Source organism: Coffea eugenioides, chromosome 11 (assembly GCF_003713205.1).
Source record: "Coffea eugenioides isolate CCC68of chromosome 11, Ceug_1.0, whole genome shotgun sequence".
Classification (NCBI taxonomy): Eukaryota; Viridiplantae; Streptophyta; class Magnoliopsida; order Gentianales; family Rubiaceae; genus Coffea; species Coffea eugenioides.
The window spans coordinates 47,880,211-48,121,746 of NC_040045.1; the positions used below are offsets into that span (position 1 = coordinate 47,880,211).

General features: G+C 37.6%; 33 protein-coding genes and 3 non-coding genes across 53 annotated transcripts; 20 read left to right on the forward strand and 16 right to left on the reverse strand.

Moving 5' to 3' along the window:
• The first annotated feature begins 7,957 nt into the window (after nucleotides 1-7,957).
• On the forward strand, nucleotides 7,958-12,918 carry LOC113753992 (cyclic nucleotide-gated ion channel 2-like). The gene is made up of 8 exons (XM_027298291.1): nucleotides 7,958-8,408; nucleotides 8,710-9,328; nucleotides 10,468-10,683; nucleotides 10,888-11,204; nucleotides 11,505-11,616; nucleotides 11,736-11,972; nucleotides 12,050-12,136; nucleotides 12,251-12,918. Exons 1-8 carry the CDS (start codon nucleotides 8,371-8,373, stop codon nucleotides 12,734-12,736), a joined length of 2,112 nt encoding a protein of 703 aa, XP_027154092.1. The 5' UTR covers nucleotides 7,958-8,370; the 3' UTR covers nucleotides 12,737-12,918.
• Nucleotides 12,919-13,968: 1,050 nt separating this feature from the next.
• Nucleotides 13,969-17,867, forward strand: LOC113754077 (cyclic nucleotide-gated ion channel 2-like). The gene is made up of 8 exons (XM_027298405.1): nucleotides 13,969-14,119; nucleotides 14,238-14,865; nucleotides 15,589-15,804; nucleotides 15,904-16,205; nucleotides 16,383-16,494; nucleotides 16,609-16,845; nucleotides 17,024-17,110; nucleotides 17,286-17,867. Coding segments are annotated over exons 1-8 (2,079 nt in total). The 5' UTR covers nucleotides 13,969-14,117; the 3' UTR covers nucleotides 17,781-17,867.
• Nucleotides 17,868-19,918: 2,051 nt separating this feature from the next.
• On the forward strand, nucleotides 19,919-24,294 carry LOC113752785 (phosphatidylinositol 3,4,5-trisphosphate 3-phosphatase and protein-tyrosine-phosphatase PTEN1). Its single transcript, XM_027296845.1, has 7 exons — nucleotides 19,919-20,206; nucleotides 20,814-20,990; nucleotides 21,734-21,847; nucleotides 22,643-22,831; nucleotides 23,256-23,492; nucleotides 23,889-23,990; nucleotides 24,145-24,294. Exons 1-7 carry the CDS (start codon nucleotides 19,919-19,921, stop codon nucleotides 24,292-24,294), a joined length of 1,257 nt encoding a protein of 418 aa, XP_027152646.1.
• Nucleotides 24,295-25,948: 1,654 nt separating this feature from the next.
• Nucleotides 25,949-33,006, forward strand: LOC113752916 (probable ubiquitin conjugation factor E4). Its single transcript, XM_027296966.1, has 16 exons — nucleotides 25,949-27,026; nucleotides 27,769-27,973; nucleotides 28,172-28,323; nucleotides 28,433-28,718; nucleotides 29,386-29,532; nucleotides 29,702-29,905; nucleotides 30,020-30,132; nucleotides 30,231-30,345; nucleotides 30,700-30,789; nucleotides 30,877-31,080; nucleotides 31,159-31,254; nucleotides 31,349-31,471; nucleotides 32,033-32,125; nucleotides 32,237-32,401; nucleotides 32,507-32,596; nucleotides 32,675-33,006. The coding sequence occupies exons 1-16, from the start codon at nucleotides 26,200-26,202 to the stop codon at nucleotides 32,852-32,854; spliced, it is 3,090 nt and encodes a 1,029-aa protein (XP_027152767.1). The 5' UTR covers nucleotides 25,949-26,199; the 3' UTR covers nucleotides 32,855-33,006.
• Nucleotides 33,007-34,077: 1,071 nt separating this feature from the next.
• Nucleotides 34,078-37,386, reverse strand: LOC113751076. 2 transcript variants are annotated; one of them, XM_027294937.1, is made up of 7 exons: nucleotides 37,187-37,386; nucleotides 36,497-37,040; nucleotides 35,971-36,109; nucleotides 35,821-35,882; nucleotides 35,101-35,239; nucleotides 34,651-34,848; nucleotides 34,078-34,371 (listed from the first exon to the last, which is right to left on the reverse strand). In XM_027294937.1, exons 1-6 carry the CDS (start codon nucleotides 37,332-37,334, stop codon nucleotides 34,711-34,713), a joined length of 1,170 nt encoding a protein of 389 aa, XP_027150738.1. In that variant the 5' UTR covers nucleotides 37,335-37,386; the 3' UTR covers nucleotides 34,078-34,371; nucleotides 34,651-34,710. The 2 variants fall into 2 exon arrangements, with proteins under 2 accessions (XP_027150738.1, XP_027150737.1); XM_027294936.1 differs by having other exon boundaries at nucleotides 34,078-34,368; nucleotides 34,648-34,848.
• Nucleotides 37,387-39,717: 2,331 nt separating this feature from the next.
• Nucleotides 39,718-41,826, reverse strand: LOC113751800 (probable mitochondrial saccharopine dehydrogenase-like oxidoreductase At5g39410). The gene is made up of 2 exons (XM_027295943.1): nucleotides 41,016-41,826; nucleotides 39,718-40,544 (listed from the first exon to the last, which is right to left on the reverse strand). Exons 1-2 carry the CDS (start codon nucleotides 41,694-41,696, stop codon nucleotides 39,852-39,854), a joined length of 1,374 nt encoding a protein of 457 aa, XP_027151744.1. The 5' UTR covers nucleotides 41,697-41,826; the 3' UTR covers nucleotides 39,718-39,851.
• Nucleotides 41,827-41,943: 117 nt separating this feature from the next.
• TRNAQ-UUG lies at nucleotides 41,944-42,015 on the forward strand. Its single transcript has one exon. It is a non-coding gene; the product is annotated as a tRNA-Gln (tRNA).
• Nucleotides 42,016-42,715: 700 nt separating this feature from the next.
• LOC113752786 (pentatricopeptide repeat-containing protein At2g03380, mitochondrial) lies at nucleotides 42,716-45,103 on the reverse strand. The gene has a single exon (XM_027296846.1). The coding sequence runs from the start codon at nucleotides 45,101-45,103 to the stop codon at nucleotides 42,716-42,718; it is 2,388 nt and encodes a 795-aa protein (XP_027152647.1).
• A 445-nt stretch (nucleotides 45,104-45,548) lies between these two features.
• On the reverse strand, nucleotides 45,549-51,064 carry LOC113754190. 2 transcript variants are annotated; one of them, XM_027298544.1, is made up of 4 exons: nucleotides 50,737-51,064; nucleotides 49,276-49,517; nucleotides 48,329-49,046; nucleotides 45,549-47,834 (listed from the first exon to the last, which is right to left on the reverse strand). In XM_027298544.1, exons 2-4 carry the CDS (start codon nucleotides 49,513-49,515, stop codon nucleotides 45,868-45,870), a joined length of 2,925 nt encoding a protein of 974 aa, XP_027154345.1. In that variant the 5' UTR covers nucleotides 49,516-49,517; nucleotides 50,737-51,064; the 3' UTR covers nucleotides 45,549-45,867. The 2 variants fall into 2 exon arrangements, with proteins under 2 accessions (XP_027154345.1, XP_027154346.1); XM_027298545.1 differs by lacking the exon at nucleotides 50,737-51,064 and adding an exon at nucleotides 49,690-50,094.
• A 3,791-nt stretch (nucleotides 51,065-54,855) lies between these two features.
• Nucleotides 54,856-56,371, reverse strand: LOC113751071 (UPF0301 protein Tfu_2389). The gene is made up of 2 exons (XM_027294929.1): nucleotides 56,170-56,371; nucleotides 54,856-55,835 (listed from the first exon to the last, which is right to left on the reverse strand). The coding sequence occupies exons 1-2, from the start codon at nucleotides 56,312-56,314 to the stop codon at nucleotides 55,066-55,068; spliced, it is 915 nt and encodes a 304-aa protein (XP_027150730.1). The 5' UTR covers nucleotides 56,315-56,371; the 3' UTR covers nucleotides 54,856-55,065.
• Nucleotides 56,372-57,103: 732 nt separating this feature from the next.
• On the reverse strand, nucleotides 57,104-59,289 carry LOC113753912 (pentatricopeptide repeat-containing protein At3g29230). Its single transcript, XM_027298189.1, has one exon. The coding sequence runs from the start codon at nucleotides 59,287-59,289 to the stop codon at nucleotides 57,496-57,498; it is 1,794 nt and encodes a 597-aa protein (XP_027153990.1). The 3' UTR covers nucleotides 57,104-57,495.
• Nucleotides 59,290-61,384: 2,095 nt separating this feature from the next.
• Nucleotides 61,385-65,623, forward strand: LOC113751408 (chorismate mutase 1, chloroplastic). Its single transcript, XM_027295420.1, has 7 exons — nucleotides 61,385-61,832; nucleotides 63,017-63,239; nucleotides 63,355-63,441; nucleotides 63,774-63,917; nucleotides 64,705-64,797; nucleotides 64,900-65,156; nucleotides 65,231-65,623. Exons 1-6 carry the CDS (start codon nucleotides 61,633-61,635, stop codon nucleotides 65,134-65,136), a joined length of 984 nt encoding a protein of 327 aa, XP_027151221.1. The 5' UTR covers nucleotides 61,385-61,632; the 3' UTR covers nucleotides 65,137-65,156; nucleotides 65,231-65,623.
• Nucleotides 65,624-71,782: 6,159 nt separating this feature from the next.
• LOC113752949 (lamin-like protein) lies at nucleotides 71,783-73,900 on the forward strand. Its single transcript, XM_027297009.1, has 2 exons — nucleotides 71,783-72,181; nucleotides 73,309-73,900. The coding sequence occupies exons 1-2, from the start codon at nucleotides 71,980-71,982 to the stop codon at nucleotides 73,650-73,652; spliced, it is 546 nt and encodes a 181-aa protein (XP_027152810.1). The 5' UTR covers nucleotides 71,783-71,979; the 3' UTR covers nucleotides 73,653-73,900.
• A 3,063-nt stretch (nucleotides 73,901-76,963) lies between these two features.
• LOC113752787 (lamin-like protein) lies at nucleotides 76,964-78,146 on the forward strand. Its single transcript, XM_027296847.1, has 3 exons — nucleotides 76,964-77,050; nucleotides 77,473-77,665; nucleotides 77,794-78,146. The coding sequence occupies exons 1-3, from the start codon at nucleotides 76,964-76,966 to the stop codon at nucleotides 78,144-78,146; spliced, it is 633 nt and encodes a 210-aa protein (XP_027152648.1).
• Nucleotides 78,147-78,906: 760 nt separating this feature from the next.
• LOC113754259 lies at nucleotides 78,907-83,026 on the forward strand. Of its 3 annotated transcripts, none has more exons than XM_027298625.1 (8): nucleotides 78,907-79,329; nucleotides 79,477-79,571; nucleotides 80,259-80,379; nucleotides 80,497-80,615; nucleotides 81,343-81,529; nucleotides 81,640-81,783; nucleotides 82,101-82,385; nucleotides 82,783-83,026. In XM_027298625.1, the coding sequence occupies exons 1-8, from the start codon at nucleotides 79,051-79,053 to the stop codon at nucleotides 82,912-82,914; spliced, it is 1,362 nt and encodes a 453-aa protein (XP_027154426.1). In that variant the 5' UTR covers nucleotides 78,907-79,050; the 3' UTR covers nucleotides 82,915-83,026. The 3 variants fall into 3 exon arrangements, with proteins under 3 accessions (XP_027154426.1, XP_027154428.1, XP_027154429.1); XM_027298627.1 differs by having other exon boundaries at nucleotides 82,748-82,872; XM_027298628.1 differs by lacking the exon at nucleotides 82,783-83,026 and having other exon boundaries at nucleotides 82,082-82,230.
• Nucleotides 83,027-87,921: 4,895 nt separating this feature from the next.
• On the forward strand, nucleotides 87,922-91,807 carry LOC113753112 (probable WRKY transcription factor 4). The gene is made up of 4 exons (XM_027297209.1): nucleotides 87,922-88,512; nucleotides 89,077-89,792; nucleotides 89,907-90,065; nucleotides 91,115-91,807. The coding sequence occupies exons 1-4, from the start codon at nucleotides 88,069-88,071 to the stop codon at nucleotides 91,329-91,331; spliced, it is 1,536 nt and encodes a 511-aa protein (XP_027153010.1). The 5' UTR covers nucleotides 87,922-88,068; the 3' UTR covers nucleotides 91,332-91,807.
• A 765-nt stretch (nucleotides 91,808-92,572) lies between these two features.
• Nucleotides 92,573-98,803, forward strand: LOC113753110 (protein IMPAIRED IN BABA-INDUCED STERILITY 1-like). Its single transcript, XM_027297204.1, has 9 exons — nucleotides 92,573-93,213; nucleotides 94,237-94,521; nucleotides 94,668-94,985; nucleotides 95,682-95,909; nucleotides 96,126-96,223; nucleotides 96,841-96,949; nucleotides 97,077-97,532; nucleotides 97,838-97,958; nucleotides 98,091-98,803. Exons 1-9 carry the CDS (start codon nucleotides 92,761-92,763, stop codon nucleotides 98,096-98,098), a joined length of 2,076 nt encoding a protein of 691 aa, XP_027153005.1. The 5' UTR covers nucleotides 92,573-92,760; the 3' UTR covers nucleotides 98,099-98,803.
• A 2,550-nt stretch (nucleotides 98,804-101,353) lies between these two features.
• Nucleotides 101,354-108,225, reverse strand: LOC113753111. 4 transcript variants are annotated; one of them, XM_027297208.1, is made up of 11 exons: nucleotides 108,008-108,225; nucleotides 106,931-106,986; nucleotides 106,158-106,424; nucleotides 105,591-105,674; nucleotides 104,131-104,616; nucleotides 103,672-103,807; nucleotides 103,413-103,575; nucleotides 103,161-103,289; nucleotides 102,155-102,349; nucleotides 101,802-101,924; nucleotides 101,354-101,678 (listed from the first exon to the last, which is right to left on the reverse strand). In XM_027297208.1, the coding sequence occupies exons 3-11, from the start codon at nucleotides 106,414-106,416 to the stop codon at nucleotides 101,565-101,567; spliced, it is 1,689 nt and encodes a 562-aa protein (XP_027153009.1). In that variant the 5' UTR covers nucleotides 106,417-106,424; nucleotides 106,931-106,986; nucleotides 108,008-108,225; the 3' UTR covers nucleotides 101,354-101,564. The 4 variants fall into 4 exon arrangements, with proteins under 4 accessions (XP_027153009.1, XP_027153006.1, XP_027153007.1 ...); XM_027297205.1 differs by having other exon boundaries at nucleotides 106,931-107,061; XM_027297206.1 differs by having other exon boundaries at nucleotides 106,158-106,476; nucleotides 106,931-107,061.
• Nucleotides 108,226-110,025: 1,800 nt separating this feature from the next.
• LOC113752788 lies at nucleotides 110,026-110,715 on the forward strand. The gene has a single exon (XM_027296848.1). The coding sequence runs from the start codon at nucleotides 110,026-110,028 to the stop codon at nucleotides 110,713-110,715; it is 690 nt and encodes a 229-aa protein (XP_027152649.1).
• Nucleotides 110,716-113,292: 2,577 nt separating this feature from the next.
• On the forward strand, nucleotides 113,293-115,822 carry LOC113753544 (transmembrane protein 230-like). 3 transcript variants are annotated; one of them, XM_027297724.1, is made up of 3 exons: nucleotides 113,293-113,694; nucleotides 114,855-115,179; nucleotides 115,369-115,822. In XM_027297724.1, the coding sequence occupies exons 2-3, from the start codon at nucleotides 114,906-114,908 to the stop codon at nucleotides 115,446-115,448; spliced, it is 354 nt and encodes a 117-aa protein (XP_027153525.1). In that variant the 5' UTR covers nucleotides 113,293-113,694; nucleotides 114,855-114,905; the 3' UTR covers nucleotides 115,449-115,822. The 3 variants fall into 3 exon arrangements, with proteins under 3 accessions (XP_027153525.1, XP_027153523.1, XP_027153524.1); XM_027297722.1 differs by having other exon boundaries at nucleotides 113,294-113,672; XM_027297723.1 differs by lacking the exon at nucleotides 113,293-113,694 and having other exon boundaries at nucleotides 113,704-115,179.
• Nucleotides 115,823-118,253: 2,431 nt separating this feature from the next.
• On the forward strand, nucleotides 118,254-124,257 carry LOC113753187 (SNF1-related protein kinase catalytic subunit alpha KIN10-like). Its single transcript, XM_027297287.1, has 11 exons — nucleotides 118,254-118,597; nucleotides 119,611-119,803; nucleotides 120,332-120,516; nucleotides 120,737-120,919; nucleotides 121,065-121,196; nucleotides 121,288-121,473; nucleotides 122,145-122,234; nucleotides 122,344-122,427; nucleotides 122,867-122,995; nucleotides 123,090-123,332; nucleotides 123,800-124,257. The coding sequence occupies exons 2-11, from the start codon at nucleotides 119,614-119,616 to the stop codon at nucleotides 123,911-123,913; spliced, it is 1,536 nt and encodes a 511-aa protein (XP_027153088.1). The 5' UTR covers nucleotides 118,254-118,597; nucleotides 119,611-119,613; the 3' UTR covers nucleotides 123,914-124,257.
• An 889-nt stretch (nucleotides 124,258-125,146) lies between these two features.
• On the reverse strand, nucleotides 125,147-126,595 carry LOC113752789 (ethylene-responsive transcription factor ERN1-like). Its single transcript, XM_027296849.1, has one exon. It carries the CDS (start codon nucleotides 126,593-126,595, stop codon nucleotides 125,294-125,296), a length of 1,302 nt encoding a protein of 433 aa, XP_027152650.1. The 3' UTR covers nucleotides 125,147-125,293.
• A 2,928-nt stretch (nucleotides 126,596-129,523) lies between these two features.
• On the reverse strand, nucleotides 129,524-138,440 carry LOC113753297 (CSC1-like protein HYP1). 5 transcript variants are annotated; one of them, XM_027297413.1, is made up of 12 exons: nucleotides 138,141-138,440; nucleotides 137,729-137,767; nucleotides 137,390-137,580; nucleotides 137,106-137,258; nucleotides 136,692-136,755; nucleotides 136,384-136,593; nucleotides 135,547-135,735; nucleotides 134,284-134,582; nucleotides 133,301-133,577; nucleotides 132,348-132,623; nucleotides 131,068-131,301; nucleotides 129,524-130,130 (listed from the first exon to the last, which is right to left on the reverse strand). In XM_027297413.1, the coding sequence occupies exons 3-12, from the start codon at nucleotides 137,470-137,472 to the stop codon at nucleotides 129,969-129,971; spliced, it is 1,947 nt and encodes a 648-aa protein (XP_027153214.1). In that variant the 5' UTR covers nucleotides 137,473-137,580; nucleotides 137,729-137,767; nucleotides 138,141-138,440; the 3' UTR covers nucleotides 129,524-129,968. The 5 variants fall into 5 exon arrangements, with proteins under 5 accessions (XP_027153214.1, XP_027153212.1, XP_027153211.1 ...); XM_027297411.1 differs by having other exon boundaries at nucleotides 137,390-137,767; nucleotides 138,187-138,440; XM_027297410.1 differs by having other exon boundaries at nucleotides 137,390-137,767.
• Nucleotides 138,441-140,547: 2,107 nt separating this feature from the next.
• On the forward strand, nucleotides 140,548-147,362 carry LOC113751632 (ARF guanine-nucleotide exchange factor GNOM-like). 2 transcript variants are annotated; one of them, XM_027295701.1, is made up of 3 exons: nucleotides 140,548-140,862; nucleotides 141,980-142,806; nucleotides 143,238-147,362. In XM_027295701.1, exons 2-3 carry the CDS (start codon nucleotides 142,075-142,077, stop codon nucleotides 146,880-146,882), a joined length of 4,377 nt encoding a protein of 1,458 aa, XP_027151502.1. In that variant the 5' UTR covers nucleotides 140,548-140,862; nucleotides 141,980-142,074; the 3' UTR covers nucleotides 146,883-147,362. The 2 variants fall into 2 exon arrangements, with proteins under 2 accessions (XP_027151502.1, XP_027151503.1); XM_027295702.1 differs by having other exon boundaries at nucleotides 142,025-142,806.
• Nucleotides 147,363-147,618: 256 nt separating this feature from the next.
• LOC113754313 (vesicle transport v-SNARE 13) lies at nucleotides 147,619-149,973 on the forward strand. The gene is made up of 6 exons (XM_027298693.1): nucleotides 147,619-147,812; nucleotides 147,927-148,072; nucleotides 148,511-148,569; nucleotides 148,656-148,844; nucleotides 149,352-149,522; nucleotides 149,691-149,973. Exons 2-6 carry the CDS (start codon nucleotides 147,979-147,981, stop codon nucleotides 149,841-149,843), a joined length of 666 nt encoding a protein of 221 aa, XP_027154494.1. The 5' UTR covers nucleotides 147,619-147,812; nucleotides 147,927-147,978; the 3' UTR covers nucleotides 149,844-149,973.
• Nucleotides 149,974-153,075: 3,102 nt separating this feature from the next.
• Nucleotides 153,076-153,148, forward strand: TRNAA-UGC. Its single transcript has one exon. It is a non-coding gene; the product is annotated as a tRNA-Ala (tRNA).
• An 87-nt stretch (nucleotides 153,149-153,235) lies between these two features.
• Nucleotides 153,236-153,308, forward strand: TRNAA-UGC. The gene has a single exon. It is a non-coding gene; the product is annotated as a tRNA-Ala (tRNA).
• Nucleotides 153,309-153,594: 286 nt separating this feature from the next.
• On the reverse strand, nucleotides 153,595-155,694 carry LOC113753223. 3 transcript variants are annotated; one of them, XM_027297324.1, is made up of 5 exons: nucleotides 155,367-155,691; nucleotides 155,149-155,235; nucleotides 154,515-154,664; nucleotides 154,207-154,404; nucleotides 153,595-154,059 (listed from the first exon to the last, which is right to left on the reverse strand). In XM_027297324.1, exons 1-5 carry the CDS (start codon nucleotides 155,583-155,585, stop codon nucleotides 153,964-153,966), a joined length of 750 nt encoding a protein of 249 aa, XP_027153125.1. In that variant the 5' UTR covers nucleotides 155,586-155,691; the 3' UTR covers nucleotides 153,595-153,963. The 3 variants fall into 3 exon arrangements, with proteins under 3 accessions (XP_027153125.1, XP_027153127.1, XP_027153126.1); XM_027297325.1 differs by having other exon boundaries at nucleotides 153,968-154,059; nucleotides 154,143-154,404; nucleotides 155,367-155,694; XM_027297326.1 differs by lacking the exon at nucleotides 155,149-155,235 and having other exon boundaries at nucleotides 155,367-155,693.
• Nucleotides 155,695-161,805: 6,111 nt separating this feature from the next.
• LOC113751236 (uncharacterized protein At5g39570) lies at nucleotides 161,806-164,256 on the forward strand. Its single transcript, XM_027295173.1, has 2 exons — nucleotides 161,806-162,951; nucleotides 163,840-164,256. The coding sequence occupies exons 1-2, from the start codon at nucleotides 161,905-161,907 to the stop codon at nucleotides 163,930-163,932; spliced, it is 1,140 nt and encodes a 379-aa protein (XP_027150974.1). The 5' UTR covers nucleotides 161,806-161,904; the 3' UTR covers nucleotides 163,933-164,256.
• Nucleotides 164,257-166,203: 1,947 nt separating this feature from the next.
• LOC113754164 (phosphate transporter PHO1 homolog 9) lies at nucleotides 166,204-169,943 on the forward strand. 2 transcript variants are annotated; one of them, XM_027298517.1, is made up of 13 exons: nucleotides 166,204-166,798; nucleotides 166,883-167,228; nucleotides 167,397-167,445; nucleotides 167,537-167,608; nucleotides 167,703-167,832; nucleotides 167,920-168,040; nucleotides 168,166-168,418; nucleotides 168,563-168,667; nucleotides 168,764-168,808; nucleotides 168,892-169,041; nucleotides 169,126-169,404; nucleotides 169,506-169,645; nucleotides 169,837-169,943. In XM_027298517.1, the coding sequence occupies exons 1-13, from the start codon at nucleotides 166,204-166,206 to the stop codon at nucleotides 169,928-169,930; spliced, it is 2,379 nt and encodes a 792-aa protein (XP_027154318.1). In that variant the 3' UTR covers nucleotides 169,931-169,943. The 2 variants fall into 2 exon arrangements, with proteins under 2 accessions (XP_027154318.1, XP_027154319.1); XM_027298518.1 differs by having other exon boundaries at nucleotides 166,204-166,795; nucleotides 166,889-167,228.
• A 1,681-nt stretch (nucleotides 169,944-171,624) lies between these two features.
• LOC113754243 (SPX domain-containing protein 4) lies at nucleotides 171,625-174,205 on the reverse strand. Its single transcript, XM_027298615.1, is given in 4 exon segments — nucleotides 171,625-172,391; nucleotides 172,573-172,738; nucleotides 173,595-173,730; nucleotides 173,732-174,205. Coding segments are annotated over 4 exon segments (933 nt in total). The 5' UTR covers nucleotides 173,887-174,205; the 3' UTR covers nucleotides 171,625-171,915.
• Nucleotides 174,206-176,474: 2,269 nt separating this feature from the next.
• Nucleotides 176,475-181,434, reverse strand: LOC113753935 (cystathionine gamma-synthase 1, chloroplastic). The gene is made up of 11 exons (XM_027298211.1): nucleotides 180,772-181,434; nucleotides 180,224-180,327; nucleotides 179,901-179,974; nucleotides 179,197-179,368; nucleotides 178,905-178,964; nucleotides 178,302-178,505; nucleotides 178,113-178,199; nucleotides 177,808-177,915; nucleotides 177,592-177,687; nucleotides 177,387-177,505; nucleotides 176,475-176,819 (listed from the first exon to the last, which is right to left on the reverse strand). Exons 1-11 carry the CDS (start codon nucleotides 181,280-181,282, stop codon nucleotides 176,696-176,698), a joined length of 1,659 nt encoding a protein of 552 aa, XP_027154012.1. The 5' UTR covers nucleotides 181,283-181,434; the 3' UTR covers nucleotides 176,475-176,695.
• Nucleotides 181,435-196,109: 14,675 nt separating this feature from the next.
• LOC113751619 (transcription factor MYB16) lies at nucleotides 196,110-198,661 on the reverse strand. Its single transcript, XM_027295686.1, has 3 exons — nucleotides 198,352-198,661; nucleotides 198,078-198,207; nucleotides 196,110-197,398 (listed from the first exon to the last, which is right to left on the reverse strand). The coding sequence occupies exons 1-3, from the start codon at nucleotides 198,482-198,484 to the stop codon at nucleotides 196,429-196,431; spliced, it is 1,233 nt and encodes a 410-aa protein (XP_027151487.1). The 5' UTR covers nucleotides 198,485-198,661; the 3' UTR covers nucleotides 196,110-196,428.
• A 13,144-nt stretch (nucleotides 198,662-211,805) lies between these two features.
• On the reverse strand, nucleotides 211,806-213,718 carry LOC113752934 (NAC domain-containing protein 92-like). The gene is made up of 3 exons (XM_027296993.1): nucleotides 213,199-213,718; nucleotides 212,828-213,105; nucleotides 211,806-212,735 (listed from the first exon to the last, which is right to left on the reverse strand). The coding sequence occupies exons 1-3, from the start codon at nucleotides 213,383-213,385 to the stop codon at nucleotides 212,145-212,147; spliced, it is 1,056 nt and encodes a 351-aa protein (XP_027152794.1). The 5' UTR covers nucleotides 213,386-213,718; the 3' UTR covers nucleotides 211,806-212,144.
• A 10,598-nt stretch (nucleotides 213,719-224,316) lies between these two features.
• Nucleotides 224,317-225,386, reverse strand: LOC113754519 (casparian strip membrane protein 1-like). The gene is made up of 3 exons (XM_027298966.1): nucleotides 225,117-225,386; nucleotides 224,816-224,939; nucleotides 224,317-224,616 (listed from the first exon to the last, which is right to left on the reverse strand). Exons 1-3 carry the CDS (start codon nucleotides 225,356-225,358, stop codon nucleotides 224,413-224,415), a joined length of 570 nt encoding a protein of 189 aa, XP_027154767.1. The 5' UTR covers nucleotides 225,359-225,386; the 3' UTR covers nucleotides 224,317-224,412.
• A 2,302-nt stretch (nucleotides 225,387-227,688) lies between these two features.
• Nucleotides 227,689-229,713, reverse strand: LOC113754286 (casparian strip membrane protein 1-like). The gene is made up of 4 exons (XM_027298665.1): nucleotides 229,493-229,713; nucleotides 229,207-229,330; nucleotides 228,948-228,972; nucleotides 227,689-228,113 (listed from the first exon to the last, which is right to left on the reverse strand). Exons 1-4 carry the CDS (start codon nucleotides 229,711-229,713, stop codon nucleotides 227,923-227,925), a joined length of 561 nt encoding a protein of 186 aa, XP_027154466.1. The 3' UTR covers nucleotides 227,689-227,922.
• Nucleotides 229,714-241,536: the final 11,823 nt, after the last annotated feature.

Below are 241,536 nucleotides of genomic sequence, written 5' to 3' on the forward strand. Positions count from 1 at the left end.
CAAACATTGGAGTCCACCCCGAGCATGAAGAAGAGAGTCCAGTCAGGAGAATACATTGCAGGCGACAAATTTAGGCGATCGTCGATGGACGGGACGGGTACCCGAGAATCAGGAATAAGCATCAAAAGTTAATGATGATTGATGATTAAATTAAGGAGGTTTTACGTCCAATTCCAAACTACGAAGCAACGCCTTCGAAGTGCTTTCAACGATTAGCTGCTGATCTGCCAACTGCAAAACGTAACTTGCAAATTGATGGAAGCGTACCATTGGGCATGAGGGCGTACGGAGGATGAAAATGACCTTGGCTCGCTGTCTCATGAAGATTGAAGACCCCACCCACCACATGAAAATCTTCGTCCCCTTTCTCAATAATTCTGAGGAATTTGGCTTCCTCTACCTCAGAATTCTTCGATTCGTTCCCACCTTCCACGTCGTCTGCGTTTGGTGTGTTTGTCTTCAAATTGCGATCGGCCAGGGTCCACACTCCACAGCGTGGGAGGATAAGAATTGCACCGGTATTTGATTGCTGCTGCAATGCATACGTCCAAGACGTGAGATGATCCAAGTTCGATTTGATGCCCATTTACGTTATGCGTTGCACTTACAAGTACAGGTAGGTATTCATCAGCTCATAGCCAAGCAATTTTTTTTTGGTCAATCCTCATCGTCACTTTCATCTATAGTAACGTATATCATTCTAATATAAGGAGAATATCCAATTAAATTTATGAGATCGGTGGGAGCTGAATCACCATCGAATCATCAAATTTGTCTGAATTTTTTAAAAAGTCATTTAATGTAATAATTGGTGGAAGGCAAGTTTTTAAGAAGTCACTTAATGTGAACCTTTGCCTTCCACTCAGGGCTGCAAACGAGTCGAGTCGAATCGAGTTTTGGGCTAATCAAGCCGAGTTTCGACTAAATTTTACCAAGCTCAAACTTGAGCTCGAGCTTGACGAGCCGGCAATTTCGAGCTCGAAAAAAATAAAAAAAAATAATTATTTTATTTTTTAAAAAATAAATAAAATAAATATTTTTTAAATAAAATAATAAAAATATTAAGGATATATATGTAATTTTATTATTAAAATAAAAAAATAAAATATATATATATACTTAAAATAAAAAAATATATATATATACTTAAAATAAAATATATATATATATACTTAAAATAAAAAAATAAAAATATTATATATATATACTCGAGCTCCGGCTCGCGAGCTAACGAGCTTAATATTTTGAGCTTGAGTTCGAGCTAGATTTCGACTCGAGCTTGTTTGCAGCCCTACTTCCACCCTATAAAGTCTTAAATGATTTTGTGGTGGCCACCAAGCAATTGATGTACATGTACTACAACTCCAAACCTCGGGTTCTGGAATTATTTTTTCTTCTTAAAATACATTTTTTTTTTTATGACGAAGGACTGAAAATACAGTTTTGAAATCATTTCATGATTTTGGCGTTAGTAGAAATTTGCTAGCAGTAGTATAAACGAAGCTTTGATTATAATTTTGAGTTCGAAGACTACAACTCATTTTTGAATCTTGGCATGAATTTCTACATAGATGCGAACTCAACCTCAAGAATCAACGACATTTCTCACCGTGGAAGACAACGTGGAGCGTCCCGAGTTTGGACGTTCTTCAGGATCTTTCTACGTCGAAAGCATTTTTGCAAATCTAAAGAGAAAAACAGTACAAGATGGCGGAGGAAGGGAACCACATGAATCACCAGGTATTTGTCCTCTATGGACCACGTGAAGTCATGGATCAAGTTGCCTAATTCTGACCCATTTCTTTTGTGGTCATGTACACATGACTTATGATGGTCGAGGCCACTCGATCTCGATGTCCTTGACAGAATCACGGGAGCCTATTATTATTAAGAAAGAACCAAAAGAAAAGGATGGTGTTATTTTGTGGGCGATAATGCTGCTGGGAAAGTAAAATATCTTGGTTTTGAAATCTAGACTTCGGGTGTTTTTAGTTTGAAATGAATGATTTTGCCTACTTTCCCCAGTCATGTTTCGAGAATTCAACTTTTAAAAAAAAAATATGATTTGATTGTGATGATGTTTATACTTTTCTTTTTAATTTTACCTCATAAATTCAAAATTTAAATTTGAATAGTAACATACATATGATTAGAATGAAGGATTATGTTAGAAAGATAAACTAAAATGTGTTTTGACTTTTCTAACATGACAAATATTTTGGAATATTACAAAATAGAAAGTATGATATTTTTAATGGGACAAAAGGAATATTACTTAACAGGAAAGGGAAATCCTTTATCCTTCCAATTTCAAAAGACGAATTTGCCTCCCCGGACTCTTGCAAAAATGATCCATATATATACATATAAAAGCTCCTTTAGTCTTGTCTGTTTTTCCTCCTAAGTAACTTGCGTTGTTACGAAGAGGGTAAAAATGCTTGAAGGACAGGCGTCCTTTGCTTCAATTCAATCGCTAAACTATTTTGTTAAAGTCAAAATAGTTCCCAAACTTTTTTATGAGTCAATTTAGTCTCTCAATTATTTTTATAAAGGTCAAAATAGTTCTAGAACTTTATTATGAACTATTTTAGTCGCTCAACTATTTTACTTAAATTAAAATAGTCCCTCGCCCATATTTAATTGGCAATTTGGTCCTTATTTGGTTAATCTACCCAATTTATCAACTTTTTTACACCAACAACTAAGGGAAAAACAGAAAATCTAGCTATAACCCTTTCTAAAACAATAGAACAAATAGATATTTGTCGAGAAATCGGCAACAAAATTGAGGGACTGTTTTGGCTTAAACAAAATAGTTGGGGGACTAAATTAAGTCATAATAAAATTTAAGGACTATTTAAAGATTTGTAAAAATAGTTAAGCGACTAAACTAGCTCATAATAAAGTTTAGGAACCATATTATTTTTAACAAAACAGTTTAGGGACTAAATTAGTGTTTTGCTGTAGTTACGGCATACTGTTCAGTGCGACCACCAATCGTTCCAGACACCGCAGTATTGGATTCTATAGATCAGTCTTATCTTGTCATGGGCAAAATGGAATGGATCACGGTTGTCGGGAAGGCAATCTAAATGATACTTAGAAGGCTGGAAAAGTTCTTATTTATAATCAGTTGTCATCCTTTGACACGGTGACAAATAGATAATGATATTAAATTAAAACAAGCAGACATCAAATAAATGTACTAATATCTGTCACAAGCAACTGTACCTATATATTCTCCTCATGGTTCACTGGAAATAGCATGAAGTTATGCGCTTGTGCCTCGTACAAGGATTTCCTGACTGAATCACGCATTTGCCAAATTTAGTTCCCGCTTTGGCTGATAACACACGCAATATTAATACAGGCACACATCATGACCTAACTGCTTTTCAAGAGGATAAGAAGTATCCGAGAGGCACAAAATAGGTACAAAAGAGAGCATAAAATGGGGATGATTTCAGAAACCTTTCATGAGGTTCCTGACCATTTCACGGGTCTCTTTCAGGTTTTAAAACTTGCGCTAACTTCTCTCCAAATTAATTATCTGGTAACATTTTGGACCAAGCGGTAATTAACAAATGATCCGATATTAGTAGAGAAAAGATAACGTGATTCCACCATTGCCTCTCATTTACTACATTATTTAGTTTACGGTAATATCAGCTCATACACTGAAGAGAGCGCTGAAAATTTGTTGTTTATCATTATGGGTTAAATCACATATAACATCAAAACATACATAGTATATCCTTCTATATTTTTTCACTCAATGCGAGATCCAGATTACTCTTTTCAATTATATAACCATTGTTAACAACAAATAATAAAAAAAAGTTTGCAATCGAAACATTACATAGAGCGAACTTTTTTTCTTGGACTAGATTTGGTGAGGTGCGCCAGGCCAAGGCAATAGTGCAAGACCAAGGCGACGCAAATCCTAGCTTTTTTTTCTTTAATTCCTGATGATAAAACAACAAATTGTAACTTTTTTCTTTAATATGTGGCTTGGCATTAGTTATCTAAATAATATAGTAGATGAAGGGCAATGGAGAAACCATGTTATCTTTTTTCTCTTAATATCATTTTTTAATTATTGATTGGACGTAGATATTACAAGATTATAAACCTTAAGAGAGATTAGTGTAATTTTTAAAACCAAAAAAGAAATCAGTTAAACAATCAGAGAAAGGAAACCTTAGGGGAGGTTTATGGAATTATCCCCTTTTTTTATGGTATGTTTTTCCCCACGTGGGCTAAACTGCTAAAGTAAAAGGAATCCCATGCAAAATTGAGGGTGGGGCCTCAAAAGTTCCATTTCTCACAAATTTGCCATTTGGTGCATTTGAGTTAAACAGTGATGTAATAAAATTTAAATGTGACGTGATTTAATTGAAAAATAGTTGTGTAATAAGATATAAAATTATTCATTTAATTCGAAATGGACAAAAATAGAACTCGTGAGGCACGGGATGCAAAATACGTGTTAAAAAGCATCCGGATCCACTCACTCCAATCATTATTATGCAACAAACCCGAGAGATATAACAGAAGAAACTTAACACAACCATAATCGCTTGAACTCACCCATCTAAAAGTTCCTGATATCTTCATTAGTTCCAACGGGGTTCAATCAAAGACTTGCAGTTCTGCAAAATGAATCTTCTGTAACGTTCAATTGCATTCTCCGCAGCTCGGATCGATTCAGTCAGCATGATTCTAAGGGTGAAACTCGGGAGAGATTTGGAAGATTTGCTGCTATGATAGCCGATAACTGCATGCATATATCGCTCTGGCTTTCGAGTGCCAAACAATCCATAACACCAAGAAACAGAGCCTACGTTTGTATATCGTTGAACAGTGTGTGATATGATGATCAATACTCCATAGTCCTTATCGGTCCCATTCATCTCTGGAACTTATTTAAGAGATGAAACAAGACAATCCCTATCCATTTACGTACGTACGCTTGCCCTCGCATCCGATAGTTCATATATTATACGTACGTACAGAACGCTTTAGTCGTCAATCAGAGCATGAGAGAGAGAGAGACTTTATAGCTTGTCGTGAACCAGCATAAGGAAGCTTCCCAATGTCCAGTGACTCCTGTCTCCTTCTCTGCTGCTTGTCACATCTACTACAACGTTTATTTTTCTTTCGTGTTAGTGAATAGTGAATAATAGATACACACATCAGCATGCATTCAAATGTTCGAGCGTTCACTGCAGCTGTTGGCTAGCAATCAGTGGCGTCCAATAACAGTAGTGCTCTTTCTGTCCTCCTCCTGCCTTCCCAGATGGCTAGTCACGTTGCGAGTTCTCAAAGTAAATCAACATGTATGTACGTACGTACATATATATATATATATATATATATGTATGTATGTGGCGTGACTGGTGACTCGTGGGACGGATATTAAATAGCCTGTCTGAACCGCCTTCCATTGCTCGCTTTCTGGTTCCAGTACCTTGAAACCGAAGATCAAATTGATCATGGCTTTAAGGAACATCGCAAGCTTCAGGTACGTTCATGTATGTAAAACTGCACACATATATATAAATGCTTGATTATGATGTCCGACTGATCGGTCGCCATGGGTTTCAATTCATTTACGTAATAGATTATTATGAGGATTATCTTACGTGGTGCTTAATTTGGTAGAAGACTAACAGACGTGGGCGTCGTTACCATACGATTTTTGTTGGTTCGTTTCAGAAATTTTGAACTGTGGCAGTGTCAAAACTTGTGAAAGAGTAGAAACCTACCTTGTGCAAGAATTCCTGATGATCACTTGGATGGCAAAAAAAGGAGAAATTGAAAAGGCCATGTATTAAAAATGACGTAATAATCTCAATTTAATGGCTCAATATTGCAAGAACAACACTTGACTTGTCATAAGTAAAGGTGGTTAATTAGATACTAATTGCGCTCGAGTATCTACCAAAAGGGGCACCCGGCAATTAAAATGGCACTCCAGTAAAAGTTTACATATACAGAGAACACAATTGGGGCAGGTGACCGCCGGGCTAGTGGCCGCCGCCCTATTTACATATACATATATATCCTCTGAGCGAAAGATTTGGCAGGTGGCTGACAATGGCGTTTTACCGTTCACGTGTATTTTTGTTTGTCAAAGTTGCCACTCACAGTATAATAGTAACATAGGGGAAGTTATTTTCTGATCGTGGACAATGATTTTTTCCTTTCCTGATATATGCGGTGCTTTTCTGGTCCAGAAATACATCTGTACGGCACTTTTAATAGAAGATGAATACAAATGTGTGACACAAGTCACTTCATATGGCAATACGAGCAATATTTGGATAGTGTATTATTTGAAATATTATTTAGAATAATTATTGTAACACTTTTTATGATGTGATGTATGTGAGATAAAAAGGTGATTGAAAATATAGAAAGATGGGTTGGAAAATGTGTTTGTGATACAAGCAAAATATTATTTGAAATAATTGAAATATCCAAACACTCTTCTAATATTGAGGAAAAAACTAGAACACATCCTAATAGAGTTTATAAATTTGTTCTTTTTGAACATTGAATTCGAGGAGAGTTCCTCCAGAATCAATTATCTAGTAGCTAGTATTATTATACATATTCTTTTTTTTTTGTTAATATGGGTTCGTTTGGATAGAGTATTATTTGAAATAATTACTGTAATACTTTTTATGATGCGACGTATGTGAGATACAAAAGTAATTGAACATATAAAAAAAATTAAAAAATATGTTTACGATATAAGCCAAATAGTTCCACGCCACGCCACCTCCAGTTGGTTGCCGTGTGTTATGTAGCCCCCATTTTGGTGGAGCACGGAGAACCAAAAAGGCCTCCATCGTCAGGCACTTCTCAGTTCTCAGCACCACGCAACCTTGTTCGAAGCTATAATACGGACTCTCACTTTGGTTTAACTGTTCAGTTTATATTCCTTCCTGGCATCAGAATGACCGAGTTGGATAAAACGCCGCTTACAAAGTAAAGACACCACCAGTCCATTCTCAACACAGTGGAATAATTAAGCAGAGAGAGGCCAAAATGCTGCTTTCGCCAGCCTAGCTATCAGTAGCGTTTCTCTCTTGCTTTTCCCCTTTTCTTTTCGCTTGAATGAATTAGTTAGTACGAGTTGTTCGAGATTAATATTAAAGGCACTACAATAAAAAGGTGGCATATGCATAAACAAACAATTAAAGGCACAAGTAAGTAGTACTAGTTAGGAGACCACGGGTAAAGTTCTTAATTAGACTCTTAAATTTTTTGAAATATTTCTTTAAATGAACAAAAAAAAATAGAATTATCAGTAGTTGGAATATTTTAAAACAAAAGAAATCCTACCGTATTACTTATTTCGTCTTATTTTGATAGTCTTGTTTCTTCTCTCATCCCACTATGATAATTTTGAATTTTTTTCACATAATTTAAATAGAAGTAGTTAACTTTGTTGAAAAAATAAATTTAATTTATTATTTTTTTAAAATATCCTTACATTAATTAATGAAGTATTAGGTATATGAATACTCATTATACCCTCGCATTAATTACAATAACAATATTAATATAAAGTTGCACCATTTAAGGTCAATTATTACTAAGATAGGTAATAGCAATTATATTAAATAAGAGTATTTTAGATAAGTTAAAAATTAATTATATTTTTAAATTAAAACGTGGACTGTAATTTATTAAAAAGAAAACAAGCTAGTGTACAGTAAAAGTGGGGCCGAGGAGTACAATAATAATGTACGTATTAGTTTTTAGTTTTTGTAGCAATGATTGAGTTTCCTTTTCTCCCGGCCCTGGTCGTTTCGTCATCTTTCTCCAGCCTGCCCTTTTCCTATTTCCCATGACCACTACTGCTGCTGCTACTATACTACAAATACACAATTGCAAGGGCTCTCCGGATCCGGTCAATAGCCGGGGAGGGACCAGCAGAGCTGGATGCGAGGCCCCATTCCTGTCACCTTTATTCACCATCTTAAGAGGCTCATCCCGTAAATGGCTGCTACTCCTCATAACTCGCAACAAAACACTCTTCATGCATGTGCTGCTCCATGACAGAACCTTCTCTACCCACACAACTACACCAACCCCACTCCGGCCACCAAAGACAAAATCTCTCCTTCTCTCCGCCAAACCATCCACAAATCTTCAAGACTGAATTGAACTATTCAACTCCTTAGCATCCTATGATAATATGGACATCAGCCCATCATATTGCAACATATAGGAATGGTATATTCTACTACCAGTCGGTCCCTTCTTCCAGCTTCCTGCGCAGCTCCGGCCTCAATTTCTTAATCCAGTATTGCACACCGCCACTCCTCACACTCCCATGGTTCCCTTCCTTCAACCATGCCTTCTAGTCCAGACCTCCACTACTCCATCCCAAGGTTGCCATCCAAATTCCGCTTTAATTTCCCGAAACAAACAAGGAAGACAAAAAATTAAAAGAAAGAAAGAAAGAAGAAAGCAGTTTTGGATTTTCGTTTTCTTCTTATCTCATCACTATGCAAATTTTTTTGGATTTGGTAACAGTTGTGATGATCAGCTTCTGTTAGTACTACTATTATTGAGACCTCTTAAAATTTATTTGGACAATGATAAAATCAAAAGTTAAACGTGAGTGACGACCTTCGTCCTACAGATTATTGGAGTATATATATGTTTCTCAAAATTTTGAACCCCATGCAGGTGGTTTGGAATATTCAGGCGACGATCAGTTCAACCCGACAACGGCGAAGACGCCGATGACTACAACAACCCCTTCTCAAACTCAGGGGAATGCTACGCCTGTACTCAGGTAGGCGTCCCCGTTTTCCACTCCACCAGCTGTGACAAGGCCCACCAGCCCCAGTGGGAGGCCTCTGCCGGTTCCTCGCTAATCCCTATCCGGAACCGCCCCGGCCAGTTATCCACCCAGAAGTGCTCCATCCCCATCTCCCGCGGACGTGTCTTGGACCCTCGGAGCAAGAGCGTGCAAAGTTGGAACCGGGCTTTCTTGCTGGCACGTGGCATGGCCTTGGCCGTCGACCCCCTTTTCTTTTATGCCTTATCCGTCAGCACCGGTGGTTGGCCGTGCCTGTACATGGACGGCGGGTTGGCGGTAGTTGTCACCGTTCTTCGGACTTGCGTGGACGCTGTTCACCTCTGTCACCTGTGGCTCCAGTTTCGGTTGGCCTACGTGTCCCGAGAGTCTCTCGTGGTAGGATGTGGGAAACTCGTGTGGGACGCTCGTGCAATTGCCTTCCACTACCTTCGCTCCCTCAAAGGCTTCTGGTTCGATGCTTTCGTAATTCTCCCTATTCCCCAGGTTAGCCAACTTCATTCATTCCTTTGACAATTAAACTTATTACTGAAAGCAGTAGAGCAAGAAAATCATATACTACAAGCCCTTTAGATTGGTTCGTATGATTTAGGGTTAATTTGGAGCTCGTGTGTTCGAGTCACCTCTTTACCGCTTGTATATTTTTGGAGACGGGTGTATAGGCGTAGAAAAATTAGTCTGGCCAAATTGAAATACTCCCTGTGTTAAAAAAAAGAAAAAGAAAATCATATGCTACTAGTTTGACTCTCTAGCAACAAGTACTTTTTCTTTTTTTTTTTCTTTTGTGCTGTGGTGGTGGGATGGGGGGGGGTAATTTGTTGGTGTTGATCTTGTGAATACCAAAAGTAAAAGATACTTTAATCGAAATGATATACAAAGAATACTTAAAAATCTGTAATTGTGACTTCATCCCCAAAAAGCCAATGAAATAGCTGTCATATGATATCCTCGCGTGCTATATGCGTCATATTGCAAGAGTACTAATAATGACCATATCCTACATCCACGCAAAAGAAAATGAAATGAAAGGAGAGAACCGCAACTGTCTGTCTTGCTTATGTATGCAGCAAATTGTTTCTAGTTTGGATTGTTGGGCCCATTCCCTTGCTTACGATTGAAAATTCACCGTTGTAGTAAATCTTGGACACGTACCGGAAATTCATTATTGATGATCAGTTTGCTGTATAATATTATTGGACTTCTATGATTGCAGTTGTATAACGCTCCCCATCTATGCCGCCTGTCAATAACACTCTACTAACTTTGCTTCTCATTACTGAAAACTGGTTAATTTGCAATAACTGATGTTTTTGATCGTCATTTGAGTGAAGTTTAGATTTTCAAGACACGTACCAAACACTAATAGGCTTACATTGACCAGATCATAACAATCTGAATCAGCAATTAAGACGTCTCCATTTCTGATGATTCAATGTTTCTTAAGATACTCCTTGGTAGCTCATATTCATGCGAATTTTAAGTCTCATCTTTGCACCCATGTGAAATACCACGATGAAATGCTGTGAATACGCCATTACCTGTATAATTGCACATCCGATGAAAGATAATGGTGCTGAAGAATGATAGTTGGAGACTTAAGCGCTGCTTCTCTGTCCGTTTTGCAGGCGGTGTTTTGGTTACTGGTGCCGCGATTGATAAGGGATGAGCAGATAAAACTGATAATGACAATTTTACTACTGATTTTCTTGTTCCAGTTCCTCCCCAAGGTCTATCACAGCATAAGCCTGATGAGAAGAATGCAAAAGGTTACTGGTTATGTCTTTGGCTCCATCTGGTGGGGTTTTGGCCTTAATCTCATAGCCTACTTCATAGCTTCTCATGTAAGTCGTCTACCAAGTGCCAGGTCGCCCCTCTCTAAAGTTCAATTCCATCCATCGTAATCCCTCCAGCTTTTAGTTTATTTTTAGCTGCTTAAGGTGTCAGCTGTATATATTCATGTCCTATTCCTATCATCGGATGGTATAAAAGATCGATATCACCTAGCTTCCTGCTTCTGCTTTTGCTCTGTATTGTGAATTTCACAGGTTGCTGGCGGCTGTTGGTACATTCTTGCAGTACAACGTGTTGTTTCATGCCTCAGGCAGCAGTGTGACGGAAAAAGCACGTGTAATTTCTCTCTAACCTGCTCGAATGGCGTCTGCTACCAGTTTCCACTACCAGCAGGCACTTTGGGAAGCCCCTGTGGCGGTAACTCAACAACAACAGTCGGAAAGTCTTTGTGCCTAGACGTTAATGGACCATTCAGATATGGAATATACAAATGGGCTCTTCCAGTCGTTTCTAGCAAGTCTGTCTCTGTTAAGCTACTTTATCCAATCTTCTGGGGATTGATGAGCCTGAGGTAACTTCATGGATACCAACTTTAGATTTAAGTTTTCTACGTATAATTTCAAACTCATTTTTTGACTTTTTTTTTTGGCTAGGCATGTCTTCTGTGTCGTACAATTTTCAAGGCTATCTTGAATCTGCAACTTAAATTCATATGAAGATATAACCAAGAAGAAAAAACATCAGCTAAGTTGGCTTCGAAAAGAATAATTTGCATAAGAACAATAATGAGGGAAATCTTAAAAGAGTGCATTATGAGTTTTGATTCACTGCTAATGTCTATCGCTGACAGTTTCTCGGTCCTTGTTCTTAGCACATTTGGGAACGACCTAGAACCAACGAGTCACTGGCTGGAAGTGATCTTCAGTATATGCATAGTACTGAGTGGCTTGATGCTTTTCACTCTTCTGATTGGAAATATTCAGGTATGCAAGTTAGAAATTTCGTACTCTTAAGTGCTGTCATTAATCCACGAGAAACTCTTGGTGCTTGTTACCGCCAAGAATTGCTCTACTAATCAGGAATTGGATTCTGTCGGGAAAAGGTCTTTCTACATGCGGTCATGGTAAGGAAGAGGAAGATGCAGTTGAGATGCCGAGATTTGGAGTGGTGGATGAAGCGAAGGCAATTGCCATTTCAACTGAGGCAGAGAGTTCGTCACTATGAACGCCAGAGGTGGAGAGCCATGGGTGGAGAAGATGAAATGGAGCTAATTAAGGATCTACCAGAAGGATTAAGAAGGGACATTAAGCGCTTTCTCTGTCTTGACTTAATAAAGAAGGTATTATCTAGCAGTAAGAATTTTGGTACAAAGAAGGGACGTTAAGCGCTGCTGATGTTATGTACCTCATATTTCAGGGTCCTCTGTTCCACAGTCTGGATGATCTCATCCTTGACAACATCTGTGACCGCGTTCATCCCCTCGTCTTCTCCAGAGATGAAAAGGTACGAAGTTAGTCAACTCAACGATCCGGCCTGTAGTTCTCAGTCAAGAAATTTTGAGTTGCTGTTACTCAGATTTTCTCAACACTTTTTGTTTGAGCCTGTGATAAACAACAGATAACAAGGGAAGGAGACCCTGTGCAGCGAATCGTATTCATTGTTCGCGGACGCGTGAAGAGTCATCAAGGACTCAGTAAAGGGATGGTAGCCACAAGCATACTCGAACCAGGGGGCTTCTTGGGGGATGAACTTCTTTCATGGTGCCTGCGCCGCCCTTTCATAGAAAGACTTCCAGCTTCCTCTGCAACGTTCACCTGTCTTGAATCAACAGAAGCATTTGCTCTTTATGCGCACGATCTGCGGTACATAACCGATCACTTCCGTTACAAATTCAACAACGAACGACTTAAACGAACAGCTCGATATTATTCCTCCAATTGGAGGACCTGGGCTGCTGTGAATATACAGCTTGCTTGGCGACGTCACAGGACAAGAACAAGGCCTCCACTGAACCATGTGATGGAAAATGGAGATGCTGATACTCGCCTGAGACAGTATGCTGCAGTGTTCATGTCAATCAGACCACACGATCATCTTGAATAAACAGCAAGTGCTGCGATTTCAATTCTTTTTTTTTTTGTGGTTTTTTCAATTTCAAGCTAATAAATTTGTATGCTTCATTCAAGATGTGGATTATTACCTTTTTCACAAGGACGAAAGGAGAAGTATTTCGTTTGCTCGTGTAAGTATGAATTCGACTTCTGATGCTCCATCCATCAGTGCAATGTTTATCTTTACTTCTCGCCTGCAACTGGTAGGCGCAGGCTGTAGCAGGAAAGACATAAAAACCCAAAACCAGGACTCGGGTCGCCTGCAACTGCGCTGTTGGGGATGGCTTTTTCAAGGATTAAGGCGTTTGTTTGCGACCGGTTACTCGTCAATAACTTGGGCCATCAAAGTAGCCATACACTAAAGCCCGTGGTTAAAATCCAGCCCACTAAATTGTCACATATAATAAAAGTTATGCTAATAGAAAACTTATTCAATTAAACAAAAAAGGACTATTATATCGCAACGGCTCTTCTGTCCAATATCCTGTGCCACTCTCTGTCCCATTTTTTATTATATTGCTATTTCTCCTTCATAAATATCCTATTTCGGATATTTTTTGTTTTCTTAAAATCCAATAACTATTAATTGAGTAATACACAAAATTTAACAAACTCAGAAAATCAAAATGCATAAAAAATGATATTTTTTTATGAATTTTCTGTCTCACTTTTTATTATATTGCTATTTCTCCTTCGTAAATATTATGTTTTAATTCTTTAAGATTCAATAACTATTAATAAGTAAAAAATAAATACAACAGTTTCAAAAAAGTAATATATACTAGAAAATTAAAAAATACAGCAGAAAATTCATAAAAAATCTAATTTTTTATGCATTTTGATTTTTTGAGTTTGTTAAATTTTATGTATTACTCAATTAATAGTTATTGAATCTTAAGAAAATAAAAAGAACTAAAACATGATATTTATGTAAGAGAAATAACAATATAATAAAAAATCGATACAAAATATCCGTTGGTTGTAGTTATATTCCCCGAAAAGTGAGAGGAGAACTCAGATGGCAGTCCACGTAATCCCGGCGGCTGGGGCCCCAACGAATCTTTTTGAGCTTTTTAACATAGCATGACTTGTGTTCCTCTCCGACGCGCGCGCCCACGCACAAGAGCTGCAAGCTAGCAATTAGCAATAGCATTAGCAATTAGCACTTGACCACCACCTCGATGCCGGATGCTAATGGATTTTCCCCGCTTTGTCTATATACATACATATAATCACTCTTTCACTAAACTCCAATTTTCATCTCCCTCCTTAATTCCCTCCCTCTAGGCCCATTCGATAATTGACAGCTCTGTTCAAGCGATCGCCAAGTTCAAAAGTTTATTAATCATCACTCCCCTGCTCATTTCGCTTCAATGTCGATTTCAATCCCATAAACAAATAAATTCAACTTAATTACAAGATCACGCGTCATTAGTTATGTTTTATATATATATATATATATAAATTATAATTGTTGCTGTTGATCGTCTCAGGTGGATTGCAAAGCAGTTCCAGCGACTCAATCCTTGCAGCTCCGACTTGGAAGTTGACGACAGCATTTATCCGTACGCATGCTATGCCTGCACCCAAGTAGGTGTCCCGGTTTTCCACTCGACTACATGCGATCCGGATCACCAACCCGAATGGGAGGCCTCCGCCGGTTCATCTCTACTCCCCATCAACTACCGCAAATCGAGGACGGGGGACAACCCGAGTCCACCGGGGCTATTACCGGGCCGAGTTTTGGACCCGCGTAGCGCCAGGGTGCAGAGGTGGAACCGGATCATATTACTGGCTCGTGCCGTGGCATTGGCCGTTGATCCTCTTTTCTTTTTTGCAATGTCTATCCGGGTCCGGGGTGGTGGTGGTGCTGCCGATAATCAGCCGTGCATTTACATGGACGGTGGGGTCGCCACGATTGTCTCCGCGATTCGCACGTGCGTTGACCTGGTGCACACCTGTCACTTCTGGCTTCAGTTTCGGTTGGCTTACGTGTCCAAAGAGTCGCTGGTGGTTGGTTGCGGAAAACTAGTATGGGACCCACGTGCCATCGCTTCTCGCTACCTCATGTCCCCCGCCGGATTCTGGCTGGATGTTTTTGTCATGTTGCCAATTCCGCAGGTACTTTTTGTTTGAGTTTCCTAGTTGTGTTTGATTAGCGTAAGTTAGCATCTTTTACTATCCAAGACCCAGATGGCAACTTAGACGGCTCAGGACTGTTATACGTAGGGACAAAGGAAAGCAAAAAATAACATCAGGTTTGGGAAGTTAGTCGCATTAAAATGCAGTCCATGGTTGAGAAGTGTATGTAACTCTCAAAATCACACCGTTTGGTTATCTTACAATTTCAAAATGTAAAGTCTTTCTTGTACAAGTCCAATTCTGTTGCTGCATCTTCTTACACCCATTCAAGTTAATTGACTTTCTAATCGGCATAAATGTTGTTATTGCTATGGCAGATTTTCAATTCATACGAGAATCCAAAACTGCGCATCAATATACTTCTTACGTTGTGTAATCTGTTGTATTTACCATGGCTGTTGCCAAATCTGATCAATGTCCCGTAGATGTAAAGCTTACCTGGTGCTTTAGTAGAGGTACACCCTCCAATTTCCGCTCTTATACATGTTGGAAGGGGGAATGTTTTTGGCTGGCTAGGCTTCTTCCTCTTCTCATAGTTATGCCTTCCCGGGGAAGCTTAATTGGAAATGAAAGAATAATGAATATAATTGGTTAAAAGGATTAGCAAGAGTAATTAGGAGCTGTTTCTAACTCTTGCTCAGAAGAACATCAAAAGAGGTCTATCCTACTCATAGCAACTACTCGTTTTTTCTTTTTTGTCAGGCAGTCTATCTCCTGGTCGTGCCGAAATTACTGGAGGCTGATAGAATACAGTTGACTCTGTCAATACTACAAATTATCTTCTTGATGCAGTTTCTTCCAAAGGTATACCACAGTTTTAGTCTGATGAGAAGAATGCGAAAAGTTACTGGCTACATCTTTGGCACCATTTGGTGGGGTTTTGGCCTTAATCTCATAGCATACTTCCTTGCTTCTCATGTAGGTGGAATTATCATGCTCTCTTGCTAAATTTTTTCTGCGTAGTTACCTTTATCTTGCTGAACTTAGTTCATGGCCATATTCTCTAATTAACTGCAGGTATCAGGTGGATACTGGTATATCCTTGCTATACAACGCATTGCATCTTGCCTTGCACAACAGTGTGACAGGAGTAAGGCCTCCTGCAATCAAAAATTGTCTTGTGCAATGGAGGTCTGTTATTGGGCATCTAGACGTACATGTGCTGTCGGTAACTCAACAACAACTCATAAACCATTGTGCTTGGATGATGCCGGACCCTTTCATTATGGGCTCTATAAATTTGCTCTTCCACTCTTTTCCAAAAATTCTGTTATGTCTAAGATCCTCTATTCCAATCTTTGGGGTCTAATGGCTCTGAGGTTAGCAATTGTGGCCAAGGCCCTCAAATGTTTGAGAATTCCTATAAACACATTCTACTTCTCAACTTGAAATAACTAAATTCCATTAACTTGCTAGAAATAACTAAATTCTACTTGATTATTCTATTGGTGATACTCTTTCATGCTAAAATTAATTTTCGGTTTGCTTCTATATAGCACAATGGGCAACAATCTTGAACCCACATGCAGATGTTTGGAAGCGATCTTCACCATATTTATGGTGCTTGGGGGATTAATGCTCTTTACTTTGTTGATCGCGAACATCCAGGTCATTCGTATATCCAATTTATGTTTTTTGCGGATTCTGTACCTAAAATTAAGCTGAAAAATGTGGTTAGTGTCACATTAACAAGATGTTGATTATAGCTATGTCTCAATCAAGGTATTTTTGCATGCTATAATGGTAAGGAGAAAAGAAATGCAGCTCAGATACCGAGGCATTGAGTGGTGGATGAGGCACAGACAACTACCATCTAATCTGAAGTGCAGAGTACGTCGATATGAAAATCAGAGATGGAAGCTGGCGGGAGGGCAGGATGAGATGGAATTTATCAAAGACTTGCCAGAAGGCTTAAGAAGAGATATTAAGCATTATCTTTGCTTAGGTCTCATAAAAAAGGTTAGCCTTCACTGATGTTAACTCTTCCATCGTGTTTAACTGAGGCAATAATTATTGTAAAAATTTCTATATGAAAAAGAAAGTTTTAGCGTCGGTGCAAGAACACGGGATTTCTTAATCTGGTGTAATGTATTCGCCAGTAAACGTTAATCATCTTGATATGTTCCGTCTCGATCAGGTTCCTCTGTTATGCAATCTGGATGATCTTATCCTGGACAACATTTGCGATCGTGTCAAGCCACTTGTCTACTCCAAAGATGAAAAGGTTCAAAAATGTAACCAGATTGAGCATTTCAATAGGTTAAATGCAAAATTAACCTCGAGAAAACAGAATTATATGTGCAAAATGCAAGTATTTCACACACACACAGAGACACTTGGTCTCAGACATTCAAAATAATAGCTCTTATATGTAAGCAATATCACGTTTTCAATCACAGATTATTAGGGAAGGAGATCCAGTGCAGAGGATGATTTTCATTGTAGACGGACGCATCAGAAGGAGCCAAAGCCTTGGCAAAGGCGTGGTAGCCAATAGCATGTTGGAAGCCGGAAGCTTTCTAGGCGATGAGCTGCTGTCATGGTGTCTTCGACGCCCAGTTGTTGATAGACTCCCGGCTTCATCTGCTACATTTACTTGTATCGAACCTGCAGAAGCATATGCTCTTGATGCTGATGATTTTCGATATATCACCAATCATTTCCGGTTCCATTTTGCTAATAAGAACCTTAAGCAAACGGCAAGATATTACTCATCAAACTGGAGGACTTGGGCTGCTGTGAATATACAAATTGCTTGGAGACATTACAAGACCAGGGCTAGGGGTTCAACGAATCAATTGATGTTGGAAAACGGAGGCAATGACAGCCAGCGACGGCTCCGGCATTGCGCAGCATTCTTCATGTCACTTAGGCCTCATGATCACCTGGACTAATGGAGTGGTATAATTTGCATCCAATAAAAGGCTATGGAGTTAACATTTGTATTATCATGTGTTACAGATTTCCATGCGGACTAACTCGTGAAGTTTAAGTAATGAAATAAAACATTTTTATTTGACCCCATATATTTTTGTTACGGATAATTTGATCAAATGGATTGTAAATTGAGTTAATGACGGTACTTTGTTCATGCAAAAGTTATTCTCCAAAGGAAAAACTGAAGGATATACGGAGTTCAGGGACAAGAACTATGGTTCCGTTACCTAAGCAAGCAAGACAGGCAAATTCGTGAATTCGCAAAATAAAACGGAAATAGGTAAAGAACGACATGCTACCGTTGTTTGCTAAAAACAAAAGAGAAGCGCGTGGCACTGTTTGTTTGGATTGTGGTACTTTTGATCAGATCAAAAGTACTTTGAAGGCTGTGGTGAACATCATTTTATAAAATTAGGGATAGAATTTTCAATGTGAAAAGTACTTTTAGCGAAAATTTAAATTTGGTGCTTTTAAAGTAATTTTTGTGATTTAAAAAATAAAAAATAAATTTAATTATTTTATCTTATATTATAAACTAAATAAAGATATAAATATATTTAAGAATTTTTAAATTACATATTATCCGATATAATAAGCACTTAGTGAACTACGTCTTCAAACAGTATATTTAAAAGCATTTAAACACTTAACAAATAATTTTATTAGAAGCTCTATTAGGGAAGTATTTTTCAATAAGTTACCATAATCCCAATATAATAAGTACTTATTGAATTATGTTTCCAAACAATATATTTAAAAGTATTTACTAAATATTTTTATTAAAACCTCTATAGAAAAAAGTATATTTAAAGGAATTTAAATACTTAATAAATACTTTTATTAAAAAGTCTATAAAGTTCTTTTCAACGAGTTACGTCAGCTCCAATATATTCTTCTATGATGCACCCTGACTCGGCGAAAACCCAGACTCAGGATGGCCAACTGGGGGATCGTCCATGGCTGATTGAACAACTCAATTCTGATGCGTGTTGTATAATTGCCCGCAGTTACGGCGCGTTTTCCTTTTCCCTACAAGTTTGGGAGTTGTCCGAAGTGTCTGTGGCAAAGAACTCAAAAACTCCTAATTTAGCGTATTGAATTGAATCGGGAAAAAAAGAATCTTTTTTACTTGCTAAATTAAGATGGACACCGTCAGCGTCTCCTCCTCTTGCCCCTCCAACGCTTCCTACCATAGTAATCATACTTCGACAGAATTATTAGAAGTTTTCTGGGGTTCGCCCCTCGTACCATCCTCGGTCCAAGAATCTCATTTGTTTTCTGATTCTTGGACCACTTCGCTTACCTTCGTAGCATTCTCATAAACAATCTGAAAAGGAAAAAAAAAATCTGAAAAGATTTTACGTCATCTTGGAGCCTCTATGTCCGATAGAATTGGTACATTTCTCTCTGCTGCTTTGTTTTGAGAACTTTCTTGATTTATTATATACTTCATTAGCGATCTCGGCAGAATCAATCGCTTTGCGAAGAAATGCGTGGTTCGTGATCGGAAGATTAACATTTGAGGTCAAGCTTGTTGATCTTAATGGTTCTGTTCAAAAAATCCATCTCTCAGGCAATTAGGGTGACATCTTTTTCGTTAAAATGTTAAAAAGTCTTAATTCTGACGGAGCCCCAACAATATGTTTTCCCCAGGAAGCAATGCTTGCTATCACAATGTCCATCAGGTTTTGATGGTGTCAGTTTCCGGGACAGGACTAAAGAAATGCACCTTCATCTTTTGCTTATAGTTTTGTTTTCATATGTCCACATCTGGTAATACAAAAGGATACATCCCTCTCCAGGAATAGTAAAGTTGCTTAATTCGCTACACAAAAAGAGCAGGTACTGAATAAAATAGTGAAAGAAATTTGACCATTCTGCCAAACAAAATCTCCTCTGCTCTGTTATTGCATTACTAGGCATAATTTTTCTTTTCTACTCAATGAGGTCCCAGTTGTTGCTTGTCTTACCACTTTCCCTATTTCGACTTCAAAATTTGAGCTTTTCAGCTCAGCGAGGTTCATTTTTACCTAAAGGTCGAAAGATGGTTTCATTATTTATTGCTATTCACTGGTAACCTTTATAATGCAGATAAATGGGGTTAAAGTTCTCCAGACATGGGCTGCCTAGGACTGGAGACCCGGGCTTAGTCCATGTCCACAATAAACTGATCAATTTTCTCTCCACAAGTTTCTACATACGTAACCTGGTATCAAAGCAGAGGAGGAGAATGATAGTTGGCGGTTATGATCTCGATATGACTTACATAACAGATAGGATACTGGCAATGTCGTTTCCTGCTGAACGCATGCGATCTGTGTACCGAAATCCTTTATGGCAGGTTAAGTCTGTGCTGGATATGAGACATCCGGAGCATTACAAGGTGAGCACTAGGAATCCTTTATATTATTTTCTTCTGTTTATCGGCTTACTACTTTTGGCCCCATCAGTTGCTTTATCAGTTGCTTTAGTTTATCTTACTTGTCATGCTAGAACATTTTACCTTTGTGCTGAACTCTTGTGAGCAAGTTCATATCTAGTTTTTACTTTATTGCTTCCTCAGAACCAGTAGGTTAGTATGATTTGATCCTTAGCACGAGCTAAAAGTTCTGGAACCCTGATCTTCGTATCTCAGGATCAATGCAGGTCCTCAAGCTGTTCTGCTGTTGTGATGAGGAGTTCTTTTATAAGCTAATTAATATGATGAAAGACAATATTCTGCTGCTACTCAATAGAACAGGTCAAACCCATCTGCATATAAGCATTGGTAAATAGCAACTTTTTTGAGTAAAACATAGTTGCTGGTTTGCTGATAAAACATACTGTCTCATGTTTGTTGAGCATTACCATCTTCAATCCCTTTACAAACTTTTTCTGCATTATTTTGTAACATATCTGATTTTCTAATTCTTTCACATCATAAACAAATGGATATTTATTATCTCAAGTAATCTTTTGTGTCTCTGATTCTACAATGTTGTCACTTACAGGTCTATAACCTATGCATTGAAGAAGCTTATGATCCATCACACTTTCATGGTCGTGTGGAGAGATTTCCATTTGATGACAACCATGTCCCACCTCTCCCAATGATCAAGGAATTCTGTGAAGATGTATATTCGTGGCTATCAAGTGACCCCAGAAATGTTGCAGTCATACACTGCATGGTTTGTTGCATGCTTTAGATTATTGTCTGCTATATCTGCATAAAAATCTTCAATGAAATTCTTTTAATTTCCCTTCGTGTATTTTGCTATGCCTTATGTAGGGCTTAATGACTTGAGCATGTTTCTGCTATGTACATTAGAAAGAAAGGTTTCAACACTAGCAGTTTATTGGTCCGTGTACTTACAAAGAAGGAAAAAGTAAACCAGTTCAACAGGCTGTCTTATTTTTTCCAAGAACTAACTTCTCATGGTGTTCTTTATATTGGATTAATTGTCAATGATACCTTGAGCTATAAAATGAATGTAGTTTGATCCTTACAGGTGCCTAGATAAGAATATCATATTTTTCCTTGTAAAACTTTGAGAGTCACAGATCGCAATGCAGTCTACATATCACGTGGTTGCTTTACATTTATAAGAACTGCCCAAGGGTAACAAATTTTGAAGATCATTCTCATCTATAAGGTGGCAAATTGATAGGAGATTATTTGGGATAATTTTTTTTTTAAAAAAATACACTGTAGCACTTTCTTTGATGTAATGTATGTGAGATGAAAAGGTGGTTGGAAAATTTGTTCATGATGCAATCAAATAAATTTTTGCAAGTAATGAGCTATCCAAACACATCTATTTTTTTCTATCAAGAATCCCAGGCTGGAAAGTAATCCATACTGCACTAAAATGGCAGTTTCCTGTTTCTGATACAATTTTCTTCATACTTATCATGCTTTGGAAATCTGCAGGCAGGAAAAGGCCGAACAGGCTTAATGGTTTCTTCATATTTGGTTTACATGGGCATGTCAGCAGAGAAGGCTCTGCAGGTGTATGGAGAGAAGCGAACCACGAACAATGAAGGAGTAAGTCATAGCAGTTGTGACAAAGAAGTTATGCTCTTTGTTGTATCAGTTGACACTTGTTAGCATCATGTTGTTCACCTATTTAACGATCAACCTTCTGGTTTCAAATAAGCATACTACTAAAATTTTCATTTCATACAAATCTAGGTAGTTACTGAATGCACATGCATATGTTTACCATCTCAAAACAAAACCCAATAATGCCAGCCACTTTTGAAATTTGAGCAAGTTTAAATTGGTTTACTTCTGGAGCAATCTGCAAAAATTGACTAGTGATTTCTTCATCAGAAAGTGTGGCTGGAACCAAGACATCTGGAAGTTCAAAAGAGAGAATTTGGGGAGAGTTAAACTTGCTACATCAGTTCAACTATTCTCTTTCCTTCTATTTTTTCATTGCTATAATTTAAATTTCGTTGTCTTTCCCAGCTCCTAGGCCATCTGATGCGTTGGCTTTCCATCTTCTCAGAAAAAAAAAACTGGTTCTTTTTGTTGATTATCCTCAAACCACATTTCCTTTTAGTGGAAAAAATTTGGTTTGAGTAACTTCTCAAGTGGTTTAAATCTTTGAACTTGTTCACAAACATCAATTACTGCTGATGCATATCTCAGGCACATTATCATTGACAAACTTCTCTCACCCACCAATGCAAACCAGAAGGGTCAGGCATGTAGCCTAGAAGTTTTTCAATCTTCATTTCTGCAGCATCCAAAGGATGATTTTCGTTTACGTTTTACATTCGTCTTCTTCAGACAATACTTGAAATTAGTCAATCTTAGGATGATTGTGCTGAACAGGTCTCTATACCAAGCCAGCGTCGCTACGTCAACTACTGGGAGAAACTACTTTCTTTTCCGAAGAGTCTTCAACACGGCCCTCCTGACGTGAACTTGCCCAAGCCAGTGACAAGAGAACTTATAAGAATTCGACTGTATGACATGCAACATGTCGATTCTGTATTCTGCGTGGTCTCTGAGCTGCAAAATGTAAGACACAAACTGAGGACAGTGAGTCTTTAGTAGATGGATGCTTCTAAATTAGTGTATCACACCCTAATGTTGACGTTCAATCATGATCCTGAATAATTAACAAAAGAGGAAGTACAAGAGTTTCTTCATTGCATGTGTTATATACATGCTTAGATAGCAATTTAAGAAAGAAGTGAGTCAACCACTTTCTCCCTTTTCGTTTGATTATCTTTTTTATCTCATGGCTTCTTAATTGTATAGATCTAGCTGAAAACAAGACAACTTAAAACATGTTGTGATACCCTTCTACCCTAGAGAACTTGAGTCTCTTATTTCCTTTCCTCTTCGTTTATCCTTTTCTTTCTTTGCAACTTTTCTGTAATCTTCATGTTTTGCATTTTTCATTGGTCGATGAGAGTTTGGTTATTCCTGTTTAAAACAGGTTCATGGTGAGCGGTATTATCGCCCTGTAGAAGTTTCCAAGAGTTGCTGCAGAAAGATCAAGGATGGATTTCAGCGAACAAACAGGCCACGATATTATTACTCCTTTGTTGACAAAGATAACGAGGAAACAGATGCAGACAAGCGGGAAGCTCATTTGGTAGCACAAATGGACACAGAATGTTCAATTCTCTATAGGAAAACCTGTCTTGGCTGCTATTATGATAATCCAGTACGAGTAAGATTTTGGAATTATTTTAAAGAATACATCATTCCGTCAAATATGACTTGAACAGACTCAAACGTCGAAGAACCATTATAATCTATACGATAAGCTGGTGAAACTGAATATGAAAGTAAAAATAAAAGAATTGGACAGGCACCAAGTATCCGCCAGGAACTTTTATACCGTAGCTTGTTAAAGGCAATAAATTACACTGGAGTGGATAAAGAGTAGGACAGACCAAAATTTGTGTTTCTTTGTGACTGAAATCCTGCAGTTTCATTTTGATTAGATACAGAAGTTGCTTTTAACATTCTCGTGTGTGCATTTTTTTTTCCTTCAAAGATTTTGGTGTGTTCATGGCCTTGTAAACACTGATCTAGTACTCATGCATTGGTTATAATTGCAAAGGTCACTGGAGATGTTCGCATAATATTCTATGAGAAGCTGATTGGGGGGCGTCTCTTCTATTGTTGCTTCAATACAGCGTTCATCAAAAGCAGTCTACTCCAGGTAGCAATGAACATAGTATCAAGAATCAGCTGCAAGTAGCAGATCATTGAGATCTGCTAACATACTTTCTAGGAAGAATTATTTTGTTATCTTGAATCTGTGACAGTGGCTGAAGAGATAACACGGTGTTTGTTTCCATGGTGAAAACTTGCAGTTTACTTTGTCGGATTTGGACAAGGTTGGGAAGAAAGGTAGGTCAATAAGCGGCCCTGCGTTCTGCTTGGAGTTGTTCTTCGGTCCTGCAAATGTCAGCTGCTGCTGCATTCCTGGGTCAAATGATGCTGATCTCTGTGATTATTATTAACACGAGGATTTTATCCTTTTTCCTTTGGAAGTGACGTCTTCCTGATCGACCTCCTTAAATTTCCTCATTTCTTGTAGCAGTAATTCTTCTTTTGCATTCCTGCCCTCCTCCTGTCCCGGGCAAATGGAGAAAGCAATTCCCTGAGATGTTACTCCCAAGTGATGTGGGCATTATTGGTCCATGCTATATAGGTGTGCTTCCGTCTAAGTTTTTCATCATGGACGGTAATAGCTGACAAGTTTTGTAATTAGAATCTACTACTTACGGAGATGATTTTGGTTGTACAGGAAGTTTTTTATCCATCTCCTCAGAATACACTCTTGGTAGCACATAACAATGATCATCCTTGGAATATTTCTTTTTTCCCCTTGCAATGCAACCAGAGGCATTTTTTTTTTTTTTACACTACCTTTCGCGATTGAAGTCCAACATCAAGATCTTGCTTTTAAGAAAAACAAAAAAATGTCCGACGTAATGGGTGCTGGCTTGTATGAATGATGAATGTGTATGCTGACTTTCTTGATTTGTTGTATTGTAAGTACTGTTATGTTAAAATTATTCGACACTAAGAATTGAGGTTTTGAATTATAATCTCCATCTTCCCCTCATCGCTTTTTAAATTCCAATCTTTACGCGTGGTAATTTTTCTTTTACACACTGCTTATAAAAGGCAAGAATATTGATGAACGTGAAAATTGATAATAACTTGAACATTAGTAGATTTTTCTTTGAGCGACAATTATATTTCGTCTCAAAGAAAAATCTACTAATGTTCAAGTTATTATTATCAATTTTCACGTTCATCAATGTTCTTGCCTTTTATTAGCAGTGTGTAATAGATAAACTACCACATCATGTGAAAATTAACATGACACCATCAACTTCAGGGGAGAAAAACTATCTCCTAGTCCTTTTTTTTTTTTCCTAGTTTGTTTAGCAAGTGAATAAATTGATGATTGCAAAATATCAATTCGCCTGATGACTGATGTGTAGGAAAAATAGCCAAAAAATAATGTTAACTAAATCTAATAAAATGAAACTTGAGTCGTGCTAAGCACTGTCTTAAAAAACTATTTCAGGAGGTTGAAATGCTTTTCTAAAATTAAACAAGGCTTCTTCTTATTATAAACAAAAAGGATCAGAAAAAAGAAACTGTTTCAGGAGGTTGAAATGTTTCCTCAAAATTAAATAAGAAGGATCAGAAAAAAGAAAAATAACTACAAGAAAACTATCTTGGACCGTGTTTAACCCATGCATAGGAGAGAATGCAAGTCCGTTAGTTTCTACTGAAACGACTTAACTCAACTTCCCTCTCACGAGCGCGAGCCCACACTAGTTACCTATCTAACACAAATCCAATAAAGAATTAAGTATTATAAAGTGATAAGAAATCCCTTTGATTTTTTTATATGGGACAAGTTGTTTTGAAATACTCCTTTACTTACAACATGACACACATCCACCCAAAGTAAACTACGATAATTTACCAAAATTTACTGCAGATTGGATATACTTATTTGTTACCACTCCAGAGCGTCAAGTAGAGCAGTAGTCCAAGTAGAATCAGGAAGGTGTTTGTTAGGGAAGGGTCAAGCGTAGTTTATATATAAAAAAATAATAATAATAATTCACGTCGAGAAATTGTCCCGTTTACTTGAGAGTTCCAACCTCAGTTAAAAGCTGCTCAAGTCGGTACTCCATCAATTTTATAATCATGGGGAAGCATTCCGTATTTGTTCACGACTCCAAACATCGATTTCTCCATGTTCGCCTGCTTCTTTCTTTTACCTTGTAGACTAAACCAAACGAAAGAAAAACCTAATTTCAATTCTCAGCTTAGATTATAGTATTTATTTTTTTCCCGCATCTACAGATATATTTAGCTAGCTGCAAAATTTTTAATCAATGGCGACGTCTAAGCCGCAGAGGACGCCGGAGGAAATCGAAGATATTATTCTTCGAAAAATATTTCTGGTGAGCTTAATTGATTCCATGGAAAATGATTCGCGAGTGGTTTACTTGGAGATGACGGCAGCTGAAATACTCAGCGAAGGGAGAGATTTGAGATTGTCTCGGGATTTAATGGAGCGGATTCTCATCGATCGTCTCTCCGGAAATTATGTCGCCGCCGAACCGCCGTTTCAGTACCTGATCAATTGCTACCGGCGAGCCTACGAGGAAGGGAGAAAGATAACGTCAATGAAAGATAAGAATGTTAGGTCCGAGATGGAATTAGTAGCGAAACAAGCCAAAAAGCTAGCGGCCTCGTATTGCAGGATTCATTTAGGTAATCCTGACATGTTCCCGAATTGGGATACCAATAAGTCGAGTGTTTCCCCGCTGCTTCCTTTGATTTTTTCGGAGGTTTCTACGGCTGTGGATGGATTCGATAGCAGCGGAGGAGTGTCGAGTCCGCCGGGGTTTTTGGAGGAGTTTTTAAGGGATGGAGATTATGATAGTATGGAGCCTATTATGAAGCAGTTGTATGAGGATTTAAGAGGAAGTGTGCTCAAGGTTTCCGCTTTGGGGAATTCTCAGCAGCCTCTCAGGGCATTGTTGATGTTAGTTAATTATCCAGTGGGGTCGAAGGCATTGGTTAATCATCCTTGGTGGATACCCAAGGGCATGTATTTGAATGGGAGAGTTATCGAGATGACTAGCATTCTCGGCCCTTTCTTTCATGTTAGTGCTTTACCTGATCATACTATCTTCAAGAGTCAACCTGATGTTGGGTGAGTTTGAATGTTTTTTCACTTCTGTTTTTGAAACACATGCAAGATTATCTGGGTAATGATTGATGTATTGGGTATCTCTACTTACACTTTTATGATGCTATTATCTCTATCCTGTATGCAACACTATTTGTTGGTTCATTGCCTACTTTCCTTGGTAATTGAATAGCCGTCTTGAACTATGCTTTTCATAGTTTTGAAGTTGTTTTTATGAAGTTTTTACAGGTTCGTGGTTATTTGAACTAGAAAAAAGATGTGCTTTATGGTGAGTTATTAAGTCAAACATGATGCTGATGTTTGTTTGATTAACTAGTGGCATGCTACACCTTAATTTGCTGAATGTTGTCAATGTCCGCAAAATATAGTCATAAAATGTCTCTGCAGACCTTATAACCTTTTTGGAGATTTAAATTCAGGAAATATTTCAATGTTGCTCTTGTTATTTGTTTGTTCCTTCATTTGTTTTTGTGTGTTCACCGTGTTTTTTGGGGAGGTAAGGCTTTTAATTTAAATTTCTACTCCCTCTTAATGGCATGGATAATTAGGAACGATCTAACATTGGCTCCCCTTTTTTGTCTGTTATGCATAATCTGATTTCACCACACCAATGCACTTAGAGAAATCATCAAGTATTTCTTTTCTATTAATCTGTCGTTATTGGTACAGATGAGAAACTATAGCTTTTTAATGCTCTATTAGATATGTAGCGTGACTGATAGTTTTGTCAATTTTAAATCATCAGCCAGCAATGCTTCTCAGAATCATCTACCCGCCGTCCAGCTGATCTTTTATCCTCATTCACGACAATCAAAACTGTTATGAACAATTTATATGATGGGTTGGCTGAAGTTCTAAGGTGTCTCCTTAAGAATACAAGTACTCGTGAGAATGTCCTGGAATACCTAGCTGAGGTGATAAATAAAAATGCCTCAAGGGCTCATATCCAGGTAAGCATCTCTTCAACCCCATATCAACTGGCATTTGCAGTGCGTCTCTCTTAGCATTGGATTAGTCAGTTTGAGATCAAATGAACTAGAAACTTCAGAGATTTTTTGTTCTTAATCATATTTATTGGGATTGGGCATCCTTTTCCAGTGCCGCTTGTTCACTATTTGAACTTTGAACATCAAATTTTTGGTCAACAGGTTGACCCATTGTCTTCCGCAAGTTCAGGGATGTTTGTGAACCTCAGTGCTGTAATGCTTCAGCTCTGTGAGCCATTTTTGGATGCCAGTTTGTCAAAAAGGGACAAAGTTGATCCCAGATATGTATTCAGTAGCCCCCGTCTGGAATTAAGGTCAGAACCATTTTAAATATTGCCTCCAACCCAAAATGGGAAAGGGTTCTTGCTTAATTATTGTAGGATCGATCAAGAGTCCCTGATTGTTGCTTACCCCCTGTAACAGAGGATTGACTGCACTTCATGCATCATCTGAAGAAGTATCTGAATGGATAAGCAGAAGCAATCCTAGTAGAAGTACTGATGGAGAAAACAGGTTGCTGCATTCTCAGGAAGCTACTAGTTCTGGTAGTAATGCTGGCGGACCTTCTTCACTCAACGATGACAAACCAATGTCACATTGCAGCAAAAATGCTAAATTTTCTTTCATTTGTGAATGCTTCTTTATGACGGCAAGGGTACTCAATTTGGGCCTGCTAAAAGCGTTTTCAGATTTTAAGCATCTTGTTCAGGTAATGCACTAATACCTTAATACACCAGGGAAGATGAAAACAGTTTTTTTCCTTTTCTTTCTTGTTCATTTTGTGTCTATTTTTTCCATCAGACAAGCATATTGTCGTACCTATTTCTTTTCTTTTTTTTTTGTTTTGGGGGGGGGGGGGTGAGGGAGGGAAGGGTGGCGGGAGGATATAGGTGATGTTTTGGTGGAATTCTAATTCCTTCCTATCAATAACACTCAACTTCCCTGAAGCTGACAGGATCCAGGAAGTAGAAATGTAGTGTTCAGTGATCTAGTACAAGTTTCTAATTCCTTCTTATCAATTATACTCATCTTCCTTGAAGCTGACAGGATCCAGGAAGTAGAAATGTAGTGTTCAGTGATCTAGTTCAAGTTGGCTATGTCATTGTAATTATTAGATCTTTGCAGTTAGCCCACCTTTTTCGAACACCGTATCTACAATAGTGTATCCTGATCAGTGGACTTCTCTTGTCATGTAACATGGCTACTTCTAGCATAAATGAGTGCTTCCGCCCCCACCTCTCTCTCTCTTGCACAAGCCCCTTCCCATTCCCGTGCAACTGAAAGGAGGACAGAACTTGTGCTTCCTCTATGAAAACAAAGTGAATTCCTGTCCATTTAAGTAGAGTTATGCTGTTCTCTTATCAAATTCTTTTCAGGACATTTCAAGATGTGAAGATACGTTATCCACCATGAAAGCAATGCAAGGCCAAGCACCTTCTCCACAACTACATATAGATCGTCTTGAGAAAGAAATGGAGTTGTACTCACAGGAAAAGCTATGCTATGAAGCTCAAATACTGAGGGTACAACTTAGTATTGCTTCTATTGTTGTGAATGTGCTTTTTTGTAGCCTTTTGCAATGGGCATATTTGCCATCAGGATTGAGATTTAATGGCTCTCAACTTTTCATTCCCTTAGGATTTGGCTTATGGCATAACAGTGCTGTAATGATACTTTTCGTTCAATGTACAGGATGGAGGGCTTCTTCAGCGTGCGTTATCTTTCTACCAGTTAATGGTGGTCTGGTTGGCTGGCCTTGCAGGGGGCTTTGGAATGCCTTTGCCATCAACTTGTCCAATGGAATTTGCTGCTATGCCTGAGCACTTTGTGGAAGATGCCATGGAGTTGCTTATATTTGCTTCTCGTATTCCTAGAGCTTTGGATGGGGTTGTGCTGGTACAATAATATATTATCCTGATTTAGGTTTCACATTATTTTTCACTAGCTTTGTTCTGATTAAAAATCCTATTGAGTGTCTGATTTTGTTTATTCTTTTCAATTTTCTTGAAGGATGATTTTATGAACTTCATTATCATGTTCATGGCAAGTCCTGAGTTCATAAGAAACCCATATCTAAGAGCCAAGATGGTAGAGGTACTCAACTGTTGGATGCCCCGTAGAAGGTGATCTTTGGAAAACCATTCTAAACTGATGAAAATGCTGATTTCATTTATTCTTTTGTTCTTAATTATACTCACTGGTTAATATTTTGGTATTTCAGTGGTTCATCTGCAACAGCTACTCTTTTTGAAGGGCATCAACTCTCTTTGGAGTATCTTGTCAGGAATCTTCTCAAGCTTTATGTTGACATCGAATTCACTGGTTCCCATACTCAGGTTCTTCTCAATTTTTTATTTCTCTTTCTTTTTTTTTTCAAAAAAATGTGTTTATTGCTCACTAAACAGGAAGGAGGCTATCACTGGACCACTTACTTAGCCTGTGAAACTGCCTTTTGAGTGTCTCATGCATGCTGGCCCTACTATATTGGAAAAGTTTAAAAAATGAAGGATTTGTGCATGACTATTGACACTTGTTTATTGGGAGAATACAGTGATGGTTTGGTTCTGAATTTTGTGTTCCACTATCTTTATCTTTTCAATATCATGCTGTCTTCTTTTATTTGAGAATTTTGAACTGCTGATGCATATTATGAACATTCAATTTTCCCTGTTTCTGGTTGCCATTTGCAGTTTTATGACAAGTTTAACATCCGCCATAACATTGCTGAGCTTCTTGAATATCTATGGCAAGTGCCAAGTCACCGAAATGCATGGCGACAGGTTAATCTTGTGACTGAATTTTTTGCATTCTGGCTTTTGATTTTCTAATAAAGTAAAAATGTGCTAAAATCTTGTGTGCTGTCACAGATTGCTAAAGAGGAGGAAAAGGGCGTTTATTTGAACTACTTGAACTTTTTAATCAATGATAGTATTTATCTTCTTGATGAAAGTCTCAACAAAATTCTTGAACTGAAAGAATTGGAAGCTGAGATGTCTAATACTGTGGAATGGGAGCGAAGACCTGCTCAAGAGAGGCAGGAGAGGACTCGACAATTTCATTCTCAAGAGAATGTCAGTGCCAATCTTTATGTTTTCTTATTTGAATTTAAACATGGTTCTTTGAAAACTGAAATTCTACGATGTTTGTAGATTATTCGAATTGACATGAAATTGGCAAATGAAGATGTGAGCATGCTGGCTTTTACTTCAGAACAGATTACTGCTCCTTTCCTACTTCCTGAGATGGTACTGTCTTCTTCTTTACTTGTTGCCTAGTTTCCAGATACAGTTATCATATTCTTTTGATAATTATCATATTGGCAAGTTTCTTGTTTTCCAGGTTGAGAGAGTTGCCAGCATGCTGAATTATTTTCTGTTGCAATTAGTTGGGCCCCAAAGGAAATCTCTCACCTTGAAAGATCCTGAAAAGTACGAATTTCGTCCAAAGCAGTTGCTTAAGCAGGTTGGCTCGGAAGCTAATTTTGCATGTGAATATTCGTATATGGCTAATATGTTCGTCAAACATCTGAGGGTTATCGAATCTTACTGATTACTATCTGAAGGATTATGTAATCCTTTCTTTCCAAAAACTGTGTGAAGACATAGCAAAATTTTGCTTATTATTGATGAATATAGTCGAGGCTGTCAATAGTTATTCGTAATCTGGTAGTGGGTTTAGTTGGGTACTCGCTTGTAACCACATACTTGGTTGGGAGCTGGCATATATTCCAGATACATGTCCAGTGTGGTTTGATAATGTGTATGGAGATACATAGAAGTGCATACTTCAAGTATAAGGCCCCCTTATTATGCTGCCTTGGCCAAAATGAAAAAGCAGGAATAATCTGGATTGAGAAAGTTCCTGCAGGATCAGTGAGCTTATGTTCTTCTGATTTTTCTATTTGCCAAAGTGCTACTGATTGCATATGTAACTAGTAAATTCTGTGCGTATCTGTGCCCGTCTGTGTGTTTTCATTTCCCTGGGGGTAAAAGGTGTTCTGATGGTATCCTTTACATTTTCAAGATTGTAAACATATATGTCAACTTGGCAAGAGGAGACAAGCAGAAAATTTTCCCGGCTGCTATCACCCAAGATGGGCGGTCCTACAATGAGCAGGTATTTTCATCTAAAATAAAAAATCAGCTTCTTCTTAATTTTCTTTTGCTACAAAGTGACTTCATGATTATTTTGGTGTCTAATTACATGAAATCTCTTTACATGCCCCAGTTATTTAGTGCTGCAGCTGATGTCCTTAGGAGAATTGGAGAGGATGCGAGGACCATACAGGAATTCATTGACCTTGGTGCAAAAGCTAAAGCTGCAGCAGCAGAGGCCATGGATGCTGAAGCAGCACTTGGAGAGATACCTGATGATTTCCTTGACCCAATTCAAGTAAGTGTTAGATGTGAGGCTGAGGTGGATATGTGCTAGATATATATTATACTGCCATTCAATTTCTTCAACGCTTCTTTTTGTCTGTGGCTTGTTGCCTTGCAGTATACTTTAATGAGGGATCCTGTCATCTTACCTTCTTCAAAGATAACGGTTGACCGGCCAGTTATCCAGAGGCATCTTTTGAGTGATAATGTACTCCCGAACCCTTGCTTCATCAACTGTACATAATTTGTAATTGTTAATGTTAATTTTGCCTGTTCTTAATTGCAGACGGACCCGTTTAACCGCTCTCATCTTACTGCGGACATGTTGATTCCCGACACTGAGCTAAAGGCGAGAATTGAAGAATTTGTCCTGTCCAATAAATTGAAGAAGAGCGGGGAAGATCTGAGTTTGCAGAACATCAAGGCAACAATACAAACGACTGATACAACGTCTTTAATTGATTAGGATATTATTCTGCACATTCCTGATATTGTGAATGATAGTCTTGTTGTGCATTAGCAGTCAGTGGATATGTTGAGTCGTAACGCAGCATGTGTTGATATTGGACCCTGTAAATCAATTATGAGGTTATAGCACGGGTGATTTTTCTTTTTCCCTTTGCATTTTTCAAATTCGCTTCATTCGGGTTGACCGGAAAAAAAAGATGGGTCAGAAGGCGCTTGAACCGTGCATGCTTCATTAGTAAGGATTATGGATCACTGGGTGTACTCTGGCATTGAGGATGGGCTTTGTAGCATTGCCTTCGTTTTGGTTTGATGGACGAGTCGAGCTTGACACAAATTAATACCTGTGCCTAGAGGTGGGAATTTTGATCCAATTGGATTATATCGGCCGTATCCATCTCACTTAAATGGTTGCGGATCTATCCTAAATTTTAATAGGTCCGAATGGTTATCCATGTAAAACTTGGATGGTTTTTAGTAGATAGTCCATATAATCTACCAACATTCTTTATTTTTTTTAAAAAAAAATCCGGAAAAACAAAAAAGAAAACATGAAAGACAAATCTGATCTTCTTCAGTCTTACATCCTTCGATCATCCTCGATCATATGTAATCCTTTTTCTCCACACCACCTCATGTGATCAACAATGGAAGACTGTGTATTGCTCTCTCTGGGTCTACCTTTGAAGTTTGTCTATGTGAACTATACAAAAAAAAAAAAAAAACAGCTATTTAAATCATGCAATTTCTTTTGGACTAAATTGAGTGTAAAATGTCCTGCTAAAAGGAAGATCATTGCATTATTTTTTAGTTCATATTTTGGTTGCTGATGGAGGAGGATTTTCAAGTTGGCCTCAAATTGATACCTCCTGATGAGATCTTCTTGATAGTTTTGGGATGCAAAATTGACTTCTACGTGTTGAGATAAATAGGGCAAGAAATTGGTCCTATCAAATTAAAATTAAAAAAAAAAAAGTAGACAGTTGGAAAGCCATCACCCATTAAAGTCCAAACCATAAACATCGGGTTGGAGTGGATTGGATGCATTCAATTCATAAACTATTTAGATTTTTCCACGAATGATCCAATTATCCTTTTTGCTACCTTTACCTATGCCCATAAAACAGTCTCAGCGACCTCAATAAGAAGAGGTTAGTGTGAGGTCAAAGAAACAGACCAACAGACCAGAAATAATTTTAGTTCCATAGAAGCAAGAGTGACATGTGGTAGCAACATAGAAAGAACTGGACACTTCTTCATCAAGGACAACAATACATCAATTACATAAACTTCAGTTAAAAGAGAAAAAAAAAAAAAAAAAGGGTGGTATGCAAAGATTTTATGCTACATTTTGCAATTTTCTCTACTGTAGTTCGTTGTACATTGAAAATCATAGCATAAACGAGTCACAGAATAATAGGTGGTCAATGTTCAACATGTTTATTCTGTTCAGTACAACCGAGGATTCCTTGACATTGTTAACTCTTAAGATATGAGCATTTTTCTCGGAGAGCTAATGCATCCAAAATGATTTACCTTCATTCGGCATAGCCCAACAACGTGCATCCTTTCGTATGCCTCGCTTCATTTTTAACCATCACTGGGAGAAGCAAAAAGTTTTCGCATTTTGTTCTGATTAAGACAAGCCGCTGAACCAGTCTGGGTGGGTGTATGCTGCTCTTTCTAGGGTTTGGGGAAAGGGTGGTTTTTTTTGTTTTTTTTTGGTGGGGTGGGGGGGGGGGGGACGGGTGGTGGTTATGGAGGTTTGGTATGCGGTTGTTCGAAGCACCACAGAATACCTTCTCGGGGTTTATGAATCTGTAGTTTTGCCACAAATGGAAACAAATTGTCGTTTATTCAGAGCTTTGATATAGGCTGGTCCAGCTTCCGCTTAGAATATTCATTTGCAATACTAATTGCACTCTTACTGTGGCGCAAAAAGAACTCCGCAAGCAGAATTTGACTCTCTTGCGATGTCAGATCTCCATGACAACCCTACCAGGAAAGACATCAGCAAACGTTTTAGTCAGTCTATTTTCATTTACCAGCTTAAAACAACAAAAAACCTTCGTAGCATGTATCTCTAACCAGTTTCTCATATTACCATCTAGTAAAAATAGCAAATTGACGCCCAATTATCAGACCATTCGAAAGATCAGTAAATCAAATATATATCGTCACCAGACTAAAATTCCTACAAACATACTTGCCTCTAGCATGTAGGATGCAGCAAAATAAAATCATTACCATCCTAGAATTCCTGTTACAGATGGCTTGGTGCATAACTATGCCAGCAGCAACTGAAACATTGAAAGAATCAACCATGCCATTCATTGGAATATTGCAACGCAAATCCGACAGTTCAAGAGCCTCATCGCTTATACCCCTGCAGTCATAATGTGACATAGTCTGTCAAATGGTATAAGTGAGAACACGATGTGTTCGAGAAGAAGTTTTAGTCCATTGCGTACTTTCTAACTTGTGCCAGAGTAAACAGCCACAGGAAAGATGGGGCATTTTTTTGTCGTCACCACTTTCTAACTAGGTTTATTCATAAATCAACACTTAAAGAGACACATTGGTAGAAAAGATTAGTAGAAAAGGTATAAAAGATCCAGACAGCGACCTGCTCTGTTTAACCTGAGCATTTGATCCATTACAACAATCTTTGATGGGAGTTATTGATCATGAATTCTATTTTATGCAAAATAAATCAATAAACAATAAAATAAGATAAAGAAATAGGATTAATATTTCCTACACTGATAGTATATACACTATCAGCGTTGAATGAATGATAATTATGCAAAATTTGAATTTAAAATTCAATTTTTGCACATGTGTCATAGATCCAACAGTGATAGTGTATGCACTGTCAGTGTATATAAGATTTACTCAAAGAAATAAGGCAGTAAAAATACAGATATTAAAAGACCAAATCGGGACATTGTGAGAGCTGAAGCATACTTATTCTCATTACCAACAACTATTGCTGTTGGATAAGTCCAGTCCATATCATAAACAGAAACCTAAAAACAGCACCAAATACTCAGTCAAGAAAAGCCTTAATCTGAAAAGGCTGGATAGCAGCAAAACTGGGAAGGCTCAAGAATATACCGTATCAATCCCAACATGCGTAGTAGCAATACGATAACCACGTGATTTCAAAACTTTAAAGCACTCCTTGGTGGAATCCCAGAGTTCAATATCCAACCACTTCTCAGCTCCCATGCTGACGTGCCGATTGTCTCGGTACCTGCACAGAGTCCAAGGAAAAACTAATGCAACGCATACAATGAACAGGATTCAAAAGATTATGCATAGAACTGTTGACCTCAGGGATACAATTTGTGAAACACATTCTTCAATTTAATTTTAGCTAGTGTAAACAACAATGTTAGCAGAAGCAATCTTAAAAGTAACTATGTAAGCAATAAAATTTTGATCTTTTAACAAGGTAATCCACCGATATAATAATTACAGATCATTCATACATAATTAACTGTAGAAATGAATACCAAACGCAAGCATTGAAGAATTAACCTCTAACAAGCATAAAAGGAGTAGTCGTATTTTTAAACCCAACCCCACCCCCCTTCCTAAAAAAAAAAATGGAGAGAGATCACCTCAGGCCTTATTGCACCTTTTTGAACTTTCACAGGAGACAACGTGAACGGACTGAAAGCCTAATGCATCAGCAGACCTAAACGCCGCAGAAACATTACCAAAATCGGCAAGTCCTTCAACCACCAAACACACAGAATAACTCCGATTGTTAACCACGTTTCGAAACCTCTCTTTCCTGGACACCATGATATACGGATCCAACGCCTCCAACACTTGAGCGCTGCTCAAACACACACCGTTGTCGGCCTTGAAGTTATCTAAATAGGGGAACCATCGGTCTGTCCCGCCTTCGCAGCGGGAGCTTTGGGTAGCCTCGAGCTTCCGTTCCATTTTCATGAGTCTGGAAACGTCGTGGTCGTGGTAGCTCTTGGATTCGGAGAGCAACTGTTCGACGGTGTCTTTGGACGAATCCTGGGGAATTTCCAAGACGACATTTTGTCGAACAGGTGCGGCGGCAACCGTAGAAGCAGAAGTTTGAAGCTGAACAGCTCCTACTCCATCAACACAGCTGCTCAAATAGAAACGTCTCCTGCCCGGGTAAGACTGGTTTCCAGACCCTGCTGGCGCAAATTAAGCAGCAAATTATAACTATTTAAAAGTGGGAAAAAGATAGGAATAGTGGTAGCGGTTTGAGAACAAAAATTAATATTAGCTCCAGTAAGTAAGGAGTAGCAGTAACAAAAAATGAGTATGCGTAGTTAAGTACCTGGTGGGTTGAGGGAGCAGGAGGAGAAGAAGTGGAGAGGAGAAGAGGATGAAAGAGAGAGTCTGGTAGAGAAGCAGAAGCTGCTTGCATTGGATTCCAGACGAGAGAGTGGCATGCGGAGCCCGGCTAAGGATCTGCAGGCTGTCATTGCCAAACGCCACCACCACCACCACTAACATGCGCCGAACACTGTCCCTATTGTTAACATCATCTCTTTCTTCTTTTTATTTTATTAGAGACAGGAGGAGAGCAGAGCTCGTCGAAATTGGGAGTGGCTCTCGGGGTCATAATTGTAATTTAGCCAAGTGGATCGGCCCCCTTTTATGCTCATGGACTCCTAACTAATCCATAATCCCCCACGCGCCAGATTGGCCCACTTTCTTCTTCTTCTCCTTCTTCTTCTACTTTTTTTTACGGTCTATTTGATCCCTACTTAATTTTTTTGATCAATTTAATCCCTATACTTACTTATCGATTCCAATTGAGGAACACCGCAGCGGTGCCATCTTATAATTTCGATCAAGCTTCTAATTGAACACTTAAGCAGGTGTATTTCAGGTATTTCATTGATGAGGATAAAATCATTGTCGGCATTTCGAGTATGTCGGTTACTTCACCCTGTAATTTCGATTAAACTTCCATTGTTGGCATAAACCCTCCTCTCACCGCCGGAATAACTACTCCTTCTCTTCCCAGCAAGTGAGCTGCCATCCCTCGAGTACCTCCCGCAACAATAGGCTACCAGGAAGGAAGCATTTGGTCGCTGTCTAATTAACTTCTAATATACCTGGTTCAGAAAAAGCAAGGAGCAAATGCTTGAAGTTAGCTGCAGTGACAGGCGTTCTGGCCTCGTTGGTATGATCTATGCTTCTGCACTTATATTAGCCAGTTGTTTTGTGGACTTCCATTTTTTTTTCTTTTTGTTTCTGGGTCTTGCATTTTTGTTTAAACTTTCCTGTTGATTTAAATCAATTCATTGTTTGTTTTAAATTGGCAGGTCAGCCTGGCAGCCTGCATTTTATTAAAAAAATTTTTGCAAAGGCTGCAACAAAAAAGGGAATTAGCTCCAATATTCCTTGTGAGGAAAAGACGTGCCTTTTCTGCTAAACCAATGAGATTTTAAATTTGACTCAATCGGAGAAACAACTTACTACAAAATAGGAAATGAAAAGATTGCTTAAAAACAATTTGCTTAAAAACAAAAAAAAAAAAGAGGACGATAAAGAAAAGAAAAGGAAAGTACAAATTTTTTTTTTTGAGAGAGCCTTGATTGTTTCAAACTGGGATGCTATTTGGTCGTGATAAAATGTGAGCACCTGATGTTGGCCTAATCAGCAATATCCCTCAGATCCCGACTTGAAAGAACTAACCGTCCAACTCGTGGCACCCAGGGGTGCAGCCCCCAATGCTGGTCGAATGTGGTGCGGTGCTTTGCGCTGCCATTGTGGTTAAGGAAATAAAGTTGCACCTTCGCTAACAGCTATAACTTTTGATGCAATGGTAAGCGCTTGATCCTGACAATTGGTATCAGAGTGAGGTCGCGGGTTCGAGTCTCCCTGACTGTTGCTGGGGGAGGGATTGTTGGCCTAATCAGCAACATCCCTCAGATCCCGGCTCGAAGGGACTAACCGTCCAACCCGTGGCACCCAAGGGTACAGCCTCTCATGCTGGCCGAGCGTGGTACGTTGCTTTATGCTGCCATTGTGGTTAAGGAAATAAAGTTGTGTCTTTGTTAACAGCCATAGCTTTTACTTTGCGCTGCCATTGTGGATAAGGAAATAAAATTGTGCCTTCGCTAACAGCTATATCTTTTGGTGCAATGGTAAGCGCTTGATCCTGACACCTGATTGTTGTTTCAAACTGGGAAGTGATCTTTGCAAGAAACGAGCATTCATCTTCCGATTATTTTCAACATTTTCTGTTTTTACATGTCCTCTCACTTAAGGCTAAAAGTTGCAGGGCCCACCTTACCGGCAAAGGCAAAAGGCAGCAGCAGATGGGTCGCGGTAAAAGCATGAGGGAAATTACCGAAAATTAATAATTTTCTTTTTGGGCTTTTTCTTTCTGTTGATGGGAGTTTCGATGGGATTTCGCCGGAGATCGTTGCTAGAGAGATAGAGGAGCTTGAGGCTGAGACAGCGGGTAAGAGGGTTGAGAGTGCCATTAAGACGATTGTCGTGGAGGTTGAGGAGGCAGAACTGGTCAAGGGAGGAGAGGGAGTCGATGGGGCTTCAGAAATACAATCAGAAATATCCGAAATACCCTTGCTTAAGTGCTTTAGAAGCTTGATCGAAATTACAAGATGGCGCCGCCACAACGTTCCTCAATTGAGATCGATAAATAAATATAGAGATTAAATTGGTCAAAAAAATTAAATAAGAATCAAATTGACATTAAAAAAAGTTTGGGAATTAAATTGGTCATTTTCCTACAAGTAAATTAATCTTGTCTTCTCTCTCGCTCTCTCTCTAGTCTCTCCCACTGTATCCTGCGATTTTTTTTATTAATTTTTTTATTGACGAGGCATCCTGTGAGTTCGAGAAAGAAAATATTTTGAGGAGTAAAAACTTCAATAATACATATAGCAGTGAGCAATGTCTCTCAGCCAATGGATAATGGATAAGTTATGTAAGAAAGGGCGTTGGTGTTTTAGACGTATCCTTTCCTAGGCAGGAAGGCTATTCTTTGAAATAACGTCGAAGCATATTCCATGTTTCTGGAGTCTTTCTTGAAGATCAGTTGGGCCAAATATAATCCCAGGGGTGAAAACTCCGCCTTTCGGCAAACTTTCACGCTGATGCAGTAGGATCAGACCACATTGAACCAGAATAATTGGAGTTGTCAAATATCCAATCTCAGGTCCAATTACTCTCGTTATTATTTCCAGATCAGGTTTTGCGTTTCCGCTGGTTGCAAGACTGCTATCACTGTATCCATGCCCGACGAACCACATTTTGAACGAAGCGCTGCTGACTTCATCTTCAGTTGGACCCTTCTTCTTAAACCACCCAAGGCTGAAAAAAGAGGGAAATTTCAAGAGCAGCCGCCTCCCGAATGAATTCTTACCGAAGAGCCCAATGAAGACTCCAACTGCAATGACACGAAAAATGCCCAACAGAGACTTTGTCCCCATCTTAACACCAAAGTGAGCGGGCTTTACGCTTGACCAGAAGGTCTCCCTTCTTTCGATTTGTTCAGCATCTTCATGAACGCCAGCAATGCCGCGAGGATTTTGTGTCAGACTTACCAAGGTTCTGCGGACAACAATGGAATCGGCTGATGGTAGCTTCACAGCCCAGAGGTCAAACTTCTTCTGGTGTTCAACCAGGGATCCTTTAGGAGGTGGAGGGCCAGGAATCTGAAACGAGTAGGAAACCAGAGGATTAGCAAAACATGCAGGTTCACGCAACACTGACGCACTTTCAGAGCAATTCAACCGAGTAAAAGGACACAAGCAGTCGGGGTCTTGATGTAAAAAGAAAACACGAAACTTGTCACGGCAAGGAGAACTCAATCTGGAAAGGATTTTAAGGCCCGTCTCTCTTAGATATCAATCCTACCAAAACTACACAACCAGAGACCATAAGCAGATACGCAGATAGATTAGCTAGTAAAAGATAAAGGTTATGCAAGTACTACTAACACGTAACATCTATCATTTCCGGATTTTCCATAAGCCACGGTAACCAAGAAATGCAACAAATTGTTAAAAAAAAATTACAATTTTAAATAACTTAACACCAAGAAAGTGAGAAACAAAAATGCTGCTAGTGATATAAAATTAATAGTAGTAGTGTACTAGTACTAGACCGGTACGTAGAGGAATTACCAAAGGGCGCGGTTTCTTGGGTCTGGACCGCCTCAGTTCCTGCAATTGATCCGCATTAGCCACCCCGAGAACCGCCGATTCGTATGTCCCAATATTTCCGACAACTCTTTTACTAGATTCCAGGCTCAAGTAAGCCTCAACCCGGTTAGGCACGGCAGGAGGGACCCACTGCCTGGAATTGAACAGCAGTCCCAACTCAGCCGGAACCGAGTCGAACCCGCAAGCGGAAATGACCAAAGAACCCTTCTCGGCCGCCTTCTCGTGGTACCCAGCCTCCATCCTCTCCATAAACTCCGGCTCACCGCAAATATCCAAGTAATCACATCCGGAGTCGACGCAGGCAGCCACCACGGGCTCGCCGTAGAGCCGAAAGGGGCCGACGCAGTTGAGGATGAGCTTGGCTTGGGAAGCGAGGCGGCGGAGGGAAGGGGGGTCGGAGGTGTCGGCGGTGAGGATGGGGAGGTCGGGAGGTGGTGGGTTTGGGTGGGCAGCCCATTTGAGGGATTGGGCGATCTTGGAGTGGGATCGACCCGCTAAGGCAAGGGTTTTGAGAGGGGAAGGGGAGGATGGAGTGTGGAGGAACTTGAGGGCTTCTCTGATGACATATTTGCCTGTGAAACCCGAGGCTCCGAATATAACGACGTCGTATCTGGGTTTCCGGTTTACTTGATCGTCCTGCATTATTTTCAGCAACAATTCTACGCTTGCCAATGGTGGAGAAGATGGGGCCTTTGATCAAAATGTGGTAAGATTTCGGGAATTCCGATTGGAGACCCAAACGGCGACTACTGCTTTGGCCTTTTGGTTTTGGTTGCGTGCCGTTTCATTTTTTTTTTTTAAAAAAAAAATTCCCGTTATTTCCGTTTGACCAGTTGCCTGCTAGCGAAATGTTTCAGGGTTGACTTGAAACAAAAAGTTGCGCACGAGGGGTTCCATGGTGTAGTGGTTAGCACTCTGGACTTTGAATCCAGCGACCTGGGTTCGACTCCCGGTGGGACCTTTTTCCTTTTGATGATTATTGTCTTGTCTGTTCACACTCGCCAGTCGCCAGCTAATTTTCCTGCCATTCCTGCTTTCTCTACTGTTTTGTTAAGAAAAATGGGACAATTGCAGGAGGAAAAAAAAAAAGAGCTTAGTTCGATCTTTGGCTCATATTTTGCTTGACGATTTAGGGAGGTAGGTTAAGAGATGGACGGGGTAATGGATTGTTGAATTACAGGTCAAAAATAACGATCAGAAAATGTAGTCTTGACTGGAGTATTTCGTAAGCAACAGAGGCAGAGAGGCATGAGTTTCAAGTGTCAGCTGCCAGCTCCCCAAACAAGTACTCATCCTATAAGTGGTGGCGGAGTTGGGTGTTAGGGGTTCGGACTCGATAAATTAAACTTCAAGAATAGAAACGGAAGGGGGGAAAAAATCGGCAAGACATCAGAAGTAGAGGAGAAACGAAAGGAGAATAAGCAATCTTCTGCTTGTATACACTTTTCTTTTGGTATACACTTCGTTTTACAGGAATCAGTGGAAAATCTTCCACGTTAACTAAATAATATCTTGACAAAAGGATTGGGACTTGGGAGCATTGGATGCCTGCAAAAGGCAGCTTGCCTCGATAGACCCTCAGGCCATTTCTTATGATCCATTGATGTATATACAACCCTGACTGGTAGCAAGTACCAAATATTTTGGTACCAGGATAAATGTCATGAACCACTCAGAAGACCCGTACATCCAAACTCTATCATGCTATTCCCTGCAAATCCTTTCAAGCCTCTTCTTTCTGCAATGCTTCTCAGTTTAGCTACTTCCTCCCATTTCTCTTGTTCAGCTAACAAATTTGACACTAAATTATATGCACTAGGGTTCTGAGGCTCCAGTTTCAACAGCCTCCTTCCTATTATTTCCCCCATATTGATATTTCCATGAACTCTGCAAGCAGCAAGCAGAGCACCAAGTGCAGAAGTAGCTTGGTCTGATGGCAGAAATTTTAGAAGTTCATATGCTTCTTCAAGGCGCCCTGCTCTGCTTAATAAGTCCACCATACAACTGTAATGCTCACCAGAAGGAGTTAATCTATATTCTTCTTTCATAGACTTGAAGACGCACAAGCCCTCGTTTACCATTCCTGAATGACTGCACGCAGAAAGTACTGACGTGAACGTTAATCCATCAGGAGTAATCTTATCCTTTTTCATCATGTCAAACAATTTCAGTGCTTGAACACAGTCACCGTGCATTCCGTATGCTGATATCATAGAATTCCATGTTGCCAATTGACGTTTAGCTACATGCTCAAACAAATTTCTCGCAATGATTAATTTTCCAAAGTTGCTATAAGCAGTAATTAGACAATTAATCATAGGTTTGTCTTCATTCAAAAGTATTCGATATACGCGAGTATGAACTTCCCTGGCCAAACTCAGACATCCAAGCTGAGCCAATGCCTGAAGTAGACTGATTAAAGTGACAGAATCAGGATTAAGTTTTTCTTTCTGCATCAGCCGGAACAGGATCACAGCTTCATCAGCACGGCCACCATTAACATGAGCTGTTATCATTGATGTCCATGACACTGTATCCTTCTTTCCTATCCTGTCAAAGACTTTCCTTGCGTAGTTCATGGTGCAGCACTTTGAGTACATGTTAATAAGTTGATTTGCTATATCCGTATTCTCTCCAAACCCATGTCTGAACGCATGTCCATGGATGCACTTGCCTTGCCTTGTATCTTTCAGATCTGAGATTGCAGAAAGCACGTTCAGGATTGTACTTACGTTTGGCCTCAAATCCATCCTTACCATTTCATGAAATTCCTCCACGGCCTGAGATGAAAATCCATTTTCAAGATAACCAGCTATCATCACATTGAAGGAAACATCATCTTTACGATGCATCTTATCAAAGACTTCCTTGGCTTGAATTAGTTGGTAACATTTCGAGTACATATCGATTAGAGCTGTGGTAGCAACAAGATCAAGCTGAAATCCATTTCTCAGTAAGTAGCCATGGATACTCTTGCCTCCAGACAAATGCCCTATATATCCACAACTCAAAACCCCATTGGCCAAAGTAATAATATCAGGCACATAGTTTTGTTGAACCATTTGAAGAAAAAGTTGCAATGCTTTCAAGGGCTGCCCAAGTTGCAGATGACCAGTAATCATAGCATTCCAGGAACCGATTGTTTTCCAGCTTATGTTACCAAAACTCAAGGCTGCTTTGTCAGGGAACCCGCACTTCATGTACATATCCATCAGACTAGTTTCAAAGACTTCATCCAACCATCCAATCCCTTTCCTAATAGCATATCCATGAATTGATTTGCCCTCTTTAATAGCTCCATACACTGATACAGCCTGCAATAAGCTGACCAGAGTTATGCGATTTGGTTCAAGTTCTTCCTTTTGCATATAACCTGCCACTCTGAAAGCCTCGCAAGAACGATTATCACCAACCTGAGCATATGCAGTAATCATTGAAGTGTAAACAACGACATCTCTCGCAGTAATTTCATCAAACACTTTAGCTGCTTCGTCAACGTCATCATATTTGTGATACAACCCAATCAGTGATGAACCCACAAACCGATCACCATTTAAGCCAGACTTGAAAGCATCCACATGGAGACTTTTTCCAAAGTCTAGACTACCCAACTCAACGCAACTTTTCAAACCAAAAGTAATTACTGAACCATTGATACCAATTTTTCTACGCCTTAGTCCTACATAAAGCCCCAGAACTTCACCAAAATGAGCAGCTCTGAAGTACCCAAGAATAATTGAATTCCAGAGAGAGAGATTGTTACAAATGATTTTACGGAAAACCCATTTAGATTCAGTTAAAAGATTGAATCTTGCGCACGAATTGATAAGCTTAGAGCCCAAACCAACGTTGTTTTCAAGACCATGTGTTAATATGCAAGCATGCAACTTTTTTAAAGAATCAATGTCCAGACAGTTGTCCAAAAAAGAAGCAAACTTCTCAGAAAGCGGTGAAGAAGTTTCAGAGAGGATCCGCAGTTGAGCTTTGACGCAGGTAAACTTGGTGGGGTTTTGAATTAACGCGGGAACTATGGAAGGAAGCCCTTTCATATCTGTTACAGTTGACAAAAACTGGTGAATACGGAATACCCCCCAGAAATAGCAATCATCTCCTCTGCTGGACTTGGGAGTGGAGCCAAATTCCTTGGAGAATCTATTCGTTTGGGTGTTATGTTTAGGAAACATAAAATTGACCTCCTGGTAAATACCGCTAGGAGACGGTAATTGGTGAAGTATGATTTATGAACCCAGAGTATCGCGTCTGAAATACAATTATATTGTTGTCACACCTTGAGCCGGCTGGCCTACCACCGCGGCAACCAGGCTCTACACGAGATTTAGTTTGAACCATGTGAAATACGCAAAGTCTTTACGAGGCAGAAATTTTGAGAGAAGCATATAGAATGTTAGACAAGAACAGTTGCTTCTGATATTGGACAACCAGCAATAACTATAGGGGACTCAGCTTATGGTAGTGTTTTTAACTACTCGCGGAAGGAGGAAAGAAAAAGGGTATATCATAAAAAATTTAAATTGTTGACTGCAAACCGTCCATCTATGTTACAAATTAGGTTATCTATTACAATCTGTGCACAATGATCCGCTTCTTCGAAAAGGCAAACAAATGTTACTTGGAGGGTTTTACAACAGCTCGCTTGGGAAACTTTAACATCCAAGCGCAGCCATAATGACAGACATATGATAGGATTTAATTCGCCGCATGAATCCTAATTGCTGCAGCTGCTGACTGCTAAGTTTCAGCTCTGTTTGACAATCTCCGATATTCTGTTTACCTGTACCAACTCTCAACCAACTTATTTTTTATCTAAAGAAACAGTAATGGTTCCATTCGTAGATCTTTGCCTTGGCAAACGCCTAGTCTTCTTTCCCCACCCAGTTAAAGTTTTATCCTCGAGTTTCACCTCTCTAGAAACAGGTTTCTGCTCTAACGGAGGGTAAATTGCATCTGCTTTCTGAGGATGCGTAACCCCTGAACGCTTTCTTCCCCTGCCATTCTTAGCAGCACTTTTTCTTGATAAGCTGGACTCCCAATTACAACCACTAGCTCTTAGCACTTCTTCAAACGTCCGAAAATCCTCAGTCACCTCAAGCTTTGACAGGGAAATCAGACCAGGAAGTATATCCCTTTGGAAGTCCTTACGCTGCCTTCCTCTTCTTGCTTGCCCTCTTCGGGGCCGTCTTGACAATGTAGTAACGTGTTCATCATCATCCTGATTCTGCAAAACTGGTGCCTCGTAATTATACAGGTAGTTCTCACTTCTGGCATCCTTCAGCTTCAATGTCATAAATTCAAAATAATCCATACCATCAGGAATCAAATCCTCAGTAAATGCAGCATCTCCGCTCAAGTTGACAACACTCGTGTTGCTCTGATCATGGCACCCAAAAGAAGACACAATGTCCACAAACCATTCAAGGCAATCATTCGATGTCCCGTCAAGTGATATGAATGTCGCATCTTCTGCAGTATCTTCTCCACCAGAGACTGAGATTGCAAGTATAGCCTCAGCCGCGAGTCTAATGAGATCTTCACAAGGTTCCTTGCTCCCATCAAATGACATTTTAGTATCTTTTTCTGAATCATATGCAGGCACCAAGGGAACTTCCAAGTCCATTTCAGTTGTTGCAAGTTTCACAACAGCCGAAGGAAGGGAGGGTGCTGAACGAGCCTCCTCTTCAGTAACAGATAAATTCAAGTCGATGGGACATCGTAAACAAGAAAAAGAACTGTTCATTGGTTCCTCTGACTTTAGGTCTTTTCCTCCAGCCTGATCTACAGGACCAACTTTTTCTACCACGGAATCTTGAGCATTATCACCATCAGCAGCCAAAAAAGCCGGTTCAGTTGCAAAGTTTAGATCATTGGAGATCCTGAGTTCATTGCCGGTTAGGAAATTACTGTTCATTATAGTAGAACTACATTTGTCAACTTCAGTATTTTTCTGCTCGTTCTCATGAATAAGAAGAGGTAACGTAGTTTCCTGTTTGTCTGTCAAGACCTGAGAGGAAAGCGAAATAACTTTAGTTTTCTTGAAAAACTGCTGAGAATTGTGCTGCAAAGAATCCAAATTTAGATGATAAGAGTTGCTTTTTGCTCTGCTCTGTTCATATCTATATTCTGTTTCCATAAGATGGACCTTTGATCCCTTCAGAACATTTTCACTTTGACAATCTGCAGACAAGTTGTAATGTTCAGAAGCAACATCATCTTGAAATGCATTAGAGGTAATCTTGGCAGTTTTAATGACCTCAGCAGACCTCCAGCCCAAGCAGTCCAAACCCTCAACAGAATTTACATGATCTGTAGGTGGAGATATTTTGTGCACCAAGGCACTGGTGGTCGTGTTGCTGATGAAGTTACAATCGATTGCTGAATTGCCCATTGACTCCTTGGCATTCAACTGAGGACAAAGAGAGAGACCATTTTGATAGAATACTCCATCAATTGAGCTTGGAAATGATGATCTTCTGCCTGAATCAACAGTCTCTTTAACTTCAACAACTGATGGTTTGGAACTGAGTTGATCATATTTATCTGTACCATTGACCGTATTGGTATGAGTAACCAATGATCCATCATGCACTTCAAAAATATCAACACCAAAAAGTTTTCTTTTCATCTTTCTTTCAGTCTTTCTGATTTCAGATGTTGAGAACTCATTGATTTTCCTCGGCTCAGCTGGGGATGACTGGGAAGCTACAGGCGAACTGGTAGGACTGCCATCTTTCATGAGAGAAGGGGCATCAGGTCTCATTGGCTCTGAAAAGGTGGGGAAAAAAAGGAAAAAGAAAAGAAGTTTAGACAGCACCACATCAAAAACAAACTGTCTCACAGCAACCCTTTCATGCTGCATAAATAGGAAGTGAACTTTCGTGCTTCCAACATAATAAATTCATTGATGTGTTTTTTGTCGACAAAACCTGATTTTCAAAAGTCAAACTAAATGACAGGCAGTAACACGGTGAATGCATCACTAATAGCTGAAAATGTACAATTTCAGAGAATTCAACATATGGGAGATGGAGACTTGAGGTGAACATGAAACAGCAACTTGAGAAGAAAACAATGCAAGGAAAAGATTCCCATCTGATAATTTGAAGGAACAGCACAATAGCAAGTAGACATTTATAAGTTATGTTTACTAGCTTTTAAATCATATCGCAACTGCTCTCTTTTATTCCTCTTATTTGTTGACTGCAGACAGTCGAAGCAAATTCCACCAAACATTTCTTTCGTGGAACTTAGAGGCGTACCTGTCCGTACAGGATGAAGGATTGAATTTGAAATTGCAGATAAATCTACCCTTTGTCTGTTATCCGAAGTGCAAGTGCAGGTGCCTAAATTATCAGCAGAACCTGAAATAGAGGTTTCTTCAAGCAAGATGGGTTCATTCAAGTCAGCCAACTCATTCTTTCTTTTTAAGTGCCACAGGGATCTCAAAGCATCGCCATCCTGATGGAAATTAAGGACACTGAAATTAAGTGACTTCATATCTCTATCATGCAAATTCTCATTAGTGCTTGGCCCGCTGGCTGCAGAGTTGCTCTTAACCCCAGACAGTCCAGAGAATCTCTCTTTGAAGTGTCTTTCTTCATGATTCATATCCACTTCGGCTGGACTTTCAAGGTCAATCATTCTTCTCTGAAGCAAATTTCCGTTAGAGCATGGAGGTCCACATATTTCTGAACTTCCATTCCACCTGGAGGGAAAAGCCAGCATATTCTTGTCCTTGCCAAAACCAGAGAGGGACTTCTTGTCAGTGGACTCTGACATTGATGATTGACCAAACACCAGATGCATTGGAGTATGTGCAGCATGCTGTGTAGGTTTAGCATTGTCACAAGGAATATAAGATGAGCAAGGATTCAAACTAGATGTTTCTGCCTTTATTTGACCTTTCTTTACATCTCTTCTTCTGAATACGTCCATGAGCTCCTTCTGTCTTCCATAAAGACGGTGGAGTTCTTGGAGCTGAATTGTTATAAGTATATGTTAAAAGAGGGAAACAATCTAATAGGTGGTAAGAAGGTTAACAGATGGTACAATTCTCTATGAACCCTAATCGTGAAATGGGTGCTTTAGAATTCAAGTTTTCCTATATCAACCTCATATATACGAGTAAATACTACAAAATCAACCTTATACCCATTAAAACTTTGAACCCAATTCCCTGTAAAGTGAAGGTTCAAAGTATGTATACCTGATGCCTGAACATTGATTCATGCTTTAGAATCATTTGCCTCACTTTTTCCTTGTTGTACTCAATAGAGCCATTGACTGTTACTTGCCCGGGCAGAAGGAAGTCACCGAACTGACCATTTTTTGGGGCTTTATCTTCATGATACACGGACCAGATGTCATTGCTTACAATTGCATTTGGACCCCAAATGGAACAGTATCCTGTCGAATATCTTTTAGAATGAAGTATTTGAGTTCCCATTCCTGCAAGCAACTCAATGGTAATCACATCCTCAGCTTCAATCTCATAAAAATCAACCAGAATAGTAGGCTTAGTAGCTGATTGAGCAAACATGAAAAACACTTGAGTTACTACAAGAGAAGTCAAACAAAACAATCAGACAATGATCAATAGCATAAATGGATACAAAGCAACCTTTGAGTGGGCAGATGCTCTAAATGCTGTATAGATATAACTCTGCTAGCAGTCTAATTCAACGAACGTTCCATGGCAAGTTCAAGAGGAGTTGTCTTGGATGGTGAAGCACTGGAATTCCAAAACCTTTGCTCATCAGTTGAAGCGGATGGTTTTACCCTCACGGTCTATGAGATATAGAGGGCCTGTAATGCTATAATTTTCCAACATAAATGTGCTTCAGCAAGGATTATTCTGGCTGCTACTGTTCGAGAAGCTCAACATGTTGTTCATGGTTGGGGAAAAATTCCTAGAACTCGTGAAAATTGGATTCTAGCTGTAGAGTGGGGCTTAGAATTTAAGCAATTTTGTCAGTTTATAATGTTTAGTGTTATTTTGCTGATGTAGTTTGAGAATTCCTCATGTATGTGATGCTTTGCAAATCATTAATAAAGCTCTTTCTATTTTGCTCAGGAAAAAAATCTGGTCGGACTTAAAGCCCCTGTGGTTACCTCCACAAAGAACCAAGATTATTAGGAATGACAACAATCGCAATTCTACTTTGCTGGGGATCAAATATGCGCCTTCTGCCTCAGAATAATGTTCTATTCAGTAAAACTCCCAAATTGGGATACGAATACTTTAGAAGTCGTATTTGTTTATAAATATAAACAAGGGAAAATAAAAAATAAAAAAAAAGTGAGGAAAGAGAAGATTAAAAACCACAAAACTATGAGAAGAAATTCCAATAGTATAAGCATGCCAAGCAAGCTATAGGATGAAAAGGAGGAAAGAGCTCGAGCAATCAATGCTTTTCTTTATCAGTAATCAATGCTGATATCAAGAAATGAATGTACACGGATGCCCTTTGGAGGCCAGCCAAACTGGACGGCGAATTATGTCTTTCCGTTTGTCTGCCTGAAGGTTGCAGAATCAAACAGAACATAGAACGTAAACCACAATCAAGAAAGAAAAGTAACAAAATTTAGACGGAAAAACAATGAATAAATAAACAGAGTATAAGTGTGTTGAAGGCAACAGACAGTTATGGAGAAATATGAGGTGTACCTTCTTCTCTTCAGAACCCTGTTCCTGTCTGGAACCAATTTGAGAAGAATCGATCAAGAATATTATTTTCACCCAACAGAATGAAAAGACCAGAATAATCTTCCCAGAAGTGAAGAGGCGAAGACTCCCTCACTTTCTTCAAGTTAGGAAGTGCAAGTCAAAAAAGGGCAAGACTTGACTTGCTCCAAGTCCAAAGCCCAAAAAACAAAATAGAAGGAATCTTTGCGCTAGCATTGAAGAGCCTCGCTAGATCACCATCATCCCACGACCAAAACAAACGCTGAGAAATTCACTCTGTGCTTGCAGCTGCTGGGCCACTTTCTTGATCAATCAGCAACCGCCCCACCCAACCCCTTCCTCCCCCCCCCCCCCCCCAACACCCCGAGCGGGGGAAAACAAAACAAAAGAAAAAAAAAAGTTACATTCTACGTAACATAACAGCGGGAGATAAAGATCTCTGTGTGTCTGCGTGTACGCAAAATCCAAATGAAATGTCCCAAAGAAAAATGACTTCAAATTTGTCCGCATACGTGGTCACTTCTTATTTTATTTTACCAGGGCTGCATCTACGTAGAATAATTTTCTTTCAACCTCGGCTTCCCTACTTTGGCTGTCCTCATGATATTACTGTATATGATATTATTATTCAGGATAGAATAAAATGTACAAAGGATCGTACAAATTATAAATTAGTTCATGGCGGACACTACATTATTACAACCAGTAAATAAGCAGGAGAAAACCAAAAATAATGGGCTTGAAATAAGCAGTTGTTTTGGACATTTTCAAGATTCTCTCAACCTTCCATGCTTTTTTGGGCAAGTTATTTAATTGTGAAAATGTCTGTCTTACTTTTCGTTACATTTTGTCCATACATGTATATTTTCTTTCAACTAAAACACTAACAACTAAACTTCTGAACGGAGGAGAAAGAGAAAATAAAAGCAAATTGAAAATTCGAATCCTTTACTCAAAAATTTTTTTTTTGAAACCTCAAAATCTTGCGAGAGTATGTTTGGATTACAATTTTTATAAAAAAATATACAGTATTAATTTGATATATATAAGATAGAAAGATAATTCAAACATGTCTTCACGGGAGGAAAGTTTTTTTTTTTATTAAAAATGCCTGCTTACCTACTTCTATTCTACGAGGATAGGATAGGATAGGACGGGAGAATTTAGTAGAAACAGCAGCCCAACTGAACCGGATTCGGGGCTGGAATGGTTGTCAGTGCAACCGTTTCGGAAGCTTGTGTGCATTTTACATAAAGTGTAACATCATTTATACACGATATAACACTAGAACAATATTAAATAACACTAAATAACATTTTATGAATCGCACATATATTAAAATTTGGACCTTACAAATTTTGTTGGTCAAATCTTGGCCATTAACTGACTGGGACGGTAACCGCCCCTGCCCCTTCTTCGACTGGACCGGACAGTTTCCTAAAAGTATCAACCCAACTCTTCTATCTGACAATGTCCACGCGCGTATATAGCGAGCGAATGAATGAAAGAATAACCAATCTGTGCTGCTCAGTGCCCAGCGCTGAATCTGATGGACGGTACAAAGCGTACGAAGACGGAAAAGGGTCCCATGATTGAACACGTGAAATACAGGCGCGTGGGTAAAGGAACTTTTGATTGAATTGACCCTTTTCAAGGCATCGGCGTAGGTGGTTTTAAATAAGGGATAATTGCAAAAACCTCCCCTAAGGTTTCTGACATTTTCACTGACCTCCCCTGTAGTTTGAAAACTTACACTGACCTTCCCTGAAGTTACTAATCCTTTTCAAATTCAGTCCAAACGACTAAAATATTATTTTAGGGAGTGAAATTATAATTTTTTATCAAATTTGTCCTTTGTACTACATGTTTAATGAATGATAAAATACTACAAATCAATTAACAATTAATAAACTTTAAAGAGTATAGTTTATAGGCAAATACGCATTACCTATTTAAAGTACCAACTCTTTATAGGTATTTTACTTTTAAACATTTAATTTAATACAAATATTTACGCTCAAATACATATTTGTATTTACTTTCAAATATTTAATTTTTATTAAATATAAAAACTACCAATCTCTCTTCCGTAAAAATATTAATATAACACTTTTTCAATTCTAGTTACAAATATTTATGTATTTAACATAAATTATATGATTCACAATAAAATGCCCATAAAGAGCCAATACTTTACTTATTTAATGGATGAAAGCCATAAAGAATTAATACTTTATGGGCCATTTTTTTAAAAAAATATTTAATTTATATTAAATAAATAACTTACCGATTTCATTTTTGCAAGAATATTACTGTAACACTTTTTGAATTTTATTTACAAACATTGATATATTTATCATAAATTAAATGTTTGAAAGTAAAATATCCGTAAAAAAATGGTACTTTAAATGAGTAATGCGTGTTTGCCCATAAAGAGCCGGTAACTATTTAAAGTACCGGTTCTTTACCGGTATTTTACTTTCAAATATTTAATTTAATACAAATATTTACCCTCAAATACAGATTTGTATTTACTTTCAAATATTTAATTTTTGTTAAATACAAAACCCACCAACCTCTCTTCCGTAAAAATATTAATCTAACACTTTTTCAATTTTAGTTACAAACATTTATGTATTTAACATAAATTAAATGATTCAGAATAAAATGCACAAAAAGAGCAAATACTTTACTCATGTAATGGATGAAAATCATAAAAAATTAATACTTTATGTGTCATTTCTTTTTTTAAAAAAAATATTTAATTTATATTAAATAAATAACTTACAGATTTCCTTTTTGCAAGAATATTACTGTAACACTTTTTGAATTTTACTTACAAATATTGATATATTTATCATAAATTAAATGTTTGAAAATAAAATACCAGTAAAGAGTCGGTACTTTAAATGAGTAATGCGTGTTTGCCCATAAATTATACTCTTTAAAGTTTATTAATTGTTAATTGATTTATAATACTTTGTCAGTCATTAGATATGTAGCACAAACGGCAAATCTGATACAAAATTCTAATTTCACTCCCTAAAATAATATTTTAATCATTTGGACTAAATTTGCAAAGGATTAGTAACCTCAGGGAAGGCCAGTGTAATTTTTCAAACCACATGGGAGATCAGTGCAAATGTCAGAAAGCTCAGGATGAGAGATTTCTGCAATCATCCCTTTAAATAATTGACAAGGACAAGCTGTGAGATTTTATCGTGCGTCCCACAGGTCCACAGGCTTTCTAATTTAGAAAGTCCCCCCTCCTAAAGGTTTTTATCAATATCACTGGCCTCCCCTGAAATTTTAGAAATATCACATACTTCTCCTACTTCTTATGTTTTTGTAACATGTAACATGTCAACCCAAATGAGACTGAAAAAAAAAAAAAACTAATTTCATGAGAGAGAAGATAAATTATCTCCTAAACGTACTTTTGCTATCCTCAATATTCGTTTGTTTACAATTTTTATTTACTTTAATTCAAATTACGCCTTGCCTTATAATTACAGGTCCATCCTAATTGTAAGTTTGAACTATTTGTTTATTTGTATGTCCATCCTCATAAAAATAATAGTGTATTATACATGGTAGCTTCCAACACATGCTGGCCAAGAATATTGGGAAGACCGGATTGCTAATAAATCCCAAAGCATATGTGTTTTGATTGATATCAAATCATTGGACACTACACAAATGATTCTTCCTCAATTGTTAAAAGTTGATACTAAGGCTAATGATGCAGACTTACTTCCCTTGCACGCGTATGTTCGTGCCATTTGATGGAGACAAATTAAGAAAAATACTGCATTGAGCGACATAGGAGGACTTATACTTGTATGATACAAATTAAATTATATTTGCATCCATTGCTGTTGCATTTTTGTAGGTAAACTCATAAATTAAATGGATTAGTTTTTTATCATTGATAATGTAGTAATTTTCTTGCGCTGGTACATTCGAATGTATGTTACACGTACATAATTTAAAATTTTCAAATTTGAATTCATACTATGTTACATGATTTAAATTTGCTTGTGCAAAGAGACATTTACACTAACAGTAGTGTATAAAAGAAAAGTGAAATACAAGAAGCGATTGAGTATATAACTAAGAAGAGATCCTTTCGGATGGAAATTCAAATTCCCGATTTATCTTAAGGATCGATCTCGCACCATGTATTAAACCAGAATCAAAGTTCCACCATGGTTCAAGAATATGGGTACAATACAACAAGGATGTCAAAAATCAAAATGCACTTTTTACAATACTGAAAATAAAGAGTCTATGATTCCTGACGCCTAAGAATTACCAAACCTTTCTAGGGCCCATAAGCCCAAGGATTTCCTCCCAGAGCCCAACACTTCCGACACTAGCCAGACCAATGACGCTTGGGCTGCAGGCAGCTACTGTCCAATAGCCGGACCTTATCTCATCCCTCAGTTGCTCTCTTTCCCACGCACAATATCCATCAAAGAATCTGAAGTCCCCAATCTCAACAGCATTCCTCTTCACCATCTCAGCAGCACAACCCACCGTCTCCTTAGTTCCGTAGTACAGTCCCTTCATTACTTCCTCCAACACTCCACTCTTTCCAACCCCATCTTTTCCATCTTCAGGGCTCACCAGGAAAATCCCTTCTACTAAGGGCCCTCCAAAGAACAATGGCCTATCAGAAAATGTGCCAACAACATCCAAAGCCGAAGATGATCTCATTTCCTTGATTGACATGAGCGATGGCCGGTTGAGTATGATACCAGTTGGGCCTATGGGACCGGTAGATAGCAGCAGAATCACCGTTCTTTCGAAAATGTGGACGCCATCCAGCTTCTCTGTGGCTATAAGTAAGCAGCCCTTCTCGGGTTCATGTATAGTATGAGCCCATTTGTCCCCAATTGTGATCGTCGGAGGCTGATCCGCGACTCTATCCGGATCAATAACAGCAGAAAAAGGCCCTCCTCCTGTTGTGGATGCTTTTTCTCCAGCTACTAACCTTGCCCTAAATGATCGCCAGTCAACATCAACCGATGGTCTCTCCTCATCCTCAGGTGATTGTGATTTACGACCTAGCTGGCAACCTTTACATCACAAAGAATCATAGTCATTGATTAGGATTCAGAGATCCAGTGCCGGAAGTAAAATATAAACATGTTCGCGTAATGCGTAAATATCACAAAAAATTAGAAACAATTGAATACCAGAAAGATATGGATGTGGTCTGTTTTAGAGTTCGATCTAAGAGATCTAAAAGCAGGTTCGTTTATCCTTGGTACATATCCCCAGCTGATCATAAGATTCAAGAGCCAATTGAAAGTAAAACCGAGTTCACCATATAGATGTGAAAAATTCAAGAACAAGAGGGCAAACACCCAATTGTACGTAATTTTGAAGATGCGAGATAAATACACTTACAAGATATGGAATATCGAATCCCTACTTTTTTGGACTGATGCCGACAAAACTTTCTTCCTGCGAGAGTAGGAACTCGTATTCTATTAAAAGGAATGATTTCTGTTGTTTTGGAGAAGAATTTTGAAGAGAATAAACAGGTTTCCATGGCTCTTGATTCCTCTCTCTCGACTGTCACTATGTGATGCCACTCAAGATTCGTCGCATATAAGATGTAGAAGCGTTATATATGCCGAAGGAGGCTAAATGTGCACCACAAGATGATGATTTTAAACCCATCCTTCCAAGTAGGATGCTGTCCTCTTCCAGCTTAATAAGCATATGGGACACTGGATATAACTTTACACATAGGATACAGGCAGAACATTTGCAACACTACACGTAATGCATAGTTGAAAGGCTTTTGGCTGAAATGAACACGTAGTGGCCAAGGTGTCATTTTTTTTTTTTCCCTTTGGGTTCACAAGGTTTTGTCTCTAGCAATAATAATATTTTTAAGCAGTTCATGGATGTGTCATCATCTCAACCAGTTCTTTTCGCCACCACAGCACCCACAGGAAAATATTTTGGCTGTGAACAAATTACACTACAGCTTCTTTCATATAATACGTTGCATTTTCCCATTGGCTTCGTAACATTATCCTGTCTAAAATTTAATCAACATCAATTTTAAGTTGAAATACCAATCCTGCTATAAAGTTAGAAGATATGCATCTACCATCTTCAAATCACAGGAATTTACCAAAAGGAAAAGAGAAACTGTAAAATGAAGCTCTTGGAGATAGATTCTTCTTACGGGGCATGACAAGATGATTGGGGTTCTCTTGATTTTGCAACCGTATTACCTTGTTCTAATGATTTTTCAGACAACGAATGGCTTATGAGAATCCAAATTCCGTAATAAACTTGTAATTACCCTATTATGAAAAAGTCAACCTTTTGACGAATAATTACGTGACTGCTGAGAGAACCAAGTGCGCCATCATTTCTAAAATCTAAACAGATTTCACCAAAATGTGAAAGACGCATTAAATGGCTCCATGCAGACATATAACACCAGTGGGAAAAATGTAGTTATGACTTATTTTAACTTGAGATTTGACTCAAAATACTTTAATGCTGGTTTACATCACGTGACAATTGATTATAAAATTCTCTGTTAATAAAACACTCATATGTGGGTGCTAATACCTGGCAAGATTGGTTTTAAGGAAGAATACCCGTTGAGCTCTCCGATACAGCAACTTTTCCACTTTGAACAACCGAAAGATGGCGTCACAAGCATCATCTGAGCAATATCTCAAACAGCACAAGATTCTGTTGTGATCCTTAGCAAGAAGCTGTACGGACATAACCAATCTTCCTAAGATGTTCACCCAATTGGTCAATCACCTGATATATCATATCAGATTTAGGGTGAGATCTGTCCATCATGGTAAATTCATAATATTCATCATCCAACTCGATTGAACTGGCCCCAGAAGGCTTTTCGCTGCTCATGTTCTTCATGCACAGCCTTGCACCTGCAACACTGGTCCAGTCTCCTGTTGCCGCATAAATATCTGATAACATTGATAAATTTCCCGTATTCTTCAAGTCTAGTTGAACTAGTTGCTTGAGTTCGTCCTCTGCACGTGTGACAGCATAATGCTTTCTACAAGCTGCCAAAAGTGCACCACAAATTTTGTCATTTGGTTCAAATGGCATGTTATGAGCAAGCCCAAAAGCTTCCATAAGACGACCTCCACGACCAAGAAGGTCAACCATGCAGCCATAGTGCTCAATTTCAGGGATAACCCCATAATCCCTCTGCATTCTGTAAAAATACTGAATGCCCTCATCAACCAAGCCTGCATGACTACAAGCAAACAGGATCCCTAGGAACGTTACTTTGTTAGGTGCAAATCCTTCCCGTGTCATTCTAGAGAAGAGTTGGACAGCCTTCTCTCCATAGCCATGTAGACCCAATCCGTGGATCATAGTACTCCAGGATACCGAGTTTCTCTCTTTCATCCCATGGAAAATACTCAAGGCCTCATCCAAGCACCCACACTTAACATACATGTTAACTAAAGCGTTGGACACCCGGATACCGAAACTAAACCTATTCCTCTTTACAGAATCATGAACTCTTCTGCCCAAGCCAACCATACCAGAATCTGCACAGGCACCTAAGATGCTAATAATAGTCCCTTCATCCGGCTTCAGACCAGCCTCCTCCATTTCATTATACAGCCTCATTGCCTCCTTTAAGAGTCCCTTTTCAGCATACCCGGATATTATTATAGTCCACGCCACCATATTCTTGACAGGCATCTCATCAAACAAATTTCTCGCCATCTCCATATTCCCTGCCTTTCTATAACCCAAAACCATAGTTGACCAAGAAACCGAATCCCTCAACGGCATACTTTGAAATAACTGAAAAGCCACAGTGATCTCTCCCGACTTCACGTACCCGTCCAAGATTGCATTCCAACTTACCGTGTCTCTTTCAGGAATTTCATCGAACAGTTCCCGGGCTTCGGTCAACTGACCTGCTTTCACCAACCCGCTGATCATACAATTGTACGACACATGGTCTGTCTGCACCATTAGACTGAACAGCTTCTTTGCCGCACAAACACCCATCAACCCACACTTGGAGTAGGCTTCAATTAGCGAGTTAAGCACCAATACATCCTCAACAAATCCGAATTTCTCGACGTGGGCATGAGTCGCGGCCACGATTTCCAACCCCGAGAAGGCCTTCAACAGGAATGGGTAGGTGAAAACATTAGGTCGAACGCCGTAGCTTTGCATTTGGGAGAAAGCCGCCAAGGCTTGGGATGGCTGAGAATTTCGAACATGGGCTCTGATTAAAACGTTATAAGCTTGCGCATCGGGCTGACGAATTTGGTTGTGTATGGTAACAGCCGAGCGCATTTGGCGGCAAAGAGAGAAAGCGGAAATGAGCTTGGTTGCGATAAAAATGTCGGTGTGAAGATTGGACTTGTAGATGACTGCCAAGACCTGCTTCAGCTGGCTTGGGTCTGTGCATTTGTGGAGGTCGGAGATTTTTTGCTCGAAAATTCTCCTGGTTGAGACCCATCTTGGGGATCGAATTGGCGCCAAAACTTGCATCTGCTATCTCTTGAATACAGGCGCATTTCGCTCCATACAACAAGTTTTATTAGTACTATTTTTTAACGGATCAATATTCAATGCACATCACATGTTGATCGATGATAAGTAATTCTTAGGAATTAACAAATCCAATTCTTATAATTGGAGCTTTTGTAAAATACGATATCCTGTACAACCTTTTTTTTTTTTTTTTCTGGACGCAGTGTGTTATGCACGCAGATTTGATAATCTAAAATAAGGCGGTCTCAAAGATTTTCTAGTTTTAAATGAGTTACATAGAGAAAAATTATGCACACAGATAGTGGAATCAAAGTCGCCAGGTCGGACGGGACTAATGTATTCAAACCAGGCACTTAATCATTAAGATACTTAAAAATATTAAGGTGCATCCCGGGTCGGAATCGACCCTCACCAATCACCATTTGTCTACCAACTCTGGAAAAAGAACGACGTGTTTATTACTTTCTCACCTGCTCTTATAATAGTAGTCCTTTTATATATTTTTTTCAGCAGCAAAGCAGTGCATTGTTGAGTAAATGTAGTGCATAGGCTGCAAACGAGCCGAGTCGAGTTGAGTTTTAGGCTAATCGAATCGAGTTTCGATTAAATTTTATCAAACTCGAGCATCGACGAGCCGGCAATTTCGAGCTTGAGCTCGAAAAAAAATAATTATTTTATTTTTTAAAAAATAAATAAAATAATATTTTTTTAATAAATAATAAAAATATTAAGAATATATATGTAATTTTACTATTAAAATAAAAAAATAAAAAATATATATACTTAATAAAAAATATATATATATTTAAAATAAAAAAAATAAAAAATATTATATATATATACTCGAGCTCGCGAGCCGACTCGCAAGTTAACGAGTTTAATATTTTGAACTCAATATTGATCGAGCTCGATTCGAGCTTTAGAAACATGATGGTTGAAATCTTAACGACTACTGTATCACGTAGTTCTCTTTTTTTTTTTTTAATAAAGCTTTCCAATCTCACCGTCATCAACTTCCATTGGTGCCACCTACCAAACTTTTGTCCCCACTAGCTCAACAAACACGCCCCATGCGTAACGCAAGGTGCCGGCCACAAAGATTGCTTGCTTAGTCAGCACATTCTCATTCAAGTTGACTCAGATAAGAACAGATAATTTTTTCATAAAAAATATTGTGTATTTGTATCTCGCTGTGATTTGATTATTGTGTTAGCAAATGATCTGTAAGCGATCTATAATTTTAGAGTATATCTTGTCATTGTGTTAATAGATGATCTGTAAGCGATCTATAATTTCAGAACATACTCTGTCACGTGATGATGATCAGAGTCAAATTCATCCAAAATTTTTTCTTAACCAAAAAAAAAAATTTCATTCGAGTCCAGTTATAAATATGCATGTAAAATGAAATATCCTATCATCTCCCACTCCAAAAATTGTCATTTTTTTAATTGAATTTTTTCAACGGATTTCTAATGAATATTCGTTAACATATTTAAATCACATATCATTTATTATATGAATAAATATGATCAAGAGTGTATATATGCCTAGATTTGGATGCATTTTTACGTTAACTACATCTTCTTAAAAAACTAACACCTAGAAGGCTAAAATCTTCTTAATGAATGCTCCCTGGGCACCAATTGTCAAATCCTTCTTTATTTACTTTTACTTTTTCGGATTACCATTGAAAGACGGTTGGATACTTGATATCCGTCGAGATAGAAAATTCCTTACTTTGCCATTTGGAACCAATCCCATGATGCTACAGATAATAGTTTTCCATAATCCATTTAAGGACATAAATAATATACTACCCAGTACTAAACTTCAAAATGTCTGAAATCTGATTGTTCAAAAAAAAAAAAAAAAGGGTCTGAAATCTGAATTTGTTAATAGTCCTAGTCTCTAATCTCTCCCCACCGGACCAACCGTCTACCTCAGAGCAGGCACATACCTAACTGTTGTCTTCCCAAATTTCCAATCAAATGTGACACCAAGCCGGTACAAAAGTAACAAAACCGCACCTAACACTACTCTTAACAGCAGCGGAGGCTACTGCTTTTTCCCATCACCTACCTACTCCCCTCTCAATGCTCCAAAGCTTTGTGTCCACTATTTCTTGAGTCCTTCGTCAAACTGGAACTTGGCTCCAAGTGGCCACCGTGGAGCCGCTCCCTCTTTCCTCTTTCTCTTTTTCTGCTTCGTGGAATTTTCAGCAGCAGGGCTTCTGTCCCAAACCTAACTTTGGTGTACATTAATAATACCCCTCTTAGCTTTTTATATGTTGCCTCTCCTATTGGTTTTCTGGTCAAGTATTTTCTTTTTTGGTGGAAAATGGAGGCCCAGCTGTTTACAGTGGCTTCAGCCTCTGCTTCACTGACTCTTCTTCTTCCTCCTTCGGATTCCTCAAAACCCATTTCCCTTTTCCCCCCTCCAACCCATCGATGGAATTCCAACGGCTTTTTCAAAATTGTCACCTGCGCTGCTCCGAAGCATGGCATTCACTCCACTGAAGCAATTGAAACTACTATCGGGTATCAAGTTGCTATCTTTATCTTTTGCCTTTCTAGAAAATCCAGATTGCTTTTTAGTGCACCTTGGACGAGTTGATTGCGGTTTTTTTTTATTTGTTTTGCCATTTATAGTGATTTTTTATTGTTTGAGGTTTTTGATGGATGGCGTTAGGTGGGTTTTGTTTCTGGTTAAAGTGGAGGGATATTTGGGCGGTTGGTTGTTGAATGTACTGAGTGAAGCTGCTGATTGGTTGCATCGTGGATACTTTACTGAATGTTTTGAAATTTCATCCTTTGATCTGTGATAGGGACTGTGATCACAAAGCAACCTAGGCTGGCTTATGGTTTGGATTTCCGTTCATGCCGTTCTGTATAACCTTTACTTGTTTGAGTGTAGTTCCTTGTTTTGCAGTGTGGAAAGCATATTCCAATAAATAGGTGTAGGCGAGCCTATTCGTATCTTCTGTAGTGTTCCTCTTCTGTTAGTTTTTCGGGTCCTTTTTTTTTATTTCTCTAATAACAATTATAGCTTTAATTTTTTGCCCTTTCATTATTCTGAATTTGTACTTGTAAAGCTCACTCAGAGCAGAAGGATGATAAATTAGTCTTTAGTTTGTTTATCCAATCACCTCATTTACTTTTTTGTCTTTTTTTTTTTTTTGGGACAAACTAGTTATCGGTTGTACGGTGGTCTCCAAAGCTTGACTTATCTTAAAAATTAATTTCTCTAAACTATTTCCAAACAAGAATTGGTCTACTGAAAAGTTTGCGAACTCATCTGGTAGGTGGGTCATGTCTATGATTGCTCACAGGTCTACAAGTTCATTAACTATATATATCAATATTCTGTGCCTGTACCTGCCTAGTATACGTGCTGTAGCCAAACCTTAATGGTTTTATAAAATGTTTGGGTGTTTGTTGAGATTGCTTCAGTTGTCCATTGCCTTCTCTTTTCCTTCCTGGTCTCTTTCTTTTCAATTATTTTCTGTCAGGATGCAAGCGCTTTTTCTGAAAACAGAGAAGGGGAGGGGGGCTGTTTGGTGGGAAAGGGAAGGAAAAGAAGTAGGTTGTAGTGTTTGTGTTTAAATTCTGTTGGTAGCCGACATTTGGGTTTAAAGGTCTAGTGACATATGCAAGTGGTTTCTGCACCCAGCTCCTAATACTATTATTACTTTTGTCTATTGTCAACTCCTCCTGTGTCTCAGATTGCCAAGGAAAAATAGGGTTGATGAGACTAAAATATATACCCTTGAGGGTATAAGGAGTAATTTGATTCGACAGGAGGATAGCATAATTTTCAACCTTTTGGAGAGGGCTCAGTTCTGTTTCAATAAACAGACATATAATGCTGATGCTTTTGCCATGGATGGATTCAGAGGTTCTTTGGTTGAGTACATTGTCAAAGAAACTGAAAAGCTTCATGCTAGTGTATGTATGACCATACTTGAATCTCCAAAATAACATGGACCAAAATGAGATTTTTTTTTTTTTTTGGGTATGTAAAAATCTTTTACATATGTGTACAACAATCTGTTTTAATCAGGTTGGGAGATATAAGAGCCCCGATGAGCATCCTTTCTTCCCAGATGATTTACCTAACCCACTGTTGCCGCCTTTGCTGTACCCACAGGTACGATTTTCATTGCCATATGGAGATGGAAATAGGTTAATTTCACTGATCCTGGTTATGTATCCTTGCTAGTTGTCAATTCATTATTATTTGGAGTGGAAAGCTAATATAGAGTCTACACTTGTGAAAGAAGAAATTTTGCCATCTATGTATATGCTAGGGTGCAAAGATGCTGCTGCTAGTTAGTAGAAATATAAGTATACTTGTTTATCCCCGTCTTTCTTGGTTGAACTTCTCCACATCTCTGGTATTTGCTGATTCAAGTTTTTTTTTTTTAAATAAATTGTCTAGCCCTAACTTATGGTGCAAGATGTCTTTTGATGTTCATATAGGTTTTGCATCCTGCTGCTAATTCGATTAATATCAATCTCAAGATATGGGACATGTATTTCAGAAATCTTCTTCCTAGATTAGTTAAAGAAGGTGACGATAGTAATTATGGATCAGCAGCCGTTTGTGACACAATTTGCTTGCAGGTACCAATCCGTCTTCCTGAAACTAGTTTCTGTTTTATGGAATTGGAATGGGAAACAAAATATTGGCTAGTGTACTATGTTGATTTGAGCTCATTGTTTTTTCCATTATCTTTTTCCATGCACTAAAAGTGGAAGAAGTCACAAAAAGTTGGCAAAGATTGTCTATCGGCAAGTTTATGACCCTAGATCTGGAACATATGTTTGAATCTCGATTAGACAAAAAGACTTGTAATTCACGCCACTTAAATGTGTTGATGTGGTTCAATTCAAACTTTGTTATTTAGAAAAATTTTACCAATCTCTTTTTAAAAAAATGGAGGTTATTGTCAAAACTATTGCTTTTAAAGGAACTCGATGTCATTCAGTTTGCTGTCTTTGCATGTTGTTCACTTGAAAGCTGAGTGTGCATTAAGCTTAAAATTATGCGAGATGTCCTTTGCAAAGGTTATGACTTTCTGTTCATGCTAATCACGTTCTTCCAGTGAGAAGTTTCTTGAATAACGGGCTATGTTTTCAAGGCATTGCACATAGAATATTGTCTCACCCCTATATATTATAGCATCTCTTGGGAACAGGCTTGATCCTTATGGACAGTCTAGCCCCCCGCTCCCCGCCCCCCTCGCCCCGGCCCCAGAAAAGGAAAACCACAAAAAGACCTCACATATCCTTTTGAAGCAGCAACAAGTTGAGGACAAAGGCTGTAGTAAGGGGAAGAGAAAAGGATCAATGATACTTCCTTCACTCGTCCTGTACATGTCTGAGACGCAAATTGTTTGTATTTTTGCAGGCCTTGTCAAAGAGAATCCATTATGGTAAGTTTGTTGCAGAAGCAAAATATCGGGCCTCACCAGATGTTTATAATGCTGCTATTAAAGCACAAGTACTTCCTTAACCCATGCTGCATATCTGCCCAACTTCTTGATGCTTTTGTTGCAATGCTCTCTGTCACTGACTTGCTTTATATTGTTCTCGGTTTTTTCAGGACAGTACCCGACTTATGGCTTTGTTAACATACCCAGAAGTGGAAGAGGTTATCAAAAAGAGAGTAGAGATGAAAACCAGAACTTATGGGCAAGAGGTGACTTTAGGTGGGGGAGAAAATGGAACTGATCCAGCTTACAAAATCAATCCATCTCTAGTAGCTGATTTATACGAGGACTGGATCATGCCATTGACAAAGAAAGTTCAAATTGAATATCTTCTGAGAAGACTGGATTAAATTGGTACAAGTGTTCATAAATAAAACATATCTCCCACTATGGTTGACTGAAGAATGGAGAAACTTCGACAGCGGCAGTCCGGATTGGTTCGAAATTGATGCTTTTGTTAATGTAATGGTGGATGAGAGTGTGCTGAAAATGTTTACCCTTCTTGCTGTATACTTGTGGGTTCAGACTTCAGAGGCACTAGATGGCTGTGAACACAAATCGGGTGGTGTTGGAGATAGAATCCAGTTCTGGAGAATATTGGAGTTGTCTAGTGTTTAAAATTTTGAGGCTTATGCTATTGTGGTATATATATATTTTTTTAAATTATCATCATTATTCTAAGTGTATAGGAAGGTGGTGAAATCACTCGTTTTAATTGGACAATTGTGGAAGCAACTCTAGTATGGAGTTAAATGCACTGTACCCTTGAATTTTACCTTTAGTTGAACTTTATCTTCCTGAATTCATTGAATAAGCACTTTATCTTTTTATTTGATATTTTAAGACAAAATTGTCCTTGCTATTTTATTTCTTTTTTGTTTATTCATTTCCTTATTTTTCCTGTTCCACTATTTTCTTCTATTTTTGTATTTTTTCTTGTTCCACTATTTTCTTGTCATGTTATTACCTTGTTCTACCCTTATATCATGCTAGGTAATTTAATTCATGGCATAAGATCAATAATGTTGGCTGTATTTGATTTTGTCAAAGTTAGTTATGTGAGGAGGACCAACAATGTTCCTGCCCACATCATGTCAAAAAAGTCAATGTCGATGTCTCTCGAGGGAAGTAGAGTATGGTTTGTGAACTTCCCCAAGATTGTTACTGACAAAAATGTCAATGTCGATGTCTCTTGAGGGAAGTAGAGTATGGTTTGTGAACTTCCCCAAGATTGTTACTGACGCTGCTCTTGAAGATTTGAAATGAATGAATGATTTCCTTTTATGCTTCAAAAAAAAAAAAAAAACCCTTATATCATGCGTTGCCTCCTGTTTGTTTGGCAAAAGGATTACACGGCGCGGAGGTTTGTCTTTCTGAAGTCCCTAATTTAAGTATATCCTGGGATCGTAAGATGCATCATCATTTTTCGAAACCTAGCTGGAAAGGTTACAAGTTTGCACGAGCTTTTGGGAACGTATTATTTTATGCAGTATTGCTATCACTAGAGACTAGAGAATTTCTCCGTTTGGCCAAAATTTGGATATTCTTCATACGCTTATCATACCTGTATAGCATAAAATTTTTCAGAATTAAGAATTTGTTTTTTAAATGCGTGTAAAATTAAGATTTTTAGACAGCCAACTGCAAGTGGTGAAGCAAGCGCAAATGCTATTTAGTTTGATTTGAATTTAGATCAATTCAACTAATGATCCTACGTGTAGAAAAAGATTTTTTCTGTCTGTTCTTTGTCTTCTTTTTTTTTTTTTTTGTGAAATAAAGATCATCTATTCCATATTAGCTTTTGTGACGTCTTTGATTTTCCGGCTCCTTCTCAGCCAAAGGTCAAAGGGTTGGGTTTTCTTGAATCTGGTGCTTCAAGTTTCAACCTCTGCCGTGCGGCATTTGTCATGATGAGCCAAATGGGAGAGAAGCGTATATCGCCCTGCTAATGAGTGGATGTTAAGGGTTCAAATCTTATCTTCTGTCAAAATATTGTCATTTAATGTAGCTTTTCTAAAATTCATATGACTGTTTAATGCATTCATATAATCCGATAGTGATTCAGTCTCCGTTGATTTCCTGTTGAGTCGCTCTCTAATATAGGTTAGAGTATGAATAGATGTAGATGGTGATAATAAATTAAAAAAAATCAATATGGTCTAATGATGGTTCAGTTTCCGTGACCCTGTTGGGTCATCTCCCTTAGTATAAATTATAGTAGGTGTAGGTGTAGGTGTAGATGACAATAATAGACAAAAAATAATAATAATAACAATAATCATGTAATTCAAGTTTTTTCACGCCATCTCATCAATTCAAAAATTAAACGTGTAACAAAATTTGGAACTTTCGAGTTGGATTAGTTGGTACAGAAGCATTGATTCTAGCTCTCACATGGCAGAGAGGAAGCATTAACTTGATTGCTATTGACATTTGCTCTGTTTGACACTCGAGGTGTTTTTATTAGAGTGAATGGCCCAAAAGGTCACTAAACTATTAAAAATGGCACTCTTTGGTCACCAAACTTTTTTTGTGGCCGAAAAGGTCACTAAACTCACAAAAACGCTCCAGCGGAGTCATTTTACCGATTTTTACAGGTGAATCATCCGGTTACAAGGTTATTTAGAGTGGATGAATATTTGTGAAGGGGTAAAAATGTCCAAAAAATATATGCAAACCTGTTTCTTCCTTTCTCGTAAGCCGTGTTAGTTAGTGTGAGAAAGAGTAAAGCAGGATTGTACTCTTCTCCATGCATCAAGATCACGGTTCTAATAAAGTGCAAGATTTCCTTCCACTTATTATTTAACTCTTTCCTTGCATCAAGATCATCACTATCGTCATTATCTTCTTCTTTGTCTTCTAGTGTGATGTCAAGTAGTGATGATTATTGTTTTTCTCTTTGAACTGTCATTTGGGCATGGAGCTTATGGGTTTGTAACTTGGCTCTTGATGGCATTATTTGCAATGGGCTCCTCCCTCTTTGCCTGATTTTTTGATAGATCTGAGCCTTTTTTTTTCTATTTTTGTTCATATAATTTTACCTTGAACAACACTGGATATTTTAGATCTGAGCCTTGCAACAGGCTCCTCCCATGTGTATGTTAATTCTCACAAACACCGGATACAAGTACAACCACCATCTATGGCTGCTGGAATTGCCGTCGCACCGGCTCCCGAAAACCCACCTCCCTAGTCGCAGATAGTTTGACGTTTTCCCCTTTAGCCCAGCGATTCAGCACAACTCGGAGGTGTCGAAGGAAGCCCAGGTTGAGGGTTTGTTTTGTGCTGGAGGATGAGGAATTGAAAGCCCAGTTGGTGAGAATCGAGGAGGAAGCCCAAGAGCAGGAGAAAGTGATGGCGAAGCAGATCTCTGATGCAAGAACGGCGGAGAAACTAGCCAGGAAAAGATCAGCATTTGGTACAACTTGCGAGGAAGGAAGAAATAGTTTTGCCATTTTTTTGGGACATTTTTGCCTTTGACTATATTCCTCCAATCCACATTGCCCATGCCACCGGATGAGAAACCGCTGAAATTCGGTAAAATGACTCCGCTGGAGCGTTTTTGCGAGTTTAGTGACCTTTTCAGCCACAAAAAAGTTTGGTGACCTAAGGATGCCATTTTTAATAGTTTAGTGACCTTTTGGGTCATTCACTCTTTTTATTATACAAAACTAGACCAAAAGATAGAAGTAAGCTTGAGCAGTAGAAGTTTGAGTAGCAGATGTTTTGGTTTTTTGTTTGAGGATTGCCTTCTAAATTATCATAACGTATGTGAGATTAATTTAATTGATTTTAGTATTTAAAATGTGGAATACTGACGGTGGTATGATGGTGGTTTGCCTTTGGAAATTGCTGTGGCAGGGTCGATATCATTTAACTCGACGATTGTATTGGCATCTTTGGATTGTTGCTCACTCTAGAGAGTTAGTATAAATGGTAAGCATCTATTAGTGTAGTCATTCGTGAAAATACATTTGTATAGTGTTTTTTTTTTAAAAAATTATGTAGGTGATAGTTTAACCTTTGATCGACAAGTATTGCTTGTCTAATATGTGGTTGAATACGAAGTGCACATCCCGTTAGATTTAAGGATATAAGTTCCACGGGTAGTTCGAATGGTTTCGTAGTGTAGTAGTTATCAATAGATTCGTAATCGATCCAGTGTACTACCTTGTTGTGTATCATTGGGACAAAATTCTACACAACCTTAGGAGATTAATATGGTCTAAGGGTTGGAATACTCTAAGTGAAAAAAGAATATGAGAATATAAATTTTTTGTTAGTGCAATTCTATATTAGTAAACGAAAACAGTTGTAATGAATGGTCTTTCAACTTCTTGCAATTCTTGGATGGGTGTAGAGTTGTTAATTGTCTACCGTTGTTGCATGTTCGACAACAAACTCAACTTTAAAAAATAAAAAAATAAATAATCTTTCTTATCATGCAAAATCTCAATTTCAGAATTAAGGACATATAAATCAAACCAATTTCTCACAATTAATAGTAGTCAATAGCTGCGTACCTTATTCTAATGACACCCAATAAACTGTTTTCTGACACTTTCTCCAAATTTGTTAAAGCAAAATCCTATTATTCAAATTATACAAAGTAAACAAATTTCTAACAAACAATAAGTAAATCCATGGAATCCTTATGCATACGTATAACATACTCTCCCAAAACTTCCCCCAAAAGGGAAAAAAAAAAAACAAGATAAGCTAAGACATTATTTGGTTGTCCAATTAGGTAGCTAGGATTGTGAATAAGTAAAGTGCTTTTCCACTGAGAGAATACTTAGCATAGTTAACCAAAGATAAATTCAAATTATTAAACTCATTAGCGAATTGGGGTGGTCAGAATTGAAGAATTAGTTTCCTTTATCGAAGAGTCAATTGGCCAATCGTACCAATTCATCCTTGTTGATAGGTAACTAACCAAAAACAAACCAATTCAATTCAGCGCTAACTATTGTTCTTGCCACCCAATTCAATTCAATTCCAATGGACAACAAGAACCATTAGTATGTATAAATTCTTTTGCTCAGTTGTAAAAAACACGGAAAACAAACCAAAAAGCAAACACACCTTAAACTGAACCACCAAGAATAGTTGGACCCAATAACAATTTCAAAATGCAAGGAATAACCACAGCAAATATAAGCATTGAAGGCAAAAAGAGCATAACGGAAAGAAGTGGAAGAAAATACATTCGGACGGGGTTTAGAAATGGCTGAAACCAATTGCTCAAACATTAAAAACCACTTTAACAACTATTAGAGCCTCCTGCTTTTCAACCATTTTTAAGGCCTTTAATGGGCATTTAAGGAAACACACAAAAAATAAGGTTCATATCACATGTACTCACTGCTGAAAAGACGATTAAAGTATGCTCACATATTTTTATTTTATTTTTTATCATTTTTTTTTAAATGTAAGCAGGAGAACTCGAACCCGAGACCTCTTGCTAAAAATGCCTATAAGCTAAAAATAATGTAAGGGTATTTACAAAACAACAACAAAGCTAATGCTACCCAATCTTGTACCTAAAACTGAACCTTCGCTCCAAATAATCCCACATTTCCAAAGTGCCCTCACTTATGCGGCTAAAATTCAAAATATCATTTTGATCAAACTCATTCTTATATAATATAAGATTTTTGACAGCATTGTCTACAAAAATATGCTATAAAACATCATAAAATTTTTAGAATACACGCGTCAACATATTAAAAAATATACATTCATTTATCTTTTTCTACCACCATGCCACCTAGCTATTTTCATTTCTACCATTGCCACCTCATCTTAAACCATCATCATCGACTACCACCTCTCATTCTCTTTGTTTTTTTCTCTCTCTCTCTCTCTTTTTTTTTCCTTTCTCTCTCTCTCCTCTTCCTTTCCCCATCCATATAAGGCAAAAAAAAAAAAGTTTTTCAATTTTTCCAAACACCTAAATGCAATGCTAGACTTATCAAAATGGTCGTGTTCGTGTTGGAATTGAATATTTTGGATCCGGACTCATTTATTATACTTGTTATGAATTCGACCCGTATATTTGACTAGTCTTACACTCGATCTCTCGAATTTGGATCCAATCGGGTATATCCCGTACCCAAAATTATATATTAATATTTATTATAATTATTAATATGTATATTTTATAACTATTAATTCATTTAAATGGATTAGAATAGGATATGAGTCAGAATTCAATATTCCATATTTGACTCGGTTTTTTATCAGGGAAAAAAGGTCTGAGTCTGAGTCGAACAAACAAAATTATATCTCTACTATAACTGTACCCGATAAAACATAGCGGATTCGGGCCAAGTTCAGGACGGTTGACAGGCCTAAATACATTATTCAAACGGATCCATTATTAAAGAAGGAAAGGACCTCATGTTCATTAGGGAGGAAATGGCAAACACAAAAAAGTTGGTGAATTTCGGAATCATAATGCCGAGTGCCTTGATTTCTTGCTAAATTCAACAAAGCAAGCGTACAAAATGTATATCAAGTAGTTGCAACCACCCAGGAGCATATTTCCTTTTTCCACTAAAGTTTCTCCACCACGTAACATTTAGACCCTCAGAGGGAGAACAGGTTAAAAATTACATAGTTAAACTCAAAATAGCAGGAAGGAAGGAAAGAAGGGATCAAATTTAAGAAGCAAGAAGAGGAAGAGGAAGTTAAACTCAAAATTTTTTAATTCCTAAGTCTCATTGGCTGATGCTTCTTACTTGTTGACGGAGGAAAAGGTTAAATCCCTGCTAAGAAGACGGATGATGCCACTGACAAATGAGCTGGAATTAACGTCTGAACAGGGCTGCCTCCAACTGGAAGTAACTACATAGATCAGGCAGGTGACACAAGAATACAAGTTAGTAGTAAATTTTAGTGGGTCGTGGACTCGTGGATTATTTTTATTATTATGCCGTACTATTTCTTAACCCACGGACCCCAGATAACAATAAAAATCTGCGGCGGTTAGACATATAGATCTGGAATCTACTTGTACCAAAGCCTGTCTCGTATCAATCCCCTCTACGCATACCCCAAAAATAATACGGATACAGCTAGCTATCCATCTTTAGCCTATTAGCTCTCTCTTTCTACTTTGTACTCGACTAGGATATATACGGAGCTTTTCTCAGTGCTCTTACTTGCTAAACTAAGACTAAAGAGGAAAAATGGAGGGGTTGAGCCTGAGGAGTAGGGGTATTGGGTGGTCAATGGCGGCGGCGGTGCTAACAGCAGCCGTGTTATTAGTGATGCTGCCTCAAGTCTCATCTATTCGCTACATTGTGGGATCTAACATGGGTGGTTGGGCCCCTAATGTTAACTTCACTATCTGGGCTCAAGACAAACATTTCTACAATGGTGATTGGCTTTGTAAGCAAATTTCTTTCTCTCTTCAGATCCAGTACTTTTTTCCAGCTGAGCTTGCCTTATAACATGCTTGCCTTTTAGCATTACTTTACCAATTCTGTTCCTGCATAGAAGAATGCGGAGCTTGATATTGAGCTGATTTCTTGTTTCTTAGTATGCTGTTGTAACTTCGTTTGGGATATTTTGCTGAGATGAGATGCAGGTTGACTTGTTAATCAGCAATTTCTTGCCCCAGATATTCATAGTGACGGAAAGTTTTGGTTCTTATTGTCCTTGGATAGATGCGGTTGAGATTGCATTACTTTTTCTCAGTTACCTAAAAAAGTGGGATCTTCTATTTTCTTTTGCTTTAGCTTAACTAAAGTGTTTTCGTTGGCGTTTTATTTACATGTTTAGTCACAGCAAGTCCTTCAATGGAGTCGCAATAATTGGGATATTCAATTACTACTTCTATTAGCAATTGTTGATCTTCTCCTGGAATTTGATTCAATTCAGTGATTCCCTATTCATTGTTCTTCAAAACTGCTAGTGTATCATTTTCCTTCATCCTATAATTACTTATTCCTTCATCCTATCATTCAGTGTACTGTTTTATTTGGTTAAAGATCCATTCTTTTTCTTGACTGGCCTACCTTGATATCGAAATGAATTCCCTTGAAATCCAGTCTTCCTCTGAGTCCATTTTCGGTTCTTTTCTCCTTATTATACAATGGAATTGTCCGAAGTCCGCCAATATTAGCATGACTGTGAACGCCTTTTTTGGCTTTCTTTCCTGTCTTTTCACCCATTGAGATTCGCTCTCCCGAGTTTTTTTAATTTAGGCTCGACTTTGCGGAACCGTCCTAAATGTTTATTTCGATGATGACGAGAGGCAGCATGTTAAAATGCGTTGCTTACATATGCAAGGAAGAACATGATAAATCAGATCCAGTGAGACATACTGACCGCATTTTGTTTCATGTCTCTGATCCGGACCCATCTGCAATTGGAAAAACCAAATGATAGCTGCTTTGGATCAATGTGGCACACTTAGTAGTAGTTCATTTTGAAAGTCAAATTTGAAGGAGCCATATAAACTGTGCTTTTTGCAGGTTAAAATACCGTCTGATGGTTCCTTCTTTATTCTCCAGATTTCGTGTACGATAGGAACCAGATGAATGTGATTGAGGTAAACAAGACCGATTTTGATTCATGCAATTCGGATCATCCTCTTCAGAATTGGACGACCGGAGCAGGAAGGGATGTTGTTCCGCTGAACATAACTAAGACTTATTATTTCATCAGTGGAAAGGGCTTCTGCTATGGAGGAGTGAAGGTAGCAATTCATGTTGAAAATCTACCTCCCCCACCAGCATCCTTGCCTCAAAAGAGTGATTCACCAAGTCTGCTGCTGTCCACTTTCAGAGGCCAGGTTTTCATACCAACTCTTTTTGCAGCTGCTGCTTTATGGGATGCCTTTATTCTACGCTTGTGATCAAATAGAAGTTGAGCAAATGCTTGTCATTTTAGACGTTTCTCTGATCCAATTAGGGATCAAGATTGGGCTGTTTTCGATTGTTCCTTTTCCAACAATCTCTTATTTGTCCATTGCATAGTTTGGCCTGAAAGTTAATAGTGTTTTTCAGATCAAACACGGCGGTTGATGTTGGAAGTCTGTGAGTATGTTGACCAAAATTGATTAAAGAATGTTTTATTGAATGATTTAACTGCATGATTTGCGGAGGAAGCATTTGTAACTGATCTTTGTCTGCGCCGCAAGTGATGGATTGCTTATTTGCATTGGTCCATAGACCACGCGCTTTGTAGTATGATAATGGCTCGTATGGATGGATGGATCATTGTGAGACGAGGGAGGTAAATCATGGGGGCGGCCTTTTCCATTTTTGATAAATTAATTATTCCTGGTTCCGTCAATTATCGGGGTTGGAATTGTTCCCGGTTATGGTAACAGTGCCTTGTTTGGATTGCATTTTTCTGGATTTTTTTGTAAAAAATTTATTGTAGCGATTTGATATATGTAAGGTAAAAAAGTGATAAAAAAATGCGTTCACAGGAAACGTAGTAATTTTTCCACGGAAAATGGCTGTCCAAACACAGCAGATCCTCTTGAATCTTTGCATGCGGCGTGCGGTACTATCTGATGTGAAGGTTGTCTCTGAAATGTAAAATAGTCAACTCCATAGAACAGGCAACCAAATAATTTGCTTTCTTTTCTGGGAGGAGAGTATTGAAATTTTGTTCCCAAACATTTGTGATATGAGAGTTTTAATCCTTACTAAAGTTTGGATAAAGGCAAATGTAGTTTCAAATGTTTCATTTTCCATGCACATTCAGTCCTAATGACTATTTTTTTTTACCAATTATTATCAGAATCATGTCACGGCCTGTAACTAATTTTAAAAAAATTTAAAAATTAATAAAATACAACTAGTCATAAAATTGTAATAAAATATAGCTAATTACTCATGTGGTGATCACCGTGTGCATAATTAGTCGTCTTTTACTTCAAATTATGGCCACAATATTTTTATATTTTTTGTTAGGATCGAAGACAATCTAAGAGGGGGTGAATTAGGTTGATTAAAAAGTTAATCAAGTTATGGGCACTTTTTGCTCAAAATGAAATTTACCTTCTTTTCTAAGTGACTACACAATGTAGCAATTAGTAAGAAAGCACGATTGCTTAGGAATAGAAGAGATAATCAATTAAAAAATCACAATATAACAATAAGTAAATAAGAAGGGAAGAATTGCAAACTAATTGACTACCAAACTTCTCTTGAACTTGTAAATCAATTTATAGAACAAACTTCTTCAAGTTGATGAAATACAACCAATATTGTGTACAAGGGAAGGTTCACTTCTTCCTTACCCCAAGTTTCACTCGGTCAAGCAAGGAAGTTTTGCTATCCCTCAGGACAACCCTCACAGAGTTATACTATCGAAGTATTCACTAACAAATAAAAAACTTACAATGAACTTCACACCACCAAGACTACAAATCTTTTTTGGAGAGTGTTTTCTCACTAAAACTATTCTAGATCTTTTGTATCTTCAATATGCAAAAGTTATTTGAAATTTCTGACCATACTCTATTTATAAGAGACCAAAAAAGTACTTCATTAATGCTTCCAACGGATAGAAAGTAGCTGAAGAGTCAACTAGCCGTTGGAGTATCGGACGTTCGGTAGTCTGGTTTCTTGCGTCCGACAGTAGGCAGTGAGTTTGAAAAATCTTCTTCAATTCTATCGGACGTCCGGTGCTTGCGTCCGAAAGCAGACAATGAGTTAGAAGAAATATCTCAATTCTATCGGACGTCCGGTATTGTCTTTGTGAGCGTCCGACAGCTTTCGTCGAATTTGAACAATCTTATTAGACATCCGATACTTGTGTCCGATCGAGGTCAGTGAGTCAGGGGGAATGTCTTATTTTCTTTGGACGTCCGGTGGTGGAGTTCTTCATGCATCCGAAGTTGCGCAATGATTATCGGACGTCCGAACCAAGCGTCCGACAGCTTTCAGCAGCCTTTGTTCCTTTCATTTGCACTTGATCTTTGAATCTGATTTGCTTCATAATTGAAAATATTTCTTGAAGAGATATTAGTATTATCTATTGTTTTATAAACATCAAAAAATAGGGATCAAAATCAACATTTTAAAAAAAAAAATTTGCGAACACGTGATTGGATTCCGATAACAATTGGTATAAAACTCAGTCAATAGGATCAAATGTGTTGTCTCAAATATTTGAAGCAAAAACAGTACTGATTCTCTCTTTTTAAGAAAGTATAGTTATTTTGAAACCAAAATCATGACTCCTAAGGATATGCTAGTGACAACCAAAATTTGTGACCTCAAAGGATATTATAGTGACAAAGTGATGGAAGGTAAGGTTTGAATCTTGACCTCTCACCCTGTAAAAATTTAAATCTTTTGTGATGGCCAATAACCAAAGGACAGTTGGTTCAATGAATTTGTAGATTGCCTTCCTTTTGCTTATATTGAGGTGGGGCCAGATTTAAATTTTTTTTTATTAATAATATAAGTGAAAATGTTTGAATTCGACAACTTTTACTTATACTCACTCCCTTAAACCGCTCAACCCATTACTTTTCCGGGGGGATCCGAATTGTACGTGCTTGTTGCTGCACCGCGGACAATCAATCGCAGCATGCAATCAACGGCTGATTGGTCCACTGAGCTTGATATAATTTGGGCTGTCCATTCAACAGATTAATTGACCGTGGCAGATTGAGCCCAACTGATTGGGCAATTCACTGCATGATGCGGTTTTAGCACCTGTACTCGATCCGTATTCCAATTTTTTATCTTCCTGGTTGTAATTTCTAAATATCTCCTCTTGTTCCTGTGAAGTAAAATCAGTCAAAGGTGCAAAGAAAGAGTTGTGTGTCCAGGAATGCCTTGTGCTTGCAAGGAGTTATGGGTTAAATTCTCTGAAAAGGCCTTTTCTTTTTTCTTTTTTTTTTGATAAAAATCATAACGCTTAAAGGCGTTAATTAGGCAAACTTTTCACTACGTATACAAATTTAGGTTAGCAAAAAATCTTTAATTTTGTCCAATATATGAAATTGTACTAATAAAATTAACTTGTACGGAACTTATATGAAGTTGTTCAATTTTGAAATCTTTGATCATATTTTGTGCACAGTTTTTTTTTTTTTGCTTTGATTTCTTCAAATAATTAAACCTTTTATTTTGCTTTCTTTTTTTTTAATATATATATTTACATCTGCCCAAACAAAGATGCACTTAATTTTGGGCACTAATGTTTCGGTTGGCCGCTCACACCAATGCTGCTGCTGCTGCTGCAGTACTTGCAAGGAGATCCGGTACGCCAACGGGTTGTCGTATCGTACAGTTTTGTACAAGTGGACGATGGTGATTAATCAGGGCCAAAAAGGTAAGATTCGCAAAACAGAAATCGTGAAAAATGCAAGCTAGAGTCCAACAGCGGGTCACCACTCAGCTTAGCTAAGCATCCTACTCACTGCGCGCTCGCTATATGGCTGGTTGGTTGTTAAATACCAGCCAATTTGCCACTAGCCATCTCTTCTTCTTCTTGCCAGATTTGCATTTTTGGGGTCTTCTTTACTTAGTTACTAGTCTTTTCTTTTGTATATATTTGCTGATTTTTCGAGGTTGATTCGCCGGAATAAGTTAATTTACGGTTAGCTGGCACCATCCATCAACGCGAGGAATGGTACGTAGACTTATCAAATCTAATGGTACTAGTTCCATAACGGCCTCTTTCATTATTTTGCTCTCTTTTGACAGTGGTTCTTGGATGGTTTGATCATCATGATGCTGGGCAAAAGGGGTGGTGCATTATGGCTGTTGGTGGCGGCGGCAACGCTAACCTGCGCTGCCAGCAGACTCATCCAGGTTGGAGGTAAGCCTGGTTGGAGACCGGACGTTAACTACACCGAATGGGCCGCTCAGCAGCAGCTTTGCGTGGGAGATTGGCTCCGTCAGTATACCATACTCTCCATCTTCTCATAAAATTGTCTCCGTACCTCTCCTTTTGTTTTCTATCTTTTGCTCCCCTTGTGGTTGTTGTGTCTTTCTGCACTCTTGACATATAAATAATTAATGCAGTGTTCAGATTCGATAAGAGGATGTACAACGTGCTGGAGGTGAACCGGACAAACTACGAGCTGTGCAACGACCATGATTTCATACAGAACATTACAAGGGGTGGGAGAGACGTATTCCAACTCACTGAGGCCAGGCCTTACTACTTCCTCTGCGGCGGAGGCTATTGTTACGGTGGCATGAAGGTGGCTATTAATGCTGTTGAAGCATCCCCACCTGCACCTGAACCCACCCCCAAAAATGGTTCCCCAGTGACAACAACCAGCAGCAACCTGCTTGCTCTAACCATGGTTTCTGCTGCTGCGGCTGTAATTTGGTGTCATGGGTTTCCGCCTTTCACCGTTCACCGACTTTAGCCTCTCCCTCCTATTTGGGATTGCAAGTATTGAAACCTAGTTCTTGTTTGCCCGTGGTATGAATGGATCAGTAGTTTTACTACTCGTGTTTCCAAGTAAAATTCAAACCATAATTGCTTGAAGCCAATTCCGCCCAGGAACACTGCAATTATGTATACCAATTCCAACCCAACGCATCCCCTCATACATGTGCGCCCTTGATCCGGTGTTGGTTCAGTTCCTTCGAATTATCTCATGATCTCTTCAGGTCCTCCCCTTCTCTATAATGTAGGAAGCTATCGTATCGAAAAAAAAAAAAATCCCCTCATGTATACCAATTTTTGGTATAAAAAATGATATCCAAATTATATTGCACCAAATATTAGCGTACAATAGCCCAATAGAAGGAAGGATACTTCAAATATTATAAAATTTACAGCATTTTGAAGAGATTTACACGTGAGCAGATCACTCAGCCAAGCTAGCAAGAAGTTTAGCTCCTGGGTTTAACATTTGAAGAGCTTTTGGGCCAAGAGATCTGTGGAGTGGCTGGCACTCCCCAGTTAGTCAATATGTAATGGGCCTTTGGCCCTCCATAGCACAGAATACAAAGACAAAAAGTAGATCCGCTGCACCTTTTTCCGGAAACGGGCTTAGATAATCTATCGCTCCAAACATGAGAAGGAAAGAGGTAGTGCTTGCAAAATACTAGTAATACAGTACATAATAACAAATAAATAGTTTTTTTTAAAAATAAAAAAAAATGGTGATGGAACTCAAAAGCAAGTGATAAGATTTTTGGGAGGGAGGGACAGAACTCAAAAGCAGAGAAGAGAAAATGAATTCATGAAATCAGCTGCGGCTGCGACGAAAAAACAACAGCAACAAGGAGAAGAGAAGAAGCTCCCAAAGTATAAAAGTCTGAATGGCAGCGGCTGCCTCTCCTGTCTCAGTAACTTCATCGCCGAATTATCGCACCAATCCATCTCAAACCCGAAAGCTCCCTTCCCAATCATGGCCTCCCACTACTCCAACACGCTTTTCTCAACCCCTTTCCTCACGTCGGCCATCCATCGCCGGAGCTGCTCAATCCATGAAGCAACCATCGTCGTCCGCACAACCCAATCCAGAAGTACACTTGAGCCTCGATGCGGTTCAACGATTTATTCACCTCAATTTTGGGAACTGGACCGGCACTTTCCACGTCTGTATTACTACTACTATATTTATATATAATTCTTTTTGCTTGATTTCTTTCTCGACTTACCCCCTATGCAATGCATTATTCAGTCTGTCTCACGACCGTTTTCTCTCCCCAACCCCTACTTTTTGCTGTTTCTCAATTTTGCAGCAATTTGATAGCCAGGGGAATTTGATGCATAAAATAAGTACCAAGCTTGCTGCGGGTTCTTATGGCGAAGATGAACTCATAAGTTTGATTCAAACGTAAGCTTCTTTTTTTAGCTTTTAATTTACTGATTTTTAGTTTGTAGTTTGTACCTTTGCTGCAATCACTAAGCCTCTCTACTTTTTCAATTTGTTTCTTTTCCTCGTAATTCTTCCGACACTGTTTTGACGATGTGGTTTAGGTAGGTGGAATGCCTTTAATTCACAAGGATTATTGGCTCATTGATTATGCTTTCCAGATTCGTTAACTGAATTTTGGTTACATAAGTGACATTCTCATGCTCGACGGTTTATTTTTTAGGCCGCATGATTTGTGGTTCATTGGTTATGCTCTACTGACTTGTTGATTGAGTCTTAGAAAGAGCTGAAGTTGATCACAGATTTAATTGCAATTCTGTCAACTCTCATGGCCTCTTCAGTGGCAGATTGAGAGAATTCTAACTAAAGATATCTAATGCACTACTTCACAATTCTTTTAAGACTCTAAATTTCATTGCCTCTCCGAAATCAGGTAGGTAGCTTAGTTAATCATTGATTTATTTTTTTTGCCTCAAAACTTTCTAGATGCACAATGTGTGTCCTTGTATAAGCTCATGTATTTGGTTAATTTGTAAAATTTACTCGCCTCATGAAACGACATTAGGCATAACCCAAGTCTGATGAATGGAAAGTTTGATAGCTTAATCCATTATGATGACCTTGTTAACCGCATGACTAAATTGTCAGGTTATACATCAAACAACCTCCATCAACGACTTCATTTTCTGGAATTGATGATGATGAGGCAGAATGGTCTGAGTACAAAATCAAAGAGATCAACATGTTTACTATGGATAAATATCAGCAGGTAAGCCTTCTCAATCCTGATACTGTCAATTTCGTACTTTATTATTCTAAATGGAGCTGTGGCACACTATTTTCATATGTTTGCTTCTATTGAGATTCAACTGAACTTAGTTTGCAGATTGGTTTTTTCCCCAAAGAGAGGGCATTTGCATTGAGGTACCAGACTGCTGGAATGTTAGAAACTGTGCTCAGACAAGGGGTGTTAGGCGAGGATGATATTGGAGAAGAATCACCCAAGTGAGTGCATTCCTCTTGGTGCTGTCATGTTCATTTTTCATCCCTCCTGCTTCTCCTCTGTATAGTGCCTCTTAAATTGAAAAGCTGCTTTTTATGCATTGCAAATTGCTGAACCAGCTGCTTGTGCATGTGCATGTGCATGATGCATGACTCACTAACTTACAATAATTGGGTATAGTAGAGCACAGGTGCGTGTCTCTTTTCCGTATAAGTTTCTCTTACTGTCTTCTTGGTGATAGGTAGATAGAAGTATCACCCCTTTGTGAATCCTCCCAAGAATGCAACTAACCTCCTGATATTGAAAATCTGAGTGGTTACACACCTGAAATCATCCCTGCTTGCATTGCTCATCCCCTAATGCCTGGTCATGCATATAAATGGAGACGAGGGAACCAAAAGTTACTATGAGACCCTTTTTTTGACTCAATCTAAGTCAGACAACTAAAGAAAGCTGTCGCGTGTAATGCTGAAAATTGTTAATTATGTGCAATTAAACACTTGCTGATGATTTGAGTACTCAGATTGTTGCTCATTCGGGGACTATTCGATAAAATCTATGCTAATGTTCTCATGGATATTTATCAGTATGCTTGATCTTGAGGGTTTTCTGGATTATTGCTGGTATTCTCATGGATACTTACCAACATGCTTAACATTGGGGTTTTGTGGCAATCCTTTTGTGCTAACCCTTCTCAACTGTCCCTGCACTGGTTTTGTTTTTCCGCAGAAATCTAAAGCTTCCCTCGAGACAACCTTCTATTGTATGTGAGAATTGCCTATATTCACTGGAGAAAGATCGGCGAGTAAGAGCTTTCCATGTCATGGATCCAAAAGGAATTCTGGATATGCTCCTTGTCTTCCTTGAAGATAGAGGTAGCACTGCACCTATTCCACCTACCTTTGATGATTCTCAGGTAGACTCGAGTCACCAAGTGAAGCTTGAATAGTACATATTACAACTTCAGTTCTTGGGTTTTGCCTTTCCTTTATTATTCTCGTGATATCCAATCATGTCTGGCTTTAGGATTATGGAGACAGGATTAAACCTATTCTGGGTACATGGAAAGGGCATTCTATCACAAAGCGCAGCGGTGTTTATGGAGCAACACTTGCTCGAGCTGACACTGTGGCTGTACTTGAAATAAATAAGGATGGTCAACTAATCCAGGTTTGCTGCACTACTTCAAAGCTATTTCTTTTGATGTGGAAGTTACAGAGATGAGTTTTAGGTGAAAGAACCAAAAGATATCACGCTTCAAAGAAATCTTTTCAAATAAGAACAGGAGTGGCATTAACATATCTGCTTTCTTCATCTATTTTGAACCAATATCTTTCTGCTCTTATTTCTGTTAACCTTATGTATGCTATTTTCTGCCGATAAAAAATGTGCAATATCATTAAATTTTAATGATTCTGTTTTCCTGACATAATCCGGGATTATATTTTTTTGAAAAATAGTTTGTTAGTTTTCCTTGTTTCCTACAGGATATTGCATCGACATTGGAGGGGAGAGATATTACTACTAATGTACATTGGACGGGGACCATGTCAAAGAATTTGGTTACCTTTGACGGAGGTTTCCAGCTGATTTTACTGCCTGGGGGTATGTACATGGGATGCCCATGTGACGTGGCAAAGTGTGTTCAAGAATCTAAATCGTTCCACTTGGAGTTCTGCTGGCTTGAGTCACCTGGAAAAAGACAGAGACTGGTCCGTACTTATGACGTGGAAGGCCTCGCTGTCTCCTCAACATACTTCTTGGAGAGCAGAGTATGATTACTGATCCTTCTTTTCTAGATATTAAATAGAAAGGGGATTTACATTCATAAATTTGCGGATGTGATAGCGTATTTTTGGCTAGCTGATATACAGGTTTCTCAGTGGGAAAAATAACGGATGCAGTCTGAATTGAATATATATTTCAAATCATGTCATGGAGATTTCTGTTAGTGCTTAAAATGATCAATGGGTATACAAGTTGAAGTTCTAAAATGTGGATTAATTATGTAGTGAGAGGTAACCTAGTCAATAAATTAAACTTGATCTATTTTTTTTTTTTTTATCGTGGCTAATGAAAATCAAGTTGCCCATTTTTTGCCTTCCTATGTCGTCAATCATCTTGGATAATGCAGCTTTGTGCTCCTGGATTCTGAAATCATGTTGTCAGTTTACATTGGACAAGCCCTTTGCAAGCAGAATTACAGTAATCCTTGCCGTCCAGTACCTACATTCAGAAGATTTGAACCAGAAACAGAATTTCCTATCGATCGTATTAAACATGCTTTCGAAGTTTTTTTAGCCAACAATACCTGTACTTTGAGGTTTAAAACATACATAGGCTTTCAAGGACTTTGGGTCAGCCCTGACTTTGTTCTTTTTTCTCTCGAGTATGATGGATATATGAAATGAAATGGCGCTTTTCAATAGTTGCCACAGCGATAAAATGTGGGTGCATGCGTGTGTGGTTAGGTAGCTGTTTTGTGAATGGCACGACAATGCCATAAAAGTTTTAAAAGCCGTGTTGTGGTCCAGGTGGGGATGCGGCAAATGTTGCATGCCTGGTTCAGGTCCCTATTATTTCACGTTAAAACGCTCCCTCCTTTGATCTCTTGCAAGGGAGATTTGTCATTGGTTATGGGTTAAAGGCTTTTTTTTGTATCTGGAGAGTCTTGACAAGATGTGCAAAATCTATATGCACTTTTTACTAGCAGTCACAATTCTGCTGCGTCAAAGTATCCTACCCTACTTGCGAGTCCCGTACAACGTCATCATTGTCAAGGACTTGCAATTTGCTAGCTACTCGCAAGTCGCAAAGGCTAGACAGTTGGTTGTCTGGGGTGGGGTGGGTGTTCCGTTGCCATTCTGTCACATCCATCTTAAAGAAATCCGTGGAGGGCCCAATGGATGAATCATTTTAGAAGAAACAAGCTGCCCATCTGTATGTAAGTGGAGTATTTCAGGTGGAGCAATTATATGCTCCGTAGTTAATGCATTTTCAGCCACTTGGGATGATTTTTTTTTTGTTCTGCCACTTGGATAATGATCCCTTCCCATAAAATAACATATTGAGAGCAGAAGAAGACAGAATAAAAGGAAAGCAAAACGAAATAGGAGTTCTATAATTCAACGTTTTTGCGGCTTGAGTGAAGGGAAACGCATTTATGTACAAAATACGTAACCTGAACGCAAGAGCCGTATAAATGAACGAAAGACGTCCGAAAATAACAAGGCCCGGTGTTGACCTGAGAGCATCGCTACCATTGCCTCGGCTGCGTATGACTGACAGATCGACGACACCTTCTATGATTAGCTGTCTTTTACGTTTATTTTTTATTGTCACGGAACAAATATTAAGCGGTTTTACATTCATTGTGGAACTAACCTAAATGGAAGTTCATTTTAATAATCCAACTTGTCAACCTTGTCTTACTTAATTATTACTGTTAATTTTTTTTTTCAAGAATAAAAAAAATGTCACCATTAATCTTTGAACTCTATTCTTTAATAAAAAAAATTTTTCATTAAAAGAACACGCAAAGGTACATTTTTATTTATTTATAATTAATCTTCCCAATGCATAAATATTTTTTGAACTAATAAAAAATTATAAAGAAATCCATTAATAAAGCAAGTTGAGAGGAAGGATTATTTTTCTTTTTATTTGATTTTTAATGTTTGACGGGAAAAAATGCACTTTTCATCCTCAAAGTTTGGGCTGTTGGTCACTTTCATCCTCAAAGTTTCATCCAAAATACATTTCATCCTCAAAGTTACGTAATTTTGGCCAATTAAGGATAATTGACGGGAAATGAAGAAATTGACGTTAGACCCAACTGTAAACCCAACAAAAATGGGTTAAACCGAATGGAGCCATTTTTTAACGGAACAAAAATTGTTGCAATGGACGGAAATCAACATTCTTCTCCTTCTTCCCTCTGCCTTTCTACAACCCCAAAACTTTTTTCCCAAAAGCCAAACCTTACACCACCTTGAAGCAATCAAATACTACATTTCTATATTTTCATTTTCACATAAAGAGAGTTGAGAAATGACTGAGAGGGATAAAGGGCTTCCAACCATGGAAGATGTGATAGTGGAAGCCCTTCTATCTAATGAATGGGAAGCTCAGATTTTAGCTACCAGAGAACTTGGTAAACTTGCAACCAACCTAAGACAGAAGTTAGCAGAAAGAGAGATCATTTCTCGGCTCGTTACGATGCTTCGTACGCAAGATTATGAAGCCACTGAAGCGGCACTCTGCTCTGTTTTGTCTAGCTTTTCACAGTGAATGGTATTGTTTGCATCAATTAAATTTTGCAGCTTTTGAAGTTGCATCCGAAGGCATTGGCTGTAGAATTGTTCCCTATCTAATTTTGCTGTGATTTTGCAGAAACAAGATCCGAATTGTGAATTCTGGTGCCATACCAGTATTGCTAGAGATCATTCAATGCCAAAAAAGTCATTGATTGACCTTGCAGCAGAAGCCCTCTTGGTTGTTTCTTCTTGCTCCGCTAACAAGCTAGCAATCGCAGCATCTGGGGCTATCCCGCGATCCTGGTTGGATCCATGAATTCCCAATTGGCAGATGGCCTGCCCCCTTCCTTCCTTTAGTGTTTATATGCTGACGCACATAAACAAACAAATCAGGTCGGTTACATCTTGAGCGGACTAATCGAATACAGAAAGTCGACTCGGTCCTTACTGACTTTCCGGACAAAGATCTTGGTTTGAGAACCGGTTGGAAAGCTCTCATCCCTCTGCTGCTATGAGACCATTGAGACCGCTCCGTCGGAGTTCCACCTAGCCTTTTCTCCATTGTCGAAATGCAAACCTTCTTTCAAATGACGAGTCAACCTCACCAACTTCTGGCTCATCCACTGCCGTAGCCCCCGAGGTTGAGGACCAGGAATGAATGACAAGATTAGGATAGGATTACGAAAAAAGCCCCGAGACAAGTGGGTGGGACAAACAAGTTCCAGTTGATTCGAGCGGGATGGAATATATATATAGTCCAGGGGTGGGGAAATAGGAATCAAGGGAAGAGAAGAACCCTTCCCACCTAGGTCCCCGGCTTTGCGGTCTTCTTCCCGACCGACGAGTTCTTAACGCGTCTCCGATTCAACCTTAGACTTCTTAATTAGTTCCATGTGTAACCTTAGCAACCGGTTTTCTTTCGCGGTTTAGAAGCTTAGCTTCATAAAAGATCTTTCTTGGGTCTCTTCTTTCTTATGCTTGTATTAACACTAGATGTAACTATAAAGATAGGGGAACAAGCACCGCTTCTTTCAACACGAACGGGGGAATTTCCTTGCCTTCAAAGGAGTTGGAGTTCCTTTTATGTAGCTAGAAGTGTAAATTGAATTCCTAAATCTCTTCCTTCCTTCGGGCCGACAACTAATGTATGAGTTCGAAAAACAATCAGAGATGATTAAGAAGGCGAGGGCATTACTGGAGAAGATGGTTTCCTCGTCAGAGATTGCATTGAAGGAGGTTGCTGAGACTGCATCTCTTGTAATCCACTTTCTAGTGGAGGCCATCGAAGAAGGTACACCACCATGCAAAGAGCACGCTGCAGCTACGTTACTGGTCATGTGCCAAAGCTGTAGGGACAGATGCAAATCTAGAGATTGGCAAAAAAATTTTGAGGTTGCAGAAAGAAAGAGGGAAGAAGGAAAAGAATGTTGGTTTTCGTCCGTTGCAACAATTTTTGTTCCGTTAAAAAATGGCTCCATCCGGTTTAACTCATTTTTGTTGGGTTTACAGTTGGGTCTAACGCCAATTTCTTCATTTCCCGTCAATTGTCCTTAATTGGCCAAAATTACGTAACTTTGAGGATGAAATGTGTTTTGGGTGAAACTTTGAGGATGAAATTGATCAACAGCCCAAACTTTGAGGATGAAAAGTGCATTTTTCCCAATGTTTGACTCTTTGCTCCGAAATTGCATTTGGTTTGACTGACTACATGTCATGTGACCCCTTCCTCCCCTTCCTGATATTTTATTACCAAAGTAAGAAGGGCGACAATTAAATCTAGATTCCCAAACAATTTTAAAAAATCGGCAACTTTTGAAGGCGCCTTGTAATTACAAGAAGTAGTTAGTTAGTACTTAATTCTCGCGATGGCTGCTGTGACGTGTCGAGGCACAGTCCCGGAGTAGAAAAGTGGAAACATAAGGTAGCCATTTTCAACGCTCAACTCAAAACGGGCATCCTATCCAATTCCAAGGTGGGCAACAATTGACTAGAATGCGTATGCAGAACCTTTTGGCCACTACTGATTGATTACATCCAATTTTCTTTGAAAGGAGACCATTCATAAAAGACGGGGAGTATATTAATCTTTCATCTTTTTACTTCTTTTTTTAGGGACTAAAATAACCCATGATTCAGCACTAACCTCCCATCTACTTCCCTCGTTGATTAAAACAACAATAAACCAATAAAGAGCAACTGCCGACAAAACTGAATAATATTAATTATTTCCTTCACGTTCACGGCTTATAAGATCTTTATCGGCTGGCTCTGTTTATACAAATGGAATACAACAGAGTATGGAAATGACATTTTTGTACGCAGCTACTGCATCTTTCCAATTCGTTTCTGCTACGTAGTAGTGACTTTAGAAAGATCTTTCTGTAGAAAGAGCTACAGAAAGAGCTTTCGAAACTAGAAAGTCCATCAAAAGAACTACAGAGAAAAATCAATCAATCATATCCCATAGTAGCCATCTCACTTCGCTACAGTAATGAATCTTGGTGTTCATGCTAGTATGTACTACAAGCAGTTTGTCATACACTACAGTTGTTCATGCATGTTATAAAGCCAACTACTTGGACTCATATGCAGTAGTTTTTCTTTTTCTTTTTCGTTTCTGTCTTTTTTTTTTGTTTTAAAAAAAAAAAACAGAAAAAAAGAACACGCCAGCGACTTGCAATGATCCTCTAAATAAAAGTTTTGTGGGTATCAATAATATACACACCAAAGTTCATTGCAACAATTAATGAATTTGTTCGCTTTCTTCGAGGTGAGAGCAAAACTGTTTAAAAAAAAAAAGAGAGTTAAAGAGTCTAATATTGACGTCAGTTTCACAGGACAGGAGAAGAAAAATTAAAAAAAAGAGCTAGAAAAGCGGTGACGGGTCCCAGCAGTTGACAACAATTCAAAACAGGATACAAATATGTAAATGCAGCGAGGAAAGGGAGTGGCCAAGTTGGCTTTTCAGGACACACGCAATCTTTTCACAATTCAACCCAAGTTGGATTATTACTTATTAGCCGATAGCAAGTTAGCAAGAAAGCAACTAACTTCTCCTCTTCTTTTTTTATATAGCACACCAGCTTCAACTTGTAGTATAATCTACACTCGTGTAGGTGCAGATAGAACGCAAAGGGCTAGGCTTTAGCTTCTTCTTCAACTCAGGTGAAATCCTTAAGATTCAGCAAAAACAAAAAGTATGGGTCAGACGGAGATGGGGACCGAGACTGGTGGTGCTGCTGCCAGAGGACAGCGGCGGCCAACGATTACAGTGCCACCTCGGGCTCCTTTTGAACCCCTTTTCACCAGTGGGTCTATGCCCGGATACAGCCCAGGTCCGATGACCCTTTTGTCCAATATCTTTTCCCCTGATTCCAATTCCTGCTCGTTCTCTCAGCTGCTTGCCGGAGCCATGGCTTCCCCTATTGGAAAGCCCACTTTTTTTGCCACCGCCGGTGATTATTCTACTGAGAATTATGCCGCTAAAGACGTCAACTTTGGAGTTGGGAACGATAAGGGGTCGGGGTATAAACAAAATAGGCCGATGGGATTGGTGGTGGCTCAGTCTCCTTTGTTTTTGGTCCCTCCTGCCCTCAGTCCTTCTGGCTTTCTCAACTCACCTGGTTTTCTTTCTCCGCTTCAGGTATTTCCGCTAACTTGGTTAAGTAGTTGATGTAACATTTTTTTTTCTGTGATATACGTCTTTTGGCACTTTATTCATGGATTTCTAAATCAAATGATGATGCGCGTTCTCGCGATTAATTTTGTAACCGTTAGTATCACTTGTAACTGCCTGCCGCGTGGACAGTCCCACTTTTTTTAGTATCAATTCTCACATTGTTGTATCTTGATTGAACACGAATTTATCTATGGAAATTAGGGATAAAGAGATCGCGTCTTTGTTTGCAACTGCTGAAGTTACAAGTAGATGAGAATCGAATATGGCCCATAGGTTAAGGGTCTTTGCTCGTTTTGATTCTTAGTGTTCCCCCCCGGCTGCTTACTTTTCGCCCTTTCCATTCTAATAAGGAAAGCGAAAAGGAAAAAAAAAAAAAAAAAGTAAAGCGAGTTCCTTAGAGCCTTATCATGTTTGTAATTTAGAATGGGAAGCTCTACTTAGAGTTGAGCTGTCATTTTACTCTAGATTCGGACAAAAGGTCCGCACTGGTCTTAGCTTGATATATAGTCTTTTTCCTGTCACTTGCAGAGCCCATTTGGAATGTCCCACCAGCAGGCTCTAGCACATGTTACAGCTCAGGCTGCGTTGTCCCAATCATTTGTTCAAATTCAAGCTGATTTTCAGCGTGCCTCAGGTATAGCCTCTGCAGAAGCAGCAGAGCTTAAGCCATCCTCTCTGCCTAGTGAAACCCTACAAGAAGATGTGCACAGTATACCGGCAGAACCTCAGACTCTGAAGATGGTTCCATTAGAAGCATCTCAATCTGATAAAAAAACTGTTTCCTTTGCTCTTGATAAACCAGCTAGTGATGGTTACAACTGGAGGAAATATGGCCAGAAGCTGGTTAAAGCAAAAGAACATCCTCGGAGCTACTACAAGTGCACGCATCCTAATTGTCCTGTCAAGAAGAAGGTTGAGCGGGCGAGTGATGGTCAAGTAACTGAGATTACATATAAAGGACAGCACAATCATGAATTGCCTCAGCCCAATACACGAGCAAAAGATAATTCTTGTCTGAATGGGATGATGAGCTCGGAGGTGAACCCTGAATCTGGTTCGCGATGGCAGACTGAAGTTACACATGATGCTGCAACTTCTCACCCGAATAATTTAAAACAGAAGGCATTCACTCAGTTATCATCTGAGCAATTTCCTGTTGCCAGTGAACAGGATGAGAGGGAAGACTCGGCAACAGTTATAGATGAGGATATTGATGATGATGATGAACCGAGTGCAAAGAGAAGGTAATTTATCTTTGTCATGTCTGTGATAGTGCATTACCCTCCAAGATGGTAAAGGGAAAATCTTATATGGAAAAAGTGCTTTCTTATTGGTTGTTTAATCTTCCATCTATGCAGGAGCACAGAGGTTGGGGCAGGTGTTCCAGCTCCATTGCATAAAACAGTCACAGAACCAAAAATAGTTGTGCAGACAAGAAGTGAAGTTGATCTTTTGGATGATGGATACAAGTGGAGGAAATACGGACAGAAAGTTGTCAAGGGAAACCCTCATCCAAGGTGGGACCCTTATCCTACATCGTTTGTGAATTTTTTTATTGCCTACTAGATGACAATAGCTACTTATGCATGTTAAGCCTAGTGCAGCTTATCTTTGCAAAAATTTATCTACTAAGAAGGCTAATATATTGGGTACTGTCTATTTGGGGATCACATTTTCTTTGCCTGTGGTAAGATTCAGTGGGTTTTACATAATGGTTATGAGAAACGCATTGTGGGGTATCATTCTGACTGTCAATATCTTTGGGTTCCGAGTTTAATGTTCACTTTGTTGCTCTGTAAAGAGCTTTAGAGAAGGAATTAATTAAAATGAAAAGCAGCTAGTGACAAAAGTTTGTTGCAGTTAGATATTTCAAAATGTCAAACCTTGACTTGGTTCCACTTGTTCTTTCCTTTCTCATACTTTACGCATTTACAATTTTTAGGATCTCGAATTAGGTGCTGAGTTACTTCATCATCGGGTGTAGAATAATTTTGGTTATATATGTAATAAGTGTGCATAGGAACACTTCATGAATATTAGTTTTTTCTTCTTCATTCTTGGCGATTTCGTCTCTCAGCTCATTTATTGTGAAAAAAGAATTCATTCTCTCAACTTAAGAAATGAATTGCTTAATTAGTCGTCAAGTTGTAATATTTACTATTCTTCAAATCAGCCCTGTTTAATCAGAGAGTCCCTTTGTCAAATTTGAGAACGTAGGCTGGAAAAGAGAAGCATCATTTTCTTCTCCTTTCTGCAATGAGAAATGGAGGATATGAATGATATGGGGGTAAGAACCAAGTATGAGAGTTGGCATTGTCGATATTATATTGTAGATTTGAAGAATTCTTGTCACTGCTGCCGATTTTGTTAGGTTGTGCTTTGGTGTGAGGAATATATATATATATATGCATATGATATTCTTAGGAGACATGAGAATATTTCGTGTTGCAAGAAAAATTTCTAGTTCTTTCCTTCTGCATCTATTAGAGTCTGTACTATGATATTCACTTAGGAGGGTCTCTAATTTGAGTTTGGTTTTCAACATTTGCTGTGTTTGCATCTACAGGAGTTATTACAGATGTACATTTGCGGGATGTAACGTTCGCAAACATGTTGAAAGGGCTTCAGCAGACCCTAAAGCCGTTATAACTACATACGAGGGCAAACATAATCATGACATTCCAGCAGGTAGAAACAGCGGCCAAAACAATGTCAACACAAACACTAAGCTAAAACCGCGAAGGCCTGTAGCTAGAAAGTCTTCTGTAGATAGAGAAGTGTGATTATGAAAGCAAAGATTGGATAACAGTTGTTTTGCCGCAGCTAAAGGAGGGAAAGATTTGCAGCATAAGCGGTAATCCTGAAGTGTATGTGCAAATGGTAAAGGCACAGCTCTGTACAGCTTTGGTGTTAGCTTTTGCAACAGTTGAATCAGTAGCAGCTGAAGGCATATGAAGTGACTTTTTTTTTTTTGTTCCCCCCGGGGGGGGGGGTTGCATCCGATATTTCTGGTCACTCTTCAATCTTCCACGTAAATGTATGGGAATCATACTTTTATGTAACTTTTTTTCTTTTAATTCTTTTGGGTGTATGCATGCCTCCTTGTGCTGATGAAGTAAATAATGAAGGGAGGGAGGGGATGATCTTCGGTAGAGCTCCTCCATATAAATCTCTAGGCCATTCAAGTGCGTGTGTATGTTCTATGTGCATTGTCACTTGTACCTTGCTCAACAATTATGTGCCATTAGGCCTTTTTTTCCTTTCCCCCTCCTTTTCGAGTAGGAGTCTGGAAGAGAGAGAGTTTCTATTTTTGGTTGGGTTTTTGTTGGAGTAAAGAATGGGTTACCGGGTAAAGCAAAAATGCGCAATTTAATCCTTTATATAATTAACCAACCATATAGTATTAGTAGTGGGATAATATGTCAGATTGTGGAGCCGGAGTTGGTTGGAGAGTTGGTCCAAAATTCTACAGCTGCCCTCTCATCGTCTCGTCTCTCCCTCCAATTTCAACCGATAGAAATTAAAACGCACGCTTCCTAACGGCTACGTTTCACCTTTTCCCTCTCTTCCTTTCACCTCAGACGGACCACACAGTTGAGTCGACAGTAGTATTAACAACTACGTCAGCAGCAAAGCAACGATCGACGATCAATCAACCTTCTTCATTTTTTTGCAGAAATGAAATGAAATGAATTCTCTCCGTATTAGTTAGTAGTCCAGTACTGTTAGAAAGAAAAAAAAAAAACAAATAGTGAAGAAGTATTATTATTGTTGCATGAATTTGGGAGCCACCAATGATTTTGCGAGTCTTCCTCGGAGTTAGGAAATCATGACAAAGACCGACATTCTATTTCTCCCTTCTCACCCGTCCGCTTATCCCGCGCGGGGAATTCGAAGAAAATATATTAAGATAAAATAAAATATTTCACTCTTTAGATTTTGTTGGCTTTGTACCCAGGTGCCCATCCAACCAACCATCCAAAAAACTCATAGGCTCTCAGTTTTTCAGGGAATTTCTGTTTCTGTTAGCACAACCAGCCAATGAGTCGATGCAGGGGTCATTGATCCCTTCCCCAGAAAACAAACAAAGGAGAAGAAATCCTTTTGACCCCCACAAATTTTCCCATGCCATGCTCGATCATCCGGGAATTGGTTTCTAGCTTTTTCCCCCATTTCTGATCCATTCATTTCTTTGATGGGTTTTGGGGGGTCATGGGTTGCATTAGCTCCAAACAGGCCAGGTCTAGGAAAAAATCGCCTGTTTTTGATTCCCCTGTGGATGTGATTGTCAGCAAGGACGACGATGGGGATAATGGGCGCCCTGCTATTTTGGATTCCTCATTGAAGTTTCATTCTAATGTTGGGTTTGGGACGTTAGAGAAGATCAGGGAGGAATCTGAAAAGGAGGAGGATGAATCCGTAACGCAGCCGCCACCGGTGCGGCATCATGCTAGTGGCCCCCATTCAGGCCACCACCATTCCAGGTCTGCCAAGAAGGCTTCCTCTGCCTCCGTTAAAAAGTCTGCCTTTAGCCTCAAATTTGGAAGGTTAACAGAAGGTGAGCATGTTGCAGCAGGCTGGCCCGCTTGGCTTACTGCGGTGGCCGGGGAAGCCATTGCTGGCTGGCTGCCCCTCAGGTCTGATTCATTTGAGAGATTAGAGAAGGTAATCATCATGGTCTATATTCATTCCATTTGAGGTAGCTCATTGCTCGTTAGGACTAGTAATTTGGTTATGGACCACGTCATCTTTCTCCTCAGCGGGGATTATGAAAAATGTAGTCCTTATGTTAGTTTGAATGTGGTGCATGTGCTGAGGCCTGATAAATGCTTGGTCAAGTACATTGCCAAGTAGATACAGTTTTGAGTGTTTCTGTTTGCTTCATGTTTCATCCGATGCTTGAGCTTTGGGATGCCCATTTTAGTTTTGTGAAGTGTTGCAAGCTACTTTATCGTGTTCCTTTTGAATTCGTGTTGTTTCTAGTGCTTCAATCATATGCATGGTTATATCTGCGTGGAGATCTTACCAACATCTCCTGCACTACGAATGCTGATTCTCTCAATTACTCAGCTAAAAATATGAATTTCGAAGACCACATTGTGATAGTGCATGCAGCAGCATTTTTTAGTACGTTTGAAAATGAAGGGGAATTACATAATTCTCTGCTACTGTTCAGGCCTCACTTTTACTGGCCTCTGGAAAACCACATTTTGACACCGTTTCCTGGGAATATAACAAAAAAAACAGTATATATCTTCATAGAAGCTCCATCTCCACTTTGCTGGAGACTCTTGAAGTGTTAGGGAAACCACATTTTCTTCTGTGGCATCGTGTAAGAAGTTCGGCTATTGAAATTATCACAACTATATTAAGAATAGTGAAGGGAAGAGTCAGGATAACAATTTTCGTGCTGTCTCCATTGTGTCTTGACAATGTGCTATTATGAAATCCTTGATCATCCTGGTTTAGAAGTTACAATAATCATCTGACATCCCATGCTAGCAATTCATAGTACTACATGTTGATCACTTTTAAACATTTAGCCTTTTTTTGACTTAAAATAACATTAATGATGTTCCAATACTATCACCTGAATGCTTGTTGGCTTCTGGCCACTTTCATAGCAAATAAATTTCCATGCCTGATTAAATTAAGATTTGTTTTGTTGATGGCTTCTGCATGCATTAGATTGGACAAGGTACTTACAGCAGTGTGTATCGTGCACGTGATAATGAGACTGGTAAGATGGTAGCCCTGAAGAAGGTGCGTTTTGACAATTTCCAACCAGAAAGTGTCAGATTTATGGCACGAGAAATAACAATCCTTCGCCAACTTGACCATCCAAACATCATGAAACTGGAGGGGATAATAACGTCTCGCTTATCATGTAGCATATACCTTGTCTTTGAGTACATGGAACATGATCTCTCTGGTCTATTATCTTGCCCCGGCATCAAGTTTACTGAATCACAGGTCAGTTGTGTTTTATTTCAAAGTAAAACAACCCCTGAGTTTTGAATGATTTCTCCCACATTTCCAAAAGCTTTTATAATTCTTTAGCTAACTTTCTGTGCTTTAATTCAACATCTCTTTATGTATACTCTCTTTTTCTGGAGTAGATTAAATGCTATATGCGCCAACTAGTAAGTGGCGTAGAGCATTGCCATTCACGAGGAATTATGCATCGAGACATTAAAGCATCAAATATCTTGGTGAACAACGAAGGAATATTGAAGATAGCAGATTTCGGTCTGGCAAATTTTCTTAGTGCAAGGAATAAGCAACCACTGACTAGTCGTGTTGTCACTCTATGGTATCGGCCTCCTGAACTTCTGTTGGGGTCCACAAATTATGGGCTAACAGTGGATTTATGGAGCTTGGGATGTGTTTTTGCAGAACTTTTCATTGGGAGGCCCCTTCTTAAGGGAAGAACTGAGGTAAGGACAAACTAAAACATTACGCTCTTCTGATCTTAACAACAATACGCAAGATGGTGTTGTGGTAGATCCTTTTCAAACATAAAACGGTTGATGGAGTGATAGTAAAGGATAGATCACCAATAGAAACTAAAAAAGAATGTATACCTGCTAGCCAATGAAAAGTAAAGGAAAAACCATAAAGATCATAAAGTTCCCTGCATGTTAGTTACTGATTCTTCTTGCTAACTTCCTGTTCATCATGGAAGTAATTCATTGAATGGGATTTCAGATTTCAAGATTGTAACTTTCTGATACTTAAACCACTTCTTGAGTCATCGTAAGCCTTACTGATAGGAAGAAGACATCTTATCATGGCTGTGAGCTGGCAGCAGCCATTCCATATACTTTCTTTATCTACTGAAGTGGTGATATATTTCTTCAAATTATTAGATGAAATGTGATAATAATCGGTGATATATATGCAGAACAAGAAATCAAGAACAACCAAATCAGCTGTTCTCATATTTCAGTTTCTTCTCTATAGGCTGTAATTGGAATAGTATGAATTTAAAAAGTTCTGTTGGAAGCATCAGTGCATTCCAAAGATAGATTTACGTGTAAATATAAATTAAATACGTTCTGAGGTTTAACCAGCCTTAATTCTCCCGTCGTTCTTATTCATCTGTAAAAGGATGCGTTTACTTCCATATGCAGGTTGAACAGTTGCACAAAATCTTTAAACTTTGTGGTTCTCCACCTGATGAATACTGGAAACAGTCCAAACTTCCTCTTGCAACCATGTTCAAACCCCAGCATCCTTATGAAAGTACACTTCGTGAAAGATGTAAAGAGTTCCCCAAGACAGCAGTTAACCTCATTGAAACCCTTCTTTCAATGGACCCCCAAAAACGTGGAACTGCTTCAGCTGCCCTCGAGTCTGAGGTTAGTCTTACCATCTGTGACGGTAAATATTGCTTCAGTTTATCTTTAACTTCCAAACTAGTGATCTTGCATATAGTTCTTGGTTCTTGATTGATATGATCATTCATTGAATTGACCTCTTGCATTAGTTTATAAACAAATAGTGTCCGATACATGTAATCTTTTATTCTCATCCTCTAAGACATGAGCTAATGTCCTCAATCTCCTTTCAATCAGTATTTCAATACGAAGCCTTATGCATGTGATCCATCAAGCATGCCGAAGTATCCTCCAAATAAAGAGATTGATGCAAAATTCCGTGAAGAAGCAAAAAGGTGAAGTTTGTTGTTCCTTGCAATCATGTGTATGTTTGAATCCTGTGAGTTGCCACATTTCTGCTCTTTTATACTTGCAGGGTGGTTCATATTTTAGGAAAGGAATTAATATTCTCTGGAGTTCGTTCCATAATGCTCCAGGTCAAAACTGCCACTGAACCTCGAAATTTTGGCATTTAGGTTTACCACTAGAGTCTGCAAACTTTCCATTTCGATGGCATTTGCTTTGACTTCTACATAGACTTCTCAATGAACTCAAATCACATTGATCCAAGTTGCCTGGCAACCAGTTCCATCTTATTAAATTTGCCAGTCCAAATCTCAACATCCTTTCATTAGAGAATTAGAGAATCAAGAACTCAGCAATAGTTGCAAGAGCGTGAAGATGTTTCCTGGGAAAACAGAATTTATTGGCCTCTCAAATCGAATTTCAATTTTCAAGAAAAATGCCAGGCAAATAGAAAAGGAAATGAAATGCTTAGCTAGGATCTTAAGACAGTGGGGAGGTTCTGGTTTCTATATTTCGACAAACAGTTGACTACCAACCAGCTTTGAGTTTCTTTCTCCTTGTAATTTTCACAACCAATATGCTAAGTGATACACCACTGCATTTTCAGGAAAAAGGTTGGAAGCACAGTCAGAGCATCTGGAGCCTCGAGAAATACGAGAAGAGGTCGCAAAAGTGCTCAAGAACCAAGCAACTTCTTTAAAGTTGTTCCAACAGAGGTCTCTACTTTTCTATTATCATGTGTGCATATCTAATTTCTCAATGTGCAAGATTACACATCATATTGGAACTCTTGATCAAATGCAGTGAATTCTCCCGTTTACATTTTTGCTTGTAAATGTATAGGAGGTTGATCCCATTACTCAAGCTACTCGAAGAAACAACAGTGGTAGTAAGGGCAAAGGGGCAACTGTATCCTGGATGTCTCTGAAGCCATCTGACACGGTGTCAGAGGCTTCTCAAATGACAGAAGAATCTCACGATGATAGCATTCGTTCGGTCCCAATAGAAATGCCAGCATCAAGTAATTTTGCATGGGCAAAAAGGCGAAAACAGGATGCATCCAGAAAGATATATGGTAATGCCAACATGAGAACTCAGAAGCCGAGTGCATTTGATCATTCCAGTGTACTGCAAGTAGAGGCCATCTTCGAATCAGAAGAGCAAGAGTACGATGATTTGTCAAGCAGGGCTGGTGCTGACGAGATTGCAAAGCGTGCTATGCAGAAGCAACGAATGAGGCCTCATCGACTAGATTCTTTTGAATCATCTGATATGTACGAGAATCAGGAATTGCAAATGGTAAGCCGGGCTCTCTTGTATGACTGCCAAAACTTAAAATCATGAAACAAATTGCAGATCTCTATCGTTCAGTGTGATGTTCTCTAACCATTTCGACAAAAGCTAATCTTCAGTCTCAACATGATCAAGTTAGACAAAAAGGAGATTTTAGAATGGCTAATATCATGATGAAAATATGTTGTTTCTAGTAGTATCCACACTTTGTCACAGCTGAAGAGAATTAAACCATACATGTATATATATTATGTAAGTATGAGTGGTTTATGCGCATTAAGTAACTCGATTCTCCATTTGGAATGCACCAGGATTATAATAGCCAACAAGGGCGGGTTAAATCAGGACCTTTGGCATATCAGCCCCATAGAATCGACGCAAGGCAAGACAGTCAGATCCATCACCCTATTCGTAGATCCCGGTTCTCCAGAGGTAAAAAAGTCTGAAGAGTAATTTTTCACTTCATCTCAAACGAAGAGCTAACTTTTGTTTCTCGTATTTAATCATCCTTGAATGGTAAATCACGACGAAAGAGATTCAAAATGACTTGTTTTACACTAGCAGATTTGTAATTCAAGGGCCGGGGATGCATGTTTCTGCAAATATTCTAGTGCTCTGAAGAGGCTGTAGTGGAAGTTTTATTGCCCCTGGAGATTCTTGAGGAGTCCTTGGGTTGGGAGTCCAAACCACTGCTCGTTGCTGACAGGCATATATGGTGCTACCTTCGCAAGGTTTTTCTTTTCGGCTCTGCTAATTTTGAGTCAGCATTTCAACTGTTAGACTCGAGCTCAAGTTTAGAGCCCAAAAGACTTTCAAGATTAAAGAATCAACAAAGAAGGTTGATCAAATTTAGATTAAACTAAAGCAAACAAAAAAAGAAAAAGAAAAGGGCAAATCATCAGAGCATAATTAGGAGGATCATCTCATGCAGCATGTAGTAGTGGACGTAAGAAGAACTTGGGATTCACTATAGATATAGTGAGGCTGACAGAATTCAGACACGGTCAACTGCTGATGCTGATCCTTTCCTGCGGTGAAGTACAACAATTACAACGTGTTGTACAAATGACAAAGCTCATGCTTTTGTACCACTGAGACGATAATGTAAAGATTCTTTTTTCCCCCTCCTGACTTACTCCAGAGCACCTGCACCCTTGCCTTGCTGACACCCAAGAAAGATTGCTTGACAACATTTCCATGACCCTTGTGATTTTCCTTCATTTTTGCTCCTTTTTTTTTTTTTCTCTGTGTCCTCTTCTTTTAATTAATTTTCTTTGTTTTTACACCCTTGTAACTAAATTACAGAAAGTCTTATATCTAAATTATAGAAGTCTTGCACCCTCCTAACTGTTACCGTTGTTTTTTATTTGTTGCATTGATTCATGATTTCACATATTCCTTGGTTGAAAATACCTATACTGGACTACAACATCTATTGCATTCAATTCTTGGAGCCCTTAATAAAGTTGGGTTGTATTTTTAGCCTTAGGAGAGTCTTGCAGATTCATAGCTTTCTGCCCAAAGCCTCCCATTTATTTCAGCTTTTCCGGGATATGTGTTAGTTATGACCCGAAATTTTGGTTAAAATTGTTTTTTTTTTTTTTTTGCAATTATCGGGGTTCATTCACAATAGAAGCAGGAAATTATTAGATGACCTAACCACGATATAGTTTTAAATTGTTGCCGATGTTACGTGAAAAATTTGTGTGCTTTTATGGACGAGGGTGTTGAATTAAAGTTGTCAATGGAACTAAGTAAATCGGGTTTTAACAAATCTAAATTCAACTTATAGAAGTTAAAAAAAAAGACTTTTGATTTTTTGGTTTCATCCCTCTCCCCTTTCCCACATCGATTTGAGAGTGTGAGAGATCCCCCCCCTTAAGGTCAACTGAGCTCCCCTTCCAGTAAGCAATTGCCTGGACAGTAGAGTTTAGTGGGTCCCTCCCTTAAGTTGATTGATTTTCAAGCATTGTTGAAAAGAAAAAGAATTACAGCGAGAGTTAATAGCTAGCGGCAGTCTGAGGGTTTCCTTCTCCCCTTTCCCACATCGATTTGAGAGTGTGAGAGATCCCCCCCCTAAGGTCCACTGAGCTCCCCTTCCAGTAAGCAATTGCTTGGACAGTGGAGTTTAGTGGATCCCTCCCTTAAGTTGATTGATTTTCAAGCATTGTTGAAAAGAAAAAGAATTACGGCGAGGGTTAATAGCTAGCGGCAGTCTGAGGGTTTCCTTCTCCCCTTTCCCACATCGATTTGAGAGTGTGAGAGATCCCCCCCTTAAGGTCCACTGAGCTCTCCTTCCAGTCAGCAATTGCCTGGACAGTGGAGTTTAGTGGGTCTCCCCCTTAAGTTGGTTGATTTTCAAGCATAGTTGAAAAGATTTTTCGGTTTCAAATTTGGGCTAGATCTCAGGCTTACTGCCATAAGGCTCGTATTTAGCTGACAAAATTATAAGAACTTTGGGCTTAATTGGGTCCAGCGCAAGCTGACAATTTAATACATAATCATATAAAATACTATATGTTTAATATTTATGTATCATTATATGGATATCTATAAATCATTAGTTTTTTCAGTTATGACATGCATAATTATATTACATATTACATATATTATTATATATATATTATATGTACTCAAACATATAATTACTTGGGCTGTCCTACAGCTTTGGTGTTCTTGGAAACAAGCTTGAGTCCGTCGACGACGTTGCGAAATGAGCGGGAAGCCACATCCACAGGCCACAGTCGTCGTATCATTCCGGGAACAAAAAAAAATTTTTTTTTGGCCCTTTTGCCTTTTTCTTGCAAAGGAAAAGATAATCTCGTTGTAATAAAATGCTAAAAACTGCAAATTAATTGATACTGCTTGGCTAATAAGGTGGGTACATTTTTATGTACGGTACCGCATTTTGTTAATGAAGTTCTTGTGATAAAGCTGTTACTTTTGCTGTTGATGTGGTTACTTTTGCTAGCGAAGAGATACATTCTGATAATGAATAAAGTTGTAGTTTTTGGGTATTGCGTGATTAAGTTTTTAGTTGAAGTAGTCCATTTTGGGTATTTATCTTTGGCCAACGAAGTTGTAGACGTGTAGTCGTGAGTTGCAGTAATAAAGTGGAAATTCATTTTAGTCTTGAATAATGGAGTATCTTGCTAATACGATACGTATATATGGGAACACTGACTCGACTGCTAAACTAGTAACTGTTGCAAGGTAACTTGTGTTATTGGAACTAGTGCTCAAGGCACCCACTTTAACATATAAGTTTTGCCTGATTAATGGTTAATTTTGTTAAAGAAATGGTCCATTTTGGTGAAGAATGGAGATACTGCTCCGTTTCCCTCACAACCGCCATTGCTTGGAAGATGGAATTAGGAGCAGCTGTGTTTTAGAGTAAGAGACAGAAGAATGAAACTAGGTGCTGTCTCTTGACTCCGGAGCATTTGTCGTTGGTGTTTACAAATGAGTCGAGTGGAATCGAGATTTGGTCTAATTGAGTCGAGTTTTGACTTAGTCTTATCAAAGTCGAACTCGAGATCGATGAGTGGTTAATCTAAAACTCAAGCTCAAAAAAATAAAAAATAATTATCCTATTTTTTAAAAAATGAATAAAATAATATTTTTAATAAATAATTAAAAATTAAGGATATATTTATAATCTTATATATATATATATATACTCGAACTCACAAACCGGCTCATAAGCTAACGAGATTAATATTTTGAGCTCGAGTTTAATTCAAATTTTGACGTGAGGCAACCCTAAAAACCATCACTCTTGTAACTTCTTGGAAATAAAACAGACCGAAGTAACAGTACGATTCCAAGACAAAAATTTGTGTTTCTGACGTGGAACTAAAAATTTGTGTTTTGGCAAAATCATTTGCCATTGACATTTCATTTTCGTATGAGAGGAGTTAAGTTTCATTTTACATGTTTAGAAGTTTGAAGCAATTGCTACCCCATGTATCCAAGAGACCCCGTTACCCCACTGAACATGTTAGTGACTATAGACCGTGTGAATCATCATTGCAGGAATCAATCATCCTCCAGCCTCACTAGCGTGGGAATTTGACCATGATTAACGAAATCTATCTTGTTCAGTCTGACACCGCAAAGCACCTTCTCCGGCAGTTCTTCCTGTTTCTGGGCCTATGTACACATGGTAAAGAGAAAGTTAGTTGCTTCTCGAACCAATTGGCATCGGTGCGTTTGGCCGAGATAAACGCACAAACCTAAACTAATGAACAATGCGAAAGGTAATAGATTCCGAACCTGAATGGTCAATCCCAAATCCAGTATTCCCTCTCTTAAACGTCCTCGGAAAGCATCGAATCCTCTTCTTGCGATGAAGCTGAAGCGGTGGATGTCGAGATCAATCTCAAAGTAATTGGGTCCCTGCATTAAAGGAGAAAGTAAGAAAATTCTCATGCAATTAGAAAAAAAATTCCCGAAATTGAAGATTCTTGTTATGCATTCCTATGCGGGATAGAGCTTAAGCTTACAATAGACCAGCCCAAAATCTATACTAACCACTAGTACGCAACAAGAATGAAAAAATGAGTGCTGGGGTCAATTTTCAATTGGGCATCAGCAGAACCACAGTGTCTAGCTTTATGTGTATTTACCTGATAAAAGTTGTGTTGAGGACGGGATAGGACTGGCTTCTCATTGTAAGCATGTAATAGCTTCCTTTCAGCAGAGGTTGAGACAAGATCCTCTGCATTAACCACCCCGACCATTATCTTCAACCTTTCTCTGAAAGGAACAGTAGATTCTTTTGCAAACCCTTTAACCTTCTCCATATCATCCTCAACCAGCCTCTGCAGCACAAAGAATTGACATCAATGAAAACAAAATGAAAAACATACTTCCACACCAATGATTGAGCAAGTCATTTCTATTTCCTCCTAAGAGTAAGAAGTTGCTACAACACCTTTATTGCTTCCCCCTACCATACAAAAAATGAAATAGCAAAAATGCAAATAAACCAATCATAAGGATGTGTGACATGTATGATTACTCTCAAGTTCACGATACCTAAGAAGCATTTGCAAGACCTACAAAATACCCGCATTGAATGAGAATAAAGTTGCTTAACATTCATGTGAAAGGTCAACAAGGAGACAAGTTCCTAGTTTTCATTTTACACTCAATAATAGCAGTAACTCGAAGAGAAAAGTTTCAAACTGATATGAATACAATACCAATTTCTCATATGGATGTTGTATCCAGCTTCTTCATTTTGCATGCTGAAGACACGCGGCACAGAGATCAGGAAAACTTAACAAGATTGGCTAGTTCCAAAATGTCTTCCGGTACAAGTTTAACATCATCAAGAATGTGTATCAGAACTAAGCAATTTCCTATTATCTATCATTCAAGGCAGATCCAACTAGCTCGCAAAAAGAAAATTTCTATAGATGCCCCAATAATTTAGCCCATTCTAACCATAAAATTGAGATAATTTTCTACAATGATGAATTTCCTGGGGCTAGAGCAAACAGATAGACCCAAAAGAGAATATAAGTGGCAGCCCAATGGCAAATACTATATTGGAAATAAAGCAACCACAGCCAAGGAGATGTTCTTTGTCCTTAAACAGTGTCAGAGAAAGAGAAAGAGGTATACTACCTTAATGCTTTCTTGAAACTGTGGAGAGATGTCTTTTTCAAAAGTATCAGAAAGTTTGAAATATAATACGAGACTCAAGCCCTCCCCATCGCTATCACCAAGGAACATTGGTGCAGGATATGTGGGCAACTGCAGCAAAATAAAGAATGTTGAGGAATTACAGGTAAAGCACTTTGCTCAAAGATCACGAAGTTTATCCTTTGAATAAATCCTGAACAGAACACAATGCATTTAATTGATGTGAATTGATACCTGAATGTTAACAATAAGGAGAGGAGGAGCTTTGCCATCTGCTTTCACAGAAGGAAGCTCCAAGTGCTGGGCAATGTGGTTAATCTTCTTGGGACACGCAAATAAATCAACACCAATTGGAGTATATGGACAATAATTTGGAGCAGGGCATTTCTTCTTGTCTCTGCAATAGTAATTGAAAGGGCATTTATCTGTTAAATGTAAGGAGAATGAAGAATGAAGATTTATAAAGGTCAGTGGATTTGAGGCAACACCGTACTTAAAATAACTTTCACCGCGGAGCGAAAATTTTGAGGGTTCTATCACTGACCAACTTCCTAAAGTTGGTTTCTCTTCTGTACAACATGGGATTAGAAGTCCTGCTCTGGGGCGATAAAGATACTTTTTGGATTCACCTACGACAAAAGAATGCTTATTAGAATCCTATACAACAGAAATTTTTTACTGATGCTACTAAGGATAGAACCACAACAAATTACCACATCCTAGTGAATGAAAATCATGTACAACTAATTGGGGAGAATATAAGCTTATGGGTTCGAATTCACCATATTCATCTTTACATCACAATGCTAAATAACAATCTCATAAAACAAAGGCAATTGAAGAGAAGTATGGACTCATGAAATTTTATTTCGTAATAAAAGTATCAGGATATACCACAAAGAGATTTCCAACACTGATCATACTATTTTAAGTCTTTGCGTAAGATACTTACAGAATTCATTCGGTTCTTCTCCATCAACAGATGTCCTCTTTATAGAGAGCCTAATAACGGTAGATTTCTTTCTTTGAGACTGTGGATGTGCACTTAATCCAGTGATGATCTTGTCATTGAAGCTTACAGAAGAGACAAGTCTAGGTAAAACAGACTTCAACATGTGCTCTTGGGTTTTCTCCTCCATTTCATGCTTATCCTCTTTTAAACCACTAAAGCTTCCATAAGCACGATCTAACAGTTTCTTCCTTTTGGTTCCAAGCTCTTCAGTCTGTGCTAAGCATGGCAGTTCATACCCTTGAGTGCTTACAAGTGCATATTTGTTTGGCTCCTTGACTCCATCTATGCTCATGCGCTTCTCTGACTTACCATTATCTATTTTCAAATATCTTTCATGGTATTCTTTGTATGTGCACTTGCTATCCATAAAGCATGATGAAGTTTCGTACTGAAGCACTTGTCCACTGGATTTGATAGGTAAAACGTCTGCAGATGAGACAAAATACAAAAATAAAAGTAAGGCTCCTTAGCTAAATTAACGAATGAAATACTGCATTACCACTTAAAGACATATTCTATGTTTATTTTTTACCGAAACAGTGTCAGTAAAATGATCCAAACGTATACTATGGTAAGTCGTGGAGCTATGGAAAATATGTTACAGATAGCATAAACAGCTAAAGCAACACACCATGTCTCGGTGAGCACTGAGATCTGAAAAAGAGGAGGAGATAGGTACAGGTCTCAGAACCTAGTTGAGTTAATGGTATCTGATAACGAGGAACATGATATTTCTTCTGTAGTTGAAAACAATAGATTTCCCCATAAAAGTTGATTTGCCAAACAATTACACTTGCAGCCCCAATCTCTTTGACAATTCTTTACCTGGTGTTAAGTACTTGAATCAAAACTAGTACCAAAACAAAATTTTACTTTAAAAAGGTAAAGATTAAAATGCACTAATACTAAATTGTTCTCAATGTACTCCTCATTGGCAAGCCACTATTTACAACTCCTACTGCCTTAAGAAATGGGCTTCAAGGTAAACAAGAATGTCTTAATTGTGTCTTAGATGCATGTCTATACACAAATACACAAAAGAATCCTTATTTTGTACTACGAAAAGCTATTTCAACTAAAGTTTGATGATGGGTGTGCTTTGTAGAAGCAGCTTCCTTAAAAGGCGTAAGATTAGCAAACTTTCTTCTTTTCATTTTCTTATTATCAAAATGATACAAAATATAGATCGTTTACAAGGAACAAAGACTCTGTATATGCTATAGTACCTTTTGCTTCAGCCACTTGTCAGAAAAATAAAGATGAAAGCTTTACCTTTATTATTAAAACTTTAGATAGGAACATAGACCTAGATAATGTGTCAACACTTGAAAAGAGGGGACTTAAATTAACATAAGAGAATGACTTGGGATAGTCTCAACCATATGATAAATATCCATTACCTCCATGAACACTGCTAAAGTCATCATCGGAATCTGAGTCCAGAATGCTGAGTGTGTCAAACCATGCATCTTCGTGACAAATAACTGCAAGTACATGGATATCTTGGTTACTTTTAATTTTTTAAGCTACATATCCTTCGGCAGATAGTGTTTAACAACTACTATGTCAAACTAAGAAGAAGGAAGAAACCATCAATGAGCCCATGCTCACATATGTTGATAAACAAAATTATTAAAATGCTATAAGAAAAATGCATAAGATACTCTAGCACCATTTCTTCTACTATTCCTGTCACACGATAATATATCTGAAGTCTCCCATCACCATAACAGATGAATAACTCTATGTGATTTCAGTAAACTAGCTAGTTTCTCTTCTCACCTTCAACTAATTACCATGGATACCCGTAACAGTCCCTCAATAAGATACAGTTCTACCTCCTATCAGGCATCCAATGCAATAAAATTACATAGTGTCTATTTAGCTTTGATAAAGGTGTATACGCCTAGGTATTGTGTTCATATCCAAAACTTTTACTAAGGTTTGCCATATATTTTAAAGCATACCATTAGCATCAACTTGACTATGGTGCCACTGCAACTGAGTAAGATGGAATGTCGCATTAGAAACCTCAGATCTCCTGCAGGTAGTGGTTGTGTGAACAAACTCACTAAGTGAAAAATCTGCTACTCGAGCATCACTGTTCCTTTTTCGAATCCCATCTGCTACATTATTAGAAAGCTTCCCTTTATGTTTTCTTGGCCGATAATAAGGTCTCCTCCGGGCCTTAATGTTATGGGATGGAGTTGACACACAAGCACCCATAATGAAAACTGAGTCAAAAGGAAGTTACAACAATTATGATGCCAACCTGACCAACAAGTACTGCAACAACAAATTACAAACAATGTAACTGACACTGTGACACACAATGTAGCCGCAGGCTCCGAAAAAAACAGACAACGAGAATCCATGGAGAATAATAAACATGTAGATATACTTAAAACCTGGAAAGTGTTACTTTTTGAAGTTAAGACATGAAAAAGTGGTAAGGGATAAATGCAATTCAGGCCATAATCTGAAAATATATGCTAAATAAGTATTGGTCAGCAAGACATCAAATTTGCCACAGGTTTATCTCTGCATGAGGAAAGTATCACTTAGGAATGAAACTTTATGGTAAGACTCAAAAACTCAGAAAAAAGAAAATATGGCACGGGTAACACGTACTTTAAGGAGTCTAAACTCTAGTAATTGACGTGAGATCAGTTTTTAAATTAGCCATGAACAAATGGATTGTCAACTAAATATTGCTGGATCATATGGGACTTGATTGTACCTTAGCAAAAAGCAAGCATCTCCAGTAAAATCACTGAGACTGTAACTGGAAAAAGGCTGGCAAATGGATCAGCGACGAAGTAAGAATCCTCCCATGACTTTCTACAATTTCAAGTACACTTAATAAAGAGGCTGCAAAGAAGAAGATTTGAATTCAACATGTCATGGATCAACAAGTTGAAATCGGCCATTCCAAATCAATTTGCAAAGAAATTTATAAATATACAAATGGGACTGCATATTGTTGATAAAGCAGACTTGTTATTGTGAATATACGCTTGGATGATGGCATTAAAGACGAATGAAAAACTCCAAAGTAAAACTGGAAACTTTAATAGTCTAGGTACAGCCCAATATGTAAAGAATCAGTTGAGTTTATAGTTGCCTGTTTAGAAAAAAAAAAAGGAGAGAGAGAAAGAAAAAATCGCCAATAGATGAATAGAATGAACATGACCTTGTTGAGTTCACTATCAAACAGAAAATCGCATATATTTGATAGAAAAGAGGAAAGTAGTTGCACATCCAATGAACAAAACAGGACAAAATTTGAAAAGAAAAAAGGCTAACGATAAAGATGGTGGGAGTTTGTGCAGGAAAATACACTGCATATTCCATACAGACACGATAATATAAAACGAAAATGTCGTATCCAACAACTAAATAAATAAATAAATCAAATCAATTCCATTCTCTGACTCGAAACAGGAAAAATTATCAATGCAAAATCAGAGCATTTAACAAAAAGAAGAGAGGGGGGGGGGGGGGGGGGGTTTAACAAACAACACGACGGGAATTAAAACTAACGGCAATTGAGCTTCTGATGCAACAACAAGAAAAAATAAATAAACGGCAAATGCGTGGAGTTTATATTAAAATTCAAAGAAGAAGAAGCAGGCATTACAACTAAACGTAACAAAATTAAAAGAAAATGAATCACCAATACTAGACATATCTTAGCTCAAGAAAAATCGACTGAGTGGACGCATAAAATTGTACTGCTGCACAAATCAAAATGTACAAAATACATAGATAGTACTTTCATTTTATGATTCGCTTTGGAATAAGAAAAAGTGGGGACCTTGGGGGGAAGAAATGCAAGGAAAAAACAGCCCTGAGCCGTGAACCTCCCTCCCTCTCGCACTCCGATACGACCAAAGACAAAAAAAAGGAGCAATGACCGGACGGGGAGAGGGAGAGCTGCAATGGTGGGGGTCCGACGGGGACGGTGACGGAGTCGGATCCTAACTCCCCCTTGTGAAATAGATACGTATTTTTTGGATATATATAATAATATATGATGTACACGTATATACAATATACATGAACATTTACGAATTAATAGCGCGACAAGTATTATATAGGCAGAATGAGAGAGAGGCGGAGGTGCGATGCGGGGAGGAGGACAAGGACGTCCTTCCTTCAGCTCCTTTTTCAACTGTTGTTTCAATGTCACGATGAATTTGTCGTTATTATTTTTTTAATCAGTATTTAGAGAAATTAAATATCATTTTAAATATAAAAAAAAATTATAGGATGAATATTATCCGAACATCAAAAAAATAAAGAAGAGAAAAAAATAAGGAAGAAAACAAAAGGGGTGGGAAAGCGGGATCGGTGACGGTTCCTCGCAACCTTGATCGTTGCCTCCGTCTCCGTCGTCATGCCCACGTCATTACTTTTGCTTTTATGATGATATTTCAAGCCTATACCATCCACTTATTTGCAACCTTTTTCTTACTTTATATATATATATATATATATAACAAGGGTGCATCACCATCACATCTTTGGATGTTTGTTTTAATTACTCTGTTCTACTATTATAAATGCAAAAACTTCCTACTCTAGCTCTCTCTCTCTCTCTCTTTTATTTTTTTTTATTTTTTTGTAAATCGACACCATATGTGCTAATCTACTCCTAATGCCTGTTTTGTCCCTTATTTAAAATCATATAAAATATAAATTTATATTTCTTAAGTTTGATTAGACTCAATTAAATTCGATTTATCTGAACTGGAACTCGAATAAGACAAACTAAAATCAAATTCGAACTTGAATTTGACTTTCAAGAGTTTGATGAGTTCGATCTCTAACATGAGTTTTTATAACTTGTGTTGAATTTGAGTAGTATAATAATTGAGCTCGATTGCACCTTTAAATAAATAAGAGTCGTCAAAATGCTTAACAATAGTAGTGTGTTATTGGAGACGTGCACAAAAGAAATGAACCATGTGATGTGATCCATTATTAAGCTAACTTCCCAAGAATCACCAGAAATGAATCACATGGACATGGTTGGGTTGCTTTGGGCTAGACCCTGCCTTTTTGTAGTACATCTTTTTCCAAATAAACAAATGCACGATAATTATTGCGCATAACGCGTGATAATCCATCAATTTTTTTTTTGGGCAAATTATCCAATTGGCCCTTTAACTCTTTGTCTAGGTAAAATTAAGCCCCTCATCTATTTTTTGCTGACTTTAAGCCCTCGAACTTGTAAAATGGGAAATCCATGGCCCTTTTAGCCAGTTTCTCCGGTTTTGCAACCGGATGACCAATTCACACGAACGCCATGTGCTTCTTTCAAGGGCATTTTTGTCCTCATATTCTAAGCAAAAAGGGCACACATAATCCACCGAAGGAAGCTGGAAAAGTGCTCATTTTTAGTCAAAAAGAGAGAGAAAATAAAAGGGGAAATTGCTGATCACCTACCCCCTTGCCCCATGCCGTAGAATATCAAACAAAAGAAAACGCAAAAAGATGGGAATTTTTAGATAAAAAATAATTTTCGAAAAAAAGGTGTTTCCTTTCTCACTTTTATTCCTCCTACTCTCCCCACCCCGCTGAAATAGAATGGCTGAGACGACGTTGCTTCAACTACTCAGACTCCACCAGGACGATGACGGCCTAGACGACGTCATTGAAGAAGTAGATTTTTCTCATCATCAAACCCATCCCCACCGCCATCATCTCGATCCCTACTGGTCTTCCGATTTCGATGCTATTGGTTGATCCCCCAGCGACATCGTGTCAGAGCCCGAATCGGTTGTCACCAGCGCTGATCTTTTCGACCGCGAGAATCAGGTGAATTTCGTTATGGACCTCTTGCACCAACGAGTTGAGCAGTCCCAATTGTCCTCCACAACCTGTGTGGTGATTGACCCGGAGATTTCCGATGCTGACCCGAATTTCGGGATTCATGAAGGAAACGACGGAATGGAGCCGACCCATTTGGATCTTGATCTGAATCTAGGGTTTCTCGGAGAGCCCACTTCGACAAATGTGGAAAATTCAGGGTTCGTAGCTGAAAATTTTGAGGGTGGGGACCATTTTGTAACCGGGTTGCGAGTCGTGGATATCGGGTCGGAATCGGATTCTGATATAAACCATGACGTTGAGATTGATTTTAGTGCTGACGATGATGATATAAGTGAGGGTGATGATGATCCAAGCCTTAGGCTCTGTTGGGATTCTTTTCAGATTGAGGATCATAGAGAAGTTAATGAGGATTTTGAGTGGGAGGAAGTGGATGAAGGAGTTGATGAGAGAGAGGTTCTGAGCATGTTTCTGGATGATGATGACATGCCGGTGATGGCCCGGGAGGAGAGTGCAGATGTATCTAGGAATTTGGACTGGGAGGTTTTGTTAGATGTGCAGAATTTGGAAGCAATCCCCGAGAATGTGACAGAGACGGCCATGGGATTGCGTGGGGGTTGCGCAGGGAAGAGTAAGGGAGGTGAGGGAAATCAAATAGAAAGGTGGACTATGTGTGCCCTTTTTGCTTAGAATATGAGGACAAAAATGCCCTTGAAAGAAGCACATGGCGTTCGTGTGAATTGGTCATCCGGTTGCAAAACCGGAGAAACTGGCTAAAAGGGCCACGGATTTCCCATTTTACAAGTTCGAGGGTTTAAAGTCAGCAAAAAATAGATGAGGGGCTTAATTTTACCTAGACAAAGAGTTAAAGGGCCAATTAGATAATTTGCCCTTTTTTTTTCTATCTTTAAGCTCTGAAGTTCTCCCCCCGCATTTATAAGCAGCGTTGGCCTATTGTGTTTCTGCTGTTATTGATACTACTATTTTCTTACAAAGCCTGCCCCGTATAAGTTTTCTGGTAAATCAAATTACATTAGTTTTTATTTACTCAAAATCCATATCTTTTTGGATTTTAGAAATTTCTGTATAACAAGTGAAAAGTGTTCAATTTGTTATATTTTCAGACATTCGGATTTTTTTGTTATCATCTGTTCATGTTTGTTCCCAAAATTGGTGGTTTTGGCAAGTTACTTTTCAACCCTCTACTGATGTCACGTGGTTCTCCCAGTGCACACATCATGGAGCATTTAAAATTGTACCAGTTTTACGTGCAAAACTTTGTGATCAATTATAATATTCTAAAATAACAAGGACAGTTGGTCATCATAAAAAAATTTAAATCTTGGTAGAGTAGGTGGTCAAGGTTCAAATGTTGAACTCCTATCAATATACAATTATACGTGGCTTCTTCTAAATTCATACGAATGCATAGTGTGCCGTTGGGTCACTTACTCTAAGTGTAGGTTAAAGTAGGAATAGATTAGATTAGATGTTACCATATAATAAAAAAAATTAAAATATTCTAAAACTCTTGACATAAAAAATTTGTAATAGTCAGTGCACTTGTCTGGCGCATACAAGTTCAGTTTGACTCTCCTCATTCTTCTTAGAAATATTCACTTGTTTTCAATTGATCATATTTATTTGTTTTGTTCTACCTAATTAGCGGAGTTAGTAGAATCAGTGGAGTCAATGGAGTAGTTAGTGGAATTAATGAAGTAGCTAGTGGAATTAGTGGAATAGTTAATGAAATTGTTTTGATCTCTATAAATAAAACAATTTCATGTTATGAGTTGTATATCAACTTTACAAAGAAATAAAGCCTAGTTCTTTACTTTTTCTTATTCCCTCCGTCCCACTTTGATAGTCACGTTTTCCTTTTTCGTCTGTCCCAAATTGTAGTCTATTTTTCAATTGAAAAATGTAGTTGTATTTTAATGTTCCTAAAATGTAGTTGTATTCAATGTAAGTTGTTGTTACTAAAAACCTACCCCATCTAATGAGAGTTGATTCTTTTTTTTACCATCAATTCAAGTTCCCATAAAGTTGTACTCTAATTAATGTGAGGGTATTTTAGAAAAATATCCACCTATATTGATTGTTCCAACAAAGTTCTTTTTATTAAACTGTGTGAAAAAAGAATCAGAAATATTAAAGTGGGACAGAGGGAATATTATTTTTCTCAGTAACTGTATCAATCCCGGTAGGTTAGAAACGAAAGAATCCTAGGGAACGCCGTTGTGGAGAGCTCAGGCTACATAGAAAAGTAGGCCATTATTTTGGACAAGGAGTGATTAACAAGGAATAATTCATTCCGTGCATGGTGGTGGGCCTTCGCTCTCAGTCAGTGAATCCAACGTAAATTGTCGCAGCCCCAATTATTTGCAAGCAACCCGCAAGTGGTGTAGGTTGGATGAGAAGCAGATCAACTACTATATTACTCCCTCCGTCCCATTTTAATAGTCCTGTTTTTCTTTTTCATCCGTCTCAAATTATAGTATAGTTTCCAATTGAAAAATGTAATTGTATTTTAATTTTTTTAAAATACCCTTATTCAATGTAAGTTATTGTTACTATAAACCTACTCAATTTAATGAGAGTTGATTCTTTTTTTTTATCATCAATTCAAGTTTCCATAAAGTTATATTCTAATTAATGTGAGGGTACTTTAGAAAAATAGTTACCTAAATTGATTGTTCTAACAAAGTTAACTATTTTTTCTTAAACTGTGTAAAAAAATAATCAGAACTATCAAAGTGAGACGGAGGGAATATGTTTTGGGTGACAATAAATTACTAATAATCTGTACTTTCTCTAGGAGTTGCCTAGTTGTCGTAGAAAAAATGCAATCATTAAAGATCCACACCAAAATAAATAAATAAATAAATAAAGTTTGTTCTTTGTAATCATTTCTCCAAAAGGGTTCCGTCTTGAAGAGGGAGACGATAAAAAATTCCCTCTTCCTTTTCATTTCCCCTTTTTTGGTGTGTACATGACTGGCAGAATATTAATTTTCCTTCACAATTAATTTTTCAACTTTGAAATTGAAAGCGGAGAAGACCTATGAATCTCTCCTGACCGTTGGATCGATCCAGTGGTCGTTGTAAATCGTTCTAAATTGCCTTTGACTTGTAATTTCAGCTCGTCTGAGGAGAACCTCTTAATACAAACTTTTGGGAACTTTTTTTTTTTTTTTTGGGTTTCAACGAATTTTAATAGTAAGTAATTAATAAAAGAAGAAACCTGCTTAGACAGATAAAAGGATCAATTTTCTTTCTTTCTTCACAGCACAGCTTTAAGAAGTACGAAACGAATGCAGAGCTAGAATAGCCCTTTTGGAAATTTTACAGAAAATAGATCTTAAAGAACAAAAATGTCGGGCCAGAGGAATAATTCCTACACGGTATACAAACTGTGGTGCGATGCCGATCTAGCTATCGCGTTCTCCAAGGTAGGAATAAAATCAAAATGAAAAGAAAAGAAAACAGGATTGGTTGCGGACTCCCCCCCGATCCCGATCCCGATCCCGATCCCGATCCCGCAGGTCCTTAGGCATGGAAGCTCTGATAAAACAAAGTTGTTTCAATCAAATCCAGTAAACAAACAGCCATAGACAGTTTTCCGGAACTGGCAACTCTGCTTAACCGGTAACCTTCTCCAGCGAACTTGGTATACTTTTCCACCATGTATAGAGTATATCTGTATATGTAAGCATGCTTCTGTGGTTGTGTTTGTGTGCTGCAAAATGCCTATCCACTGTTTGAAGTAATTTCTGACTAGGAATGCATTGTTATTAAACCACAACGATGGACTCTGATTTCTTCTGCTGGTATAGAATTGTTCTATTGGTTCAAATATTTTGTACCTTAGTCACAGCAAAATGAGTGAAATTGTATGATTTTATAGTATTATCTCCATCCCCAAGCGGCCAAAATTCTCGTCATCTCAAGCATTTATAACTCTATCCTTTGATAAGTCTCACTCATTGTGCTCAACTGAAAAACAAAAAGACAAAAGGAAAGACAGCTCTTATTCATGGATATTTGTTTGAAATTTGGAAATCCTATTTCATTTCCAAATGAGACGGAACATTTATAGATTAAAACAGATAAGACCAATACCAATTATTCACGATTTTGTAATTGCTTTTGCCTCTCTTTCACCTGGTGGCATATGCCCTATATGCATATGTGTACCATTTGTTGTTACCTTGCGAGCAGAATCTTGAGAAAATTTTATGCTACTTACTGCTTCACTTTCAAGCATGAAAACATGATAGTTTGGGTTAATGATTTGATTATCTCAGTCGAGAAGACCCAGGAAAGTATGTATATTATCTAGATGGAAGTTTAATTGCATCGAACGTAAATAAGACATGGAAGACTTTTATCCGCTTTGATCTGCTGCTGTAGAGGTTTGTCTACTCTGTTATGCTGCCTAATTTATTTGGCCCAAGATGTTTATCTCCAGCTTTGCTCCATTTAATTTCTACGAACAAAAATTTGGAAACTAATTCAAGGTGATGAATTATCTGCAGTTTTGCTTGAAGCTTGGTAAAGTTGATCATAATCCATGATGAATTATCTGCTGGGTTGGGGAATGGAGTTGTTTTCCTTTTGTATGTATTGAATTCCATTGTGATGTCTGGTTGAGAATTTTATCTGGTCACTAAAGCATGAGAATTACTTCTTGTCTATTTTCCAGTTTTATTGTACTTTCGATGTTTGTGGACAGAAGATGTGATGTCAAATTGATTGCTGAACTTTGATTTTTCTCCGTACTTTCTGCTAATGATATCTGCAACTTGTTTCTGAAACTGTTCTGTCAAGCTCGGATTCGGAGGAGTTATTGGACACCTTTCCAGATAATCAAGTGGCAACATGGCATCTAGGCGGCAGATTCGCTACAGTCGTCTTGCTGATGACGAAAATTATGGTTATGATGATGGGACAAGGCACAATGACCCTCGGTTTGACTATTTTCCAAAATCCCGTGATAAAATCCCATGGAAATCCATTGCCCTTGCTCTTTTTCTACTACTTCTCGGATGCCTACTCCTCTTGCTTGCGTGCTTCATCTTTACTGGTCATATGGGAGGAGAGCTATCGCAAGCATACAGCCTCCTTGGATTGGGGATCCTCGCCTTCCTTCCCGGTATGTGAGACGTTGTTTTTGCAGTCATCTATGTCTAATGGCTTTTTTATGTCTGTGTGTCTTCTTGTGGATGATGCACTTCATTTTCGTCCTAGTAATACAAGGAATTATATAAATCTTGATCGGGCTACACATTCTGCTCTAGAAGCCGAGGAAGTATAACTAATTCATGTCTACATTTGGCTGCAGGATTTTATGAAACTCGAATTGCATATTATTCCTGGAGAGGCGCCCAAGGATACTGCTTTACATCTATACCTGATTACTGAATCTTCTGCTGTCCTGAATGTTCAGAGTTGGAGCTTGCTGAAACTTTATTGTCAGTACCTGTTGTCTATAAATCTACTTTACAGAAATGATTCAGTTTCTCTGTGTTGATTATTTAGCTCAGTCATGCTGAGCACTTATTCTTAAAGCCTTCGGCGAAGACTTCTATCAGTTTTATCAAATCGTTTGATTAAAAATTTGGAAATCACACAGTTTCAATGTACTCCTCTTTAAACTTATAAAGTCGAAAGGACTCCGATTCCAGAACAAGACCTACAATCTAAAGGCAGAAGAAGGTAGAAGAAAGCAGCAGGAAACCTCTTGTAGCCTGAATGAGATCTTATTTGTGGATGAATGGAAAGGTTCTTTTATCAAATTTTCTCCTTTTGTGACACAGACATTTCCTTTGAGGGCGCAAGTTCAAAGTGCCTAATCGTCCTTTATATATATATATATATATATCTGTTAAGGAAGTCTAAAGTTAAACTTTGGGTTAATTTTGTACTAATTTAGGGGGGTAGCTGAAACATTCCCCCTTATTGCACCGTTTGGATTCACTGTTTTTAAGAGTGTTTTTGAAAAATTTTACTGTAGCAGTGTATATGAAAAATTTTTATTATAAATTTTTTTTGAAATATTTGATATATTGTATGGATGAGATGTTTTTTGAGTTATTGTATATTATTATAGCATTGTATTTGAAAAACTTATTTTTGAACATATAATTGTGCTAAGAGGGTCCATGATCCCATCTTCCGTCACCGTTAAACTTGAAACAAAATGCTGAGATCTGGTTCATGAAACTCGAAAATTAAAAGTTAAATTACTTTTTTTTTGTCTATAAGAATAACATTTGTATAATTTATTCTAATCTAATCTATGCAGAGATGGGAAATTCCGTTGGAGGAAGCCACAATTAAGTGGTAATGTGAGAGGCAAGGGTTGAACCTTTGACTTCTCACCCTCGTACCAACAGCCTCTAAAAGTTAAACTACAAGGTAACCAGAACTATGATCGATGACTTGTGCAAATTTGTTTAAACTGAAAATTTTGTAATTCAAAAGTTAGATCTCAAGCCACATTGTAAAACCATAAAAAATGATTTTTTTAAAAAAAGAGCAAGGAATCGAAAGTGGTTTGTTTCAAGTATCGTAGATTAGAGGCTAAAATAAATTTTCATTCTCAGAAACAAAAGATTCATACAATTCAGATTTGGTGGAAATATGGAATGTGAGTGAGTCTTTTACTCTGTTAGTTTTGCTTAATAACATAAATTAAAACGGTAAAAAGATGAAGAGAAACAAAAATCCGCTATACCGAACACAAATAAAAGTCAAAAGAACTATAGGGAAACAGTTAAGTGCTGTTGGTTTAGTTGCAGGACCGCTACCGGGCGGCAAAGCAGTTAAGTGTTACTAAATTGTTCGTTAATAGCTGGCACTATCGGACACCGGACGATAACTGTCTGTTGGAGCCTCATAGTTCGAACACGTCTTACGTTGTTGTTGTTGTTGACTCGTGTCAATAAAGAACTCGGCTTTGCTGCCGCAGAGATTCGAATACAGTACCATACTACTGTCACTAGTACTAAGTACTATTTTGTATTTCCTCGTCCAACCACCTACTCAGGATTTTTCTAATCAGCATGCTGGGGAGAGCCTTACCTGCTTACGGTTGATTTGTTTAATTGCTCTATTTTTATCATGGCACTCCATGAATTGATTTATTTTCTTCCCTTCTAATTATAACATTGCTCCGTTTCCTTTCAAGGGTATTATGAATTTTGCCTCCACGATTATGTGTAATGAATCTCCCGTTTCACTTTTTATCACGTTATTATTTTCTCTTCGTAAACATCATATTTTAATTCTTTTTTAATTTTCATAAAATCCAATAACTATCAACATAGTAAAAAATAAATATAATAGTCTCGAAAAATAGTATGTAATAGAAAATAAAAAAAGACAGCAAAAACTTCATGAAAAATTGTGAGTTTATTAAATTTTGTGTATTACTGAATTAATAATTATTGAATCTTAAAAAAATAAAAAAAATTAAAATATGATATTCATCAAGAAGAAATAGCAATATAATAAAAAATACGGCAGAGAGTGAAATAAGAAGTGGGGTAGGATATGTATTGCAAATGGCGTTTACCATTTTCTTGGAATGTGTCTAGGTTTTTTATGAAATTGTCTATATCTAAACCTAACTTCAAATAAAGTCAATAAATTTATATCCAAGTCCACTAAATCTCATCAAGAGAATTTGATCGGGCAAAAAAAAAAAAAACTTTCCATCAATATTTAAAGTTTGGACAAAGATATTGTACACGTAGAATTGCGTCAACATACTAACATTTATGGACCCTAAATGACGGTAACACTGCAAATCTATGAGGTGCCAAAATGAAAAACTTTGTTGAGTGAAACAAAAAAAAGGGAAAGAAGGAAAGAAACCACGTCGGTTATTCCAATGGTAACTAGTAGCAGTAGTATTATTTCTACCCAAGAAAAGAAAACAGAGAAACTACACTAGTACTTATATTCAATCGGAGTAATTAACGAGATTCCTATATCACTCCAAGCGATATTGGTAATTACCAAGAAAAAAAAAAAGAAAGAAAGAAATCCAATTAAAGCCGTAGATCATGATCGTATCCACCAAGAAATTAGCAACAGTCTCCAATCAAACCAATCAAAGATTCGATTGAAGAAAAAGAAAAAAATAATAAAAGCCAGGAAAAACGAAACGAATATAGCTGACTCAGTAAAACAGATAGCAAGAGAGAGGAAAAGGAGGCAACGTCGAGATTTTTTTTTTTTTTTTTTTTTCTGTTTGGGAGTCATCCTCCCCACAATTAAGCTCCTCAATCATAGGGGATTTAACAGCGTACCGCCACCATGTCTGAGGAACTCTTGGGTCTGAGATAAACGTCGGGCAGCAGCTACTGAGTCATCACTGCTTGAGAATTACCATAACTGAGGAACGATGAAATCCTCCTTCCCACGTAATTACTATAAATAAAAAGTTTCCTTTTCTTCTGGGAGAGTGGAGGAAGCATTTATTTAACGGCACACTCGAACACTTGTTCCCCCGAGTTCGACATTCGCAATTTGCAGCTCTCCTTGCTCACGCTTGAGATTCTAGTGTGAGTTTTCTTTCTCTGTTTACGAAATTGTTTCTCTCCGTAGGCAAAACAATTTCATTGTACTTTTTTTTCAAAATTATCAGAGTAGATTAGAGTTTTGTCGATTTTGCATTTTCAGTAATTATTCCTTTTTTTCCCTTCGTTTTACATGTTAATTTTTGCCAGAATTTCTGCCGAAGCGCTTCTCTGCTTTTCTCAGTTTCGCTGCTGTGAGCTTCTGGCTTTTTAATTTCTATTTGTATTTATACATGTATGTGACACGTTGAAAGTTTTGTTCTTTTGAATTGGGCGGGCGATGATTTTGTCTTGCTTGTTCACAATGTGTGGATCTATGGAAGGTAGGGTTTTCAATTTGAATGTGGATATCATGCTGAAAGTATTGATTTTTGAATACCAAGGTTTAGGTGTTCTTATAATTCGTCCCTCGTAAAGTCTAGATTTTTTATTTTTTGGTGTATGGGGTATTCAAACTGAATTAGATTGTAAATATGCTGACGGTTTTGTAGTATTTGTTGTACTGACAAATTTTGCTCATCTTTGTTAACCTTTTGCTGGGGATATTGTGGAACATACAATTATTGAAGAAGGAAAGGCTGGCAGAGATAAAAGGGAAAAGGATGAATTCTGTTAACGTTACTTAATTTTAGAATTGAAGTTGGAACTTCTGAGATGTAGGGAGAAGTGATTATTCTATCTTTTTTGCTTAAGGGCAATTCATAACTTGTGTTTGGGCATTTTTAAATAACTTTGTTTCTATCCTATGAAATAAATATTTTTCCAAAGTAAAGGATTTTTTTTCATGATGGCCCTTATTTGACTGTGCAATTTGTTTCATGATGAAATAAAAGATTGTGCAATTTTTTCCTTTTTAAGAAAGTATTGCTATCTAGGATTATGTTCCTGTAAGATAACGTATTTCTCTTGCTTTTGTACTGCATAAATTATATGTGCGCTGCTATGATGTTTGTAAAGCTTGCACTTCCATTTTTTGACTTTTGTGGTTACCCATATAGGAAATGGATGGACCTGCTGTTCATGGGAGTGGTAGTGCAGATTCATTCTTTCGTAACTATAAGCTTGGAAAAACTCTTGGAATTGGTTCTTTTGGGAAAGTGAAAATTGCTGAGCATGCATTAACAGGGCACAAAGTTGCTGTGAAGATTCTTAACCGCAAGAAGATAAAGAACATGGAAATGGAAGAAAAAGGTTAAACCACATGGACATTGTTTTTATGTCCTATTTTTCTGCAGGGTACATATGACTGTGGGATGTCACTTTCTGAACCAAATTAGCTTGGAAATATTCTTATTTGATTGGAGATATTTGCCTCCCTCTTTTAGGATGCCTTGCTATTATGTGCAAAATATGGTCATTTAAACTGAAATTGGTTGTTTGCTTTATTAGTTTAATTGATAGTTGGAGGTTTCTCCTCCAATTATCAAGAATAATATATTAAAGTTTAGATCTTGGCAAAACTCTAATCATCATTATCCTCTGCATTATATTTGTTCTTTTAGTACCGAATTCATGTATGTGACATCTAGTCTCTTTCTAAAGGTTTTTTTGATGACCAGATCTCTTGTTATCAAAGACAGCAGTTTGTTTTAGTGTCTTTTAAATCTTTCTTCTCTAAATCCCATTATAAAGCATTTACTGTCATTTGTAATTTAACTTAGGGTGCTTTGTTTCTGGATTCAGACTCTCACATCATGCATGTTATTGATGGTTTTGCAGTTAGAAGAGAGATCATGATATTGAGACTGTTTATGCACCCTCATATCATTCGCCTTTATGAGGTTATAGAGACCCCAACAGATATTTTTGTTGTGATGGAGTATGTCAAATCTGGTGAGCTTTTTGATCACATTGTTGAAAAGGGTAGGTTGCAGGAGGATGAAGCTCGAAGATTTTTTCAGCAGGTAAAGAATCTGGCATGATTTATGTTGTATAGATACATTTTACATTAGAGATAGTAGTTCTTACTGCGTTGTTATAGAAAATTTCGAGTTTCAAAATTCTGCCATAAAATTATGGTGGAACACGGAGATTACTCTTTCAAATTTGCCTGTGGAAAAGCCTTATGCAATTATTGGTTTTTTGTTGTTTATTAATGTGAATCATCTTACTTTCTGAAAGCAGATAATTTCTGGGGTGGAGTACTGCCACAGAAATATGGTGGCTCATCGGGATCTTAAGCCTGAAAATTTGCTTCTGGATTCCAACAAAAATGTGAAGATTGCTGATTTCGGCTTAAGCAATGTCATGCACGATGGTCATTTTCTGAAGACCAGTTGTGGAAGTCCAAACTATGCTGCTCCAGAGGTATAGCTGGGTGCATGAGGTTTTGGTGGCTCGAAACAGATTTTTACATAAACGCTCCAAAATTTCCAAGCCTTTGGTTTCTATTCTGAGCAATGTTTTTGTTCCAACAGTGGAATTAGAAACCTGATGTTTATCATGTATCTAGGTTATATCAGGGAAATTATATTCTGGGCCCGAGGTAGATGTATGGAGCTGTGGTGTTATTCTATATGCACTTCTCTGTGGAACCCTGCCATTTGATGATGAAAATATTCCTAACCTCTTTAAGAAAATAAAGGTGAGTTGCAACTGTTTTTGCAATTTTTACTAGCAAGAAGAAGAGAAAGTGTGTTTATATCATTGTAATTTTCTTTGAAATTACTATTCAGGGTGGAATATACACTCTTCCCAGCCATTTGTCTCCTGGTGCAAGAGATTTGATTCCAAGGATGCTAATAGTTGACCCTATTAAGCGAATCACCATTCCTGATATACGATTACACCCTTGGTTCCAAGCTCATTTGCCACGCTATTTGGCTGTGCCTCCACCAGATACAAGCCAACAAGCTAAAAAGGTTAGGTGGTGGCATGACTTGCAAATGCTCATAGCTTTTCTATATTCTCCTTTTACTTGTGAATTCATGTTACTATTGATGACTGACTACTTATATTGTTTGTGTTTAACAATCTAAAATGCATGCTGAAATGAATTAGGAGGATGCAGGTTGTTGGTCAATCATTCAACAATGCCAAACTGTTCTTGTTGGTTAGGAGAATGATTTGAGCATTGCAACATACGTTGCAAAAGGACATCTGATAGTTTTCTTTGTTTTCAACACTCCTTTGTGTATATGCTTATTTGTTTGGAGAAATTACAATTTGCAGAATATTGCCTTTTCTACTCTTGATCGATTAACTTGTACTTCGTTTTGCAATTAATTCCCTTATAAAGTACACTTCAGATATTAAAGGAAGACCCATATTTCGATTATTCATATTTAAATTTGTCTTCTTGTAATCATTCAGTTTTTTGTATGAGATAGAATTAGGTTGTTCCATTAATAAAAAATCTTAAAGTCTTTTTTGAGCATATTGCAAGTCAGTGACTCCTTCTTCTTCAGTCCATTGACATGGTTTCTGCCATTCTTAATTCTCTATCAATTTCTTTTGTACCTGGGTTCCTCACTTTAGTGATATTAATTCCAATTCATCTCAGTGATTAGTTTTTGTAATCCTTCAAGTGCAGATCGATGAAGAGATTCTGCTTGAAGTGGTTAAAAAGGGATTTGACAGGGAAAGCCTCATTGATTCTCTCTGCAAGAGGGTCCAAAATGAGGTATTTTCTTTTCTTTTTTTTGTTACTCTTTCTCTCTCTCTCTCTCTCTCTCCAAATTTGACGACGTGGGGTTGGTTAAAGGTGCAGTTATGTTTTCTGAACTTTTCAGGGAACTGTTACATACTATTTGCTGTTAGACAATCGTTTCCGTGCTTCCAGTGGTTACCTTGGAGCTGAATTTGAGGAGTCAATGGTGCGTTAATTTTCATATTGATGGCAATAGTTACTCTAGTTGTCTAGTTTACTTGTAATAAGATCTATTTTATCGATATCTATATCATAAATAAAGCTTAAGCCCGCTTATGGTTTTACTCTTTTTGTCACCTTTTGCAAATGTCTACTTTATCCCTCGTATGTCTACTCTATCCCTCATAATCTATCACAAACAAAAACCATCTCCGAAATTCGTCAAGGCGTTCCAAGTAATGAGAATATTTTGAGTTGATAATTTTCTTTTTATAATAAACTGGCACAACCAATGGACCGTGCCTGAACCAGCTTTAGTATGTAAGAAGGTAAAAATGTGATCAAACAATCTCAGATTCCACGTCACAGGTTAGATCTTTGAAGATCTTTATCAACCTTTTTATACCAGTTGATCTGACCTGACTAAAGCTTTCATTTGTTTCTAGGAAACGGGATTTAACCAAATGCAATCAAATGAAGCTGTAGCTTCACCACGCATAACAGGAATTATGGATTACCAACAGATTGGTTTGAGACAGTGTCTGTATGACAGAAAGTGGGCTCTGGGACTTCAGGTTAATCTTAGTTGAGTGCTTGCAACAGTTATTTTCAAAAGTTGCTAAATCATTCTCACAACAATTATTGTTCCCCTCTTTTTGACCTTGTCAGTCTCGAGCACATCCTCGTGAGGTTATGACTGAAGTTCTAAGAGCGCTGCAAGAACTTAATGTGTGTTGGAAAAGGATTGGGCACTACAACATGAAATGCAGGTGGAGTCCTGGGATTCCTGGTCAACATGAAGTGATGATCAACAACTCTATGCACAGTAATCATTATTTTGGAGATGATTCTTGTGTCAGAGAAAATGAAGGCGTTGCTAGGGTACCAGCTGTGGTCAAATTTGAGATTCAGGTATTTCTCTTATATCATTTTCTTTGTGAGTGTACAACTTTAGATGCTAATGAGTCCGTTTTTTGAAATAGATTTTTCTAACCAGTGCCCATGCCCGTGCCTGTGACAAACATTACGTTTCTGTATATGGTGCACTAACTTCTATTTGTTTTCCCTCTTGCATTTAGACTTCTCCTATTGAACATCACTCTCGCAAATTAGTAACGCCTGGGGCTCCATGGGCACTGTTTAGACAAACTGCTCTAAAATATGCTAGAAGTTATCCTCCTTCCCCAAACTTCATTGAGTATTCTTCGAATCTAAAACAAGTGATACAAAAAGATAGCTGGGTTTCAGGAAAGTGAAATCCATTGCAGTGTGCGGCTCACCTATGTTATGCTTCTTCAATTCCCTCCAATTACTTATCCAAAAATTTGGTTGAACTGCAATTTGATTGTGATCTGATAATGTTTGTAATTAAACTGCAGCTTTACAAGACTCGTGAGGACAAGTACCTACTTGACCTACAGAGGGTTCAAGGTCCCCAGCTACTCTTTCTGGATCTTTGTGCAGCTTTCCTTACTCAGCTTCGGGTCCTCTGAATTTGAAAAAATCCGTCCTAAAGATCTCTAGACGCTTGTGAAGAAAGTTGATGTACATAAAATTTAGCTACAGCAGCTGAAGTGGGCACAATGTTTTTATCCTAACGTCACAGTAGTTGTTCATCCTTTTCTCTCAAATGTGAATGGTCATGCACAGCCTGTGTTTTTGTGGACGCACTAGGACCTTCGGCCTCTTGCACAACCTCTTTAGTTTTTATTTTCCCTTTCTAATTTGTCACGATGAACCAGTTTATATAATTAGGTTATTTGATGTGCAGAGGCAGATATTGGATAAATATTGATATGATTTAAAATTTCGTCAGCCTTATGCTTCGGTTTTCACCTTCAGATTTCCATGGGTTGCTGCATTTTTTTTTTTTTTTTTTTGCTATTCAAAGAATAGTTGCCTAACAGCTGGGAATACTCGTATCTTGATACTTCCCTCTTTCACCCTGTTTTCTGGGCTTCCACAGGATTAATTGTCCCCATATTTGAGCATCTTCTGCTTCTTTATTTCATCAAAACGGGATTCTTTTCAATGGCTTAACTGTACTTGACAGGTAATCATATCCCACGAAAAAAAGGTATTTAAGTAATCCAAGCTGGATATGAACCGAGCTGTGAGAGTTCATTCACTTTGCCAAATATTGCATTGCAACAAAATGTAGAAGCCTTCCTCGTCAGGAGTCGGGACAAGCCAAAAAGCAGAAGTTGAATCAAGGCGTAGAATTCGAAGTTTGTCTTGGAGTCTTGAAGCCGCACAGACAACTTCTTCTTTCACAATAAAGGAACATATCTTACAATTGAATGGTTTTATAATCTTCAAATGCTTATTCAGATTGATTAGTAAATGGTTGTTGGAGAATATGACTGTGGATGGATTAATAAACCCTGTACCTTATCAAATCGTTTAGGCATAAATATCAAAAGCCAAAAGAAACAGGAAAGAAACCAAACAAGAACTTCATTTTTACGTGCCTCTGTCTTCTACTTTATCGCGGACGGTCTCTTGAAGGACATAAGATTGATTTCATCCATGAAAATTCGTTCAGAAAGGTTCAAGACGTGAATTTGTTGGAAGTACATCGAGTTATGCTGCTTTAACCCAAAAAAAAAAAAAAAAAACAATGTAGAACTGGCATATCTCAAGGAAGGAAGTAAAATCTTAACCGGAAGTCATGTTAAGAGTACAACATAACGGACCTCAGTCTTTCCTGACTGCTAAATCTGGGGAAGGGAAGTTACATGATAGTTCTAGTTTCCTATACCAACTCAGAATTAGCTCGTGATGGATGTATCAGTCAGAATCTGTTTTACCAATTTTTGAATCCTAATTGAGGTAGCTCGAACTTCAAAAGCCAAAGGTCACTAGTTACCCAACTAAGTGACATAGCAGATAGGTGGGAGATCAATAGAGCTCCAGAGCGATAAGTCACCATCAAAGTTTGAAGAAGATGCTCCAGCATCAGCTGGAGTTGCTTCCTCTTCTTGCTTCTTGATGAGTTCAACATTGTCCCCTTGAAGTGTCTCTTGCTGTTCCTGATCTGGAATATTCTTGTTACATGCATTACGGAGTCTAGTCAATTGCTCTGATCTTTCCTGTTGAAGTACACTCACTGATCTCAGCCTCAACTTTAAGCATTCAGTTATCCCATTGAAGGCATAAAGAGAAGCAGAAAACTTCCTCTCATAGTTCATCCTCTTCATCGCCTCGCTCAGCATGGATGGATCGTCTCCATAATCCTCCATCTCCACAGGCTGTGATATTTGTCCAGCAATTTCAAAGGGAGAACAGTTATAACAAGATTCTATCTCGTCCACAAAATTGAAATCCACGATCCCGGGATTGACGTTGTTTCCTTCTTCAGCATGTTCCTCTGTTTCATCTTCAGCAGTGCTACCACCCCAGCTCAGGCACTCATGACCGTTGGAAGATTGAACCGTGTCATCCCAGCACTCTAGGTCTAAACTTGGTTCTCTAATCACCTCACAATGATGATCATGTTGGGTCAAGCAATATTCAGAGCTCGAGCTCAAATGAGAATCGCTACTATTATTAGTACTTAAATTACTAGCCGTGGTGCTGGTGGTGGTACCATCTTTTTCAGGGGTATAATCTTCAGGATCATTGAGGAAATCAGTGAATTGAGCATCAGGAAAATCAGATGATTGATCATCAGGAAATTCATGCGACTCCCTTTGCTGCTCATGATCCGATGCTGGAACTGATGAAGCACCAGAAGCAGCAGCAGCAGCAGCGAGAGAATTATTTCTGGCCTTGAGCCTACTCAGAAGAAGATTAGTGATCTTAGAAGGCAGAGCTGGGGTTGCAGAAGATGATGAAGAACAAGGCCAGAAATTTGTGCGAGTATTGGCCCCTCGAAGCAAACAAGCAGCCTCATCATAGGCCCTGGCTGCCTCCTCAGCAGTGTCAAAAGTGCCCAACCACACCCTTATCTTTTGTATGGTGTCTTTTATCTCCGCAACCCATCTCCCTGATGGCCTTTGTCGAACACCAACGAATCTTTTCCGGGCCCGCCGTGCTCCGCCGAATGCAGCAGCAGCTGCAGCTTCCTTCACCATTTCATCCCATGCAACGTTTCCCTCATCACCAGACGATGACGAGGAGGATGAGTTCTTCTCATTATCCATACAATCACCGGCCTTTCTTTTCCTTGCCATCAGTTTTTCTGAGTAGTTCAATTTCTAGCTATCCCAATGTTGGATGGGTAGGTAGCTACGTTTGTCGACTAGACGGTTGATGCTCGTGAATGGGGTCCCTTGGAAGTTTGACAAACAAAGTACACATATTTATACACGTACGACATGAGAACCTGTCAAGGCAAATTGAAGTTTGAAAAGGTCCTTTTTTGCTTGTACACACACCTTTGTTGTTTTAATATTCGGCATCAGATGAAAACATGTGGAGGTTTCTCTTTGATGTTGTAGGCAGAGATATAGAGAGATATTAAGCTAGTATTTTTTGCTCGATTTCAATATGATTCTTTTGGAAATCGAAGCTTTGACCCAGCCAAAGGATCAAGTTTCTGGCTTCCGCTGCTAGCTGTACATGAGGGGCATTTCAATGTCTCGATCGATTATTTTAAGTATATATGAAATGAAACTAACCCGAGTTGGATTTTGGCTTTTTTTGGGGCCTTGATCTCCTTATGTGTGTGCAGCATAGCTACAGCCACCGGTCTACCAATCAGAGAGTTTGGAAAGAAATCACGATTTGCCACTGATTGAATTAATAATAAACCCAAAAGAAGCACAGTAATTCTTCAGTCGTGGAAGGAGAAATAATGCATTGAAGTCATCACTCTGATGAAAAAGACTGATTGTTCCTTGTCATTGTGGATATTTCTAGTACAACATCAACAACCCAAAGCATGGTTCGCCATGGCGGGTCGCGGCCGTGTCGCGGTCTCCGTTGTCCCATATCTATCGCGGTTTATCGATTGAATATCGTGTGATACGCATATTATACCACACAAAAGTTTCCAAAATTTTTGAAAAAATTACTAAAATTAGAAAATACCAAAAAAGATACAATTTAAAAATATATCCGAGTCGACTCCTTGTTGATTCAAAATATCGGCCGATATCATGCATCACGGATTCGAATCGACCAATATCGATCGAGTCAAAGCAAATCGTCACGAATACGATAATATCCGCAATTCGGGAATCGGTATCGTACCAGTCCCCTCAGTTCCGATTACGACTTGACCGATACCAATACGTATCGGCCGATATTGCGAACCATGACCCCAAGATAGATAAATTAGATCAAACAGCCGAAGCCCACGATGGAGCTGCGCTACAAGTGACCGTCTCAATGTATTCATGTTACAGGAATTCCAGTGAGTGAGACTTCACAGTCATTTCTCACGAAGAGAAAAATTTAAGAGCGGGGAAAGAAATTCCCACAACAGTGTTGCAGTACCTAGCTTAGAGTGTCTTTCAAGAAATATTGGATTCGATTAATTGAGATTTACAAGATATCTGAAGGTGCTATAATAATATATATATTAGGTGTTTGATGTGTTTTGAGAGGATAAGAAGACGTTATTTTACAATCTCATTTCACGAACGCAATCGCGCAAAAGGGAAATCAAGAACATCTCCGAAATTTGATAGCTAAATGGCCTCTGAATACGACTAAAGCTTGAAAATATTCGTTTGATTCAGGAAAATATTCCGAGGTCTGTGTTTCTAGATTAATCCCTGAATTCCTTGTTCTCCAACTGGTAGCATATGGTACATTCCATGGAGGCCTACAGCATATTACATATTTCCTGAGTTGGGCGATGACGGTTTAAAGTCGTCGTACCTCTGAGCCATATTTGCCCTTGTCAGCTTCACAGTTAGTTGTTTTTCCGGAGAGCTCAACACTAAATAGTAGTCGTCGTACTAACCACTTTGGATGATTAAAAAATGGAGTGGGAACATCGATCTCGAATTTTGCTACGTTTGTCATTCTTCAGTGAAGCGATTCCTCCAAAGCCACGGACAAGAAGCATGTCCCCAAAACAAAAAAAAAAAAAAAATCTGACGCTGGCAGGCTTCCATATTTATGTCCTTTGTCATGTACTTTTCCAACTTCCTTCTAAGATCCTCAGAACAATCTTCTTCCTTTGCCTTTACTTTATGGTTTGTTTGTAGAATACAAAAACTGCTTTCTCTTCTCATTTCTCAAATGGGCAGCGAGAGACAATGACGTCCCTTGTAGCTTGGCTTCGAGCGGAAACCAGATGGCAGAACAGTCAGTGACTGAGTCCATGCTTTTACATCCTTGAGCATCCAGCCCTTTACATGTCACAACTAAACTACGAAACTGAACAAGGAAAAAAAAAATATATCTAATCTTGAGATCTGGGTCATTCTTTCTTTGTACAAAATACCCATGTTTCTTTAGGGATGACTTAGCTTAAAGAAAACCATTCGTTTATTTCTTCTTCTTCCTCTTGTCTTTTTTTTTTTTTTTCTCTCTTAGTTGGGTAATAAGAAAGTATAAGAACCCGAGACCCGGGAGTAGGAAACAGGAAAAGGACCAGTCTTTACAAGGGGAAAGCTATTACATGTCATTACATGAGCAGGCAACAAGAAGGTATCACGGGCTTCTTGTATTTTAATCGCACAGCAAATGGGCTTGACGCTCGCAGTGCATGTCAAGTTTCCTGTGGTATTGGTATTCAGAGGAAGCAACAAAGATAAAAGGTGATAAAGAATAGGACAGACGAGACATTGGGAAGAAAGTGAGCGGCCACAACAGGATAAAAAGATACAATAGACGAAGTGTTCCAAATGTCGACAAAACCTACCTTTTTGCGTTTGTTGTTTGATCGCTTGACAAAACCATCTTCCTCTCTCTCTTTCCATCTGATTGCCAAGTGGAAACCTGATTGCAAGTTCACTACCTGATCAATTCAACCTAAAAAGGTACATTCCTCAATGGCCCTCCAAACTCCAAGTGGGGGTCCTGGAACGAATCAGAGGGTTCTTCAGTCCACACAATTCGTGATGACGACACGATTGACTTGCAATATCTATCTTTACATATTCAACTCGGACATGTTGAGAGAGTGTACACGGAAGAGCATCAGGTGAAAATCAACAATAATGCTGCTGCTGCTGCTTTTGCATGAAACAGCGAGGAAGAGTGACTACATATTAGTGGACGGTATACATCCTTCATGTCGAAAATTCAAGCAGTATTCTGGTTATACATATTAGTCCTACCACAATCATGCCCATAAGGGGGAAAAGAAAAAGGGAAGCTAAAGTAGTTGCATAACAATGCTCCTGTAATAAATAAAATGTGAGGAATTGCATCTAGAACACTGAGACCGAAACAGTATGAAAAGAAGAAAATACAGAAGGATTAAACGTAACGAGCCCAGTGTGATTGATCCACCAATCATGCGTTCTACACAACAAATCCAGCTGAGAGCATCAGGATGAAAATTGTGATTTCTTTTCCCACTCATGCACATCTCCAGTAGATTGTGACTGAAATGAAGCTTGAAATGACAGAATACCTCTCTCAAGTTCAAGACTCAGGAACTCCAAGAAGGGGAGAGTTTATTCTTTCACCATTGGTAGAATACCGAACGGGCACCAGAGCAGGATCCTGGTATGCAGTTGCAAGTTCCTCATAGAAACTAGATATTGTAGGGTCGTTTTGGTCATCTCTGTCTTTCTTTATCAAACTCTGTAACACATAACTTGTTACAAGACTTTCCAATATTATACATCGAATCAGAATACTACTTTGCAGAAGAATAGACCACACATATCATCATCCATTATGATTCATGCTCAGTTTATTTTTCATAAATATTTCTAATAGAATACTATTTAAAGATATCTGGCAAGTGATAAAACCATCAAATAAGTTGTAAACATTCCCCAACCAATCTTAAGCGTCATAGTAGCAAAAAGTAATGATACAAAAGAAGCATATCTAAATGGATGTCATTATAAAACAATTCTCTCTCTTTGCTCTTTACCAATCCTTTTTAACTTTTGCCTCAAGTGTTCTTGCCTCACGATAGCCTGTGTTGCACCAATGTTTGACATTTATGGAGAATACGTGCTAGATTTTTAACAGTTGTGCCAGATTAAGATCAAACACAGCTAGGTAGGACTACAAACAATGAGCAGTTTCATACATTATGCCAGACACTCATCCATCGCTTTTCCTTCACATCAACAACCCTTGTGCAATTAGATTGTTAGACAGTGACCCCTATGACCATGCACTTTGAGCAAGGATTAGTTAGTCATTCTTGTTAAGATTATTTGGCACCAAGGGAATTTATAAAAAATCAAGAAAAAGGGTTTTTAATAGCAATAGTTGCGAGGACGTTTTAAATAGAAGGAAAAGGACAATATTCAAGGACAGTTTAAATAGTTGCGAGGACGGTTTAAATAGAAGGAAAAGGACAATGTTCAAGGACAGTTTAAATAGTTGCAAGAAAGAATTGAAAGCAAACATTAAAAAAAGGGACTGTATAAGTTATATCAAAATGGATTCGGTATACACTGAACAATATTCAATAGTATAAAAAAGGACAAGGTTATCACCTGCACAAAGACCTAAAACACTTTAAAATAAAATATTTGAGCAAGTCGGTGGAAAAATCTACCTCAGCAGAATAAGTCTTGAAGGTAGGCAGGAAACGTCTCTGGCAATAGTTGTTGAATATAAGAGTGAGGATTGGAAGAGGAATTGTTAAGCTCGAAGCCAGTGGCAGATCCTTCAGGCCAAATATTCCAATCGCAATGATATGCATCAAAACTAATGAGAATATTGTTGAATTGTGTACTATGGGCCAAAACTTTCCATCAGCATCGAATTTGGGTACATAAACGTTTAATAGCTGCTCAATGACAATTTAAAAAAAAAAAAAAAAGAAAATGAAAAAGATCCAAGCTTAGGTTTCTTCTAATTGAAATTTATAATGTGGATTAAGTCACAAAAAGAAACACCAATGATAAACTAAACCAGTATCTGAAGCCAAAATAGTTGTAAAGCACGTGAAAGTCTAACAGCCTTAATGATAGGGCCACGCATACTAAATGTACAAATGTATTGAATACTGACTACCAGAAATTTGCAAATATAGGGACACCAGGAGGACTGAAACAGAGAACAACTCAATGAATCTATCTGCAAGATTTTCTCAAAAAAAGAAGAAGGATGTAGCTGCAAATTTAACTCATTAAATGCCACCATCTAAAAGACACAACAGTGGGCCATATCACAAATGTCAAGTTGAAAAACAGTATCCAAAGAAAGGAAATCAAGTAAAAGGTTCAAGGATAACACAATGAAGAATATATATAATTACCACTTATGTTAAGTTCTTTAGTTGTCACTTCCACCTTCAGTCATTCAAAATCAAGCACTGAATACCTATCAATACCACTATACTTTTTTGTCTGTTCACAAGCAGGAAAAGGTTCACGTGCAACTAATAGAAGGAACTTGTGTACAAGTTTTATCCTAAAACTTCCCAGTTGGTTTATTTGGAATATTTTTTTTATATAAGTTGACAAGGTTACTAGGTAACGTCTAGGTGCCAAGCCAAGTTAGTGCTAGAACTCTGCATCATACAGAACTAAAACTACAACGAAGTTGAAGATTGGATGAAACAAAGGCAAAAAAGAAAGCCAAAATCTTCCAGTTACTTGATAGAAAGTTTCCAATCTTCATTACATGAAAGCATTATATAATAAGATCTTAACTTGGATCACAACTTGTCAAACACAGATGCATTTTGCGTGCGAGACAAGGAATGGTGCATGGACTCAGCATTAGAATCCTTCCATGGTCCCCAATCTCATTTAAGGCAAGTAGATATTGTCATGCAGGATATCAAATTAATAACTTGATAAAAACCAACCAGAAACATAGCTGACTGACCTGGTTTCGGTAGATTATGTATCCCATACAGAGGAAAACCAAGAGAAAAGGCAAAATGAGAGGTGCAAGGAAGAAGTATGTTACACCAAGAAGGCCAAAAAAGAGAATCCTAGGAATTACACCATGGTAAGGAATTGATGGCACTTCCAATTCGTCATTAGAACTCCCACAAAATTTCCTTTGCATGAAGCTAGATATGAGTGGCATAAATCGAACAAGTTCTAAGGCAGTACCAGTCCATCCAGAAGTCACGACGTATGCAATGAAAAAAGTAGCCTACAGAAAAAAGCAGCATCATATCACTCTCTTGGAGTACATACAAGTGGGCATAGGTAAAGTTATTAAGGCCTTTTCAATTTGCCAAATAGTAATACTACTGCTTCGTCTAATAAATGCATTTCTTTAAGCTCTGACTACATGATGCTGATTCATACGCCCTGTAATCTTGTTCAATACTAAGCGACGGGGATAGTTTATATTTTTATCTGTGGGTAATGAGTGGCAACAAATGGGGCTTCTATTTCCACTGAAGCTCCGATTATTAGATGCTTCAGCTGATCAAGAGTGTGTGAGAAGGTGTCACAGGGAATTTATATTGCTGAAATTATTAGCATATCTCTTGTAGAAATGTTCATAATCTGCTCAATTCAAAGTGCATTTTCAATTGAACGTCTTCCCTGGAAATACAATGGCCCAATATGAAATCACGAAAATTCCAAACCTATGTACATTTTTCTCAGGTCTTCTTTGTATTAAGTCCTATCAGGATGAAACTAGTGCACAAGAACAGACTTGATTCTCCAAGGCAAAATATAGCCATTCTATTCCATACAAAGAATTCCATGTTTTGAGGTGGTAATGTAGGGTAGTATATAATAGAAATTGGTATACATTACTAAGGAATCCTTTGATCAACATAATCATTTCAGCTGGCCAAACATTGAAGCACATACCTGGCCAGGAACTGCAACAGCTAATAAGTTCGGAATTTCCTTAGGTTCAAGAAGAACACTGAAACGATAGAGAGCGGATCCTGATAATACATTTGCAAAAAAGATGTTCCATATGCTAAACCACAGTACTTTGATGCAGGCACTTTTCTCAATCTCACTTAGAGCAACGTATCCTTGTATGGAGGAGAATACGACCATGATGGGTGGTACAAAATAGAGAAACAGTTGAAGAATAAGACTAGGAAGATATCCAGTGACCACATGACTGATGAACGATCTGCGCACAACAAAAGCTCATATTAATAATCCAAAATAGACTCTGTCTGTAAGGAGGAGGAGATTATGCAATTAAGATTCTGGATAAAAATTGAGAATGTGCATCAAATATTGCAAGACTTTAAAGTTTCGTTTTTGCAGTAGATACAAGTTTCACGCTGTAGTTTGTCAGACCATCTCTATCTTTTTTTCATTTTTCTTTTTGTAATTAAATAATGTGATTAGCATCCAAAAAGAAAGCTCAAAGTGTCATAAAAGTGAAAATGACGTATCAAACTACATAACTTTTCAAAAAAGGATTAAATTAACTTTCTTCCTTCTTGCAACAGGTCTCGAGTGAATTCATGCATGGGAACATCATAATACCAAGGAGAATGCTAACTTCACTTGAAGTGATTCATTTATAAAAGAAGCTTCAGTGACAAAACAAATGAATTTCTTCTGCTACGCAAGTTTGAAGCTTTCCAAGTCTTATATATCAGCATTTATGGTTGTTCATGGATTTCAAGAGCTCGAAGCCACATTTTCTAGAAGACTACCATATGAAAACAACACAAGTATGCCAAGCATTTCAAGAAGACTAGCTTACAGATATTCATGAGCAGATTTAAAAGGATCCAAAACAAGTATTTGACATGCTTAACTCAGGAAACATGAGAACTAGAGTACAAAACATATGAAAACAAAATTGAAGAAAGATTACTTACATTCTCAGAATACTTTTCAGAAAAGGGAAGAAACCCTCCAGCTGGTCCAAATTAGTAAGACCTTGTACTATTAAAACAGGTATGAGAAATAAAACAGTGAGAACGGTGAATGCAACAATGACAAGAATGCTGCAAATCCATCTCCTTGTAAAAGATGCTGAAAAGAAAGGCCAGTACACATCCTGGGGATGAGGAGCTCGCTCAGCTGTCCACTCAGTGGGATTTATCCCTTGTCTGATATGCAAAGCTATTGCAGCACCAAGTCTGGTCTTGAAAGATACAAAAGCAGCCCGGACTTCCTGTACACAAAAAGAGGATATATAAATGAAAGACTCTCACTAATAAGCCTTGAGACGGATGCTATAATGCTTGCATATCAGATATTTGGGTAAACACCAGAGCACCCTAGGGCAACGCACATTGGCAGCATAACTGCATTAAATTGGTATACACAAGAAAAGGAAAAGAAGAAGAAGAAGAAAAAAAGAGATGTCATGAGATAAACACAACATAAATGCAGTAAGTCACTACATAGAAGTTGTTACAATAACAGATCCTTTACTAGATACAATACACCATTCAATGATTGAATATTAGCCACATTCAGAATAGCATATGCCACATTCAGAATAGGCACTAGAAAGATATTAAAATTCAGCCAAAGAGAAGCAAGTGGCTTCAGTCCACAATGAAAACAAAAGCATATTGCTCGAAAAAAAGTCTGAAACAGCATCATTGTCCAAATGATGCTTATTTTAGAGGACCAATACTGCTAAACTTGACAGTTGATGTTTGAAGATTAGTCATTCACTTAGATCTTCTCTTCCTTGATTAGCACGCCATCATTAGGATATATGTGAGCTCCTTTCAATGAAGATAGACTTTCTTACAGCTTAAAGATGCTTGTGCAGTGGCTTAAATTGATGTACCATGTAAAGCTAACATAACGTAAAGACAATGCAAAACCAACTCACAGAATGAACTCACTGGGTTGTCACTTTCTAACAAAGTACAAAAGGAAAGTTTGGGTATTGAATAAGTGCTTTCGAGAATCCAATAATATGAGACCATCTCCTCAGGTTAGTATCATATTTAGCTTTCCTGAGTTGCTCTAGATTACTTTGACAAAAACATAAATATTCCCTTCCTACACAAACCAAATCATTGGGTGTCAAGAATGAGATAAAGTGAAAAATGCTTCCAGAAACAAATAACTGCCCAACAAAATCCACTTCCCAACAAAATCAAGGAAAGGTCATTTACCTTCATTGCAACTGAAGATTGTTCAGTCCTCACATTATCTTCAACATCTTCTAACTGCTTCTCATATTGTTCCAGAAGATCAACTCTACGTCCACTAAGTCCCATAAACCCAGTACGCTTGAACCTTTGCTCGCTCCCGTCGCCTGACCTCAATCTCACAAGCTTTCCATACAAATTATCTGCATCATTCTGGAGGAGTATTACACAGATCTCAGAGATTGAAGCAACTAAAGTACTTAATCTACATTGTTGGAACCCATAGAAAGAAATAAGAGATTTTTCATTTGCATCTACTCATGCTTTTTACGTCAAGCCAATGTGGTTAGTTTCCATAGACCAAATCATAGCAAATGTCATAAACAGACTAAGATGCGATATATCAGCAATGGTATCCAGTTTCCACATTGTTGTATATTTGTAGTGCATAGATATCTTCACAAAATTACATAAAACCTTTGGCCAAGCAGCATATATTGTGGTTCATGTCAATATGGCAACACCAGAGATGATTTCCCAGGAAAATGTCTAGTCAATGAACACTCTGCTCTAATGTGTAAAATCAAAGTAACAGGATAGCAATTACTCAAATTTTTCCACAAGCAGCCAATATCACATTATTCTACTAGGCTATCACAAATCCAGAACTTCTCAATTAAACTCAGACTTGTGAATTAAATATAAATCCAAGACAAACTTCTCAATTCAGCTAATATTAATTAATTATGAAGGCACAAATCGAAGAGTATTCTCAGAGAAGTAAAATGAAGTTGATACAATTGTTTAAATGATCTGCAAATATTGGAAGTGACAAATATATCAAATTCCCATGATGCTTACGATAAGGTTTTTGAGTTTGCTTGTTCGACGAACTACATTATGTGAAAGATACGTAGAAGGATAAATTTCTGTGAAAAAGCTCTCGACAGTATTGCTGACGCTTCTCCCAGAGGTTACTGGGATGCTTCGGACTAAAACAGTAAACTCTTGTGGCTGAGGTTTCGATGAACAGAAACACGCCAATCTTTTGGCTGAGATATTTGCATGTTCCTGCAGATTGTATAGTATTTCAGAGTCCAAACACTCCTAGATTCATAATATTTTGACCAGGAAAGATAAATTAAAACCACAAGGGATGATTAACTTACAAAATAAAGAAGGCAGCAAACAAACATCGTGAAAACATACACAGCACAAAAGTGAATCCACAACCTTAGAAAGGCCAAGATAGACAGTCAGAGATCAGATCCAACTTAAATATCTGCTATAAATTCACTAAATTTCAGCAAGCAATTGAGACTCTGTACTACATCTCTGCGTTGTCAATTAATACCAGCCAATTGATGCAACCAATGTTAAGCCGAAGAGGCAATGAAGTCAAAGGAATCAATTTTGTTATCGTAAGACGTGTTACATTTATAAGAATTAGAAAACATGACAAAAGGCACAAATGTGGGAATTCTTTCAATGATTTTGGCTTTTGTTATCCTCAGCAATCTCCTATATCCCGTTGGTCAGAAGTACCAGTAAATTCCGGGTTCATAATTAAAGACAAAAGTCACCTGTTTGAGCCATCACCCACATTTGAGATGGTGAAAGTTTCCAGAGTTTTATTTTGCACGCCCGTGAAGTCGAGACTTGGCTGATCACCCATATAATTAACAGGAAGAAGAATAAAAACCCCAATAACCGCAGCAAAAGTGAAGATCCTCAAACTGCAGAAGTAAACAGGTACAGTGAGCAAAACGTGGTATGCAACAAAAGTAAAGAAAAAGGCATACGGACACGTAGATATGAACAGCCTTTGACGTGCAATCACGCATATAGAAATCCAAAACTGAATAACCTGAAGATAAAAATGCGCATGAATACTACGCCGTCCAAACCGGAAACTGATAAAAGCTCATCTTCTGAGGGTTGCCATGCCATTCTGACCCAACCAGCAGACGGTAATAACCTCTCCAAGCTGAAATCCCCTCTCTCTTGGGATTTGCCATGAGCAACCAGTCTTGGTGCATATACACCGGCATTGCCTGGCTGCTTTCTCAATATGGAATACAATGCAAAAAACAGAAAACAAAGAGCAAGATTGATTCCAACCGATGTCAATAGTGCAGAAAGAATCATCACTTCAAGTAGCTGGCTCAACCCGAACTACAGTACTCATTCACAGAAACAAACCCACCTCCTCAGAATGCCTTATCAGATGGTTCGATCGACTTAACTGGGCATGCCAAAAAAAAAAACGATGTTAAAAGAGTTACTAAGAAAATGAGGTGCAATAGCGTAAAGGGGGTGACTTCATTTATAGAAGCACTCCTAAAGAACAAACTTTCTTGGGTCTCTTCTATTAAAGTGAAACTCCTAATATCGCGTATCAAGCCGGAAAAATTCAAAACGATAAAGAAAGAGGGAATAAAATGATGATAAGATACAGCTTTTTACTAACCCAGAATCGTCAGAAGGCGATAAACTATAAAATATTTAGGGTGTGACAGAATCAGCTGTAAGTAGAAGGTAATGAAAACAGTAGAAGCTTTTTCTTGCGTGTGTTGATTCTGATATCAGTAAACGTGATGTTCCCAATACAGACTTACAAGTAGAAATCTTTATACACTTTAGAGCAGCAGAAGTATCAGCGACCTGAAGTTTCCCGAATTTGCTGAACAAAAATGAAGGTGACAGGGGGAGGAGTAGCGCTCACTACTTCAAGAATCGTGCCAGTCAAACTTTTGACCAAGAGAGTGGGAACCCTAATCAAGATTCGAGAAAGATGATACTGAGCAGAGAAGTAACCGACTCATCATCGAAGAAGTAGAGAATCGATACTTTGATTGAGAGGGTTATGTTGCAGAATGAGAGCAGACAGTAAAATTACTTTCAGAGGAAAAAGTGGGTGGGAGGGCCCGGATCAGCTCAGCTCAACTTATTCACTTGTTTTGGCACTAACCAAATAAAAGTTATTTGGCGCTAACCAAGTAAATGTTAAAACCGCCCCACTTACAATTCATCCAGCCTACCCTCGCGCGTGAATGGTTCAGCGGTAGCGTCTCTCACCAGTGAACCTTGAGATCACAAGTTCGAGTCTCCGCTCCGCTGGATTCCTCCGCGCACTTAACGCGTTCGGGCCGGGTTGGGGCGCCGGGTCCGAACCGCAGGGGATTAGTCGGACCCGTAAGGATTGATCCGAACACCCCTGTATCGACAAAAAAAAAAAAAAATACAACTCACCCAGCCTTGCTCCTATTTTCGGCCTCTTATCAATTAATAATTACTACCCAGTAATCCCAGGTTCGCCTTTATTTTTAATATGCAATATGCATTTTTGGTTCCTCCATATCCTGTGGGTGAAGGGCAACCGATAATCAATTCCCCTCCCCCCCCCCCCCCCCAAAAGATATCCCCAAGGCCCAAACACGGAAAAAGCCTAACAAAGAGGTGAATCGCTATTTCATTTTGTGAACATCACTCGCCTCTAAATTCAACATACATGTGCGAGCTTTATCATGAATTGTTATTTTATAGTAACAATTTAATGTATGTAAAATAAAAAAATAATTAAAAAAATAATCATAAAATAAAAAAGTTTTAATCCAAACAAGGTCTTAGATGCAGAATAATAGTGTACCCCTTGTTAAAGTTGAAATACCCTTCAAATCTTTTTAGTAAACTGTTCACCGCTAATCTCATGTCCAGTTTAGATTGTGAATTTTTGTAGAAAATTTTTTAAAATATTTTTCTTGACAAATTTTTGTAAATTTTTATTTCACATAAATCTCATTACTATAGTATATATTTTTACAAAAACATCAAAAAAATACAATTCATATGGGATATTCTATAAAAAAAAATGGAAATCCTCCATCTTTAGTTTTTTTCTCTCTTTTTTCCAATAGGATTATTTTAAAGTACTAATAAAAAAAGAATTGACAGCAAGTCATAACGAATCCTTTTAAAATTAAAACTTAAAATATCCAATCACCTTTTAAATAGGTGATTGAAAAATTTATTCAAAAAAAAATCTTAAAAAACTGCAAAACAAACAAGGTCTTAGGTTCATTTTTTGAATTTTTTTAATGTAAGTAGAAAATTTCAATTTTAAAATCTTTCATTTACACTCCCTTCTCCTATACCACCCAATCCATTCCTTTCCATAAAAATTATTTAGCTTGAATATGAAGTCTCATATAGAAGCTATAATCAACACAATTTTTGAGAAAGCAGCATGATTGTAGACTTTTATAAATTAGATCAAAATACAATGTTTAAATTAGACTTTTATGATTGTATTTCCAAAAAATACAAGATTTAACTGACATTACAAATTTAGATCACAATGGAGCGTACAATAAATAAATTAATTGAACGCTTATTTTACGTACTAATAAATAAATCTTATAGGTAGGATGACATTGATATGGCAAGTTATCCCAAAAAAAAAAAAAATGGCATGGAATGGTTTGAAACTTTGTTTTGCATAAGCCTTGTAATTATACAATAATATTATTTATTATGTACCCTTAATGACAAATGATCGAAAACACCAATTGCAAAGTTAGACAAGCTTCAAAAGGTAGACTATTTTTTTTTTTTGGAACACACATGATTAATTGTCTGTTTGAAGTTGAAATGGTTTACTAAAATACACTTTAATTAGTAGAACTTTAGGTTATAGTAGTGTTTCATCATATTATTTGGGTGCATAATTGTATAAGTATTTTTTTATTTGATAATGTGTAATTTTGAAAATAAAAAAAATTATTTTTCTCATCATTTAGTTCAAAATTTATAATAAAATTATTAAAATTAACTTTTTTAGCCTTTTAAAATATAAAAGTTGTTCTAAAAGCATCTATTTTAAGCTTACGTCAAAAGTACTTTTTTTTTTTTTTTTTTTTAACAAAAACAGCGCAATCCCAACCCCAAACAGCCTGTGTAATGAGATATGAAATTTAACGACAAACTACTAATAAATAAAGTTGAAAAAGAGACTGGTACTGCCATTGATACCGTGGATCGCTTGTGTCAGTATAATTTGGGAACCTAAAAAGTCAGCGGCCCGGTTCCAAATCCAGCGAGGAGGAGGTGGAGGAGGAGGGGCTTATTTAATTGTTTTTTCCCTGTACTCCTGCTCCGTGCTAGTACGGAGTACTAGTTATATAGTAGTATATATTTGGCGGAGGGATCCAAAAATCAAATGCCAATCTCCTGGCGGGTCGCCACTCCGACTCCGAGGAATCCCCTGTGATTGAGAAGTTATCTCGAAATCCTTTCTGGGGTTGGGCGTTTTGGGATTGGGATCGGGATCGGGATCTTCAGGTATTTGTCCTCCTCTTTGATCTGTATGTTTGTATTTTTTAAATCTGATTTTATTACTGATGTATTTGTGTCCCCGTGTTACTCTCACCATGATTTGTTGTTCACGTCGTTGATATGATTGATTATTGTTGAATTTAGTTCCTATTGAAGTTAGATCTGGTACCTAAGATTCGGAGCTCCGGGTTTTCATCACACTCCCAATCCTGGCCTTATTGATAGCACCAAGCTAAATCTCCAACAATTTTTTTTTTTCATTTTTTGGAGCGATTTCCAACCGAGCTATCAATTTAGGCACCCAACACTTTTTTTCCCTGCCCTGGGTTGTTGGTGATTACTCAAGAGAATGACGAATGTCAAATTTACTGTAGGGCCAAAGTACAGTGAAATGCCTTCTATCTTTAATTATAGACTGTCTTTGCTACTGACTATTTCCATAAAATTACAAAAGAGTGAAGCCCTTGTGGCAGTTGAATTCTTTTTATTGGTTATGCTTGTGGTACTGTTTTGTAACTACAGGCTAGCTGATGGTTGGACACTTATCTTTTTATCCTCATTTAATTGTTGCAAAGAACGTTTAATACTCTAAATCATAAAGCCCGTCTAGTGACCATCCCTTCTAATGCTTTGTACCAAATAGAAGCCTTGATTGTATAGCTGGTCAGGGGACAATAAGGTTGAAAAAGAACCTAATTTTAAGTGTAATTGGTTAATGGCTGAAAACACAGTTGGCATTCTGTAAAAAATTATTGCTTATGGGGGACACCGATAGACTGCATGTATGATAAATTCCAGAGTGGTAGTAAATTCTGTACTTTGTAAATAATTTGGCATACTAAAGTGGAATCATAGGGAGACCTTGGGATATATATAGCAATTGATTCTAAGTAAACCTAGTCGTTAAGAGCTTTTTTCATTTCTGACAGAACTTTTGATACTTCATATGATATAAAATTTGATAATATTGACATATGGCTGATTTCAGTGGATTCTTTTAGCACGGCATGAATCTTTTTAGTTTCTTTTAGCATCTTCTCGATAATATTGAGAAGTGACCCATTGGGTTGTACGTTTCAAACTTGTATATCTCATCTTTTTGCTTGATTTCTGTCAATTACAGTGCGTATATATGGTCGTAAAGCTCTGCCTTTTTTTCTGCTGCTAGCTGGTGCATATTGTTCTAGTCCTTCTTGAGTGGCATTCAGGAGTCATACCATGGGTTGCTTAAATCAACAGACTGCAGTCAATGCTGTGGTTAGAGGGCCCAAGGATGGTTCCTTTAGGTCTTCAAGGGTTGCCTTGGCATGCATGGTAAATTCAGAAATTGGTGCAGTTTTGGCTGTGATGAGGAGAAATGTAAGATGGGGAGTGCTTTATGCTGATGATGATCAAGTAGAGCACTCTCTCATCCAGTCTTTCAAGGAACTACGTAAAAAGATTTTCTTATGGCAACATCAGTGGCATTCAATTGATCCAGTGGTTTACCTTAAACCATTTCTGGATGTGATTCAATCTGATGAAACTGGGGCTCCAATTACTGGCGTTGCTTTGTCGTCAGTTTATAAAATTTTAACCCTGGAGATACTTGATTCAGAGACTGTGAATGTTGATAAGGCTTTGCATCTAATTGTCGATGCTGTAACCAGCTGCCGCTTTGAGGTGACTGATCCTGCTTCTGAAGAAGTGGCACTAATGAAGATACTTCAAGTTCTTTTAGCTTGCATGAAGAATAAGGCATCTGTTCATTTGAGTAATCATCATGTTTGCAACATAGTGAACACATGTTTTCGGATTGTTCATCAGGCAAGCTCTAAAGGTGAACTTTTACAGAGAATAGCACGCCACACTATGCATGAATTGGTTCGGTGCATCTTTTCGCACCTGCCTGACATTGGCGACAGACCGCATGCGTTGGCTGAGGGAAGCAGAATGTCTGCTGAGACCGAGGTAGGCATGGATATTTTTCCTGTCTGACATCTCTATAGGTTTAGAAATATCTTTTTTCTCTTTGGCCTGATGAATAATGCCGCAGTGAGCGAATGTCGACTGACTTTAAGTGGATTGATGCTTCAGCAGTCTTATTACAGATATGCTATCTGGTTATATACATCTTGGAAAGAACAATCATTTGTATATTGATATAATCTGAAATAGTATTTTGTTATCTTGTATCTGGGCTTAAATATATTTAGTGGATGGGGTATGAGCATTCAGGGTTAATATATACTTGTTTAAGGCCATAGCCTGTTTTTGTTTGACAATAAAAAATTGGATGATGGGTTTATGGGTATTTCTACCAGATGTATCTTAAAGTTTTCATTCCATCATGCAAAATGAATAAATAAATTCCGAGTCCTAAACCTCATGGTATTCTGCAGGTTCATGTGCCAAAAGATACTCATATTTTGGAAGGTACACAAGGTGTTAATGCCAATGGCAGTGCAAAATTTGATGGTAAGGCACTACCTCTTAAAGAGGCTTCAGGTAATCCTGCATTCACATCAGCAAGCAAAGTGGATGAGGAAATTATGACACTTGGCTCAGTGGAGGTTGCTCAGAATGGAGCTGACTCTATGATGGATCCATATGGTATCCCTTGCATGGTGGAGATATTTCAATTCTTGTGCTCTCTCTTGAATGTGATGGAAATTGAAAGTGGTGTGAGATCCAATCCTATTGCTTACGATGAAGACGTGCCCTTGTTTGCTTTAGGTTTGATTAACACAGCAATAGAATTGGCTGGGGCTTCCTTTGGAGATCATGCTAAATTATTGGTCCTGATACAGGAAGACTTGTTCTATAATTTGATGCAGTTTGGCTTGTCAATGAGTCCATTGATTCTCTCAACTGTTTGCAGCATAGTTCTCAATCTGTATCATCATCTGCGTACCAAGTTAAAACTGCAGCTTGAGGCTTTCTTCTCTCGAGTACTATTAAAGATTGCTGGAAGCAAGCATGGATCTTCTTACCAACAGCAGGAAGTTGCCATGGAAGCCCTTGTGGATTTCTGCAGGCAGCCTTTTTTTATGGCTGAGATGTATGCCAATTTTGACTGTGACATATCCTGCAGCAATGTATTTGAAGATCTTGCCAACCTGTTGTCAAAAAGTGCCTTTCCAGTGAACAGCCCATTGTCCGCATTGAATACTCTTGCTCTGGACGGTCTGATTGCCATGATTGAGGGTATATCTGAGAGGATTGGACATGAGTCATCAGCCCCAGAAAGGTCTCCAATACAACCTGAGGAATATAGACCATTTTGGACGGTGACGTGTGATAATTATGGTGAACCTAATTGCTGGGTCCCCTTTGTTTATAAGAAGAAGCAAATTAAGAAGAAATTGATGATTGGTGCTGACCACTTCAACCTTGATCCCAAGAAGGGCCTGGAATTTCTTAAAGGTGTAAATTTGTTGCCAGATACACGTGACACCCGTAGTGTAGCATGCTTCTTCAGATATACAGCTGGTTTAAATAAGAATCTTGTTGGGGAATTTCTGGGAAGTCATGATGAGTTTTGTATTCAGGTGCTTAAGGAATTTGCGCAGTCATTTGATTTCCAGGACATGAACTTGGACACTGCACTGCGCATTTTCTTGGAAACTTTCAGATTGCCTGGAGAGTCTCAGAAGATACAGAGAGTGTTAGAGGCATTTGCAGAAAGATATTATGAGCAATCACCAGATATTCTGGTTAACAAAGATGCTGTATTTGTGTTGTCATATTCTCTAATAATACTCAACACAGATCAACACAATTCGCAGGTGAGGAAGAAGATGACTGAAGAAGATTTCCTCCGTAACAATCGTGCAATAAATGGAGGAAGTGATCTCCCTCGAGAGTTCTTGTCTCAACTTTACCACTCAATCTGTGAGAATGAGATCCGAATGATTCCAGAGCAAGCTGCTGCTGCTTCAGTAATGTCACGAAGTCATTGGATCAGTTTAGTGCACAGAGCAAAACAATCTGCTCCATACATTTTCTGTGATTCTGGTCCACATCTTGACTATGACATGTTTGCTATTTTGTCTGGGCCCACAATTGCAGCTATCTCTGTGGTTTTAGATCATGTGGAGCGGGACAATGTTTTGCATACATGTATTGATGGATACTTGACAATAGCTAAAATTTCAGCGTCCTATAATTCTGTCGATTCATTAGACGATTTGGTTGTGTCTCTTTGTAGATTCACTAATTTGTTGATTCCATCCTTAAACAATGAAGAATTTATTTTAGCTTTTGGGGATGATGCTAAAGCTAGGATGGCAACTGTGGCTGTTTTCACGATAGCAAACAGGTATGGTGATCAAATTCGCTCAGGATGGAAAAACATTCTGGATTGTATATTTAGCCTGAATAAGCTGGGTCTTCTTCCTGCTCGACTTGCCAGTGATGCTGTTGATGACTCAGAGGTTTCTTCTGATCAAAACCTAGTTAGACCCCCGTCATCTTCCCCAACAACATCTACTCCATCTCCAGTTGCCCCATCGAGGAAATCCTCTGGCCTGATGGGGCGGTTTACTCAACTGCTATACCTTGACACAGAAGAACCTGAATCCTATCCTACCCAAGAACAGGTTGCTGCTCGTCAGCGTTCTCTTCAGACAATCCAAGACTCTCACATAGATAGCATCTTCGCAGAGAGTAAATTTTTGCAAGCTGAGTCCCTATCACAGCTTGTTCAGGCTCTTCTCTTAGCTGCTGGGCGGCCTCGCAAGGCAAACAATTCTATGGAAGATGAAGTCACTGCAGTTTTCTGTCTGGAATTGTTGATTGCAATCACGCTAAACAACCGGGACAGGATCATGCTTCTATGGCAAGGTGTTTATGAGCACATAGCCAGTGTTGTTCAGTCAACAGTGATGCCTTGTGCTCTGGTGGAAAAGGCTGTCTTTGGGCTCCTCCGGATATGTCAACGGTTGCTTCCATACAAGGAAAATCTGACTGATGAGCTTCTCAAGTCTTTGCAACTAATACTGAAACTTGATGCTCGGGTTGCTGATGCATACTGTGAGCAGATCACACAGGAAGTCATGCACATTGTGAAAGCAAATGCGATGCAGATAAGATCGCATATGGGATGGCGCACTATTATATCACTGCTATCTATCACAGCTCGACATCCAGAGGCATCTGAAGCAGGTTTTGAGACATTATCATTTATCATGTCCGAAGGGGCCCATCTGTCGCCTGCAAATTATGTACTTTGTCTAACTGCCGCCAGGCAGTTTGCCGAGTCCCGAGTTGGTAATGTTGACCAGTCAATCAGATCTTTAGATCTGATGGCTGGTTCACTGGACTGCTTGGTACGATGGTTTTACAAAACCAAGGAAGCCATGGGGGAGGAAGCTGCCCTAAAAATGGCTCAGGATATATGGGAAATGTGGTTGAGGCTGGTACAAGGTCTTAGGAAAGTCTGTGTAGACCAAAGAGAAGAGGTAAGAAATCATGCTATTTTGATGTTACAGAGGTGCTTAACAGGTGCGGAGGTGATGCATATCCCAGTTGGTTTGTGGTCGCAGTGTTTTGATCTAGTCATCTTTACATTGCTTGACGATTTAGTTGAAATTGCACAGCAGCATTCTGCAAAGGACTATCGTAATATGGAAGGGACACTTGTTCTGTCTCTGAAGCTCTTGTCTAAAGTGTTTTTACAGTTATTGCACGATGTCTCACAGTTGGCATCCTTCAGCGAATTATGGTCGAGGGTTCTTAGCTGTATGGAAAGATATATGAAAGTGAAATTCAGAGGGAAACGAAGTGAAAAGATCCATGAATTAGTCCCTGAGCTCCTGAAAAACACATTGCTTATTATGAAGTCAAGTGGGCTTCTCGTGCCAAGTGAAGAGGACAATTTTTGGCAGTTAACTTGGTCGAGCGTGAAAATTTTGGCCCCATCTTTGCAATTAGAAGTTTTTTCTAGTGATGAATTGGAGCAGCTGCAGCAGAAGACGCAAACGAATGGTTGTAGTCCTATCCAAGATGGAAATGTTATAGTTCCCCCTAGTGAAACAAGAGCTTGAAGATAGATTTTCAACTACAGGCTCGGGACAGTGATTAATTGAGGCGTCAAAGTGTCCATATTGTTGGGTGGAAGTCATAACATGAGCCAGAGAGTCCGGTTGCAACCCAAGGAGATGATGATCTTGGTGACTGAGTTTGAGATGTGGTGAAAGAAGAGGGTGAAGTAAACGATTTTTGTTGAAGCCAAAGCTGATATTTGATACTTGCAAATTGTTTTATGTGGCCATTACAAGTACAGATACCAGCCTTTGTTTTGAGGGCAGTTTGGTGCCCTTCTTCTTCCCCAAATGAGGGGGTTAGGAGAGAAATAGGTTATTTTACTTGTTAAATTTTGTTTTGTGCTGTTTTGGGGCTGTCAAATAGATAGTAGTTGCTGCGCTAAAATGAATTATTCTTAGCTATTCATTCCATTTGTACAAAAAGTACCCTACCCAATGTTACTACTAACCGGTATATTAGTGAATTTCGCTTTTGCGCCATGGTCCTGCCTCTCTCACACATCATTAACTTAGCAAAGGCTGGAAGGAACCAATGCCATGATGCTGCTTTTTATTGCGTAAGCAAATAGATAATTTTTTTTGAAGTTCGAATGTCCGCTAGAACTTAACGTGTCTCGTTTTCTTTTCTTTTACGGATAGTCGTTTTTTTTTTTTTTTTTCCGAATCTTTCTTTCGTTTTCAGAACAATTCCAGGAAAGTCCTCAAAAACACTGGGCGGACCCAAATTGCAAATAATGGCTGTCGTTTTGCAGACCCATCAAAAAAGCCAGAAATTTTCCACCTTCCTCCACTGGCTGCCCAAAATAAAATAGGCAAAACGTTAGTTTTTAAAAAATAAAAAAATTTTCTCATAGCAGAGCAGGCGAATTATCCGGTCACTTTTCTAGGTAACGAAGAGGATTCCGATATTTCCCGATCGCCATCGATCAGGTGCGCTGTGTTTCTAATTTCTACTATTTGTTTTCTGCGGATAATAACGAATGCGAATTTGGATACTTTTCCTGGACTGGTCTCTGGTTTAACTGAATCGACACCTAATTTTAGGGTTGAATTGAATTGAATTCGGGGGAGAGCGCTTCTTTTCCAGAGGAGCAAGATGAGTGAAGGTTTTGAAAGATATGAAAGACAATACTGCGAGCTGTCGTCGAATTTATTGAAAAAGTGCAAGTCAGCCAGTCTTATTGATGGAGGTTAACGAAAGCCCTTTCTCAAGACTCTCTCCTTTTTTCTTTTTTTCTTTTTAATTAAATTAAAAATTTCCTTCGATTTCTCAAATTGTAATATCGCGTTAGCTGATCATGCACAACTTTCTGCATCATTGTTAGGTTTGTTGTGTATTTCTGTTTGGTTTACAACTGAGAGTTACATGTCAACTATGTCATCAAGGACATTGGGTTCTCTATTCTGGCTAGCCTTGGTAGTGGAGGGGATTCGTCTTGGATTCTTGATGAGACCTTGTCCTTCTAACCATTTCCAAGCGCACAGATGCAGAAACCAAGTTTTGTATGGATTAGGCATTTGGATTTTCATCTCGTGTGCCTTGCATACATCATCAATCTGTGAACAATGATGTTTACTGACATATATATATATATATTGAGATGTCAAAAATTACTACTGTTTTGCAGAGCGAAAGAAACAAAAAATATCTGAAATAAAAGCTGGAGTTGACGATGCAGAATCTTTGGTACTCAGACTTTGATCTACTACTTGAATGTTCCAATTTAGTGCTCAGCTTATGAGCTACTTCTGACATTGGTTTATCAAATTCAGATCCGCAATATGGATCTTGAGGCTCGAAGTTTGCAGCCAAATATAAAGGCAGTCCTGCTTGCCAAGCTAAGAGAATACAAATCTGATCTGAACAATTTAAAAAGTGAAATGAAACGACTTGCTTCATCTGACCTAAACCAGGCTGCACGAGATGAGTTACTGGAGGCTGGAATGGCCGATAAACTAACGGTATGTCTTGATTTTTTATGAGGCAATGGCTGGCTTTTCTTTTGTTTTCTGCAACTGAGAAGCCTATTATTACAGCTTAGCGTTTCCATATGAGAAGGTGAGAAACCGCCAATCATTATGAAAATTTTCGAACTGTTGGAGGCTTGCAGAAAAAAATTCATGCTGCTCTTACGAAGGAAAGCCTGATAGCATCTCGAGGCTGCTTTAATTTAGTAGGACGGAAAATGACATCAATGTCCCTGACAAGCTTATCTTAAGAATTTGTGTGCTACATTTTCTTTTTGGATTATTTGCTGGACAGTATCCTATGTATACATTTGTTTGGCCTGCTAGAGTGATGAACTTGACTTGTAAATAGATGATTTAGGTTAAGGTGCTTGGGCAAGAGAGGATCTTAAATATTCGTTAGCACCACTATAACTGAGATGGAAGTCATGAATTGTCATTCTTTTATCTCTTTACCTTCGCTCTTGCTAATTTATGGGAACGTGGTACTTCTCTCATTAGGTATCAGCAGATCAAAGGGCAAGACTTTTAACGTCTACTGATAGATTAGACAAGTCCAGTGACAGGATCAGGGACAGTAGGAAGACCATGCTGGAGACGGAAGATCTTGGTGTTTCAATTCTCCAAGACCTGCACCAGCAGCGACAGTCTCTTTTACGTGCTGATAACACGGTAAGATTTAATTAATGGGGGTTCATATACATTTCAGCTTTATTCTACATAGGAGGATCGATGTTTTTCATTAAAATTTCCATATTCTTTAGCTATCTGTGGGCTGTGGTCTTATTGTGAATCAATGGTAGGGGCATTCCATCAACTGATGATTTCCTCCTTTTCTAGCTGCATGGTGTCGATGACAATATAAGCGGGAGCAAGAAAATAGTGACCAATATTTCGAGGAGGATGAGCAGAAACAAGTGGATTATTGGGGCTGTAATCACCGTCCTTGTTGTTGCCATTGTGTTGATTTTGTACTTCAAACTATCCAAATAGTTTTCTTCGATGATGTATTGCAGTACCCATTGTCTTGATTTTGTTCTCGTGTGTGCACTTGATGTTTGACTTGATTAATTGAATGTGCTTCTGAGTACAAGAAGATTTGATTTCTTATAGTGTTGGATTACGAATTTACGTGCTATAGGAGCATCCGAGAATTTGGCGTCAACGAATTCAATGCCCACACCCAAATGACAAAGGGATAATTGCAGAAACCTCCCCTGAGATTTCTGACATTTGCACTGACTGCCCCTCTAGGTTTAGAAATTGCATTCACCTCCCCTGAACAGTAACAATTCGTTGCAGAAACCTCCCTGACAGCTTGATGTCCCATTAAAAAATTATTTGTAGAAGTGAGATAAAACATTTCTTCCAATTTTACCCTCATCTTGCTTGACAATTATTATTTGCTTGACAATTGCTTAACTAATTATCTAATTAGTTAATAGTTAAGCTAATTAACTATTAATTAATTATCTAATTAACTATTAACTAATTAATTAATTAACTAATTTTTATTTATCTAATTTACTAATTAACTAAAGCTGTTGTCTGTCTGAAACTAACAAACTATTTGTATGTTAAACTAATTAATTGCTTAATTAATTAACTAACTAACTGATTAACAGACTATTTGCATGTTAAACTATTTGCAGTACGCATTACCTATTTAAAGTATCGGCTCTTTATGGGTATTTTACTTTCAAACATTTAATTTATGATAAAAACATCAATGTTTGTAAGTAAAATTCAAAAAGTGTTACAATAAAATTCAAATTAGTTAATTAGTTAATTAATTAATTAGATAATTAGTTAGTTAATTAGTTAAGCAGTTAATGGTTAATTAGTTTAACATGCAAATAGTTTATTAGTTTCAGATAAACAACAGCTTTAGTTAATTAGATAAACAAAAATTAGTTAATTAGTTAATTAGATAATTAGTTAGTTAATTAGTTAAGCAGTTAATTAGTTTAACATGCAAATAGTTTGTTAGTTTCGGACAGACAACAGTTTTAGTTAATTAGATAATTATTTAATTAGTTAATTAGTTAAGCAGTTAATTAGTTTAACATGCAAATAGTTTGTTAGTTTCGGACAGACAACAGTTTTAGTTAATTAGATAATTATTTAATTAGTTAATTAGATAAATAGAAATTAGTTAATTAGTTAATTAATTAATTAATTAATTAGTTAATTAGTTAATAGTTAATTAGTTTAACTATGCAGAAATAGTTTGATTAGTTAATAACTATTAACAATTAGATAATTAGTTATTAGTTTAACTATGAAGAAATAGTTTGATTAGTTAATTAGTTAATTAGATAAAATAGAAATTAGTTAATTAGATAATTAGTTAATTAATTTAACTATGCAGAAATAGTTTGATTAGTTTAACAAATTAAACGTTGGTTTTGATGAAAGTACTCAAACCTTTCATCTGATAAAGTCAAATCCAATAGGGGTACTCTAGTTATTTCACGCACTTTTACCTTTTAAATTAGTTCCAACTTTTTTTAGGGGAGGTTTCTGCAATTATCCCAATGACAAATAACCTTCTTTAATGTGATTAGATTTTCACGATTATACCTCATTTACTGATATTTCTAGTGAGTATTGATAGATGGGAAAATCGTTCAAAATGTCCCTCACATTTTACAATATAACTTTTTTCGTCCCTCACTTTTAAAAGTGTAATTTTACGTCCCTTACAAATTCACATTGACCAAATTTGATCCTTACTAAGATTTCCGACTAGTTTTTTGCCAGAATCCATCACGTGACTTGCATGTGATCATTTTCTAAGGGCAAAATTGTCAAATCAAATTTTATATAATTCAATTCATAATCCCTCACATTTCATAAAATAAATTTTTTCGTCCCTTACATTTCACAAAATGAATTTTTTCGTCCTTCACATTTTTCAAAATGAATTTTTTCATCCTTCATATTTTTCAAAATGAATTTTTTCATCTTTTATTGATCATGTGTGTGAATAATTTTTTTTTAAATTCATGTATATGTCTATTTGATTTCACCTGAACAGTACGAATAGCATGTGAAATCAAATAGAGATATATTACATACTATTCGTACTGTTCAAGTGAAATCAAATAGATATATATATGGGTTTAAAAAAATTGTTAGTTTTTCACTTATATTCATTTTTTTTACTCGAAATTTGAAAATAAAGAAGGCATTTAATCCTAAATATTATCGAGTGTTTATATCGAATTAAATTTGGATAGAAAAAATAAACAAAAAAAAAAGTATGACAAAAGAAATAAATAATTGGCACTTTCAAATTTTAAGACAATTACAAGGCAAGTAATTCAACTGTTGGTCTTAAAAGTATCGAGTAGAAATTTCAAAATTAAACTGAAATTTGTTAACACAATTATAGAATTCGAGTTAGGACCCATTAATTAGATGACCTTATTATGCAACTCAATAAATAAATTATTACCAAAAGAGAAAGGTCACAAATATTGAATAGGTTCAAATGGTGAAATCATATAAATAGATACATGGGTTTCAAACAAAATTATTAGTTTTAAACCCCTATTTATATCTATTGAATAGCATGTATATAACAACGATTAGCATATTTAGATGAAATCCAATAGAGATAAATTACATGATATTCGTATTGTTCAGGTAAAATTAAATAAATATATACGTAGGTTTATAGGAAAAAAATATTCAACACATGATCAATGAGGGATGAAAATTTTTTTTTTGAAAAATGTGATGGATGGAAAATTTTATTTTTTGAAATGTGAGGAACGAAACAATTCATTTTATAAAATGTTAGGGATGATAAAATTCATTTTGTGAAATGTGAGGGACTATGAATCAGATTATGTAAAAATTTGATGTGACAATTTTGCCCTTAAAAAATGATCACATGCAAGTCACGTGGTGGATTCCGGCAAAAAACTAGTCGGAAACCTAAGTAAGGACCAAATTTAGTCAATGTGAATTTGTAAGGGACGTAAAATTACACTTTTAAAAGTGAGGGACGGAAAAAGTCATCTTGTAAAATGTGAGGGATGTTTTAAATGATTTTCCCTTGATAGATCGTACTCCTTGGAAAATAAAGTTTAGCGTCAACCAAGAAAAGCTAATAGGTGGTGCCATCAGGGAAGAGTTTTTGTGGTGTGTGCCAAATTTATCACATCGATTCAATCTTTAGGTATATTCCAATTTTTATACTTTATAGTCGCCAAACGGGGATGTAGCTCAAATGGTAGAGCGCTCGCTTTGCATGCGAGAGGCACGGGGTTCGATCCCCCGCATCTCCACTAATCAGTCAGTAGTTTTTGTTTTTCCGGAGTCCGGACCCGGTAGTAGATTCTGCCAACTGGGGAGCAGATCCTCGCCTCACAACCGGGGATGTAGCTCAAATGGTAGAGCGCTCGCTTTGCATGCGAGAGGCACGGGGTTCGATCCCCCGCATCTCCACTAATCAGTCAGATTTTGTTTTTCCGGACACAGCAGTAGATCCTGGCAATGGAATAACGAATTTGGCCCGGCCGAAAAAACGCAATGAGACTGATTTATATGATGCCTAAAATAGTTAGTGTGTTTGGATGGTATTGAAAAAAGAAAAAAACATTGCAGTAATTTTTGATATGATATATGTAAGATAAAATAATGGTTAAAATATATGTTAGTTATACAAGCAAATAGGTTTTTATATCCCAACAAACGTAATACTATCAGCTCAGAAATTCCGAAGAATCCACAGTAAAACGAAGTTCTAGTTTGTAACTTTCGACTCGTAGAGAACATGGACCAGCAACACAACAACTGCACCCTTTATTTCTTTTGGCAGCAACATCATAGCAAACTCAGGATAGCAGAGACAACTTGGAAAAAGGAACTTAATTTCATTGTTATCATCTGCCAATTCTGGAGGGGGAAAGAACGCATGCTGGTAGTTTGGAAGAAGTTGCTTAATACGGTAAATGTCTGAGAAATAAAAACAAAAAATTACATCTTTCGTTTTTTCACTTGCTGGGAAAGAACACATCCTCTCACGTTCCTACACAGACTCCTCAGATCATGAGGCCTCCTCTGGTAATCTCAACTGTCATTCGGTGTCTTGAGTACATAACTATCTGATGCACTTTTCCCTCTTAAATGAACTATAGTCAGCAAGCAAGCTACCGTTAACTTTACTCTTCATGTTCTCCATTAATCTCCTTAGAACCTAGCACAATAAAGAATGCAGACAAATCGGTCAGAAGAACACTTTTGTCCACCAAAATTAATCTTTTCCAGAATCCAATTTACCATCCATCTCTCCTAGTCAGGAATAGGGTAAGTTATGAACAAGAAGATGCGCCAAGTAACTAACCGACTCTGCAACTTCTCGACGAACTTCTTCAGGAATTAGTGAGAGCGCAGCTGGGAGAATGAAGCTCATGTTAATCTGCAGTGTACCTGTAAGCCTAGTACGAGGACCCCGTCTATCAGGGTAAAGAATTCCTTTTACTCCAAGGGAAAAATTAGAAGGCTTTAGCACATCATCTAGTCCTTGAAGCTCCCATCTAATCTGCACCACATATAACGAATGAGGAGCCAGTGACAGTTGAAGTGCTTAATAATCCAGCAGATAGAACAATGACAAGCACACTTTTTTTTTCCCCCTGAAATTTCACTTACAATTTCAAGTTCGACCACCTTTGTAATATCATTAGGAACCTCAGGAGGGTATTCAATCCCTTGTGATTTACATCTCACTCTCATGTCAATTACTGGCTTGACGGTTTGGAACAGGAAGTCTATGGGTAGCATATTAATTCTCCATTCTTCCTGCATGGGACAGATTGCTTTTCAAGCGTTATATAGAGGCAAACATATGTACGGCCACAATCACTAAGGGGAAAAAAAGATAGATAAAAGATTAAGCACAAAGGAAAGAGGGGAGAGAGAGAGAGAGCGCAAAGAGCGAAAACAAGATGCTGTTGAAATTTCTGCAAGTTTTTTTTTTCACTGCAAGTTTAATTGTTCTTAAAAGTATTCGAGAAAAAAAATTCAAGACTTCAATTTTAGGCTTTAACTCGAAGCGAGAAACAACTCCTGGCAACAAGTCTTGTCAATTGACCCCCTATGAAATTTCAGTGTTTAAGCCTTGTGATATAACCCGTCTTGACAGATTTAACAATTATCCTACAATTAAGATGGTGCCACACGACCCCCCAAATGCTCATAGTTGGTATGGATATATGACAAAATTCACAATGAAATTACAATTAATGTGATCCACTAAGTTGCAATGAATTCGAGAAACAGTTACCTCACTAAGTTGCTGGCTTCTCTGTTTGTCAGGAAAGATGGCTCTAAAAACTCTGGGCTTATCCTCGAGATATTGGTCAAAAGTGGCCTACCACGTCATTAATTTCACAGTTGGTCGACTTGATAGTCAATAACATGCTTAATTACCAATGCCCCTATGGCTATAACAGACAAATGCATAATGGAGATGAAGAGACATCAGATTGGTAATAGAAATACCCCGGGAAGTTCATAGAGAGGGACGTCGGTGGAGATTCTGGAAGAATACGTTGAAGGGTTGGCCACCTGTGCCATAATCATCAAAGGCTTTGGCTTTGTTTGGCAGCTGAAGGTGAAGCCGCATTGCAACCTGGGTGGCAGCACCACCGCCTTGTGGTTCCATGGTTTGCCAGATACCAGTAGGCTCTTACAGGACGAGGGCGCTACAAAAACTGACATGGCTCATTCATTCTCCTTTGTCTCTATCTGTCTTGCAGACTACTGAGACACTGGAAGGAGCATTTCGCTGCTTGATTTGGTACTACTATTTCATTAGTGCTGGGCTCTGGCTGTGGGACCATAATGCGAGCATAAAGATAAAGGGCAGGGTAGAGGCATCATACTTAGGTTCGTCTCTTTTGATAATCATCATCATGTCTTCTGATTGTGTGGCCCTGAACTGAGTTTGGCGCCTGATGAAATCGCACATGGCAGTTGCTTGATGGTTCCCTGTTCTAAAATGGGGCCTTTCAAGACAAACAAATCCCACGTAACACCCCCCCCCCCCCCCCCCAAAACCACCCTCGCAAAAAAAAAAAAAAAGAGGATTGTACGTGTTCAACACCACATAGGTGAAGTGCACTAATATCAATCAGTGAGGTTGAAAACGTAAGGCTAAAAAATAAAAAAATTTCATGCGGTAAGCCTAATACACACAAAAGTCCCCTATAGTTTCAAAATATACAATACGACATCTCATACTTTAAACTAAATTATAAAGGTGACGGAATCCGTTAAATTTAACGGAAATGACTTATTGAAACCTAAAAAAAAAATTTTATACCTAATTTTTATCAAATATACCTATTCTACCCCTTAACCCTCAATTCTCTCTATTTAGAAAATAAAACAAATGATTTTTTTGAACTGTCTTTTGCTTAATTATATCAGGGCATTTTTGTCATTTCATCCATTTTCATTAAGTGTAACGGATTCCGTCACCTTTACAATTTAGTTCAAAATATGAGGGGTTATATTGTATATTTTGAAACCATAGAGAATTTTTCTGTGTATTAAGTTTAACACAGGGGACTTTTTTATTTTTTTACCCAAAACGTAATTATCTCAAGTAATATTTGTACTTGCATGACAAATACATTCATCACTCATTTTTTTTGTTTTTTAAAATTATTTTTTTAACTCACGTACACATATATTACATTACAAAAAATTTTACAGTAATAATTTAAATAATATTCTATTTTAGCCATGTGGAATATTTTGATAACATCTTCAGCTAAACTTCTGATTATGCATGTGAGGTATCGTGTTTAGAAGAATTAGCATTTCGGCAATTGCTAAGTCTATCTAAAGAAGGGAATTGATTAGTCCCGAAGTGGCAATGAACATGATTTATTCCCAGTTTATGTAAATTATACTGATGGCCCTCGAGTACACTATGAATTCGTTTGATCTTCACAAATTGCAAAATTGATGTATAGTATTTTGGCAAAAAATGTAGATCGCGAAAGAAGCACTTCAAGATTTGTCTCCAACAACTATTGAGTAATGCCTTATTAAGTCTTGTAGAACAAAGAGGGAGGGGGAGGAAGGAATATTGGATTTGGTTAGGAGTGTGCAAAATTAAAAATTTTCGATTTACTGACTGAATTCGAATTGAATTCAAAACTTTTGAAATCGGTAAATCGGAAATCAGAATGGAATTCGAGTTTTTCGATTTCGAAGTATATGAATTTGGTTCGAATTCGGTAATGGAATTTTTCAAATCAGAAATTCTGATTTTGACTTCACAATTCAAATCGGTGTGAAATCGAAAATCGAATATCGATTTTGATTTCAAATTCATATATATATACAAGGGGGAGTGCCCGCGCATCGCGCGGGTGTTTGGTGCTTGTGAGGAAGAAAGTTTTTTTGTTGAACAAACAATAATACATTATGAGAAGAAATAACTATTAAATAATGAGAAGCAGTTACTATTCCAAAAAAAAATAGTCCATAAAGTAGTCGAACGAGAACAGTAGTAATAGTCCATAAAACAAAGATTATTGAAAACAAAGAGAGTAATAGCTATAATACTAGCACCATACAGTCCCTTATTTAGTGATAGTAATAGTAGTAGACTAATTTAGATACTTTAATAGGCAGCCCTTAAGTACTCAGTTGTGTTGCTTCTTGGTGGTTCCGTCATTTTGTTGTGTAGGTGTTGCACCACTGGTTCCTTCACTGGACTTTGTAAAAGATAAGGTGTCCAAATTGGTTGGGCTGACTATTTTCCTTGTCTCCATTTCTGTCATTGCGACATCTATTGCCGTTCCTTGAGAGATAAAGTCTGATTTTTCTGCTACTTCAGCTACGCTTATTGCACTGCCAGAATTTCGGGATGTTGATGTGGTTGCATATTGGTTGTGTACTTTGATATGACAGCGAGCTCTTCAGGAGTTGAGTTCCTGGAGATCTTTCAAGTGCTTCGTTATTGTGTACGCTTATAGCACTGCTAATCCATTTTGATGTGGTCCCATGTTTAACCGATACCTTTGACGAACTTGCATTTGGCAGATTAGTGAATGCAGGTCCCATATTAATTCTTCTTATTATAGATTAAGTTGTCATTAACTTTATAGCAATTTCGGGCATGGAATACAGCATAAAAATTTGTTCTCATACAATATAAAATAAGGAACACATTTAGCAGTAAGTGAAGTGAACACTTCACACCCAAATCAACAATAAACAATATAATCAATCAATTCACACAGCATTACAATAAAACAATGTCAAATTGAAGGTTGGTGATAATACAGAAAGGCAGAGCAACACAGAAAACTAACCTTATTTCAGAATCCCTACCAAGAACTCTTTCTTGCTGTTGCTCCAAACCTATAAGATTATAATCAACCCAGTCAAATTACAGAGGACAACTGAATCAATGAAAAAATGTTATCTTGCAGCTAGTAACGCGATAAAAGTCGCTAATCACATGTACTAAAAACACACCGATAAAATTAAGGAAGGAACTGAAAAATTGAGGAGGAGAGTGAAATTTAATCTCAAGCTGAACCACCAGGAGTAGCTGTGACTGAAAAGCATTCTTAGCTGATTAGTATGAAGCCAGGAAGAATTATCCCAATCCCAAAATGCAAACAGGGAGAAACTGATAATCAACCGTCTGGGCATTAACATACCAAAGGTTCCGCAATTGAATTGGGTGTAATTAGTTACGAAATAGTAGGTAATTTCAGAGTTGAGTTCGGATGAAAGAGAAAACGATGAACCAAATTGTTGTAGACAAAAACAAAAAGGAAAAACTTAATCCCTGAAACTGAAAGGGGATAAATTGACCAGCGTTTGTGGCTCATAAATGTAGATTATAAATGATAGAAAAATGGATGCCGACCAAACTATTAACATTCATAACAGTTCATTCGGCAACCATTGAAACGTTTCACACAAAGCAACATCTCAAACGATTACCTACGGCTGAAAAGAGGAATAATTGGTAGTTAAGGGATATTCCGATAATTACACCAACACACAAGCATATATAGGTTGTATAAAATGTAAAAACAGTTGCACAGTAATTACATATTCCATCAATACCCATATGGCTCATCAATGACAATCTTAAATGTATTAAAATGGGAAATTATTGGTAGTTAACGGATATTCCGGTAATTATACCAACACATGAGCATATATGGGTTGTACAAAATGCAAAAACGATTGCACACACATTACATATTCCATCAATACTCAGATGGCTCAGCAATGACAACTTTAAATGTATTAAAATGGGATCATTTGCAATAAACATACCCAAATACATGCCTCGTTAAGTTGTACCTAAAACTTTTAAATTAATACACAACATTTCACATTCCCAGAAAGCCCTCATCTATGCGTTTGAAATTCAAATTATTTTTTGATCAAAACTCAATCTTATATAGTATAAGGATATATATTAATATATGTAATATAAAATTATATTATATAATAATACATCTAACTAATAATTATATTGCTTAACAATACAATAATAAGCCTTATTAAGTTAGTTGTATATTGCGTTATAATTATAAACATATATTATACAAAAATTAGCATTTAGTTTAGCAAAATTTATATATAATTATAATAAAAAATTAGAAATACAAACAAAACTCCAAAAAGAAAAAAAAGGATTCTCAAAATTCGGTGAAATTGAAATTTACCGAATTTTGAATTGAATTCGGTACGAATTTGAATTCAAAATTGAATTCGATCAGATTTTCTGATGTCAAAATTTCGAATTCAATAATTCAAATTACTGATTTCGATTTCGATACGTACCCCTAGATTAGGTGGTAAAGTGAAATGGGTCATAAGTCAGATATCTTAGGAACCTTCCCCTCTAAGATAATTGCGACTCTGTTTGGATTAGATGTTTTTGGAGGTATTTTTCAAAAACTTTACTATAACTGTGAATATGAAAAACTTTTACTGTAAATATTTTTTGGATTGTTTTTAGAGGTATTTTTAAAATATTTTTTGAATATTTTATAATTTATAATTTTTTTGGAATTTTTTTTTAAATTTTGCACAATCCACCACCACCCCCTCCCTTTTTCTCCCCTCTTTCCTTTCTATTCCTCTCCTCCTCCCCTCTATTTCCTCCCCCTCATACTTCTCCTCCCCCTCTTTCCTATCCTATCTCCATTCTCCCTCCTCCCTTCCTTCCCCCCAACCCCAAACCCCTCTCCTGCTCGCGGGTGGTGACTGCAACTTTAGCCATCACTCTAACCACGACCGTTTTAGTCGTGGCTTCTAATTGCGATCAGATTTGATCATGACTAGAAAGGTTGCGGTCTGTAGAAGGGAAGGAAATTGAGGGGCGGAGAAAGGGAAAGGAGAAAGGAGGAGAAAAAAAAGAGGAGGAAAGCTGGACGGAGAGAGAGAGAGAGAGCGAGAGAAGGTCGTGGGTGTGGGGATGGTGGCCGTGATGGTAGAGAGTGATGGATAGTGATGTAATTTTTTATATATACTTGAAGTTATTTTTGATATATTGTATAAATATGATATTTTTGGAGTTATTTTTCTTCGTATATTATTGTAACATTGTATATGAAAAAATTATTTTTCAAAAATTGAGGAATCCAAACAGAGCCTGTTTCATCCCTTAAATAGGTTAGTTTGGAAATTACCGATTGGTCCAAAAAAGAAAAATAAATAAAGTCAAACAAATCATTATGTTCAAGTCAAAATCAAGTTGAACAAATTCTTCCATACACGTCAAAGGCTTGAAGATTGAAAGTGAAGGTTCGAGTGACGATGAAAGGTTCAAGTACTCAATCATCAACCAAATTATTTGTTATCTACGCTCAAATTGTAGGAAATAACAAGCCTTTTTAAAAAGAAATATTAGAATTAGCTTTTTCAGATTTTAGAATTTCCAGAGATTATAATTCTTTTATTTTTTAATTTAATATATTTGATGCTGGTACAAGTTTTCTTGTCTCTTGTTTTAGCTAGCAAAATATGTGCTACAGGTCGATAATGGTGGAAGTAGATACTGGTGGACCGACTCTGCTACTTGGCATGCATACGGGGAACTGGGAATAGTACGGGCAGCATATCAACGGCTGAGACAAAAAGCAGGGGAAAAATCGGACGAGGGGCCTGGACGGTTGTGTCTGACAACCGTCCCAGGCAGTTCACGGCCTGGATGAAGCTAAAAAAATTTGTGCGACTCAGATCACGTCTTGTAACTCGATTTTCACGCCGTGTGGGACCCACAAAAATGTTGTTTTATTTTACTCGCTGTTGTTCAATTGTTACACATTGTACAGATGATGTTACACCATGTACAAATGGTGTTACACCTTCCGGAGCGGTTGTTCCCCGCGTCCGGAAAAATCAATCGAGAATGGAGAAATGTTGTCAGGCCACTGGCCATTTGGTCCAGTGGTCATCCCCTTCTTTGGGAATGCTGGAGGTCAGGGTTCAACCCTTGCCTCCCACAACTTGCCACTCTACGTGGCTGGTCTTTACCCCCGCGGGGTAACTTGAGCGGTCTGTTCCCTCTCCTTAGGGTATGGCAACCTTCCTGACTTATCCAGGGTTCGAGTCCCGCTGTTAACGTGTTCGGTGTGGAGTAGGGCCTCCTCTCCCGAGCCGCAGGGGATTAGTCGGGCCCCGTAAGGATTGACCCGAACACCCCTGTGTCGACAAAAAAAAAAAATGGAGAAATGTTGTCAGGTTGAGAGGAGGGCAGGAATGGAATCTTGTTGTCGACATGGGTAAATTGGTCATTAAGCGTCCATATACGTAAAATCATAGTAAATCTGCAGGCACGTGGCGCTATCGAAGTAATTTTAGGCATTTTAGCCCATCTAAAACGACAGCGTACAAGACGAGAATCTCTCCTCCGTCTTCTACCCTTCACATGTAGTATATATTGGAGGAAGGGAAGAGAGGAAGGTTGATCACCGGATGATCAAGATCAAAATCACCAGTTTGCATTCTTCTTCAGCAAAAGAGCAGCAGGACCAATCAACAAACCATGTCTTACTTCCGAAAAGATCACAGCGATGACGTCGAGGACTTTGATGAGTACGATCCCACCCCATACAGTGGTGGATACGACATTTCTCTGACTTACGGCCGCCCACTTCCTCCCTCCGAGGAAACCTGCTACCGCAGCTCCTCATCAACCTCCGAGTCCTTCGATTACGACCGCCCCCAGTACTCCTCCTATGCTGAGCCCTCCGCCTACGGTGACCAGGCCCTCGAAAATGAGTACAAAAGTTATGTTCGCCCCAAGCCCCGCCCCGGCCGCCCTGGTCCCCCTCCACCTTCCTACGGGGCCCCATCTGGGGATGTTGGGGGCTATGGGCATGACAACCCTCAGCCCAACTACGCCTTCCAGCCTGGCGTGAACCGTCCCGGAGCCGGTGGCTATGGTGGAGAGAGCGAGTACGGAGGCGGCGGTTTCGGATCCGAGGGATACGGTCGCACGAAGCCACCTAGTTCTGAATATGGATCTGGGTACCAGAGGCCCGGCTCCGAATACGAGAGGCCTACCTCGGAGTACGGATCCGGGTACGGCCGGAAACCGGAGTATGAGAGGCCTAGCTCGGAATATGGATCTGGTGGATACCAGAGACCAAGTTCCGAATATGGATCCGGTGGATACCAGAGGCCAACTTCCGAATATGGATCCGGTGGTTACGAGAGGCCAACTTCCGGATTAGGATCCGGTGGTTATGAGAAGCCAACTTCCGAATACGGATCCGGATACGGCCGGAAGAGCGGGTATGAGGAGCCCACATCGGAGTATGGATCCGGGAATGCCAGGAAGACGAGCTATGGCGAGGAGGAGAGTGGTGGGTATGGAGGATATGGAAGGAAACCTGAGAGGCCGAGTTACGAGAGTCAGGAGAGTGAGGGTAGGTATGGAGGATCAAGCTATGAGAGGCCCAGCTATGGAAGGTCTGAGGAAGAGGAATACAGGAAGCCCAGCTATGGAAGGTCTGAGGAAGAGGAGTACAGGAAGCCCAGCTATGGGAGCCGTGATGATGACGACGAAGGCTATGGCCGCAAGAAATATGTAAAGCCATTCCCAACTTTTGCTCTAGTTTTTCTTCTTTTTTCTTGCCTTTGTTTTCCCGCAGTTTTTTTTGCCCATTATTCTGCCATTCGGATTTATTGTGTCTCCCTTTTGAAATTTGTTCTCAAATTATGGCTGTCATATATACTCCTACTTCACTTGGCTAGTGCTTTGGAATTTTTTTTGGGTACTCTCTTCATTTTAGTACGCACTGCCTTATAGATTACAGCTTTTGTGCATGGCAAGAAACTACTGCAGTTAAAGGCAGTCGGGGGTAACATATTTATCCCTGTTTTTTTGTGGTTTATTGGCGGCAGAACTAATTTATGATTGAATAGGGGCATTGGAGTGGTTCTGTTTCTTATCCTGCTTGGTTTACTAGTGTTTAAGATTGGGAATTTGTGTAAACCAGTGTCCTTGTTTCATGTGAATTTCCGTATTGATTGAGCACTGAGATGCATTTGACGTTTGTATAAATCTGTCATACGTTGTTTAAGCATCACGTGAAATAAGAGTGATTTTTTGCACTTACGCATATCCATGCATGCACATAAAAAACATGAGAACGAAGGGATGAAAGGATAAAGCGTATAACAACAGAGAAAACTTAGAAGATGATTGAATTATTTTGAGATCAAAGGACAGTAGCTCAATGATGTCTCTGTTTTGTTTTGCCGTAACTAGTCCGTTGCAGCGGAATCAGCATGTAGATCATGCTGCAGATGTTATTGTCACCATTACACTGATGATGTTCTTTTTAAGTATATTTTATACTCAAGAAGAGTTGGGGGGGAATTATGTATAATGATATATATATATATATATATATTTTTTTATGTACTTGTTACGATTGGTTTGATTTACAATGTCATGCTTTTACATTGGCAGGGCGGCGAGGGCTCTGATGATGATGAGGAAAAGAAACATCGCTACAAGCATCACCACCAGCACCACCACCGCAAAGACTATGACGATGAGTGAGCAAACTGGCAAGTGGTGGTCTGCTAGGGGTTCATGTTATTTCAATCCACTACTATTACTGAATAAGGGGTTGGCATGCTTCCCTTCAGTGTTCGCGTGTTTTAAGCATATATTGTTGCAGTATCTTTGAGAAGAAATAAATAGACTAGAGCTATGCAGACTCAAGTTAATTGTGTGAGATCGTCAGCCTTTTGCTTTTGATTGTAAGCCGATAAGTGAAATCCCAAGTACCTGGGAAGGTGTTGTGGATATTCCCCTTGTCTGATTAAGTGCAGCTAAGTTGCTTTTCATGTCAAATTTGAAAATTATTGGCTTTGGTCTCCATGACTTGCTTTTGTGGCTTTAAAGTTTCGCATAATGGTTTGATTCTGGATTGATTCTGGAATTCTTCCATCTCGGGAATTAAGCAAGAGAAGAATGCCATGTTCTTGCAACGTCTGTCTAATAGTATTTTAAGATACACTTTTGGCTATTGAATAATCTCGACAATGCCATGTACTTGAACGATCATACTCATTCCCTTGCTGTAAAAGAATAGATTGTACATAAAACTACAAGGTGAGCAAGGGAAAGAAAGAGTAATCATACAAGGCCTGCTCATTCTAGTTCATTTTGTCCTGGACGTCAATATAAATCTTGTATGGCAATTTTTTCATTCTAGGTCATTTTCTGCGGGACTTTTAGCATCATTTGAATTGTGGCAGCATAATCATCAATTTCATTGTGCTCAAACCTCAGAATGAGGAAAACAAAAAATGGAATGATATGTATAAAAATCTATGATCCCTCTTCTACAAGGGAACGGGAAGAAAAGAGTGGATAGATTCCGACAGCAACCATACAAACGTTGAATTCAACTATAGTAACAGCAAGACTCAGAGCAAAGGTCAAAATGAAGGATGGAGGTCCATTGCTTGGGAATTCTTTAAAACACAAAAATCTACTAGCAACCATTGCATCAACAGGGCACCAGCTAAATACAACAATACAGGTAAATTGTCTTTTCCAATCAAACTCCCAAATGAGTCGATCGCCCACTAATAATAGGACAAGTTGTAATAAGAATTCCGACATGCCAATGAAGAAAGTAGTATCTATTCTGTTGTTAAGTGCGATAAGATACGAGTACTAAGCGTTTCATGGGACCCTGAATTTTCATTTAATTTATTGAGTAGTCCGAAGCTTAAATCCAGCGGCAGGTTTACCAAATTATCAGAGAGCAGGCAGGAGTGGGTTAGCAAACATTGAATTGCATGGAAACGTCTGAGGACCTATTCAACCAAGGAAGGTGATTAAGTAGGAAGTAAGTACGTTGGAGCTATTTTACTGTTTCTTTTTCTTCTTCGCGGGTCATTTCAATTCTAGTGTTACACAGAGCTGTTGCTCCTAATTTTGGATTAGGTGGCTGTGGAATGAGTTAGATACCTTGTTTAATCCAAATGTTGAGAAAGGGCTTTTTTTGAACAGATGAATTTGTCCCAAGTGCTAAACGTTAGTGACTCACAAATAGAGAAAAACAATTCCTTTGGTGGGGTTTTTTTTTCGGGGGGAGGGAGTGATTTTTTTTTTGGTTCAGTTATTTTTTTTTTAATCGACGCAATAGTTTTATTCTGCTTCTATTCTAAATTAACGAGAGGAGTAGATCTAAAGGAGTTATTGAGAGATTCTTAAGGAACTAAACACTCACTTCAAATATTTGCAGATGAAATATTTAAGAAAATCCTAAATTGAAAACGCAAACATCCTCAACTTACAGTCAAAGGAGGGACCTGACACCTCCATGTTTGGAGAAATGTTGCCAGATTAAGACGTGCATGAACTCGTCATGCATGTTGTACGGTTGCGTACTAATATTACTACTACCATACTGTCTAATTGAGTAGTAGTTGTTGTTTTTGGCACAAATGGCGTTCAGAAAGATTTCTTCTTTGAAAGAATGCGTCTAACAACTTTGATAACCCTGAAATGATTAATAAAGAGCAGACCAATTCGCTATTGGTTGATCAAATGAAATAGTAATGATTAATCACTAGAGACAACGAGAGGCAAAGACAAAGAGAAAACGCCAACTAAGAATAAAGAGGACTGATGATGTACAATCTTGTCAAGGCAATCACACTGTCGCTCTCTCTCATGTACCTGCATTTGCAAAGCCGTCCGGAAAAACAAAAAACAATGCATTAAAACTTTTCCTCATTTTCTTTAGAGAAAAATTTGCATAGCCATCCCACAAACAAAAGACGGTGCCTTCCCTGACTCAATAGGTAAAAGATGAAGTTTGGAAAGGAGTTTGTTTCCCAGATGGTGCAGGAATGGCAGCAAGCCTATATGGACTACAATTTTCTCAAGAAGTTGCTGAAAGATGTCTGGAATTTCAGACACAGAAATGCATCAACATCAGCATCAGACTTGATGACCCCAAAAGGTACCTTAAAGAGAAGGCTCTCCCTGTATAGAGCCTTCAGTGGCCTGACCGGTTATCACAACAGTCTGCGAAGTTCCCTTGGAAAGAATAACGAGGATGAGGTAATACTAGTCAGTGCAGCTCAACAACCAGAAGACCATGACTCAGAAGGGAGCTACCAAACCATGTTCTTAATGTCTTCTGAAGAAGGGGGAGAATATGAGCTTGTATTCTTCAGGAGGTTGGATGACGAGTTCAACAAAGTACTCAAATTCTACAAGGCCAAGTTAAATGAAGTGAAGTCTGAGGCAGATGAATTGAGTAAGCAGATGGATGCTCTCATTGCTCTGAGAATCAAGGTTGATAATCCATTGATGCAACTAAATGGTGCCTACAAGAGTACAAATGGTAGAGCCCCACCACCAGATTCGGTTGTTCATTCGAATAATGTTGGCAAACAAGGTAAATAATATTATCAGGATAGTCCATACTACCTGCTTCTGTTATCCTGTAGGAGCTGATGTTGGTCTTTTCACAAAGTTGTAGCAATGTCTCATATGGATGCAATTCAAGAAGTTGAGATGGGCAGTGAAGGGATTTCTGAGGATCAAATGAGAACAGGTGGCAGGGAATCAAAGAGCAATCATCAGAGGATGCGAGACAAAAGCAATTTAAATGTTGCTGAGGGATTCGCGTTTCCTGAATTAGAAGTCTTGGATCATGTAAGGGTCAATGTTGAACCAGAAACTCCTGTCTCAACTTTGAAAAACGTCTTTGTGAGCTCAAAATCCGATCTGTCATTCAGCAAGGAGGAGTTAAAGAAAGCAGAGGACAAAATCAAACAGGCATTTGTTCAATTTCATCAAAAGCTTCGACTCCTTAAAAGTTACTGGTACCAATAAAAGATAATAACTTCTCTTCTTCATCTGCTGTTGTTTAGCTAGACATTCATCAACTTTTCTTCTTCTTCTTTTCTTCATCAACGTTTTATGAAATAAATAAATAAATAGAGGCTTATGCAGAATTTAGTAGTGTGACTACCTCTTCCTTCTTGTGCCAGCTTCTTGAATTTATTGGCTTTCTCTAAGATCATGAAGAAGTATGACAAGGTATAAATTGCAAGTTTTCAGTCAACTCAAGATTCAAAGTCTCCTTCTGATTTCCAGAATCTTAAAATTTAGCTGATTTGTGATCAAGCAGATCACATCAAGGAGTGCATCAAAAACTTATCTAGAAATGGTTGACAATTCTTATCTAGGGAACTCTGATGAGGTTTTAATCTGATTCATAACACGCTCATTTAGTTCAGCAGAATTACGCACAATATATGAACATTTTGCTCTGTCTTTCTCTGTGATTCCATCAGATTACTAGACTAACAGAAAGAGTGGAGGCTACGATCATAAAGCACTTCGCCAATGGAAATCACAGGGAAGGCATGAGACTTTTAAGGCCACAGCCTTACAGAGAGAGGCATAGTGTAACATTTTTCTTGGGTAAGTTTTGTAAGCGGTCATCTTTCACCAACTATCCTGGAGCACATTTACATGACTTGCAAATTTCTGAACCAATCTGCCATGCAGGTCTCTTCTCTGGCTGCTCGATCGCGCTGGTAGCAGCCATTATAGTCTCCATCCATGCAAGAAACCTTCTTAATAGTAAGGAACGAGGACGATACATGGAAAATATATTCCCACTTTACAGGTGATATTTGGCTAGAAAAATATATTGTTTCATTTTCCTTCTTTAGTGTCATTCTGGTTAGTAATGATATGAGAGAATTTTATATATCACATTCAATTTAATAACGAAGGACATCATCATTGCAGCTTGTTTGGCTACATCGTCCTACATATGGTCCTATTTGCCGTGAATATGTATCTCTGGAGGTGTTTTCGAGTTAACTATCCCTTTATATTTGGATTCAAAGAATTCGTTGGTTATAGAGAAGTCCTCCTCCTTGCTTCTGGTCTTTCAGTACTCACTTTGGCTGCTGTGCTTTCAAACCTGGATATGGAAATGGACTCTGGAACCAAAAGCTACAGGACAATCACTGAATTGGTGCCATTAGGCCTTGTAACTGTAAGCCTACTGGAGACAATCATATTTGCTTTATTAAGGATATTTTCTACAGGACTAGTTTCAACTGTCCAAACAGCAAGGGAATTTAATACTTTTGATTTTAACCATTTGGTAAAGGTGGTTTGACAATAACATAACTTGCAGGTAGTGCTTTTTATACTCTTTTGTCCTTTCAACACCATATATCGCTCAAGCCGCTTCTTTCTTATTCAATGCTCATGGCGCTGTCTCTGTGCCCCTCTTTACAAGGTATCTGCGGAACCTTCAGATGGAGAACTGCACATACTAACTACTGATCCGGATAAAAAATCATCTGATGTTGTTGTGCCGAGTTGCATCTTGTAGGTTTCTCTCCCGGACTTTTTCTTGGCCGATCAGCTCACTAGCCAGGTCCGAAAAATGCTCTCTGCAACTTTTAAGAGTTCCAACTACCCCACTAACTCATTCCCAGATTGTCTGCTATGTGAACACAGATTCAGGCTTTCAGGAGCCTGGAATTCTATGTCTGTTACTATGGTTGGGGAGACTTCAAAAGGAGATCAAACAGATGCCAGGAGAGTCAAGTTTATCAAATCTTTTACATCATTATAGCAGTCGTTCCTTTTTGGGCTCGCTTTCTTCAGGTACCTATGCTATATTTTCGGTCAAATTCTGATACCCGTAACTCAAACAACTAAATGTACTACAAAATGTTATTGTACAAATAGTGTCTGCGTCGGTGGTTGGAGGAAGGCGATCCTGTGCAAGTGCTTAATGGGCTCAAGTATTTCTCAACAATTGTTGCTGTTGTGATGAGGACTATTTATGATCTCAGAAGAGGTACCTTTTGGAAGATTATGGCAGCTGCCAGTTCTGGAGTTACTACAATTGGCAGCGCGTACTGGGACATTGTAATGGATTGGGGTCTCTTGCGAAGAAATTCCAAAAACCCCTGGCTCAGAGATAAGCTCCTCATATCTAACAAGAAGATTTACTTTGCTGCCATCGTAAGTACTGCCATTGACTAAACGGCTCTTGTCAATCCAGTAACCAAAAGAATATTTTTTTTGGGGGGCCTTATCTAAGGAATCTGATCACCTGATGGCAGGTCATTAATATCCTGTTAAGACTTGTGTGGATGCAGCTGGTTCTTGATTTGCAAGAAGCACCATTCCTCCACAGGAAAGCCTTAGTTGCAGTCGTTGCCTGTCTCGAAATCCTTCGGCGAGGCATCTGGAACTTCTTCAGGTCTGATGCATTTACAATGAAGGAACGACATTCGCAGTTGCTATAGATGTTACTTGTCCTCGTTACAGTAAGAAATGCAAATTGTAGGACCAGGAAATCTAGAAAAGTAATCTTGGTGCACGGCGGCAATTTAGCAGCATACTTAAGTTGCTTAATCTTGATGGTTATGTCGCTGTATATTGACTGTGCAGGCTGGAAAACGAGCACTTGAATAACGTAGGGAAGTACAGGGCGTTTAAGTCGGTACCACTGCCTTTTTACCACGACGGAGAGAAAAATAGGTAACCCCATTGTACCTTTTAAGGTGAGATGGCATCTGGGTGACAGAGATTAGTAATGATCTCTTGTAATGTAATTGATCTTTTTTTGCCTTAGTTTGTTTGATTTTCCTGACTTCTTCTTTTTCTTGCTGATGAGTATCCCACAGAATGCAGATAAGGCATTAATCAACAAAAACGTTTGCACATCAGACCCTTCATTTTCTTTCACTCATTTCTCGTCCGGAACGAAGAACACCACCAGATTAACGAGTGGAATTAGCACCATTGAATTGAATTGGGTGGACCAGTTTCAACTGGATTGCTCTTCATTTTTTGGGGACCTCAATAATGGCAGGTGAGGTGATCAAAGAATTTCATTCTAATCATGAATCTTCACACCGTCATTAAATCTGGTATACTTGTGTGGAGGTGGAAGAGGGGGTTGGGGTGTTAAAGATTACCCAGTCAGATCAGTAGATTAGTTCAAATAGTAGCACGCAAGCCGGGTAGGACAGGTGGGTTAGGGGCCGAAGAATTACAAGCTGAAAAATCAGATGACAAAAGATCAGGGCAGTGTTTTACAATTAATTCAGTTGCCAACTTCGGGGAAAGGTTGCATTCTTTCTGTGGTGATTGGATGATGAGATTTAACAAAGTTGTCAGGAAAAGGTAAGTGAATTGAGGGCTGAGGCCGAAGAACTGAGAGCAAGCAGATGGATGCGCTCGTTGTTTTGATGCACTGCATCTAGCTGCATATATAACCCATGTTTCTTAAGGCATGGTACATTAGCCGCATATAAATTTTTTTTCCGTAACGGCATATCTAGTCTAGCCTACTCTACTCTTGGGGGTGGCCAAACTGAATATATTCTAGCCGCATATAAATTACTATTCTAAACTTTGCTCATTACCGGTGGTAATGTGCCCGTATTTTGACTGTTCAGGTTGGAGAACTAGCATTTGAACAATGTTGGGAAGTACAGGGCGTTCAAGTCAGTACCACACCTTTTTTCACCATGATGGGGACAAGAGTACGCGATTGTATACAAAGCAGTACAGCACAAGAAAAATGCTCCTCTTTCATCTTTTTACATTTCTTAACCACAACTGCCTGTATCCGCTGATCTATAACAAGGAAGTATTACATTGCAGCTTTCTCTTTTAGTAGGTATGCATAGAGACATATAGTGCTAGTAGTTTGTACAGACATACATATAAATGTAAATTTGCGGGAGGATAACCCCCGTTTTGTCTTGAAGAAATGAACAGAGGCAGATAACAGCAACATATCAAAATGCAATACCAAGTCAAAGATGGCAAAGGAATCTCCAGATGGCTATACTTCTAAGGTAACGGCTTTTACGTCAGAAAAATATCCAATAAGCAATCTACAATGAACCACTAGGGTTGGTCTAGCATTCAGGAGAGGGCTTTTATAGTCTTCCCTGCAGCTGGATTCAAGGTTCAAATCCTATGCCTCACAGTTGTGGGTGGGAAGGTACAAAAAAAAAAATCTAAAATGATTAACAATGGTAAATCCATTGCAGTCATCAACCAACATGAGTGCCCATTAATCTGTTCAGATTAGTTTCTCTGTAAACAAAGTCAAACATCATATGCAGCTGCTGAAAGCTCCAACTTACCTCCATCGCTTATCTTCAGCAACTCAGCATCTAAAATAATTTAAACAAGTGATTGCCTACTTGAGAGGAAAAAAAATAAACAGAACAGGGGCTCATGGTAAACTTGAAAACTTTATGCACAAATCCTTTCCAAGTCTAAAGAAAGCCAAGATACTAAGCAATTTTATGCCCAACATTTCTGCCACTAACAATATTTGGCTGGCAGCTTATTGCACAATTATAATAACACAGGCACAGAGATCATTTGAACTACAAAAAACTGATAACAAAGTTAAAAAAAAAAAAAAACTAGCATACCGAAAACCTACACGTCTTCAATATCAACTTCCAAAACTTATTCAATATAAAGCAACCAGAACACTGAAACCTATTTCGGAGAAGAGGCCACTTCGTTGTTTACCTCGTCCACATTCTGCAGGCTGGACAAAGAGTCGGCAGAATTTTCTGCTGTTACATCACCTGTACTGTCATTATCCTGATTTCCAAAGATAGCTGACAATGACAATGGGTTGTAGGTAGAGCTTGCCTTTTTTAGGCCCTGAATAGTCCTCATGGCTGCAAGCGTGCTTCGATAAATATCTGCAGTTTCTTTCCCAAGTGGCAGCGTTGTGTCCATAGACGTATTTAATGATGTTCCTCCATTCTTATCTTCTGCAACAACAGTAGATTCAACAACTTCTGCTTCCAACGGGAAAAGAAGTTCGAGATTTGCCTCGCACTCTCGTACTAATCTAGTGAGCGGTTCAGTTGTAAAGAAAGGCTGATGGAAAGCAAGCTGTGTAAAACGCAAACGCAACAATTCTCCAGTTCGTTTATCATACTTCTTCAAAATCTTCACAAGACCTAAGCACGCACAGAGGACTCCCTTAGAAGTTATTCACATTCTCCAACAGTATGATAAAGATATTCATGACAATGTCTTCTTACACCTTTTAATCTTAAAAGCTACTATAGTTACTGAAATAAGGTTTACTGATAATTGCATATCTAATTATAGAACAAGGAGATTTTGCAACCATCCTACCTGCAAAATTTAGGGAGCTATAATTTTTCAGAAGAACCATTTCCCCATGAATCGAAACAAAGTCCTTACGTATGTCCATCATCTCCTCACTAAATTCACGGTCTGTATATGAAGCACCATGTTGGATCTCCCTATGCTTAACCCGCTCAATTCTTTCCTTCAGTTTCTGTCATATTGCCAATTAACTTGTATTAGCACAATACCAGAACAAGATAGTTCAGCAGGTTGCCACCTTTTTAAAGGTAATAGTGCACATATACTGATAAGATATATCCATATAGTTCTGTCATAACTGCTCAATATATATTATCATCAAGATGAATATTTCCACTTGAATTCCCCTGAAAATCCAAGGCTTTTAAAGAAATTAAAAGGAAAAGAAAATGAGTTCGACAATAGCTGTTTGGGCCAACACAGAAAGGAGAGCATTTAGTAATAGATATGGTCAGGAAATGAATTTAAGGTCGGTTTCTCTGATTTGTTTGGCTAATTGATGAACAGTCAACTACTCCTACCCGGTCTATTTAAAGGCCTCTTAAGTCAGGGAGACATCATCCTAGTTGGATGAATCATTTAGTTCACTCGCAGCAAACAAAAACCCCAAAACAAACATGAGCGCAATTACAATAACAAGAACAGATGAATGCTGGTATCAAACTACTATCTGTAACTCACAAAACAAAATCCGCTACGGCACATGTGATCCTATCTACCTAACAAATATAAGAGCTTAGTAGCCAACTAAGTTACAACAGCTAGGAAAAGAAAAAGCAAAGATTCTATTCCACTTGCATTGTCTAGGATTCCATATTCCGCGACCTTTGAATTAGTCAAGAGCTCCAAATTATTAAGCACAACAAACAATTTTGGGGGGGGAGAGAGAGAGAGATCAAACTACACAAATTTTCCACTAATTGCAGAACAAAAACCTAATCTTTCAGGCACATACAAGAATACACAGAGAAAGAACGAGAAGACGATTGAGTAAGAGAGAGGGAGCACATATTGAAAAGGGATAAGACCTGGAGTCGGATGATGAAGTCTTCCTCTTTATCAATGTAAAAATCGTTGAACTTTTCAAGCTCTTCGGTGAGAATTCTGACGAACCAGTCCTGGAGCTCCGGGAAGGGAGCTGGAGGAGGGTAGTTGTCGCCGTCAGCAGGAGGGAGCGGGGCGGGGGCGGGGGCGGGGGGCGGCATCGGGGGTGGGGATATTTTTGAGGAGCTTCTTCAAGGGCTTGTAACACAAGTACTTTTCTCTCCATTCAGGCAAGGTCTCTTCCAGATGGGTCTTAAATTCTTTCCCAAACTTCATCTAATTTGGAGAAGCAGTGGTACGTATTTATTTTGGACGATAATCAAATTTAAGAGAGCCCAACAGAGAATTACGGATGACTCGGATGAGATTCCCCACTTCCCGGGGCCAGGATATTAATTAAAAGAGTAACAGAGAGAGTGGTTATTGCTTATTAGCGCCGCTCAGGTTTTATGAAGGAGGTATAAACATCGACGGGATGGGGATGCTATTCTCTTCTGGGAATTGGACCATAATGGCAATGACATGAGGACGAGGATGCAACAATTTTCGAATTTCGGACTTTCAAGGATAGAGACTGATGACATGACGGAGCAGCCCACCCCAGGAGCATACATTACATATTATTCTCCTTGTCGTACTCGCATTTAGGCGTAGGTATAATAAAAAGATGTACGACGACAACGGGCCAGTGCATTATGTTTTTTCTTTTTCCCTCTTTTTTTTTGGAGCTTACCAAGGTTCTCTCCTTTCGGCTAATTATTCGCCGAGGAATACCAAAAAGCATAATCAATCTTCTGCTCTCCCGCGGCGCCTCCTTAATTCTCAAATCTCGAGTTGCCTTATCACAGCATTAGCGTTCAATGCACCCATCGTGTGTGCAATCAAAAAATACATAATTTTTATGATCATATATTTTAAATAAAATTTTTGTTATTGAAGCAAACTTTAATATTTTAAAAATTTTCATGAAATAATTTTATATTGGTAGTCACAATGCTTAGAGGTAGTTATGTTGAAAACATATATTTAAATGGTTAAAAGTAAAAAATAGTCATGAATAGTTATAAGTAGTTAAAATAAAAGTAGTTTTTATAGACAATGTTTTAAAATTCAACTCAGATCGGCGGGTCGAATAGGTTGAACCGTCGAACGCCTTCTTTTTGGTCTGGCTTTGTTTAAAAAACCAATTTATATCAATTTTCATTTAAACCAGTTGAACCATTCGGTTCCACCATTGAATGTTGACCCGAAACGGTTTTGGAAGAACCGACTAGTTCAATATCCAACCTTAATTAAGTCAATAATTTTGAATTTGATCAACTAATCTCATTAATGACATTTCAAATTTAATATTTTATCAATAATGCATAATTATTAGACAATAATATTTTATCATATTTTATCACTAATCTCATATTTTATCAATAATATTTTATCAATAATCTCATTAATGCATAATTATCTTCAATTAATTAGACAATAACAATTATTACCTTATTCTACTCATTTCTCTTTTTCCTCCACAATTACACGTTAACTCTTGTTTAACATTTATAATATATAATTGACTATATTTTTTTTTTTAATCTTGAATGCATTTCATTTATTTGTTAATGCCTTTTAAGTGTTTCAATTTTTAACATATAAACTAGCACTCATATAATTTAGAAAAATTAAAAATATATGAAATAATGCTATTTAAAATCCTTTAACTTTAAAAGCTATTTTTGAGTCTTAAACAAATAATACTACTTAGAATAATAGAATAAGAATTGAAGTGATTACATTTAATAATATGAATTAAATTTCTACAAATATTTATTTATTTTTTGAATGTTTAATATTTATTAATAATATTTATAACATCACAGATTAATAACGAACAGCCCAACGATTGAATCAGACTCTTGATCCCTTCATTTTTCTGGATCAATAAACGGTCTGGGTTTCAAAACCTTGTTTATAGGAACAAAAATGAAAGTTCATACAGTGACCATAATGAAACTTCATATAATGACCATAAATGTTATTCTAATGTCAACCCCAATCACCTTCTTCTATAGTATATATGGTATACATATAAATATCATTTCAGCACCACGGAGACACTTCTAAGGAAGAGACCGTATGCGCAGATCAAAACTCAAGATTTGGAGTTGCACCAAAAAGACGAATTAGCCTTCAAATTAACAGTTTCTCGATCATTCCAAACGCGCAGGCGCAGCGCCGGCCTATTCCCACTTGCAACATTTTCTGGACTTTGACCCCCCACATATTTTAACCTATGGGGAAACTCGAAACTCTTTGGTTTAGCAGGTTACCAGATGATGATTGAGGATCCTTCCCCCTTCCAGGAAGCTTATTTCGGAACGCATGGTCAAAGACTGGCAAATGTATACTACTAATCAACAAAGAGCTTGTACTCTTTGACACTGTATGTAGATCATAAGAAGGGCAATTTAGCATAAAATCAGATCTAGGGTTTATGACTAAATAAAGTTTGTGTTACAACTTTCAAGGACAGCTTAAGCATAAATTTTTAAAATTTCTTATCCAAGCCCAAAGGAACAACTATGGATTTGTTTGGATTGTAAGTTATTTGAAATATTTTTACTGTAATACTTTTTGTGATGTGATGTATGTGAGATGAAAAGATAATTGAGAAGGTAAAAAGGTGTATTAAAATTTGTAATGATGATATAAACAATTATATTTGGAAAAATAAAGGCCAATCCAAACAAATCCATATGACTCTTCAAGTTGCCCTGCCTCCACAATAATCTAGTGCACAGGTCAACACGACTCCGGTGTTAAACCCCCACAGGCGAAAAGTCAACGCTACAACTCAAAAAAGAAATATGCGATGAAGACAAGACTCCATGAACTATTCCTCCAACAATAAATATTGAGCAAATCATTTTACTCGAACAAAATAGGAAACAAATGGAAGGATTCTTCTGGTGATTTTGCACCTACATTGAGCGAGCACTTTCCTAGTTAAACATCAACTGAACATCAAAACATATTAAAGGGAAATGGCACATTTGGAAAAGACAGTGAAAAATGTTGGTGCAGGTCAGACGTCCTATATAGTCTCCAGAGCCTGAAGGATATCAGCCTTCAGGTCTTCAAAGCCTTCAACCCCAAAGCTGAACCGAACCAAGTTGTCCACAATTCCATACTTAGCCCTCTCTGACTGGGGAAGATCCCTGATTGCAATTTAATGGAAAAATAACAACCATCAACTTCTAGCATCATGAAAATGATACTTGGTGCCACAAAGTTTATACTTCACATTTTTAGCATTCAATGTTTTCATTAGCTATCAGATGGGAATGGCCTGATAAATGGCCTAGGCTGCTTCTAAGGAAAATTGATTCAATAGCATACTCATTTGATCACTCCAATACTGCTTCATCATTTATAGTATTCTTATAGGATACAAGTTTATTAATGCAAGTAGTGGCTCAAAAGCCAATTGGTAAACCACCACCGCAATGATGGGAACTTCTGAGGCAACATCAATTCTCAGAATCTACCTAACATATCAAATTCTCCAAAATCATTATTGGCATGCAGCTGGGATATTTTGAGGAGAGCATCAATTCTCAGAATTTATTGATCATATCATATTCCCCCAAATCATGAGTAGTGCAGATGAAGAAACACAAAAATTTGGAACATGTTGCAAGCACCAATATCAGGGGGATACACAATCAATGCTTAGTACAAATAAGGCAACAAGAATTGGTATACCAGTAAGACCAGATACATACCAATAAGACATTATTGCTGGTTGGTCCACGATGCTCTCACAGCCTCCAAAAGAGGGGGCAATGTAAGGGATTCTCAGCGCATCAACGAACTTTGCAGTCGTGTATAGCTCTCCATCAACCTAATAAGTAAATTGTAATTCACTTAATACAGAGATACCGGAAAATCAACGTCAAAACAGGGAAAATAGGAGGCAGAAAAACACACCTCAAAACTAACCACGCCACCAAAACCAGTCATCTGCCGCTTTGCGAGGTGATGCTCTGGATGGCTTGCCAAGCCTGGATAATAGACACGTCTCACCTGCAACTCATGTTTATTTAGTTACGTTAGAGAAAGGAAGCCCCCCGGTTTTAAGAAGATTATGGAACCTTTGCTTACAGATTAAACTTTCAGTTTGAAAACCAGTACTAAAACCAGAACCTTAGGATGCGCCTCTAAAATCTCGGCCATCCTCAATGCTGTTGAATTTTGTTGATGTACGCGAAGATCCAGCGTCTTCATGCCTCGAATGATCAGATAAGCGGCATTCTGACCATGGGAAAAAAGCATCATTGTTTATACAATTTAAAAAAATGACAAAAGCAAATACAAATTATAAGCCTCCTCTCCAACAAATAAGACAAAGATCAACTACTGCCCAGGATATCTTTTACATCAAGACCTGAAGTTCTAAACCTCAAATAAAGTAAAACACCATGGGATAAATCTCAATCAAGTATACTCACAGGATTGAGGGTACCACCCAGAATATGATGCATATCACGTACTACAGAGACCAATTTCTCTGGACCACTGATACAACCTCCAAGGACCTGCAACAAAAGACGACATGCTCTTAATGTTTACCTGCATTAAAATAGCTTCAAAGTCATTGATAAATGACAGTATTAGAAACAAAAATTAGCCCCACATACATCATTGTGGCCTGCAATATATTTTGTTAACGAATGTAGAACAAGATCAGCACCAAGAGCAAGGGCCTTCTGGTTGATTGGAGATGCAAAGGTTCCATCAACACAAACCAAGGCTCCTTTTTCATGGCAAAGCTTTGAAACCAGCTCAATGTCTACACATCTCAAAAATGGATTAGTTGGAGACTCCGTAAAGAAAAGGGACACCTGGATGGAAAAGTGATAACACTCAGTCAGCACAGTAGTTACTTGCTCTAGAAACTTGAGCATGGCAGCAAAACAGTTGAATCAACTATTGTAAGCCTGATTGCTACAGAAATTATCTGAATAAAATTCAAACCTCGAGATCTTGCATTTTTACTAGTGGCGAAATTAATCAAGACTGCTAATAATGTTTCAAATCAATATAAGTTAGAAAAACCTTGTTTGAAATCAATGGTTGACTTGTACATGCTGAAATCAAGCCAAGTCAATATGAAAGATTTCAGGTATGTCAAGCTAAAAATATACAGCTCGAATTACTCAAGTGTGCCTTAACTCAGGTCAATTGTTCCCTAAGCTTGAGACTAATTAATTGTAACAGGGTAATGATGCACCCAAACTTACTTGCTTCTCGTTCAATGCAGCCTCCAAAGCTCCAATATCAGCAGGGTCAATGACTGTAGCCTGCACTTGGGAATATGACAAGCAAGTACATTACTACACACAAAAATTGCAAAACAAAGTATAATTGCATATGCGCATGATGCTGGTTCAGACAACAATAAATTAGATGAGAAACATATCCGCAACTCCAATCCCTGCCCTAGGAAGAACCAAAAAGCTCCTTCACGGGGAACAAATTCAAGGGAAGAATAATACCATGCATGAAAGACCAATTTCTATGCAGTTACCATACCGTGATTCCTGTTTTGGGTATTAGCACCCTCTCGATGAATACCCGAGTTTTCCTATAGCAGTCTGTGGTTGTAACAATATGCCCCCCAGCAGGCACCAAAGCCCAGAGCACGCAAGTACTCACGCACATACCAGAGGCAGTTATCAAGGTTGACTCAGCTCCCTCCAGTGCACTGTGTCAATTAAACGAACACATCAATTTACATATATTCAACTCTTAAAGTGCTGCATGTTAATACAGAATATAGGGTTAAAAACAAAAAAACTCCCTGTGGTATATCTAATATATAGGAAAGCCCCCTATGGTTTCAAAACGTACAAAATAACATCTCATATTTTGAACTAAATTGTAAAACTAACGGAATCCGATAAACTTAACGGAATCCAATAAATTTAACGATCAACTTAACGGAATCCGGTAAGTTTAACAGGCGAGACCGTCATTTTCGTTAAATTTACCGAATTCTGTTAGTTTACAACTTAGTTCAAAACATAAGGTGTCGTTTTGTATGTTTTAAAATCACGGGGGACTTTTTATATATTAGGTATACCACAGGGCCGGTCTTCGATTAACTCCTGCATTTGTTTAAATTAGGTGGGTGTGTGTGGGTTATTTATCGATTTCGATAAAAAGGTATACCACAGGGGCCTTTTTTGTTTTTAACCCAGAATATATAATAGAACACGGTTTTAGGGGGAAAAGACCTTATTTTCTCCTCTGCTACAACAGTTGTGGGATTTCCATAGCGTCCATATTCAAAACTTGCATGGCGTTTCTCCTGCAAAAGATGACAGAAGCAACATTCATGTAAACAAAAATACATTCATCAGAAAAGCAAAGAACTCGTAACTGAAAAATGACTCCATTAGACATCTGGCATCCTACCAAACAGCTACCGTCATAGTCATTATGCTAACATTGCATGTATATCAAGTGCACGCTGGTCATTTCTAACATGGCCTTATTTCAGGAGCAGGAATATTGCGCTTAATGCACGACTAGAAGATAATCTAGTGCTACAAGATACCTTAAAATCAATGAGTTCTTGAGTTTTCTTGAAGAAATAAGCAGATGTGTTAACAATAGGGGTAGTTATCGCATCAGTAACAATGCCGCGACCCAATCTTTCACCTGGCAAAAGAAAGCAAGAGTACAAGTTAATGCATAAAACGTAAACAGCTCCATTCTAGTTACATTAAACAGGGAGAAAAATGAGCAATTGAACATATAATTAACACAATAAGATCACTCTGTTAGGTAACTTTCCCATGCATACTTGTAAACCTTTACAAAGGTAACCTGCAAAAGTGGACCCCCATTTTCTCTCCCAAACAAAATAAAAAAATTAAAAGTTAAAAAATAAAAAACTTCCTTTTTTACATTAAAAACAAGACAACAAATCTGAATGATCACGCAATATTATCTGTGCACACACAAACAAAAACGCTTTTATGGACGTAACGATGCCTGCATAGCTGTAAATCAAAGAAAACTTGCATAGAGAAATTTGTTTAATATAGATAGATCAGGGAAGAAGATAGGTTCTCGAAAACCTAAATTTTCTCATAACCATACCAGCATGAATGGCGACGCTGCCGTCGCAGGTCAAAAATGAAGAGTATTTGGCATCAACCAAATCGTCAGGCTGTACATTTACACCATCAGAAAAACCACTCTCCACCGCAGCAGCCACCTTCTCCTCCACGACGCCAGTCTCAAACTCAACAGGCGCAACGACAGAGGCTGAGGCAGCAGCATCGACGGCCTTAGCCGCTGGAGTGGGAGAAGTGGAACCCCCCTGCTGGTTGTTTGACCACGAGGCCGCGACGATTTGAGCGACGCCGATGTTGCTGCAGTTCCTCCGAGCTTTAGTGCTCAGCTGCCTGACGAAGTTCGGCGGAAACCTAAAGATGAGAGAAGAGGACAGACTGCCAACCGGAAATCCCTGAGTCACCGAGTTTGCCTTGGCGGAGAATCGAGCGGCGCCAGATGTAGGGAACTCCGGACGAGGAAAACGGCCGGAAAAGTCGGGATCCGAACGGCACTCGAACGGCCGGAAGGCGCTAGCGCAGCTGGAGACAGCCATCAGGGTTTTGGTGGCTGGGAGGTTAAAATTGGAAATTCAACCTGGCGGCCTGCCCGCGTCTCTGAAACAAAAGGAATGCAAGGGAGAGAATGAGAGATCAGAAGTCGTTGGATGATCTGTTTACTCTCTTTTTTCCTCACCGAACTCTGAGAATACGCGGGGCGGGCTAAAGACTGGTGTCGTTTTACGGTCGTCTTTTTCCCCTTTCCGCGCAAGTTCAAGTTTGTTGACCATTTTTCTCAATAATTAGTTAGTTTTAGCTGTAAATTAAAGATAATCATGGTTCCCCAAATTTAGTCCGTGATCCAAAATGGTGTAACAAGTCACATCAGATGAGGAACCACGATGGATGAGGGGCAGGAGCGGAAATCAGATGGACGGCTTCTGAACTGTTCACGGTCAAGATTTGATCAAAAAAAATTATACGGTTCAGATTATTTCTTGTATCTCGTTTTTAACGTGTGTGGAACCCACAAAAATTTGTTCTAAAATTACATGTTGTACAAAAGTTACGCCGTGTGCAAAATACACAAAACCACTAGGAACGGTTGCATCTGCCCGTGGTCCAACCACTAACATACAGGAGGACTTTCTTGGGTTAATAATGAGACAGTGTTTTCTTTTTGCTAAAAAAATAATAATAATAATTGAGTGTGCTTGGATTACAGTTTTCTTTTAAATATATTATTTTATTCACAGCACAATTACAATTTCCAATCAACAATTTATCTTTCTTGTGATTTGTTAATTGTTCGATTAGATTTAAGATAAGCATGTGGGAGATGGGGTCTACAGTTAAGGAGTAGCACTACTTGTACTGATCCTCCATGTAAATAATATCTTTCATGTGAATGCGTGGTAATTTTGGAAGCCAATGCTGAATCATTTGTGCATCTATAGCACTGTTAGCAGCGATTAATCCATCGGGAAGGTCTACTAATTATTTCCAAACATTTGTCAAGGTTTTTTGTTTTTTAACCTGCTTCTGGCATATTAAATCAAGTCTAAAAAATAAGTTTTTATGTTGGTGGTATTTTAATCAAATCAAGTTTTTAGTAATTTATTCAAGTCAAATTATGGTAGCTCTATTATTTAGGAGTTGGTTTTGTGTTAAGTAATTTATTGTGGTGGTGAAGACTTGTTTACCAAATTATCGTAATCAACGGACCGGCGGTTCGATCGGAATAAACCGAAAATCCGGTCGGTTTTGTCTAAGAACCGGGTTTCATATACAAATTTTATGGCAGTGCTGAGAGTCGAACATGTACCTCTGGTACAGAGCAACAACGACTAAACCGCTAGGCTACTTCGCGAGATGGTGATAAGGTTGCTTACTTATAATATATAAACATTTTATCAATTTTATCTTTCTGTTTTATTTCTCTAAAACAAATTTATTTGGAATCTTTTAATAAAAATTTATGACCCCCAAACTTATGAAATGGACTTAAAAAATAACATGTTACATAATTCATTTTAAAAACATATATTATTTTTAATAATTTTGTGCACTTAAAATTTATAAATAAGTTAGATAATTACACTAAACATAGATAAAATTTTATACTTGAAATTTGGTGTATTACTAAATAACTTTATATTTTATTGATTCTTATATGAATTAATTTTTTATAGCAAATTAAATTATATGAGCATTTGTTATGACATTATTTATTATAATTTATATCATATATCTTATATTTAAAATTATAAAATATAATATTTAAATATATTTAGTGACCCACCGGTTCAACCACCCACCCACTGGTTGAATCAGTAACCCGTTGACCCACCTCGTTCGCCGGGTTCCCTCCCGGGTTGGATTTAATAACTATGATCCCCCCTTCTCATCCTCTCTCATTCCTTTCCCCTCCCATCCGCCAAAAGACCCTCTTTCTCTCCCTCTAGCAATGACCAGCAAGTCGCAACCTAATTGCGGTTAGAAGCCGCAACTGGTGCAACCATATTGCGATAGTCGCAACTTCTGGCTGCGATCTAGTTATGACATGTTGATCGTGGCTAGAGAGAAAGGATGGGCTAGCGATAGAAGAGAAGGGAGGGGGAGGAAGAAGGAATGAGGGAGAGGAGAGAAAGGAGGCAAAAAGGCAGAAGAGAGGAAGGGGAGAGGCGGCGGCGGCGGTGGGTGAAGGAAGGGAGGAGTGATAAGTAGCAGGTGGAGGAAAATAAGGATGATAAGTTTATTTATTTATTGGTTAGTCATATTTGAGATTTGTATAGATTAGATATTTCTAGAAGTTTATTATCATAGTATTGTATTTGTAAAACTTGTTTTTAAAAAAAAAAAGAAAAAATACTGAATCCATATAGAATCCTAATCTATAACTAGTATAACTAGGGAGTTTTATTGTAGTCATCAATTGAGAAGGGTGAAAATTTGCTCAATCCTCCTACACAGATTTATTCCTATATATATATATATATATATATATTAGTGGATTTTTTTTTTGGGTTCTACCCCTTCCCATCCTTTTCCAGGCCTTTTTTATCTCTAACAATCAGACACAAAATTCAAACCCTAAATCTAGTATGGACGAGGGGTCTTAAAAATTCATATCATGAACCTAATAGTGAGGAGGTCTCTAAGATCCTCTTCTGGTTACATTTATCAAGCTTTGTCTGTGTCTCCGTGGGTATAATAGGATTTTTATTTATTTGGTTATATTCAGGCCCTGATCAATCATTTGGAATATGCTTGGAACAAGTACTTATCATACTTAGTCAGAAAATTATATTCTGGTCCTGATCAATCATTTGGAACATGCTCGGAGCAAGTACTTGGTATGCTTTATCCCCGGAAAAAAGTTATTCCACTTTTTGGCTTGTTAGGTGCTTATTGAGTGTGACCTTAGAACATCAAATGCTCAAGTACAAATCAAAGTTTGTTTTCCTGGATATCTTCAATTTGGTTAAAGGTGCGAAGTTTATGATAGTTTAAACAACTTAGAGTCTGGTTCGATTGCAACTTTTTTGGAGTTTTAAAAAAAATATATATTGTATTATATGAGGTAAAAAAACTTAATTGAAATATGTGCTAAAAAATTTCGAACTTTTTTTCCTAAAATTCAGAATCCAAATGAAACCCTATGGTAATAGTTTCTTTTCTTCGTAAGAATGAATTAACATAGCAACTAAATGAATTATATATAAGACTTAAAAAAGTAGATTTCAAAGCAGTCTTACTCTAATTAGGGCTACAAATGAGCTGAATTGAATCGAACTTTGGCCTAATCGAATTGAATCTCGACTTAATTTTATCAAGTTCGAACTCGAATTCAAACTTAACGAACTCTCAATGTAAAGTTTGGCCTTGAGCTTGAGGTTAAAAAATTTAAAAATAATTATTTTTGTAAAAAAAAAGAATAAAATAATAAATTTTTTCTTAACAAATAATAAAATATTAAGAATATACATATAATTTTACTTTTAAAAAATAATGTATATCTATAAAATTGAGTCGACTCGCATGCTGACTAATTTTGAACTCGAGTTCGACTTGATCTGCTCGAATTCGATATTGACTGAATTCGAGGCGAAATTTGATTTGATCTGCTCCCGAGCAGTTAAATTCGTGTGTAGCCCTACTCTAGGAGTAGGGATGTACGTGAGCCGAGCTACTCGCGAGTAGTTTGATCAATGGTTTGACTTGAATTCGGTCAAACCGAGTTCGAGCCTAGTCTGGAGCTACTCGAATACACATTCGAGTAGAGTTCGAGTCAGATTTTGCAGTTCGTGGTTCGACGAGTATAAATAATTTAAATAATATATATATTATAATTATAAAATGACCGTTATGGGTATAATTTATACTAAATTTACATGTAAGGTATCGAGTCAAAAAGCTTGATTACTCGACTTGATAAGGCTTGACTAAAGATCGAACCTTATCGAGTCGAGTCTCGAGCTTTCAAAGATTTCCTCGAGTCAAGCTCGAATTTGAAATTTTTTGACTGGATCGAACTCGAGCCAAGTTATTTATAGGTCATACTTGAGTTCGACTCGACTCGATTACATACCTATCTAGGAGTATTGGTTCAAGAGGCATTACATCAAAATACAAATGGTAGTCTCTTCGAAAACAGCAATCCGAGGCAATAAAGGCGAAAAACCGATGAGAGAAAGCCGGTGGCAGAGAAAATAGCGATCCGAGACAATAAAGACAGAAAGCCGATGACAAAGAGAAGATTGTGGATGGTTGGAATTGAATGAGAGAACACCGAATGATATAGAGGGAGTTGGAGAGTTGGGAATGGAAGAGAGAAATGGAGGTATAGAATTGAGGATGGTGTGGGTTTAATTTTCAGAAATGGGAGATATTTTGTTCTCATCCAATGACTTTCTTTCTTTATTTTTTGTTCCATACGCAACCTTGTGAGTATCAGCGATCAACGGCTAGGATAACATATTCATAAAAAAAAAAGGTATAAGTAGCCAAATTGTCGATTTTTTTTTTGTTTTGTTTAAAAAAATTGTCTCTAACACAAACAAATATTGGATAAATACGACGACCTTAAGTCGAGAACAACTCCCAAACGCATCCCGCTTTTGTGGCAAATATTTTTCAACATTATTTGAAGAAATTTGCCGAAAACAGTTAGATATCATATATGAGTTAATGCAAAAAAAAAAAAAAAAACTTTCGACGAAAGTATTTTAAAGGCGTCTATGTTCATCAATGGGAAGTATCAGTATATAATTAAGTTAATTTCCCAAGTTAGTCATTGGGAAAAAGGATCAGTATATAATTAACATCAATGTTCAAAAAAGTAAAGTACGGTTTGGATGCAAGCTATCTTCAGATTTTCCCCGAATAATTGAGTAGCATAGCAACACCTGATTTATGACTGATGTTCATCATTTGAGTACGTTTTGGGTGGCACGCAATTCTTTGGATTGTCCCCGAAAATTTTTTTTTTTTTAAAAAGATGGTTGCATAATATATGACGGGAATATTGAACAGAAAATGCTGCAAACTTTCAAAGCAAAAAGACACAGCACTTGTAGAATCCAAGTTAATTTCTGGAAAGCCGAAAACTTAGGGATGATAAATCAGTATGTTGTGCGGTTGTGCCTTCCACGCCTTTCCAACTTATTTCAGAGTTCGGAAAGCTTTCCCTATTTGTGTTTACCTTCCATGTCATGACACCGTGCCTGCAGAAAACGATTAGCGTGAAGTCGCCCCTTTACCCCATTGTTAGGTTGATTTTTGGGGTTAATGTTCAACTTGCGGATAGGAGTTGAAGCAATGCTTTCACATGGATTATTGAAGTCCAAAACTTGGGTATACTCGAGTACTCAATGATTTAGATTATGTCACGCATTTGATAAGATTGTGTGACACAATTTGATTCATTGGATTGTTGAAAATCGAGTTTACCCAAATGTGAATCTTGAACATTATTGAATATTGAGGCGGACATTAGACTTAAAATGGAGCTTTGATATGTATACTGATAAATCTTTTAGCAATGTACGTGCACTTTCGGAAATTATGAACACAACTTTACCACAAGAGTACTTAAAAAAAAAGAGGTGAAATGGTTTGTTGGCAATAATATTATAACCACTCCATTTTATGATTAAATTCTCATCGTAAAATTAGTGAAGATTTTGATTTTTATGTTCATGACTATTGAATTATGAGACTAGGGTTTGGCTAACGGGCACCTGTGCTCCATTAAGAGTGGCCTAAGATGTTGGTCTTTTAGAAAAGTATATAGTTAATTTGGGATTGCGTATGTAGCAAGTTAGTTGTAATTTAAATGTGCTAACAATTGCTCACTGCATACTCAATTCACTAGAAAATTTCGCCAGACTACTATATATTTGTGGATGAGGTACTAATTAAACCTTGTTCTTGTTTGCTTCAGATTTCATAAAATCTAATTATGAAAAGTGATTATAGAATCCGCAAAAGTTACTCTTTAGTTGATTAGGATTAATGTATTTCAACTTTTTTAACTACTAAAAAATCTATAATTTGAGTACAAAAGCAAACAAGCAAATGAGAACATCACAAAAACTGAGTATTTCAAATCAAAATCTATAATCAGTTAAGAGTAATACTTTTTATATGCTATCAATGTAATTTTTTTTTTTACATACATATATATACAAATATATATATGAGCAAATTATCCGGTTGGCCATTAAACTTTTACGATCGTCGAGTTTTGGTCACTCAACTTTTAAAGGTCTGATTTTGGTCACTAAACTGTAAAAAGGTAAAACGCGAGGCCATTCTGTTACATATAGCCGTTAAATTCTTTAATCTGTCCGTTAGCGCGATTTCCAAGATAAAAGATAGGGTCTCTTTTGGAAGTTCAAAATAGCATTCAATGGATCCTGAACCACATGGATCCCCCAACCCGACTTCAGATCCGGCGAGTACATATGCTTAATTGCCGATTCAATCATTTTCCTGACCTCATTACTCGCGGATCCAAGATCCTCCAAGAACCTCCTCACCGTCCTCCGCCTCAACTCCTTCATCGTTAAAACTGACCCCATGGCCTTCCTCGACGCTGTAAACAGACAATTTTCGTCGGCTTCCACCTCTCCGCCGTGACTTAACCTGAAGACGACCAACGTGTTCTGATCCTCTAGATGCTTCCACAAAACCCCTTTTGCCTGCAGCCTCGTCAGGTGCCTTTTCTGCTACTCCTCTAATCCTGAAACGTCATCCCACGACGTCATTGTTGTTGGCGGCACTGGCCGCTGACTGGTCAACGAGATCCACCGTTGGAGTTGAAGTTGGGTCTCTCCATAGCAGGTCTTTTGTTTTCCCTTGTTGGCGTAAAGCCAACCCTTTTATGTCTTTTAGCAACCAAGATTAAAGTCTTTGTTTGATCTGACAGAGATTACGACCCACAAATAGATTAGTAAATACTTCTTCGATCGGGGCTGAGAAGAGAAAAAGACTTATTTTGCAAGAACTTCGATAAAAGAGATCCACCGTTGGAGTTGAAGTTGGGTCTCTCCATGGGATCACCGGTGACGACGCCGTCGGGTAGCAAATCAACTTTCCCATTTCTCAAATCTTTTGAATTTCCTTAAAAGACCTTACCTTTTGTCTTGGAAATTGCACTAATGGACAGATCAAAGAACTTAACGGTTAAATGTAACAGAATGGCCTCGCATCTTACCTTTATACAATTTAGTGGCCAAAATCAAACATTTAAAAGTTGAGTGATCAAAACTTGACGATCGCAAAAGTTTAATGGCCAACCGGATAATTTGCTCTCTCTATATATATATATGTATGTTAACAGGTTTAGGTTATGGATAAGTGCTTTTTCGTTGTGAGGCGAAGAATAGCCATGGAACTATGGGCTTAGGCAACAGAGGGATGTTAGAAAGCAAGTAGCTGGACCGCGGATAGAAGCATAAAACAGAGCCCAAACCACAATCTTGGTTAGATGGATCAAGGATAGATATATATACACACACACACACATGGGCAGACGGTAGGATAGAGGGATGAGCCCAAAAAGTATTCAACTGCTAGACAAAGAAGTTAAGAAGGGGGCGGAAACCTCAAACATTGGAAGTTAAGAACTGGTAGGAGTAATTGGGTAATGAAACCCTAAGCAGCTCGCTGAAGCTCCTCTTGTGTGAGTTATAAAACGCAAACGGCACCTCTCCAGCTGTGAGTCCTATGAATCTGTCCTGGAGATCATTCCGACAGTAAACTCCACTCCCGGGAACCTTTTATCTGTTGAGTACTAAAATTGATTGTCAACGTTGTTCTTTGTTTTCGTAGATCTTTTCTTTTCTCTGCATCTCTGATGAAAATGGTCTTTTGTTACTTGCCAGCTGCACTAAGTACTGAGGCTCTGTGGCCGTAAAAAGATGGCCAAGCTGCCTAATTTTACAAAGTGCAAACACTAAACAAAGCATCAATGGGCTTCGCTTTGCAGCGTAAACTCTCCTTATGCTTATGCTGCCTGTTATGCCCATACATATGCTCAATTGCTGGTGCCTTTTGCCCTTCTTTTGTTCCTGCTTTTGTTTTTGGTTTCTCATCAATCGAAATAAAACGGTCTGAATTGGCAGATTAGTTTGAGAAGAGACTCCAAAACCAAAAAAAAAAAAGGGTAAATTGAAATGTGTGAAAGTCATGAGTAATGTAGTAGTAGTAAATTTTAAGTGTCAAATTTTAATTCCCCCTCCCTTCCCTAATGGTGACGAAGATACTTCTGGCGAAATATTTGAGCAGTTTACGGGACATCAAATATGGTTTTCGATGCAGTATTATCAATTATGCTAGCTTACAAGTGGGTAAATTATCAATTATGCTAGCTTACAAGTGGGTGCTTTTAATGGTATCTAGGATGCTCTGCTGTAGCATCATTCTTGTGAATTTGTCTAAGCCATTTGGTAGCAACGCCCGTACTCCGGTGCATTTGAATTAACTGTTTTTTGGGATGTTTTTGAAAAATTTTACTGTAATAGAGTTTTTATAGTATATTTTAGAATATTTTGAAATATTTAAGAGTAGAAGAGTTTTTAGAATATTTTTTGTAATATTTTTTAAATATTAAAAAAATTTAGACAATTTTTTAGAAATTTTAATAGTATTTGAAAAACTCAGCGATCCAACTAGAGACTCTTTTGTATTTTTAAAAAATTTTAATAATATTTGAAAAACTCAGCAATCCAAATAGAGCCTCTGCAAAAATTTTATCTGTCAAATTTCATTGTCTCTTTTCATCTGTCAATATATTAGTAAATCACCGTGAGAGGCCATCTCAAAATGTATTGACATTTCATATCAGGTTTCATTTCAGTTGTTATTACTTAATCTAAAATTATGAGCTGTCCTCGTTGTCCCTGGAATGGATCCTCTCGTGGGCGTATTTAAGGAATGGATCTTTGGCTCTAGGAGCATTTGTCTTCGAAGTCACCATCAGCAATCAGCAAATATTATTGCAAAATGTTATTTTTACTGCAATAAAAATATATATAGGTTTTCCGAAAGAATAGTCCAGAGACAGCATGGCATCTTCCTACTAGTACTACTATACCCTGAATGGTCTGGGGACCTGTTCTCCTGCTGATTTGAAGCAGAAAACTGAAACTGGGACTTGGTGTAAAAGTACAACAATCATTTTGTTCAAGTCCAAGTCTGGATTCGGACATCTTTTCCAAGATATTGCTGGCAGTGTTATTACTCCTCTTGTACTAAGGGAGAAAAAAAGGAAAGAAAAAAAAGAGGAGGGAAAAAAAAAGGTCCAATTCGGGATTAAGACATCTTCTCCAAGCTATTGATGCTACGGTGGTGCTGCCTTGCTCATTTTGGGAATGCTTCTTACTGCAAAAAGCGAATTTGACGCGGTTGCTGAGCTATGAATGGTCATTCGAGTAAAGGGGCGGTTTGGTGTACAGCGCGCAGAAACATCCAACCACTTCGTACGCTCCATAGATTGTATTGAAAAAGCATGCAAATTTCAAACTCAACCCGAACTTGGTCCTGAAAGAATTGAATGAAGCTGGAGAATACCTCCAACCAACCTCTCTTTTTTCCCAGGCTGCATTTAGACCCCTTTTTAATTGCTCATCAGAGGGAGAAGTGCATCTGCAAAAGCGGCTGAGAGGCGTTCCATATCCAGGCTTCATAATTTCTCTAGCAAAGTACAACATGTACCAGAACGGTAGAAAGTAGGCTTCTGGGGTTCTGCTATTTCTCACTCATGTAGTACTCGTACACCACCACTGCCATCATCACTCAAATGCAGAAACCGTGACGGATACTGACGGTGATACGTTTGGAAATTAATCAAATCGTGCTCCATTTCCAATTCCACTACTTCCCTTTTGCCTTTGCCTGTAAAAGTAAATTTGTAAGTCATACAGGTCCTCTCTGATGCTATGTACTACGAGCGTATCTTGCAGAGTTTCTGCAAGAATCAAGTCAATTCGGATGGACAAATAAGACATTAGCTGGTGTTGTTGGATCAACGGACATTTGACAGATAAATTGTAAGCAAGCTCCAGTTCCGGAACTGCATTAGAACCCTGCGGACTGGAAATGTTTTGCAGGTTCCTGAACCAATGCTTTTATGATGGAATTTAATTCGATCCCCTGGATTGCCCTGTCCAAGTTTAATCTAGCAAATTCGAACCTGGAGTTTTTCTTTGATCAACCCGCACTTCGTTTTTGTGTTACAGTAATATGCATAAGCTATATATTGGGAACAAATAAATCCACATAAGTGGGGCAGTCACTATAACTTACCAAGCTATCATATACACGTACTTGTTGAGTAGCTTTCTGGTTTATTTTTTTGCGCCGGCTTTAAAATAAGACAGTTCGATACCTCCGGAATTTGTTTCCACATGGCAAAAGAAAATCATAACATCAAAGATCTTCACTGCAGTCTAACTATATGACGATCTAAGAAATTTCAGATGTGCACGAAATTTACTGCACAAAATCGGTTTCACAGTCTCATCTATCTCTTGATTTCAACTTGAACTCATCATTGCCGTCTAAAACGTACTACGAGAATGGGTTTGACAATTGATCTCACTGCATATTTTCATCGAATTGTGTCTACATTAATCTTAGGGCGTGCCACTCATAAGGCTTTGAATTGTGTCTGCATTAATCTTTGCACATAGCACTCAGCTTTTTCCTCATTAGAAAAGTGATGAGATTTAAGAAATTGGGCAGAGAAACGAGAATTTGAATTCAGCATTTTTATATTCGGCAATTTCAACCTTAATCACTGGACGAAACCCTCCACGAGACGGCGCTCATAATATTTGTCGCAGAACAATTATTAATAAGAACAACAAGGTATGCGTAACTTTCATGTAATTTGGACATCAATGACCAATGGGAAGGAACTAGGAAGAGATGCTATATTAGATCTCCTAATCAAATCTAAAGTTAGTTATCAATAAGATTAGACCTATTAATTACGAATTTGATAAGCTAAGCAATGGTGAGTGGCTAAGCAGATCAGCGAGCGTGCAATAGAAAATGCAAGAAATCCATGTGACAAAATTACCATTTAGTACATTCAATAAGCCCCCGGATTGGTCGTGGCTTCTCTGACTCAAGGAAGCCCATGTGATATGGTCTTTAATATGACTTGACGATATAAATGCTCCAAGCACGCGCCGGCGCTGCTTCGGGAAAATTGTACTCCAAAAAAATAAAAAAGGCGATTCATTGCCCGCCTAAATGTGGCCAATATTTCACTAAGGTCAACTTTTCTCACAGCCTGGCTTCATTATTCATCTAATTAAATGCAAGAGAAGAAATTATCCTTCCAGAATTTTGATGGCATTATTTTCATCAATTAATCGAGACGTTACCAGACAGCTTTTAGCACCAACCACAAGAAAACACATCATCACTTGAATTACATCAAACTAAAAGAACGTGAAACGGTCTAACAATTTAATTGCATCCGATTTTTAACGGTATTTCTTTTATTTTGGATAAATTTAAAATATTATCGGTCCATAAGTTTTTAACTTTTGAAAAAAAAAAATGAAAGATTTCAGTCATTTATGTTTTTGGCAAATTTAGGCACAAGTGCTACTACATAATTACATAATTTAGAGATGAATAGCATTTTTTATAAGCTTTTTTTTTGTTTTAGTATAAATGGAAAATGTCAAATTCCCTTCTCTCATATCACACGCAACCCATCCTTCTCTATGAGATGACTAGCATTTTGACAAATCATATACCTGCAAAAAAAATTTTGGCCATTCACTAAAATGTACGATAATCGTTTATGAACGTGTATTTATAACTTCAAGCTGCAACTCTTAATTATATATCTCCAAGTCCGCTAACTAGATGCCTCCATTTGTTCTCATTCACGTAATTGTTTTGGGGCCAAAAAAAAAAAAAACCTAAAAACTTCAATAGCCATTAAATCATTCTAGTAGTGTGTTTTTGACTACTGAACTATTTGAAATTTCAAAACACCTACTGAATTAACAGAAATGGCGCATTTTTTGTCATTTTGTCAATTTAATCGTCAATCCACTGTTTCTTATTAAAATTAGGGATCCTTGTATCAATTGATGAAAAAATCCATTAAAAATTTAACAAAACCATTTTCACGTTTAATATCTTACTGTGATATATATATATACTCCCTCCGTCCCACTTTGATAGTCCCGTTTTTCATTTTCGTCTGTCCCAAATTGTAGTACACTTTCCAATTGAAGAATGTACTTGTATTTTAATTTTCCTAAAATGCCCTTATTTAATGTAAGTTGTTCTTACTATAAACCTACCCCATTTAATGAGAGTTGATTCTTTTTTTACTATCAATTCAAGTTCCCATAAAGTTGTGCTCTATTTAATGTGAGGGTATTTTAGAAAAATAACAATCTAAATTTACTTTTCCAACAAAGTTAACTACTTTTTCTTAAACTGTGTGAAAAAAGAAATGGGACTATCAAAGTGGGACGGAGGGAATATATTTTTTTAAGCATTCCTCAACCTAGTTGTACCCCTCCTCCAAAACACTCGCAAGTCCGTGAGCCACTACCAAGATTTGAGACTCGCAATTAGGGGTGATCAATGAAAGGGCTGAGTGTTTCTACTCATTCCTTTTTTTATTTTTAATTTTGAGCTGCTTAAACGTTAAAATTCTTCCAATTTTACGGAAAATAACCGGTGTAACAGCATTAGCAAGTGGTCATTAAGGTATTCTTAAGCTCATATGAACTTATTACTTTATTATGGCTTTAGAAATATATCTAGGTAACAGCTAGCATTGGCAGCCGTAATTCTAATTTCCCCGGAACAGATTTTCTCCAGCTTGATTATCTGCAAACGAGCTTTCAACATCCAAGTTCCAACTACCGAAAATGAGAACTTTTTCGTATTAATAATTTGGCTGCTTTTAGGTGTTTAAGTCAAAGTTCATCAGGACTAGAGATATGGACTGGAAGATGGAGCTTGTATAATGAGTTGTGACAATATGAGGAGATGGTTATCCCTGGAATGTCTGGTGAAAAAATATTTGATCGGCACACTGCCCCTGTCCAAAAGGGTAGCTTTGAGAAAAACAGTAACCTTTGGATGCACTGACTTAATACTAATAGTACTAGTAAAACGAGGAAGCTTTAGCCAAAATAGTTCCTTCCTTGATTAAGTTAGGTTGATTCAAATTATTACCTTTCTCTATTTATAATAATATTGTATGGATTCACATTTATTTCTTTCTATTTCCTCACATGTGTGTGTGTCTATGTGTGTATATGTGTGTGTGTATATATATATATGCATGTGTATACACTATCACTGTTGAATCCATGATACATGGTTAAAATTTGAGTTTATCATTCATCCAACGCTAACAGTATATATACTGTCAGTGTAGAAAATATTAATTATATAAATATTATATATATATATATATATATATTTCAATTTAACTACACTTGTCCTGAAAAAAACTAATAAACGGGACCTTATTTAATTTAGTATCCCAAAGTTAATTAGACACACCAACACTTGGAAAGTACCCCAAATTTGAACTTTGAACTACAACAAACAATACTTTGAACTTTGAAGGACAAAGTAAGAGTGTACAAAGAGAAATCCGGTGAGACTTGATAGGCCATTGACGACGTACAAGTAGTGTGGATGAGCATGGGGCCATTGGCATCCCAGAGGACTCGGGTCGACCATTTCCATTGGCACATGCATCTTCCCTGCCATAGCAATCTCTCTGAATTAAAATTCGAGGTCGATTACGACCTCTCGACACTGAGCCACGTACATAAGTTAATACTTTGCACAGTAGAAATAGCATGTGGAGTAATGAGCCAAGTTTTAAATCTACGTAAATTTCTTTCTTTTTTTTTTTTTTTTGATCTAAGCATTAAGGGTTAAGCTTGTTATTGTGAGAATATCGCTTCTTGGACGACTTTGATCGATATTGTTGTCCAAATTATCTTAGATTTTCATGGGAAAAATATTGACACGTCGATCAATCCCTAGGGCAAATTTGATGTACGCTTAGTTTAGACATTAGATCCCATTTTTCATTGTTAGAAAGGTGAATATATAATAAGGTGATCGTATGAGTTTCTAGGACCTGACTACTAATGCAAGTCAGATCTTTAAACTCTGTTGCTTACAAACCCTAATATACCAAATTAAGTAAGAATAGGATAGATCATTGTCGAGAAGGACCGGCAAATGTCTTAATATGCCTGAAATATCACAGCAGAACCTAATCTGTGAAAGCTATGGATGGAAAAGTAAGCGGCCCGGTTGAAGTTAGAAAATCTAACAGTATCAGGAAGGCAGTAGAATATCGAAGCAAAGAGGTTTGTTTCCTCACATTGGCTATCCTCAATGGTTGTTCTGCACATGAATCATAATGGAGTAGTTATTGATGCCCAAAACTTGCAGTATTAGTAGCAGCAGTAGTATGATTTTTGAGTTTGGGGGGTTTGAATCAAGTAGGCTTCGGATATTTCTCCATACCAAGAATGTGACGCGTAACCAACAGCAGTAAAGACCATCATAAATACGCCTTTCTTTCATCCGGACAATTATGTAGTCGTCGGCATCTATTCGCGATGATCAATTCCATTTTCTTTGCATGAGAATTCTCCTTTTAGTTCGTTAGGAAAATTTTCTTGTGCAGATTGCAGAGCCAGGGAGCATCGTCTGCTGCTGACAACCATGCGGTTATGTGATAGCAGGAAAACTACTCATTCATTGTTTTCTTTCATAGAATTAAAAATAACTCAATAATCTAGATCGATTTATTTATTTCTCCTTCTCAACCCCGGAATTCAGGAAAAAAAAAAATCTTTGTAAAGAAAGCAAGTAATTGATAATGTCAGAGAAAGAGGAGAATCATCAATTGACACCAGAGAGTAACAATTTTGGAAGGAGTAGAATAACACAGAGCTATTGACAATGGACGCGAGAAAGAAACCAGAGAGACTCCGGAAACTCGATGAATATACCTAGTTAACTTCATCATCCCTACGAATGATGAGAAATATTACTGCTCCGTAGCATGCATTTGACGACCGTGACTCAAATCAATTGATGGACAATTGAAACAACACTTCTTCGTTTTGTGGTTATAACAGGTGATGATCATAAGGCTTCTCATTAGTCGTAACTTCTAAAACATAGGCGAATCAGAGGGTGAAGAATCCACCAAATTTAGAATGCTATTCCAGTAATTCTTGTTATCTTCCAAGTAGTCATGACTTGCATCTCCCGAGCCGGCACTCCCACTAGCATCACCGTTATCAGACTCTCCGCAGCCCTCGCAAAAGCTCCGGTCGCCGCCACCGGAACTACTAAGCAAGAGGTCCGTGAATCTCTCCACAAAATTGCCGCCGCCAGAAACATGTTGATGAGAATCAGGACTTGGCCTGAGGGACTCCCCCGTCCATGCACTGTTATGAGCATTGTCCACAGTGATGGCCATGTCCTGAAGTCCAGAAGTAAACGACATGGAATTATCAATGCCTTTCCAATCTTCTTCACCCTCTTCCTTCATCATTCCCCCCTCGCAAGACCCCGATGAATTCCCCACGAACTCGATGTAAGCCGTGGAACTATCTCCAATTCCGTTGGATGACATTTGGGGTGCGTTCTCGGAATAGCTAAGTGTAGATGTGGGGGACTCCAGGTCACCGGCTAGCCCGGTAACTGACGCCGCGGCACCACCAGCGCTTGTACCGGCTTGATCATCATTGGGCTTGGTCCATACACCGTTCCACGCCTTGAGTATGTCGAGACAGCGTGGCGGCCCCGGAGGGACCAGGGCCGGCTTGTTGAGAGGACTGGAGGGGGAGGAAAACTCTGGAGAAGCAAGGGGGTTGTGGAATGAACTGGAGCGTAGCTTTGATTGTCTGACCAATCTGGCTTCGGCTTCTAGGCGGGCGCTTTCCCATTGAGCCATGTGGCTGAGGTTGGCTGCATGCTTGGACTGGCCGTCGTTGGACAAGATTGCGTCGGTTTTGGGCTTGTGGGTGACTGGATCGATCCCCATTTTGGCCAGTCGTTTCTTGAGATGCGTATTCCAGTAGTTTTTGATCTCATTGTCTGTTCTCTTGGGCAAGTGAGTGGCTATAGCCGACCACCTGAGAACAATTAAGGCAACCGGAACATAAGAAGACAAACTCAAAAACAGCAAAAGAACAAAACCCTTGATTATATCAAAATTTAACATCAACCGAATACCAAAAAGCAAAAATTTTCAGTTCCTTCCGTGACGACAAAGACAAAAATGCCCGACCAATGTACAAGCAAATGCCGAAATCCTGTTTTCTTTCGCCACGTTGAAGAAAATTACAAGATCCATGAGGCAGATCACTAAAACAGAAGAACCATACGCCACATTTTTAGCCTTGTGCATTTCCAGAGCAGAATTACTCGTACAGTAACTTGTCCACATAAGTATTTGTTATGGAAGCAACTAGCTAGGAAGCACCGACCCTTGAATTGGAATGATTGAAGCAGTCGTTAATTAATGAGACTCTGATGAAATACATTTGCTTTACTAAGCAAGCTATTTGAGAGGCTCGTATACATAAATTACTGCCATGAAATAAAATCCGACTCACAAAATGGGCAGTGCCATAAGTAGACTCAAGAATCCCAGAATTTTAAGACTAAAAAGAAAAAAAAATTGGGAATACATACATAGGATCCCAACCTATAAGAAATATGGTCTCTTGGATTCCCTGAAGCTAATTACTCATTGTACTTGTCAACAACAGTGTTAAAATTAATGGAGGAACATAAGAAGAAATGGTTCACCTGTTTCCTAAGAGAGCATGGAGTTGAATGATGGTTTGTTCCTCCTGTATACTGAATTTTCCTCTCTTAATGTCGGGTCTGAGGTAGTTGGTCCATCTAAGTCTGCAACTCTTCCCACATCTTTGAAGGCCTGCAAGCGGGGAAGCATCATACATACTTTTAGTACACTGATTATCATCATGCAAAAGCTAGCGGTTGATTGATGAAGCATGATTGATAATGCAAAAAAAAAAAAAAAAAAGTAGGAAGTGTTAAATTGAGTAAAACAAGTCACCAGCTTTGGCAGGCAAGGCACGCCAGCTTCCATGTCCATGTTCTTCGATGTAAGCCAACAGTTTCTGATCTTCTTCAGGAGTCCATGGCCCTTTCTTGAGGCCTACTTTATCACAGCATGGAGATCGCCCCATTTCGGCGACTAATGATTTTGGTGATGATCAGCAACGAAAAGATTCTGGCTCTTGCGGCTCTTTATATACTGCTGCTATACTCACAGAGTCACACCAAAGCACGGTTTCTAAAATGAGAGATGAGAGAGAGAGAGAGAGCTCAATGTAGTGTAATTAACTCTCCATGTCTTAGGACTGAGAGAGAGAAAGAGACGGAGCGGTAAGTAAATACAAGGAAAGAGATGGCTAGGAAGAAAGGTCAGCGACATAGGTGGGATAAAGATATTTAATTCGATCAACCATATGGCCATGGGCTTCCTTTTGACACGATTGCCCTCTCCTCTCCTCCTCCTCCTCCTCCTTCTTCTTCTTTCCTTCTTCTTTCCCCAAAATACTCTCTCTAAACACTAGACTAGTAGGCTTTTGAGGGACTTGTATACCACACGTACTCATTCCTCAATCATTCTTCTCCCTTTAAATCTTGCTGTACGTATTACAGTATATGAGGAGACACTTGGTATTAAAATTTTGTATTATATTTTCATTTTTCAATCTCACCCATATAAGATTCAAGAATTCCTAAAAGATGGTAACTATTTAAGTTTAGTGACTTCTAACAACTTTTACTTTCAATAACTTCTATTTTTTTTTGTTTGTTTGTTTGCCAGAAAAAATCATACTTTAATTTCGTTTTATATCGAAAAAAATACCCTTCTAATAACTTTTATTAATTTTAATAAAAAAAACTTAATTTTTTTCCTAATTTGCCCACCCATAGAGTGTGCTTTTTTCACTAGTTATCTTGATTCGTGTGAAACTACCTTTTACTCAATGGGCGTGGTCATTGGAACTATCCCTATTTGGCGCCTCTTTATTAGATTTTCTATTGACGTAAAAACATGAAAATATCCTTATAATTTCATTTTTAATTACAACTTGACAACGATTGTGCGATATGGAATGAAGTGATAGGGATATTTCTGTTTGATTCACAGCGTAAAATTGTTCAAGGAAACGCCAGTAGCTAACAAGAAACAGCTAGTATTATAAATTCTTTGCATTTCAAACTCTAGACAGTCTATATATGCATATGATTGAGTTGTGAGGATCCCATTTGAATGGAACAGAACTTTTGCCAAAGAAATAAGAGTAGTGATCTTTTGCCTTTGGTCACAATAGCAGGTAACTTACTTGTCATTAATTTCTTCTCATGATTGTATTTTTTTCTTTTTTTCTCATGATTGGATCTTGAAGTCCTATAACTCGTAGAATAGGCTAGTATGACCGTATCAGTATCTGTCGGCCGATGAACAGAGCAAGTATTTTCAATTCTCAGTGGTGCAATCCAATAGCAGTAGTTGTTTGACTGCAAATTCATTGACCGCAGAAAGGGCCAAAAAAAAAAAAGAAAAGAAAAGGAGTTTGGCTGTTAATTCAACAAATCATCAGCCTGACAGGACAATTATATGAAGTTCAAATTCATGATTCAGGAGGAATTGTTGAAGTTGGATGTTATTTCGGGTGTGTCGTGGCTGAAATTATTTCGGGCTTATCTTCTTCGCTGTTGATGATGGACAGGGACTGTGCCAACCGCAAGAGGACTAATTGAAAAAATGTGATACGGCTTTCACCACATAATTCATAAAGTAACGACATCAATTAATATCTTTTGCTTTTGTTGATAGTCACCAGCTAGAGACTAACTACCCTGTACTAATAGTAATAGACATTTACAGCAAGTAGATTTTAGGACCATTTTAGTTTTTGGAGCAGCACACGTACAGTACTCCTATGAGTTAAAACAATAATGAAAGCGTCCCATTTTTTGTTTTCTCTCTTCGAAAGTATCTATTTCTTTTTGTGTGGGGGAGGGGGGGAGAAAAGTTCTTCTGTGGTATTTTATTTAAACACGTTTTTTAATTATTTTTTTATAAAATATTACCAATCGAAAAAACTTTAAAATTTGTGTGAATTATTATTATATCTTTATATGATTTATTTTCCACATTATCCTTGTAAAGGAGGAATGAATTTATTTCACCTGTGTGCATTTGGCGGGGCACAGAGGCCAGTTTCTGTGATTCATGGATTATTACTTGTTCATTTTATAAGAGATAGATTTTAAATTTAAATTTTTTATTTACGATCTTAGATTTTAAATCGACACTTTCTACTTATAATTTCTTCGACCTTAAGGTCCAATCCAACCACACCGCTGGTGCTCTCCGGTGCAGGGTTACAAGTTTCCCCATGTTGCCTTTGTTTATAGCCTGGCAGCCCATTTGTCGCAATCAATGCATTTCCTTCGCCGCAGACATTAATGACGCAGCGCAAGCTTTGTCCGGACCTCAAGCTGATTAACTTGTCCTGTCATATTCAATGTTGTTAAACTTGGACTAGGTAATGATTCGGTTAAACTATTAGATTATGGATTAATGTATCGAATCGATCGACCGTTTACGAAAACTCGTTAATGTTAGTATGATGTCATAATTTATTTATTTTTTTTATAAGTTTCAGAAATATTGAAATTAAGTTCTTAGTTATATTCAGCCTATCATACAAAATGTTCCAAAAATATTAGACTTACAATCAAATACACACATAATAATTATATATAAAAATATAAATTCATGACTAAAATATGTCCATTTTTTAAAATATTTGAAAAACTAAATTAAAACAAATTAATGTAAGTTAGAATCACTCTTGCTAAATTGATGAGATGACAAAGATGAAAACATCTTGATTTAGAGATCATTCAAAAATGCAAGTGATTTTGGTATTTACACTAAATAGGTGGCATTTTTTGCATTCCTATTAGTAAATAAAAGTGTTACAATTTAGGTAACTCAAATTATGTTTGGAGAAAATAAAAAAGAAAAGTTTGAGAATGGGGTCAACAATCAAATCGGGTCGCTGGTTTAACCGATCTTTTACATTTTTTATTGATTTTTGACCAAAAAGGTTTTGTTCTGCAAACTAATTCGAAAAGAAAGCCGATTTACAGTCGAACCGGTCAAATCGATCGATTCAATCCGAATTTAACAACATCAGTCATATTTCAGGTTTTTACTACCTACATACAAGCATTTAACCTTACAAATCCATTAATTTTGGCCACTGCAAAAAAAAAAGGTCATTTAATTATGAAAAAAAGGCAATATATATATATTTTTTATTTTGGCTGTCTGAGTAAGATTAATCTGTGAATTGAAGTCATAGATTAAATACTCAGTATTGGCCAGTAACATTCTTTGCATGAATTTTTTCTCCAATCTACACCCAAAATAACTTTTTAGAAATTTCTTTTTATTGCCCGTCAAAGTTAAACACAAAGGGCACCATTTGGATCCCTTTTTTTTTTATGGATTTTATTACTTGTACGGTCACCCAATTGCATTATTAGAAAAAAAAGTTTGGTGCTTCACAATGTGCTGCTTTGGTGAATGTTATTTCTTGTTTTACGTTTTCTACTTGGGTTGTGGTGACACATATTGCAAAATGACGTGAATATTGAGATACACAAAAATTTATTACGTGTCTGTTTGGAAGTTTCTTCTACCTTCAAAAGAAAACTTATTTTTGATAGTACTATTTTTTTCATTTAATATAATACATTTTAATGTTATAAAGCAATATCAGAAATTTTTTCCTCTTTAGACGTATTATAGCATGTGATATATATAGCCCTTAATTGTAGTTTACAAACATACACGTTTATTAAGTCTATCTAAATATTTTCCTAACAAATAATAATATATGCATGCTGGTTACACTGCAAACCGGCCGGCCGGTCGGTAGGTCCATGATATATATATAGAGATTATTAATAAATAAGGTTACAATGGTAAGTTGTTGCGAGGTAGGGAGATTTTAGTGGTGTGGACCTCTCCACCTGCGAAGGATATCTTGGGTGATTGTTTGTTGCCGAAGTTAGGGAAAAGGGCCCCAGGAGCAAAAGGCAGCAAAGGAAACAAATGTGCTGCCGGTGAGGGAAGAGCGGGGAGGACAATGGGGTCTCCCACCTTAACTTCTCTTTCCGATCGCTGCCAGCTCCAGCCTTTTTTTTGATACATATGGTCCAACATCGTCTTAAATTCTTCCATTGAATAATCTCCCCACAAGGCAAGACCCTTGGCAAGGAGCTCCAACGTGGCCAATTCCTCCTCAAACAAATTAAATATTAAACCCGTTGGAAAATAATCTAAAATAATAATAATAATAAATGTTGCACCTTTGATGATTAATGCATATAATGGCCATCCATGTTCTAGTAAATTAATTTGACGCAATGATTTCGAACACCATCGCCGTTAATTTTGTTTTAACAGTAATCTTGTAATAATAATGTAACCTAAGTCTTGCTGCTTGCATGCAGTGAAAAAAGGAAAAAAAACACATACCCAATTATCATTCCATTTGACCCCAAAGGAATTTGATGATTATACACATGGTTATAAGACAAACAAAATTACTAAAATTTGGTTGAACTTCGTAAGAACTCGTTTGAATTTGATTCTTCAACTAATCAAGTCAAGTTTAAACAGTATTTCTGTATTTGGCTTTTCAACTAATCAAGTCAAGTTTAAACAGTATTTTTTGTGTTTGATAAAATTGAAACTCGACTAGAGCAATGACTTGATTAGTATAAGATTAAAATTTACAATTAAAAAAATTTCTAGTTACTAGAACTCTATTCAAGTTTAGCTTAATAAAAACTCATCTGAATTTGATTGTACGGATAATCAGATCAAACTTGAACAAAAAAAAAAGTGTTCGACTTGATTAGAACTCGTTCGAATCCTCACATGGTTGCATGTACGACTGGAAAGGCGATTTCACTTTTCGACGGACACCATAAGCTTTACATCGAGGTCACTAATTTGAGTATTATGATCAATTTGGTATCCCATATAAGTGAGGCAGGTCATGTGGGTTCATTGAATGACCGAATGTGGATCTTTCTCATCTTTACGAGGACGGTAATTCGTTAAAAATAAATGGACCAATCTCATTATTTTGCACTCTTCATATTTAATACTGCTACTAATTAATCTTCAATTTTCATCACAACTCGTTATTTGCACTTTCTTATATATACACTTAAAAAGTAATCAAATTTTGTGAACACAAACTATGAATCAAAAAATAAAGTGGGTTTGGACGATGCCACTTTTACCACCAGTGGGGACTTGGAGAGTTCCATGCGCATCATCATGCCTTTGTTTTGTCAAATTTCATAACAAAATAATCACTTGAAAAGTGAAAGTTGGTACATCTAACCATTATTTAATCAATCAATTTAAAAGATAAAAATATATATATATATATATATATATATATATATATATAGTTGTAACTCAGAGAGTAAATAAGAAAAGCAAGTTGGAAAGTGAAGTTTATGGAACTTGGACCATAGCGCCACCACCAGCCAGGCAATGGGTTTGATTTGATGGACTCAGGGAATGGACCGCATGGTGTAGCGATGGGTGCATGGTTATCCCCATTGTTGTCAGATGTGTCAGACAAGGTTCCTGAGATGAAATCAAATTGGAAGTTGCTTTCAATTTTTATTTTTTTTAATGATTTTACATCAATGTCCAATCTTCTACCTAATTGTGGTCATTAGGCCATCTGATTAAGGTAGGGATGGGTAATGATTGTCAAGAAATACTCAAAAACACATCGTCACCCGTCTCTGGGGCTTTCATGCCTGCTCCATCTCAAACACCGAGAGAAAAAACTAACGAAGCCGGCGCTGGGGGGACAACGGCGATGGTGTTTGTTTCAAGACTCGGAGACTTGACGATTTTTCTTTTTGTCTGCTTTATAATTACGTTTTAAAGATTAATTTTTTATACATTACTTGTGTATACATTAATTATTGTCAACAATCTTAGATGTATGACAACTAATTTAAACACCAATTTTATTAGAACATAATATTATATACAATATCAAAAAATATATATATATGATCTACTTTTATTTGTACATATATGGTAAAATTTGGGCGCCAACCCTTTGTGCAACATTATTCACAACTGAGTTGTGGAGGTCCTTTTTGGCTATTTAAACCTTCATCTCGGACGGGGAACACTACTACGAGGACCTGATAGCTCCTGCCTTGAGCAAAGGTCATTCTTGTTAATATTCTGTAGCACCCTTGATTTGATATCTAGCACGGACAGTGATGTAGTACTACTATCTTTTTTTCTTTTTTTTTTCTGACGGAGTGGATGTGCGGGTCAAGTCCTTAAAGGCGGCCCGACTAATCCCATTTCGGCCCGGTCCAGCGCCCCAACCAGACCTAGCACGTTAGATGCACGGAGAAGCCGATGTTGCTGCGGAGATTCGACCCCGGGACATGAGGACTCAAGGAAGAGGCGCCAACCACCAGCCCATTCACGTGGGGGCCTAAGAAACAAGAGATATATTGACATCAGATAAATTCCAAAAAGAAATAGAAGCATTTCCCTAAAGAAAGAACTGTGCTTTGTAAACTGTAATAGTTTACATCTTTCGCCTTATCGTTCTTTGCCTTTCTAATAATTTATCTTATCTTCCTATTATGCAATAATCTAGTTTTAGTGCATGTTTTCTCATACAACCTGTTGTATTTGTTATACCTTCTCTCTCTTTTTTTACGACGAGTGAGTGAGTGGTCTTGAACTCGAAATCTTTTACTTGCTCTCCTTTGTTTCGTATCATCCAACTCATCCATTTTTCCTTTCAGTTGTATTTGTTCACGTTTGTTAATACAAGTGCAGTTTATTTTAATTATGTTGTGCCTCCATAAGCTTTTTATATATTTTTATCTATTTTAATTGCTTTAAATGTACTTGTGATGCACTCGAATATTGATAGAAGCAGCATGTAGAGCATTGCTTGCCCTATAATCTGTTGTGCTCTCTCTCTCTTTGCGTTCTTTTTTTAATCAATTAATAATTTTTTTTGTAAGTGAGAGGACTTAAAATTAATACCTCTTAATTACAACTACTTTCACCTTACCACCCCAATTATTAGATTAATAATCGTCCTTGTGAGCTTGCAGTAAAACTCCATCTTCGTCCACTATTATTTATCAAAATTCAACTATAAAAAATGACTAAAAATCACGACAGTGTTTTGCTTGTATCTGTCATATGAGTCGTATGCCATTTATTGTAGGATTTTTCTTATTTATCATTTTTCTGTATATTTGAGACGTAGTTGAAGAGGCTGCGTTCACGGGATTCTCGTCCCAAAAATGGGGGCGATCGTATTGGGCTTAGATGTTTGACCCATAATCTGTCCTTCGGCATGCTCGCCCCACACATGCTTTGTCCAATCCTACGAAGCAAAAAATCGCACGGTCCTGGCAAAGAAATCTGGCAGACAAATGTTCAAACCAACTTAAGTTGAATCTGGGCCTCCGGACTGAATGGGATCTGTTATTTAGGGCCTAATTGGCCGACAACACCCACCCAGTATGCGGACTACTGTTATTGATGTACCTTATACCAACAACTGGACATTGAAGATCGTTTTTAATTTTAAAACTTGTTCTTTTAGTTCCTTTTTTTTTAAAGAGAATTTATTTTCAAACTTCAACCTCATCAAGCCAAAGAGAATTTAATCAAAAACAGGTTCTTATTTGCAAAACTCAACCTTCTTGTTGTCGTTTATAATTGATGGCCCAAGATGCCAGCTCTACAGTGGGCCGGCCGAATAACTAACAAATTTGGTCACAGTATTGGGCTGGACTGTTTTATCTCTCCTTGAGCAAGTAGCTTTGCTGTTGCTCGCTCTACTTTATATTGTCCAGAATTTGGAGTATTATAGCCGAGAAAAAGCAAGTTTGTTAGAAGAAAGACATTAATAAGAAGAAAAAAAAAAGAAAAAGAAAGGTTCGTAAGCAGAAAATCTCTTTTGTCATTTTTTTTTTTTCGGAGGTAGGTCAGCAGAAAATTGGGTAAGAGGAATTCAGCAGAGAAGAAAGATCCACGTAAGCTAAAAGCAAAAACTACACAGTTAGGTGAGCTAAACTTTGTGTCTGACTTTCCATATCCTAAACGTCTAGGTTACAGTCACCTGGACACCAATTCTCTCTCTCTCTCTCTCTCTGCGGCTGCGGCTAAGCCACGGCCACTTGGCAGTTGGCCTATGGGACTTTTGGATCCAACATGTTGCCGAAAAAACGTATGAGTTGGGCAGTTTTTAGTGGCTATGCCCTCTTTTCTCATTAGTTTTGGTTCCACTGATTTGTCATAGGCCGTTGAGTGCCCTTGATGTATACGTACGTATTGTTCAGTACTAGCAGTTTGGTGGGTTAATTCTATTTTGCTTCTTCCTTTAACTATACCTGAATTCTTTACTTTAAACCCTAAACTTTAAAGCACCGTACTTTAGTGTTTAAAGCATAAAATACGTTCCACTTAAATTTTTAAATTGTTGACGGGATTTTATTACACTTTGAAAACTAAAGTATGACATATGTTATGATTAAGAGAGACAAATATTATACTAAAGTGGGGTTTAATTCCGTTCTTTTTTTTATTTCTTTACTTCTTAAATTTCACATTCCCCGGCCTGTTAATTTAAGAAAAAAAAAAGTATACATATAATATTTTAGGATTTAAAGTAGGACAAAAATTATATTCTAGGGACTGGAATTAATGCCCCGGTTTAAGATTTGAAAGTCGAAATGAGAACTCGGTAGAGTTAAAACTAAAAGAGGTACGGTACGAAAGTGAAATAAACCCTTAATAGGAGCGTAGGAAGGTGCTGCTAATACATTGGCGGCAGCCGCAAGGAGAAGTAGATGACACATGCATGTAATTATGTGATGACGCAATTATAATGTGAAGTATGGTCATGGGTTACGTCAACAGCGTATTAAGATGTTTGATTTTGTCGGCATTTCAAAGCCGGCGAAGCCCTCTCCTCATATTATCAATCAAATACTCATTCCCAAATCCCACGTAACAGAAAGGAAGAGATAAACTAAAGGCGGAAAGGCACTCAGGAGGACCCCCACTCGTTTCATTAGTTCCTTCAGCATTCAGTTTCCCATCGGACTTGATCACTTCCCGCTCTTGTCTTCACAACCAACTAGACGTCAGATTAGCCGAATATGCTATTCTTTGATTAATCCAATCAATACATCGAGTCCTCCCTCAAGAGCCTTCTTATCTTCTTTACTGATTATCAGAAAAAGCTGATGGCCCTAAATATATAACATGCATGAATGCTTATCCTAATTTTCTCTAAATTAACCAAGTGTTTCGTGAGCCTTGATTAGTTACCCAAGATCATAATGATTTAAATTAACCTTTCTTTGCGAGTTTTGGAGTGTCACCTGAATTTGTTGTTATAGTGAAACGATGGCAGTACATTTTTGAAGGAAAGTATCAAAGCATATAAACTACCCTTGACCAGAAAGAATAATCAGTGACGACCATGGGTATGTTTGTGTGTTTCCTTCGTCCAGGATATGGTACGCTAAGCAACAAGAACACTGTAAACGATAGGAATTGAAAGAAAGGAGTTTTTTTTTTCTTTTTTTTTTGTGTTTTTGTTGTTGTGGGGGGGAGGGGAGAGGCTGCCTCCTTATCCGATCAACGGCATTAATATTGTCTGTATCCTTTAGCCTTTAGAGCACATTGTGCACATTTTTCTTACAATTTTCTGTTACAAAATAACACATTCTGGACATGCTGACTGACTAGTACAGTTGATTCTTTATTCATGAGACCGCATAATATATATGTTAAAAAGATTATCGCTACTGATTAGTTGATCTAATTAAGCAACCTTCATTCAATCATTAAAAGCTGTCAGAAAGTTTATTATTCTGGTGTTTTTTAATTAGTTGAAGTTTGATCAGCCATATTCCTGAGGAAAAAAGAAAAGAAAAGAAAAGGTCAAGCGGCATAGCTGATATGTATGACGTTAGTAGGAAAGTTACGTCTGAAAATAGGACACAGTCGAATAGTCAAGGTCCCCGTCTCTTCCCTACAGTGCCAGACGTAGGTACATAGTCCTCAAGAAATTTGCATGGTGATTTGCGTGGCTCTTGGTCTATCCAAACCAAGGCACAAATATCCTTAACTATTCCAAGTTTCTAAACTCCCGGATTAATCTTGATCTTCCTCCCAATCCAATCGTATTATAATAAGCAAATAGTCAGGAGAGTCATCATTACGAATACATACATACATATATATATATATATATATATATACAGCAACTAGTAAAACCTTAAAAGGCCGCCTGAATATATTAATGTGCAAAGGTATGATTCATGAACCTGGGACTGGGACGATAGTTGCAACTTTAGATGGAGACTGCCAACTCTCTCTTCCTCTATCTGTTTCTTTCTTTTTTTTTAGTGCAGGAGCTTTTGCTTTCACTTGTTTCTCGTGGGGTCATCGGGTCCTCAAACCAGAGTCATATGTGTTGGACCCATTAAAAGGAGCTCAGTTATCCCTCCAAATACAGGATGATTAAAGGAGAGATTAGTATGAAATGTTGGCATGACGTTTTGTGTAGAATCACCAGTCAATTTTCTGGCAGTGGCACAGTACAAGAAACTGAGTTTACTTTTACACGGATCTTGTAAGAGGGTTTATTCATGTAGTCAAAAGAAATTAATCATCATAATGTACTTTGATTTCCTTCGAGACAAAAGAAATTATACCACTTTTACCGTAAGTAATCCACAATTTTGAGCTAAACTTGGACCAGATAGTGACTCGTCTAAACTATTAGGTCAGGGGTCTATTGGTCGGATCGGTCGGACTGTTTTTAAAAATCCATTGATGCCAACATGATATCATAATTATTTTATATTTGTATAAGTTTCAAAAATATTGAAATCAAGTTCTTAGTTATATTCATTCAATCATAAAAAATGTTCCAAAAATATTAGATTTGCAATCAAATATACACCTATAAAAATGTAAATTCATGGCTAAATATGTCCATTTTCCAAAACTACATGAAAAACTGAAGTAAAACAAATTAATGCAAGTTGAAATCACTGATGTTAAATTAATAAGATGAAAACATCATGATTTAGAAATCATTTAAAAAAGTGAGTGATTTTGATATTTACATTAAATGGGTGGTGTTTTCTTATTTCTATTAATAAATGAAAGTGTTACAATTTAGGTAATTCAAATTCTGTTTGGGGAAAACAAAAAAGAAAAGTTTGAGAACCGAATCAACTAGTTGAATCGTGTGATTGGTTTAGTCGGTTTTTGATGATTTTGACTCATTTTTTATTGAAGCGGTTTTACGCTACAAACGAACTCAGGAAGAAGGCCGGTTCACGGTCAGACCGGTCGAATCAGCTGGCTCGGTCTGGATCTAACAACACTGATGGATAGTTGGATACCAGTTGACAATAATGAGAGTTGAGTTAACATTTATGAGTTAGCCAAAGAAAATGATATTTACGATATTTACGGACCAAACTTTTCCTAACCTTTCTTTGGTTATGTTACGTAACGCAAAAAGGCAAGAGAAATAAGCTAGTAAGGTACTGTTACACATTGACTTAAGAGTGTTCATGGCCTTGTAATACTATTTTGACAATAGTATGATCGGATAAATGTTGACAGAAAAAATAAACCAAGCATCATTAAAATTTTACTAGCTTCAGAATTAGAGATGTTATAGGGTAATTAGAAGTAGAATAAGAAGCGGTAGTAATTAGTAAAGCTACTTTTAGAGATTGAGTTAGTTTAGAATCTAGCTAGATTTGAAAGATTGGGGTCGATAGAATAGTAATCTTTGATTCCTCTCGTACCTTTCTTGTTGTGTTTGTGATTAATCAGCGGATAGCTTTGCCATGTTGTTTTTGTGATTAAAAAGAACCAATAACTTTGCTCTTGTATGTTCACTACCTTCTACTTCTCGTTTCTTGATTATCAAAATTGCAAGCTAGTTTTACATTTCCCGCATTATTTTCTGTACTAATCATAAATCAATTTAACATCAAGGAATACATTGCTTGACTGCATCTTAGCGAAATGAAGACTGTTTATGTATAGAAGGATGCATGAACAATTTTCTCAAGTTTCTAGGCCAAAAAAAAAAAAAAGAAGAGATAGTTGCTACGAGTTGATTTAGGGAAAACCCCATACGTCCCATTGGGAATCATCTGATGGGCTCAGAAGTCCTGAGACAAACGATAAGGGTGTGCACAGAGAGCGACGGCGACGTGCATGCGATCAGCGCATGGCGTGGTCATTGATGGAGGATAGATGTTGATGTTGATGACGTGCATGGTAATTAATGGAGCATGGATGTTGATGACGTGGCAAGAAAATTGCGGCTATACCCAACCCACATCTCCAACGTTTTGTGGGCCTACTGCTCTTCTGGCATCTTCCCGAAGGTGGGGCTACGGGATCGGGCCCCTATATCGCAACGTTTCGAGCCTTGAGCAATTGCAACAAAAGACATGGGTCCTCATTGGCCATCCTTAACTTCGATGGCTTTATTTAAACTGGCCTGGGAGTCCCAAGTTGTTGGGATCCCTGTCCGTTTGGACTTTGGACATGAGATTATTTGAAAAATAATTAGTATAATATTTTTTTATGATGTGATATATATGAGATAAAAATATGATTTAAAAGGCAGAAAGATGTATAAAAAATGTATTTATGATATAATCAAATGATTTTTAGATGAATAACTCCTATCCAAACATACCCGAACCCAAATACACAACAACTAGTATAATATCTTTACCACTACACTTCATCACTTTGGTTCGTATGCACGAATCATTTTGTCATAAAAAAAGTCATGTATTCGAATCTCATTTCTGATATAAGGAGTGGGTTGATGGATAATTTTGAAACGTCTCCTCAGCCAGAATAAAAAATTCGAGTACAATATCTCTAGTAAATATCTGAATAAACAACTTTATCTCTCTTTGGATAGGGGATTATTTGAAATAATTATTGTAACACTTTTTGTGATGTAATGTATGTGAGATAGAAATATGATTAGGAAGAAAAAAATGTATTGAAAATTATATTTGTGATACAAGCAAATAATTTTTGACCAAATAACGGCTATCCAATCACACTTGGCAGCCTTTATATCCTTTTTCTTTTTTCCACAGGAGATTTAATGATGCCTTTCGGGAAAGCCTGATGAAGAATTGACGCTCATGTCATGTGAGCTGTATCGCCTAATTTTACTGTTTCTTCAAGTGCGTGATTCTCATTACTTGTCATAATAAATAAATTACAATTCCTCTCCGTCTTATGCATGTAAACAAGAAAAAAAAAATTATTTCTAATCAAATTTCTTCAACATTAAATTAAAAAAATCTTCAATCTTAATATGAAAAACTCTTATGTATAACAGAGGACTTGCATGTAACAAACCCTGGCGATGAAGGCAAAAACTAGAGGAGGGTTTTAACCTGGGATACCTTGGCACAATTATTGTAATACTAAATAGACACCACATTCTACACTGCAGTTTCTTTTTGGAGCTAATAGATTGCATGCAGTTCTTGCATAACAATGACAATAACAATAATTGATTTCAGAAAAATCTGTACACAAACTTGTTCCGCCAACAACTTCAGCCAGAATTAAGACTCCATCTTTTCAACATGATCTCTTCATCTCTTTTTTTTTTTTTTTTGGGCTGTCTCTTCAAATAATCAAATTCAATAATTCCACAGACACTCGAGGTCCACGGGTCCAGCTGAAGTGATTGGACATTCGAGATAGCCAAAAGGCCTGAAATCAGAAAGAGAAGAGGACATATCTGTGCTAATTCCACCAGTGCTCTGGGAGACTTCAGATTTGGCATTTCCATTTGATTCGTAATCATCGAACAAAAGCTTCAGTATGGACTGATCTTGCATGAAAACAGAATCTGTATAGTGCAGGTGATCCATATGCGGCATGATCTGAGCAGCAAGAATTGAATTTGGAGTTGAAAATTTAGGCGAAATCAAGGAAGCAGGGGAGAAAGCAGAGATATTTGAAGCCGAAGTTGCATAAGGAGTTTTGATCAAGTCGGCGTACTGAGGCTTTTGGTCCTCCACCTCCATTGGGTTGGAGAAGCGGGTCACGTTGGATGCCTCAGCAACTGTGGTTCTCGTTTGAGCTTCATCAGAGGACAGATCCATTAAGGGAGGCAGCTCCGAAGAACTCGAATCATCACGACAATTCGTCGCCCTCGTTAGCCCTGAAATGTGTATTTTCTTCCCTTCCGAGCTCTTTTTAAAGATTCTACAGATTACCCATTCATTCTGGGACGATAAAATCAGAAACATTGACCGGTAAGCATCGTCCAGTATTCAATAGTAACAGAAGAAGGGAAACAGAGGATCGATGTTCTTACCTTTTCTGCTTTAGAGGCACCATGAATGGAATTCTTCCCCTCTGGTCTGTACTCATGCATGACCCAATTGGTCTTCTCTCCTTTGGGAGCTCTCCCTTTGTAGAAAACCAGAGTCTTCTTCATCCCCACGAGCTTTTTCACTTTGAAAATTTCCTTATCTTTACCAGTTGCCTTCCAATATCCCGCATCAGTGGCTCTATTTGTCCTCATCCCTGTTGGGTATTTTCTGTCTCTGACACAAAAGAAATACCACTCTTTTTCTCCCAACTTCGCTCTCCCTGCATTTTGCAAGAGCTAATTAGATTTTGTGCATGCAGAAAGAAAGAAAAAAAAACTATTTTTAGAGAATAGTAGTATAGAAAATCACTCACATGGCAAATCCCAAGGCTCAACCTTGTTTAAGTCCACCTCCCCAATTGCTATTGCGCTGAAACTGTAGTCAAGAACCTTTGGAGATAAATAATGAGTTATGAGCTCTTCATCACTTGGATGAAATCTAAACCCTGGAGGCAATTCCATCTTTTCATCATCATCTGTTACAGCAGAGACATTTTCCATTTCTCGCGTCACTTATAAGTAATATCTACCTCAAGTAATATATTTCCAGCAGGTAAAGTTTGGTTTAAAAGTTGTATCCAAATTCCCTGTAAAGAACCTAGCTAATTAACAGTCTTTGAAAGAGGATTTAGGAAGAAGAATTAACCCTCTAATTAAGCCCAAAGTTCTAAACTAGGCTTTGAAGACCTCTAAAATCCTACCGTGGAAGACAATACAGGGGAAAAGAAAGCAAGCAAGGATTGTTATGGATTCTTGATATATATGTTTTGTTTTTAAAAGAGAAATGAAGACCATAAGCATAGAGAAGTGGGTTTGGGCTGTGTAGAGGTTGAAAGTTGGAAATATGAGGAGCACAACTGCATAAATAGAGAGTGCTTTCCCACATGAGATGAGAGAAAGAAGCGTGGTTTGTAAGGCAACTTAGGTTGGCAGTTTAGTCTATCATTTGACCTGGAACACCTTATCTTCCTACTCTGCTATCGCATATGATTACAACTCTAGTTGCATTAAATTAATTCAAGTGCACAATCATATGCGTAGTTATTAGGTAAAGAAGGAAATTTTAAAGGTTCAGACTTGCTCAGTTAGTTGGCCATTTGTTTAACCAAAGTCATCTACTTGCAACAATCGTATAGCAAAGATAACTACTCAATTTTTGCAGTGCTCACCCTCGTTCTTCTCGTTTTAAAAATAGAAGAAAGAATTACGTACTGCCACTGGAACATATTATACACTTACTATCATATCATATCAACAACCTCGTAGACCACAAAAGCCCACGTTCAATTCATGGCATAATCATCATCAGTTGATGGCTGCCTAGGATCTTTAAACCTGGTTCATTAGTTGATAGTTTGATTTACATCGTATTACCCTGCTCTTCTCTTCTTAAAGGTACGTTAAACAAAAAAAAAACCCGTCAAATTTAACAGGCTGCAGCACTAAATCAGCTATCGACTTTCAGGTGAAGTCAGAGAAGAAATCAAAGGATTTTGCCAATATGGTTAACTGAGACCACACGTGTGACTAAACCTGTACAAAGTACAAACCCGCGCCGGATAAATATGACTTGTTCCTTCCATCTGCTTTCTTGAATTTCCAGTACGGATGATTGTTGGAAAAGGATAAAGAAAACTACGTACAAATGTTGAGAGACAATAATATCTAATCACATACCTAAAAACGCTTTTTTTTTATTTTCTTTTTAAAGCAAGAAAATGATGAAATTTAAGAAGCGAAAGGAAAAAGGATGATTGCATCAATAATGTAGCCCCAGTGAACTCAAAGTGACCTGAAACTCTTCGCTTTGAGTTTGTGTTCAAACTTGAGGTTCTAAACCGTACTTACTTTCTTTATGTGCATTCTCCATGTCATGCACTCTGTCAGAACTCAGATGACGATCAATTAATGATAGTCTGCTGAAAGTCTTCAAATTCAGTGTGAAGTCTGAGGTGTCAACCTTATCATCATCGACAAATGAATGCATGATTGGCATGCCAATGTTAAGGTTTTTTTTAAAAAAATAAAAAAAAATAGGGAACGAATGATAGGGGGCTGAGGTTTGGACGGGAGGCCTTAAAATTCCGGATTCCTTTGCTCTCCGCATGCGCCTACTCAAATCAAGATTCAAGACAGTAAAGTATAGTATAGAGCACAGTTACGTTGCATACTTGTATAGCTGCACCCGGATTTTCAGCAAAAGTCATTTTAATAATGAATGTTAATTTTTGAACGCAAAATGAAGAAATGTCCAAATCTTCCTGCCTTGCTTTGTAGACTTTTTAGGTTGGATGGTTCTATTTCCATTCTAAAGTCCACTCCCACTCCCCGCGGTGTTTTTCGATCTAGGCAAAGTAAGCCATAAATTCTTTATGCATGGGATTACGTTTCACTATTCGTTGCTTGATGCATTTGGGGACGAGATGCAACCGACTTCCCTCATCGAGTGGTTGGGGTTTGGCAGCAATATACAGTTGTTTGCCAGTTTTGAACTGTGTACTACAACTGTTAAGTTACTGGACAGGACACGAGTTCTGCCTGCAAAATACTAGTGTAAATTCTTAACACTACTATTTAATAGGTTTCTTATATTTTTGTCAAAATATATATACATATATATATATTTGCATGTACTGGCTGGATTAAAATCGTACTCATTTTTTATAATCATCTTTTACTATTCATTATCAAGAATGATTAATTTGTCTCCGTTTCACCGGGGTGTTTGTTATCTCTCTCATACGCTTGATGCTCAGGGCTGGGTAAAAAGGGTACTTCAGCATAAAACACAACCTGCCTAACCATCATTATTGACTGATGACTGACCGACCAAGAGAGAAAACCGTCAGCATCCCCGCTAATCCCACAGCAACCTCGTTCTGATCCGGACTTCACCTCGAAGTCATACTCAAGAGACAGTTGTTTATGCTTATTAGTATAGCTTCTATAAGATCAGGTTTGGCCTGCAAGAATCTTTTTCCGAGTAGGATTATAGTCAAAAATAAAAAAAAAATAACCCAGACGCATGGTTTCAAGAAGTCATTTGGTTTTGGAAGTTCTAGCTGAAGTCCAAAAGCAATTTCCTTTCTCTATTCTTTTTTTGCTTCTCCCTCTAGTTCATAGTCTTGGCAATACAATAGAAGGTACGACAGTAACTTTTGAAAAATTTTACTGACAGCAAGCGTGCAAAACTAGGGAGCAATAATAGAACACACTAATAATCTGTCGCATGAGACATCCCATCATCCAATAATTGACAAAGATGTAAACAAATCAGTGGATAATCCTAGCTACCTAACCCCAAGAAAAGAAAAGAGTAAAGAATGAAGGATAGGGGTTGGGCCAATGCAGGATGATTACACCCGTCAATCGGGTCATCTGAATCGGATTTTAATAAGCCAAACTTCGACTTATAAGTTAATGTTAATTTCGGATTTCGAGTTATGAGTTTCGAATTGATAAATATGAAAATTATATTTGACTTACAAAATGTTCGGGTTGTGAGTTTAATTCAAATTTAGTCCAAGTTTACTTATTACTTTTTAATTTTCTTAATATAATTACTATAACTATTAAATTCTAAAATTAGTTTAACATCCACAGAACTAGTTTCGAATTAGACCTGTCAATCGGGTCACCTAAATCGGATTTTAATAAGCTAAACTTCGACTTATAAGTTAATGTTACTTTCGAATTTCGAATTAAGAGTTTCGAATTGATAAATATGAAAATTATATTTGATTTACAAAATATTCGGGTTGTGAGTCTAATTCAAGTTTAGTCCAGGTTCACTTATTACTCTTTAATTTTCTTAATATAATTACTATAACTATTGTTATGAAACAATTAAAAGTATGGATGTCCCTTTGTATTCCCAAGAGAATTAATTCTTGATTTATGGTTACATTATGTATAGAAGTTACAATCTATAAATCTATTCATGTAGTGGAGAAATCGTTTCATAGGTTTCTTCATATTCTTGTAGTAGCAGGTGTTTAATAGAATTGATGTACCTTTAATCTTGTAGTACCTTTATATAGAGGTACATTAACACCCTTTGGGAAGACTTTTGTATTAGTTGGAATCATAAAAATATCATTCTCCATTTCTCTACATCTTTCTCTAATATCTCCATTTATACTATAGTAGTTTATTAGTTTTACAACACGTTATCAGCACGAGTCTCTCGAGTCTCTATTTTTGAGTAAAAGGTGAAAACAGAGCCTCTACCTTGAGTAAAAGTGAAACAAGAGATTCTACCCGTATTTTTTCGGTAACTTCTGTCTACTTATTGAGGTAAATTTTTGACACATAAATTTATTTCAATTTCTTATGGCTAACATTTGAATGATCAAAAAATACAAGTGCCTATTGCTGAGCAATCATTAAACACAAATATATACTGTTTGACATCTTTGAGGTAATATTTCTCCTTTTAATTATACTTATTTATCTTTAGAATTATTTGTTATAAATACTTATATTCTGATGCAATGAAATTTGGAGATGCTATTATAGAAAATCAATTATATTTGAGAATCTACTTGTTCTTTGAAATATTTAAAGAAAAAGATTCGATCACCTGAAGATGGTCGTTCTTTAACAAAAAGATTTGGCCACCAGAAAATGGTCATTATTTCAAAAGCCTGGTATGATAAATTTACCTATGGCTACAAGAACATAATTCTGTAATTTTCAGAATTACTTCTCAGTTGAAATTGTGTCGAAAAAATTTTACTCATAAGATATATTGAAAATGATATTCTCCACAATTAATTTCTCGAATATGCTCCTGTAGTAGTAATATTGAGAGAAAATCTTAGAAGTATTCTGTACTTATTGTATGCTAGTTCTAGTCCATTCCCAGAAGTGAATGTGACTAAATTTTAATTTACTAGTTATGGTTGATGCCATAACTATGATTTTGGTAAATATGTATTTTACCATGACAAGAGAAAAAGTTACCACTTGAAGTGGGATAATAATGATAAGGACAAGAAAGTAAGGATCCTGAAGATAAACGTCCCGAAGTACATTTGACGAATCAAAATTATAATAGCATTTTCACATGACAAATTTCTTTAAACGCCCTGAAGGTGTATGATGATTGATTTAATTTATAATAGTAATTGACTTTTTTTCCTGAAGAAGAAATGGATGTTAAATATTTGAGATCAAAAGATTATGGTGATGATATTTGTCCCATAAAAATTATGGTGACAATGATATGTGTCTCATTAATAAGTGCTACTACATACATTATATTCCAGTAAGATAGACAAACACAATCAATAGTTGTGCTCAAATGATTGAAAACTCCAGAAGAGTCACTACTATATTTCTCACTGTAGGAGAAAAATTTATCATAAATAAAGCACTACTTTTTATGATATCTCGAAAAATTTATTGAATTTGAATATTCGTCGAAATGGATATCAAATTGAGACATTAAATAAGACAATGATAAAGATCATGTTTAGAAATCAAATGAGATAAAGGTTAATTATATCATACTAATCATTCGAGAGAGAAATGGTTATGGATATAGTTGTCTTCATTCTCATTTGATTTATAATCATCACCTGCAGTAAACCAAAAGTTTACTGATCCCAATAGATATATAATTTGACAAAAGTGAAAATATTTGAGAGCCGACAAATATTTATACATATTCCCTTCATATTATATATGGCTCTAAAAAAAATTTAAAATTTATGTTGGGTATGAATCACCTTTTACGATTAAGTATTGTAAAATATTGATGGGTAATCTATTGAATGATTTATTTATTCTGATGAACTACGATTCCCGACATTAGGGGGAGGAAAAAATCAACCGAAAGAAAATCATCTGAAAAATTGGATTTCCTCGATCCTCATACAAAATAATATGAACTAAAAGTTCAAGAAATTCTTCATTTGTAGAAAGTTATATTTATCGACTTCAAAAGAGTTATTAAATCAACTAGTCCTGCAGGAAATATTCTGGTTAAAATTAATGTCCCTGAAGGGCATGCACAAGTACTACAAATAAATTTAAGACCGGCCTACCTAAATAAGGTATAAATTGATTTCAAATATCTCCGGAGATTAAATAAATATCATGACAAATTTAACCTCTTGAAGAGGTCGCTCCTGAAGAGCCAACTCCTGAAGAGAATGAAATCATATAAAATTTAATTGGAATCTAATGAAATGTAGCACTTGATATTATTGAAGTTGATGAGAATCATGAATCTAGATCAGTTGATGAATGTCGGTATAGAAATGATTGGGCAAAGTGGAAAGATGCGATCCAATCTAAATTAGATTTATTGGTTAAAAGAAAAATTTTCGGACTTGTAGTCCAAACACCTAAAGGTGTAAAGTTAGTAGCTTAAGAATTTTCACAAAGGCCTGAATTTGATTATGATGAAACGTTTTCACCTGTAGTGGATGCTATCACATTTAGATATCTTGTGAGTTTTGCAGTACATGAAAAACTAGAGATGCGTTTAATGGACGTTGTTATTTTATATGAAAATTTTGAAAATGATATTTATATGAGAATTTCTGAAAAATTCAACATGCCTGAAGCATGCAAATCAAATCCTAAAGATATTTATTCTATTAAATTATAAAGGTCTTTGTATCGGTTCAAATAATTTGGACGTATGTGGCATAACCGCCTCAATGAATGTCTAACTAAAGAAGGTTATACCAATGATCCAATATGTCCATGTGTTTTTATCAAGAAAAATGGATCAAATTTTGTGATAATTGTTGTATATGTTGATGATCTAAATTTGATTGAAACTTGTGAAGAGATTCAAAATAGTGTTGAATATTTGAAGAAAGAATTTGAGATCAATGATTTTGGAAAGACAAAATTCTGCATTGATTTACAAATTAAACATTTGAAAAGTTAAATTTTTATCCACCAAACTGCATATACCCGGAAGGTATTAAAGCGGTTTTATATGGATAAGACACATATATTAAATACTTCAATGGTCGTCAGATCATTATATCCTAATAAAGATCCTTTTAGATCGCGAGAGGAAGATGAAGAGATACTTGATCCTGAAGTACCATATATCAGTGCAATTAGCGAAGAATATTGGAATGCGACGATTAAAAGATCTCAAATGATGTTTGCATCAGAGGAAGAAATTAATACACAATAATAGTGTACTCTTTTTCCTTCACTAGGGTTTTTGTCCCAATGAATTTTTCCCTGGTAAGGTTTTAACGAGGCATATTCTTTGTGTAATGGACATCCAAGGGGGAGTGTTATGAAACAATTAAAAGTATGGATGTCCCTTTGTATTCTCAAGAGGATTAATTCTTGATTTATGGTTACATTATGTATATAAGTTACAATCCATAAATCTATTCATATAGTGGAGAAACCGTTTCATAGGTTTCTTCATATTCTTGTAATAGTGGGTGTTTAATAGAATTGATTTACCTTTAATCTTGTAGTACCTATATATAGAGGTACATTGACACCTTTTAGGAAGACTTTTGTATTAGTTGGAATCATAAGAATATCATTTTCAATTTCTCTACATCTTTCTCTAATATCTCCATTTATACTATAGTAGTTTATTAGTTTTACAACAACTATTAAATTCTAAAACTAGTTTAACATCCACAGAACTACAACATTAAAACTACACACGAACTAGTAATAGTTTATTAAAAAGTATATAAACTAAAAAATGTTCAGCAATAATAAATCCAATTAGTTCAAAATGCATGAAAAATAGTACTAAAATATAATGAACGCTCAATACATCTTCAAAGCTCTTCAATTTGATTGTACAAAGATTTGTCATTCTAAATCTTTTGACATAATTTTGTATATCTAATATTTCTTATATATACTAATATAATTTGACACATAACTCATAAGTATAAAGTATTAATATTATATATTTAGACATATAATCGCATATATGTATATGTGTGTGTGTATATATCAAAATATGAATATATTATATATAATTTATATATATAGAAATGGATTAAAGGATCGAGCCTATATTCGGTTTGAGCCTAATAAGACCTAATCTCGGGTCAAATTTAATTATGACTTGATATTTAAGTTCAAACTCTGACCAACTCAGTGAAAGGTAAGTTTATCGGGGCTTTTTTTCGGATTGAATAGGCTAAGTTTGGGCTGACCTGATTCTATTAACAGTCACTGGATGATTATAATTATAATAACTACGCATCATTATCCTAGTTTTTGGACGTAATACTGGCAGTGCGTAATACGAAAATGCTTCCCTTTGGAGTTTGTCAGGAACCATGCATTTGCCGAATGAAACCAACTTGAATATCCCCAAAGTTTAGCAACTCGATTGTCGCAATGAATAGTTCCATGTTCTTGATCAGGCTAAATTAAGGACTTGGCCCTGTAGCACATAATTGAAGTAATATGTTCCTGAGACTAAAACCTTCCTAGGTTCGAGATATTCTTCAACCCCACCTCCCCCAAAAAAAAAAAACTATGTGGGTCGTAAATCTTATATCACGTAAAATGGAGACGAGTGTCTATCACCTTCTACCAAAACAAAACAAAAAAAAAAAAGCAAAAGAAAAAAGTCAATTGTTATCATATGCTAGTCTTACCTTGAAAGAATTAGCAAAGGCTAACATGTCAAAATAGACGTCTATAGCTGAACAGGGCAACCGGAGGGTGATCTTTGTCAAATGCGTGTTAGCACCTTTAACTAGTTTTGGGAATTTCAAATTCCTGGGCAACTCTTTTGCGTCAGACGGACTAGATTAAAATAATACAATCATCTTACTCTGGCGTGAGAAGGAGAAGAATTGACTGTGCCTCCACCGCCGACGGACAGCCATCATCCCCATATTCTAAAATGGGGAGTTCCCATTGGACGCGGATCGATCAATTATTCAGATCGATGGTTAAGCGATGAAGTCTAAGTAAACAAAGAAAAGAAGAAATCGATGAGGTCTAAGTAAACCTACCGCTTTAGCTAAGTTTTGACTAGTGCACTTTAATAGTATTTTTTAAGCTCAACTGGCGATTTAGATGATAATGTCTCATCACTTCCAACATGAAACCGCCAAAGGGAACAAGCACGTGCCCTAATTTTATTCGTCTAATGCCCCCAAGTTGCGTGCGATGATTTTTTGCGGGGCTCTAATCTTAGTAAAGTTTCTCAATTTAGGCTAACAATTTTGAGATAAAAGCCTCCACTTTTGGAATACTACCGTAATATCTTTGATTTAACGGATAACAAACACTTTACTAGGAGTATTATTTTTCTTTGGGGCCTTGTCCGTTGATTTTGAGCAAATTAAACAAGGTCTATAGAAGCTAGAGAGGCACAATAAGAAGGTGGAAGAGTAACTTTATTCTTTCTTTCTTATTATTATTATTTTTTTTTGGTTTTTGGGGGGGGGGGGGTTTGGGGGAGAAAAAACCTTGATTATCATATTTTGAGCTGAAGAGGAAACATATATGGCCATGCAAGGGTATAATTACTTGCACCCTGCTCTCGAGTGAGCTTGGGTGGATAGAATGGGTGTTGGCCAAAACACAAGTATGCCCTACTCATATTTAGGGTTGCAAACGAGTCGAGTCGAGTCGAGTTTTGATCTAATTGAATCGAATTTTAATATAGGTTTATGAAACTTGAACTTGACGAGTTCAAAATATAAAACTCGAACTCGAGTTCAACTCAAATTCGAGTTGAGCTCGAACTTAAAAAAAATTTAAAATAATTATTTTATTTTTAAAAAATAAATAGAATAATAATTTTTCTTAACAAATAATAAAATATTAGGAATATATATGTAATTTTACTATTAAAATAAAAATATAAATAAATAAATATAATCAAATTCGAATCGACTCGCAAACTAACGAATTTAGTATTTTTGAACTCGAATTCGACTTAGTCAACTTGAACTCGATGTTAACTGAACTTGAGTCGAGCTCGAACCCGATTGAGAGCGTCAGCCCTACTTATACCCACCGCTAGTATACAACAACACTATTAAAAGGAGACAAGCGACGCTTCTGGTTAGTCAAAACTTAATTAAGAAGATGTGCTAAATGAGAAACCAAAAGTGAGCCTTTCTCTTTTCGTCTTTTTGGGTGTAGAACTGAAGAAGTAAGTTAGGCGGTGACGGAACACCAAAGATCCATCATTCATTGCACAGAAGCCAATTATTACTCTAACATTTTAGGTTGAGGAGGGCAGAGGGGGTGCACAAATGCACAGAATCATGCCACCTCTTTAAATTGCGAACCAAAAGAAGGACTAGTGAAGGATAACAATCAATTATCGTCTTAGAATGGAAAGAGATTTTTACGTCCGGTATGCTGAGTAAGTGAATATCAACGAATCCCTGTCCCAACTACCAAGTAGAGCATCAAATGATTTGGTTTTAAACCAAAAGACAAATGCTAATTGGTTAAAGGATTAAGGACTGAAGGTTTATTGACTCGTTCAACCCACCACGTGACAGATGATATCAAGGATGTATTAATGTGTCCAACGCGTGCTTATTTCGGCATGCACAAGGGTAACTTTTGCATACCGCACGATGAAGGCAAAGTTGCAACCATCTAGCGAACTGGCTCAAAGAATTGAGATCTACTCCATCAAGAAATCAAGGTCTTTTACCAATTGACCAATCCTGGTCTTAATAATATATTTTGTGTGTGTGTGTTTTTTTTGTGGGAAATGGTACAACATTTAGTTTCAATTTCCATTTATTTTAAATTTTTGTTGCCTTTTTTTTCTAAACAAAGAAAAATCACTTGTTATTTGAGGCATGGTAGGACGTCTGTTGGTTTTGCTAATCGTAGGTTCTTCTCTCCATCAGAACAATAGAGCCGTTATGCTCATTATTAAACTTGTTGAAGAGATGAAATATAACCTTCAGAATCAATAGTCAATCCTATTTTCGATAAAGGGCAGTTGACAATTGAATTTGATTTTGACCAGTATTTTCATATTCATAATAGTGTGAGAAGATGGACCGGCTCCAAGTTGTTCAAGAAATTACAAATTTTGGTCGACAAATAGATATGTACATTCCCTCCGCTTGGCTGATATTCCCATGTTTAAGTTGTCTAAACTGTTTTCACAAGCCTCTCAAATGTGAGTTTTAAATGTTTATGGTTGGCTTTGAGTGCCAAGTTTTGTTGGTACATCGTGCATGTGGCTTTTTGGCCTACAAGTAAATAAGTCCACCATAAGCCAAATACTAGTGCTACTATATATTTAGCCATTACATAAATATTTCTATTTGCTTGTGCGCTAATTAGTGGCTCATTTTGCAGCCAGGCTCTTTAATTAGCCTGAAATAATATGATATATTGATACTCAACAATTTATTGGATCCTAATTTGACAAATACACAATCAAAGTAGATAAACAAAATGATGAAAAAAAAAAACAATATTTAGGGATGACCCAGAAAAAGTCACCCCCAGCACTGCAGCAGGTCGGATTTTTGAGCCATGAGAATCCGTTGGTTGGTGCCACACGAATAATTGAACTAACGGCGAGAGAGAGCAACGGCGGACATGGAAATCAAGAGCAAGAGCACGACAACTCCAATGAAGGAACCAACCAAAGCCCCCGCAACTCTGTCGCAGAAGGAGTTGTGCTGCTGACAGATGGCCCCACCATTGCCCTTGTGGGCCAAATGCACCATGGCGGCTGCTGAGGAAGCTCCACCCGTCAGATATGCCACCATCACCTAACAAACATTACACCATCACTACGTATCACTACATCGCTTTAGTTAGTTAATTAAGCCTAATAAATTGACCGTTTAGCCAGGACCAGGAGTTTTTATCTAAACTGCTTCATTTTTTCGTGCTGGCTCAACCAAACAACGTAAATAGGAGTTTTTTTTGGGGGGAGGGGGGTGGGGGGGAGAGGGGGTGGTTGTTTACCGTGTCCAAAATGATCAAAATCACTCTAGTTACTCGGGCAGAACTCTTCAGAATATGGAAGATGGACAGTACGAGAGAAAGAACCAGGTAGCCGCATACTATTGCATTGGTAACCACCAGAAACCTGCCACATATATTTGTTTGAAACGAGAACTACTTTAGAAAGGAAAGAAAAAAAAAAGGGTTACTGCTTAAATGCAACGCAGCAAGACAATTGTCTTGAGGGGATGATCATCATCGATCAGTGATTAATATGATACTCCTAATTAAGAGATGCGGTTACAAGTTAAAAATGACATACGTGAATGTAGGAAGATCATCATATCCCGCCCCAAAACGAAAGAACCCTGCGAAAAACGGGCCAGACCCGTTGGCGGTTCCCACGGCAAGAGCACTCCCAAGGGTGCCAATTGCCGCAACCATTCTCATAACCAAGTCTAGTTTGGAAATCCCTCTGTTAGCCCCGGCTTTTGGAGCTGACTCATTGGACTCTTCGTCGACCTCAGGCTCGGGCGATACCTTTGTCTTCTTTTTGAAAGGCATTTTGCAACCAATTTCAGGGAGTATGAAACTGGGGTATTTTCGTGGTAGATTAGATCATTAGATTATGGTGCGATTAAACTGAAGAATGCAACTTCGATTTATACGATTCCCGTTGTTGAGTTGCGCCGCTGGTGAAACCGGAACTAAATTGGGAGGTAGACTCCCACTCAGTTTTTGGCCGACGACCAAAAATGTCCATTAATTGGTGGTCAGGTACCAGATGTTGGTACTTAACCCAATTTTGAATTTTCAAGCAGTCTATTCCATTGATGTCCGTTTCCTACCTTGGCCTTATAGTGAACGAAAATATAGGAAATATACAAATTTAAGATAGGCTCCGAAACATGACTCACTGTATTTGAGGTAATTTTTTTCTTTTTTTTTTTTTTTTGAATAAATTGATGGTTTTGAATTCAGAAACTTCTACTTACGATTTCTCTCATCTTATCATCCAATCCAACCACCTCCTGATATTATCTGTCTCTACTAAAAATTAATTATCAGATAGAGCAAAGTCAAAAGAAAACCTCATTGTGAATAGTTTTAATTATTTTTAGAGAAAGTGGACTTATATAGAAGGATCGAGTACAAAAGGTCAACAATTCGAGGAGGTCTATTCGGATATACATAATTGGTTGTATTAACCGTTGAATAATTTTAAGTTAAATAAATTATTTAGTGACTAAAAATTAGATCATCAGACCTTGTAAAGGGCAAAAAAGAAATGACATGTTATGGAAAAAATTCTATATCAAATCATGCAATTTTTCTTTAACATAGGACAGTGCCACTGGGAACTTTAATCCTGCACTATCCAAGCTATACTGTTTCTAATTTCTATCCTGCAAGATAAAAATTTCATGAGCGATTACGGACCAAGATGGCAAGGTTTCCAAGAAACTACAGCTGCCCATCTTCATCTTGCGAGTTTAGAGTTTGGGTGCGTTTTGAGATAGTTTTTGTGGATATGAGCCCAAGATCATATTGAGGCGGTATGATCCAGGACCATTATGCTGTTCTAGTCCAATTTGTTAAATATGCATTCCACTCTACTCCATTTGATAAAAGAACCCAATGATAGGACCATTTAGGGGTACCATGCAGCCCATCGTGTGGCGTTTGGGTGCGTTTTGATACGTGCTAAAAATATGAGCACAACCATGCCCATTTTCTTGATTGGATCTCATTATCAAGGTTAACGAACAAGCCTATATTTATTATTTACACTCTATTTTTTTTTTGTTATTTGCACTATCACTATTTATTTTATTATATAGTCTAATAAACAAAAATTATATGATTAGAATGATAGTAGGAGTGTGATTAATAAAAATGAATAATCTAATAAATAAATATTATATGATTAGAATGATAGTGGGAGTGTGATAAAAAAAAAAAAAAGGAGTGCAAATAACATTTCTCTATTTATTATTGCTATCGATATACCTTTTTTTTATCTTTTGAACGGAGAAGAGAACCTGTAGAGGATGGAAATGGCTCAGTTGCTACGTTTCTTCAAAGGAAGTAGGAGTAAGTAACAAACATGAAAAAGGGAAAACTCATGCCCTATCAATTACAATCAAGTATAAAACTATAGAGCCGAATGATACATGCTACAACTGTTTAAATAATGCCTTAATAAGACCAAGAATCTCCGGAACAATTTAAGGTAAGACGTACGCTAGGACATTATAAAATCTGCAAATTTTGCTTCTTATTAATTTCCCCATTACATTCCTCAAGACACCTAAAAGTGGCTTTACCAATTTGTAGCAGCGCAAAGTTTGTATGTATGTACTACACCTAAAAAAAATTTGATACTTCCCAGTTCGTTAAAGTTCTGCCATTTTCTTTCAAGATTGAATTGGAATAGATTCAATGGTTGGACTAGCGTTCTCTGTGTCAGCCAATTCATGCATCCGATTTTGTCATTTTTTAAATGAACACTTACAGAAATGTGTTGTAAATCTGCTAAAGGGGTGTCCGTTCATCAACAAGATTGAGGTGAATTGTGGATGTGATTATCACTATTTTTAGTCATGTCCGGGTTTATGGCCCAGTCGAGACGTATCAGTTAGTAATTTGGAGATTAGTTGGTTTTAGGCAGGCATTCTTGATCCTTTCTCTGAACTTAGCTTCCGGTTTATCGTCACAAAATTTTGTCTTGTCCGTAAAGAACTGCACCCTTTCCTTTTATTTTGAGCCGACTAAGAAACTGATACGAGGATAGAATTGCATGGGAGGAAAAGAAATAAATCTGTAAAGGGAGCCCAAAACAGGTTCTTCATATCGTACGTACTATTGTACAAATAATCAATCAATGACTCGAAAATATCTCACAGAATATAAAATAACTTGAAATACATTGACCACTTTAATTTCAGGGCCATGGCAAACGCACCATGGCTCCTTTACAACCAAGTAACGGAGGAAGGCAAAGCATTGAAGGAACACAAACTGCTAAAAGAAACAGGAACAAATGAACCAACCATGTGATGTGATTGATAATGTTGTCCTAGGCATTTCATCCTCGGATCCTAGTAGACTTGAGCATATATATCAAGTTAGCGACGAGAGAGGGCGACAGCGGACAACAGGATTAACACAACAAAAATAAGTATTCCACCAAAAGAGCCAATCAAGGAACCCGAAATTCGTTCGCAGAAGGAGTTGAACTGCTGGCAGATGGCAATCCAGTTTGCCCGGCTATTGCCTTTGTGAGCTAGGTACACTATTGCTGCTGCAGCTGATGCTCCTGCGGTCAGCCACGGATTTAAGGGGGGGCTGGTGGGGGCTTAAGCCCCCCCCCCCAAGCCGCCGGAAAACCCCCTATATATAGGGGATTGATTTCTGGCTCCGTCCCTGGGTGGAGTGATGAAATCTGCGGTCTATCTGCGTAACCATTTCTTCTTGTGGTTTGAAGCCCTCTGTGACTCTGAATTTGTTATCATCAAGCTGCAAAACTGCAAGCGAAGGAGGAGAGTCTTCCTGCTGGATTTGTTTCGTACGTATACTTCATGATCCGGTCGTGATGACCACTTATCATCGCCCGCATCGCTTACTTTATGAGAGGATAGCTATAATTATAAATTTGTTTTTTACATTGTTTGATGCTTCACACAAGAAATATAATGATCATAAAATTATTGCATATTACGTTATCTTTCCATCTAACATTGCATAAAGTAAAGTTGGCATATCAAAAGAACTCTTGAAGGCTTAACTTTGAATATTGTCAAGACTGATTTGCCCAACAAAATGGAAGACGAGTGGATGAATGACTGTCTGGTTGTATACATCGAGAAGGATATTTTTGTAACAATTGAAAATGAGCAAATATTGCAGCGTTTTCAACGGATGAAGACTCGCAGAATGCAATTGCCTCCTCTTCGTTATTCGAGTGCAACAACTACCAATACTTCAAGTGTTAATCAATAACAAATTTTTGGGTATGTATAATTATATGTTTTTATTATTTTTATAATTATTGATTCTAAATTTTACTTATTAAATATATTTATTTCGTCACAAAAAAAAATTTTAATACACTTCAGCCCCCTCAAAAATAAATTTCTGGCTCCGTCCCTGCCTGCGGTCAGAAGTGCCAGCATTCCCTTCAACCAAATTTTGATATGTTAGTTTACATACTGATATATATATATATATATATATATGTCAACACCAGACAAAAAGAAATACTACTACTAATTAGGAATACTTATGCTAGCTGTTCTTTCCCTCTGTAATATATATGATTGGCAATACACATACACACATATACATGTTTATGTATATGCACACATATGTGTATTGCGCGTTGTCAGCGGAGGTAACTAATTAAGTACTACCGCGTCAAAAAATATCAAGACGATTCGACTGGCATGCGCCCTGCTCCTCATGATGTGGAAGATGGATAGTGCCAGAGAAAGAACCAAGTATGCACTCACCACAGAGTTCGCGACCACAAAAAACCTGCATTAAACATCAAGAATTATATTTGTTCAAATCCATACGGATAGTGGGAGCACTTTTTTTTTATTTTTGGGAAGGGGGGGTTACTGTCGAAGTTGGTCAGGAATCGGGACAACTAACACGATATACTAGTAAATTGTTCACTAGTCCAGGAGTACGTACGTGAACATTGGAAGATCAGTGTATTTGGCCCTAAACCGAATGAACTGTGTGAAAAAGGGGAGCGTCTCATTAGTTGTTCCCATGGCAATGGCACTCCCTAAAGTCGCAATAATCGCGACAACCCTCAGAAAGAAATCCACCACAGCAGCTCCTCTATTCACTGGACCTGAAGCCGCACCCTTGGCCACTTCACTGCCCATCTCAAGAGCACCACTCCTCATTTTCCGACTAGTACTGGAAAAAGAGAGAGAAAGAAAGGATAATCGCTAAATGAATTTACTGGTAACGAACGTGAAAATGTAGATGATGTTATGTACGTTCTGGGTAGAAGAGGGACGGATGCACGGAAGGAAGTTATACACGAGCGGGGTTGGCTCACCCATGCATCACGTTAAAAAAGGAGTTCATCATAGTGGCCACTTGGCCGGCCCGTGCTTGGTTTACTTACTAAAGTGGACTCTGTCTCATTTACCTGCCCGTACTTGCTCTTCCCCTTTTTTTTTTTTGGAGCCGGAAGCAGTATATCCTCCAGATTCCAACTCCACCAACCTAGCCAATTTTCCTTCTTAGGAAACTCGGGATCCTGCCCCATTTTGGAACGCGTTCTTGTACATGTGCATGCGATTAACTAAACCACTTTGAATAGCCATCCCAACAAATTCTCTTTCCCTCCCAATCATGCAAGACAACCTTTCATGATAAGCTGCCGGACGTTTCATTGAAGCCTTGTAATGGTAATCTGCCAGACTCGTACCTTTTTCCATATTAGTTAAAGCACTGACTACCTTTCAAAAAAAGAAGAATATTCTCTTCTAGTATCTATCTATACTATATATAAGAAGCACTTTGTGCTTCTACTGTTGGGGATTTCGAGTGCATCCGTTTGCTTTAAGCTCTTGTACCTTGGGCTGCTGTTTTGTACGTTGAGTGGTGGGACCGCTCTTGCTAAATTGGAGCCAAGCATTTGATGTGAGTTGACTGCTCCCACTGCTGCTTCAGCTTTTGCGGTGATTTGAACATCCGACTGCTGGCTGTGCAGCTGGCTTCATAGCTTCTGTTGTACTTCAGAGCTGTGTGGATGGAGAAGGAAAAAGGCTTTTTCTCTTCAAATTTTAGAATCTAAAATTTATTATAAATATCTATCTATACTATATATAAGAAGCACTTTGTGCTTCTACTGTTGGGGATTTCGACTGCATCCGTTTGCTTTAAGCTCTTGTACCTTGGGCTGCTGTTTTGTACGTTGAGTGGTGGGACCGCTCTTGCTAAATTGGAGCCAAGGATTTGATGTGAGTTGACTGCTCCCACTGCTGCTTCAGCTTTTGCGGTGATTTGAACATCCGACTGCTGGCTGTGCAGCTGGCTTTCATAGCTTCTGTTGTACTTCAGAGCTGTGTGGATGGAGAAGGAAAAAAGGCTTTTTCTCTTCAAATTTTAGAATCTAAAATTTATTATAAATGAATGTTTACAAGCGATTTAACGTTGAAATAGGAAAACACAGAATCCCGCTTGCGGGTTTCAGCGTTATTATGCAGTCGGGATTTTTAAATTTTTTGTTCTACTCCACAATTGTGTGGATGTCGAAAAAATTTAACCAATCCCAAAAAATTTCAAATCCCTTTGATCATGTGTTATAACGTTTAAAGTAATTTCACTTAAATCATAATCAATGTTTAGAATTGAACTTAAACCATGAATTGAACTTTGTCCGACAAGTTTAATATTAAAACGTGTTTAATATTATCAAATGTCTTTATATTATCAAATTAAACACATTTTGTATTATCAAACATTTTGTTTATATTATCAATTGTTTAAGTAAAATGTATTCTGGTTTTTAATATAAAAAACCATCACTTGTGTTTAAGGGGTTTCTAATATAAGGATAACCATCTATATATTTATTTTAAAAAATTGATAAATTGATAAAGCTAATAGGCATTAAAAAATATCTAGAATTATGGTGGATATAAGAGAACAACTAGATAAATTTATATATTTATTAAGTGATAAGTGATAAGTGGATATATTTTTTTTATATGCATATGTGATAAACATGAGATATACTTTATTCCTCAATTTTGACCAAAGAGTTCAATCATGTGTCATAGGGGTTAAATCACTTGTCTCCCACTACCATCTATTTTTTACTGTTTTAGTCATTCTGATGCTTATTTTGTGGACCACTTTCTTCCTAAGGTTGGCTATATTTGTCATTTCCAGATTCTTTGTCTCGATTTTGCATATTTCTTGTTTTTTACTGATCATCGATGAATACATTGGCACCAGAGATTTCATGCAAACAATTTGCTACGTTCAAAAAACCAGTTTACATGCAAATTACAGCGCATCTTGCATCTTACAACTTGCTTCATACAGCTTGCTTCGAATCAGGTATTTTCTTATGCTAATCCAAACTTAGTTCACATGAGTTTTTCAGCTATTCCATGCAACTAGAAATTTCTTTTATTTTAATCTGTACTGAGGTGCTCCAATTTCTTATAATACGCAGTAGCAGAGATACTTTGATAAGCTTCGTCTGCTGTCTCCATGGAGGTTTTCTACTCTCTTTCCTTCGTTCAACTGGTTTTTTATTGTTTTTTAATATATTTAGTTCATAGCTCATTCCATCTGTACTGATAGTCTTCATCCTTTTTAGCTGAATAGTTTGTTCCTTGCACATCACCACTTATATACCTATCTATCGATATATATATAAACAATATATATCTGTCCATACGCATAGATTTTCCTCTGTCTATCTTTGTTTGTTGCTTGGTATATATGTATAAAAAACATGAGCTGCTCCAAGCTATCCATAACGGATGATCCTGATAAACTTCGTGAGAAAAAGGATAAGCGAAATCGTAAAAAAAGAGAAAAATTTGCTGCTCTATCTGTCGAAGAGAAACAGGCTCAGCGCAAAAAAAACAGAGAAGCTTATCACAGAAAAAAATTGGAGAAAATACTTTCCAAGTCCTTGCCACAACAATTTCAAGAAGCTTCTCAATCACCAGTTTCTGCATCTGTTATCCGTAGCCTTTCTCCTCAACAATGTTCTCATGGTACATAGTGATTAAAAAACTCTTACTATATTCTCATAATCTGTATGTGCATAGGATATTTATCATAACCTGTCTATTTCCCTTATTTTGTTGATGACTAGCTTTGAATGATAAAGTTATCCAAGCTATTGGTTCTCAAACTTCCAAACTCAATGAGAATGTTCATGGAATTATTGGTTGTAATCAAGGTTAGTCATAGAATTTTTTTCCCTTTACCAACTTTTCTTAGAATTCCAACCCCTACTTTTGTATATATTGAATTGCAAATTTTTCTACCTGACTTTCAGGCGATTCACGCAGTGAATTCTCACACTCTCATTTTACAGAACACTTTACAGGTACCATTTCTATCTACTTTAAATCAATGAATTCATGTCAACTTAGTTGTATATGTATTAGTGTTTCTTGCTATATTGTAGTAAATTAGACTGTGCATTGTTTGTTATCCAATGTGAATTTCATTTTTTTTATAATATTCATGCAACCAATCTGAACTCTGTCTATTGTAATAGGTGCTCCAAAACCTGGTATTCGGATTTCTCCCTCTGCAAATAACAGTGATGAACTAGCTTCTGCTCAGTTGGGTAGAAAATTAAAGGAACAGATTTCTTGCTTCTCAAGCTATGAGAAAGGTACATGGTGTACTTTGTTTTTGATATATCTTTCTTACTCAAATCATAAACAGTATTCTATTGATACAATACTCCATCTCTAATTTTTATACGTAGGATCTGCTTCTAACTGTGGTACACAACATACATGCGTAGCTACTGACATGCTGCACAATGCAGGTGATTTAAGCTTCGAAATTAATCATTGATTATTGCTTCTTATATATAACCATCAACATTATCATGATCAGTTATATTAGTATTCTTGTTTACTTTTCAGATAAATCATTCATATGCATGAACTGCTACAAATTCTTGACAGAAATAGCTGAACAAACTTCAGGTCAAATGTTCTTTGAGCTTTTTAAAAAAATTCCTACTGCGATTGTGTCTAACAATTCCATGAACTTTACCTTGAACAGATTTGTCAGCTATCCTCCCAATGTACCAGCTGTATCAAGTCCCTGATAATTGTTCTGCTAAAACAAGAAGAATTGCAGGTTATTAGCTTTGATCTGAATTTACTATCTTGTATATAGAAAAACTCAAATTACCATATGAGCTGCTTGACGATTCTCATTTCTCACTATTGTTTCTTATTTCTCACTCAAGTTTCTTATTTCTCACTATTGTTGTAAACTAATTTGCCATAAAAAATCCATCAAATAACCATCTCATTAAAATATATTAAATTGTTTAATTGCTTCTGATGTTGATCAGAAAACTTCAGTATGCATTATGTAACCTCAAACCACTTCTATTCATACAAATACCTTGATCATATTACTACCACTACATGTATAAAGCTTATGGCCTCTGCTTCTAATTATATATACTTGAATCATTCAGGCAAAAAGCATTCATCAGCGAAACAAGTGAAAGCTATTAATAACAAAAAGAAAAAAAACAGAGGTACAGATTACAAATCACTGATTGTTCCTCTTTTACCTCCTTATGTTCAGTTCCAACCTTTAGTTTAGCTGAACTAATTGCTAAATCTATAGGTAATCAGCCTGTTGATGGAGTTCATGCACTCAAATTTATTAATCATCAGGCAGATAGATTACCTGCAAAAGCTGATTGTCAGTACTGTGGAGGGAAAAAAATGCACTCTGAGACACCCAATTTCTGTTGCTCAGACGGACAAGTAGTTCTCCATGAGAATAAATTGCCAGATATTCTTGTAGAATTGTTCACTGGTCATTCTGATGAAGCTTTATCCTTTCGTACATATGTCAGAACATATAATAATATGTTTGCCTTTACTTCCTTTGGTGTACACTATGATAAATCACTTTGCAAGAGAACAAATGGCATTTATACCTTCAAAGTTCAAGGACAAAGCTATCACTTTATCAAAGACCTTATTCCACATGGAGGATCTGGATTATATCTGCAACTGTATTTTCATGATACAGATCATGAGCTTCAAAACAGAATGGCAGTTTCAGAAAGATTAACAGAGAGTATAGTAATGAAGATCATGGAAGTCATGAAGTCTAATCCATACGCATGTTTTCTGCGCAGTCTAAGAAACGTTCCAAATTTGGATTCATATCAGATAGTCCTGAAATCACATTCACAGAATGATCAACGAGTATTCAACCATCCAACAGCTTCTCAGGTTGCAGCTCTTTGGACAGAAACAGAGAGTTCAGGAACAAGTTATGCTAGACACATTAAAATTTATACAAAAGAAGGAAGGGATCACCTCGTCCAGTACTATTATGGCTGTTACGATCCTCTCCAATATCCACTATTATTTGCACTTGGTGAAACAGGCTGGCATCCTGGAATCAGAAGATTTGTCAGAGAAAATGCCAAAAAGAGAAAAAGATCTGTTCAGAGAAACAAACCTACTGCTGTCCTCACCAATTTCAAATCTGCTGAAGACATGATATCTGCTGAAGAAGAAGGTATTCCTAAGATGAATAACTAATACATTATCTATATGCAAATGTCTTATACATTACTTATGTACATTGCTCACATCTTGCTTACATAATTACTGATCCTGAATTACTTGTTTTGAGAACATACTACTCGCATTATCTTCGATTAGTCTCACATGATCCTATATCTTATCAATGTATGCAACTTCATATAGTGAAACCAGTTACTTATACCTTATTTTTGTAACTTTCAGTTTCCAATGATCCTGAAAACAATGGTGAATTTGTGTCAATGCGAGAATATTATGCTTATAAATTGCAGATCAGAGACAAATATTCTCCAAACATACTTAACACTGGTAGATTACTTCAGCAATATGTTGTGGATATGTACATCAAAATTGAAAGTCAGAGATTGGATTACTATAAAAGCAAACAAGAATTCATAAGGAGAGAGCAGCTGCAAGGCGTAATGGATAGTGTTATAACAGGTCAATGCCAAGCTTCAAAAGTAGGCCAACGAGTAGTCCTTCCAGCTTCATTCATAGGAGGCCCTCGAGACATGAGAAGGAGATATGTTGATGCTATGGCTTTGGTCCAGAAATTTGGCAAACCAGATTTATTCATTACAATGACTTGCAATCCTTCATGGCCAGAGATAAAGAATCTCATGCTTTCAACAGATGAAGCACATAACAGGCCGGACCTGCTCACTCGAATCTTTCACGCAAAGCTTGATGTTTTAAAACAGGAGTTATTCAAGAAAGAAATATTCGGATCTGTTGCTGCTTACACATATGTCATAGAGTTCCAGAAACGCGGTTTACCTCATGCTCATTTCCTTATAATTTTGAAGCCATGTTCAAAACTTTACTCGACAGATTCTTATGACAGAATAGTTAGTGCAGAGATTCCAGATGAAAGCAAAAATCCACATCTTTTCAACATGGTTCGCAGACACATGATTCATGGCCCTTGTGGAAAAAGAAATCCAACCAATGTTTGTATGCGAGGAGAACATCAGAAAAAATGCAGGAATAATTATCCAAAACCATTTGCCGATAAGACTTTTCATGGAGATAACACATACCCTACTTATCGAAGAAGAAACAATGGATACAAAATGATGGTCCGTGGACATGAGCTTGATAACAGATGGGTTGTTCCATACAATCCTTACCTTCTTGCAAAATTCAACTGCCATCTGAACGTGGAAATCTGCTCTACAGTCAAGGCAGTAAAGTACATGTATAAGTATATCTACAAAGGTCATGACAAGATTCATTTTGTACTCAATTCACAGGATTCTAATCAGCTGAATTCTGATGGTCATGTCTGTGCAATCGATGAGATCAAAGACTATCAATCGGCTAGATGGGTCTGTGCTGTGGAAGGTATATGGAGAATATACAGGTTCCTGCTGTTTCAAATACATCCTGCTGTTATTCACTTACAGCTTCACTTACAAAACTGTCAAGCATTGAATTTCAGAGAAGACCAAGACCTACGTGATATAGTAGCAAATAGATTTGCTAAGAGAACCATGTTGACAGAATTTTTCTACATGAATTCTACTGATTCTCTAGCTCAGAATCTCAAATGTACTTACAAACAGTTTCCTGAGCACTTTGTTTGGTATCCAGGAAGGAGGAAATGGGAACCAAGAAAGCAGAAAGACTCTATAGGTAGGATAGTAACAGCCAACCCAATGGAAGGAGAACGATACTTTCTCAGATTGCTACTCACAAATGTCAAAAGTCCAACTTCATTCGATGACTTAAGAACAATAAATGGAGCATATGTACGTACTTTTCGGGAGGCAGCAATTCTCAGGGGTTACTTTGAGTCTGATAAGTCACAACAACAATGCCTTCAGGAAGCAGCTATGTATCACATGCCATATACTTTGAGAAGATTATTTGCCACACTACTTGTTCATTTTCCTCCTTCAAATGCCAGGTATCTTTGGGAACAATTTGAAGAGCCATTATCTCAAGATATCAGCAGAACTCCACAAGTATCAGTTGATCAAATTCGTTTCCAGGTACTGTACCAGATAAATCAGTTCCTACAATCAATGGGAAAAGATATCAATGAGTATGCTTTAGTTCCAAATATCATGAATTTTGATAGCTTGAACAACAACACTCGTGATATAATAGCTGAAACAACAATCTCTGTACCAGAGCATGACTTATTAGCAATTGAACAATTAAATGCTGATCAGAAAAAAGTTTTTGATATTATTATAAATGCAGTTTTTGTTGAAAAAAAAGGAGCCTTTTTCATTGATGGACCAGGCGGAACAGGAAAAACATTCCTTTATCGAGCACTACTAGCAGAAATCAGGTCAAAAGGACACATAGCTCTGGCTACAGCATCCTGTGGAGTTGCGGCTTCGATTCTTCCAGGTGGACGGACAGCTCATTCAAGATTCAAGATACCAATTAGTGGAACACGAGATAAGCAATGCAGAATTAGTAAACAAAGCTCATTAGCAAAACTGCTGCAATCTGCAATTCTGATCATCTGGGATGAAGCTCCAATGACACACAAGACTTCAATTGAGAGTGTTGACAAAATTCTCAGAGACATAATGGACTGCAACAATTTGTTTGAATCAAAGGTCATTGTTTTTGGAGGTGACTTTCGTCAAGTCTTGCCAGTAGTAACAAAAGGATCAAAATCTGAATTTATCGATGCAAGTATAGTGAACTCATACATATGGCCACAGCTACATAAGTTGCATCTGACTCAAAATATGAGAGCAAGATATGATGCAGAATTTACTGAATATCTACTCCGCATCGGAAATGGAACAGAGCCATTTATCTCCAAGAATTCTATCCAGATACCTGCATCAATGCTGATAAGATATACCAATGAGGAAGAATCAATGAACACATTGATCCGCACAGTGTTCCCAGATTTGAACGCTTTTTGCCAGGACAATTTCTCTGCAATTAATCGTGCTATTCTGACAACAAAAAATGACTTTGTGGATCAAATTAATCACAGGCTCATTGTACAGTTCAAAGGACAATTGCAAGAATATACCAGTCGAGACAAGTGTATAGATAGCTCTGAGCAGACAATCATGGAAGATTTGCTAAACAGTTTGACTCCAAATGGTTTCCCTCCTCATAAGCTGCTTCTCAAACCATACTGCCCTATCATGTTACTGAGAAACATCGATCCGCCTCAGGGATTATGTAATGGCACCAGGCTGATATGCAAATCCTTGAGCTCCAACATTATACATGCAGTCATAACATGTGGAGAATTTGCTGGAAAAGAAGTCTTCATTCACAGAATCTGTTTTAGAGCAGAGAATAATTCAGACTCACCAGTATCATTCGAACGAATTCAGTTTCCTGTTCGACCCTGTTTTGCTATGACAATAAACAAAGCTCAAGGACAAACACTTGATTTTGTCGGCATATATTTGCGTGAGCCGGTTTTCTCCCATGGACAGCTATATGTAGCAATGTCAAGAGCTAAGAATAGTAGTTCTATTAAAATTCTGATTAAACCATCAATATTTGACGACCAAGAAGACTCAATTACTGAAAATATAGTATATACAGAAGTACTAGATTTAGCTTATCAATCACTGTTCTAACCATTTGTATATCAGTTATTTGTATATATTCATGATTTTACACCTTTCTTTCGCTTCATCCAGCACTTAGCTACTTATATTATGAGTTGCAGGAGGAAAAAAATATCATCTCATTTGCTGAAATAATTCCTGGACTACAAAACTGGACAACTATGGTTCAGGTTCTAGACAAGCAAAAGCCATTACTCTCAAAGGCAGGAAACCGATATCAGAAACTCATATTAATTGATGAGCAGGTAATACAAATTCTCAATTTTATGTCATGTTCTTTATTACTCAATTTTGACATTGACATCAAAACAACCATGACTATTCTCAGGGGTCAACAGTTGAAGCAATGATTTATAAATCAGACATTGAGTTCTTCCGAAATCATTTCCAACTTTACAAGCGATACATTCTCTGCAATGCTAGAGTTGAGTACACACCATCAGAGTATTCCACTCATCCAAATCAATGCACATGGTACATAGACAACTCTACTGTTGTTCAAGCAGTGAATGAAGTCGAGCCACCTCAGATTCCAGCTGTGTTCAGATTCTCACCCTATAGAAGATTTTACCAACATATGGATGACAACACAGATATAGGTAACCAACAAATCTTACTACTAACTTGCTACTGCACACATTATAGTTATAACTCAGCACAATTGAAAATCAGATGTCCTAGGCATTGTCGCTGAAGTTCATCCTCGGATACAAAGGGCCACTACAGCTACTAGAGAAGTGGTACTTATAGATAAAAGGTAACTAAAACTATCCATTTATTCTATATCAGTTCTAAACCAGCACACATTGATACAAATAATCTCTTCTAACAAATGTTCATCTATCAATCAAATACACTACAGCATGATGCCAGTTATCCTAACACTATGGGGTGAGCATGAAACAGATGAAGGCCAAGCACTTGCAAATATAATTGACACAATGCCACTGATTGTTACACTTCGGATTAAAGTATCATCATATCACAGTGAGTATATAAGAAATTTCTTATGCTCCACATATTTTCTGACTTTGAACATACTGAACCTGGTAAATATTGCAGCACGTAAATTGAACATACTGAACCTCGTAAATTGAACATACTGAGCCACGTAAATATTGCAGCACTGAACCTGTCAACAAAATTTGGATCAAGCATTCTTCTCAATCCTCCAATACAACAAGCTGCTGATCTCAAGCACTGGTGACAATTTTTCTCAACAAACATCATTTGAAAATATTTTCTATTAACTGCATATTATAAACATTGTAAATAAAACTTCTCTATTCATCACAAGGGCTATTGAGAATGAAACAGAAATCAAAAAATTGATAGCAGAAAAAGCATACCACAACCGAGTTAAGCTTCTACCACAGCCAAGGGATGACGAGCTGACCACTATTCAAGACTTCCTGGCATTTTCTACGGTAAATTCTACAACCCATCATTTATACACAATAATATTTTCAGATTTCTAACTACTCACTATAATTCAATACAGAAAAAAGCTTACTGGTTGCGTGGTACTCCAAAATTGCTAGACAAAAGCCAGCGATTATGGTATAATGCTTGTCCACAATGCCATAAATCATTCAGAGGAAAGCCTATCTGGAAAATTGTTTGCACCTCATGCAACAAACATGTGAATATAGTGACAAGATCTCGATTAACTGTAGAACTTGCTGATTATTCTGGAGTTTTAACGCTTGATCTTTATGATAATGATGCCCTTCAGTTACTACCTTTCACACTTTCGCAGATGCAAGAGTTAGAAAACAAGGTAAGAAATACTGTTTCCATAAGCATATAGAATATTGTCATCAACAAATAAGTATACTGTATCTAATGTCAACCTGTTCATTTTAATTGTACAGCATGAACTGAACTATCAAGCTATTGAAGAGGCCATTAACAACACTATCATAACATGCTTTGTGAAGAAAATGCCAAACACCCATGCATCTGGCAGTACTGAAAAATACTCTGCCATTATTCTGCACAAATCCCTTCTAGCAGAGATTATATCACAGATTCCTTCAACCACTGGCTATTCAGAACCAAATCCAGAACTGCCTTCCACCAGTATTGATGAAAATGTGGTCAGTACTGCTCCAAAAGACACAAATGTGACTTCCAGTTGTCTCTCTACTCTTAAGATCAGTGAGAGCCCAACTAAAAAGCAACGCAGTGACAAGTATCAAAAGCAAGATTGAAAATGCCATATATTGGTTTTTGCTATTACATACTTTTGAAGCTCTGCTGGGTTAACTTTTGATAGCTGAAGCTTTCCTGTATTTTGTGATGGTCAAATATTTTACCAGCTTTTGTACACTTGCTTAGCTTTCTGTTCACTTTTGCTTAAAGATAGTTAGCTAAGCTTTTTGAAAGTGCAAACGTACCACAGTATCATGTATAACTTTTGATTTGTACAACTTGGCTACTCAACTTTCTATCCTTTAACGTTTCGTTCATCAAGTGTTAGTAATACCAAGCATTTGATGTGAGTTGACTGCTCCCACTGCTGCTTCAGCTTTTGCGGTGATTTGAACATCCGACTGCTGGCTGTGCAGCTGGCTTTCATAGCTTCTGTTGTACTTCAGAGCTGTGTGGATGGAGAAGGAAAAAAGGCTTTTTCTCTTCAAATTTTAGAATCTAAAATTTATTATAAATGAATGTTTACAAGCGATTTAACGTTGAAATAGGAAAACACAGAATCCCGCTTGCGGGTTTCAGCGTTATTATGCAGTCGGGATTTTTAAATTTTTTGTTCTACTCCACAATTGTGTGGTCTTTTGCTCTTAAAATTTTAGAATCTAAAATTTATTATAAATGAATGTTTACAAGCGATTTAACGTTGAAATAG

Excerpts from the sequence above, each read along its gene's own strand:
- LOC113753223 (XM_027297324.1), bottom strand. The coding sequence starts at position 155,585 with ATGTCAGTTTTTGTAGCGCCCTCGTCCTGTAAGAGCCTACTGGTATCT. Across the intron at positions 154,665-155,148 it reads GAAGCCAGCAACTTAGTGAG|GAAGAATGGAGAATTAATAT; the intron begins GTAACTGTTTCT and ends TGTCCCATGCAG. Across the intron at positions 154,060-154,206 it reads GTCGAGAAGTTGCAGAGTCG|GTTCTAAGGAGATTAATGGA; the intron begins GTTAGTTACTTG and ends TTATTGTGCTAG.
- LOC113752949 (XM_027297009.1), top strand. The coding sequence starts at position 71,980 with ATGGAGGGGTTGAGCCTGAGGAGTAGGGGTATTGGGTGGTCAATGGCG. Across the intron at positions 72,182-73,308 it reads CTACAATGGTGATTGGCTTT|ATTTCGTGTACGATAGGAAC; the intron begins GTAAGCAAATTT and ends TTTATTCTCCAG.
- LOC113753935 (XM_027298211.1), bottom strand. The coding sequence starts at position 181,282 with ATGGCTGTCTCCAGCTGCGCTAGCGCCTTCCGGCCGTTCGAGTGCCGT. Across the intron at positions 178,965-179,196 it reads TACCCAAAACAGGAATCACG|GCTACAGTCATTGACCCTGC; the intron begins GTATGGTAACTG and ends TCCCAAGTGCAG. Across the intron at positions 178,200-178,301 it reads ATATTGCAGGCCACAATGAT|GTCCTTGGAGGTTGTATCAG; the intron begins GTATGTGGGGCT and ends CTTTTGTTGCAG.
- LOC113753187 (XM_027297287.1), top strand. The coding sequence starts at position 119,614 with ATGGATGGACCTGCTGTTCATGGGAGTGGTAGTGCAGATTCATTCTTT. Across the intron at positions 120,517-120,736 it reads CTCGAAGATTTTTTCAGCAG|ATAATTTCTGGGGTGGAGTA; the intron begins GTAAAGAATCTG and ends TTCTGAAAGCAG. Across the intron at positions 122,996-123,089 it reads AGTGGGCTCTGGGACTTCAG|TCTCGAGCACATCCTCGTGA; the intron begins GTTAATCTTAGT and ends TGACCTTGTCAG.
- LOC113751071 (XM_027294929.1), bottom strand. The coding sequence starts at position 56,314 with ATGGAAACCTGTTTATTCTCTTCAAAATTCTTCTCCAAAACAACAGAA. Across the intron at positions 55,836-56,169 it reads GATTCGATATTCCATATCTT|GTTGCCAGCTAGGTCGTAAA; the intron begins GTAAGTGTATTT and ends TGTGATGTAAAG.
- LOC113754190 (XM_027298544.1), bottom strand. The coding sequence starts at position 49,515 with ATGGGAACTCAAATACTTCATTCTAAAAGATATTCGACAGGATACTGT. Across the intron at positions 49,047-49,275 it reads AATCAATGTTCAGGCATCAG|CTCCAAGAACTCCACCGTCT; the intron begins GTATACATACTT and ends ATAACAATTCAG. Across the intron at positions 47,835-48,328 it reads CCTTCATCCTGTACGGACAG|AGCCAATGAGACCTGATGCC; the intron begins GTACGCCTCTAA and ends CCACCTTTTCAG.
- LOC113751076 (XM_027294937.1), bottom strand. The coding sequence starts at position 37,334 with ATGACAGCCTGCAGATCCTTAGCCGGGCTCCGCATGCCACTCTCTCGT. Across the intron at positions 37,041-37,186 it reads CTGCTCCCTCAACCCACCAG|CAGGGTCTGGAAACCAGTCT; the intron begins GTACTTAACTAC and ends AATTTGCGCCAG. Across the intron at positions 35,240-35,820 it reads GTTGTTGGTAATGAGAATAA|GGGTATAAGCGATGAGGCTC; the intron begins GTATGCTTCAGC and ends TTATGACTGCAG.
- LOC113752786 (XM_027296846.1), bottom strand. The coding sequence starts at position 45,103 with ATGAAAGGGCTTCCTTCCATAGTTCCCGCGTTAATTCAAAACCCCACC.
- LOC113753992 (XM_027298291.1), top strand. The coding sequence starts at position 8,371 with ATGCCTTCTAGTCCAGACCTCCACTACTCCATCCCAAG. Across the intron at positions 9,329-10,467 it reads TAATTCTCCCTATTCCCCAG|GCGGTGTTTTGGTTACTGGT; the intron begins GTTAGCCAACTT and ends TCCGTTTTGCAG. Across the intron at positions 10,684-10,887 it reads CCTACTTCATAGCTTCTCAT|GTTGCTGGCGGCTGTTGGTA; the intron begins GTAAGTCGTCTA and ends TGAATTTCACAG.
- LOC113754286 (XM_027298665.1), bottom strand. The coding sequence starts at position 229,713 with ATGAGGAGTGGTGCTCTTGAGATGGGCAGTGAAGTGGCCAAGGGTGCG. Across the intron at positions 228,973-229,206 it reads TCTTGATATTTTTTGACGCG|GGAATGCTGGCACTTCTGAC; the intron begins GTAGTACTTAAT and ends ATTTGGTTGAAG. Across the intron at positions 228,114-228,947 it reads GCTGGCACTTCTGACCGCAG|GAGCATCAGCTGCAGCAGCA; the intron begins GCAGGGACGGAG and ends GGCTGACCGCAG.
- LOC113752916 (XM_027296966.1), top strand. The coding sequence starts at position 26,200 with ATGGCGACGTCTAAGCCGCAGAGGACGCCGGAGGAAATCGAAGATATT. Across the intron at positions 31,255-31,348 it reads CTTTCCTACTTCCTGAGATG|GTTGAGAGAGTTGCCAGCAT; the intron begins GTACTGTCTTCT and ends CTTGTTTTCCAG. Across the intron at positions 32,126-32,236 it reads GGCGGTCCTACAATGAGCAG|TTATTTAGTGCTGCAGCTGA; the intron begins GTATTTTCATCT and ends TACATGCCCCAG.
- LOC113754077 (XM_027298405.1), top strand. Across the intron at positions 16,206-16,382 it reads TGGGGTCTAATGGCTCTGAG|CACAATGGGCAACAATCTTG; the intron begins GTTAGCAATTGT and ends GCTTCTATATAG. Across the intron at positions 17,111-17,285 it reads TCTACTCCAAAGATGAAAAG|ATTATTAGGGAAGGAGATCC; the intron begins GTTCAAAAATGT and ends TTTCAATCACAG.
- LOC113752789 (XM_027296849.1), bottom strand. The coding sequence starts at position 126,595 with ATGGCAAGGAAAAGAAAGGCCGGTGATTGTATGGATAATGAGAAGAAC.
- LOC113753297 (XM_027297411.1), bottom strand. The coding sequence starts at position 137,670 with ATGATTCTTTCTGCACTATTGACATCGGTTGGAATCAATCTTGCTCTT. Across the intron at positions 135,736-136,383 it reads GCAAACTCAAAAACCTTATC|AATGATGCAGATAATTTGTA; the intron begins GTAAGCATCATG and ends ATACTCCTCCAG. Across the intron at positions 131,302-132,347 it reads ACATAATCTACCGAAACCAG|CTATTAAACGTTTATGTACC; the intron begins GTCAGTCAGCTA and ends GTCATTGAGCAG.
- LOC113753110 (XM_027297204.1), top strand. The coding sequence starts at position 92,761 with ATGGGTTGCATTAGCTCCAAACAGGCCAGGTCTAGGAAAAAATCGCCT. Across the intron at positions 94,986-95,681 it reads TTCTTAAGGGAAGAACTGAG|GTTGAACAGTTGCACAAAAT; the intron begins GTAAGGACAAAC and ends TTCCATATGCAG. Across the intron at positions 96,224-96,840 it reads TTCCGTGAAGAAGCAAAAAG|GAAAAAGGTTGGAAGCACAG; the intron begins GTGAAGTTTGTT and ends CTGCATTTTCAG.
- LOC113752785 (XM_027296845.1), top strand. The coding sequence starts at position 19,919 with ATGGGGTTAAAGTTCTCCAGACATGGGCTGCCTAGGACTGGAGACCCG. Across the intron at positions 20,991-21,733 it reads TTGCAGTCATACACTGCATG|GCAGGAAAAGGCCGAACAGG; the intron begins GTTTGTTGCATG and ends GGAAATCTGCAG. Across the intron at positions 22,832-23,255 it reads TGGTCTCTGAGCTGCAAAAT|GTTCATGGTGAGCGGTATTA; the intron begins GTAAGACACAAA and ends TGTTTAAAACAG.
- LOC113752934 (XM_027296993.1), bottom strand. The coding sequence starts at position 213,385 with ATGGAAAATGTCTCTGCTGTAACAGATGATGATGAAAAGATGGAATTG. Across the intron at positions 213,106-213,198 it reads TGAGCCTTGGGATTTGCCAT|GGAGAGCGAAGTTGGGAGAA; the intron begins GTGAGTGATTTT and ends TGCAAAATGCAG. Across the intron at positions 212,736-212,827 it reads GTGCCTCTAAAGCAGAAAAG|AATGAATGGGTAATCTGTAG; the intron begins GTAAGAACATCG and ends TTATCGTCCCAG.
- LOC113751800 (XM_027295943.1), bottom strand. The coding sequence starts at position 41,696 with ATGCAGGACGATCAAGTAAACCGGAAACCCAGATACGACGTCGTTATA. Across the intron at positions 40,545-41,015 it reads CCAAGAAACCGCGCCCTTTG|ATTCCTGGCCCTCCACCTCC; the intron begins GTAATTCCTCTA and ends TACTCGTTTCAG.
- LOC113754519 (XM_027298966.1), bottom strand. The coding sequence starts at position 225,358 with ATGCCTTTCAAAAAGAAGACAAAGGTATCGCCCGAGCCTGAGGTCGAC. Across the intron at positions 224,940-225,116 it reads GATGATCTTCCTACATTCAC|GTTTCTGGTGGTTACCAATG; the intron begins GTATGTCATTTT and ends TATATGTGGCAG. Across the intron at positions 224,617-224,815 it reads TTTTGATCATTTTGGACACG|GTGATGGTGGCATATCTGAC; the intron begins GTAAACAACCAC and ends AATGTTTGTTAG.
- LOC113751408 (XM_027295420.1), top strand. The coding sequence starts at position 61,633 with ATGGAGGCCCAGCTGTTTACAGTGGCTTCAGCCTCTGCTTCACTGACT. Across the intron at positions 63,442-63,773 it reads CGCCTTTGCTGTACCCACAG|GTTTTGCATCCTGCTGCTAA; the intron begins GTACGATTTTCA and ends ATGTTCATATAG. Across the intron at positions 63,918-64,704 it reads GTGACACAATTTGCTTGCAG|GCCTTGTCAAAGAGAATCCA; the intron begins GTACCAATCCGT and ends GTATTTTTGCAG.
- LOC113753544 (XM_027297724.1), top strand. The coding sequence starts at position 114,906 with ATGGCATCTAGGCGGCAGATTCGCTACAGTCGTCTTGCTGATGACGAA. Across the intron at positions 115,180-115,368 it reads GATCCTCGCCTTCCTTCCCG|GATTTTATGAAACTCGAATT; the intron begins GTATGTGAGACG and ends ATTTGGCTGCAG.
- LOC113751619 (XM_027295686.1), bottom strand. The coding sequence starts at position 198,484 with ATGGGGCGATCTCCATGCTGTGATAAAGTAGGCCTCAAGAAAGGGCCA. Across the intron at positions 198,208-198,351 it reads TGCCTTGCCTGCCAAAGCTG|GCCTTCAAAGATGTGGGAAG; the intron begins GTGACTTGTTTT and ends CCCCGCTTGCAG. Across the intron at positions 197,399-198,077 it reads CATGCTCTCTTAGGAAACAG|GTGGTCGGCTATAGCCACTC; the intron begins GTGAACCATTTC and ends AATTGTTCTCAG.
- LOC113751236 (XM_027295173.1), top strand. The coding sequence starts at position 161,905 with ATGTCTTACTTCCGAAAAGATCACAGCGATGACGTCGAGGACTTTGAT. Across the intron at positions 162,952-163,839 it reads GCTATGGCCGCAAGAAATAT|GGCGGCGAGGGCTCTGATGA; the intron begins GTAAAGCCATTC and ends TTACATTGGCAG.
- LOC113753112 (XM_027297209.1), top strand. The coding sequence starts at position 88,069 with ATGGGTCAGACGGAGATGGGGACCGAGACTGGTGGTGCTGCTGCCAGA. Across the intron at positions 89,793-89,906 it reads GAACCGAGTGCAAAGAGAAG|GAGCACAGAGGTTGGGGCAG; the intron begins GTAATTTATCTT and ends CCATCTATGCAG. Across the intron at positions 90,066-91,114 it reads AAGGGAAACCCTCATCCAAG|GAGTTATTACAGATGTACAT; the intron begins GTGGGACCCTTA and ends TTGCATCTACAG.
- LOC113753111 (XM_027297208.1), bottom strand. The coding sequence starts at position 106,416 with ATGGGTGCTTGTGTGTCAACTCCATCCCATAACATTAAGGCCCGGAGG. Across the intron at positions 105,675-106,157 it reads TAGTCAAGTTGATGCTAATG|TTATTTGTCACGAAGATGCA; the intron begins GTATGCTTTAAA and ends ATGTACTTGCAG. Across the intron at positions 102,350-103,160 it reads AGTTTCAAGAAAGCATTAAG|AGGCTGGTTGAGGATGATAT; the intron begins GTAGTATACCTC and ends TTTGTGCTGCAG.
- LOC113753912 (XM_027298189.1), bottom strand. The coding sequence starts at position 59,289 with ATGCAAGTTTTGGCGCCAATTCGATCCCCAAGATGGGTCTCAACCAGG.
- LOC113752788 (XM_027296848.1), top strand. The coding sequence starts at position 110,026 with ATGGACCTCTTGCACCAACGAGTTGAGCAGTCCCAATTGTCCTCCACA.
- LOC113754259 (XM_027298625.1), top strand. The coding sequence starts at position 79,051 with ATGGCAGCGGCTGCCTCTCCTGTCTCAGTAACTTCATCGCCGAATTAT. Across the intron at positions 81,784-82,100 it reads AGGATGGTCAACTAATCCAG|GATATTGCATCGACATTGGA; the intron begins GTTTGCTGCACT and ends TGTTTCCTACAG. Across the intron at positions 82,386-82,782 it reads CATACTTCTTGGAGAGCAGA|TTTACATTGGACAAGCCCTT; the intron begins GTATGATTACTG and ends TCATGTTGTCAG.
- LOC113754313 (XM_027298693.1), top strand. The coding sequence starts at position 147,979 with ATGAGTGAAGGTTTTGAAAGATATGAAAGACAATACTGCGAGCTGTCG. Across the intron at positions 148,570-148,655 it reads TTGACGATGCAGAATCTTTG|ATCCGCAATATGGATCTTGA; the intron begins GTACTCAGACTT and ends TATCAAATTCAG. Across the intron at positions 149,523-149,690 it reads TTTTACGTGCTGATAACACG|CTGCATGGTGTCGATGACAA; the intron begins GTAAGATTTAAT and ends CTCCTTTTCTAG.
- LOC113754164 (XM_027298517.1), top strand. The coding sequence starts at position 166,204 with ATGAAGTTTGGAAAGGAGTTTGTTTCCCAGATGGTGCAGGAATGGCAG. Across the intron at positions 168,809-168,891 it reads CCGATCAGCTCACTAGCCAG|ATTCAGGCTTTCAGGAGCCT; the intron begins GTCCGAAAAATG and ends ATGTGAACACAG. Across the intron at positions 169,405-169,505 it reads AGATTTACTTTGCTGCCATC|GTCATTAATATCCTGTTAAG; the intron begins GTAAGTACTGCC and ends ACCTGATGGCAG.
- LOC113752787 (XM_027296847.1), top strand. The coding sequence starts at position 76,964 with ATGTTTCGGTTGGCCGCTCACACCAATGCTGCTGCTGCTGCTGCAGTA. Across the intron at positions 77,051-77,472 it reads CGCCAACGGGTTGTCGTATC|TGGTTCTTGGATGGTTTGAT; the intron begins GTACAGTTTTGT and ends CTCTTTTGACAG. Across the intron at positions 77,666-77,793 it reads TTGCGTGGGAGATTGGCTCC|TGTTCAGATTCGATAAGAGG; the intron begins GTCAGTATACCA and ends TAATTAATGCAG.
- LOC113751632 (XM_027295701.1), top strand. The coding sequence starts at position 142,075 with ATGGGTTGCTTAAATCAACAGACTGCAGTCAATGCTGTGGTTAGAGGG. Across the intron at positions 142,807-143,237 it reads GAATGTCTGCTGAGACCGAG|GTTCATGTGCCAAAAGATAC; the intron begins GTAGGCATGGAT and ends GGTATTCTGCAG.